Below are 287111 nucleotides of genomic sequence, written 5' to 3'. Positions count from 1 at the left end.
ACTTTGAGGTTCAAAAAAAAGAGGAAGATTTGTTCATCTCCCAGGTACCTACTTTCAGTTCCAGCCATAGCTTGCAGGGATGGTTTTTATGAGAAACCCCAATTTTATCCAGCTATCTCAGGAGAACGTGTCAAATGACTGCATGACTTTCTTGCTGACTTTCAAAGGAAATCGGGCTTTTACAGCCAGGTGCATTTGCAAATGGTATCCATGGCCTGCACTGAATTAAGAGAGAAACAGACCCACAAAGCATACCCAATGCGTACGTATCTATATTTTTGTATTACACATTTCATTTTATGTATTTATTCAGATTTAAAGCAATAAAGATGCCTTTCAAAGGCACCTTTCAAAAGCTCTAGGCACTCCCAGCGCAATAAATGATACAACAAACACAGCCAACCAAAATCCCAGCAGTACCGAAATCACCTCCTCCGGAGGAACTCGGCCAGCCCGGCGCTGCTCCCTTCCTCCATGAGGAAACTGCCCCGTAACTTCCCCCATGCTGTATTACTCGCTCCACTTCCTCATAGCCCCAGCAGTGCTGTTCACCCGCCCCTGAGACCTGCGGGGCGACATCTGGAGCAATCCACCTTTCTCCCTCAGCCCAGCTGGATGCCGCGCGTCGTGGGGTGGTCAGAGGGAAACCCGAGGTTTGTGGGGCAGAGCAGCGTACGGGCAAGCACCCACCTCGCTTCGCTCTTGCTGCCGGAGAGCACAACATCACTGCAGCTCAGAGGCCGGGGGGGTCGGCAAGATGGCCCCTCAAAGAGGGCTGCCCCCACCCACCAAGCAAGTAGAAGAATGGGGCTCCTCATCCCACAAGGTCCCCTTGAGGGAGACCCAATCCAGCCTTGCCCCATGCCGTGGGGTGATAAGCCAGGCAGGCAGAGTGTCTTTGTGTCCTTAGAACACGACATCCCTTAAAACACGCAAAGTATGTGTTGGCGGGTAAAATAAAAGAGAAGCAAAAATGTCACAAACTGCCCTGATGCTTGTGACCTGCAGGAATCCCAGAGCCACGTGTACACCTGCCAGTGGGCTGTGGGTCAGCCGGGATATAGCTCCCCAGGCGCTCAGAAACTGCAGCGGTAAAGAAGGTGGTGAGATCGGTGGGGTTAGTGTTAAAGTATGATTAAATAAATAAATAAAAGTTAAGAAATCGAATTTTAAAAAGCCCTTTTTAATGTGTTCTTTACTTTCCAGCTCTGCACGGTGCCCCGGCAGAGGGTTCCTGCGGAGGCGCAGCCCCGGGCCGGGCGGCTGTGCTGGTGGGGCGCGGGGCTGGGGTGGAGGTTTGGAGCTGCTGTGGCATCTGGCATGAAAAAATGTCCCGGGAAGCTGTTACATTAAATGGCCAAATCGATTTATTGAATGGCAGGTGTTAGCTACAAACAGATGGAGAACATAAAGGCATAAGCAGGCATTTGTATGGAAAAGAAGCCATCGATTTGTAGCGAGAGAGACTCAATAGTGATCGTTATAGCCTTTAACAGAAATGTTCTTATTTTGTACGGGCTGGGCGCGGAGGCTGCGCGGGGAGCGCAGACCCGGCGGTGGTGTCGGAAGGCGGGGGGTGTGTGTGTGTGTGGGGGGGGGGGGGGGTGTTTCTCCGGCGTCGCCCCGTCCGTGTGCCGCCCCGCGGGTGCGTGGGGCGGCGTGTGCGTGTCCCCCCGCGGCGGGTGCCGCGCAGCGTGGGCGGGCGGCCCGTGGCAGCGCCCCCGCGGCAGATGAGGCACGCGCCGGCCTCATTACAATGAGAATGGGCAGGCTGGAGGAGCCATGTGGCAGCAACAGTTTGCAAATCCCCCCTCCTTCTGTGCAAATCGGGAAACATTTCCAAACATTTGTACCCCAAATCGACCACATTAACACCCCTCGGAGCTGCGCTCCCTGGAGGGATGCTCCGCGCTATGGACATTTAGGCAGAAACAAAACAAGCAAGGGGGATGTTTTTTTTCTTTCTTTTCTTTTCTCTTTTTTTTTTTCTTTTTTTTTCTTAGAGGCTCTCGGTGTGTGTCAGCGCTGAATCGATGGCAACTTTCTAGCTAAGGGGTTTAGAAGCCATCGGGGAATCCGGCTCACAAAGTAGGGCTGGGCACATGGAAGGGCTGGCGAGCGCTGAATCAACGGGCGAGTCGCTAACTTAAGGGATCAAAAAGGCGATGAGCGGGGTCAGCCCCAAAACGCAGCAGAGCCGGAAAGCAGAAACGCTACCGAGAAGGGCGCGCAAGGCGCACAATAAAATATCCCCCTCGCCCAGGCGCTGGGGATGCTGCGCTGAGCGACAAAATCGTTTTCACAAATTTGACGGAGCGCGGAGCCGCCCGGGGGGCTCCGGGTTTGCCAGCAGCCGCTTTGCGAGGGATTTCTGGGCTCCCCGCAGCCCACGGCCCCGGGGAGGGGGGGACACGAACGGGGGCGACTCCCTGGGAAAGGCGGCTGCGGGGCATGAAGGTGCTGGCGGGCTGCACCCTGTCCCCGCCGCCCCCTGCTCCGCTCCAAAAGGAGTGGGGAGAAAGGGGGAGGCGGCGGGGGGGGGGGGGTGGTGTCTCTTCCCCCAGGTTATGGGGAAGGGGAAGAGGCGGGACGCCCCGGGAGGGAAGCTATGCCAGCTTGGCTGTGGCTTCGTGTGGCTTCCAGCCCTGTTGCGCCCGGCCGTGCGGGACAGGGGAGGCAGGGGCAGCCTCCAGCTCGGCCGTGTCCCCTGCCAAAAACCCCAGGCCGCAGGGACAGGCGCTCTGCGTCTGCGGGGCCTCGGAAGCAGCCCAGCAGGAGCCACGTAGAAAGCCCCCCCTGGCTGCCACACCACCTCACCCCCGTGGGAGCTTCCCCCGTGGGACGGGCGGGCACGGAGCTGCCCGAGAGAGAGAGGGGCAAAAGCGGGGCTGGTGGCGGGGGGCGCGATGCAGGCGATCCTGGCGGGGTTTGTGCTGGAGATACCGAGCCCTTCGCAGCTCCCCCCTCCCCCCCCCTTCCCGGGGTCTGCAGCCTGAGAGCAGCAGGACACGGGTGGCAAAAATCGGGCGGCGGGGGGGACGGGGACTCTGACACGTCCCGTGGGGGAGCGCTGGACGTCCCCCACCCCCCCGGGAACGGAGGAGGGCATCCTGGCACGGGGGCTCGGCGGGAGGGAAGGCTTGGGCAGGCTGGCAACTTTCACCCGCCCGGAATTAATTAACGTTGTCTCGTTAGCGAGATGCGTTTGGCCTGGCCACGCGTATGCTGAGCCGGGCCAGCCTGGAGATAAACCGGCAGCAAATGGGGCGCGAAAGGGCGGGGGGGGGGGGCGGGAAGCGCCCTGACCTCGGGAGGGGAGAGATGGGGAGCAGGGTGGAAAAGGATGGGGAGGTGGCGACCACCGGGCACGTCGGGCCACTGCCCAGCATCCCGGCGGGGGCCGCGGGCACCTCGGCAAAGCCCGGGGCTCTGCGGGTCGGGGTCCCCCCACCCACACCCCGGAGACGGGGACCCCTCCAAATGGGCCAAGAGTGCTGGGCAGACGGAGAGAGGTTGCCTCGCTGGTGCTCTCTGAAGTGACCCGGGACGGTGCGTCAGGCACAGGAAAGAGTTTCATAGAATCATAGAATGATTCGGGTTGGAAGGGACCTTAAAGATCATCTAGTTCCAACCCCCCGGCCATGGGCAGGGACACCTCCCACTAGACCAGGCTGCTCAAAGCCCCATCCAACCTGGCCTTGAACACTTCCAGGGATGGGGCATCCACGACCTCCCTGGGCAACCTGTTCCAGTGTCTCACCACCCTCACAGTAAAGATTTTCTTCCTAATATCCAATCTAAATCTACCCTCTTTCAGTTTAAAACCATTACCCCTTGTCCTATCACTGCACTCCTTGATGAAGAGTCCCTCCCCAGCTTTCCTGTAGGCCCCCTTCAGGTACTGGAAGGCCGCTATAAGGTCTTCCTGGAGCCTTCTCTTCTCCAGGTTGAAGGATTTTGCCGGAGTTGTCACTTCTAATCCGCTCTCGGTCGACTTTCAGGCTCAGCTGTTTGATGCTATTAATGCAACTTTTTTTTTTTTTTATCTGAACTCCGTGTGCGTGTGTGTCAACATGCAGCAGGTGGTTTATTATATTCCCTGGTTATTACTTTATTACGGGCTCTTTTTATAGCTGGAATCACAATAATGCCCTGGAGTTGCGAGGAGGATTTTACGTCTGTTTTGCAGCACTCGCTTCAGCTTCTGAAAATATTTGGTTTGGGGTGGGGGACGACGACGACGACACGTGGAGAGCTGGAGCAATGTCTGCTCCTGCCGTGAACGAGGAAAACTAGGTGCAAAGTTTGACTTGAAAAATAGCGGCCACCCAAGGGCGGCTGAGCGGGCTGGGGAGGACTTGGGGGGCTTGCACCCCTCTTGACAGGTTTTGGAGGTGGAAGTGCTTTCGCCAGCCACCAAGGTGCACGCTGCCAGGATGGCAGAGAGGTTTGGCGGAGCTGTGAAAAGCAGAGATCAGCTTGTCTTGCTTTAACCTACATTAGCTCCGGGTCCATATGGTAGATGCTGCCTGTGGATCCTCAGCACCAAAGCGAGGCCTATTCTTGCACGCCGCCCTGCTTGTGCCAGATGGTGCCTGGACCAAGTGGCCATGCGTGGGGTGGCTCTGGTTAGCCTAATAAACGTCCAATACAAGTCAAAAATCAAAACACACACATACTAACATCTGCTAGAGCCTGCAGTACCCAGCTAGCCTTTCAATACTGAATTAAAGAGCCCCACAGCCCTTCTGTTCCCCTAGGTTAGACACTCATTACCATTTATCAAGCACTGATGTTATCTGGCCTCTCATTTTATTTAGTACCGAAGCTATTAGCATCAGATTTGATTTTGACAGTTGACGCTGCTGCTGGTAAAGCCGGGATCTGGCCGGGCGGATCGCTGCAAAATTCCGAGTTCATCAGCGGCGACACATTCCTCCTTCCCACTTGTTTACGAGGCCGAGACAAAAGAGCTCCTTCGCCTGTGCCTCTGCCTTGCGGTTTCTCTCCATCACGGAGACGGCCCCCCTCCGTGCCCGCCGAGGCCACGCACACGCACGAACATGCACCGCTCCGGACGGAGCCCAAGCCACGGGCGCCCGGCCCCGGGGGCAGCCCCCCGGCATTGACAGCCCTTGTGCTCCCCCCCCACCCGCCCTCCCCCGGCTCCCGCTTTCCCCGGCGCAGCGGGGCCCAGGAGAAGTTTTAATCCCCTTTTGGCGGCGACCTCGATTCCCGGCCTGGCCCCCTCCCCAAACCCGCCCGCACCCACGCACGTCGGTGCGACGGCACCGTTCGCGGCGGCGGCCGTGTCCGTGGGCTTCCCCCGCGGAAAGCTCAGCTGTTTCTCCGCGGAAGCCGTGCCCTGCCCTCCCGGCCCAGCCCCGGGCGTTTGGCCGCGCACGGGCCCTCACCGCACCCCGCACCAAAGCCGGGTTCTAGGAAAAGCCGCCGCTTTGCTGGAAGTGGACGGGGAAGCGGGACGGCCGGGGAAGTTTAGCCGGGGTCCTTCCCCACCGTCCTGTCTCCAAACAAGCCAGCCCCCCCGGCTTTCCTGCTTTATTTCCCCCCAAAAAGAGCCTGGGCTGGGGAATTAACGCTGCAAGAAAAGAGCCTTTGGGAGAGGACAGAGGGTCAAGGGCGACTTGCAGCGCCCTGCGCCTCGGCGCGGCTCCCCAGGTGATCCACGCCGGAAAGGTCCACAGCCCTGCGAGGCGAGCGCTGGCATAAAGGTGGCAAGACCTCATTATCATACAGCTGAGGGTTTATCTCTCCCTCCCTTCCCCCCCCCCCCCCCCCCCACCAACTCACCCCCCTCCGGCCTCCCATCCATTTAACAAGCTGAAATAAAAAGCCACATGAAAGGCCTTCTCTGTGCTTGGCTTTAATGAGGGACACGCGACCCAACAATAAGCGCACGCTGCAATCAGGCCAAGGGCTTTACTGGCACACGCCAGACCGCAGCCCGGCTGCAGCCCGGCACCGGCCACTGCCAACCAGCTTGACACAGCCCCCGGCCCCCCGCGGCACCCGCTCCCGCCCCGCCCGCCTGCGACCCCCCGAGTCTCCCCCTTGCCCGTGTTTTTCGGGGGCCGGGGGCAACAGCCAGGACAGCCGGGCTCCCTCCCCGCCGCCGGCCCGCCAGCCTCGGCCACCTCGCTTCAGCGTTCGTTTGCCACCACCGATTTCGGAAGGCAGACCCCCGCCTTGCCCGTCTCCCCGCCATCACCCGCCCCGCTTTGCCCCCTTCCCTGAGTGCGTTCCGCCGTTAGCCGGGGTCGGGGCTGCTGCGCCCCGGGGGCGGCGGCGGGGCTGTCCCGGGTGCCCGCCTGTCGGGCAAGCACCGTTTTACTTTTACTTTCCACCCAGGGCCAGCCCTCGCCCTGCGGGGCAGGTCCTGCCTGCCGGGACGGCCGCGGCTGCGGGGCGCAGCGCCGCGCTCTCCCGTCCCGTCCGGTCCCGTCCCGTCCCGTCCCGTCCCGTCCCGTCGCAGGGAGCGGCTGCGGTGAGGCATGGGGACGGACGGACGGACGGACACATTGCCTTCGGAGGGGGGGGTGAAAGAAGCAAACGAACAAGCGTGTTTTTTAAACATTTCATCCTCTATTGTTCGGGCGCCCTGGAAAGCCGCTGTGTGGAGGAGAGGCGTCTGATTTTCGAGGGAACTCTCCCAGTGCGAGCGCCGTAAATATCTCAACAGATGCTCGGCTCGCTGGTAATCAGCTCGGCTCCTCGCCGGTCAGCGCGGCAGCGGCGGCGGCGGGGTATTAATTCTGGATATATGAGGGCTCTCCGCAACATTTGGTTCTCTTTTTCCAGAAAGGAAAGATGGAAAAGGGGAGGGATCGGCCGTGAGTCTGACTGACAGTTTACATAATGAGCTTGTGAGGATGCGAGGCAAGTATATAAACAGCGCGAAGGGAAGCAAGTTTTCCATTTACTGAGCGCCGCTAGCACCGGGGAAAGGAGGAGCGGTTCCACGCTAAGCACTCCCCTCCGCGTCCCCCACCAAACCCACCCGGCTTTGGAGTTTATAAAGGCGACGGCCAGCGATCAGAGGTCGGCGGCTGGCTGCAGGATTAATTCCCAGAAGGGGGACGGATCGACACCTGGATTTTACCTTCCGATTTCTGCTGGTGCTGGGGGAAATATTTGGAAGAGCAGGTTGCTACAGGAGAAGCGCCGTGACCGCCTACTCTTTTCTCCCTCGACCGAGAAGCGCTTGCTTGAAACATTTGAGGAATACAGGAGGAAAACTAAATCCACTAAGAACTGGAAGCTTGAATAACACAAGGATGACAGCCTTGCGCATCTTTGGCTTGACGTTTCTGTTAATGATTTTGCAGCAGGTAATTGCACATCGCAAAAAAAAAAAAAAAAAAAAAGGGTTGGCGAAATGTAAAGCGGGTGATGGAAGCAAGTTTGCATGGCAAAGCCGGGGTAAGGTCTGATTTGGCTATTTTGTGTGTCTCCCCTTTGTGCAGAGGGTGTCCGGCTCTGGCGTCTTCCAGCTGGAGCTGCACGAATTCGTGAATAGCCACGGGTCTCTGGCCAGCGGGAAGCCCTGTTTCCCCCACTGCAGGACCTTCTTTCGAGTTTGTTTGAAGCATTTTCAGGCAGTGGTCTCCCCGGGCTCCTGCACTTTCGGCAGCATCATCACCCCGGTTCTGGGAATAAATTCCTTCAGCATCAAGGACACGGAGAGATTTGACAGCCCCATTAAGTTGCCCTTTAACTTCACGTGGCCGGTGAGATCCCGCTTCAAACCCGGTTTTAAAGCCGACGGTGGGGCAGGGGGGCGGCAGGGGAAGGCTGGTGGCAGCGCGCTGTTAAGCTGTAATGTAAACAAACTACTTTCGCCTTTAGACTTATTTCCAGAACTTCCTTTAAAGAAAGAAAAAGAAAAAAAAATGTCTAAAAAAAAAAAAAAAAAGCCCAGAAGCACTTGGGTTAATAAGTGTTATTTATTAAGAGAAATAAAAGCAGCGCGGGGTGAGAGGGGGGTGAGGTCGGCGGTCTGTAGGAGGGCGAGGGGGAAGGGCGTCGCTGCCGGGGGGGGGGGGGGGGGGGGGCCGTGCCGATGCGGGGCCGGGCCGGGCCGGGGGGTGCCGGGGGGAGGTCGGGGGGTGCCGGGGAGGTGTGGGGGGGAAGGGTGTCGGGGGAGGTGTGGGGGGGTACCGGGTCTGACGCTGGTTTCTCCCCTCCGCAGGGCACCTTCTCGCTGATCATCCAGGCCTGGCACGCGCCCGCCAACTACCTGCCGGAAGGTGACTACGGCCGCGCGCCGCCGGCAGGGGGCGCCCTTCCCTCGGTGTCCCCCCCCCCCCAATCCCTCCACACACACCACCCCCCCCCCCCCCCGCATCATCCCCCCCCCCGCATCATCCCCCCTCCCCCCCCATCCCGAGACGGTCAACGGCCGCCCCCGGCTCAGCTGTTTATACCATAACGGCGGGGCCGGCTGCGTCCCACCGTCGGGAGCCAGCCCCCCCCCGGCCCCGTTCGCCCCCCCCCCCCCCCCATCCTCCCCCCCCCTCGATATCCATCAGGGGCCGCTTTGATTCTGCCCCGTCCTAATCTCCAACACAATTGCGTTTCCTCCGGTTTATTTTTGGCGTGGGAAAGCGAGGCGGGCTGCGGTGAGAACGCCGGGAGGCTGCCAGCGAGCCCCGGCCGCTTCTTCCTGTATTTTACACCTTGCTCGAATTCCGCCCTTTGGAGAGGAATAATGGCTTTGGGATGTTTTTCTGAGCGGAGAGGAAAAGGATATTTCACGACAGCCCTCGCTTTCAAAGGCCTCTCCGCTGAGCCCCCCTCGGACGGGGTTAGCACTCCCACCCTTACATACATATATGTGTGTGTATATATGCGCACGCACACACACACGTGTATGTATATGCGAGCGGGGGGACCTCCAGCAGGGCATGGGGTGCTCGGGGCGGTGGCTTTTGTGGCGGTGGGGGGGTGTGGGGGGATGTTGCGCAGGGTGTTCGCCGTCTGCTGACGCTGGTCCCGCTCTCCCGCAGGCTCCCGGCCGCCCTCGGAGGACTGGCTCATCAGCCAGATGTCCATCCAGCGGTCGCTGTCGGTGGGCGAGGACTGGTCGCAGGACGTGCAGAGCGGGCCGCAGACCCAGCTGCGCTACGCCTACCGGGTGGTCTGCAGCGAGAACTACTACGGCGAGAGCTGCTCCCGCCTCTGCAAGCGCCGCGACGACCGCTTCGGACACTACGTCTGCGAGGCGGACGGCAGCCTGGCCTGCCTGCCCGGCTGGACCGGCGAGTACTGCACCGAGCGTAAGTGCCCTTGCGAAAGCTCACGGAGGCCTCGGCGCTTTCGGGAGCATCAACCGCTTTGGCTTCCCTAGGCCCTCGTCTGGGCTAACGGGTCATTGGCCTGGGATAGGGATGACGCCCGAGCGGCCTTCAAGAAAACGCAACACCCCCCCCGCAAGGCATCAGGGAGCTTATTTGATGAAGGGACCTGGAACCCAAAAGCACAGCCTCTTGTCCAGTTCCACCCGACCCTGGTTGTAGCTGGTTTTGTGGTCAGTCCTTAAAAAAAGGGTGGCTGCGACAAGGCTGTAACGAAGCCTTGTGCCCGGTTACCCGGTAGGCGCTTGGGGCCATGTTTTCATGCCGACCTTTCCACTCCCTGCCTGGAGAGAGAAAGCTCCACGCTGAGGACTTTGCCCTCTTTGGCTGCAACTACCGACACTGTTGTTCACCTCTGCGAGGGTTAGCAGCAGAGAAAGAGCTCGCAGAGAAAGGATCCTGGCTGATATCCCTGAACCGGCGATATCTGTTCCATGTTAAAGTGCTAGCAGCTTGCCCACACACATGCGTCCACCGGTCCTGCTGCCAGAGGAGATGGGACAGGTGTAGTGGCGTAGTAGTGGGAATCCTTGCTGTGAGATCAGGGTCCTGTTGGGTTTTTTCAGTCTTTCATTGGTACCAGCCAAAGCTGCCTCCTCTTGCTCCTTTTCTAGCAAGAGTTGCAAGAGTTCATGTTTGTTGTATAAACAGAAAAACTAAAGGACAACTTGTCAAATGTTGGCTTTCCTTGTTCACTTCCTCCTGCTCCAGAACTCCCCGTACTGAGAATTTTTAAAACAAAGCTTTGAAAGTGCAAAACTGGTTTTCAAAGTATTATTTTTTAAAAAAGCTGGCATTTCCCCTTTTAAAAGTGTATTCTGTAGTGCCATGCGTATTTACCTAAACATTTCTGCTTTTTTGCGTTCTCTTTACAGCCATCTGTCTGTCTGGATGTACTGAACAGAATGGATATTGCAACAAGCCGGGAGAGTGCATGTGAGTAGACGGCAATTGCAATCTGAACTTCAGTTAAAATGTCACCTTGTAATAGAAACTTAAACTCTTTTCCATGTCATTAATGTTTTAATTTGGCTTTTCTTCTAGCTGCCGTCCCGGTTGGCAAGGCCGCTACTGTGATGAATGCATTCCCCACATAGGCTGCCGCCACGGGACTTGTAAAACACAATGGCAGTGCATATGTGATGAAGGATGGGGTGGCCTCTTCTGCGATCAAGGTTAGTTCTGAAGGTTGTGCTTATGGCTCTAGGCTGGGTACTCCTCAGTACTGGGCTAAGGAATCTGACCCATTGGATCCACAATTAAATTGCCGCAAAGTACATCTTCACAGGCATCCGCTTGTACTGCCGCTGTCTTAGATGCCACTCTTGTATTTGTAGTAAGTTTGTTGGAAAACAAGCCAACCTTTTTCGGTAGCTGCAGTTTTTTCTCTCAAAAAAAGGCTCTTCTCTTGGAAAAAAAAAACCAACAACCTGGATGAGTATTGAACAGGCAAGTTTTCTGCCTGATCAAGTTAAGTTTAACTTATTCCCTGTCCAACTATAACAATTTACTAAACAGTTTCCAGCAGCAGTAAACACCATCATTTGGGCCTTCCTTATTTTGCATACAAGGAAGTTAACTCATGTGATAAGTCTGGAGCATGAGAGAAAAATCATGTAAGCAAGAATGAAAAGTACAGGTTCCATTTTAAGGTACACCAGACCACTTCCACCTATTCAACCCATTGAATCACTGAACCGTAGCCAGCTGAGCAGTCATGTCCTCAAGGCCATATATGCACTGCTGGCACTGAGATCATTAAGTCCTCAAAGCAAGCTAAGTGTTTCCAAGGCAGTTATAAGACTAAGATGGTGAAGTCTGAATTAAGCTGGAAAAGTAAAGTTGCGGTTTTTTTTTTTTTCTGCTTGTAGTTATCTATTAACCAGTTGTATTCCAATTACTCTACGGTATTTATAGAGACAATAAAGATTTTCTACTTACGTCCTATGAACTTGTGTGCTTAACCTCTGTCTCAAATTTAAAAAAAAAAAAGCTTGGCAGAGCTTTTAGACAGTTTAAACTATTAACATTCATAACAAGAGAGCATGGTAAATAAACAGTAAAATAACTCTAGTGTTTGTTTAAATCTCCAAGCCAAAACATCTTTATTTCCTCCCTGCCTCCCCAGAATGTGCCTCGGAGCACACCTTGTAAAGATGGGGCTCGCTGTTTTAGTACGTGACGTTGTGCATGAAGAGCCTATGGTGCCGTGGCCTCTCTTGCAGAGAACGCATGCTTAACAAGTACATTTTCCAACTTGGCACCTAAATCCCATCACAGCTAACGGGTTTATGCATGCAAAAAAAGGGAGAGTACCAAGAAAGTCAAATTTTTGCCAGGTCTCTCAAAATTCAGAGCTCACTTATAACAGCGATGGACGTAAGAGAAATATCTAAAATCAATGAGAGTCTGAAACATCTGATTAGTACTGATAATAACCTGGGCAATCATCTCCAGTATTCCTATTGATAGCAAAATGAAATATTGCATTGAAAATTCTATCTTTTTTTTTTTTTTTTGGTTGACTAAAGGGGTTTTGTTTGAATGTCTTTTCCCGGCTGTCAAAGACGTTTTTCTCTAACTCCTGGTCTCTTTGCAGATCTGAACTACTGCACTCACCACAGGCCATGCAAAAACGGAGCGACTTGCATGAACACCGGCCAGGGCAGCTACACGTGCTCGTGCAAACCCGGCTTTACCGGGGTTGACTGCGAACATGAGATCAGCGAGTGCGACAGCAATCCCTGTAGGAACGGCGGCAGTTGCACGGTGAGGGCATTTTAAATGTAAAGTCTTTGTGTGAAGCAAGCCCCGGTATACCTTTTCAGAAATGGTTCTGTAACAACATAATGGGAATTCGATAGTGCACAGGTTCATTACCAACGCTCACAACTACCATACTGAAGCCTTCCCGAGAGGTGTCAGGGGAGGAAGTCTGTTACAGGAGGAGATGTATCATCTAGATTAGAACTGGTCAACTGATCCTTAGGTTTCTGTGGCAGCCATTATGAGAGCCTGGCAAGATCCAAGGCTGGTGAGGCAGCAGATCTGGAAAAAATAAGCTTCACAAACCAAGGTTCATGCAGAAATGTGCTAAGTCTGTATTTTAATAGCAAACGAAAGAAAACTTCTGCTTTCTGCTGTGGGAGCGTAGCGTCAGGCAACATGAGGGCAATCAGCTGAAACGCTGTCTGTGAAACAGGGCGCTGCATTTTTAGTTTCCTGCAGTCTAGTGTTTCAGTGGGTTTTCGAACCCAGTCAATGATTGATTCTACCTGTTGATAAAGACTCACCGATTATAGATATCAAACATAATTCGATGCATGTTTAGATTAAAGCTAGTGGCGCAAGACCCTAGCTCCCTTCTCCCAAGGCGTTGGACATACAGTACTTGGAAAGAAAAGACAGTTTTGTTGTGATCTAGGTGGTGGGATTTACCCATGGCAAAGCAATGTAAGTCCTTATAAAGAAAAAAAGGGCTCTCATGCCGAGGATACATGGCCTGATCACGGCTGTGTAGGTTGACATGCGCTGTTCTGCTCTGGGAGGACCTCGGGGATCCCATTAGATCACCATTAGGTGTTAGTAATGGTTTTGTCTAGCTGTCTGTAGGCTCCCTGCAACTGCATCTGCTCAGCTTGTGTAGCTGCATGATTACTCCTGCATGCTGAGTACGGCCGGTTCACAGCTCTGTCCCTCACAGTCTGGCCTGCAGTTATTTACTCTCCAAATGTCGCTTTTGCCACATCAGAGTGTGGATGGGAAAGGAATGAACAGCGCGCCCGTGCGCACTGCCGACCAAAAATAAGCGTGCGAGCAGCTATTGCTTGGTGCCATCAAACAACAGTGTCCTGATGTTGTGTTTTGCAGGATATGGAGAACGGTTATCACTGCCTCTGCCCCCCTGGCTACTATGGCACTCACTGCGAGCACAGCGCTTTGACGTGCGTAGACTCCCCCTGCTTTAACGGTGGCACGTGCTTGGAAAAAGAACAAGGGGCCAGCTACACTTGCGTTTGCCCTTTCGGCTTCACGGGGTCAAACTGCGAAAAAAAAGTAGACAGGTGCACGAGCAACCCCTGTGCAAACGGTGAGTCCTTTCAACAGGAAACCTCCTGTCCCTGACGCGTTTGTGCTTTTCAGTGCAGAAGTGATAGAAATCCAATCTGACCTCCACTCTTCCTCTAATACATTAGTCCCTCTCCCCCACTGTATTCCACATCTACCCTAATTTTAGTCTCTTGCTGGGGGGTGGGAGCTTTCACTGGCATTTTCTGTGCAATGAAACAATGTGCAAGGTTTATCATGTGATGGGGAAGATGGCAGAATTAAGTAAATTAACTTTATTACATATTTAGAAGGGGCATATTTTTAAGGCATGGTAATTAGGTAAATGATAAGGAACTTTTAGATGTGCGGTTGTTTTGTAAAATAACCTCCCTCTTCTTGAGACAATATACAACGCTAACTGGGGAGAGGTTTAGGTTTCCGAGTGAAGTGCGTTGCAGACTAATTTTTTTTAATTTTATTTTTTTCCTCAGATGGTAATTGCTTTTACCTTGGTCAGATTCGCGTGTGTCGTTGTCGGGCTGGTTTCTCTGGTCAGAAATGTGAGATAAACATCAATGATTGTGCCAGAAACCCATGTTCCAATGGGGGAACATGTCAGGACCTGATCAACGATTACACCTGCACGTGCTTGCCAGGCTTCAGTGGCAGGAACTGTGACATCAAAACCAGAGACGAATGTGCTTCTGGGCCATGTGAGAACGGAGGCACATGCTACAGCGGACTTTATAGTGCCAACTTCGTCTGCTACTGTCCTTCTGGCTTCATGGGCAACCGTTGTGAATTGCCAGTTTATCCAGTGCCCGTTACGCTTCCTCCTAAACCAGTCCCCTGGATTGCTATATCCATGGGGGTCGGGCTGGTGGCTTTGCTCATACTGTTCTGCATGATAGCGATGGTCATCAGGCAGATGAGGATGCACCCAGAGCAGGACTTGGATCCAATGAACAACCTGTCTGACTTCCAGAAGGACAATCTCATTCCAGCTTCCCAGCTCAAAAACACCAATAAAAATAAAGACCTTGAAGTGGACTGTGGGCTGGAGAAGTCAAACTACAAACCCAAGAACCATAAACTGGACTACAATCTGGTCAAAGACCTGACAAGTAGAGGGACACAGGAAGATAAATATTACAAAAGTGAAAAGTGTTTAGGAGAAAAGTCTCCCCTCAGACTACACAGGTGAGAACGCAGTCTTCCTTCTAGTCTTTCTTAAGGCCCCTCATCTTCATACCAGTCTAGAAGCAGATGAGAAAATATGGGGGGAAAAAAGAAACCTCGAGCAGATAATATACATAACAAAACAGCAAATCCAGGCATCTTCATGCTGGAGTATGCGTGTCACGGCCAAGTGGTATCCTTAGCTAAGTCAATTAAATCGAGTGTTTGGGCAGGGTGCTGCTAGTATGGGTACTGTGAGGGGGAACGGGAGCAGCTAGGGGCAGTGGCGAAAGTAAGAAGTGTCTTTTCTTCCTCAATAGATCTTGGAGCAACAACAGTTAAGGCATAGAGTGATTAAAAATAAGTATTTTTGCTCATTAAGAAGGCAAAATGGTCTGCCTACTAAGAAGAATGATAGAGTAAAAATAGCTACTCTTTTTCAAAACAAGAAAAGGGCAGGTATTCGCTGGCTCATCAGTCTCCTGATAGAGGTACTGAAAGTCTTGCCTGGGATCTGATTGCGGCTGTTACACTGAGGGATCCTGGGAGCACGCTATTAGGTTGGACATGGCAGAAGCATAGGAAGACAGGAGCTACTCCTTACATCCACTTTCCTAGTATAATGTCCTGCCATCATATAGAGCACGTGAAACTTCATCCTCCCCGCCTCCCTCCTCCACCTTCGTGGCTATCTCATTCCACCCCTCCATATTCATGGTAGATTTTGAGAGTCAGGCTTGTTAGTAGTCAGCTAATGTTCTTTTCTCTCTGCCCTGCCTCAGTGAAAAGCCGGAATGTAGGATATCAGCGATATGCTCTCCAAGGGATTCAATGTACCAGTCCGTCTTTGTGATAACAGAAGAAAGAAATGAGTGCATCATAGCCACAGAGGTAAGTCAGTCCACAGGTGGACAGGCATAAATTCGCAAAGTAAAGGGGTAAATTATCCTCTAGAATTGCATCTGAGAAGGTCACTTTATTTCCAAGGATCCCGATGCTTACCAGCATTCACCTCTCCTCTTCTGTGGCCCACACAGAACATACAGTGGGGAAAATCAAGAAATTAGCAGCTCTGATTTTATTAAACCAGGGATTTTGAGCTTAGATAAATCAGCGGGAGATGAAAACACAGACCATCAGCCCATCACAATTCAGCACATTGTAGGATTATTTCCTCTTAAATAGGTAGTCAGTAAAAATGGAAATAATAATCGTTCATAGGCCCATTCATGTAAAGCCACGTTTTTTCCCATGACTACGATGGATAATCTGTGTTCCATGGAAATGGGCAAAGCGATAGATTTCCAGCAGAAGATGGAAGGTGTTAATGGATAGGCATAACAGTTAGGAAGTCTATAATAAGGTAATTTCAACCTCTTGGTGTTTAAGCTCCAGCTATATGTTTTGTGACAGAAGTTAACGCTGTTATTGATAAACACATCTAGATTTTTCTATTATATTGAAAAGTCAGAGAACAGATACATGAAAAAGGAAGGGCCTGTTGAGGAACCAACAAACAGTTCCTGAAGAATTACAGACCCTTTGGAAAAAGGCTCAATGGAAGTCAAAGGCAACTTGACGTTAGCCAATACCTGCCTTCTTCAGTGTCACCAGCTTTAGGAGTAGTTTCAGACTCCAGGAAAGAGAAGCTTGCTGTGCCATATAGCACTGATCTGTGAGGTCAGATCTGCATGACTCTGGCTCCCTTGCCAGGGTGGATATCAGATTTCCTCTTGAAGGCAAGGTGGAACACAAGTCAACCAACAATATTAAAAGTTTAAGTGAAAGGATTTTCAAAAATACAAATGACAGCTAGACGCTTCATTCCCACTAAGTGACCTCAATACCGTATCTTCCTTTGAAGATTTTGCTGACTGGTGCTAGACTTCCAGATTTACATCAGGCATCGCCAGAAGTGTTTTTATTTTTGGAATGACAGCCCCCGAAACCTCTCTCCACATCATTCAGGCTTAATGCTTCTGAACACAAGCTATCTAACTTTAGGTCTTTTAAAGAGACCTAATGTTAAGCACCCAGATTTGTAAGCGTTCTTCCCCTCGGCCCAGGTAGAGAGACTACTCATCATACAGATGACTTTGGTTTTTTGCTGGTGATTCTTTGTCTCTGGACTCAGCCAAAAACATTGAAGGCCGATAGTTAAACTGCAGTAATGTCTGGCTTAATTTGCTTTGGTTGAATTACAGGTTGTTAGTTCTGCAGTAGTCTGTATGCTGTGCTTCCTTCTCATTCCCGGTATTATTTTCTATCCTGACAGGTATAAGACTGAAGATCAGCCCATTTGCACCTCAGATTTGGTAATGCCAGTAGATGGACGTTCCTGCTGCATTGTTTACAATTCAGAACTGGATCGGACTGTTTTTAATTACATGCAACTTGCTGCTCTCAGGCGGAGGATGGAACTGGGTGAACTGGACAGACTGTGAATTTACTGAAAGATGCAATACACCTTTTTGTTCTTACTGCCCTTGTTTGAAGTTTGATACCAGAAATCTCATTGGCTATAGAAGAGGGGAGGCAGAGGGAAAAGAGAGGGGTTAAAAATGTTGGTGTTTTAATTTGTTTTTTTAAAGATACTGAGGCCAGTTCCTCACGGACAGACCCCTGGCTTTCCAGAACTCTGGTTATGGGAGGTGCCGGTAGATGAGGAGGCACTTAACTATCACAGATGTTGCCATGGAAGGTGTGAAGAAAGACACATTGCTATGCAGATAATGGATACAGTATAAACGAGGTCTCCATATTTTATTTTTTTTTCTGGGTTTAAAAGTGCCTAAAATGTGTCAAGAGAATCTAACAAGCCCAAACAGAGACTTGACTGCTCTTTTTGCAGTTACCTGAACAGTATTGGGCAGGGGTGGTTGATACGTCCTGCTACACATCTATTTGCGTCTCCTCCCTCCTGCTGCATGTACTGGAGACTGTGTAAGGGGCGAGAGGAGGAAGGAAAGAGGAATTCCGAATTTACATGCCATCTCATTTCGTGATGCTTTGGAGAACTGATTGACCCAGGCCACAATATGGGACAGGATCTTTGTGGATTTAAACATTCGAGAGGGAAAAGTTGTGATAAGGAATGTGTTCTGCCTCTTCCCCATTGATAAGGAGGAGGCGCGATCCCAGCTCTATTTAAAGCCTTACAAATGCGTTTAAAATCAATCAGCTCCTAGAACCTTTATGTGCTGAGCTGTCTCAGCTGTTTTCATGCCCTTTGCACTACCAGTGATTGTGAATAGACATTACCTTTCTCTTCTCCTTCCTCGTTCTCTCCCCCCCCGCCTTATTTTGACACAAATTTGGGGGTTTATGTTGTGTTTCTGAATTAGGTGCCACTTTCTACTGCAAATAGTCTCAAAATTGCAGCTGTTACTTTCTGAAGGAGAAGCAGCAGTGTGACTCCCCTCCCTATTTCTCCATCTGGTTGCAAAACTCTGACTCCTGTCCTTCATCCCGGTTCCAAATGCCCAACAGCGAAGCACCCACTGAGACACCCTCTGCCAAGACAGGTGGAGATTAGAGTTAGAAGGTTCTAGGCTCGTCCTGTTTCTTTCATGCCCACCCACTGCTAGGCAGAAAAGGGGAAGCCTGCCCCTGGAAACCAGAGGTGTGCAGAAGCTCTTTTCTTATATCCGTATTTACAGCAATAATACCGGACACCCTGGTGGAAAGTGCTGTGATACCAATGAGATGAGACCGTGGGGTGGGGCAGAACGAGGAGGGAGGAAACAAGATCACTTCGAAGAAACCCGGACTGTGCCGTCTCTCCGATGGCGATATTCCTGCCCTTGTAAATCCTGTTGTTGGACTAGCCCACCTGCTGCCTTGAACTGTGCAGACAAGACCCCTTCATAATGTCCACTACTGACCTTCTGCTCTGACCACGTAGGACCATTTTGAAGATGACCTTCAGAAATCAATAATATGGGTTTTAGTTTGTCTGTTTGTAGTTTATTTTGAAGACTAGTATTTCAATAATTTAAAAAAAAATCAGAAGCACTGAACTTTCTACGTTTTATAACATTATTTTGTATATAATGTATATTTATAATCAAAACAGAAGTGTAAATATGTTTATTACTTCTCATGTAATGTTTTTAATGTGATGACAAAGTTTGAATTTTATTTTTTTTTTCAAGCAATGAAAATACTTTCCTGCTACTACAAAGTTTACTGTGGTTTGTCCTTTTACACGTCAGGTTCCATGAGTCTGTGACAGCCAAGGTTACCCGAAGCCCCAGAAGTAAGCCTGGCCGCCTGCTCCCTGCAGCCAGCCCTACGTTTACATTTTGCACACCAACTGCTGTCGGCTGCTTTTTATAAAACAGTTATACTGTTAACTGGTGTCAACAAAGTTGTTCAGCCGAGTGGCATTCTTCTGACAGAAAAGTTATACATATTTATATTGTGATATATTATATAATATTTAAATTATATATATGCATATATATATATTCTCTTGCTATGGAGTGGGACTGAACTCTCAGGAAAGTTATTTTTATTAACGTTTCACATGACAACTTGTGGCATGGAAGATGATACAGATTTAATACCGTTTTGAAGCGGCTTAATAAACGTGCTGGCTTGGGGTTCACTTACAGAACAAGACACGATTACTTTTTTTTTTTAATCCCATTTCTTCAAATACTTTCAGTAAGACCCAGATCTTGCCCCCAGGTTAATCCTGCACAGCGTCTACATCTACACTTGCGAGATTGCATCCTTGTTTGTTTGATTGCGATGGGTAAGATTTGTCTTTCACTTGTAGGATTAGGGGGAGTTTCAGGCTTTCTCCTCCCGAGTTCCCTACGTTACACCAGCAGCCGTGTCCTCCCAGGGCATCACGAAGTTATTATCCTCCACAGCCCTTTTGGAGGACACTTCCACCAAAAAAAAGCAGTGTAAAAAGCAGACTTGTATAAAACACTCCCAGCAGGTTTAGTAGCCTTTGAAGCACATACATTTACAGACAATTAAATCTCTCACTAGATCAGGTAGGTGCCATACAGCCAACATCTGAATGCACAAAAGCAAAAACTATAAGAACAGGAAACCACTGCTGCTCTACTTTAAAACCAGACTTTTGTTGTTGTTGATAAAATGCCAAAAAAGCATCTCAGTGTTGGATGCCTTTCCTATCTTTCCCCCAGATAAAATCTAACCAAAATTTTCTAGTTTTTCAAAAAATACAAACCAAAAAAAATCCCACCGGCATTAAAAAAGCACCATAAAAAATTGTTTTTACTTTGTCATTAAAATACTGCAAATAATGGTCTACAAGGGTCCCTCTGAGTATATTATTAAGCTTACATAAACACTATTTACTTTGGATGGTTTTGTTTCTCCCTCTTTGGTTCTTTTCTTAGTGAAATTAACTTTCAAATCCCAGCCAATTTCCCTGGCTACCATAAAAATAAATTTAAGATGAAACTCAGAAATAAAAAGCCACCTCCCCCTCCCCAAACACTCACCCTGTAGAGCAAATTATGAAAAACAAGCCATTGACAAAAAGCCGAGCAGATGCTCCCTGCTTGCAGTCCTTCCTCGGCAATGTGAAATAAACCCAACAGATGCCTCTCTTAATTGAGCACATGGATTACATACACACATGCACTCTGTCCTGCTTAAAACAAAACACACACAAAAATCAAACAGGAAAATAGCCAGAGAACTCTTCCCAAAGCCTAGGCAAGCAGGAATGCTAAGACCAAAAAAGACTCGGCTCTTCCTGCTCAAAACGAGACAGGAAACGGTATCCGTAGACAGAAGGGAGTTGAAATCCATTAAAACCCGTGGACCTGATTATGTAGATCCCACAGGGTAAAGCAGGTACAACACATGCCTTTGTGTATCCACACAGGAGAGAGGAAAGAAAAAAAAGCGTCAGCTTACAAGGAAATCTGTGAATATTTACTGGAGGCAGCGCTGCACTACGCGGCTACCAGAATAGATCACAGATCCTACACAGGAAAAACAGGAGCGGTGCCTGCTTCCACACAGGAGGAGATGGAAAGCATATGTGGATCTACGCACGTGTGCACATCCCCAAGTCCTTGCCAAAGAAACTACAAGCAAATTAGCCGCACACATAATATGACCTGGATTTAACCCACATCTTTGGCCAAAAATTTCCTTACCGAGGGCTGCTGCGCACCGACTGCTCACCAGCCTGCCCCTCCCCGAGGTGCGAGCATCTCTGAGACACGCTGTATGAACTCACTAGGAGGAGCTCTGAGAGCCTTCTGGGCTGTAAAGACTCAGCCTGGATTTCAGAGATTCCTCTTGAGGACCACGGACGATGCCAGGACCGTAAACATACCGACAAATAATGCCTTTTCTCTTTAACAAGCTTACAGAGTTCTCAGACCCAACTCTATGACTAACTTCTCTCAGCATAATTTGCAACAACTATGGCAAGATTCCGGATTTGGCTCGAGGACTGCACCTAAACTTGGCTTTCAGTTTTAAAAGACTGCACGAAACTCACTTAAAAGCAATGTGACAAAACAACAATTTTAAGAATGGACTCCTGACTCTCAGAGACTCTCCGGTGTTTCCTTGTAGTAGCACCTGATAGCAACGATTTCACAGCCACTCAGAGCCCTTCAGTCTAGGCAATTCCAGAGTTGGACTGAGTGAGAGGGGTTGCTGCTCCGTGCGCCACTTTGCTCAAGTTCTTCCATGTTCGGCTCCATCCCTTCATCATTTACCTCTTTAAACAGTCCGCTGATGAGGGGAAACAGATGCCGGGATATACCCGTAACTCTAGCACCCACTGGTGCTGAGACAACACGCAGCAGGGCTGTGCTGCCGATGAAAACGCAGCACAGGGCACGGAGTTCCATTAGGTTAGCGAAGGTGAGGGATGCTTGTAGAAATTAGGCTTGATACAGGCGGGATAAAACTCAGAATGCATTTTATTACGGACAATACTTGTCCAGCAACAGCACTCAGCCTTGAAAGAGCTGCTGAGAAAACCTAAATCGGTTATTGTGCAATTGCAACCATCTCGTCCAACAGATGAAACCATCTCTGTAAAAACGCATTTCAAGTATTTTCATTGCTCCTCAGTCTTTTTTCATTAGTGCATGCTAAAATGAGAAAGGTACATCAGGTCACTAACAAACCTCTACTATAGTGGCTTAAGCGACAGTTACGTATGTATGTTTGCCTGTCATTCCCTTATCTCACATACCTGATCCATAAATAAATATGGATTTTACGTAGCAGATATGACAGTCCCAGTACATTTTGCTCACAATCCAAACTGCAGTTGTGGAGAATTGTCATAACTTGGTGGCCTTCTGCCACGCTTCGCTATTTTCATAACTTCAATTTTACAGCCTCTCTGGAGAGTCAACATCAAGGTTTCCCTCCCCCCCCAGTCCCCCGCCTTTTAAGTTTTGCCAGCTCAGCTCCCAGAGCTTGCAGGCAGTGACCCTGCTGGCTGGTAACGCCCAAAGCAGTGCGATTTCTCCTCGATCGCTCTTGCACCTGCTCTAACCCTGCCTCCCCTGCTCTCAGACCTGTCTGGGCAACAGCGTGACTCAGCACCATAAAACTACCCTTTCTCTTTCTCCTTCCTCTGCTGGTCTTATCACCACCACCGTCCTCGCTTCCACTTCCCCCTGCGCAGCTTTGGGGCACATTTCTGCAGCTCGGTGGTCTATCATGCTGCAGGTAAATGATTCGGATACACCAGGTAAACGATTGTGTACAGAGCAATAATTTCAGGTGCTAAAGCAGTTGTCCCATGCACAGCATTTGATTCTGGGCACCAGCACGTACCTTTGTCCCTTCCCTTTTAAATGTTGATGGCAGACTGTCACCTTCCCAGAGGTGCTCCCTTCTCCACAGATAGACCAGCCTTCACTTCCAATGAGCCATTCAGCCCTTGGGAGACGCCAGAGGGAAGAGACACAAAGCTGATCTGCTTTCAAGGCTCACCCAGCAGTCACTGCCACCCAGAGGTCTTCACCGCCTTCAAGCAACCCTCCGCACATGCCCCCAAGGGACTCAGTGGTGACAGGCTCCGTGCAGCTCTCCATGCTGGAGGAAGGCACCCCTGGGAGGGAGAAGAGCAGGTAAAGTTTAAAAGTGCAGGGCATGGAGCGGACTGGAAAATAACTCCTGCTCCCAAAGTCTCCATCTCATTGTCCTCCCCTCTGACTGGGTCACTCAGGGCTTCTGAATGACACGTCATGTGAGAGGGGAGACCTAACAGCTAGGGCAAATAGAGTGGTCCGCATCCGGAGATAACATAACCCTGGATGTTATGTGACCTGCATAACACAAATGATCCCACGATTACTTTAGCTCTTCCATATACTGTAGAATAGTGACAGACTTGCCTTGCATATAGGTAGCAGTGTAGTACGTAACTACTATAGAAGGGCTTAATTCTTCTTCATCTCTTCTGCAAGCGTCGTGTCTTTCCTCCTGCCAGCCAAGACGGAGAGAGTGCTCAGACTCTGTCCCTGCAGCCAACCCACCCTGCAGGCTGCTCTCCATGAAGACCAGGTCATTCCCAGGAAGAGTCCCAGGTTGCGAAACAGCACCTTGATCATAGTCATGTTTTGCAAATACACAGATAAATGAGGAAAACATGCAGTTTGAGGGGAGGCTGTTTGGTGATGGTATCTTTTATCTGTGCTTTACGACTTATTTGTTGAGTCGTTGCTGGCTTCAGAGTGGCTTTGTTGATTATGTTTTTAACTAACTGCCTAGAAGGTCACAGAGGCACCATATTTGTTTTTATAAATTAAATTAAATCAACTAATATTTAACATCCAAACAGATCTGCTGAGAGCTAGGTTTATAGCCGGAGAGGCCGTCACCAGTCAGAACAGGATTCGACCATTCCCGGCACCAGGCAGGAGCTCTGACGATCCCTGCGCTTGGGCACACGGCTCCCACGATGGTTTGTGAGCAGGGTCAAAATTCCCAGTGCAAATATTAATCACCGTGCGTTTGAAATTCCTTTTCTATTAACACTGTTTAACATTTGCCTTACATTTTCTGCTTTGGCAGAAAATGCCAAAGCACTGCCAAAGCATTTTTGTTCCTGCCCATAAAGTCATTTGTTCTCTGGAAGATTGTCAGCAACGAAACACAAGACAATCTGAACAAAATGTATTGGGGGGAGGAAAAACTCACACAGGATAAAAGTGCGATAATTACAAAAGAAATTACCCTGCTCTAATCCCCTCTTTCAATTCAGCCCACCAGGCCCTGGTGTTAACTTCTTCATCAATAGATTCTCCTCCTCTCACGTCTCCTTATAGCACAGAGGCTCTTTTCTTCCTCCAGACCCCCTCTCTTCATGAAGATTACACTGATTTTCACTCTATTAATGCTATTTAGGTTTGTCATAAGTTGCTTAGGAGGAGGTTTTTGAAGTTCTCCAAAACTCTAGATACAATTCATAATGCATGGCCAGGTTTCCGAAGAAAGAGTTCACTTACATCCGAGGAACAGGTAGAAATGCTCACGTGCTTATAATTACAAAAAGCTCCTTTTTCATGGAGACAGCGCGGTTAAGCCCTTACATCAGATACACATTTTTCATACATGGGGAGGAAGAATTTCCTTGCCGTTCTGGCAGTTGCTCCACAATCTGCTCTCAGTCGTCTTCGGCAGACGCAGGTTCATCTCACCTCACCGCAGCCATCCAAGCGTGAAGCGTCTAGTTTAAGCCAACTGTGCGGCTTATCTTAGGGTTCACGGAGAAAGGCAGACCCTTCCAAGCGTTCTCCCTTGGAGAGGCATCTGAAAGGACTGGGAGTGAAGAGTGACTCTTGGAAGGGTCAATGCCATTAACTGACACCTGACAACTGCCTTTAAGGTTGTGCAAGAGGCATCCACAGGCCTGAATTTGAGGAGCAGGCAATGCTTCACTGAAGGGAGCGGGATGCGGATGCTTAACCCCTACGTGTCCTTGAGAAAGCCTCCCTTTTGAGGGCTGCCCGTTCCCCTCTCCTGACACTGGGGTTGTTAGTGCTAATGTGACTCAGAAGGATGTTGTGAGGACTCATTCATATCCTTCAAGACTCCTCACGGCTGCGGAAGTGCAAATAAGCCTTTACCGGTCTCTTCTTATTGTTTAAATAGCCGCTCAGTGTAAACAGCATCTGTGCACGCGGAGCAGCGGTGCGGCGGGCGCGGGAGCAGAGGCTGCTGCCACCGCCTCCCCTCGCGGCGCAGGAGCCCTTTCCTTCGGTCTGAGCCCAAACCGCTGCGCTGTGCTGCCATCATCGCTTCCTGTTTGTTACCTCACGACTCCGTTTCCCGTTTCCTGACAGATTAGGACCGTGCCAACTGTTTTTCCCAAGCCTCAACCAGCTTCCCAGCACCCCCCCTTTTCAGCTCACACAAAAATACCACCAACGACACCGGCCTGGTGGCAGGGGGTGCTGGCAGCCCTCTCCCCCCACCAGCACCTTCCCACTCCCTGCCCCCTTGGGCGCCCAGTCCCAGCCTACAGAAGCAAGCCTCACACATCCCATAAAGTGGGAAGGAGAGAAGGAAATGAGGGGCTGGTAACCCCCGGGGTTTTATTGCGAGCAAGCGCGGGGCAGCAAGGTGCCCTGCAAGGTGCCTGGGTCGGCTGGAGGCAGAGGGTGGTGCTGTGAGGGACTCACGGCGCTCACCTCTTCAGACACCCTCCATGTCCCAGGGCTTTCCATTTACCCTGCAACCTGGCACTGAGCATTCAAAAGGAAATCCTGCGGGAAAGCACATCAAGGCATCGAAGTACGGGGGATTAATGTGTCCCCCAGTAGCCAGTCCCAGTGGCTCATCACCCCCATTGTAGAAACGCTTCCACTTTTGTAGCTGAATTTGCTTTCAGCATCCAGCCCCTTCTGGTTATGCTTTTCTCCGCTCTATTTGGGGCCTTTCAGCGTGTGGTATTTTCTCTTTACCTGTAATCAACTGATGTCCCCAGTCCTGTTTCAGTACGTGAGGCAGCTGAGCCCTTTCAGCCTCTCCCTGAATGGCAGTGTCTCTAACGCTGAGGCGAGCTCCCCCTTCCTCCTCCTACTCTCTACACCCTTCTTTAAGCATCCAAGGACCACACAGACCCCCAGAAGGGGTCCCTTTCCCACACCCCTGGAGGACTGCTGTCTTCTCGCCAATCGCCTGATGGTGTATCCGAAGTCCTAACAGGATCCTGGAGACCTCTGGGAGACAGGGAGCAGCACACAGGCTGGCAGAAAGCCAACGCTCTGCAGTTCTGATTTTTAAGGGGCTGGGGGGAAGGGACCCACGGGAGAACAACCCGCATTTAACACCAGTTCATACTAAAGCACGCGGGAGCATCCTAGGAACCATTACGTAGTTCTGGTCTGTGCCTTTACCTGCTCTCCTGCGGTCACAGCAGCAATGACCTGTCACAGCTAGATTAAGCGAATCCTCTTTAGCATCCAGTACCCGGTTCAGGGCCTCACCCAGATAATACATATTACCAGTTACTTACTGTGTCGGCTCACCACCTTTCAAATACGAAGAAAAATAAATAGGCTTTGCAGACATGCGCCAGAGGCACATGCCCATTTAAGCTCAGCAGAATGCCAGCGAAACCATGAGCTGGCACTTTTATTTCCTCACATCTCACCTACAGTGGGGAAAACAAAAAGAGCACCCCCGTTCCTTCACCTTTTGCCTGCCCTGTCTATTTAAACTGTAAACTATCTGAGGAAGGAACTGCTCTTTGCTGCAGCTTTCATAATATTCAGGTGCTTCTGAGACGCAGCACAGGAAAGACCCAGGACATCCTGAACTGCAGAATGAAGACATCAAAGTGGCAATAACCGATCTACAACAAAAAAATGAAAGCTGATTTCCCTGGCTGACCCTAAATGAATGTGACATATGCATGCTTTGAACTAGCTGTTTTCGTACTAAAACACGTGAAATAAGACTGGAAATAAAGCAACCAGTATGAGCTGTCCCATTGCAGTATAAAGCTTTATGGCTATTCCATTTGAGTGTTGGCAGAAATCCAAGCAGGCAACGGTAACAGGGCATTTTCTGTACATTAACTTCATTACAGACTGCCCCACCATGAGTAAGTGTGGGGCACGCTGCTGGGAACGGGCTGGAGAGGAACACATCATACCACGCAAATCCAAACTGGCAGCACGTGGGAGTGGTGAGAGCTGCGGTGTCGAAGGAGCTCTTCACCACGTACCAGCTATTGCGCTCACATTTTGTCTTTGGAAAACCGAGTAGGTTCAGCTGTGGCGGAGGGCAGGGAGAGCAGTGGGAGAAGGGAGTAAGTATGTACACCGCTTCCGAAAGCCTCACCCAGGCATGCGCATAGAGAGTCTCGCAGTCCCTCAGGAGGCAGAAATGCAGCATCCCTGAGCAGCGCTGTTTAGCCAGTAGAGGTCTGTAGAGTAGTCGCAGCCTGAGACTGCAGCGCTGAGGCTGTGAAGGCTCAGGGTAGGTGGCAGACTATGTCTGCCTGTCACAAGAGGTACCTTCACCGAGTCGAGCTGTAGAGTCTTTTGTAACTGAAGACACAGCAGTGCTCTGTCACTGCGCGCTCTGGTTAACGGGGAATAGAGCAGGGGCTAACAGAGAGTAAAACGCCCTGTGCTGCATGGCCACAGGCACATACTGTGAGCATGTTTTGTGGCTGCAGGGATAGCTTACTAATACCGGGAGTACAGGTGCATCATTGCACAGTCACAGATGAAGACGCCTGGACAAAGTGCTTTCTTAACAGAGTTAGAAGGTTTTGCACAGCTCTGGGCCCGCAATGGCAAGGTCACAAGTGACCCTGTAAATTAGAAGTCTGTATCGCCATGGGAAGTGCACGGAGGGATTGCTAAAATGCTGTCTGCAAAGACAGCTGCCAGGTCGGAGTCAGGGGAAGAAGGCGCGCAGCACTGAAACCCACGTTACAGGACAGACAAGGTATCAGAACAGGCCCCTGCAGCCAAGGGGGGCAACTTGGGCGTTTTCAATGAGACTGAAAGCTAACGCCCTCTTCTCCCAAAGCTCTAAGAGACAAAACAAACTCTACCCTTTGAGAAACCCACTGGGACTGGGGAATTTATACCCTGCCTTTCAGTGACTTCTTGCTGCGTGGCACATGATGCAGCACACCAGGTAACTCACATGAATGCAGCGCTGGCGTGCAGGGCTGGGAAGGGCATCTCTCTGACAGTCTCTGCTCACATTTCAGCTTCAGACTGCAGCTCCACACAAGGAGCATGACTGCAGAACAGCAGGCACGGGGGGAAAGCAAACAGCATCGTTTCCCTTCGGTATCAGCTTCCCACCCCAGCAGCCTCCCCCGCTGTTCTCCCCGGACACGAGCAGGATCCCCGGGCTGCAGCTGTAGCACCAAGAGGAGTACTTCAGCGACAACAGACAAGCTAACGAGCAGAGAAAGAGGGTTGTGTGGGAGACAGCAAGTTGCATCTCTCCCCAGCCTGCTATCACAACACTCACTGAAAGCAGACGAACTAAAAAGCTGTGGAGTAGCCACCCTCTGGTGGCTCTGCCTTGTGGGGGCAGAAAGCTTTCTGGTTTTCTCAGTTGTCCCTTTGCTTTGGGGGACACCTGTACACCAGGCTCAGCAGCAGCAGCGGGGTCCCTGGTACCCCTCAGGGAGCCAGGGACCAGCTCCAGCCCCCCGAACGGCAGCCTGTTCTGCACAGCATTGTGCTTCTTGTCAGAGGATCGTTAACATATCAATATTTAATCACTGCCACTAGGGCACAAAGGAAGAAGGGCCAGGGAGCGCAGGGCTCTCAAAGGTTTGCAGGAGAGGCAGGAGACGTGTCAGTGGGACCACAGGCTCGAAAGTCTGATTCCCAAGGCAGCCTGGAGGAAGGTGGGGAGAGCAAGCCATGTGCTTCTCTAGGTTTGGTTAAAGATGTCCCTGTGTCCCCTCAGGGACCAGCAGTTAGTCACTTCTGCAGCATTGATGCTTTGGGGTATGGCTGGTTGGCTTTTGATTCCTCTTTCTCAGGCTCACACACACGCTGGAAATTATACCAGCAAAAGGGCAGTTAGAGGAGTTTAAGGGCTGTTTGTAAACCTACAGCAAAAGGCATCAGCACGTCACGGCAAGCAGCTGCACTGCGTATGCTTGCTGCAAAAAGGATTCCTCACCGTCCACCTCTGCTTTTCTTTCACTCCAGCTCCTGTTTAATTTCTCCAGGCCCTGCCACCTCCTTCCTGAGAATCACTAAGTGCAGCTCTCCAACCTTTCTGAGTCATTTTCCAGAGAGGCAGAGGCATTCACAGCACTGCTGTGCAACCACACAGGATACTACAGGAGAAGACCCCACCCCAGACCTGCAGAGATCAGCCATTTCCCAGAAGGGTGGATGCCGTCCTTTGTATCTTTCTAACCTAATTGTTCACTTCCATAACCACCACCTTCATTTGAATGCTGTTAGTCCAGCCGCTCCGCCGTGTCCTGTGGCAGTTAATGCCACAGGGCTGCAGCTGCCAAATGAAAGGGAATGCCTCTTCATGCAGGTGTGTGGCTGCCTTGAGGGTGATGAATAGCCCCGGCTGTAATTTTCTAGGGATGGATGATTAGATTCAAAATGCCTTTGCATTAATCTGTGCAATATTTGATGCACACAACTTGTGTTCTCCTCTTGGCCTTTGCTTTTTTTTTATATATATAAAAAGCATTGCTGAACAGCTGCAGCATCCAATTTCCTGTAACCTGGATGGAGCGTGTTCTGGAGCATGACGAAAGCTTGTGCAAACAGTACGAAGAACAACTGGTGAAGAGACATGGAGCTCATTTGTTATTTCTTAGCCAGCTTTCCTACTAATGTAACTGCACTGACTCCAACCGAGTCACATGGCCGTAAATCAGAGTTGCAAGAATTCAGGGTGAAACATCCATTCCCTCTCTCCTCTCCCAGCTCCTACAGTTCAGGCCCTGCAGCCACCCTCTGCAGAATTCACCATCTTTCTCTGTCCCTCACATTCTCTGTCAGGTATTTTTATCCACTGTAGGTTACAGCAGCTGTTTGTACAGTGCTTTGAGATCCTCTTTCAGTGGAGGCTGTGTTACCATTAAAGACAAACACCTCCCTTCAGTTCTGCCCTCCGCCTTGCTGTCACTATCACCTTGCAGGATGTGCCCGAATGAAGGGCACGGTTCCTGTATTGACACAAGCTGAAGGCAATACCAAAGAATCTCCTTTTGGCTGCAAAACCAGAGTGCCAGAGCTGATTGCTTGTGCAGAAGGAGGTGTTACCACACCATGGCGCTGTAGGTCCTGTGGGCAGGTCCTCTGGGCACTCCAGTTCCCCCACTCTGAGCTGAAAAACATTTATACTGTAGAGGCAGAAGAATTAAGAGAGAATAATAAGTGTTGGTCTTTTATCTGATGCTCCACTAGGTTCAAAAGGTTTCAGCATGGGTTCATTTTTTGCCCCTTCCTCCCTGGGTCTCAACAAAAGGACTAAAGATCCTCACACGGATATTTTCACATGTAAACGTGAATGATGTCTTCACAAAAAAAGAAACAAGAACTGTGACATGGAGGACTGTTTTGGTGCATAGCCATTTACGCTTGCCTGGCAGGTGAGCAACACACGTTTCCCATTCACGACTACCTCCTTCAGGGAACGGTTAAGCTATGCTTTTGCTGACATTTTCCTCTGGAGCCATGGGGACTGCTCAGAGGATGAGAGAACGTACGTCTTAGTGCTGTTAAACAATCACACGAGCCTTTTGAACAAGCCTGTAAGGAATTCACCCTTCAGTTCATAATTAAGTGTGTACCGTGGGGTTTCCAACAGGCCGTTCTCACTGCCACAGGATTCATGCTCTCCAAGTCGTGATGAACGCCATACAGAGACAGCAAGGTCTCCTGTATGGCTCCTGTTGGAATTCTCCAAGAACAAGTCACTGCTCAAGTACATAATCAGCTCTCTACTTCTAATGTTCACTTAAAAATTCATCTGCCATAGAGGATGTTCACAGAGTAAAGGGACACCCCATTATTTCCAGCTATGATTTACCATAGACATAGTACAATAAATAGGTACTTATTGGAGTCCACTCCAAGGCGGGAGCAAGAAAACAGGATGAGGTGTGCACTAGAGGGGTTGTTTGTTGTTGTTGTTTTTCTTTTTAATGAATACCTCATTACTTCCATGCTTCCTCTTCATATTTCAGGTCAGCAGCTGATGGTGAAGTTTGAGAATGACTGTGAAGGATGAACCTTCATGCTCTTTGGACCACAGAGGAGCTCACTTTTGATCTTTTTAAACCTACCCACTCACACTTTCTTGCAGAGAAATTCCTACTAGCCCAGGACGACATTTCTGCCAGACTCTGAATGTCATCATATGGAGATCTGCTCCCACACAGAAGGGTGCAGAAAAGATGATGTGCTAATGAGCTACCTTCTTATCCCTGCTGTCAGTTCAGTGACTCTCCCTCCTCCTCTTCCCTTCCCTTGAACTGCAAATGTAATTGCTTTCCAGCAGCACTGTGAAGAGCCCAGTCCATCTGCAACCCTGGAATCCCTCCAGAGGGCAAAGTCTTGGCTTTGCGCTTCAAATTATCTTGTCTTTTCTCTAGAGAAGAAGGAAGGAAATACCGACCAGGGCACTGATGCAGCCAGACTGAGCGGTTGAAATAAGGCCAGCATCCCTTTTGCCATCGGACTGCCCAGGCTGTCCTCCTGCCAGTGCTCAGCAGGCCAGTGCAAGCCTGTTGCCACCATGTCACTAGTACTGTTACTCTGCTTGGCAGTGCAACTCGTGCCTCTGAGCCTGCTCCCCTCATGCCTTTCTTGATATATTACCTAGCACTCAGCAAGCAATATAATAGCTAACACAGAATGGATAGCCCAGCGCTTAACTTATCTCCCATGTTCCATAAGGAACTTTACCATTTCTGCATGCACAGGGCTCAGGCAAACAGGGTACTCCCACATTGTTCACACCGGTTGCCTCTTAAACTTGGGCAAACCACTTTCTCCTCCCACTCTTCCTAGGTGTGAAGTGGGGCTAATACTTACTCATCTGCCTCTACAGGGATAGTTAGACTCAATTAGCCAGAGTAAGAAGTGTTCTGCACGTTACTAGAGGACACTGATGCAGTGTCTGAGCCTGCTCAGGCAAGAAGTGTGCTCAGGCTGGAGGCAATGAACACAGAAGGGTTGATGCTATGGTTCCATGGTACTTGTGGTCTACTGAAGGCATAAAATAATTTGAAGTGTCATGGTTATCAGCATCTTTCTTTCACATCATCTCTCCATATGCAGATTAGCGCTTGCTGAGAGGCAAATGGTTCTGCTCAGTGCCCTCAGAAATGTGTGGAATAATTACTAAATTGGCCAAACAATACAAAAGTACAGCATTGTTCGCACATTAAGGAAAGTCATAAAATCAAGAGGCAATGAAGAGAATGAGAGATCAGCAGAGGCAAGAAACTTGTGAGAACACTGCATAGGAAGAAGAACAATTTGCCTGCTCAGTTTTCTTAGAGGATCCATAGGTACAACATTTGATAAATAACAGTGTCTAAGCAGTTGCTTTAATTTCTGTCATACAAAGGCAGCACACCAGGAAAGAGACTTGTCTATAAAAATTTTATGACAACCAATGATGGTCTCAAACTGCGTTGTTCCCCAGCTCCCTTGTTTATGAAATCTATGACAACCCTTTTTAGCTTCTTCAGTTTAAAGGATCATATTGAGAAATGAACGCTGTTTTCTGCCCTGACGTTGTTTCTCAGTTTCCCATTTATAGCTGCCTTTTGACTGGCCTCATCACAAAGTATGAAATAATTTGTTTTCAAATCCAGTGAACTTGGGTGCTCAGCAAACACCACAGAAAAGCTCAAGGATTCAGCTTGTAACTGTTGTGATCCAATTTCTTCTGGGAAAAGCCATACATAGCCACCAGCTGACCTTTCCACCTGGATTTCTCCCACTTTAGGGCTCTTTAGATGTTCTTCACTGCTAAAGCTCATCCATCTGATGCAACATATGCTACATAACATATATCACCAAAAGTGTAACATGGCACACGGACCCTTCCACTCCGGTACTGAGTCCTCTCACCTCACAGTGCATTCCAGCATGAGCAATATGGAAAACACGAAGCTATTGCACAACCATACCATGACACCTTTCTTCCATTACCACCAGCACAGCATCTTGCAATTTCTTTAATTGCCCTCGTAATCTCCTCTACCACATATATATCTAAAGAATAGCCAAAAATAGCTCAGAGAAAATACGCAAATTCCATTATAGAAAAGTGGCTGAAGTTTGACAGGTTACTTCTCAGACAGTTTCACAGAGGATGCTTTAGAGTCTAGTTCTGACTGGTGCAGAACTCTCTGGTGTGAGAGAACTAGAAGACCTCACACCTGCTGATGTTTGAAAGAAGATGCATGGTAGAACTATACTTACGTTCAACATACACCAAGTCACTCTGGCTCAAAGGGAGGAAGATAAGATACCCAGGTCTTGGCTTCAATTTGCTCTCTCATATTTGTATGTCTTGACTGCAAGAAGTACAGTACATAGGCTTTGCATTAGATGAATGGAGCCCTCTTCAGCTACACATCCATCACCGCTTTGGGCCACTCCATCACCTTACAGCAAAATCTAAATCTGTGCTGCTGTTGCACTTAACCTGCCTACCCATCTGTCCATCCACAGTTACCCATTCATAGCCAAGCCTTTGACATGCCACAGCTGTCTGCTCCCCTCCCCTCTGTCTGCTCAATCATGGATACCCAAGGGGTAAGAAAACTCAGGGGTTTACTGTGCTCCTTCGCACTACATGGCAGCACAAACTTGGAAAGCCAGTTTAATGAGGCAGCTAAGGGGAAAGAGGAACGCTTGAAGTGGATGTGCACTCTAAACTGCTGTGCCATCAGGTGTTGGCTTGACCTGTTGAATAGCGGTTTGCTTGCTCTGCTCATTTAGGCTAAAATGTATACACACAACCCTGCCAGCAGGTCTGGAGGGGGAGTGAGAAAAAGCTGGCACAGACCGAGTGCAGTGAACTTTCCCACCAGCTGAATCTAGACGAGAATAGCCACCCACAGCCTTCGTTCAAGGAGATTTCATATTATGGGCTCCCATTTCAGCACAGAAGGTAATGAAGTGGGGGATAGGAGAGGAATAGGTGGCCAATGATTCAACTAGAGATGCAGCATTAAACGGTCCCTGGACAACAGTTTGATCACCTCAGCCATCTCCAGGATTGGAGAGAAAAGGCACTGGCAGATTTGGAGGAATTCTTCGTGATTCTGATTCTGAAGGCATCTGTTATGCATAGACTCAAATTGAAGGAATCACTAACTGCTTAATCTTAAGTCTTGCTTTGGTAAGATCCTTATTTTCTTGTGTAAGCTTTAAAACATGATGGGGTGGAATATGGAATAAAGCTAAAGATTTTGGCATTAGCCTGCAGTGACAGACTTGAGGGATAAGCCTCCACCAACCAAGATCCTAGAGAGCCGAACACTACTGTCCTCTCACCCTGCATCCACCTCCGCACTAAGCCTCTCCCCCCGAGACAGTGCCGAGGCGCTCCAGTTGACACTGCAAGCTATCTGCTGCTCAAGGCTGGGATCTTGGCAGCTTGTACCCAAGAGCCACAGGACTGGAGGCTGTGAGATTAGAGGGTGATTTAAAAAAGAGAAAATGATTATCCTAAAGAATCATTAGCCTTTTGAAGGGCGATAAGAGAACAGGCTTCACATCTTACCTAGCACAGGTTTCCTATAATGGGACTTCTACTAAAGAAAGAAATATATTGGAAAGGCCCCACGCAGCATGACATGTATGTATACCCCACAAAATTACGAATGGTCTGTGCACATCCCAGCACTGCCGAGAGCAACTTCACATTCACCAAAAGCTGGAACACAAGCAGCTGTACAGCCACGTTGTTATAATTGTCTGAGTGCTCTGAGGTAAGAGTTTCTTTATTTTCTTACAGGAAAGGTGGACTCAAGGAACTGGTGTCTATCCAATAATGCAGGCAACAGGACAGAGAGTCTTTTCTCAACAGTGCAATCTATACCAAGCTGGGGTTCACACATCTTTGAGGGTTTGAAATACCACGTGTTAGCTGAGAGTTGTGAAATCTTATACCAAGGATACCATCAAGGGAACATTTCAAGGTTTTTCCTTGAAATGAGAGGAGGAAAATACCTATCAAAAAAAAAGCTGACATTGTCAGCTGTTGTCCTGGCACTAGTCTAGTATTCCCACCTCACAAAAATCTGGCTGTGCTGTCCTTAGTCTGATGTAACCTCAGGCTATGTGTAACACCAGAGTTAGTAAACAGGCGGTGACGATGCCTCTGCTTGTGTACAGCATTCCAGTCCAATCATTACATCACGTACCAATCACTCAGGTTATGACTTTGATATTCCACTGACACATCAGCATCCGTGCTACCAGAGTGCCCGCAGCTTTAGTCTGCCTCCGGAGAAGATTCCCCATAGTCAGCACTGTACACAGCTCACTGTACACAGATCTCATGCTGGCCATTAAACAGGGAGGGTGCCCTGGTAAAATCTGGATCCGTATTCATCCAAACTACATCGCACTTCACACTGTGTTTTTATGACTGGATGGGTGGCTCTGGGGGATGAGTGCTACAGATGAGGTACAGGGATGCAGGTGGAATTCAGATTGGATTAATTTAGGAAGATTACTTGTAAAAAGCACATAAACCACATCAACCTCACTTCTCCCTCTTCTCCGTCTCCCCTCAAAGAAGTCCCATTGTTTTTCAAGACCCCAGTAGGCCCAGATGTCTGTATCCCTGCACCCACACTACCCTTTACTCCAGCCAAGGCAGATAAACTGCACTTACATTCTAATCTGGTGACGTTGCCACAGTCACCACACACAGAAAAAACTACACAGGGTATTTGACACTGGGAAGACACCACAGCACCTCAAACTAACAAAAAGCTGCTGAGAGCTGACATTAATGGGGGAAGAACAACAAGGAAAACTCCAGTCTTGATATAAATAGTTGAGGCTACTGAATTCAGCATGGCTAAGTTTAGCTTCTGCTCTTAGGTCAGTTCCAAAAAGCTCAGCATGTAGCAAGGTCTGAGATAAAACAAAGTTAGGAACATGAGAAGAATTAAAGTCTGCAATAGAGAGAATCACAGAATGATAGGGGTTGGAAGGGACCTCTGGAGACCATCTAGTCCAACCCCCCTAACAGAGCAGGGTCACCTAGAGCAGGTTGCACAGGAACGCGTCCAGGTGAGTTTTGAATGTCTCCAGAGATGGAGACTCCACCACCTCTCTGGACAGCCTGTTCCAGTGCTCTGCCACCCTCAAAGGAAAGAAGTTCCTCCTCATGTTTATGTGGAACTTCCTATGTTCAAGTTTGTGCCCGTTACACCTTGTCCTGTCACTGGGCACCACTGAAAAGAGCCTGGCCCCATCCTCCTGACACCCACCCTTTAAGTATTTATAAGCATTGATAAGATCCCCCCTCAGTTGTCTTTTTTCCAGGCTAAAAAGACCCAAGTCCCTCAGCCTTTCTTCATAAGAGAGACATTTCAATCCCCTAATCATCATGGCAGAGCTGGAAAGGGTTAGTGCCAGGTCAGGATCAATAGCAGAACCAGAGCAGATGGAGAAAAACAAGCTCATAAGGCATATCGATAGGTCAGTCAACCAAGAGAGAAGCAACATCAGGACATAGTCAGTGAGTGCAGGAAAAAGTTCAGACTATGCCACTGCAGCTACATACACAGAGGAGTTACCCAAGCAGACATGAGAACAGGCTAACTATAAATACCTTGTTCTGTCAACACTGGATGCTGGTTTTGGCCACAGGAATTAAAACACTGGCAAAGCATGACAGCTCTTGATGGAGCAGAACTCTATTTCTGGTGCCCAGAGGTCATTGATAGCTGAGGAACTCCTAAGCGGAGCTCAAATGCCTTCACTAGTGTTCTTAACCAGCCAAGAGTTTGGTCGCTGCCAGCCAATATCATCTTGCTGTCTATCTCACAGCTACTCTGTGGCCCAGCGCCTGTCCCTCGAGTCACCATGTTCCCTGCGCAGAAGGGGATGCAATGTCACATGAGTCACTTTCCTGTTGCCTCCCAATTGGCAGAACAGAGAACAAACCACAGAACTGCACTGTCAACACTTCCCACACACAGCTTACATGGCGAGGAGAGGCAGCAGGAACACCTTCCCTGCACCTAGAAAAGCTGTCGAGTTACCCTTCCTTACCATGCATTTGACAAAAAGCTGGCAGTGTCCTTCTCACATTTACAGTGGGAGCAGGGAAGCTGTAACTGGTTAACAGACCACCTGTTTAGGGCTGCAGGAGCCCTGCCTGCTTAGGGGTTCAGACGCAGCATGACAACACAGCTACCATTTCATGCAAAACGCACCCGTGCCTTATTATGCCCAGGAAGCAAAAGCAAAGGACGCTGCCTCTGGGTAGCGACTTCTTGTTTCTGCCTGGAGAAGGGAGGTGAAGTCAGTGCCTCCAGCTACAGGCATGTCTAGATGACACAAAGCTAGGGCAGAAGTGCCACCGACCACAGTAAGCCCAGCTGGTACAGCCATGAGTCCAAGGCTCTCTGCATTGACAGTGCCATGAGTCATGAGCAGTAGAGGTGGAGCAGCCCAGCGGCTCCTGGTCTTCATACGTGCCTGGAGTCAGCTTCGCCGAAACACACCCCCTTGCACAGTGCAGCCACAGGGAATTCACCCCAATATATGCTAATGCTCTGACTCACCCTGTTGATCAGCCTCTCTCTTCGCAGCCAGTATAACAGCAGTCTTGGCCGGGCAGTCAAGTGCCTGAAGCCTGGCCACTGGTGTTCCTCCTACCTGCCTTCTGGTACCACCACAGCCTGTGACTTGATGCAATATGGCCTCATGAGCCTTCTGTTTCCATCTAAGTGCAGGACTGCACAACCATTCTGCCATATGGCCCAGGTTTTTCATACGGGGCAGAAAGGAAACTTTCCCTCCCCAAAAAGAGCACAGTAAGACACACGTATGGCTGTTTTTCTTTCTAAAGCCAAACCCAGACTTCAAAGAGACTGAAACCAGAGCCATTGCCAGTCTGGTAACAAAACACAAAAATCATGACTTCTCTTAAAAAGAGAATGCATTTTATTTCACTAGAAAAATTCTGGCCCCACATGGGCTACAGCTGCACTGTCTGGCCTCTCGTTCCAGAGGGCTTGGGAGCATCATATCTCCTAAACTGAACTGAAAGATGTTTAACGTTGAAATTATTTTATCTTCATCATTTTTAATAGTTTTTAAGTATTTGAGAGTCATGATGTCCCCATGATGGAAGTGATAACACCAAGCTTTCAAATATTGCTACAGTGAACTGCCACAAAGGTTATGAAGCATGGAATGCACCAGGACCACCCAGGACGGGTCACAGCCAACACGCACAACAGCTCTGTCCAGGCAGATGATTCTCCTGTTTTGATCTTGCACGTGGTTGAGCGTAGGAGGACAACGCTCATTGCTAGCCATACAGAAAATCCAACAGCTACTGATTACTTTTGAGCACTCTCAGCTGTCCAGCCATGCAAGTTCTTGGTGTCTCCACATGGAAGAAGGTGGCAGACACCTGACTCCACAGAGCAGCATGACTGGCACCCAGGTCACAGGCAGGAGCATATCCAATTTCGGAAAGATGCTCAAGAGCTGACCGCTGGCCCACAGCATGGAAAGGATGGTCTGGACAGACTGCTGGGCAGCATACGTTACTTATTTGCTTGTGCTCCAGGCTGAACAACAGTGTTTCTGTGGAACCTGTGCATATTCACGCAAGTCCTCCGTGCCTGTTATCCTGGCACTCAGTTTTGTCTTTTGGGGCAGAGAGACAGCCTGATCTGACACACAGATGCTCTCTCTGAATTAAAGAGCTGGCAGAACTCACTTATCATATTTGCCAGGGCACCACAAGGAAGACAGGCAGTGCTTAGCAGGTGTGCGAGTCATTTCTTGGCTTATTAAGTGTTTTTTCCATAACATTTTGTTCTAAATAAATAGCATTGTGCTTTAAGGAAGGTTGTGATCATTGGCATGTTCTGCTCCTCATCTTTGGGAAGAGCACCTGTAATTAATAAGGACAGATCTTCTGATCTGCTGGGATAATCACAATAAGATTCAGCAGGGGAAACTGCAGACCTAGGTTATCAAACTAAAGGGAGAAGAAAGCAGGGTTTTATTTTGAGACAGATGAGAACTAAGGGCCCAAAACCTAAGTGGACATCATTTAGAAAATCACAAAAGGAGTGGAGTTACTGTTGAGCCAGAATCTATCCTATTAATACCACAAAATCAAACAAGTTAGCTCACATACAACACATCTACAGCTATTTTTCAAACATCAAATAGTTCTCAATATAGGTACCAGAGGTACTAAAATATAAAGAAAAATATTTTCAGCTGTTTATTATAGGAATTTTCCCCAGGACTGCAAATTCCCTCAGACAGAGACATATCTTACCATCAGAACACAAAATTCTGCCCACTGTGACCATGTTTAAAGCAAAGTCTTTTAGTATTTGTCACTAACAATAATTTGTTTGGTATGAGCCACAACTTCAGGACCATTTAGGGATTTTTGTCACAGCAACCAGGCCTTTAGTAATTCTAGAAATATGCAAATCTCATTTGCTGATACAACAGCATAAAACATTTTGTCTTCCTCTGCGTTAAGCGCCACATTAGTTAGCTCAGTTGCTTGCAGCAACACTCAAATGTTCAAAAGAGTGAAATGCAATATAAGCGAGGCATACTTATGCATTAGAAACTGTAATGGAGAAAGGATCCAGCGAAGGTCCAGCTTCTTATCAAGCTAGCTACTTATCTCTCTTTCTCCACACCAATCCATAAGTCCCACATGGTGAGTGGTTGGTTTATTACTTTGATTGGACGGTCAAGACACATCTTCCTGCCCTGGAGCAATCAAGAGTCTAAACAGAAGCACTGTTACTGTCCTCCTTTTGGCCTTGATAAGGATTTGGATGAGTGGGTAGCAAGTGAGTTTCCTTTCTCTCTCAGGTGAGGACTATTAGTGACTGCTGGAGGTGCAAACCCTTCCCTCTGGCCACAGCAAGGAGGAGCAGGGCTGTTGGGAGACTGGCTGCTCTCCTTACAGGAGGGTGATCTGGGCTCTACCAGCTGGCTGGTAGAGGGAGGATTTGTTACCTCTTTGTGCTGCTTAGTCTCATCACAGACTTCACCCTTACTCTCTTGCTACAGACCTTCCTCGCATCTCTTTACCTCTGTGGTTTACGGGCTTTGTTCCCAAGGAGAAGCCTCTTCTGCCATTACTCCATTTGGGAACCTGCTGCTTCCCGTCTTCAGAACGCGTGCCGACTACTTCTGGTCCTTTCTTAAAGCATAGTGACAGACCTTGTAGCTCACTTCTCTGCTGGCAAGTAGAACATGAATTTCAACCTCCTTTCACCCTTCAAAATTCTAGATGATGCTATAACGTCAGCTTGAGTGTGGTTTCTCAGTAGTCAGGGGATGAGATGGTGCTTCAGGGTTTGCGTTTGTTATGCAGCTTTTGCTTTGCCATTATTACATCAATCAGATATTTAAGAACTCTCAGTTTATGCCTGCTCGGGGCTTTGTGGTCATTCTCTGTCTAGCTGTGTCTTGGGTTTAGTAGAAAATGAATCCATAACAGCTAGGTTGCAGAGAAGCAATGCTTGTTATGAAGAAACTGTGACGATGTGAGCAAGAACAGCTGCAAGCAAGTCAGGACAAAACCTTATCATTGCAAACTGATGAAGCCTTCCAACACCATAAATCTGTGGAAATTCTGCAGCTTGGCTCCAACTGACTGAGGCTAAACTCCAGCTGTTTCCTGTGATGCTCCTGAAATGGAAACTTTCTGCTCCTCTAACAAGAGCATTGGATGGAAAGGCACTGTAGGTAAAAGATATAACGACATCACATAATCTCTGTTGCAGTCAAATCTACATAAAGCAGTTATCTTTTTGTTATTGGCTCTTCATCTGCAGGAGTAGGGGGTGCAATTTTAAAAACTTGCTGTTCTGCAGGCTAGGATATTCTTTTCAATCTTCAGGCTACGCCACTCATGTCCAGTTAACCCTCATATGCTTTTGTGCCAGTTCAGTTTGAATAACAGTTCCATTCTCCTCCTCTTCCCCCCAGTCACCAGGATAAACCCCATGATGTAAACCAGTCCCATTTCCCTGTTTACATACGTCCGGACTAAGCAAGTGCAGCACCCTCTGGGAGGGAGGGCTCTTCACCCCCTCCATCAGCCTAATAGCTCTGCCCTGTTCTGTCCATGCTTTCAACTTTCTTTTGAACTGTAAACAATCTTTCAGTTGTGGCTTCAGCAGGGCAATGCGCAACAGCATTACCTTGTGTTGATTTGGCAGCTGTTCCCCTCACACAGCCTGGAACCACGCTGGCATGTCTCAAAATAACAGCACCCAGTCCAGTCAGCGTCCCCCAGTTTTCCTCTCTTATCCAGTGCGGTCATCTCCCCTTTAACAGTCCCTGTCTGCATCTCACCTAATAATTTGTCATACATTAAATACTTTGCTGAAGCCTAGACAAACTACATCTGCACATTCTCTTCTCTGCAAAAGTCAATTATCGAAGACAGCTGTGAAATTAGTCTGCAGCAAAGTGTTTTGCTAAGCCCGTTGTGTATTTCAACTCTATTTGCATCCCGAGTTATTCTTTCTGTCAAAGCACATAATAGAAAGATTTATGTGTTATTGAGGTCAGGCTAACAAGTCTTCAGTTTGTTACATTGCATTTTATTTTTCATGTCTCAAATACAGGCACTGCTTGCTATTTTCCAGTCATGTGGTACCTGTCCAACTTAGATATATTTACATTCCTTGCTAATAAACCCTTGGCTTGTGTCTGTTCTTTCACCTCCCTTGACACAAGCACCAGGAGTTCTTAGAACTGTGCTTTTGCTTCAGATGTGGTAATTTTTTTTAAAGCCTCACAGCAATCACCGTTCTGTCTTTTATTGGTTTACATGGTTTACATATCACTGCCTGTTCTCTCGCTTCTTTCTCGGCCCTCTTTTTATTTCACTAGAAAGCTTCTTACTGAGTTTTAAACTCTTTGCAATAAGTAAATTACCCCTAACTCCTGCAGTTCTTGCTTCATTCCATAGCAAAGTGCCAAAACAGAGGTTTCGCTTTTGCATTATTCCTTTTGCATCCTGTATGAGCTCCCTATTATTTCTTAAACCCTTTTTGAAATCAGCTGGTTACTTCCCTAAACACTTGTCCTTCCCTGCTTAGGATGCAGATTGTAGATGGCCCTCTAGCTTTGACTTAAAATTCTGAGGGTCTTCCACATTTCTGTCTTTGGACTCTTCATTCTACCTCCTTGGATCAACCAGTTCCTTCAGGTTTTTCTCAAATCCACGTTGTTAAAATTCTAGCTACAAACACATTTTTCTTCTCTTTACACTGGAAGTGAAATAAAATCACCTTCTGAAGTGAAACTAAATGACAACACTGAATCAGCCCAGATAAGGTGCTGACATTTACAGTCAAGGCTGAGGTTCCCAGCCCAAGCCATGTGAGACCATGCCTCCTCCGTCTCTGTCTCACCTTAAAGCTGCCAATGTGGACATCCACACAACTCCTCAAAATGCCCTCCTAGGTGTCAGCGTAGTGTCTAGGCAGCGGAGTAAGGCCATGAGGAGTGAGAAGCAGAGGGTTACACCGCACCAAAGGATGAGTCAATCTGGTTCACAACTCAGCCCGGCACTCAGAGGAGCTCCTAGGCTTGGGACGCTGTGGGCTCAAGCAAAAGGGGTTTCCAGCAGGTCCGCACTCAGCTTTTAAAAAAAGACAGAATTCCCTAAGCTCCTGCTACAACCCTCCACGCTGTCTCCTCAGTCTCTACTCACTATGTCTGCCTTTAACCAAGACAAAATCCAGTCTGACATTGGAGTTCTGATGCTTTATGGAAAAATTTTTTACAGACCAGTGTTGGGGGGACCTCAGTATCAGTCAGCAACATGGAGTGTGACAGAGCGGAAGAGTGACCAGAGCACCCAAGGCCAGGTCCTACCAGCAGAGCCAAAACTGCCCACCAGCTTGAAGCGAGAACAGGAGGGGAAGTCAGCAAAAAGTATAGCGCAGCAGATCACTTTGGTGTACAAGACTCAAAAGACAAAAAGATAACGCTGGGTTTTCTTCAGAGAACTTCTCAGTCAACCACCACTGGGGATTAATGCTCTTTAGGTCTATGATTTTTTTTTTTTTCCGTAACTAGTTCAAATACAAATTAAGTTTGTCATGCCTCAATTCAAGTTTGTTGTTCCCATCTGTGGGTGTTCAGTAGTCTTTGCGATATGAGTACTGAAAAGTACCAACACAACTGACAACAGTCAGAGCTGTAGCAGCCATAGGGGTCCACAGACTGGACATGGAGCGTGGCAGCAGCAGCTTAAGTTCTGTCCTGCAGGACTCCTCAAACTATTAATCCTATTATCGGTGCTGACACACAGGCCACGTAAACGTGGAGACTGCCTTGTTTCACTGCCTTGTTTGGTTTCCACCTGAATGGTGCTTTGTATGCACAGTTTCGTGTTGTGCTAGATATGCAGACTTTTGTTTTTCAGTCTGGTGTCGCTACAGTACTTAGATTTAGGGTTGTTCTCCTTAAAGTACTAGAATGTCCATTTTTCTCTTCTATTCGCTCGGGACTGTGTTTAACCCCATAAGTTAAAATATCTAACAATGAAAGTGCATTCCCTTTGGACATAGCAAACAATTCCCTGCCTACTGTTCCATACATCATTCCTGATCCACAAACTTTGACAATGCTACTTGTCTATTTCCATGTTTGAAATACGGATGACTGCATATTTATATGGTAAGTCTGCACGTCTGGGGGAGATTTGTAAATGCCGTAAGAATTGGATTCAACAACAGAAGTGAGTAAGACCCTTGGTGATGCACATGGACATGGCATCATGAAGATCAAGGAATAATACTGGTTTACATTGCTTTAAAATGTCTGTGGCTTTGTGTGACCTTCACCTCCAATTGCACTAGCTGTAATCTTTGCTGAAGCCTTCGGGAAAAGAGGCAGCTTTATTTTTTAGATTCTCCCATCTGCTCACTATAGAGAGAGGAAAGCAGTGCTGAGCTGTTGGAGGAAGATGTGGTGGTACCTGGAAGTGAACTGGCAATCCTCCTGTCCCCAGTCGGTATTTTCTGAATAGAACAACTTTTGGTAAAACCCAGTGTGCACCCTCAGCAGATTGAAGCAACATAAGAGACTGAAACACAAGATGAAGCTAATGATGGTTTCAATCCACTGCTACGTGTCATGCCATCCCTGTTGTTGGTTCCTCTGGCTCTGGGGTGATTCACCACTATCCTGAAAAACAGGCAGCTCTGGCAATGGGTTAGTCACCCAGCACTAAAATGGGAACGCTGGGTCTGGGGAAGCAGAGCATATACTACTGAAGAGAAACTAGCTCCTCCTCTTCCCGGAACCCGGAAAAACTAGTTTCAGGATGTAACAAATAAAGCTACGATTGCCGTCTTCTCCTTCCTGAAGGTTTAGAGACCAAAATATTCTTACTGCTGTTAAGCATTTTTTTAATTATAACAGAGTATGACCATTATCTTCCATTCCTTTTCCCCTTAGTCACTTTTAAACTGTTGAAGTCCCATGTTTTTTTCCATTTCCTTTAGTTCTACTTCTGAATCTACATCATGTTCCTTAACAGTTAACTCCATTGCCACTCCACATCCTCCCTCACACCTATTTGGGCATTCCTGTGGTTTAGTTTGGCAGGCTGTTCTCCTTGCCTTATGAACGCAAGCTCCAGCAACGCTAACAGACTAATCCTCTCCTTAGTATCCACCTGCTTTACTTGCACAGCCGCATCTATACCGTCTGCAAGCCCTTCAGCCCTGGTGATCCTCTTGCCCTTTGATTTATTTAACCAAAGTACAATGAAGGTACAGTTAATAACAAGAAATGGATTGATGAAAGCTTGAAGCCAAAAAAAATAAAAAATTCTTAACCTCTTGCTGTATATGCCACAAGTTCTATAACCGTCTTCCCCCAGGCTGTGCTTCTAATGATGGAGCAATATCCTGATGTCTTTAAATGAGAAAATCAGGACTGGACTTCAAAAGGAGTTTCTAACCTCATACCTAATTGACCTGGATGTGAAAGCACTGAAGGGAGCAGAGATCCGTAGCATTTAACTGGTGCAGGATCTGAAGCTGGTCCCCTAAGGCTTTTGCTTTAGGCATCAGCTCTCCATTGCAAATCTGGTCTCGCTATGTGGCAGAGTCCTCTGGCAAGGTAGGACATTCAATTGAGACAGCTCTGCAATGGAAAGGAGCAATTTTCCTCCCCCTGCCAGCAAGCACGCAGTCACTTCCTAGTATCATATTCTTTATTTCTTTATCCAATTTTCCTTAGCTTGTAATAGCAGATAAGATATCTAGTGCTTCATTTGTGAGACATGCATAGTCCAGCGCATATCTCAGAGGGATAAAATTCACACCCTGGGGACAGCTGAAGAAAGAGGCTAGATTTTTTTTACTGGTATCACTAAGACCAGAACCTAGGAAGAGCTTTGTCAGCGTATCTTTTAGACACTGATTTGTCTCCCCCTGTTTGTGCCCTTGCTTGATAAAGATGATAGAGCTACAGCCAAATGTTTTAATGCTTTTATTATCTACATATTGGGGTTTTGCTCAAATTTCCTTGATTTTAGTGGGAAAAATCTGAAGAACTAAATATGAAAAATACACACTTGCCGCAACAGGACAGAGACGACTGTTTTGATTCCCAGACAAAACCGGTTTCATTCGATTGAAAGGTCACATTATTTTAGCATTGACAAACTGCACGGCGAAGGCAGGAGTCTTGTATCTTAGGAGCCAGGATCCACAAAATTGAGAATGTAAGACTAGAGATTTATTTCTTGTTTTAACAAGCAGAGGTTTTGATACAGGCAGCTGCCAAGAACACTTTCCAGAGCATGTTCTTGTCTGTGACTAAGGCCTCCAGGACAGCAGCTGTAGAAACGGGATGGATTCACATTCTGCCTGTGGAAAGGGACTGGTGGGGAAGGCTGCAACCCTGTAACAGCACCAGTGTGCAGCATGAAGGGCGGGGAGGATGCAGAGCCGACCCCATACCTTTGAGCCTGAGTAAGACAGAGAAGGTGACGGGGAAAAGTGCAAGTGGAGAGGAAAATTAATGAGCTTTGGGCTCTGTTAAGGCTGACCTTGTGAAGGGTCATCCAAGGTGACAAGTCAGAGAGTCAGTCTCTGCGCTGGGCAAGAGGGAAAGGCATGCTGTGTAAGGGATGGCACGGCACGGCACGGCAGATGTGAGTGCCATGCAGGCTGCTGATGTCACCTGCGGTGAATGTGCCAAGGTACAGGGAGCACCCACCAGGGTCTGTGTGCACTGCAGCTCCAACGCCCTGCTAAGTGGAATAAAAAGGTGGGTGCTGGCTGGACGGGACCCAACAGGAAACTGAGGAAAAGACTGTAAATACACTGTTCGGAGTGATTAGATGCAGAGGACAAGAACAATCATGAGAAATACTTCTATAAAAATATCTCAATGGTTTTGCTTCTTATTCTTTCCCTCCCCCCCACTACCAAAAGAACAACTCTGTAATTTGAGCACACGTACTTTAGCAGGGGCTTTTTAGCCATCAGAACCAGCTTAAAGCTGATTTACAGATGGGTCTCCAACTCACCCGCAGACAGCTCTTGGGCCCATCTACACAACAAATGTTACCTATTGCAAGCCCACACTCCAGCCTGGATTTAATACAAGTGAAAACAAACCCGACGGGCCAGATCCAGCACTGTTTCCTTGCATTTGTGTGGCTTTTCATAGAATCATAGAATGTGTTGGGTTGGAAGGGACCCTTAAAGGCCATCTAGTCCAACCCCCCTGCAGTAAGCAGGCACATCTTCAACTAGATCAGGCTGCTCAGAGCCTCATCAAGCCTGCCTTTAAACGTCTCCAGGGGTGGGGTCTCCACCACCTCTCTGGGCAGCCTGTTCCAGTGTCTCACCACCCTCATTGTAAAGAAATTCTTCCCAATGTCTAATCTAAACCTACCTTGCTCTAGGTTAAAGCCATTGCCCCTTGTCCTATCGCTACATGCCCTTGCAAACAGCCCCTCCCCAGCTTTCTTGTAGCCCCCTTCAGGTACTGGAAGGTGCTATAAGGTCTCCCCGGAGCTTTCTCTTCTCTTTTATTGCTGTTTCACCTATACACCTTACGCCTCAGCCCTCTTGACGGCAGGAGCTGTCGCTTCACCCAGTTTAATATTAAACCGCTGGGTTTTCCAGCGCGGCAGCTCGCGTTTTTGGACGCAGCCAGGCCCGGGAGACCGGTGGGGGGGGGGCCTGGTCATGCCACCTCAGTTTCTACCTTCTGGGCACGCCGCCGTCTCTTCCACCCGCCCCAGGCCCGCCGGGGCCTGACGGCGGGCGATCCTCCGAGATCACCGTGCGGGAATCTCGCAGTCGGCGCCGCCGCTTTCCCCCCGCCCTTCCCCGCCCGGAGCGCTGACAGAAGCGGCCGCTGCCTCAAGCTCCCACGACCGGCGCCCTCCCGCCCTGCCCCCGAGGGAGGGTCTCCTCAGCCCGGGCAGCCGCACCCACGCGTGGTCTGAGGGCCACGGCCGCCCCCTCTTCCCCCTGCCTGACGCAACCCGCTCCCCGCTTTGCCCCACGCGCGGCGAAACACCCCACCCGCCTTGCATCACCCGCCGCCAGCCGCCCCGCCTCCGCGCCGCTGAGGGGCGGGACGGACGGCCCTTTAAAGGCCGGCGCCCCGCCACACTCCCCAGTGTCGCTACCGTCACCACCGCCGCAATGAAGCGCGATCCGCAGCGCCCCGAGGAGTGCCCCGGCCGGCCGGAGCCGCCGCCGCTGTCCCCCTCCCCCCTTCTCTCCTCGCCCCCGGGGGAGGCGGAGGGCGCCGAGCCGACGCCGCCGGTGTGGATCTTCGGGTACGGCTCGCTGGTGTGGAGGCCGGGCTTCGAGTTCACGTCGCGCAAGGTGGGCTTCATCCGCGGCTACAGCCGCCGCTTCTGGCAGGGAGACACCTTCCACCGCGGCAGCGAGAGGATGGTAAGGGCCGTTGGGGCGGCCGTTGGGGGGGCCGTTGGGCGGGGGGTGGGCCGTTGGGCGGCCGTTGGTGGGGGCTCGGCTTCTAACGGCTGTCGCCTTGCCTTTCTCTCTCTCTCCCTCACAGCCCGGCCGGGTGGTGACGCTGCTGGAGGACTGCGGGGTGAGTACCGGGGCAGGTGGAGGGGGGTGGCGGTGGCCTGCGTGGTGATGCCCATATCAGCGGCTGGAAACCGATGTCAGCAGCCGAGTGCCCTTCATCCCTCCTGGGGTCGCGCGTGTGGGGGTGTTACCCCCCTCTGCCCTGTTGTCAGTCGTGCAGGGGCCCCAGAGCAAGCCTGCCTTGCTTTGAAACGTTTGAAATCATCCGCTGGAGTTGCAGCATCCCATAACCACTTTGCTGTTTCACTTTTAGGCGTGCACGTGGGGTGTAGCCTATGAAGTCCGTGGGGAACAAATTGCTGCATCGCTCCAGTATCTCAACATGCGAGAAGCTGTCCTGGGAGGCTACGACACCAAGTTGGTGAAATTCCACCCTCAGGAGAAAGATGCAGAGGAACCCATCCTAGCTCTTGTTTACATTGCAACACCCCAGAACCCCTCTTACCTCGGTCCAGCATCTGAAGAGGACATTGCAGCTCAAATCATTGTTTCAAGTGGTTGTGCTGGTCATAACATTGAGTACTTGCTGAGATTGGCAGACTTTATGCGCTACTTTTGTCCTCAAGCAGAGGACAAACATCTCTTCTCCATCGAAGAGGCTCTTATTTCCATCCTTCCATGCCTCTACTACACAGAGGAGTCTCTAGAAGAAACGGCAAGTGTCCCTGAGAAGTCTAAGGGTTGAAGTGGAAAAACTTTTTCCAAGGTCCCAGTAGAAGGGACATAAGGGAAAAAGCAATGGGGACAATCTTAACTCTGATAGAATATACTGGACTGAGTGAATAAAGGGAGAATTGGCGAGTAGTAGGGGAGGGAGGAAGTGGAGTAAAACACGCTTGCTGTAGGACTTGCAGTTAGTACCTGTTACGCTCCTTACCTGTAGCACCACGATAGCCATCATTGCTTTCCAGGTGGGGAGCAGGGATCTTCACTGGAACTTTGCTCTGCAAGACCTGCTTCCAGGAGTCAAACCTGAAGCACTCACTTTAGAGAGGAAAAAGAGTCTCATCTATGCTGTGCACTTTTCTTTTTTTTTTTTTTTTTTTTAAGACTAGTTGAGCAGGACTTGACTGGGTTTAAGCAGTATATGTGTAATTCTACCTCAGATTGGCAAAAAGCTGTTTGTGTGGTGGTGGAGACTTGGGCAGGTTCTGCCAAATAAGATCTCTTCCCCCCCACCCCGTAATGTCCCACCTCCAGCACAATGACCTGACACTAAATTTCAGGAATTCTGTGCAATATTAAGTGAACTGGCCTCTGTAGGCTCTTGTGAATCCTACTTCCTTACGTTGTGAAGGATCACAGTAATGCACTTATTTTCTAAAATGTCATACTGTATTTATTATGCATTGTATTCCCCTTAGGAGGGGTATCTAAACTGCTCATGTGCCACAGTGGTATGTAGCCCACATTCAACCTTGCATTTGTGCCTTCTAGTTTTAAATCAGTTTTCTGAGGAGCTAAGCCTGCTTTAATGACAGAAGCTTTTCTCCAAGCTTCACTGACCTTGTGCTGCTACAGACTTAACTGACTCCGTAAGAAATGGTCCTGCCTGCCTGGGAAGTCTGTGCTGCCTGCAGGAAAGCTGTCTGGATGCAGTAGCATTTTAACTGGCCCTGTACTGGATAAACCTCTGGTGCTTCAGGATAAACATGGGTTTCTGTAGAAGCATGTGAGGGTTCTACTTCCATACTGGGGTGTGTGTCTGGTATGCTTTTGTTTGATTGCAAAGGACCATTACTGAGCATACTTGCAAGCTTTTGAGCTACTGAAAAGCCTGCCTTGATCATGCTAAGCTGAGGCACTGCTGCAAGCTCAGACTCTTCAGCTTCACATATTAACAGCATGAAAACCCACAGTATTTAGTAAGAAAACTGCTGCTACTGCAACCTGCAGCAAAGTAGCTCTTGAGAGCTGACCCCTGGGACATTTGACTCCTCCCAAATACCATGTGGTTTTTTATTATAAAAAAGGATAGGGACTGTTTGTATTACTGTGGCTTGTATGTATATGAAGTGGTACTGTGCTGTGCCCAGTAATAAAACAAACCGACAAAGTTAGTCTTTTGTACTTTGATGTTGGTCTTTTTCATTACTGACTTACAGTTCAAACTGATCCTTCTTTTTTAATGGTTTTTTTAATTGTCATTTTTTTAAAAAACAAAACCTTAGCTGGCAATGCTGCTATAGTGCCTATGGGGGTTTTTGGTTTGTTTTTCTTAAAAGAAAAAAAACCCAACCAAACAAAAAACCCAAAGCACCTCACTGCTGAGCAGCTTGCCTCTGCTGGATCTACTGGAAGACACCTGTTGCCTCTTTCCCTTTGAGAAAGGGGGATTCAGTGGCTTTCTCATCTCAGCTTCCAGCTCTTACTGATTCTGCAGTGCTAGTGCTGACAATAGCTAGAAGCCAGCCCTCCTGGCTATAGAGGGCGGGCACAGAAATTTAATTCTCCTTCAGTGGGTTGAAGGATTTCTGTTCCAAGTGTAACCTGGCATTGCTGTTTCCAAGAAGTAATAGTGGAAGGACAAGAAGCTGCTGCTGCAGCCAGATCTGCTGGCTGCATAAGGGAGATGGTTAATGATATTCTATGTAACTACCAGTATTACCTGCCTCCGGACTTGAGTGATGGAGTGAAAACTAATTGAAACAACAGAACTTACCGCTAATTAAAGGCAGATGCATGTTTCAGGGATAATAGACTAGGGAAACTATGCTTTCCCTGTTCCTGTGGAGGCTCTCGCTTCCAACTGAGCAGCTGCATCTCCCCATGGAGGCTGTATCCCCCAGCTGGAAAATCAAAGGGTTAAAGAATCAATTTACGGCCAGGGGAGCGCTCCCTTACTAGTACAAGACCGGGGTTAGATACCAAAGTATCTCCAGAATAAACAAAAACATCTTCACACCTTTCCAATGTTCAAAGGCACCGCTGACAGGAGGCGTGCACTAAGCAACCCGCACCAGCTCCTGACATGGCGAGCCCCCTGCTGTGCTCATCCTCTTCAGCCTGGGTTGGCCCCCTTGATGTTTCGCATCGCTGGTAAGAAACAAGCAGTGAGTGCTTGTGAACAACCTGTATTTTAAGCACAGACACACTGCTTCACCAAACTACCATTTTCTTCCTCATGAGTTCTTCGCAGTGGACTTCCAAAAATAAAAAGGACCCCCTTTTCATTTCAGGAATGGTGAGGATGGCAGCTTGCTGCTTGTCATCCTGTCACTGCGTCTTCAAGTCACTAAGACAAGACAATGAGGTATCACGTAACTTCTTTCTCCTGAGGCTTTTATTGCATCCTGTGAGTCTGGGAACTGGTCACCTTTTGGTCAGATGGTGAATTTAAAAGGTTAGCATCCCAAATTTGAACGCTGGCTGTGTGAGTGTGGAGAGATGACACCCTGCAGTGTTTGCTATATGCCCAGCTTACGTCTGTACTGATACTCACAGACAGGGAACCACGGTGGCTTACCTCTGACAAACCAAACATGAGGAAGATAATTACTGCTTGGAGGCAGTCATACAGCCATGGCACTTGAGACAATGGTGACACACAGGGACAGTGCCCTACCCCACAGATGTTTCGCTGCAGGCTTCCTCTCCCCACGTCATGACTCGCCAGCCCAGGTGAAGCAGCTGGCTGTGGGCGCAGCTCCAGCTTCTGGCAGCTCTACCACTGGCCTGATGACTGGCCTGGGGAAGAGCACTCACCTTGTCAGAGGGGGAGACAACCACCCTCATTTGCAAAGCACTGACAGGCGTTTCTGGAGATGCTTCTTTACCTAGTGGCTTCCTCTTGCACGTGCCATCTCAGGTCACCTCACGCTACGCTAGAAACCGGTTGCAATGGAAACATGTTCACAAGCGCTATCAATCACATACTTTCCAAGTCTAAACCCAGCACAATTGACGTGATTTCAGTCCCTTCTTCAACCTTTTCCATTTTCCTGCCCAGCAGTTCTCACACAGGCCTGGAACATGGGCCTGAGTCACCATTTCCTTCAGTACATTAGGACAGGACCTACCCAGCTGCTTTGCAGTTGGCACAGCCAGCTAAATAAAGTAGATGACAACAGTTAATCCATCCCCGGCCTTCACGTGTATAAAGCGCTCCTGAGGGCACATGGTCCCAAACAGGGCAGGAGAAAGGATAAAGAAAGTCAGCAATGTTAAAAGGATTGAAAAAAGACAAAACCAGAAGAAAGTATCTTGTTCTCAGGTGCTACAGTATCACCTCAGTTTCAGGGTGGAGTGTCGAGAACCAAGACGACTTCACACAGGTGAACCTCTACCAAGGTGATTCCAGCTTTAGGAAGAACATAGTTTAAATATAGCATCACCAAAGCGTGAACTTACCTGTGCTGCTGGGTCACAAAATTAGTGAGACCAAACTTGTATTTGTGGCTCACGGCCATGCAGGCACACAGCTCAGCGAGGGAAGGAGGGAGGTGGGGAGGGAGGATGGCGGCCTGGGAGAGGGGTAGGGAACAGACCGGCATTCCTCAGCTGGGTGCAAAAGCAGTCAGCGGCTTGGTGGAGCCTACTTGAGGAGAACGTACCTTGAGCATCCAAGCAAGTGGGGCCAGCACAGGCTTTGAGGGCGGTGGAGGCGGCAGCGTGGGATCTCAGTTGCAGGAGGAGCTGAAGGGGAGAGGCGCAGCTCCGCACGTGTACCCACAGCCTCAAGAGGGTCCCTGGGGCTCCATGTGCGGTGGGGAGCGGCGTGCCGGCGGCGTGCAAGCGGCAGAGAATGGCACATGCTGGATTTAGCAGCTGCGACAGGAGCTGCAGCTGGTGGTACGTAGCACACGTGTTACTCCATATGTGTCTGCTTGCCACTCAAGAGAGAGGCTGAAACATGGATTTAATTACCTCACAGATGCTTATGTAAGGCAGAGGAAAAGCAAACGATAGAAAACCCAAAGAATGCTTATCTCTGCTCCTGGCCAGCCTCTGCAGGGACAGACCGGCTGACTGGCAGGTGCCAGCCAGGGAGCAGCCGTTGCGCTTCTGTCGGGGAGTCGGCAAAGGCTGTGCTCCAACAAGCTCTCCCCTCTGCAGGGGAGGCTGGGAGGCACTTCTGCATGCTGTGTGCGGAGTGCATGTGTCCAGAAACCACCTCTGGCTTGGTAACAGCCTGTTCTTCGGCTCCTGCTACCAGGAAGCACCGGATGGTGAAGCAACAGAAAGAAAGAGGATCTACTGAGTGTCCAGCTGCACCAGGACAAGTGAGACTGACGTTGCATAAAATATCCAGCACAAAACACGCAGACGTGGTCACCCATGCACTTTGACGCTTCTCCATAGAGCACGTTCCAGATAGTTCAGTGACAGAATGGTAGCACTGCCAACATTTAATGGTTGGACTCAATGATCTTGAAGGTCCCTTCCAACTGAGACGATTCAATGATTTTATGATGCTATGTCCCAAAACCTGGGAGTCAGTCTAGGCCTGGAAGTCCTTCATGAAGCTTTAAATCCAGCTACATCACATTCAGTGCAATAACCTCATCCCAAAGGCAGAGGGGAAAACACACGAGCAGAATTTGGATGGGAGATTTTCCCCAAGTCAGGCTTCTCGCTTTGGTGCTGACAGTTTTTATGACACGGCACATACTTCAGTAGCACCAAATCTGAAGAGGTTTTTTTTGTTAGAACTCAAGGACAGATACAACATTAAACAAGTGCAGTCCTAGCACACGGGTGGGCAGCGATGTGCCACCGGCGTGCAGCCTAGCTCAGCACGGCATGGCTCCCCGCACACGGGAGGAACAGGAAGGGATAAAAAAAAATAGGTTTACAGTCAGGCTATGGAAAAACTACACTTGCAGCAAAACCAGCAGCTGCTCAGCGGACTTTGGAATTTCCTACTAACTAGTTGCCTTCGCTTAAGTGAAAAACCTCCTTCATTTATATGCTGTATTAAAGTTACGAGAGAAGCCCTGCGGGGCTTTGAAAGAGCCTTGGGCCCGGGAGGGGCGGGAGGGCGGAAGGAAGTGGGCATTCTGGGCAGCACTGGGGAAGCTCTACATGCTTTGTTTACAAACCCTGCGCACTTTTTGTTTGGCTTTTGGATGTGTTTTATTCTTTCCCAACTCCCTTTTCATCTCATCGTAGTGCCAGCCACGCTGATGAGTGTTTATGCTTGCGAATTCCTGAAGCACAGCCAGTACCTTGAACTCCAGAGAATGAGACTGAAATAACGTAAAAGGTCAGGGAAGTTCAAAGACAGAGAGGTGCTGTTTTCCTAGCTGTTCCCAGGCCACGCTGGGCTGCTCTGGGGACACAGGAACAAAGACTTCTCTCTCTCATGTCCTCCTGTTTATGCTGCTTTTTGCCTCCCTCACCTCACTGTTTTAATGGGACTCATTTCCATGAAGCTTCAATTAAAACCACCAGGGATCAGTTTGGCCTGAGCCTGACAGCTGAAGAGACACTTGATGGCTACCGGCGCTTAAAACTCCTGTCACCAAAGGAAAGGGGAAGGTTTTATCCCAACTGCTCAAGCCCCTCTGGCTCACACAGTAGGAGCGAGCCTCAGAGGGCGGCTTCATCAGCAAGCAGATATTGGCTATTGCAGCACCTGGAAATCCGTAAGCGCTTCACCCACAGGAAGCCAAGTCAGAGGATGACTTTGGAGAGGAGAGGTTTTCATTCAGCCTTGCTAGTTAGCAAGCCTGTCCTTTGGAAAGCTGGCGAACACCCGCCTGGGCTGAGCGGGCACATGCCGGGTACCCGGCGTTCAGCCGTGCCGTGCAAGGCAGACGGCGCCCACAGCGGCCACGGGTGGCCTCTGCCACATGGGGGACACCACCCTGTGCTCTGCACCACGCCATTGCTTGTCCTTCCAGCTCCATATTTTGGGGTTCGTCAGCACAGGCACACACACGACACACTCATTTGCACAGCACCGCAGCTGCCCCCCGCGCGTACCCTCATTCACGGGCTAGGGAAGGCCCAGGTAACGCGAAGGGAGGCTACGGAACGGCCCGGGTAACGCGAGCACTGGTTTTTTGATATGGTTTGCGAAACCCACAACCATTTATTGTTGTTCAGACAGTTATTCTGTCACCTGATGACCCTTCCCCATCCGGGAAAGGGAATTCGGGGAAAAAACAAGGAAAGCCAAGGGTTGAAATATAAGCAGATTAAATAGAATAGAACTAGATAATTATCATTAATAACACTAAAGAGCCAATATTAATACCAATATAAAATATACAAGGATTATACTCAGTCAATTCTATCGGCAGGAAGCTGTGCACTCCCAGCAGTGGACAGCAAATGTCGGCACTGTGAGCGCTACGGCTTCGGGAGGAAGGGAAGGGCTCAGGGGTCCAGCACTGGGGCAAGAAGTTCTCTGGATTACAGCCATCAAGGAAGAGAGAGAACTCCTCAGCAAACTTTCTAATTTATATTGAATGTGGTGTTCACAGTATGAAATAACCCCGTTGGCCAGCCTGGGTCAAGTGCCCGGGTCTACGCTCCTCCTCATCCCCACACCTGACAAGACTCGAAAGCACTGACACCTTGAAACCCACATACCATAGCTGGCTATAAAGTAAATATTTTCACAAATTCAGACACTAGAGTCTTCTAAAAGTGCAGTTTTCCCAAGCATTAGAAGAGAAATTAGTCCTGGATCGTCCAAACCAGGACAGTTTCACAAGCTTATGGCCTCAGCAATCTGCTTTGCCTTCAACTGGAGCTATGGACCGAGCAACACCAACAGCACAGACAATATTGAAGTCATTTCACAGACTCGCATCCAACCCACTTACAGCAATTATAACTTCATCTACAAGCAAATCGCCTCAGGGGCAACCACAGCCAGCTCGCTGATATTAAACTCTGTCTACACAAAGCATATGTGACATTTGAAAACATTTAGAAAACAAACCAAAAAAAAAGCAGCCCTTTATCCCCTCCTTGTCTAGACGGCACACCAGCCTTTCCAAACGGCAGCTCGGCACCGACAAAGCGTGTGATGCCAAGGGAGGGAGGGAGGGATGGAGCCAGCACTGCCCTGGCCCCCCAGGAATGGGGAGACATGGCAGGGGCTGCCTGTGGACATGTTTACCTTACCTCCCCTCACCCCGACGGCAGCTCGCACGGGGCAGCGCTGGTGGGTGTGCTCTCACGTGTCACCACAGCCGCCAGCGACCTCCCAGGACTGCGGCTGACACGCTGTTGATCATTCGGAGGCGCGCAGGGGTGGCAGATATGGTTACAGACAACTGGGGTCAGCAGCTTTGTCCTCAGGATGCTTCTACAGGCAGCGTGGGCTGAAATCTCCGTTTATTTTCCTGAGAGGTACCCATTTCTTTAACTGAAATTGACCCGAAAGTAGAGTTCAAACAGCTTGCAGGTTTTTAGATTATTTAGTCTTTGGGCCTGCTTTATAAGAGCGTGCTGTTCTCCGAGGCGTTCCTCTCTGCAAACACACAATCCCATTTCTAGAGAGGGAGAAGACCAGGAGTGCCCAGCTCGCGCAGCCGCGATGGATGCTGCTTTTCGTCTTCCCTTTGACAGTGGCTGTCAGAGACTCGATTTCCTCGGGACCTGTTAGGCAGGAGCCAGATGAAACCGTGTCTCTTGCTGCTGCACAGCACAGTCAATTCTGGCAGCATTTGCGTCCCCAAATTACATATATATTGAATCTATTCCTGGAAATACATTCTATAAATTGAGGGCAGATGAGTTCAGGACTGAGGATAAAAAATAACTGTGGGACTAGCTTCACTGACAATAAATATCCACTATTTTTCCCCAGAGGATTCTTGCCTCCTTTCACCCGATGGGAGGAGGCTAAAAATGATCGAGCAGTTCAGTACCTTTTTCTCCTGTATGGTCCTATATTTGTTTATGCACCCCTTGCTCCAAATGCGGGGGGGACTGTTCCCCATTTGGACTTTTCTCTGGCAAATCACTGTAGCACCTTTGCAAACTTTACCTCCTCTTCTCAAGACCTTCGTGACGAGGGATCATCTCCATTATACGGGTGGGGAACCGAGACATCAAGACCATGACTTCAGTGACTCTGAATGCACAGAGTGAAACACTGAGGGATGATGCTTTTCAGAGTACTCGGAACTGCGCGTTGGGTCTTCAGAGATACCACATCAGAAAAAAGATAACGTGTGCTCGTGTAATCAGCAGTAGATCCTGATGCAAACACGCGGGAGTCATCTGAAATTGTCATGGATGCCCTTCTGTTTGCCATCGCCTAATGAGGATCTGTGTGGTTGCAAGTTTAGTAATTTGCTGTCAGTATTCTTAAACCTTCATGTACCTAAGCTTGCATAGTGTTTATTTGCCAACTAAAAGTTAAGCTCAGCAGAGAAACATTTTGATATAGCTCGGGGTGGTTTTGTTTTATACACATCGCTCAAGTTTGTTGCAGTCCCTCAGGCTTTTTTAGCTCGCGGTTGAGGCTCACGGCTGCTGGCAGCTCCAGACTTCTCACATGTGTTTGTCCCTGTAACATCTCAGACATGAGGTCTGTTTTAAATTAAAAATTTAAACAACATTACTTTTCTCATTTGCTATCAATTATATCACTGCAAGGAAGAGCTGGGCTTCTCTAATCTGTCTGTGAATATTCTACCAAACCAGCTCTCGCCCTTAACATTTTAGTGATTTGATTCCAGACAGACACAATGATACATAGCTAAGGACAGCAAGCCGCAGTGTAACCGAATTACATTAATTATACAATACGTGCCTCTGATTGCATGCGCTAATAGCAAGTCATCAAAGCCGGGGAAGCAGTCCCCCTTCTGCAAGGCTCATGATGGTGTGTTTCAAAAACATATAAATCACTTGGGGTTATAGCAGCCCGTAAAAGAAAGCGTCATGACTTCCAGCCCTCAATCAACACCGTGTTTAAAAACCTACTTGTGCGTTACAGATTCGGCATCACAATGTCAGTAACTTTCCAACCAGCCAATAGGACTTCAGCTGAGTGACGAATTACTAAAAAACTAGAGAGCTTTTTTTTTTCTTTTTATGTGCTAACCAGATTAAGAATACATCACAGTAAAATTATGACTACAAATTAGATACAGTAACTTCTTCCAAACTCTGAACATGACAGAGAATGATGAAAGACCGCAGTCACCTGGACAAACAGACATCACGAAGCTGAATTAGTTTCAGGAGCACCTGAAATCCAGAGATTGAAATGTACCATTATGCATCTTTAGAGCTATTTCAAGATCCATTTCAAAGAAATACCATAGTACTATGGCTGTAAATGAGATTAAATCAAAGAAAAATCTGGATTAAACATCAAAAACATCAAAAAAAGAGAGCTCTGTAGGAATGCAGAAGCCGTCTACAAAAAGGCTGATGATGTGAGCTCTAGAGAAGCAGCAAGAGCAACAAGAAGAAAAAAGATGCAGAATAGCCCTCACATCACCACCTGCCACATGTCAGGAGTCGCAAAAAAAAAAAAAGGGGTGTGTGTGTGTTTCGATGTCAGTTTTCAAGAGTCTCTAAAAGTTCGTGTAGTCCGAACATCCCTTCTGTTCGCCCTGCTTGCAAAGGAAAACCCTGGAGCTTTGTCACGGGCAATGAGGTGTCATTCCAGGGTGTGTCCGGCCACGTGCCATTGCGTTTGCTGGGCAGCCGCACGCAGCTAATTGCTGTCACGTGCCAAAAGCTTAACGTGGCTTAAAAAAAACCCCAAATAATAGAAAGCAACATTCAGCCAACTAAGTGTGAAATTTGCTGACTCTTCCGTTCTTGAAAAAGGAAACCCAGCAGCCGTGGGGCTGAGCGAAACCCAGAGAAGCGCTCCGCATGCTGCCCGTCAAGGCTGACCATGGGCAGGGTAAGGACTACCGACGGGGAATCTTTCAAAGACACCACTGTGAGGAAGCTGGATGGGTTTTAGAGAGACTTTGATATGAGTTTAGGCTCGTCTATGGAGAAAAGTTCCTTGAATTATGTGAATTAGAGAACAGTTGTTCCCAATTGACAGAAATGTTCATTCTCCACCAAGAGCTTGCCTAGGAGGGGGGTCATTCAGGAACATGGCTGCACAGCAAGCATCAGAAAGCCGCTTGTCCGCACAATAGCTGTAAAATTTCTGACATTCACTCACTAACCTGGATACAAATGAGAATTTCTGTGTTTGAACTCTACCCTAACATCAGGGGAAATTGTAACGGCAGAATTTAAAAGGAACCCGAAAGACAGACACCTGAAAGACAGACGACATCTGATCGCGGTACGGCGAGAGCGAGCTCCCACCTGTGATTTATTCCTTCCTAGAGGAAGGCCCAGATGGGAACTTAAGACGTAGGGATACATCAAAGGAACTATAAGAACAGACGGGAGGTGAGTTAAACGGGAATGGTTTCTCCTGGTAGGATAGCATTTGTTAAATACATTTTGAGAAAAAGGACACAAGTTTCTTGTTATGAGTAAGAAAATTTGAATAAATTTGACAAATACACATCAGTTTTGTGTGACAGTACACACCAGTAGTAAATTTCCAAATAGGTCCTAATCTCTGAGCAACAATAACAGTTTTTCTTGGTTTTGAAAAAGTGGGTGAGGGCTCATTCAGGGTAGCAATCCCCACAAAATACAGGTAACACTGAGATTTACTTTAATTCGCAGTTCTCATAACGCTGAGGTGCAAGGCAATACGGGCCATTTGTTTAAAACACGACACCTTTAAACAGAAACATTTCTCCTGCCAACCAAAAGCCCTGAAGACAACACATGGGTCTCAAGAAGAGCTGGGTAAGGCTAAGGAGCAGGGAGGCAAAACCAGGTGCTCGCAAACAAATACCACACAGACAAGGAGGGATACTGTGATCTCTGGATGCTTGGAAGCTCACATCAACACTTGGCTTTTGTTACGTACGTCGAACTTAAGACAACCAGTGATACTGTCAAAGAAGGAAGAGACAGTCCACGGGGAAACTCCAGAAGGCACAAAAGTGGCGTTTCAATGTTTTCCTCCCCTACCTCATTCTATCCGTGATGCTCATCGGCTAAGGAAAGAAGGAGTCATCGTTTCATACCTGAGCACTGAAACACTTCCTTATGCCTGGGATGCAAACGAATTCCCTCATTTGCCCCTGTAAGAACATCATGTAAATGGAGTTCGGTACGAAATGCCTGGAAGACCCATTAGCTTTTGGAGTAACTTCACTTTCCCGAGGGAAGGGGCAGGAGCTAAAGAAGGGTGAAGCTAGAGGAAACCCAACTCATCTTATCATGCATTTCTCCATTTCATAAAGCTTTTCAGAGGAGCAAATGCTAATCTGAGCACTACAAGAAAGACTTGTTTACAATACAGACCTGCTGGCTGAAACTGAGAGCTGGGACACCTGTATCATCCTAATAACGATACTCCTGAAAGGATGAACTGCCCCTTCTCCTCTCTCATTCACTGCTACGCACCTGGTGCAGGCTGCAAATCAAAAAAAAATCCTTCACAATTCAGTGAGTGCTCACGCGTAAGATGTGATTGCCTTTATTTTAGCATATATGTCTCGGTTATACTTCACATGCAAGCAGCGTCCCTTTGGCTCATGAGCTACAAAGTGTTTTTCCCAGCCGCTCGGGCAGGAATTTCCAAAGGGCAGCAGGGAGCACATCACCATCCCTTCTTGAGCAGGAAGGGGAGCGGAAGACATGCCAGTAAGGCTCCCTCAGGGTTATCGTGTGTGTTTCAGACCAAGTAGTCAACAAAAAAGACAGATGGAGGCAGAAGTGAGAAGCTGAGGGGGCTGTAAGTGTATCTGTGAGCAGAAGCAGGCCAGCTCACTCCACGCAGAGTAGAAGATCAGGACTGGCAGTGCAGTGGTCACAGGGCGACATTTCCCAAATGACACTGATCCACATCCTGCCCCCAAGTGATTTTATCAGTCGTGCTCCTCCTCCTCCTCCTCCCAACTGCAACTCAGCTGTTCCTGAGCTGCGATCAAAAGAGTGCAGATCCCTTTTCCTTTGGAATGGAGCTTTTCCCACTGAGCTCTCTGTGCCTCCCCCACTGAGAAATGCTGCGAAAGGAAATACTTTGGGGATATGGGAATAAAGCAAGATATATCCCTCGGCAGACAGAAGGCTTTCCACAAACGGAACGTGAGACAGCAAGGAACAGATACACCGTGGCGGGGAAAGCATGCAACAGAAAGGGGAGAAGGCACAGAAATAACACTACGTTTGGACAGTGGAGTATTAACATCCTGAAGTTAAGAATTAAAGCAGTTCTAGGTGAAAAACCTTCTGCAGTAACCTGTTTAACTCCGTGCCAGATGAGGAAGAGGAGATCTAGTGGCTGAACTGACCCATGACGGAAAGAGAAAAGGGCTTGCAGGACAGATTAATTCAGTGGACTTCAAGTGATCACAAAATAATTAAAAACAGAACTTATAAGAATTTTGGAGACACCATGCAGTCAAGAAACTGAACAATTTTCAAGAAGCAGTAAGAGGTTGTTTGGAAATGGACTGTACAGTGGCTAAATAGAATACAGCTAAATAGAATTTCTGAGGACAGTGTGATGCAAGCCCGTGGCTATCTGATACATGTGATTTTGAACAGGAGTTAAAAGGATACTGGAGTGCTCTATTTTTATAACATAATAATCCTCCATGTTGGCTTTCACAACCTGGCGGCGGTGAGCAAGGAGTTGTTCTCTTGCTCCTTTGATGCATCTTTTGGCTTGCTTTTTTATTTGTTTTTGGTTTTTTTTTTTATTTGTATGGTTTTGCCATCCTCCCGGGTGCTGACAATGAACCACATTCAGAGAGAAGACGCAGGGCAAAATGCGTTGGTCCTCATAATGTTGCCTCTTATCAGTGGCCTGGCCAGTACATCCTGTCCACGTGCTTAAGGGTTAAATTCAGCATTACAGGTCAGGAGGAGATCCCTTTCTCCTGTCTCCAACTACCCTGCACTATTTTTTTGAGAGAAGGCAACGGTTTCAATCACTCTTGCTTTCTTCCAAAGGAATATTGCCGGTTTTGGTCTTTAACTTAAGACTTAATTTTGTCACTGCTTGTTAAGACTTTGTTGGCCACCTGTGTCAGTGGGAAGAATGGGTGTTCTGGGGACCCTGCTGAACTAGACATCCCTTGTAGGCTACACTACAAAAAACATGTATGACCCAAGAAAATTATCACCTTTAAATGTCTTCAACAGTAGTATTAATCAGTGAATTGTATTTAAGAGTTTTGTAGTAATTAGTGAGTAAAATGCTGTAATCAAATAGCATGAGGAATACACAGCGTTCCCAACATTCCCCAAAACATGCTGACATGTATTTCACCATTGCAGCTTAAAACACAAACTCAGTTCATTCAATAGTCTGTTTCTGCCACTAGCAAATACCTTGAAAGTGACTTTCTCTGACATTAATCCATACGGCAAGTGCACAACACAGCTGGAGTGAAAAGATGCTCAGACTGAAACTTCAAAGACCAAAGCTTCAGTGTGTGTCTTCATTTTATTCACTTCAATAGAAATATTCCCCATCGAGTTGATCACAAAACTACCTCCACCTCCTTAAAAAAATTCCCAGTTTTTGTCTGTCTAGCACTACTGCCTTCCCCAAATCAAGAAATTAGAATAGAATAGCTGTCATGTGAAGTCTTCCTAATTCCTTGATCAATATCACAGAATCTCAGTTCTTCTATGACGCATAATACAAAGAATGCATCTGTTTAACTTTTTACAGAATTGAACTGGATATGATCTAGCAGTTCATTTACTTTACTGCTACGTTAGATCTTTCTGAATTTGTTAGCCTGACACAAGTTTTGCAAGCTACCACTACTTTTGCCACAACTTGTGATATCATTTGGTATTTCTTTTGAAGATTAAATTACTTTAAATATCAGTTTTTAAAATATCAATAATTTAGTCTTCCAAAAGTATAGCACACATTAGTACATATTACATTTTTGCAATCTTTTCAAATTACAAAGTTATTTTTTTTTCTCTCCACTTTGGATTACAAATTGATGCAACTGCCTAGCAGTTTAAAAATCAAGCCTGTGCACAAAAAAGTCCTTTCAATTTCCACTGAAAAAAAAAAAGAAAAAACAAAAAGAAAAAACTGTAGAGAATGATGTCCCAAAATGATCAACTGTATTGAATTCAACCATCATAGCTCAAATACTATGTAATTACACATACTGTACTTGCTTCTGTTTTCTTGTCATCTGCCAGGTACCTACTCCAACATAGATTATGAGATAATCAGTGAATACAGACATGTGATAAGTGTACAGATGTAACTGGAAAAGGTTACAAAGCTGATACTTGGAAGACTACAGACACTCTAGAGTATTAGATTGAACAGCACGTGTCTCTCAAATGCATTTCCAGATGCACATCCACCATGTTCTTTTCCCTAATCCTCTCATTCATACAGCTATACACATAAAAAACACAAAGACACTGATTTACATAAAATTATCTCACTCCATTTTATTTAAGATTTTCTTCTCCAGTTAGTAAAAGAAAGATGTGTCTCTCTTTATACATATGTACAAGTTCAGTTATAAAAATAGACAGCACATTCAAAGAGAAAAAAAGGCTTGGCATTTGTCTGATTCCCTCTAAATATCATATATACATGTGAATAGAAGGGGAAGGGGGAAGTCTTCATGAGTTAATTAAACACCACCTCCCCCTCAATTATCCCCTGCAAATCTGTTTAAAAATCAATCTAACTAAGCTCAGTTCTGCTATTTTCAGGTGTGCAAATTAGAGGCAGAGCCAACAGGAAGCACTCGCTCCACACTGTAGGACGCCAGGCAAAGGATTTGGGGTTGGAAAAAAAATTATAATAATAAAAAAAAGTCATCTTCCACTGTCACAGCCTAGGCCTGCAACTCAACTTGCTTCTCTCTCAAGGTATGAAAGTGCCCCGGCAGAACAGCTTTTTAATTCAATGTGTCAGACAGAAGAACTGCCCCACACCTAAATCTCAGTGCAACGCAGACAACGCTTACAGCAAAGCAAGGGGCTACGGGGAGGGGCGGGGGGTGGGGAGTTGTGCATTGAGAACAAGGAAGGAGCAACCAGAGAAAGAGAACACAGATGGGCACTGGCAGCGCTGCCTTCTATCATCAGCCTTATGGGACACGGCTACCGGTACCCGCACACCGCAGTGAACTCAACCAAGCTAGTATGTGTGATGATCACAAAGATGAAGGGAAAACACACTGGAAGAACAGTCAATGGATGGCTGGGATACGAGACAATTTTTACCTAGGATTTGGCTGGAAGGGGGAATGGCACAGTTGCCTCTCTCTCAGGACTGTTTTTTGTTGCTCCCCTCATAGCCCTGCAAGCTGCAGAACCACGCTCCGTGATGGCACAGTGAGAGGAGCAGCAGCAAACTCTTCCTCGCCACTTCACCTTTCCCTCTTCTTGAGGTTTGTACAAACAGGGCCTTATTTTGTTTCTAAGCTTTTAAGAGTTCTGCACACCTCAAAGGTGAGAAAATAATTCTGAAAACAGTGAGCATTCGTACTGATGAGAACTCTAAAATACAAACTAAGCCCCTGTCTGGTGGTTTCTCCACTGTGTGAAACAGAGGCAGTGCTGCTGCCCTCACTGGGCCCGCCAGCGCTCGCTCTGTGCTGCAGCTCTGAACCTCTTCCTGACAGGTAGTGCTGAAAAGAACCCACTCCCTGGAAGCCACCTGAGACACCTTCCTTTGCATTTCAGACCCTTAAAGAACCCAGAGGCCCACACTGGAAGAATCCAGGATTTTTTTTGTTTTGATCACACAACATCTTCAGCTTAGCCCCCAACTACCACTGCGTGCACACTGACCAGCTGCCAGCACAGAAATGTCTTCTGACTCTACAGGGTACTCTTGGGGTTCAGATACTGATTTCATAGGATAAAACTAACGCTGGGTTCCACCTCAAGCTACAAGAGAGAAAGCATATTGGTGTGACGTCATGCACACACAGCTGCAGGATACTGCATGGAGTAGCCGGATGCTTTCTTGGTAATCTTGATCAGATGCGTCAATATAACACCAGCTGACACTCTACCAGTTACCCCAGACTCCCTTCCCTCCTTCTCGCAGTGTCTGCAAAGATAGTTTTTTGGAATACACATAATCAAAGTGCTCATGTAAACCACCCGCTCCCATTGTGCTTTGATCTTTATTTTCACACACTGGCTGGACAGCAACGAGGCATTCGTCTGCATGCCTTCAACTGGCAGGGTAGTCTACTCCGAAAGCCAATGCAGTTCAGACAAGCTTTGGGGGTTCAAAATTACTACCGACCACCTGAGGTGTGGGCACTTTTGCTTTGCTTCCGAATTGGAGTTTCTGATATGAGACTGCTGGTCAGGTTTAAGCTTTTGGGGGTCCCACAAACACTGTTTCCTTTGCTCAAAGGGGAGCTCAAGGGAGAGGAGGCGCTTGAAGGTCCAAAATCTGCAAGTCCAGAAGGCCGAATAATTGCTGTTTGTAGAGGGCTACTTGCAGACATGCCTAGCAATGCAAAAGAGAATCAAATTCCAAGTGAGAATGTTATTCCACTTGTGGCTCTTCAAACAATATACTAACAATCAGTCCTAAGACCACCATTTATTCATGATTTATGAGAGTTTAATGAAGACGGGTGTCACTAAGATACAAAACATCTTCCAGTTATACGGTGGGACACCTGCAGCTGGTGTAAAGCTGAAGCTCCATCACCATCAGTTTAGCAGATTTTGGGACCTGATGCTATAAACTTCAATGTGACAGCAATGCAGGAAAGCCACAGCCACAGCCATGAGATAAACAACACTATCTGATTTGTCTGGACACCAAAATAAAAAGCAAGAGGAAAAATATTTGGTGTGAAATAATTCAAAGGGCAGATGAAACTTCTGCAGCACCAGCCTCTCAAGGACATCTGCAGTGACACTGTCTATCCCCTCACACCATCACCATGTCACATTGTGTATTGCCTGGATCTCAGAATATAATGGTCAAGCAATACCAATAATAAAACTCTTTTTATCTATTTTTCTGACAGGCTGTAAACAACAATCACATAAACTTATGTGGCTGATTCTGCTGTGGGTAGCCTGCTGCCTCCCCCTCCCCACCTACCTTTAGAGACGTTGTACCCGTACGCTGCGTATGCTGCTGCAGAGGCTGCCGCTGCCCCTGCTTTGGCACCTGCCATTGCAGCTGCGCTTCCCGCTATTGATTTCCGGCTTCTGCCTTTCCCAGTGCCGCCTTTTGATCCACTGCCCGAACCTTTAGGACGACCTCGGCTTCGACCTGACTGGCCTCTCCCAGTGAGAGGTGTATCTTGCATTGACACACCTGAACAAAAAAGAATGTTAAAACAATAACTGCTATAATATTTCAGATGACTCACAAATGAATGTATAGCTACCTACCATTTATACTAATACTGTTCCTATTAACTGATACTTTTCATTTACATTAATATGGACACCGTTAGCAAGCAGAGATCCCACCAAAAGAAATTAGGCATACAGAACTTCACTCTTCATTAACCACATCTTATTATCTCAAACTACTTGTCATTATTATTATGAATCCAATCCACAAATCCTCCACAAATAGGTAGAGGATTTTGTGTTCTACTTCAGGATGAAGCATTTTCTTACTTGGAGATAGATAGAAAGTTTTTTCACTTTGCTGCTTCTAAAGAAATTTGTCAAGAACTATGTTTCTACTTATTTCAGTGAAGAAAACTATGGTAGTTAACGTTCGCAATTATTTAAAAATTACAGATGCTCAAATCACCCACTGGAAATGGAGAACTGATTATTAACCCAACAGCAAGGAAAAGCTTAGAGATTAGTAGTTCTGTGGTTGCCTGTAATTTGGCAATATGCACATAATGGAAGGGGCACCCTCTATAACAAAGGAACGAAGGACAAAACTTTTCGGAGTAACTAACACAAAAAAGATGAAAGTGGGGTGAATGAGAGACTATAAACAGACTTCCTATCAAGCCAGAATTAATTGCTCAATGAAAAGGCAACTTTTGCCCCAAATCTTGCCAACCATGCCTATACTCTGGTTAAAATGCAGAAAATGCATCGCCTACCCATACAAAGTCAACGTTTAACAAACGTTAGTAAGTCAAGGCAGAAGTACTGACCATTCATGGTATCTGAAACTGAGCCAGTAATGGAAGCAGGAGAGTTTGTTGCCCTTGACTGAGGTGCTGAAGAAGCTGGATCATCCACAATCACAAGCATATCGCTACTGCTCTCATCGGGAGGGATAGAGCCCATATGTAGTTCACTGCTGATGGATATCTAAGCATGACAGAGAACAAAGCCGTTAGCTTCTCAGGTTAAGAAAGGGAAGGGTACAAACATAATAAGATCTTTAAACGACACACAATCACAGGCAATTAACTGTTACTTGTCCTGTTCTCTCTCACTTTCTCTATGGGAGACTAGCAGCATGATACATAATGTGCCTAATCACACCACACCCTCTATTTACATGCTGAGCAGCAGTAAAGAGCTCCAGGAGCTACTTGATTTCAATTCATGAAAATAGATGTTAAGTTGGGAGACTAATGGTCTCAGCAGAGATTTAAGAAAACTGCTGTTAAACTGTGCATCTTCAATTGCAAGACAGAAAGCAATAGGATTCTTAACCTACTACTACTGCTAATAAAAATCTTGGTCAACATGGGAATGATACAACATAGGAATCTTCATCAACACAGTATAGAACAAAATATATTTGCTGCCGAAACCAATTTGCAATTCTTTACAAAAAGATGAAGGAAAATAAGGTGTATGCCACTGAGCATTTAAAATTTTAATTCCAGAGAAAAAACCACACTAATTTAGAATCAGAAGCAAAGAAGGAAGCAAATACGGAGATGTAGATTAGACTAGCAAGGAAGAAACTGACCATCAAGGGGCTATTTGAGGGATACTTTGGTTCAACTGCACAAAGAGACTGTTCTTGCTATGGAACGTATTGGTATAGAATGTGGCACACGGTTATAAGTGTGAGCATGACAAAAACAGGAATAAGGGAGAAGAAAGCAGGAAAGGAGGTGGGACTGCAGGCAGGAATGGGAAAATTTCAGGGGCTTAAAGGGAGAAGCGTCAGGACATGAACTCACTGTAAGGAAAGGGAGGCAGAGAGCAAGTGAAGAGGGGAACAATGGAATGTCAAATAACATCAGGGGCTGTAAGGCAGCTTATTACCAGCTGTTATGTTTCAATAAATTATTTTCATTTCCATGGTTCACCTTTAAGACATCTCACTTCCCCACATACTTCAAGTTCAACACTAGCTAAAATAACAGAAAGCAAGAATCCTACAGAATGTAAGGCTGTAAGGCCACAACTGAAATAGTATATAGTTAAAAGCAGTAGAGTGTCTTACCTCACTGAAAGGGCTGGGCATGGCAGAGTCTACACTAATGAAGGAGTCATCCCCATCAGCAGACAGGTTGGAATTATCAGCTGAGGGAACAAACGGGATCACAAGGTTCATGCCCTCTTTCTTTCTCTTCCCATCCAATTCATCTTCCTTCTTCTTCTGAAATAAATAAAACAATACCAGAAATGAAAAAGACAATAAAACAGAAGAAAAGGAATAAACAACCCAAAATCTCCACATCTAATGCAGTATTATAACTCAAGGCACACCATGTCCAGAATTACCCAAAACAAGTTTCTGAATGACACAGTAACAGATCTCCTAAAGGCTCCTTCTTTGGATTTAAGTAGTATTTGTTGGGGTTTTTTTCCTCCTAAAATAGCTGGAATGATGGAGAATTACTCTTACAGAAGTACTCTGATTTCCATTACCTTCTGAGGGGAGCCTGAAATTCTTTACCGTGACACAAAATTCCAATTAATTAATGCAAAGCCTCCCTGTCTCAAAAATTCGGAATTTTCATATACTAGTTTTAATGATCTTTTTTAAACAAACTGATCTTCCCTTGTTCCACAGAAGCCACATAGCTATACGGGTTTTATCTGTGTTTGGTGCTTCATTTACATTCCCTTTTTGTCCTTGCAGAACAAACTCTTGATTAAGTCCTCACTTTATATGCCACAGAATGATCAGTTGATTGTTTTGTTTTTTCCAGCATGAGTCCATAAATTGTTGTCTGTAGACTACTGGTGATCTACAGTGTTATTTGGGCACGCAGTACTTCCTTACTTTTGAAGTTGCTAATGATATTAAAATTCAGATAACTATGCATCACATATTTTGTAATATCCCTCTTCTGTGTAAGGAAGTGCCACAGATTGATGTTCAATGGTGAAGGGAAGAAGGCTTTACTTATGAGACTGCCTTTGCATAAAATGTTTCCACACCACTTAATAGTAAGTTTGAAGCTCTTCTGGCTCTACCATTTGCATTCAAGTACCTTTTCAGCATATTTTTCCCTTTTACGTTTACGTTCCTTCACACGATTTGTTTCTTCTTGCTGACGCTTCTCTTCTTGACGCTGACGCACTGTCAGAAAAGAAATACGAAGTTGTCACCACTGGAAAGGTATTTCATATCCTTTTCTGTGAATCTTACAAGAAACTCTAGTTCTAACAGAACTGTGAAGAAAAGTCAGCTGCATTAAAACTAAAACACCATTGAAAACACTACTGTATTCACACTATTTGTACTCAAATTACTAAAAAGCCTTACAGTGAAATTCTTCTTTCAAGCAACATAAAAGCATATACCTCTAATATAGCTTCAAAAGTATGACAAAATATAGCATTTTTACTAAAACTTTTCTTGTCATGACCTACATAATTCTTGTCAAAGCTTTGTCATTCAGGAACAATGCAATGATTCTGAATGAGTGCCAATAAAAACTTTATCACATCATCCTGTCTCTCACACAACTTCATCTCTCAGCTCAGCAGTGATATGAAACCAGCTTGTACTAACAAGAGTTGGCAATACAAAAAGAGCCAGGAAACAGAAGTTGTTATCAGCAATACATGTGTTTGTAGAGATAAAAACACAGATTTCATAAGCTAATGAAGTGGAAGATGGGGAAAACGCTGCAACACGGATTTCACATACGTTTCTTTTCTAGTTCCTCATCATCCAGCAGAAGGCTGACCACCTCTTTTGGCTTCAAGGTGTCAGGTTTGAAATTGCCACCTGAAATCACCATTCGTTGGATCTAGAAGGAATAAAACAAAGAGAGAAAAAAGGGAAAAATTACTCAAAGCAGCCATGAACCATTCTCGCTACCCTGCACTGAAAGCCAGCCAAAAAAAGATGCCAGTGCATCTGCCCAAGTCAGAATTGACTTCTCTATCATACCAAAGGTAGCAGGAAAATTTCAGGGAAGCTTTTAATAAAGTATAAAATACGAGAAACAACCGAGCTAGAAAGCAGGAAATTGCCAGCCCTCGCACAAAGTTGTGCTTCTACAGCACCATGTAATAAACATGAAATTATAATAGTATTAATATACTGCTGAACAAGAAGAAAAAATACAGCAGTACTTCCGTCAGTCCAATTTTTCAAGTAATCTGCACAGAGAATCATGCAGATCACATTCTTAAAGGGCATAACATTTTTAGTTTCCTTGACTGAAAACTAAATCTTAACATTGAGTTGGCGTCTCAGTTTAAGCAATTAATTCAACCTCAATGACTGCAACTATACTAAAAAAAAAAAAAACACAAAAAAAACCAAAAAAAAAACCCAAAAGATTGTAACTTAGGAAAAGAGAACAAGCTTTAGCATAAGCCAATTTCAATGATTTGGATCACCATCAAAAAGACTACACTTTATTTTTAAGTTGATTATCAGGTGACTCTAGTGCAGTATCCTAGAGAAGACGGGTAAGTTTCAACAACGGAAACGTGAATGCATTCAGTGGAGATGCTTCAGTTGCTGCAGCACCATGATGAGCACCTGATTAAGACAAAAGCTAAAAGAAACCCCGAGTACACAAAACATATGAATGTGTTATATAGTATAGCTACTGCTACCAAATAACGTGAATCTGCTTAATTTTTTCCTAGCCAATAAAGCGTCACGAGGTTTGAAGTTTCTAATAGACTTACTGCTTGATGCTGCAGGACACTGAGATCTTCTGGCAAGCCTCATACCTCAAATAATTTTCACACAATTACCTTCCAAATTTCTTTCAAAAAAAACCCAAACATCCAGCTATGGTATAACAGTATAACCTGGGAGGAATCAGTAGCCCTGACACAGCAAAAACAGAAGCTCCAGTCTTAAAGAAACCTCAGTAGTTCCACTGAGAACTGAGTAGATCCACTGAGATTCCACAGCATCATAAGAAACCGTTTTCATGAAGTCATAGTGTAAATAATTAGCTTCTTCCTAGTTCATATACTGCAGCTGTAATGCTGCTGTGTTAGGGACACAGATTTTTTTATTTAGTCAAAGACACTCCCTTTTGGCTTCTCTTCTCTCTCCTTGCAGATACTTTTTCTGTTTCTTTACTCATTTTGGTATGTGTTTTCTGATACCGCTTCTTGTTCCACATGATTTCTTTATTCCTACCTCACTCTTTTCCTTAGCCCTTTGTAAGATGCGCTCCTCAATGGTGCCTTTACAGATCAACCGGTACACGGTGACTTGTTTTGTCTGACCCAGCCTGTGTGCCCGGTCCATGGCTTGCTGGTCTACTGTTGGGTTCCAATCACTGTCATAGAAAATCACCTGCAAAAGAACACCAGAACAGGAAGGATTAAATAAAATCATACACTTAGAGCACCTGGTGATTAAACAAGCAAAAATCCAATATATTGATAAGAATAAAAGTTCTGCTATACACCCCACAGAATTACAGCCCCACTGCAGGCTGTATTAACTTAGCTTTGCCCAATCCTATTGCATTTCAGATGAATTCAAACTAATTGACGCTGTGAATGTTTCAACTTCCACAGAATGTCTTTTATATCTTCTTCAACAAGTGTGCTTTGGAGGTACAAAATTCCTAATTAAATCACTGCCATGTAATTAGTTATAGGCTAACCACATCACAAACCCATTTTAGTGTTACTTACCTTAAGAAGAAAAAGCCCATCAAATTAGAATTTCACATGAGAAGTGATACTCCAATTTTTTTTTCTTTCAAACCTGGATGAAGTCTAATCTAGTCTAACGCTTCCAATGCTTTTACTACAAAAAAATGAAATGCCACATAACATTCATATTGCCCTATCATTCCAACACCACTTTATGCACAGTAAGCATACAAAACAAAAACATTTTAAAAAAGCCTTATAGAGAGCAAGGTAAAATATTCAGAAAGTTACAAAAACACAGAACTAAAAATGCTTGTGCAAGGACCTTGCAGGTGCATGTCTATGCTTCCATCTATTTCCTCTGCTGAAACTTCAATTGAGAGAACTTTTAAACCCTGAAAATCCTAGAGATTTTTGCTTTCTTCCCATTTCTTGCAAGTGGCAGCAAGATACGATAGGGTATTTAAGAAAAAAAAAAAAAAAGAATTACGTAACATTTTTGATTCAGAGATTTTTGGTTTTGTGTGGCTAAGTGACTACAGTCTGTCCTGGGGTCAAATCTGCATGCACACAAGGTATTGGGCTCGAAGCACAAGAATAGCTGTTATTGAAGAGGTAAATGATTCATGAAGATCAGTATTCCTTCCCTAATAAATAGTGCCAGCTGCTCTGGAGTACAAATCCTTGCAATTCACCTAAACCAGAGCCTTTATACCTTGGGTGAGTAGGGGGGAAGAAATGTATCCTTCCTGACTAGCCGATACTCAACTACAAATGACTTTGTACTTTTAGAGGCACTGCTTCATTCTTCTGTGCCCAAAAAAAAGGGTAACCGATACCTGTTCTACTGATTCCTTTGCTGCTGAACCTTAAGAGCAAACAGTCATACATGAAACAGCATTCACTGTATGAAAGTGGCATTTGCACCTGTAGACCCCGACAGTCATCTAACTCCTTTCTAGACTCCGGTACTGAAGTATGTGGGGAGAAGGAAGATATTTCCAACTGCAACCAAAAACTGTGTACCAAGTGTCCAATATTCTACAACTTTATCATCAAGATAGTACTGCATTGTAAACATGAGCAAAGTAAACAAGGTTATGCAATTTCATGATGTGAATGGCGGTACTAAAAAAAATATTGATTGGCATGGCTAAAAGAGTGCCAACATTCACACAGAAAGACCATTTTTCCTACATAAATCATGAGGCTGGAAGGCAGGAGATGAGCACCTTGGGGAAAATGGTGGCTGGAGGCAGATGAGGCAGGAAAAGCAAATAAATATATACATCAATAAGATGATTTTTTTATTCTGTATTACTTTACCGAACTTCACCTACCGTATCTGCAGCTGTAAGGTTAATGCCCAAGCCTCCAGCTCTTGTGCTTAACAGGAACACAAAAATATCATTCCTGTAGAGGAAAAAGATTAAAACCCCCTTATTTTGTGCATGATGAACAAGAAATAACTATAGATATAAATTTTTTTGACCTATATAAAGTGATCAGGGCTATTTCTATCACTTGAACACTTCAGAACATTTTGTGCAGTTCATGGTCAAGGAAAAAAAAACCACATATGAATGAGTGAGAGAAGTTAATCTACAGATCAGGACTGCTGGAACACACAAACATTGGATTTGCAATAGCAGCTTATTAATCGCTACCAAAACAAACCAGGGTTTGTTTATCTCACCCACATTGGAAATTCAGATTTCATATGGACAAAGAACAATTTATTGTTTCACAGAACTGATTGATGTTAAAGAAAATCTTGCCTTAATAATGGTCAATTCATAAAGAAAGAAAAATAAATGTTGAAACTGCATAAATCCAAGTTTTGTTCTAAATTTTGTGCTTTGAACAGAACAAAAAACTCGGGGGGGAGGGGAGGGTGAAGAAGAATAATCTTAATATAAAAACAAGCTGGCAATTATAGAGGTACATTAGAAAAGGACAAGGGTCCACCGGCACAAACAGAAGTCCTTCAGTCTAAGAACTTTTCAACTCAAGTCCTAATTGTGTCACTGATTCAAATTAGAAGTTCTAATCTCTTTTGTCCACTTACCTGTAAATGAGGATAAACTGATTCATCCCAAGAGTCACATAACAATTCAGCTATGATTGACCATAAAATGTTTCAAGGATGACTACGTAGGCAGCACTAATGATCAGATACTGCACAAAAGCATTCATTTCAAGTTCTTTGAAACACACTGTCTGTAAGTGAACTCCATTATTACTGCACACATGCTGTCCTTCCCACCTTGGAGCATTTGTAGTTTGTGGTAACTGTATTACATTTACATTCCATGGGATTCCTCAGACAGCATAAAAGTCGATGACAAACAAGTTGCCTTTGGTGAACGTGCCCCTCCAGATAGAAGGCCCTACTAGAATATGGATGGTCATTCCACAACGCACTTCAGGAAGGCCATGTCTGAACACCTCCTTGGGAGATTCACAAACCCTAATACAGTTATACAAGCCCCAAGGGTTAGACTGGCTGACACCAGATTTAGTGATGCTGGCTGCTGAAAGAGAGATGAAGCATCCCAACACCTGACTTGGAATAATCCTCTAAGCCTAATAATCCTTTATGTAATTGAGGAAGGTGGGGCACGCTAGACAAGTAGCAGTGCATTAAGCCCTAGCTACAATCTGAGGAGTCAGACAAAAGTTGTCGAGATTCAATGGCAGTTCTAATGCTGAGCACACAGAAGACAAAGGAGACAGGTCTGTACACAGGATGACCAAGTACTGATGGAAACTCAAGTGGTAACAGCAAAACCAGGATTTCTGCTAAGGTTGTGAACCTCACTAGCGCTGCTGGGGGGGTCAGCAGTATTTAAAAGCATTATCACCATACGGATCTGCAAACAGGTTGATGCAAACAAAGCAGACATTACCTGTAAGGGCTCCAAAGAGGCTGACATACTGTACTTTGACAGTGACAGAGCAAGGCCCTCTGCTTAAAAGACAGCACTCTGCAATGCCACGTCCTTTCGGCACCACACTGTCCGTACACTAGTGCATGAAAAAATTAGTAACACACCAGAAACTCTTGCTGAATGAGCAGCACGGGACATTTCCTTCTTGATTAACTATGTGTAGGCAGTCTGTCCTTGGAAGTCCACTCATCAAATCTAAAGGGTCCTTCTTGCCTTTCCTGGAGGGAGTGTGGGTGTATTGCATGCTATTACGCATATGCTAATACAACTCAACAAATGTAAAAAACTAAGCTTTTTTTTCTCCATATCCTTGAAGGTCAAGTAGAACTATTTTCTCAGGACTCAAACATCAAGACATTCACAAGTACCTGGCAAGGCTGTATCATAAAATCCAGACTCTCACAAGAACCCGTTCTGGTCCAAGGTAAGATTTCCCCCCACCCCACCTAAAGAAACTACCAATAGACAACAGAAATCGTTCTGAAAACTATGAATTAACATACACCAAAAAAAAGCACCAAGAACTCTAAAATTAGAAAGGTTTCTGGCAGTCCAAAATCTAGGAGTACAAAAATCCATCCCTGAGCTATGGACAGCTGGGAAGAACTGAAGCTGTGCTGTCAACCTCTAAACTTCATCTTGCAGGTACAAAGCCAAAGGAGTCAGCAGGTGCCTGTTAGCAATGTAGGCAACCCTTGGCCAGGAAATCTTTTCTCTCTTGTAACAGTAGTGGAGCGTGCATATAGACAGTAACCTGAACATCCAGCTGTGAAATGCTTCTGGAAATGCCATATGGGAAGGAAAGAAAATGGACAGTGCCACATACTACAGGAACAAATTATCATTCCATAGCCGTATATTTTCAGCACCTTGTTAGGATATCCTGCAGGATAGTTTAGTCTCAGGCTTTTTTTTCCTGGAAACGTTTCTCATAAGTAAATCATACATAAGAGGAATTCAACTAACATTTTAATAGGAATTCTTGTTTAGACTGGCTGACCCATATCTCAAAGGGATTTCCTGGCAAAATGATTATTTTTCTTCAGTTGCTCTGTTCATTAATAAAACCAAATTCTGTTCATTAATAAAACCAAATTTCTTCACTTCTTTTGGTTAAAGGACCTTACAGGAAGAAGAGTCAGGATTCCAGGAGGACGTCATAACCTGCAAGGAACCTGTTTCTGACACGTGGAAACAGGCAGAAAGGTACTGCATGGTGTTCTCACTTATTTCAGGTGTTTGGCACACACTCTTTTCAAGTTTTATTGCTCTGAGAAGTTCACTAGAAGACTCATCATTGCAACACACTCCTTCAGGTCTTTAAGTCTCACGAACCAGTGGCCTGAAAGGCTGTATATGGCTTCTTCTCTTATCTTCAGCTATGATACCTTGGGACCGCTAACACAAGGAATATTTTTCTATTCTAGAATGCTGCTTTCGCCCCGCAATAAACAATAATCTATGAACCTAACTCCTCTGAAAAAGGAAAGTGACCTTACAAACTAACACCCAGGAAGGGTAACCTTACTGTAAAACGCCATACGAAAATGACATCCTACCAAGCCATATCTCATGGTTAAAAGGAAACTTAATAACCATAAATTCAATCATTATAAATAATGCACCCTAGTGGAGACAAAGTTATAATAAAATATATTAACTTATAATAAGATGATTACATACTCTTCTTTTCTGATGTACTCATAAAAATTATAAGAATCCATTTTGTTTTACTAAATGAAAAAGAGTTAGCATATCTTACTATCTAATCAAATCCCCATTTTACCACCTGTATATTAGTTTAATGCTTCTTAATAAAACCTGTTTAAATAGTTTGTTTTGCAGAAAACTAGGTCACTTTCAAAGCTCTAGCATATGCAAGATTTTAATCTTCACAGTGTCAATTGTCAGAGCATATAATAATGAACAAACATTTGCTGGCTTTCTACTGAGCTTCTTTATAAGCAATAGCGTATTTAGAACGGTAAGAAGCACAATTGGTGGGTACACTAAAATTGCTTCCAAGACTGTTTCACAGATGACAAATTCCTAAATACAACTGGTTTCAATATCAACATCAGTGACTCCTGGTCAGGAAACCACCTAGAAACTGTTCCAGATAAATGAGGTCCACTTGATATCAGGAAAGATAATTTAAGTGCAAATTTAATTTATTTCCATAACATCTTATAGCAACTCTCTATGCACACACAATTTACCACCTAGAAACACCATGCAAAATACATTACCTGTTCTGAAAATCTGCTACCATGTCCCTTCGTTCAGAAATTTTTGAAGAACCGTCCAATCTCATGTAGGTATGTTTCCTATAAACCATGTATTCCTGCAAAGAACACATATCAGAAAAATATATTTGCTCTTGAAACCATTCAGACTTGATTTTTCCAGAAGAAACAATACAAGTAGAAATGGTACTTGAAAAAAAAAAATTAAAAAAAAAAATCCTTAAATGCCACCAACAAATGTGCTACAAGCAATCTTATGTAAGCAATACTTTAAAATAATAGAAATTCAGAAATTAAAGCTACTCAATCAAGTGTCAGTTTCTGCATTTCATATAAGACATAAATGACAATGTCAGTCCAGAGTTGGGGATGCATTTGCTGCATTGCAGACAATGTTATGGGACATGCTCTTTTCTTATAAATAAATAGGTAAATAAAAATCACTAAAATACGAATTTTGCTTTCACAAAGTCTAAATTTTTACTAAATCCCGAGCTGTATAAGCAAACCTTTCCTAACAAACCAACTGTATCTGCCTGCTGTTCATTTTAAACCATTTGACTAGTGGTTTGAAAAACTCGGTATGGTACACTAAACGTTTGTCGACGCTTTATCTCGCTAGTAAAGCGCCTGTGAATCTCACTGCCTACAAGAACACTTTGAACATTACAGTGCTGTGTCAGCCCACAGCTCGTGCCAAGCAGCAGAACTGAAACCATTGCCTGGGACGCAACCAAATGGCATCAACCAGGAATGCTGTAGGTTCCTCATTTTTCCAATGAGAGACATTTTTCATGCTCCAAGGTAGTCGGCATTTTCTGATACCTGTGCCAACTATGAATAAAATCTGAATTACATAGAAAGATCTTCAGGCTATACAGATATCCATAGAGTTTCTCTGGAGAGATACCCACTCATATTTTAACAATGTGATCCTTGGCTGAAGAGATGCAACTCCTACTGGTTACATTCATTAAATTTAACCCTACTGCTGCATGTGTCTTTTTGAGATGTTGTGACTGCAAACGAAGACAGAAAGGAAACAGATGGTGCTTTAGCAGCAAGAACTATTGGATTCATCCTGTTCAAGCTGCAGTGTTCAGCAGACACAGAACTGATGTGCTGAGAGAAGACGTGGCAGTGCTTGCACTCTCATGAACCTTCTGACAGTCATGCCCAGTTCTTCTTTTCACCTATCTATCCTTCAGGGCTCCTCCTCCTTTTTTGTTCTGCTTACTACTGCAGAAAAGGTGAAAGAGCTGCCATACTATAAGGAACCTGGGAAAAAGACTGCTGTACTGGAAAGAAACTTCAATATATGGCAGATGAAAGAGAAAAATAGGTAAATAAAATAAAATAAACAACATGGAAACAGCCCAAGTCACGCTTGGTCTACCTCTACAAAACAGAGCTCATGGCTAGCGTGAGTTCTAGAGTACAACAATATAAGTTTAAAGCAGAGAACAGCTACTTCGCCATACAGACACTTAACCCTCATTTACTACAGATTTATTCCATTTCCATGGCAGGTTTCTGTCACCAACTAAAACCAGAGAGACACAGTAGTCAATTAGGCACTATGTGACCTTTTCTCAAGATTTGATCAAACCTTTTTCTGTTATCATGAGGGCCTTTTCCTTCCATTTCTTTGTTACCGTCTTTATCTGCCTTTATGATGATTCAACCTTTTAACATCCTGATTTAGTTTTCCCTCATCTCACTATTAGCCATCTCTTCATTACTCTCTTCTAAACAAACTTCAGCACAAACAGAAAACAACTTCTTCCATTCCATCAGGTGCATTTATCCTTATCACAGACCTTAGATGTGTGCACTAAGGCACAAATTACAAAATAAGCTATTCTTTACCTGTAATATTGTCAATCATGGGTTGTTTCCCCACGCCCCGCAAACTAGCTCAGTACATTAGCCTTTAGCTAATCATCTCTTCAACACTGCTTAAAAGGTTCTGGTCTACCTCTATCCACCTTCCTTTGATCAAGAAGGATACTTCACAGTAGTGTAACAGTGCTCACGTGAAATATCCTTTTTTGTGAACTGTTTTTATCCAGTATTTTTCCAAATATTAACGGTACACTCTTTCAATTCAGAAGAAAAAAGAGGAAAAAAAATTGCAACTTATACTACACTTGTCAGCAGTTTAGTGCCTTGATCACTTGCAGAAACAGCACATTTTTAGCTATTAAAAAAAAACCACAAACAAACAAAACCCAAACCTTGGTCTCTACTATAATTGTGGAAAACACTTGATGACTGCTTGTTTTTCTTGCTCCCACAAGGAGTGATGGGGTGGGGGAATATGGGGGAAGCCTCATGGGGAGGCTTTAATCTCTTACAGAGATACTTATACTAGACCTGCTTGAAAAATCCACCTGCAAATCTTGTTTAGTCTAGGGGGTCACCAAGCCAGGAAAAATAATGAAAGTGGCCCTGGTAACAGAATACCTACACAGGAAACGAACAACACACAATGACTCGAGTATGGTAAGAATGCAGTGCTCCTAAAATCAGTGCTCTTCTGGCCTTTGACACTGATACGTTCTCAAAAACCATGAAATGTTTTTCCTTCATGTTATTTCATAGTCCAAACTGAGTACTCTTATGTTTTAACACAACTAATAAACTTTTGATAGAACATAACTAAGACATTTTACTTCATGCAGAATATAATTTGAGCCCTCATCACATGAACGTAAAGTGATTCCTACTGAAATCATGAATGATTAATTACTCTTCCATATAGCAATCACATTGAGAAAAACAAACATGACAATCTTAAAAAGTATGAAATACACATCTGCATGACGTAACAGTACTGCAATTATACTTTATCCCTGGAAAATTATTTTCCTCCTTCTTTGTATTTATGTCTGCTATTTTATAATGTCTGAACTAAGCAGCAGTTCCTCAGCTGAAGCTGAATCGAAGAAACATGGTTTTATAACTTTGTAAACAATGTGTTTTGTGCTCTCTGACCTGCATAGATTAGTTAGTAAGATATCATAGCAGTTATACTGACACAGTCAAAACACTGTTAAAAGAAATAGGACATCTTATGTTCTTTCATATTCAAGTAGGCAGAGGAGATGTATTTTGCTATCTTAGGTCAGGAAAAAAAATAAAATACCTACTGCTACACAACTTTTGTATGGATTTTCTTACGATTTTAGCTTGCTTAACTCCAGCTTCCGTTATATGGGTGGGGAGAAAGAAAAACAGAGGACTTGGGTAGGTGGCTTATTTGGGTAATAAAACCCAGTAAGTGGAGTTGAGCATTTAGGAGGTGGAACAGCAAACTGGTGTGCTCCCAAGCCTTTAAAATGGAATGCTAACAGAAAAGACAGAAGCACTAAACGCTCAGCTTTATGAGCTTCATAGTGTAACGCAGGGTGTCAACAAACCTGCACCACGTTCAAGGCTTGCCAAAAAAGAGGCATATGAAGCAATGCTGGGCAAACAGCCAAAATACAGAATTGCAACCACGCAAGTTCTGTTTTTCCTCACAGCAGCAAAACCAAAATGCAGCCTGTGATTTGTTATTGAACTATTAACTGCTGACCTTAAAATGCACTCCTGCTCATACAGGACTCATGATTTAGGCAGCTACTGAGTTGGGCTTCTCACTTTTTCTCTTCATTTTATGTGGAGAAGACAGGATCCCAAGTCAAACACTGCTGTGGGAGCCCATGTACACCTAGGACTAACAGCTGAAGGATCACAGGATCTCAGTGTTTTAGCAGTACTGAAATTATACTGCCAAATGCAAATATTTTCCCACCTACTATGTATTCATAATCAGAAAACTTTACCAGGATTGCCTCTTTGAAACTAACATACATTAAGTCTCCTATTTTCTTACTCAGAATTAGATAGTCATAAAAGTTATTACTACTAATCCTTCACTGATAAGGGACAGAAGCATTGTGACACAAAATATTCCTTTTTTTTTTTTTCAGATCCAGCCAAAACCTCAAAATTTGCTGTCTTCAACAGAAGCCCAGAATAATGAAAGTACTTATTTCTAAACGTTAGGAAACGAAATTAATAGCTCTCCTGATATTGTCTCTTTAGAGGCATGGTTGCTAATCAAATACTGTTTTGTTTTTGCTTTTTTTCTTCTGAGGCAGACTGAGTGTATTTAAATAATGAGTAATGACTTAGTTCCTAATTTCTTTCCCATTGTATGTGCCTTATTAATGTCTACCAAACTTCTGCACATGAATGAGATGACAGAGGAAAACAGTAAAAGTCTTTGAAATTACAAGCAACATAATGTAAAATTAATCACTGTTCTTCCTCTTCCTTCCAATAAAAAGACACATGGGCATCAAACAAATACAGGAGGAAGCAGTTTGAAACCAGCAAAAGAGGATAATTAAGCCATGCAACCCCTTGCCACAGGGCAGCACAAATGATAAAAGTTTACAGACTCAAGACGCAACTGAACAATTTCATGGAAGAAGAATCCATTTAGGATTAGTGAATATACAGAAGGCACATCTGACTCAAAGGCCTTGAGTTTCAAACTGCTGGACACTGAGGGACTAATTGTGAAGTATCACTATTTTTATACATTTTCCCCATACCATTTGCTGTTGTACACTGGTGGAAGCATAACACTAGGCTGGACCTTCAGTATAACTTTGTATGGCACCTCTTACATTCTCATCCTTCAGTATAGTAATTTTACGTCAGGTTTGCTGCATCAAATTACAGTATTTTCTCCAAAACATGGTTGCTAAATCTGTATCTTCAGAATTTGTCTTCTGTAGGCTATAGCTCTCCTACCTCGAGTAAGTCAATCATCCGTGTCATCTGGGAGTAGATGAGAACTCTGTGCCCTTGAGATTTCAGCCGTGTCAACAGTAGATCAAGAGCATGAAGTTTTCCACTGTCAGTGATCAGACTCTCTTTGTCTAAAAAGAAATGGAAGAAACGCAGGTAACTAATAAAACCAAGACAGCTACGTGGAACAAGTTAACTTCTGAGCTTTCCTAGCACTTCAACTGCATTATAATCCCTAAAGTAATGAGTTGTGATGGAAGAAACTGCAACATCCCTTCTGGATGACACTTACAATCGCACTGCTAACAATAACTTTTGTTTGCTGGGACAGGAGTATATGAATCACAGATTGATCTCCTCATGAGTATAGACTCAGTCCTTTTTTGGATAGCCATTTCCCTCATCTAAGGATTCATTCTGACCAGATCAACAACCACAACGTGCCTTGATAGTTGAAGAAGTCTTTGCTCCACTTGTCACGTTAAAATGCTGTCCTTTGGACATTTGCTGCTACCTGCTGTTGAGCTTTAGACTTATCTTCCACAGATCTAGTTTCAAGATCAAACCCCTTAGCAACACAGAAAGTGAAGAAGTTCTCTAGGTCACTGTAAAATAACAGCCCCTTCACAGCACTGCCTTAACTTCTCTTTTTTTCTTTTTCTTCCCTGCGCTCTGCTTTTTGGTGGTTTTTTTTTTGTTTGTTTAAGAAATGTTTCCAGATTGCGATCTTTTAAGTCACTTCAGATTTTATACTTCATGTCCTCTCTATTTCAGCATTGCTCATGAAGTATTTTTCAGGAAGGCGATCTTCCTGTTTGTACATTCTGTACATAAACTTCAGTAAACAATACATGACTGTTGAAAGAGGATGAAGAGACATTTTCTTCCAAAAAAATTATCTGTTGGAAAGGCCACTGATGATTCCTTATTCTTTGGGAAGTCTGAATTTAGGTTTACAGCCAAAACGGAAAGTTGACAACTGCAGATGGTGCAGGCTAGTACAGAACCCAAATATTTTCAACATGTCTAGCAGGTACCATTCTCTAGTGTCTAGCAGGTAACACTTCTGCATACTTCGTGTTGCACAGAATGAATTAACTCATGGGCTGAAGAAAATCCAGCTTTCTGTAAGGCAGTTAACTGTCTCGCATGATACCCCAATTGAAAAAAACCCAAGAAGGTGTATACAAAAATTAATTAATTATCTCAGCACCATGCATTTTAATATAGCTAAAAACAAGTTCATGCTAGTGGAACAGAGGAATACAGATCACACAACAGCACTCCTAAAAAGATCTTAAAAGCATGGCAGGCAACGCAGCCCATGAGTACCCGAGTGCAGTGAAGTACCACAGAGACCTAAATTTGATTCTTGCACATACAGCCAGGGGTTTGCCAAGAAAAGCAAACTACTATTCAGTTGTACTACACTGAATTCAAAAGATCATTTTGAAATAACATGCCTAGGTTTTCTACACTTTTCAGAAAGGTTGTAAAAACCAGAAAGCATTCAGGAAAAATCTCCAAGATTTCAGTGTGTTAAAAAACTTTTCCTGCAGCGTCCAGGGCGTTCAGAAACTTGATCCATTTAATTTTTTCAAATAGCAATTGGCACTATTAAGAAGAACTTAAGGTTCTTCTTTTGGACAAAGTTTTTTAACAACAGATGAGAACTTTACACTAGCAGAGAAAGGCACAGTATCCAGTTATTTGTTAAAACTGTAAAAACAAGGCATGCTTCCCCCTCTTATCCTTTCAATAGTGAAGCAAAAGTAGTCAGCAACACTTTTATCCAGAAAAATGGTGGATTCTGCATCACGTTAGTGTTTCAGTCAAGATCTCTTTCAAAAATATCCTTTAGCTTAAATATAAATAATGGACTTAGTGCTGGAATTAGTGGAATCTACGTTAGGACGTCAGAAGATGCAGCCAACATCTGCTTTCTGAAATTCAAAAAACTGTGAGTTGTCAATATCGCTTATTAGCTATTCTATTTGCACTATAAGCCAATGCTGTGAGCCCTCCCTCCTTTGGTAACTTTAGAGCCATGCTCCTGCAATTCACTAGCTAAGAATCCAAGACAAGAGAGTTCTGCTCTTTCTTGCTTGTCTGCCTATCTAGATAGTCATTGTTTTTCTCTAATTTGCTCTCCTTTTTGATGGTTATCTTGTTGCTTTGCCAGGAGCAAGCGCCACATCATTGCTTGAATCGCTAGCAACTACCTTAGCGATCCATCAACTAGAGAGTAAAGCCAAGGAGATACTGTAAGGAAAACTCAAGACCACAGCACAGGCTGGCATTTGTTCTAAGTGCAACATACTGCACAATGACACATTCATCTCTAGAACAGAACTTGGTCTCAATTACATACAAATAGTTAATAGTTTCATGCATTCTTCTAAGGAAAACCAAACTTTGAACCTAGGCAATTAAGTAAAAATGGAAATGACTTATGGTTATCTTTTTTTAAAATACATGTATGTCAAAAACTGCACAGTAGCAATGTTTACTCTTTATAAAAAATGTTATTCTTTCTGTTAAATCCACACAGCCATGACTATCTGCTTTTACTCTAATTGGTCAGCTTGCTATTTCGGACTGAATTAAATTGAGTGAAGCAACATGAAAAGTCTAGATATACACGACAAACTAATATGATTATTAACCAAAAGCCATCTGACTGGCAGGAAACAGAGAACAAACAGGGTCTGTTCAAAAGTCAGTCTCAGCTGGCTCAGATTAACATATTAGAAAGTTTCCAAAAGCAAAACGCTACTACTTTTCTCACACAGGCATGAATAGGTAGAATTATGTTTTGGTAACTGGAAATGATGCATGTCCTTTGCTGCTGGCTCCTTAGGTCTCCATTGTGTAAGTTACTATTTTTAAATAGCAATAAAATTCAAATTACAAGTAAAGAACTTATTTGCAGATGGTCTTACAGCCTGAAAAGTTAGCAACTTGTTAGCAGTTCATCATTTGTCCAATATCTCAGCATCAGAGCAGACTGCACTGGAGAGAAAGTTTTGGGTTTTGGTTGTTGGGATTTTTTTAGGAAAGCAGAACAGAACTAACAACAGAAGATTGATCACCTCTGGAAGACAAAACCATTTGACTTTAACATGGCATCTCTAAGCCTGCTATCTTGATACCATTGTGTTTTCCAAGATCAAATATTTTTGCATGCTTAAAGTCTGCCACCTAGCGCTTCCAAGGACATCTTCCAGAAAGCAGTAACAGAAAATGTAATTCTTTATTCATGCCATCTTCAGAAAACACAACTATTCCAAAGGGGGGAAAAAAAAAAAAAAAAAAAAAGTGTCTTCCACCTCTAGTTTCTCTCACTTCTATTTTTCATTCCCTTTTACCTTGGGGAAGAAGGTTCCCTCTTTTTAAAATGGGATTTTCAAAATTAAAAATGGAAAATGTAGAATTGCAAATTACTGGTGAAAACTTCCAATGACAATTTCTGATTTTATTTTTTTTTTTAATAGCATCAAAGAAACTTTCAACATTATAAGCCAGCCAGGAGATAGAGATCCTGGACTGCACGTCAAAGAACTCTCCCCAAGATGTAATTTTTGGGTTCTTCATCACTGTATGAAATAAGCAAGAAAACAGAACCAGACCAAAAAGAAAGTAACCGTAAAATCATATTGTATGGCTTTCAGTCTGAAAAAAACGTCCCTGCCTCCAGCCATGCAGGGATATGGATGTAAATTATCTACAGGGGGGTACAGTGGGATCCTATGGCCTGGGAAGAATAGTTACAAATTATTATGACTCAAAATAACCCCAGTCAGGAGCTCTGGCAGATGACTGTAGCTGGGCTCACCACTCTCTGGAGAACGAGAAAAAGCGCCTCTGGACATGTAAAAAGCAGAGGAAAGAGAGATAAAGTCTGGGTTCCAGTTGACACCCCTGGTTCCCCTCCCGACAGTCTGCACGGCACAATGGGGTCAGTGAGGAGCTAGCTGGCTCTCACAGTAAACAGCCAGTGGGGCCGGTGCTTTTTATCGATGCTAAAAGGACTCAGACACTTCCTGCCATTTAATCCAGGACCATTTTTCTTTCAAAGAACAGGAAAAGCCTCAAGAGATTCCCACAGTGATCGCAGCTGAGCCTGCTGCCAGGGTACTGGGAACGCTGAATCTGGGAGAGGATAGATCAGGGTTAGGAGAGAAAGGTATCCCCTTTTCTTCTTCTCACCTATTTACCACAGACCTTCACACCTACTGTTGCACTTGACACTTGATAGACTTCAGCCTCATAAACGCTTCTTCAGCACATCAGTCACTTTCTGCAATGCACTATGCCTGCTCCTGCGCGTATAAACACAGCTGTTCTGTTGTGGTATGTGCCCTCTCCCCTTTGAATAAGTTTAGGTTTGAATGTCACCTTACTACTAATTAAAACACAGCTGTACGGAACAAATGTTTTTTTTTAATCCACTCTTAGCTCCAAGACCTCCTAAATTAAGCCAGCTTCACGTAACACGCTCATCCCAACCGCCTTCTCAACTTCTCAAACAAATTCTTTGTTGTGCTTTGACAACAATTTTTCTAACCTTGCACCTATTCACTCACTCCTTTATGGTTCTTGTACCCCATCTTTACTCCTCAAAGTCATTGGCTTAAAACGGCAGTCTTTTCAAGAGAATGCAGGCCTCTCCCTATTCTATCTGCATCGACTACTTTTCATTTCTCTATCTATGCCTTCTACCTTAATTAATCCCTTCACTATTTCCCTCCTTTCTGCTACAGCAATTCATTTTTCTGTTTCCAAAAAATTGATGAACAATTCAATGAATTCCTGAAAAAACTATAAAATCATCAACTGTCACTGAACATTAATATAGTGCAAGCTCATGAAAAATGGTTTCTCCATGACATAAGTACACATACATGTGCTTCATATGACTCCAAGTACTTATGAAGTACATTCTTAAACTGGACTGTAGCAAGCAAAAGGCCATTTTCCTTTTACTGTACTAACTTCCCCTGCCAAACATCCTTGACCCAAAAGGGTCTGGGAATAACTTAGCATCTGGCAGTGTAAGCTGTTTTTCCTCTTGGCTATCTCTCAGATCTCTAGTACTTTCTGCAGAACTCTGCTCACTGCTCAAGACCATCTTCCGACAGCTAGACTGCGTCTGGCCCATGAAAGTCACCGCAGTATGAGCAATGAAATTCTATCAAATCTTAGATTATTTCAGTATAATTCTAGGAAAAAATTAAGCATGTTTACTTTACTAGTACACTAGTACCTTTTTCCCCACTTTACCAGGAAATATGAATAAGTCTTCTTTATTCCAACTGAAACTCAGTAAATCCCTCATGCCTTGTTTCCCAGGCCAATTTCCTATAAATTTGGTCCCCAAATCCGTCCTTCTTATAGTAGACTGCTACAAGTAATGTTTATCTTTTCACTGGGAAAACCAACAAAAGACCTCTTAGGTCAATACAAAGGTCTTCCAACACACTAGGACGCAATGTACAACTGTCACTTTTCCTGCAATCTTTGCATCTCCAACCTCAAAACGGTATTTGGTTGTGAGAGTAGACTGTGCTTTAGTAAGCAAATACATCTTTTTACAGTCATTTGGAGAACAGACATGCTAAGAGAGGTTTGTAAGCATTAGAAAAGTTTGTATTAGACTTGTTCAGTATCCATCGACAGCTTTACTCCAGACAGAGCATGTGAAATCACACTGTATTTTAAGATACCAGGGTTAACTTTCACTCAGGACAAAAACCAACCAACTACCCCTGCCCCTCAAAAAGCCCACAACCAAGCATAATTACTACTGAGGAGCAGATGTCCTTATTTATCTCATCTCTGTTCCATGACAACCTCAAACTCACCTGGTATCCTGATAAAAGACCAGCCGTTCTGAGGCCTGATCCCTAGCAGCCCTCCTGGATGCTCTGGGAAGAACTGGGAGCGTTGCTTCAGCCACTCAGCTGCTAGCTCAGGGGATCCACTGAGTACACACTGCTTTGCTTCAAGACTTCCTCCTTCCTTTAGTGCCCTGCGCTCGTATTCTGCACTTCGGTCATTGCAGTAGAACTCCAGTGGCACAGCTGTTACCTACAAGTAAAATAACAATCAATATTCTTGTTCAGATTTCCCCTCATTCCCAAATACGCAGCTCAGGTACCTTCCCACAGGATCAAATTTTAAAAGTCAAATCATTACTAACATGTGGAAATGGAAAACAATCTTAGACTGGTTTAAAATAAGCAAATACGCAACATCTCCCCACACCGCAAAAGGACCAGGCATGGACTACTTGCCTTTTGATAAACAATGCCTTATGCCAGCTGCTACACAACTGATAGCAGAGCTGAGAGTAAAAGAATAATATCCCTGCTGACCTCTCATTTTGCCTAGATTTCTTTTTAATTTTTTTTTTTTATTTATTTTTGCCCTTCACAATCAAGTATTTACCCAGCAGAGATGAGATTTACATATCATCCTTACCAGAAATTCATGTGATGGTTTAGAATTAGGAAGATATATAAATTAGAAAGGAAAAAAAAACGAACAGGAAAATGGCCCAGTTTTGGAACAGCACATTTCTTGGGCTCGACATCCGATTTGAACAGAAACAGTGCAAGTAAACACAGGGTGATCTTTTTCTTCTGGCTGTTCTGTGAATCCCTTGCCCTATTACCTTCTTCAGTACGTACAACCCAGCTGGACAAACCAGTGTTGCAAACACAGGAACTTTGATTTCACGCCATGTGAACTTTTCTGGAATGGCTCCATCACTTTAACTCCCCCTGCTCTGCCCCATCCACCCAGAACTGGACAGAGAGTGGAAGGTCCACATTAGCCAACGGGGTATATGCCAAATGGCAAGATCCTCAAGTAAAGTGTTCGTTCCAGCTGACAAGATTGTCCTTTGTACAATCTATAGCTTTCTCTCATCTGTCCCTTACCAGGGTAAGGGATAATTTCAAGATACTGAAGTAATAAAAAACAAAAGCGTAACTGAGCCATGATACAGCCAGGACAGCCTACACTACTGGAGGCAGATACTTCACCTAGAGTTAAACTGCATGATCCAAAGCAAATACAATAATGACAACACTTTCACTCAAATATAAATATACAACAATTCACTATGTAGTACAAGAATCTTTCCAATAAAAATGCAGATGGCCAACTTCTTCCTCCTACCTTTTCTGAATCTAAGTCTGTTTTGGGCCAACATTCTGGGATAAGCATTTACAAAAGCTATTTATAACCTAATTTACAAAAGAAAGCTAGTAGAAACTTTCGCATACTATGAAGAGACTTAAAACATACTGTAAACTCACTTATAAATGAAACTAAAAATTAATGTTAGACAAATAACCTTGCAGCATGAGCTTTAAACAGAGAAAAGTTAAAATTTGCAATGCTTTATTGGTTTCTTCACCCATATAGGAAGCAAACAAATCACTACTTTAGCAGTCATTGCTGCTTTTATTTCAGAAGTACAACTAAAAAAAGATCATCCACAGAGATTCATGTAAGTTAAAAACATTATCATGAATCCTAACACTGTGCATAATGAACACATTACCTAGGGGACTATGAAAAGCAACGTAACAAATGAAAAGGAACACAGAAGAAATCAAACTTGTGAAAGTTTTTGCATTTTAAAAAAGGAGACAGAGCTGCACAGGAAGAAACGGTATGGGAATCTGTAGGGTTTGATGGTGAACAGTAAGCAGCTGAGTTTCTGGAGAATCAAGAAAGGGTGGGAAATGGTTTGATAATGGGACAATCAAAACATTAAGTGCAGTGAAAGAACTATCTTTGTATTGCAGTCAAAAAGCTTTTATGTATTGAAGGAGGATGAATTTTTTGTTCCAGCTTACTCTGGCGTGACATCATTAACCGCTACATATCGACAACAACATACCTAGCATCATATCACGCAAATAAAAATATTTTAATGGGTTAACTAAACAATAAACAATAAAATAGTTTAAATATCAACACTTTTAAATACTGTGCTTTAAAAACTGTAAGATGAAGGGAGCAACCCATACCTCAGAACAGACTGTCTGATACTTAGATGCTGGCTGCTCCTCTCTGAACATTTAGCAGCTAACTCAAAGTAAAAGGTATCGAGCAAGATCTTCCTGGTGGGAGCCTGTGGTCTACTCCTGTTTTACAGGAGCTCTTCTCATAGGAAGAAGTTAATCTCACAAAGAAAGACTTTTTTTGCAAGGGCAAATCAATTGTTTAAACAGATTCATAAGCACAGTTATGGTACATATCAAAGTAAAATAAAAAAAAGCCATCTTCACAATAACGGTAAAGCTATTGTTTTGGAAGATGCCAAGAGCTATTTTTAAACCAGATTGGTTTATAGGTCTATGCACACAGTCACATGAAACACTGCAAATTCAAAGGGACTGTGTTAAGTAAGACTTTGTATACATTCCCACTACTTCGTAGATATTGTTAGAGTTGATGCTATCTTGTACCGCCACCTGCAGTCAAAGCATAGGACTGTCTTTTGTGGGAGAGGGCAAAACCGCTCACAATTCAAGTCTCGTTGCCGGAAGACTGATGTACACTAAAACTATGGTACAGACTTAGTTGTTTCTTTCTCCACTGGATAGAGTGGAACAAATAATCTTTCTGGCACAAACAACCTGTCTTATTTATTTCCAGGACACCTAGGACCAGCATCGACTACACAAAAAACACAGGAGACTAATTTTTGACACAGAAATGTGGCTTGTCTACTGAAATCAATAGATTTGTACACTAGGATTTTTAAAAGAAAAATAAAGTCACATCATAAGATTCTGCAAGTTATATTTCAATAATAGTAGGAGACAAACTCTGTGTGTGCCTCAATGCAATTTCTACATTAAAAAGAACAAATCTTCCCACATAGGAAGTACACCTGTGGAACACTGACTGACATCGGAGGACGTAAGGCTGTCTTTACTGTCAGCTCCGTACTTTTTTAAACATATACACATACTTCTAGGGTAGAGGTACGCATCTTTTACATGGCCTTAGAAGAAAAAATGACACATTTCTGAAACAGATTAAAAAATTCTTCCATTCAAGCTTGTTCATGCGTCTTCTCTCTTTTTTGTCATGGTGCAGCTTTTTAAGGGTTTTTTTCCCTTTTTTTTTGTGGTTTTACTTGTAGCAAAAGGTAGGGTAGTCCTTGGTACTAAACCCTCCTATGTCAACACATTCTTGTCAAACTGATTGAATGTAACAGTCGTGGTTCAGAAATACATCTAAAAAATACAGTGACAGGAATACATGAACACACTGCCACCTTAAATTCAATAACTTTGTTCAATTAGGGTAATCACAACATGCTTCCTGCATTTATCTCCATGCAGAGCTAATCTTCCAGACGTTGCGAGATGCCCAAAACCACTTCTCACCACAACACCTCTGACACACTGGGATCTACTGAACTGTTAAACTAAACCAAACAATAGCACTCTAAACCAAATTAATGAGCTTCTTAATGAATACAAGAATACAAGATCCATACTCCAAGTTACTTTTTTTTTTTGTGATAGAGGACTGACCGTGCTCCGGAAAATTGCCTGCACAGAAAGAAAACTACAACACTGAAGCCTCCTCTCACAACTACCCCTGGCAGCTGCTACATAAACATACGTTTCTATTTCTATCGTTTGCTCCATTAACTTCCCAAAATTCATCACAGGTCAAACAACAACAGAAGGCTACAGTTTCTGAGAACATATGTGCTTTTTCTGCTGCTTCAGGTCTTCTACACTCCTGCCAAAAGTTTCTAACAAGCGTAAAATCAAGTCTTTGTATTCCTAGAAACAAAAATCCATGCTGCCACTTAATCATTTTTATACACCAGCCAAGCCCAAACAAGCAACTTGTATTCACCAGAATATATGTCAAATATGATCTCTCCTCTTTCTTTTCCCCTTCCTATGTAGCCTTCTGAGCCCCTCTCCTCCCTTCCTAATGTATAGGAAGTATTCAACACATTTATCTGCAATGCAGATTCAAGTGGAAAGGGCGACAAATCAAAGGAATCTGAAGAAGTGGTTTTCACAATTTACTCTCAGAATAACTGCTTGTTCTTGAACCAGGTAATATATGTCCTGACTGGGAGGCAATACATGACTGAGAATTCAGTTGGATTCCTGGGCCCTAGAGCTGCAGGCACAGGTGAATTCAGCTCGAGGAGCAGCATGCTGGTGATAAGCAAAGTCTTACTTGCCATCCTCCCTTCTCCAGATGCCAATGTATAATTGCACATGCAGCCCCATTTGATCAAGCCTACAGCAACAACATTAACAGTAACTAAAAAATACAGCATCTGGATAGCCTGCTAATATAAGTACATTTTGTCCAGCTTTGTCAAGATCCAACAACATGGAATGAAAACAATAGCCATACACGTATGAAGGTCTCTTGTGTCAGCCCAGGAAGCTTAAGCTAAACTAATTTCAAAACTCAGTTAATAGTTGATGGGCAATCCCAAGCAGTACCACTTAACATCCAAAAGATTTCGAAAATGCCAACTCAAGTAATCCTTATATATCACAATTTGGTGTTTCTGTTTTGGAGCATAAGCTGACACAAAGAGAGAAAACGAACATCCTTTTCAAAAACACTTTGCTCCTCAGACCCTTTTTGTCATCACAGTTGACCAAACAACCACCCCATTCTGTTCATATCATACCTACATCTCCCCCTTAGATTACTGGGGAATAATCTACTTGACAATCTCTTCCATAATTTTACTGCTCTTGGTATTAGGGGAGAAAGTGAAATCTACATATCACAGAATAACTCCTGTTGGGTGCATCTTACAACTTTCCTTTTCCCTTCGGTACACATTACAGTCACTTCCCCTATGAAAAAACCCCACTATTGAATATAGTAGAAAAAGGATATCCTCACAACAGCTCTACCCAACCCAAAGAAACTAATAGATCATCCTGTTCCTTAGACATAATTCTAACAAGATTTAAAACACAACAGAAAATACATAATTTACAACTAAACTTGGACTTACCCGTGGACTGGCTATGCACAGGAAGGATGGCAGCTCAGTCACCTGGCAGCACCGTACACATGAGGTAGCTGATCTCCTTCGATGTATGACATGATCTCTATAGCCAGTAACTGCTTTACAGTGGCTACTGAACACGAGGTTCTGAAAAAAAAATTAAAATTAAGACACTACTATGACTATAAAGAAAAACTCCTCTTAAATCTTATAACCACCCACAAGAGAGACAGTCAAAGGACATGCACCAAATATTTCTCTTTGAAAAAGGAAACTCTACGTATCTTCTGCAGTGACAACGTACAGGATCTTTGTGTAATTATCAGAACATTCAAATCCTGAAGTGGTTTAAATCAGAATAGCTTGTATCAATACTTGCCTTTATGCTCAGCTGGAACCAAAACCAAGTTCTTTCTTCTTTGAACCTTTTGACCTTAGCTTTTATAAAGAAGTAAGTACGGGAATATTCTAGTATGTCTGACCATCAAACTGTTTTCTAGCTTCTCCTTCATCTATTCTGAAGCATGGGTAAAATGAAATTTGGCAAAGAAAAAAAATTAAGACTGTAAATGAGACTGGACTCGTATCTTTGGACTTTCATCTTTCCCAACCTTTTCTCTTTTCCTGTGCAAAATGGCTCTGAATTTTATCCTGAAGACTTTCAAGGTGCTAGCATGGTTACTCACACCCATGAACACAGCCACGTGTAAACGTGGAATTAGCCACAAGTGTATTAATGTCCATTTGACACAGAAAAATATATTGACCCAAAAGTGGGGGCACTGAGATGATACTCCACTTAAAAGAAAGGAGAGCTCTTTGAAGAGGCTTAGCTTTATGCAGAAAAAGAACAGAAAACTAAATTTTCTTCTCTTGCATCAGTTATTATACTTCCTTTTTTATTGTAAATATCTCCATCAAACAAGGAAATAAACTGCTTATAGATTAAGCCATTTTTGCTACTTAGTTTCTACTCTGACTCTTCTATATTCATAGCAACCAATTGTTACATATTGTTATGTATAACTGTTTCCTATAGTACGCAGAGCATCATTCTGAATACTATAGAAAACGAGCAACAAAAAAGAAACATTCAGAGGTATACTTCTCACCGACACAGGATCACAGAATGTGCCCTCCTGACAATTCTAGTTTACGTAAGTAAAATGTAAACAGTATTAAAGCTTTGGCATTGTTGTGCTACAGTTACTAATTCACCAAAATTAATTGCATGCTACTTTTACTCTACATAGCCTCACAATTTTCTAAAATCCCAGTGTTTGAAGTTCTAAGCACCAGGGTACATAACAGAAGCAGACATCTTGCGTATCATCGTGTCATACACTGGATATACGCATTCCTATGTATGTCAGAAAATGCTAGAAAACATCCAGAGCAGTAGTCTATTATGGATCATGCATTCTGGGCCCTTTCTGTTTCCAGATGTAGATGCACTGTGCAAGATACAGATGGCTATCACATATCATTTGGAATCTGCTGACAAGGGAGAAAAACAGTCTTACTGTACGTACATGCTAACCCCACCTAAGAAATACAATCAGTCAATCCTAGCATGTAAGTGGGTCTTGCAGCAGGTACCAGTGTGAGTCGTGGGCTGGAGCTGGCAAAAAGAAAGTTCATACTCTCTGACTGAACATCTGCTCCTCTATATAAAAGGTGAGAGCAGAAAGAGCTGACAATAGCTTTTCACTGACACTCAGCAGGGCTAAAAAAGCACAGGGCAAAGCTTGGGCCACACTGGATAGTGTGAAGTGATCCCAGAAACAGGCCCGTACTCAGCTGGCAATTCTTTACCAGCAATGCTAGCCTAAGCAACAACTGCTTCACGTGTTCACTCCTGTCCCTGCAGAGCCCCTTCTTGTTAGCCTAGCTGTCTGTACTCATTAAGATGCTGATGAAGATGAAAATAAACCCCTGCCCCTCCACTCCAAGTTAGTTTTGTGATCTGTTTCACCACCTGGTAAAACAGGCTGTGTGCTGAAAACAGTAGAGTGGGCAACGCAGGGCTGGGAGTACACAGCTGTGGACGCAAACACTGGATTACTCCTCTGAGGACCAGAAAAGGTGGCATCAAAGCACCAAAAAGGGGGAGTCCCTTCTCATAGCATAGTTGTGCTACTTCTTGTGCTAGTTTTATCACACCCCAGTCACAGCCCTCCACCAGTGTATTCAGCTACACATCTAACCAGAGAACAAATTCAACAGCTAAGAAAATAGAAAGTTTTCTGTGATCAGCTCCCATAGGGATATGACAGCGCAAGCCCACATCAGCAGAGGCAGGATTCAGTGGTTGAGAGTAACTAAAGGACAGCAAGGGTCAGAGGGGAAAAGTGACTTCCCTCTCAGCAACAGCAGGCTACTGGACCGACTCACAACAACTGCTTTAGCTCAAAGCCTCTGTCTCCCCCACCCCTGGCCCACATACTGGGGGTACAGCCGATTTTACAATGAGGAATAAACATTGCATGCAGTCACAAGGGGTTTCCAGTAAGTCTTACGACAGCAAGCATTGGCATACTGATTGTGGCGCGGTCGTCAAAGGGATTCATTATTTCCTAGAAAGTAAGAGTTCAAGAAATGGACAGAGAGGAAGCTAATTTACTGTAATTCCAAACCTATGCAAGTCTGTTACTTAATTCTCTTTTGGAAGCCAGTATCGAAGATGGCTTTAGCCCAATTAGAAGTAACCATGAAGAAACATAAGGGAAAACTTCCAAGAAGGTATCCAAAATAAGAGAATAATATTCTTTTTGTATGTACATAGTATTATAAGGAGTTCTTGTAGATGGGCATTAATCTGATTCTCAGCACCATGCTTCCCGTGTACAAATTATGGGCAGGTCACTTAAGAAACATCCCTCCCTGAATTCCTTGACATTGACAGCCATGAAGTATTCATGAACTGAGCAGACACTAGATATAAGAGGGACAGCGGAAATCAGCTTCCCATCAGTCACATTCATGGAAAGGACCAGGTAAGGTTACAGAACTGAACACGGCCCTGAAATGGATCATATATATTAGTACAACAAAGCCAAGAACCCAAGAGGAGGATTGTTAAAAAGTAAGTATGTGCACATCTACTGCAACCATGCAATCCAAAGTAAGTGTTCAAAGAGGCCTTCCTACATTGCAAACAGAGGTGCACATAAATACACGTGATTGATGAAAAGCTGGACATGAACCAGCAACGTGCGCTTGCAGCCCAGAACGCCAACCGTACCCTGGGCTGCATCAAAAGAAGCGTGGCCAGCAGGTCAAGGGAGGTGATTCTCCCCCTCTATTCTGCTCTCGAGAGACCCCACCTGGAGTACTGCATCCAGCTCTGGGGGCCCCAATGTAAGAAGGGCATGGACCTGTTGGAGCGAGTCCAAAGGGCCACAAAGACGATCAGAAGGCTGGGGCACCTCTCCTATGAGGAAAGGTTGAGAGAGTTGGGGTTGTTCAGCCTGAAGAAGAGAAGGCTCCAGGGAGACCTTATTGTGGCCTTTCAGTACTTAAAGGGGGCTTGTAAGAAAGATGGGGACAGACTTTTTAGCAGGGCCTATAGCAATAGGACACGGGGTAATGGTTTTGAACTAGAAGAGGGTAGATTCAGAGTGGATATAAGAAATTTTTTACAATGAGGTTGATGAAACACAGGAACAGGTTGCGCAGAGAGGTGGCAGATGCCCCATCCCTGGAAACATTCAAGGTCAGGTTGAACGGGTCAAACTGATCTAGTTGAAGATGTCCCTGCTCATTGCAGGGGGGTTGGATGAGATGGTCTTTGAAGGTATATTCTATGATTGCTACCAGCAACTTAAGCTCATTAACACTCCTGATTTTTTTTATAGGAAAAATATTAGGAAAACAAAGGAGAAAAGGGTTCATCTCAACAGATCAGATTTTATATTAATTCAAATCAAGGTATACAAATTAATACACATATCACAGAGGTGCTGCTGAGTAAAGGGAATGAACAGACCTCACACTACCAGGCATTTCTGTGTTTACATGAAGAAACTCATACTATCTTTAGACAGATGTTACCTCAATTTCAGTAAGATCTATTAAAAATAAGTGTGTTTTTTTGTCTACTGACTATTTTCATAGTTTGTCTCATTTCGGAAATGCTGATCTGAGCAGTTAAGAAAAGCCTTTCCAGATTTATACCATTTCCTTTTTCCTCTGTTTCTCCCCCTCCTCACTCCCTACATGTTACTATCTTATTAAGCCCTAAAGGAAGCCTTGGGAAATTTTACATTGAAAGTTTCTCAAATTTGGGCTAAGATAAAAGTGAATTAATTTTCACTCAGGATGATGATGCATGCTGCTAAAAGGCATGTAAAAAGCAGTTTGTTTTTCAACCTCTCCCTTTGGTTTTGACCTTCTTTTTTTTCTACACATAAGCTGTACAAACAAAATTCTGCAAACATAGCTTATTTTAAAGTGACTTTAGCTGGTAATTTGTCTAACATGCAGGTTAGAAAACAGTTCTGAAGAATCCGTCATAAATGTAGGGCTAAACTTCCTTTAGATTTACTGGGGTTATCACAAATGTGCTGTATTGCACACACTGATGAACTTTGCTCCTCAGCTTGCTGTTTTCTATGTAAAAGGTACGAGTTACACCAGTCACTAGTTACGTGCAGTCACAGCACTGGGATCCCCAGAGACACAAGTAATGACTTTCTCAAAGAACAGAAATTACTTGGAGAAACAAAATTATACGTTTAAGTCTTGCCAGGTTGTGGTACAGGTGGGTTGGTAGCCTATCCAAATGCTTCACATTTCATTGTTAATATTAAACCGTACATGTGAATATTCATGTCTCTTATTTAATATCTCTAATGTTGACTCGCTTTCTGCTCTTTAAGAAAATATAACAACTTTCATTTTAATATTTATACACACTATGTACACAGGCTATGTAAAAATACAGATTTTCTTTCTACATATTTAAAAATGCATGCTACCTTCTGTAAGTGCATACAACTTCTGACACCATCTTCTACTCCTTTACTGTTAGGCTGAAACATTTATGACTCCATCCAAGTTTTCCTTAACCATACCAACAAGAGGACAGAGCTACAGTGTACTTTCAGAGATAAGCATTGCACAGTCCACATACAAAAATCTTAAACAAACTAACTGAAAGCAAATCCACGGACATCGTAGCAAGCTAGACACGGCAACGCAGAATGCACCAGCACAGTCAGAGTTAACTGGCATACATCTCAGCTGGCTTGCTCTTTGTTTGATAACTAGGACTCATTTTGTTGGCTTTGCTGTTAATGCTGCAAAACATGACACCAAGCCCAAGGTTGGTTTCCTACTGCTTCTGCGTCTTCAATTTCAACTTCCTCTACACGCTATTCAATTGAATTTTGGCTATCTCCTTTCCCCTTCCACACTCATGAACAGAAGCAATATTCCCTAGAGAAATCTGGCACAATCTCACTGTTTTAGAAGTTTTTTGTACTGCATATCTGCTAACTGCCCTAAGATGTTTTCCTGACTTTATGCCAGCACTTTTGTGAACTTATTTCCCAGTGAAACGAATCAATGGAGTTGTAACCTAACTCAGGAAACCAACAGCAATCTAGTCACAAAAAGACACAACCTTCACACACACATCCCAGGCAAAAGATTAGAGAAAATGACCTTGCGTTACACAGTAAGATGAACACATTTAGAGTCTCCCAGACAGGAGCAGAAGCAAGTTTCAGAGTAGAAAGACACCACTGATAAATGCTTGTCCACCAACTCCGAAACACTGCTAGGCTGAAGTCTCTGCTTTCCCCAGTTGCTGCAACAATGTGTTGAATTTGAGAAGAAAAGAGTTGGTTTCATCAGAAAAAAAGGAAAATTAAACGTAGAAAAACATTACAAAACTCTCCAGTTTACATATAGAATCCATCCCGGACAAATCATGAATCTAGTTCTGTTGCTCCAGTAATATTTTTAAGACTTAAATTAGAAGTCGTTGAGCTGATTTATTTTTTATAGCAAGTTTTGAAATGTATCTCCACGTAGGAGGAAGACAGCAGTCGAACTATTTCTCTGTTCAGCACTGTGAACTTTATTAACAATATCTAACAAAGCAGATAATAACGTCATCCTGTTTCCAAGTTTGTTTTCCTCTGTTTTATAAAGGTAGAAAGGTTTTCATCATTTCTCACTCCTGAGGATTTGCTACTGTGATGTGATCACCGCAGAAATTTCGCTTACCTGCAGCAAAGTGCAGCTGTGCAAGTTAGGGAAAGACAGGGGGAAATTTACATCAAGCAAGAAATCCCTGTTCCTCAGACAACACGACCCCTGCTGTTTCTCCCCTTCAGTATCCATCCAGGAGCGCATGTGATGGAGCCTGTAGGATGCTTTCAGAGACAGGAAAAGAGCTAACCATCTGAAACAAAATACAGTAGATAACATTTACTCACTGCTTTGTGAAAGAAAGGCTTGAGTATATTTACAACATAACTATTTGACACAAATGTTTTTTCAGAACAGCCCCAACTTAAAGGAAATATTTTTTGCTAGATATCTTCCAATTATATTACTCTTATTTTCACTTTTCCTAAGGTGGCTTAACTGAATCTAAATGATTAAATCAGAATACACTTTGAAGCACTTTGTTTAAAAGGGTCAAGCCTGAGTTAGCCACTACTACCTAAAATTTCACTCTGACTTGACTGTATATGGCTCAATATATAAATTATTCATAACAACCTGCATAGTGATTGCAGTATTTATCATAAAGATCATTCAGATAGATCAAGAGAAATTTGTATTATGTTAGTGAAACACAGACACGAAACAGTGGTCCAAAATAACCACAACAATAAAAGAATATTACACTTACGAAGCCCCACGCAAAACACCTTTATTTATTAATAAAGACTTGCTTTTAATCTCAAATTTCTTACAGTCGCTACCTAACTTCAGTCAGAGTACTGTCTGTTGCAGTACTTAAACAGGTCACCTCGCTTTCCAAGATAATACCGTTCATTGTGCTAAAAATCCATTATCTGAAGCCTACACATTGGAGTTCCATTCCACATCAAAAATAGCACATGTGGAAAGTAGACAATATGGCTCAGAGCTGAAGAACAACTACCACAGAACAAGCTTATTCCATGTGTGTTAAAACATACGCTCAAGTGCGACTGGTAAGCACTGCAATAAACCGACCTTCAAAAGTCTGGATTTTGCACTTGACAATGCCAGCAACCTACAGTACAAACATAAGCAAGCTCTTCTCTTGCCCTTTGACTGTGTTGTGCATTTCCAATGTCAAATCTTTGTAACAGAGGTTTTGTTTTGACAGAGGCATAAAAGTTGCCTTGCATAATGGTGCCCTATACCTGGAGGAACAGTCTAGAAGTTGCTATAATAGTAGATAACGATAGACAAGTGATAATATTAGGAAGCATGGAAAATGCAAGTTTACAGAGAGATGCCTCTAGCATCACCTTAATCACTACAAAAAAAAAAATTTGTCCTCACCTGGCTAAATGTCCCTGATTCATGAGGTTTGCCATTTCCGCTGGAGAAACATCAATAAATCGGAGGAAAGAAAAACAGCTTTCTTCATTGATGCCTATGTCACAGAAATGCTGAAGTTAGGCAAACACATTTCATAGACACTCATAGCTAAAAAAGATAAATTTACTTCATCAATTCAAGATACGCATTCTCTGACAAATGACAAATCTAGGTAAATAAACAGGAGATCCTAATTTAACCTAGATCTTTTAGAAATATTGAAAATTTGATCTGAATTGCTATTGCCTGACTCACAAGTTTCAGTTCATTTTCTAGTCTGGGCAAGAAAAGGACATTTACCAAACAGAAAAATATGTTCTAGGCCAGAAAACCATGCTGCCAATACGGACATTGATTTTGCCTACTAAGAATCAATAGGCAGCATGCACAAACATGAATCCAAACACGTATCTGCCAGACGTCTGACCAGAACACACATACGTCAGGATGCCTGCCAAACATGCTCCCTGTCACTGGCCAGTCAGACGGGTTGGAAGGAGATGTAGGAATTGTGGGGGAATGTCAGTATGTGCATAAGGATGCAACAGATATGGTGAGGACAATGGATACACTACCGTGAAGTGTGGGGCGCAGAAAGATATGTTCCACTGCTAATGATGAAAGCTTTTCAGGCCCACCCATGTGCACTGTGTATCCCCAACACCATTAATATATTTTTATTTTTTAACTTCTATACAAAAACTATATTGCCAAAATTATTTTCCTTTTATGGTATGCCAAAAAGGGACCCCAAGAAAAAGCCTATTATGAATACCAAAACAAACCAGAATAATCAGCAAGATACAGAGAAGTTAGAGAGTTGCAGACAAGTGCAGACTCCTGTATCTGCTTCTTCTTACTTGAAAAGGGTTTTGCGTAGCTGAAGGGTCTGTGCTAACAGATTTCATCATAGTGATGCAGCCAGCATGTCTCTCGCTTTTTTCTCCCAAAGCTTTTCCCACCCCAGCCGCTGAGCAATCTAGTTAGCTCTTTTTAGCAAAAAAAATTTCAATCATCTATAATAATAAATTATATTTGTCAATATAAGCAGCTTATGTGGGTTTTTTGCTCATTGATTCTATCCTGGGTTACTTGCATCTCATCTACTTTTTACTTGAAAGATAAACTGGCAGTTTAATACACAATACAGAACGTACTGAAATGAATCCAAGATTTCTCTAAATTGAATCTGTGAAAAATTCACATTAGACTAAGAAGGCAGCATTAATCCCTTGAAGCAAATTAAAACAAGACAGGAGGAATGGAACAAGAGACTGTGGTAGGATTAAGCAGTGACTAAATAACAAGTTGTCCATAGATTATTCTTCCAGCTGCTTCCATCCTTTCCTCATTGAGCAAATGAAATACATATACAAGTACAAATGCTAACAGAATTCTAACACGTTCTAATCAGATAATCTCTGAGGACTAACTGATCTGGCCTCTCAGTCCTTCCCCATGAATAAGACATATTACAAAATCACATGAAGTGTGCAACCCAACTTGTTTCCCAGGACTGTAAACCTACCCTTCCTATGAAAGAGAGACTGCTGGATGTGGTCTGGTGCAAACGGCGAAAGTAAAACCCGTAACCACCTGAAAATGAAAGCAACAAAACCAAACAAAATCACTAAGAAGGTGTTAACACATACAATGTTTAATCACACAACCAGCAGAAAATGTAGAGTAACCATTCAGTTCTTCACTGTCAGTATTTCAGCACTCTGGATATCTGGAATTGCATGACGCTAAGAGAAACACATCATCAGTCCACATGCACTACTGTTCATTTGACACTGAGACACACCATTGCTCTGGAACTGCATTTTACACCGTAGAACAGTTAGTCTCATCTTCAGACACAGCTTTCTCATCTCTGCCCTGAGCATTTCTCATAACTGAAGGCACACAAAATTAATCAAGAATTGCCACAGTCAGAGAAAACAGCAAACTGCACTCGTGCAGCTTCTATTCATCCACGGTAAGCATTAAAAGCTGTCAAGGCACGAGTAGATGCTCACAATATACCATGTCACAACAGACAGACACTGATAGCTTTCTTAAACATGAAAACTCACTGAAGGGAAACCAGGGTGTTGGGTTTTTTTTAAGAATTCTTTTAAAGCTTAATTCTATTCCACCTCATCAGCAAGAACTCTAAATGCCTTTTCCTGACTTTCTTATTCCACCAAAGGGATATTTGATGATCAGGATTCCACCAAGAGCGAGCATCGGGTATCAGACACTTAACAGCTGAATGAATGAAAGAAAACTAGGAATGCATCGCTTGGCCAATGTCATTTAAGTACATCAGGTAAGGGATTAATTAGCACTGACAAAGCTAAAATAAGTCTAAGTAATAATACTCAATATGCTAGGCTGGAGAGGAAATGAAGTAGGCTTGCCTGTCCCGTGAGTGGTTAAAGACCCTGATCTGTCCATGACGGTAGATGAACTTTGAAATCTGGTATGGCTTTAGGGAGATGTGAAATGGAGACCAAGTTTCTTGTCGCTCAAACAGCTCTGGGTGATTGCACACCTGGAAGAAAGAAAGCATGTCAAACACTGGAATTAATTAATTTAGTCTGATGCAGCATTTACATCCCAAATCAACTACGACTACTGATCACTAAAACTAAATATCGATTAGTATGCCACAGCTATTTTAGTATACCTACTCAAATTTGAATACTGCATCATATCTTTTCCTATTCACATAACAGCTATTGCCTCTTCTTCCCAAGTGAATGATTTCAACAACTAATTTGGAACCAAATGAGTTAGCAGATGGATGAACAATTTAGCTAAAGCTCTTCTACCCCAACATCATGCTACACTGCACCAGAAACACAACTAACTGCATGCAAATTTGCTTGGCTATGCCAGAATTTTTTTTATATGGTGTTTTCTAGAAGCCATATTTTAGTTTTGTGCTAATGAATGATTAAAACTTTTTTTAAATTATTATTGAAAATAGCCTTACCTTCCTGAACTGCATGACTAGATTCATGAGACTACTAGTGGTGGTCTGTGCTTGCTGAGTAGTGCCCATTGAGGACTGCAGGAGGTCATCAATAGAGATTTTGTTTTTCAGAGCTTGGTACAACAGCTTCTGTCGACTTGTCTGCTGGCAGTACATAAGAATTTCAATCTGCAAAACAGTAATGAAGATTTAGCCTTTTCTATCTCTGAGATAGAGGATGGCACCATCAGTACACACAAAGCAGTAATGTACCTTAAGCAAAACACAACTTTCTCAAAAAACACATATATAGGCAGTCGCATTCATATCTGTATTTCAGGATCCAGCCTGGAAAGGACTTAACCAATAGGCGTGTTTTGGAAGGCTTAGGTAATGATGTAGGAGACAGACCTTTAAAAGTATGTCAGCACAACTAAGCAAGCAGGTAGGTTCTTAAGAAGCTCTGAAAAGATCACATCTGCAGCTGATCAGCTTAAAATCTGACTTCAGTTCTACTATCCTACTGTTAAAGTGCTACAAACTTAGAGCCATCTTTAACAGGTGTCAGGAGTTCATGACAACTACAGGTGCATCACAGAAAAACAAGTCTGCAAGAAGTTCTAGTTTGGACATAATAAGCCCATCAGAACAAGGTAGATATCTCTCAGCCAGTGGTTCCAAAACCTGGGGACATCTTGACCACAAGATCACCCAGTATTGCCAAAATTCACATGAAATTAAGACACTAATAAGAGAGAAGAGTACAATGTTGCCACTATGCATTTCTTGCTCTTTACAAGCAAGAAAAAAGAAAGCCAAATCCCTGCCAAATCCTTCACAAAGGCAACTGGAGATGTTTATCACCCAATCATTGCTTTATCCATCTCCTTCACTTCAGTTAGTGATTTCTGTCAACTTAATCAGGCTTAATGATTTTTTTTATTTGTAATTGTTAACGAAATGTTTTCCCTAGAAGAAAAAATTATTAATTAGGGGTTCTTCAGCTACACTCACATCTAATGAGGCTGCTGGGGTGCAGTGCCAGAAACTGAAGGTCCGTGAAAGGTTTACAATCAAATTTCAGGTATGCAGACTGGCAAATAAGTTTGCAAAAACCAGATTAGAGAATAGACCTATGACAATAAAATTGAAATACTCATTCCAGATTAATACTTTTTCTAACCTTATCTGACAACTCATTTTCCACATCCTTCTTGATTCTTCTCAACATGAAAGGCTTCAGAATCATGTGCAAGCGGGACAGCTGGTCTGAAATACAGGAAATGGGGAAGAAGGAACAATTACTTCACCAAAGAAGAAAATCATATGGTGTTCTACTACAAATTAAGTCCCTTACTGCTCAGCCATTACCCCCCATATGAGTTCTTACAGCACAGAATTGGCATTTCTCTGTTATTTTTCTCTTTTCAAATGAGTGCTGAGCTACACTGTTGAACTTACGAATCTAAAGATCTGCTTCAAAGAAAGAACTTCTAGAGCATTTTATGTGTTCAACAATATGGGCTGAAATTTATCACTCACTATTAGTGAAGAAGAAAATTTCAGATGAGACATTGCTAACTCATGAAAAGAGATCATTACAGTTTTATGGCTTGCCTTCCAAAATTATAGTATCAGAAAAACAGAGCATACTGCATTGACAGACAACTGCAGGCTTTATGATAACCTGTAAAACAAAGTTTTGTGTATTTGAGAACTCCTAAAGCCTTTACTCTTGTGACAAGTGCCAACTGTGCTGTGTTCTACTCCAATTACAAATCAGCTATTTTACCTAGCTCGATTTTTCCACATAATTATCCCCTAAAATTTACTGTGAAGATTTTTATTTTTTTTTAAGAATTTTTATGGTTTTCTTCTGAAGCTCAAAAGGTGTTCAGTGCTTTCTGTCAGAATGTTTATGTCTAGAACTTATAACATGCTCATGACATCTCCAAGATTATGTGCTCTGTAGAAACTTACAAATACTTAAAATATTTGTTCTCCTGTGTTTGGGAAGGAGGAGTACTGGAGACAAAAAGCAAATCAGCACATTCATAACATGGTTTTCTACTCATTACATGTGCTACTTTACAGCAAGAAACACAAATCTTGACAAAGTATCGACAACAATCTATAACATTCCAACCCCATTATGCACCTTCTGCTTTAGATGACATTTCTCACACAAAAAATGTGAGATAAAGTTTATCCATTTGTAGTTGGAAAAGGCAACAGATTTTTAATATAAAAACTACTGTAGTTTCACCCTGCACTCACTCTCATCAATGGCAGATTTGTTCTCTGCATGGCTCTCTATGTCCTTAGAAAACCACTCATTGAACTCTTCATGGGAATCAAACAGTGTTGGCATGATAAAATGTAGCAGGGCCCACAGCTAAAAGGAGAGGAGAAAACAGTAGATCAGCAAAAGTCATCCTACAGTGGACAAGGTAACTGGGGATCCCAAACCCTTGCAGCTCTTTATGAGCAAAAAAACTTTACTAGATCATGAGACATGGCAAAATTAAACAAAATCCCAGTCACATCCTCTTCCTGCCCCTCCCCCCAGACAAATGCCAGATATATCAACTTAACAAGACACTATTAGAAAGCAGTGACAAACGCAGCACAATTATTTCAGCCGACAGAAGGAAAAACCACAAGAATTAGATTTCATCCTGTAATTTAGGTATTATTAACCGTGATGTATCTTAAGTCTGATTTTTATTTGAATGCATGGCACATTTCCAAATTTTCCCCTCCCAGAGCTGATTCCATGTTTGTTTGACAATGGTTTGATATGAGCATGATCCCACAACCACACAAATGCAACAGGTTTCTCAACTGTTCACATGTATTTAGTATATATTCTTGTTGTAATGAAAACTCCACTCTTGTGAGCTCCCAAATACCTCAGCCATCGTGTTCTGGATTGGGGTCCCAGTCAACAACAATCTATTTCGACACTGGAACTGTAGTAGGATCTTCCAACGAACACTGATGAATAAAATTAAGAAAAATCATTAAAACTGGTTTTTCTACAAGGATATAAAACATAAGGTATTTTAAGACCAATTGCTTCCAGTGACCTTCCCAAATGACTTTTGGAGGTCACTGGGTGAAACTATCACAGCTACTCCCTAGTCTTTCAAAAGACAATTAGAGGAAGAAGTAGCCTTTTTCAAATTGCAAAGAAATGCACATAATTTATTTTATTTTTCTAAGTATCCTTTTACTCATTTTTAATACAAATGCTTGGATACTTACAAAATCTCATCATTGGAATAATTAACTTCCCAAAAGAAACAGTTACTATGAATCAGAATGTCATGTATTTTTCAGAAGTTACAACACTGAGTGTATCGGCCGCTGCGGCAGGAGTGCTGAGCTATACATCACTATCTTTTTAGAGGGACAGTTTCCAAAGAATGCTGAAGTAGACTTCAGTTAGAATGAGCCTGCATCTAAAGCAGTCTTTAACCTGATGTGTACAGTGGTAACTTGGGCAAAGGTTATGGGAAAGCAATTACAGAAGTAAAGACGGACAAATCTATTACTTCAAAACAATCAGAAAACTTTCTGGCACAAAGTCTTCTGACAAAGATTGGGCTTTATTGCAGCCAACAGCATTTACAGGGTTCTGACCTTCATTTGTGTCTGGAAGTGTCACTGAAGAAGGAATCAAAATAATGGATTTAATGGAGCCAATATAAGCAATACAAACTAAAGACTAGAGACTGTTCACTAGGCAGAATTCTATGGGTAGTCAGGAAGGAAGGTGAACAGCATTTCATGCTGTTTTGTTTAACTGTCCTGTGCTCCATCTAAGCTTCTGCCTCACAATTACGTTTTACACATTTGGAGAAGGAAAATCTAAATGCAAAAAGCTAGTGGATCAATCCAGCATCATAAAATTATACAGATACTTAGGTTAGACACTTAACAGGTCTTATGTGTGTCAATTTTAACTTCTATCAATTTGTGTAATCTTGATGTTTTCTCAATATTCCTTCAAGAGGTTGATAGAGAGGGAAGATCTTGTTTCCAGTTGATTTGTTACCTGGAGCTGCTCTTGAGCGCTTGAGCTTCATCCAGCACCATATATTGCCACTTCACTCGCTGGAAATACTTCACATCCTGCACTACTAGCTGATAACTGGTAATCACCACATGGAAAGGAGCATCCTGAGTATATAATGTTTTCTGTAACCAGAAAATAAGAAACAAATGTCCATATAATGTAAATACATTGTGAAGAGTTCACTTGTGTAAACCGTAATTTCAGACTTCTGTTTCATAACCTTTTCTCATTATTACCGCATTTTTCCCCAGCTGACTTTTCTTAATTAATTACAGCATCGTTATTCAACTGGTGAATACGGACTTCAGCCCATTAGTCCCTGAACAGTTTCAGATACTTCTTAACGCGCCAGACAAGACCCAAGCACTGAACCCTACAAAATGCTGCTGTTAAATCAGGAACAATCTGACAGGCCTGCAGGGATGTTAGACTTGGGCATCCTGAGTTGATTACTTAAATAGAATAAACAGTCCTTGACACGGAAACTTCCTGCTTTATTTACAGAGTTCTAGTTCTGCACCCAAACTCCATACCGCCCTGAATTTCCCCATACTGTATCGGTCTCCAGCACGAGAGAAGCCTTCTACCTCATTATCTTAATGAAACTGCTACTGCATGGATTAAGAAACAGAACTCTATATCTATACATCATTAAGCTATATGGAGTCTAGCAACAGTTTGTGGTTTACTCTTCACAAACAACAAAAATGGTTGAAGCACGTGGATATGTCATTATTACCTGACTCCAGAACTTTCTGATCACCTTTCTATCATGGGGATTTCCCCAATAAGGTAGCACCTGGAACAGTACAAGAGTAGAAAGACGTTATTTTCAAATAAAGATATACCTGCTCTAGAATTTTATACTATGTATTATACAAAATGAGAAAGACAGACCTCTTTCTCCAAAACAACAAAAAGGGAAATTATCTTCCTTAACACAACAAAAAATCAGAAAGTACTTAAAATTACTCAGAAACAGAGCATTCTGGGCAAAGGTATCAAGTAACTTCCACCTAGTACAAAGACTAGATCAAGCTATGATGAGAACCACAAAACGCCCAGTAGCGTGTTACATCTCGTCAACTTTTCCTAAAAATTAAAAATGATACTTTGCTCATGGCAGAAAGGGGTCTGCCCTCAACTGCTACAGTGAATCCTAGAGCACTAGTGGACACATCTCCTGTTTAACATTCCCTGTTGTCCCATTGGTTTTGTATTTCAGAACCATCCCCAAAAATATGAGATAAAGCTAAAATATGGCCTGGACATATTTAATATAAGAATTTTAAGAAGTAAATACTACTCACAAAGAAATCTGTTAATCCATTTATAGCTCGCAATTTCATGGGTACTATTAGCACAGATCTTTGCGGTACTCTGAAACTGGAGTTCTGGGTTAATAATATTGTACTGCCATCGTCTGTCTGATGAAAGGACTACACTCAACTAAGTGAGGAATGCTGGTTTGTGAGGTTGCGAAAGGTCTTAAACACCTTGATCTTTAACTGACAAGCTCCAAATTTCAAAGTGCCTTTAGCTGAATATTCTTCCCACTGTTCTGAAATAAGGATGCTAGCAAAAAAACATCAGACTAATCAAAAAGGTGATTTGCCTTTTGTTTGCATATTCTGACATGGACCTGAAGAAATTAAGTCACTGTGATTTACTGACTACACACTTCTGTATGATTAGAAGCACCAGTGTATGATTAGGTGGCTGAAAAAGATGGCTCAAAGTTGTAAACATGTAACAATCATAAGAAGTTTAGGAAACTTCTTTTTAAAAAATGTTCTGTTCTATGGATAAGGTAAACATTTTATGCTATGAACACAAAGAACAGCTATATAATGACAGAAACAGCTATTTTTTTTAATCATAAAAGGGAAAATTATCTCTTTATAAGCATCCTGACTGCAACGTTTTCTGTATTTCATTCATGAGAAGAAGAAAGCACAAGCAGTCGCTCGTCTATTCTATACAATGAAATGATTAAAGGAAATGAGAGTAAATGGGTAGAATGGCCAATTGCTCTAATGTTTTCTACTCCAGGGTTTTTAATCAGGGCCCCTATTGTTATGGGCTACGCAAATACATAAGTGGTTTATTATTAGGTTTGTTGTTTTTTTCAAAGTAACTCCTCACTAACTTAAGCATTTCTATTTCTTCATCAGTTTCTTTAAAGTCTCAGTAACCCCAGTTTATTCCAAAATATAAAACACTCGAATCATCCAGTATGGAACTGTGTTCTAGCACTTCTCCTCATACAGATACCTCAAGCTATATGCCACCATAACCAACATACGGTCTCATCAGGGATCTGCAGAGCAAGCTATGTGGTTAAAGGCAAGTCCTTTAATACGGCCCTACCCCAGATCAAGAAATCAAATATTACTTACAGTAATACTTCCACATCTTTTCCTCCACCTTATTAAGTAGCTAAGAGTTTCAAACAATTAGCCTGGATGTTACTGGTATACTGGTTACTTATAACTAAGTGTCTTTTACTGCTCTTAGATTTTCTTTGTGAAATAGAAAATTAGATGTTTAAAAAAACCCAAAACTATCAAGACCTAGTCATATCAAAGGCTACTACGTTAACAACTCAAATATTCAAACTATAATCTATTCTTCTTTGCAGATGTAACTGCAAGCTTCTGAAACTTTTGTCTATCTTTAATTCTAAAATTTCAGCAGTACACGTTCTTTTCAAATCTTCCTTTGCAACACTCCATTTTTTTTCTGCTGGGCAATATGTAGGCAGCTTGCTTTTCAGTAACTGGTTGTTCCTTCCTTTTTACCTTACTATGTTTTCACATTCACAATATACCTGAAGAACTCCATTTATTTTCTTCTAATCTTTTTGTTCTTATCTATTTGTGCCTCACTTCTCTCCTTTTTCTTGATTACTGGTTGCATGTCTACAGTTATTCTATTTTTCTATATAATAACTGCATTCTCTCTCCCTCTAATCTGTTTAGAGTTCAGTTTTGTTCACGTACAATCTTTATCTTATCTGAATTGATATGAATGACTGAAAATACTGCTCTAACCCTAAAGACAGTACATAAGACTGAAATATTTTTCTTGTATCTGCTGCCAGGCCCAAACATTAGAACTGAACATCTGTTCCCTGCTGCACTTAAATTCCTTACTGAGAAGGTGTCTTCAAGTTGTTGCAAAAGGAAAATAATACGATTCAAGTAAGAACGTTTTTAAACACTAGATAATTGAATGCTCCAGAAAAAACAGGATTACAGAAAAAAAATAAATCTCAGAATCAAGCCCATTACAGTTTCAAATTCCAAGGTAATGAGGCATCCAGATGTGGCAAAGAACTTAGGAGAACAAAACAGTTTGCTTTTGAGAAAACAGAAATAAGTTTCTTGCACATGCTTATTACCTTAAATTTAGGTACAAATCTGGCAAACTCCTGGTGCCAGTTGTTAAGAGTGGAGGCAGGTGAAATTATTAAAAAAGGTCCCCAGATGTTCTCTCTCTGGAATATACACATTAAAAAAAAAACACCCACAAATTAATTGGGGGGAGGGGACATAGAGACAGTTTGATACAGCTTTACAACTACTACATGACAGTGGCAACATAAGAGAGGAAACTACATGCAATGTAACAAAACTTCCTCCCAGTACAGCAGGGTGATACAGAATCAAATAGAGCAGATCTAATGTTTAACTAAGACATATTTCATAACAGCAAACAAGAACAAACACCACTGTTTCAATCTGGCTCGCTCCTTTGTTTCTGAAAGTTGCCACCTTCACATTACTAACAGCCCCTGTCATTTTGGGGAGGAAAAGAACTTCAGGTGGCACTGGCAAGCTTCTTCGCTCCATCACATCACATTAGAATGCCCTCTGGTGAATAACAAAAGTTGGGCCATTAGTGTATCGGTAGTTACAAGCTGGCCCGCAGGAAGGAGAGCCAGAAAAAATAAAAGCCCTGCGTAGGCTGCTAAGTTGCAGCGCAACAGGGAGACAAGCCTATCTGTTCTCCCTTCCATACAGATGGGCTGAAGAGCCTTTGGCTCTGCACAGTCTTCCACTGTTGTGGCTGATAGTGCCAGTGAACTGGTATCAAAAGGAACATAAACAAATGCACATAATTGTCATTTGGTCACTACTGCAGCTAGATCTGTTCTCAGTATCACTTGGTTGATCTCTCCTATTTAAGGCAAGTGACTGGATGCCAATCAAGACTTTTTTTTTAAATAAAAATACATATTTCTGCTTAGGGAATTAAGATCCCATTGCTTTTTCTGTTTTGTTTGTCTGCCCTGGCACAGAAGAATAATTATTCTTCCTGAAAAAAAAAAAAACACGAATACGGAAATCCATACCAATTGCCATGAAGCTCAGAATTTGGGCTTCATTTCTACAAGTCTCTCTGATTTGTAAAAGTCAGTGGACCGGAAGTCCACAACTTGTTCTCTTATCAGGCTTTCACATTAATTGCAAGTGAAAAGATATTACTCTGTGAATAAGCGAAATTCCATTTTTATTTATATTTACATATACATACACACACACGTCTATATAAACACACACCCTTTCAAAGGTGTAGCTTTAAAACAAAGGGAAATGCCATAGCTAAAATGCCTTTTAAGACATTTAAGTTTTGTAATCTATAATTCATTTCAAGCATGTGAAAAGTACGCATCTTCTACCAAGCATACTGACCAGGAATAAGCTATAATCCACCTACCTCAGCCAGATGCGCAAGGAGAGCAATACTTTGTACTGTTTTACCCAGACCCATTTCATCTGCCAGGATTCCATTGATACCCTGCAAAAGATCCATAAACGAACATTTTTCACCGTACTACTTTTTAATCCACACAGGACCAGCAGAACGGTTGCCACTGAATTTAGGGGGAGCAGCCCCAGCATAACAAATCTGAAACACCTTATTGTCTCTTACGCCTTCTATTAAGATAATTTCCCTCAATTGCACTTTCATTAATTTCTTGGGCTGATTTTTTTCCCCTCAGTCTGTCTGCACTTTGCAAACACGTTGCCAACTAGGTATGTCCACAAGGACAAGTCTGCCTGCAGTACACTAGCTGACCAAAGCCTGAAACAGTACACAGCTCTGAGCAGCAAAAGTTTCCTCAGTGTATAATCTAACTGATAAACAGTTGTATAAACAGCCACATAAAGAATCTCGAACTTAATGTCCTAAAGTTGTTATCTCCTCAATAGTCAAGAATACTGATAGGTGGTTTACATAACATTTTCCTTTCTTCTAAAGACATTACAGATTTACTATACACGGTTTATTTTTAAAACCATTACATTTTTCTACCAAGTTTACTCTAGTGACTTAAATAATCCTAGAAGTTTTAAAAATTTGCAAGATGTACTAAGATACCTGCTCATATAGGTTGGCCAGCCAATTCATGCCTTTCAGTTGGTAACCTTTCAGTTTTCCGTTGAAAATAGTAGGCTGTGGAATATCTTCTCCTGCCCGGATAGACGGGTTTGCTAAACTGTAGCTCTCTCCAAAGCCAGTACCAGACTTGTTAGCAGCCCTTAAAGCAGCTGCCCGGCTCTCCTTTGCATCTTCATCGAATGATCTGGTCTAAACAGGAAGAGAGAAGTATGCATAAGATAATTTATCAAGAAACTGTACGGTAAAAGGCTTTACATTTCACATTAAGACACAGGTTGTCTGCCAGAAACCAAAAGGAAAAAAAAGCTTATTCCTAGAGTCCAAAACTTTATATTCTGTTTTCCTGCCTGTTTAGCACAGAAAGTGACAATGGAATTAAATTCAAATCTGAATTAAATTCAAATCTGGCACCCAGGATTAAACAAACCTACTTAACTTGACTGCTATGAAAGATCCTGGTTCTGTGGACTTTACCAATTACTCAGCTTTCTCTTCTACTTCACGGATCCAAAAAATACATACCCGGGCCTGATGAATCTGGTAAGCATCCTCAGCATTCTTCAGAGCTTGGGCCTTGTAATAGTTACTATCTGAAAACAACATTTCCATGTCAGAGCTCTGCAGCAGTAACCACCCAAATTAACACATAGGTAAATTCCAGTAATATAGCAGTGCTTCTTACGTAGAAAGATTTCATGCTTGAAATATTAAGTTTGCATGATAACATGCAGAGTATGGTAAATTTCAAAAGAGCGCACAGGAAGGATTGTAGATGAATCGCTTACCGTAATCTTCTTGGGTGATGTTGACCACCACTCCTCCGCCAATATCAATCTGCCTTTGGGTAGAGCTGTCTTCCAGTTTGCGTAGGATTTCCTCCTGTATTCCATCATGTCCAATATCTCGTTTACGACTCATAAAATGGGCATATAATTCAGTTTGTGTGATCAGGAAGTTAAGCTTTCGCTGTTGCCTCTTAGCCTAAGAGAAGATCATTTACAAAAAACAGATGAAGGGGAAAAAAAAAGACAAAGGTTTAATGTGTAAAATATAATTAAGGGAAAAAAATTAATCTAATAATATAGCAACAACTTATCCGTCTAGATTCTATTATGCACATCACTGTGATATCAAAATGCTAGAATACTAGTTGCACATAAGAACACTGACCACACCTATAAACACCTATATTAAAATGTTATATTGTTATAAGTGAAAAGTTCTTTTAAATTCAGTAATCGTGGCAAAGAACACCATTATCTAACAAAAGAAAGTTGAAATGTTTTGTTTACACTAAAAAATTAAAAGAAAAAAAAATAAAAAGGATTTTAGTGGTCTACAGTAAAAGAACTGAGCAGTTAAAAAACCTCTCATGACAACCTAACTCCAACATTCAGTTATTTACTTGTAAAGGGAATTATGGTAGAATAAATGAAATGCATCACTAGGTAATACAGCTGAGATACCATCATGGTCTGGGGTTCAGCAAGGCGTAGAAACTTTGTTCATTCTTAGGTTCTGGTCAAAAAATGCTGCAGTTAGAAGTTGACTATTAGTCTAAGTCATCTGAAACTTTCAAAAAAAATGCTTATGAACTTTGCAAGAATGACAGAAACACAATAAATAAAAGCATAATTTGAGCATAAAACTAAACAGAAGGTATTCTAAAGATTCAAACTTAGGTCATCACCACACATGTAAGGTAACAACCATAAATCCACTAGAGAGCGCTTTGGCAAGAAAGCTTTTTCTTAAGTTCAACCCCTATTACTCTGTATGGGAGTCCATGAAGCTGTCACTTGCCAAACAAAAAAGCAATCACAGAAAAATTCTGTGCCCTGTATATAAATTCCGGTATGAGTTTACAGCAGGGTGGGAAAAAGGGAAAAAAAAAAAAAAAAGAAAATTCAATGCGAATGAAAAGGTGGCTTGCCGTCTGCACCCAAAATGATGTACGAACCATCACAAAAGCCTGGCCCTTACTAACACTGAGTTATGTATGTCTGAGACATGCTGCTTGTCTAATTCCTTCCTCCATTTCAGTCACTTGTAAAGAATTTACACAGTTTGAAGGCTTTTTTTATCAGCTCTAGCTAACATTAGAAGAATTATGTAAATAATTTTAAGATAGCAGTAAAAATACATGGAATACCGCTGAAACAGAACAAATAACTGAGTTTCATGGCCTGGATTTAGAAACTTAAATTATCTAGACACTTCTGCATCTCCTCAACAGATTAATTATCAGCAACGTGTGTTTTTGTTGTACCTCTCTCATCTCCTCATCCAGTTTGCGCTGCTCCAGGGCCTCTTTCTCAGCTCGTTTGCGATGTTCTTTTTCCACCTTTTCATACTTTTTCCAATAGAGAAGCATCTCCTTGGTAAGACGACGCGCTCGTGGCAATGTTTCCTTACAGTTTTTCTGGGCCTGGATAGCAGCTCGACGTACCTCTCTCATGCACTGATGGGCAAGCTGGAGTGAAATAACGTTTTGGAAAAAGCTGAAGTCGGTTTCATGTGTACTTAAAGGATGGATCTGATGGGTAGGTCCTTTAAATGGACTCAGGAAACCAGAGTTCAGGACCTGCCTGCAACTCCGACTCATCTATTCTACACACTCTTTTGTGGTACCCAGCGCTTTCTCACTGTTTTAATAAGGCTGCTACAATAGCAGTATTGGTGGAATACAATCCTATTCACATGTTAATACACTGAAAATTTGAGGAATATCCTCTACAATTTTCCTACCATCTCATAAAGAAGCATCATACAATGCAATTTTTCGTTCTAGTGTGAATAAATTAATGCTATTGTCATAATGGACAAAATTGCTGGGTTTGATATTTGTGACAGGTTTTTTTCCCTCCACTAAAATTTGCACATCAACAATACTAACACACAGATTTCAAATGATCAAACTAAACAACAACAACCAAACAAAAGTGCAATTTCAAAACATTTAAGTCTACTGCATCGCTCACTTGCTAAAAAGCAGTTTGTGACACCTACAAATACAGGCTATTTGCCCAGACATCAAAAAGAAATCCACTCTATGCTAGCTACGGAGGACCACAGCAAAGAACCCATCTACAGCGAAGTTTCTTAAATACGTACATGTGGGTCCTGTTTTCTGCATCCCTTGCACAGAAAATTTTCCTTTTCTTGATAATGCATACATAGAACGGAAAATTTCCTACTTTATCTTGTCTCTGATGATTCTCAGCCATACACTTGATTACCTTTTCATTAGCTGTATAAATGAATCACACTTGGGCGTAGTAACACTTGAAAAATGCTCAGAAAGCAATTACCAAGTGTTCCTAAAGTAAAGCCTTCTAGGTAGAAACAATGACACTTCCCAGAGAAGACTCTGATGAGTTGATAAATTCCTTTTGCAATCACTTAAGCAGAAAATTGTTCTATTTTTAATCTCAGCTCCTATATATATTTATGTAAATTAACACTTGTTATTCCAAGAGCCCCTTTGATTTGAACAAAAATGCTTAAACCAGCAAATTCTAGCTAATGGGGGGCAGTTCAAAAGCCAACGAACTGTACCAAAGTCATTAATTTATTCTATCAAAGATCAGCAAATTAAAAATGTACAGACTAAATCTTATGAAAGCCAAAAAGATCTCAAGGAAGAAATTTGTGTTGCTCGCTTCATCTGTTGCTTATTAAACACAGCAAAATGACACATCTGAAAAATGAAAAGCCTTGTATCAAATGACTTTACTATAGAGTGCTGCTTCTTATACTGCCCTGCTGACACAGCCAGTATTACAAGAAACAGAAGAAATACAAAGAGGTTACAGTTTGCTTATTACATCCAGTACAAGTAACAGTATAAAGCTAAACAACACTTACCTTTTTGCTGTTGGTTAGGAAGAGGTTGCGGGCTGAGGCTTTTTGTTTGTATGCCTATAAAAGAATACCATCTTAAAATTAGCTAACAGGTAATGGCTTCGCAGTATTTTAAAAGAGCACAATGCAGTCTTCAGCAGATATACGTGCCAACCTCAGCCATGCACACTATTGTATAATTGGATACAGGTACTGCAAGTATTTTTTATTTTGACTGAAACAGCTTTTCATCCTTAAGTATTGAAGGCATGCATAAATGTATTCCAACTCCTGAAGGAAAGATGTAAAACAGCTCCTTTTCAGGATTGTTTCTTTAACTATTACTATTGCAAAGCAGAGTTCTCATATTCCACTGTTATCACTGAAGTAAACAATGAAAATTTCCACAGTTCCCCAAAGATGATAAGAATTAATGTAAATCCTATGTTCTTCATATGATCAAAATCAGTCTTCTGAAAAAATAAGGTCTACTACACTGCACATATCCTTTGCCTGGCTTAAAAGTTCACAAAGGATACTATAGCCATCATTCATATTCAACTTCCTAGAATTCAAAGCCTGTCAACTGTGAACTCCAAAAAGCAAGCTAGTAAGGTCCACTCTGATCACATCTCAGAAAAATTGCAACAGTGAACCCAGCTTTCTATTTCAAATGTGCCTGAAGATCGTCCTGTAAACAACACAAATGCTTTTCCCTAGACTGCTTGTGAAATAAGCTTCAAAAACCACCCATGCTGCAATGACTGAAACTCTCCTTTCCTGAACTTCATTTAAAACCTAGATATTTTAGTTGCTCTACATTGCTATCCCGTAGATCAGCAGGAGTACCTGCTAGCGTTTACTGTACTATTCTTAGAAAAGGGTTGGATAGCCAAATGAAAGCAGTGGCAAAGCACTGCACAATCCACCTAGATATCACTGGCGATAAGAAATCCAAACTACACTTTCCTTACAGATTACAGAATATGTTTGGTCATTAATGATCACCAGAAAAATAAGGTCTTACTTCACTTTGTTTTTCCAAGTGTCAGCTCCCCACTAAGTTAATTTTCTATTTCCCTTTCTTGCCATCACCACAGATCAGTGCTGTTAGCCAAGCTCACCTTTGGCAACTCCTTTTTAACAATGCTAAGCCACACTTTCCGCCGACGTGCATTAAGTTGCTCAATAGTCAAATGCTTTTTCTTGGACCCAGGTGGTGGTGTATCATGAGAAAACTTGGCAAAAACTTTGGTCTGGTGATGGTGGCGTCGTGGTGACTCCTCTGAAGAGAGTTCCTCATCCCGTCTCCTCTTTTTCTTTACTTTTTTCAACTTGCCTGCATGGCAACAACAATCACAAAAATCATTTTCTTTTTTTATTTTTGGGATACATTTAGTCAGGTATCTTTCCTGAGTAAACTATCCTAGTCAATTTATGTGTAGAACCAACAAAAAAGCCAAACTTATCCACATTTACCAATTCTGGTAGCATCCATTTATCGTATTAGATATTTCCTCAACGCTTCATGATAGAAAGATTGTCCTGTTTAATAGAGTGGTGAAATGCAATTTTTCCACCCAGGGAAACATGCCTTAGGAGTTAAAACGTCTGGGACCTGATGCAATGTTTCTTGCTTTGTGGTAAAATTCTACTTAAAGAAATGTAAAGGTAGGACACTTAAAGATAAAACCACTAGCTTTTGGTACGCAAACCAAACTTCTCAGAAGTTGAAAGAAACTGGCATGTTATCATGTATTACAGACACCAGCTTTCAGAGGAAACCGATACTGGTTATCAGATATTAAAAATATTACTTATGAGTATGCAAAATCATGGATGCTGGGAGATTAGCGGAGGAAAAAAAAATACACAGTTAAAGGAACTTGCAGAAAGATAGGAAGGAAGGAAGCCCAAAATAGCCTCCTTAAAACGCAGCTCAAACTTAAGTACTTGCACTATAGAGGAATTCACCTTACAACAACAGTTCATAGCCTTTTCTTCCTGCTTCCTTACAGATTTACAGCTGATGCCAGCTCAATCAAGAAAGGAAACTGCACTTCCTAGCAAACACGCATCTGAGAAACTCCAGCTGAGAGGTTACAGAAGTAATTCTATTTTAACTCACATTGGACATCAATTCTGAGTTCCCTCTAATTTCCAGAAAACACTCTCAGTGCCCATAACTTCTTGTTCGCTAGAATTACACATTCAGAAATAACTGCATCAGGTACTGGGTAAGTTCTTACATTTTTTCAAGGAACTATCATGTTTTCAAAAAACTCTGAGTAAATGGACCATGATACACAACTGTATTTATGGATTCTGAAGCAATGAATAAACCTATAAGGCTTATGCTGGAAGTACCTATAAGGTACTTAAAGCATAACTCTTTCATTCTAAATTCTGAATTCAGAGATCTACAAAGAAAATCTAGACCCATGAACTCTCAATTCACGTTCATGTTTTTCACCCTAGCTTTCCAGAAGCCAGAAGATAAAGCACAGTATTTTCTGAAGAATTTTTCTTTGACAGAACTGGGTATTTCCATGCAAAACCCAGAAGTTTTGAATATTTATGTTTATTCAAAGGAAATAACACAGGAAAGAAGTTTAATCACAGCAGCCATTTAAAAACACAAGGTTAGTGACTTTACCTTTTAATTTTTTCTCCTCTTTAAACTTCCTTTTCTTGGGCCCTAGCAGGTGGCGCTGCTGCTCGTAGTAAGGATCATGTGTAGACAGCAGTCCTGCACTGTAGTACTGATATTGCTGCAACTGCAGTGGATGTAAATGAGCACAGCAACAGAAAACAGACATAGCAGGTAACAGAGACAGCAGGCAAACAAGTTCAGATCTTGATAATAAGTATCAGAAAACATGCACTTCTCCATATTTAGCATTGTTATCAAGGATCATTCAGTGTCCAAAGCAAAACCACTGCTCCCAGAGGTGGCCGCCAAGTTCTACACAGGGAGCCAAGCCCGCTCAGTTACGTTAGAGGGGAAGAGTGGGCAGTGAAGCTTACGCTTTCAAAACATACTGCTCTATCTTCTCCATATGGGTGCTGCCCAGCAAGACAGCATGTTACATGAAATGGACCTCCTATTTGTTTTGCTTGCATTCCCAAATGACATTCGTGTTCTATTTTATCATTCCAAAGGACGTAAAAGGACAGGTTTAGATAAAAGGCATTTAAAAGATTTACACAAGGACAAACAACTTGAACATTCAGATCATCAAGTACAAATACAGCTGCCCCAGCATTTTTTTTTCCAAATTAACAAAAAAGTCAGTATATTCCATGCATTATTCAACTAAAATATTGAAGAAGTATACACAGGTTACATATAAACAGTCAAAATAAAGACAGTATAGGTCAGAAATTAACTATTTAAAACCTAAGCATACTATTAAGTTACTAAAAGATTTTTGGAAGGTGAGAACATCAGCATAAACAAACTTTTTTGGACAGATGTGTTTCCCCCCCTCATAACTGTATACTGCTGATTTCACAATACCCTAGTTATTTCCACTGGATATTATTTCTTACTAGTCTGGAAATAAATATTTATGTAAAATCTAACAAAAGTTAAGATCTGTGCAAAAACTGGGTGTGTAACTCTGCAGTTGTGTTATATTTCAAGAACCTAACAAAAGACTGGTTTAGAATTTAACAAGTAAACGAAGGAAAGAAGTAGACAGAAGCAAAGACCTGGATGGGAAATATTTCTTCACTCTTCTGGAGAAATTTCAAAAGAATAGGAAACAAGAAGACAAATTTTAATTTCAGACACATCCTCTGACAGCAGAATAGGATGACTTCCTTTATCTCAGACTACTTTCTGGTGCAATTCAAAACAGCAATGAAAATAATTCCTGAAAAAGCCCTTATTATTTGAAAAGATACATTATTAGAATCAAAACTGTCATAGAATTTGGCCTGTTATTAAGAAAAATGCAGAAATGCAGCAGACTATTTTCTTACAAGAGGGAAAAAAGAGAATACGAGATGAAAATCCAAAATAAAAAAGAAAAGTAAGAAAGAAAAAAAGAAAGTCAAGTAAACCCCCAAAGAATGACAGAAAACAGTCAGGAAGAAATCTAGGAACTCCCTGTCCAGAAGGTAAGAATCACCTTACTACTTGCCACCTCAACGATGATGAAAGTATATTGCTTTAGGTTTAAATATGCAAGTTTAGCCTTGACCAGCAGCTACTACCTATATTAAAATTTAACGAACAGCACCTCAGTTTTCGTATATATTACCAACTCTTGAATTCTAGCACCCTATATTTGTTATAGTGACTGGAACAGAGCATTGTGGAAGCTATATATAACACATGTGCCAGTACTAACTACATAAATTATTGACAGATTCTCAGCATAAGGCATCAACAGCTTTTCAGTCTGTATGTAAGTAATTAAATAACCCTTGCCTGAAACTGATGTTAGACTGCTCTAGTCTACCAAACAACAAGATATTTTCCAGTCCACAAAACATTATGGTTTTTGATTAAAATATAAGAGCAGTTAAAACAATGCAGTTAAAGAATAAAAATCAAGGAAATGTAAAAATTCTGGATTTTTACCTCTTTGTCTTTGCTATATTTACTTTGATGCAGTTTCTTGTATTTGTGTAATCGCAGCATGTTGTGAAGTTCCTCCCTTGAAAGAGAAAATTCTTCCTCATCTCCGTCCTCATCACTTGGTGAATCTGTGTCACTGGAGTCATCACTCAGAAGGATACTCTAAATGGAATAAATGGAAACTAATTTAACAATCACGAGTCCCTATACTGAATGGTTAATTCATGCAAAGCACTCTTGAGCCTTTAACTAATAAAGGGCTGTGGCTCTGTCTCAACAACAATACCTAGCATTTACAAAGTGTCTTCCATCTGAAACGCCTCAAACGGAAAACACTTTTCTGAGATACAGTACTGTCTACCAATGAATCCAATACACATTTTCTGATTTGGGGGGGAGGTAGTTTTCTGTTAGTTTGGTGATAGCTGAATCATTTTAGAATCCTCTTGGTCTGTCTGTTTGTCAGAAAAGCGGCAGTGAGAAAATCCAGGATACCAACAGGGGCATTTTGTCATGTATGGTTGCAGGTACTTTCCTACCCCATTTGTAGCTTGTCCCACTGTTCTACCACTTCCAGCTGCATCTGTTGCAGCAGGTTTGGCTCTTGTCTGACCTTTCTGCAACCTGATTTTGCTAATTAGAGAAGGCTACACTACAACGAAAATCCAGAGATGGCATAAAGCCACCATTCCACTCTCTTGTTCCATCCTCATTTGGATCTTTCTTAGTTCATCTCGGAAACAAATTTTCAGATGAATCCCGAATCTCCATTTAATATATTTCATAATAGTTCGTTTTAATTTGGACAGTGTACTAAAATTTCTTCAAGTTTCTGAATGCATACTCACTGTGAAACTTAACTAAAATGCTGCTGCTCACCAAAATTGAAATGTCTACTGTCCATTTTGCTACATGAAGAAAATGAAAACCTCAAATCAACAGAGACTCTAATTCTATCTTGTTCTACCCAAAGACTAATACAATATTCATTATCAATTGTCACACACTCTTCTTTCTTTCCATTTCCAACATGAGAAGCCTCTGTAGAATGTACGTTTTGCTTTGGTAGGTGTTTTATCTTAATGTGTAAAAAAACCAAAAACACCAAAAAAAAACACCACCAAAAACACTCTTTCCTTTTTTCTTAGCAAGGGATGCTAGCTCCAGTTACCTCAAAAAAACATAGTGCAGCAAACAATGAGACAATATAGAACAAGACTAAAGAATTCATTTGGAGCCCTCTTTTCAGCAACACAGAATGTTACCACATCTCTGTATCACCTTATGCCTCCTTTTCTTGTGTGTGAGATTTTGCACTAATTAAATTGCACCACATGATTTAGGGCAGCTCTTAAAACACATTAGTCTGGCTTTCTGCTCAGTAGCACATGTAAAGTAAAATTAAACTTACTGTATTTGGAAACTGCATTCATGATATTTTTTTATAATGCTCTGATCAGTGCTCAACTTATTTTCTTGTTGCTATCTGCTTGCTTACATGTTTCTACACCATGATCTACGTCAGATGACAAGATAGAATCACGCACCACTGTGTACAGGGCGTTGATTGGGATTCTACTCATAGATTTTGTAACTGCTGCATTTCTTTCCAATATTCTTACCTTCAGCCACTTTCTGCTTTTCTTCAGTTTGGAAAAGTTATACAGGCTCCCTTTTTCAGACTTTGGTTCTGTTCAGCAAAAAAAAAAAAAAAATAAAGTTCTTCAGAAATAATGCTTTTCCCAGCTTATCCCAAAGAAAGCAGAGATTCAACCCAGTGCATCCCTACCTGGCTGCAGTACTCCATTCAGGGAATGTGTGTTCAGCATCCCAGAATTCCCTGCTCCAGAAGACTCCCCAAGCAAAGAGTTTGGGGGCTCTTCCTTAACTTGCATCAGGGGATCCCCAGACTGAGGCAGCAAAGGATTGTCATCCAATCCATCTTCACTTTCATCGCTGCAAGAAGATATGTAATACGATGACAAGAAAAAGGAAAATATTCAGAAGAGGAGATACCCGTGCAGCTTTCTTACATGTGGCCATTAGTCTAAAGGTTTGAGAATTGAGACAGCTTCAGATGTAATTTTACACATGAGAAATACTGCTGTTAATAATTTCCTGTTAACCCCTAAACAGTAGTTAATCATCAGACCAGCCTGGCTATGCTATCAACCTGCACCTTCAGTCTTCTACTCGGTACCTAATCCGAGAAGCACAAACTAAGCAAGAAAATACTATCAAGTCAAACCAAAGCACAATATTGTCACCCTCAGCACTACTGTATAACGTGCGAAATACAAAGCTATACTTCTACTCGGTGTGTGGATCTTACTACATGCTTGTAAATAATACCTGTTACCATCCACACAGTGATCAGTTCTGTAACTCTACAATTCCAAAACACTGATGCAGTTGAAATGTAAATTGTTTTGGGACAGAAGTGTACCCTGTTGACTCACTTCTCATTGCAACAACTTACTTAGATATAAATTCCGCATCTGACAACAGTCTTTACATTTCACTTACGGCTACAGGCCATCTTCCTGAAAAATCAAATTAGTGCTTCTTCATCCTACTTTTTGCAGAAAAAGAAAGTTTGGGCCACAGCTACAAAAGACAGCTTTAAAACATCGTGCTAATTTGTATGTGGGCTGGCAACACACTGAATTACCAGTGTGAGCTAAGTGCAAAATCTTTAAAGAAGAGTTTATAATGAAAGAGTCACCACTAAACCCTTAATATGGTGTTGCCTGGGAACAATATAATAAAAATGCTTGTCTTTCCTTGGTATTTCCAACGGAAAATGCAAAAGGTTTTGGTACCTGGATATACTCCTGTTAAAGATGGCAGACGTCTGTCGTAAAAACTGATCCAGTTGCAGAGCTTTCTCCAGATACTGCAGATAAAGGGGCTTTGCCAGCTCTGAGCAGCTGCCATCCTCCCTGGCACCCAGCTCTGAGGCCATAGAACAAACTTCTCCTCATGCACAGGTGCCTCTGAACACACAGCTGCTAAGAGGAAACAAAAGTCATCAACACCACGACCACCGCCTCTAAAAGGAACGAGTGCAGTGAGCAGGCAAATCTACTGCACGCTACACCAAATGCTAGTATTTCACAGAACACCTAACTGAGGTAGTTCTGGGCAAAAAAGCTTAGGTTGCAGTTAATAGGTATATTAAACAAACAAACACAAATTCACATTAAACTTTCCACCACAATATTACCATAGCCGAACACTAGATTCTTAGTTTTCTGGTTTATGACTTCAGGGATGGCGTTTGATTAGGAATGGGCACTGCACTGACCTGGTATGAGAATTCAAGTGGTGACATAGAAACCCAAAGTAAAACAAAGCCAGTCCTTGAACATCTAAAGTAAACTTTCATCACTATTAAAGATAACATGTTTAACTCTGAACAGAGGGCAGCCGCGTATCATGAAAGTTGAATGAAAGCAACTTATTATTAAAAGAATTATTATTCTTAAGTTTAATCGTATTTATATATAAACTTATATATACTCCAAAAAGGAAGTACTACTGAAAATACTGTTCATCTGTTGTTTTGACCATTCAGTTCACAGCTGTAGTCTACAGAATACTTGCAAGACTTTTCCTTTACTTTAAAGCAATGCTACTCTTACAGCACCCAGAACATAGCTGTTACCTGTTGACAAACAAGCCACAAATACTTGACCAAAAATATTCCATGCTAAAATTCTACTGTTATCTTTATTAAAGTAGCGCATAATTAGCAATTTATTAACCACTTTTTACGTTTACAAATTTAGAATGTACTCTAGCTTTATGTTTTTCCAACTAGTAAAAATAGCCTGCCTGATTTTCATTTTTTATTTGTTCTCAGAATTTGTTTCTTAAAAAAAAACCCAACAATTAACACCCCCCAGAATATTTGCATAATACATACTCTAAAAGAGAATCTATCAAAACATTTCATTGCTGTCAACTGCAGTTTTATTTTCCTTCAACTACAAAAGATGTCATAACAACTGTTACAGTAATAGCTCTATAAACTGGAATTTATTTTTCTTCGATTACAAACGATGCCATCAGTGTTATAATAATAGTGAAAAAGGTAATTTTAAATTATTACCAAAGTCACAGTTGTTACTGTATAAGTGGAAGTGCTGTCAATACCCTAAATATGATAATATTTACTAATAAATAAATGCCTTAGGCTTTTGCTTCTGGTGGAGGACAAAAATAAAACCAGTCAGCTTTTGGAAGACTTAGATTAATTGTTCTTCTGAAGGATTATTCTGGTTTCTATCACTTCTTAAAAATACTACAAAGTGTAAAGCAAACTTCACATTAATTTATTGCAAAACTTTTTATATTTATCAATTATTAAATTGTTAATGACTAAATTGTTTTAAGCTTATATAAGTGAAAACACAGATTGATTATATGGTCTTCAAATTGTTTCCTTTTTACATATGCAGTCTGAAAACCAGAATCCAACTTTTTCCAAGTCTTTTATCCTCAAAAATTACAGAACATATTCACAACTTCTAAAGTTACAAAAAATTGTGATAAGTGATTACCACCTTGAGACTACTGGCTGTGGTTGAACAAGAGCAACTTTTATTATTTCTTAATAAACACCTAGCCTTGAGTTAACGTCTTTACCCATATAGAATAAATAACAGCATGCCAGAAATCATTTAAGACAGGGCAACAGGCCCCATGTAAAAATTATTTTTAGACTGAAGCTATCTATGTTCAGCTTTCTATATGCTAGATCTTCGTACACTTGACAGCAATGGAATGATCAACCTCTGTTAGCAAATACCCATTTCCAGCAGAGGTTAGTTAACAGAATAATGCATTGAAAGCTTTCCCAATAATAAGGGTATTAAGATTCATATTTTCCAAGTAACTTTCAAACCACCCTAAAAATCAAAAACTGTTTTACAAGAGAGAAAAGTAAGAGAAGAAAGTAAAGAGCTTAGAAAACGACAGGGAACGTGAAACTTGTGTCTCTGATGGAAGAGGTCATTCAGGAGGAGACAGAAAAGGACACCAAGAAGGTGAAAATGGTTTTCTTTCAGATCATCAATAAAAATGATATATATTATTGGAGCAAGCGTGAATTTCTAGTATCATACCAGAAAAAGTACGGTGATCCCTTTTATCACTCCATTTCAGAATGTAGCCATCAATAACAGCACGTGTTATGTAAACATGATATTATTTTGCTTTCCCAGCCAAAATATCATTTGTAACCATTGTTCAATGATTTTGCTCAGAACCACAAGGCATCTTTCACCTGCCTCCTCTTGGCAGAAAACCTTCCCAGAACTCAGTATTTGGTATCAGGGCCTGTCCTCCAGGCACTGTGGAAAAGAAACCTGCCTCAAGGGGCACAAAGCACACAGGACTTCATTTGGATTCACCACCTCCGAGGAAGCTAACAAACCAAATGTCATCTTCTGCACTCCAATGAGCCTTGCCCTCACAAAACTATAGAAGCTTAGCAGCAAAATGAAGGGAAAAAATTAAGATAGGTTTGAGGTCAAGTTTTTAATCGCGGGACAGCAAACAGGCCAGAGGCAAAACAAACACAATCATACTCCTGATCTAAAATGAGTAACTGGATGCTCTTCCAGCTGCCCAGACACACTTGCCTAACCGCTGGTCTAAATGGATCCACCCGACTGGACCAGTGCCTCTCCTCCACACAGACAATGGTGCTCATCTGCCTCCATGCTCACACAGCTTAGGACATAACCCAGCGGAAGACTGTTTCTTTACTTGTAAGATATAAATGACCCTATGAAAAGAAGATGCTATGTGATGTGTTTAGTAATTAGAAAACTAAGCTATTTTCTCAGGAGTGGCTCATTACTACTGCACAGAGTTCCCAGGCAAATATGAAAGCAAGTTCATAATACCCTCTGCCTGCAATGACTGCAGTAACTGCAAAGAGTAAGTTTCATTCCATATTTTAACCCATTAATCCCCTTGTTGTGTACACTATGCTAAGCACATACACTTAGAATGTGTATACATGCTAAGCACACACTTAGCACATGACACTCTTAGCATGTGTACATGCCAAGTACCTGTCCCATCCGTACTTTTTTCCAGATACCTATGTTCTTAAATATTACTTTCCAGATCAGGAAACCTTACATTTCTGCATTTAATAAAGTCTTCTTTGTGTTGACATAGTATTCTACATTTCACCCATACAAAAAGACAAGCTTTTGCTTGTCTTCCAATTTTAATTGTCCCAAGAGGCTCCTGTACATACAAAGTTAATTACTCTTGTCCTCAAAACAGTTACTTCTCTATCCCGCCTACTGAATAAACAAATAAATATAGCAGAGCTTAACAATATTCCTAAATGTATTAACAGTGCCCAAAACAAATTTAATAAACGTTACACAAGCACACTGAATAGAGAATACTCAGTCATTGAATTCAGCCTTTCATTTATTTATATGCTAACAGTCATACACTGCTTCTTTGCTGATCAGAGTAATAATACAGGAAGCTAACTGACACATACTTCTTTATTCTCTGTTCTTTTGTTCCCAATTCTAGGCTTTAAGAAACAAAGATTTCCAATGGCAAAAACTGTTTGGATACCGAAGTGAGAGAAAACGGGAACAAGTGAGAGGCACACAACACTACAGCAGGTAACAGTGTTCAGGACATCAACAAGACATTGCTTCAGTGGATTTACATGGTGATGATACTCATTCCACTTCAGTTTTTGAAATAAACCTATCCTTTGCCTACTCAGTTTAAGGAAGCTCACAGAAATACAGATTTTCAAAACATTTTCATTACTGATGGTAACATTTAGGTAAATACGTTACAGGTGATAAAATGACTGAATGCTGCAGTGTAATCCTTCTGCCATTATGACTTTCTTACTGATATATGCCAATTTTATGCTACATTTCAGTATCAAATTCAGTAGTTATTTGCTTTCTCCCTTTATCTCCCCTAGAGTAGTAACAGTTTAGAAAATTGGCATTTGGAAATAAATAACTACTGCATTGCCTAGCTGGCACTTGGAATCCTCTAACATTCTCACTTAATCAGAAGCTCACACTGAAACCATTTAGTTGTATCATGTGGCCCTTTGAATTATTAAAAGCACAAATGAAGTATCACCAGCAGGATCTGAGTTTAGTTATATATACGTCAACTTCATACAAATAACCTTCATAATCATATATTTTTTTTTAAAGATCTAAGTCCAGTTCTGAAGAAGCCTTCCTTATCCTGCTTTAAATCACATTGCTTAGTTCAATGTTAATGTAGATGTGGGGTTTCTTCACTCTGTTTTTTCAAGTCTGCCCATTACAACGTCTAGTCAGTAAGTAAACACCCAGCATTGGAAAAGAATCCTCCAAGGACGTCCTCAGAGAGCAAAGTTATGTTTTATAACAAGGTTTCTAAGTTTTATACCCACCAACCCACACCAAGCAAACAGGAAGAACACCACTCTCATGAAGCAGCTTAGCTTTAAAAGTAGATTCTCCCAGTTTAAACAAATACACACTGGCTACTTCTGAATGAAGTCCAACAAGTTTTTGCTACAGGTATCAGTTTAAAGCAGGAGCCTTGTAAGGGGCAAGCGCAAGTTCGGCACTTGTGCCCAACTGCAAGCTAGAAAGGATTTGCTTTGGACAGCTGTTTGAAATAGTTCTTCCTCCAGGAGTCTCTTGTTTTTAATTTCTTCCTTCAGTTGATGGCATCTCTACAACTCAGGTAAGGCCCAGAGGATTACTTTTTCTCTCTTTATGCCTAACACTAACATCAAACATTACAGTAAATAATAACTATACTCCTCGCTGAGGGCACATACACAAACACACGCTGCCATGGAGGTAGAAGGTACAACACAGCAGCTAACCCACAATACCCCTTCTTCGCCTGTGAAAAATGCAAGGCAAATCAGGGAGGTAAAACTAATTCAAACTGTCTCGCTTGCCACACACTAAGCACACGTATATGAAATGTTACCAGCCGGCAGGTGAGCACACTTGTTTGGTCAAATATCTCAGCCCACAAAAGCAGAGTTTCTTACCTCTCCTCCATCCAACCGGTGTAAGCACACTGACAAAACATGCAATTGAACAAAAACCTGAAATCCCAGTTTACACACACAGAACGTATGTATTCCTCATATCCCTGTGTGTAGCACTGAAAGTTTTATCCATAAAGCAGGATTAAAAAGTGGGAGCAAGAATACAACCTTCTATGCTATGTTAGCTCTCTCACAATTTTAGCAGTTTTGTGGGTTTTTTCCACACATGGTCTTTTCATGCTTTGCATTTTGACACCAACTTATTAAAAGAGATTTTCCGAACTGATACAAACACCTAAGATACTTTTCTTTCTTGAAGAAAGTTACAATTGAAACATACAACTCTTCATTAGAATAGCAGAATACTGCAAGGATTTCCTGTAGTAACATCTCCAGCGTAACCCCTGACACAAACATACATCTCCACACAAAAGATTAAGTCAAGATCTATATGGAAAACTTATATCAGTACAGTATTATCAATGAGGTATATTTTTCTCAGATTTCCTTATAAGCATATAATCCCTAATACAGACAATTGTGGTGGCATAAAAAAGCCTGAAGGGGTATTTTGCTTGGAGAAAAATTACACACTCGTCTTTCCCCTCTCACGCTTTAGCTTGCTTTGATTAGTTACACTGACAACCATTTTCCAGAGTATACCATATGCCAGGTCTTAAAGCAAAACATAATCCCCATATAGTCTTTTTTATGTCAGTACCTTAAATATAACTTTGATACGTAAGAGATTATTGCTTTAAAAATAAACAGGTAGGAGGATATTTCATGTGAACCCAAAGCCCTCCGTCTCCTCTAAACTCAAGCTGAATGAATAAAAGACATGCACATACAACTGAAGTGTGAGTTCACACCATTTCAGTTTGAAATTAAAAAGGAGCCATTTTAATTGCTTTTCTGAGTAATGAAGTCTAGTTAAAACCAGATAGCGTCCTATATACAGTACTTTACTTTGCTGTTTTGCTTGTATATTAAGGTTTTATGTTGTTTCCCAAGGAATGAGACAGCATTTCGCTGATCTCTCTTCCACATTTAATTGCTTTTAAATACAGAGAAGAGCCAGTGGGGCACAAACTCTCAATTTTCTAATTGCCAAAATCACAATCACAGATAGGGCCTAATTTATTATTAAAAAAAAAAAAAAAAAAGAAAAAGAGCAGCTATACAGCTCTACAAAAATTTTACCAGAAGCACTTATGTATGTAACTTGGCATATCACAGCTCTGCTTCCATGTTTAAATTGACAGAAAAATGACTAGCAAAAAAACAAACCCATTTAATTGTTCAATCAGAGTAAGTCTTGTCCCAAAAGGGTAGTCAACGGTATTTATGGAGACCTCTGACGATGAATCCATATTCTCTGCACTACATAACAGCACCAGCTGTTCCCCTCACACGTTGCCATTGCTTCACTCCTCCTCTCTCTGTGCACACAAAATACAAACTGCATGGAAGTTTTGGGTTTTTTTTGCTTTTTACTCCCTCCACCCCAACCCACAAAAAGGGAACTGTGTCCAAGAAAGCTCTAAGCTTTAGACGGCGTTTTCTTCTTGCCATCTAAATCAATCCCTAGCATGTAATTTAGCTTGTCAAATAGCATGCTTATTACAAAATTTACAGCTTATTACATTATACCCCAATGGAACAAAACTTGATCGTTTAAACAGTCAGGAAATGCAAGGCAGTTATTTTAAGCGACTTGAACAATATATGTATGAGAGATGGACTGGAAGTGAATTACAGGGAATATCCTTAAACATTGGGAAAAAGTTCAAGCTACAGTCCTATTTCTTGTATTTTTCCCTCACTATCTTACCGACCTCTAGATGTCATGATGTACTCTTATACGTACACATTAAAAGAATGAAAACACAAATACATCATTTCTGATTCATGTAAATTAAAAAAAACTTCAGTGTTGGGTCACATACAGGCGTATCAGATGCGCTGCACAAATCCATTTGCTCATATGAGAGAAAACTTAAAATTCTAATAGCGCACATAAAGGCACTTCACTGTAAAAAAGGGAACTCGACTTGTACCATATTCTACATGCAAAGAAGAAAATAACCTAAAGGAATCAATTATTGTCACCTACGACACTGCTAAGAGGGAAACTTGCCACACAAGATCAGCAACAGGGCAAGAAAAAGAATGTACGATGCTAAATATTACTAATCACAGCAGAAATGGCATTAGCACAGGTGTTTGCAGTGAAACGGGATTAGACTTTGTATCTCAGCTTCAAGGAGGTATTTTTTAGTGCCCGTAACAGTGCAACCATAACATTAAACTATGCTTTCATGTACACCTAGTGGGGCGCTTCCCATCAACGACGACACCGAGCTGGCACCCAGCACCTTCCCTCAGACGCCGGCGGCTGTCGGGACAGGGCCCCTTACAAGCCCGGCCCGCAGCTCGCACCGAGCTGAAGTCCCCACGCGCAGCCGGCCGCATTGCATCATGCGGCCGGTCCGCGCACGGGGCCGCTGGCAGCGCCCCGCCGCCCACAGGCCGCCCTCCCCTCGGTGGCCGGGGGCGGTCACGGGCCGAAGGCCCCGCTCCGGGTTGCAGCCGGTGTGGCGGCTGCTGCCCATCCACCCGGGGAGGGGGGTGGGGGGTCCCGTCACCCACAACGCGTCGGCCGCGCTCCCCGTCAGGCGGCTCCGGCCCAGCCCGGCCGCCCGTCACCTCACCGCGCGCCCCCGCCCCGCGCACGCGCCACCGCCCACCCGCGCGCACGTGCGCCCGCAGGTGCACGGCGGCGCCCCCGCCCCACCCCCCCCCCCGGTCCGCCGCCGCGGGCTCCTCATTCCCCTCCCCCCCCGCCTCCGGTTCCCCCCTCCCGCGCGCGCGGCGGGGGCCCGGCGGCCCCTCGGCTGCCGGCGGGGGGAGGGGCGGCTCCTTGCGCCGGTATATCGGGGCGCATCCGGCGGGCAGGGCGGGGAAGGGGCCTGTCCCTTTAAGAAGAGGCCCGGCTGCTACAGCCGCCGCTTTAGCGGGGTGGTGGGGGGTGGGGGTGCGAACCCGCGGCCTGCCCAGGCCGGGCCCCGTTACCGCCCCTGGTAGTCCCGTCTCGGCGTGCCCTTGCTCGGTCGGCGCGGTGGCTCACCTGGGGAGCGGGGCCGGCGGCGGCGGCGGGGGGCTGGGGGTGTCTCCCGGGCTCGCTCCCCCGCTCGCTCCAACCGGCCTCTTCGCTGCGCCCTGCCGGCGTTGCCGCTGCCTGTCTCCTGCCGCGGGGCCCTCTCGACTCCTGCCTCGCCAAGATGGCGCCCGCGCTGCTGCTGAGGAGGAGGCGGCGGTTGCGGGCGCTGGGACGGCGGCGGCGGCCACTTTCGCTCACTGAGAGGAGAGGAGCAGGGACACGGGGAGCCATGGCGGGGGGGAGGAGAGGCGCCATGGCCAGGCCTGAACAATCGAGCCCCGCATACCCCCCCGCCAACCCGGCCCGGCATCTGATCCCCGCCGCCCCTCCGCCGTCGCCGCTGCCGCCTCACGGCCCCGGCAGCCCACACGGCGGGCGTCGTCCCCGCGGGAAGCCCGTGGGGGGCCCGTTCCCATCGATGCGCTCCCGCGGCCGATTGGTCGAGCCTGGCGCTGACGGAAATTGCCGAAGGGACTCGGCCGAAGCGGCCGGGTGAGCCAGCCAGTCTCGCGTGAGGCGGGGCCACCTCTCGCGATAACCGGCGCGGGGTAGGCGGGTGGGGACCGGAAGCGACGCGCGCTCGCCCTTGAGCGCGCCGGAAGGGCGGCGGGGCGGTGAGGGGAAGATGGCGGGCAGAGCCCCGGGGACGTAGGGCGACCAGCGCCCTCTTGGCGGCTAGGCTGGGCTGCGCTGGGCGGGAAGGGGGCTGCCAGGGGGCCCGGAGCGCGGGTTTGCTGTGCTCCCGGCCCCCCGGCAGCTCCCTTCCCGCCCGGCCCGGCCGCCGCCGTGACTGAGGAGAGCGTCGAGGCACCGGGAACTGGAACCGGGGCAGTTAGTTTGTATCCTGCGCAGAGACACCCTAGATCACTCTTCACATCCCAGACTTGATGCCTTCACATGCTGCTTCCTCTTCTCTCCCTCCTTCCATTCTCGTACCGCCATTTTCTCTTTCTCTCTACTTGATAGGACTGGATTTGAGTCGTGGAAATACAATCTTGGGCTGTCTCTGGCTCAGGAGATGCTTTGTCTTCCACATCGTACCTCACCGATTTGTGGTAAGTCCTCACTGCGTGGGAGAACCTTGCTCCCAGCGACTGACGTGAGCTCCAGTGCAAGGCAGGGGTCTAGTCCACTGCCAGCAGTTCTTGTCAGACCAAGTGAAACACAGGCTCAATTTCCAAATAAAAAGTTGTAAGATAAACTTGTTTCAAACCTTTTTTTATTTTTTCTAAAGTGAACTGAGACACAGGCACTATACAGTTTGATTATAGAATACTGTTAAGGGTTTCAAACAAAACAACGTAGAAAATGTAAAGACGAAGAGCAAACCTTGGAAGTTTTTCTTCCATTTTTTTTCTGCCACTCACAGAAGTGAGCAAGTCCTATCTATAGTTTCAAGGAAACTATATAGAGAAGACCTATTTAAATGCTAGTCCTCTTTGCAGAGAGAAAAAACCCCAAACAAACAAACAATAAACCCCCAAACCAACACACATTTCCCCTAACAGTATTTAAAAGAAATGCACACGGATACATCCTAAGCATTTAGTCACACCAATGTACATCCAAAGCTAAACAGCTCCAACACTTAACGGCAGTGCCTGGCAGGAACAGTGACTGTTACCTCTTCATTCTCCCCTATTTCATGTTGTTCATCAGCATTCACAGATACTCACAGGCACAACCCTGAGAACAAAACCTTCCTTACACTTGAATAAAGCGTTCCCCACCCTGTCTGAAGCATTAGAATGGCAAAACATGCTGTATTTTTTAAGCATTTAAATACATACATGGGTGTGTATACAGAATTTCAAAAGCAAAGAATTTTCAACAGTCCTGTGCTTGCAAGTCAAATATAGTGATGTGCCAAAAAACATGTTCCAAGACTCAGGCATGGCCTGCATTAATTTTGTCATGTGGCAGACGAGTGCTATCAGTTGGAGGAGCTTTACTTTTTGTGTATACCATCCAAAGCAAGTATACTGGAAATAAACTGGGTTTGCCTTCACATCTTATTTTGCTTGTGTGGGAATACTAGACATCTTTTAAACTAATTTAACTTTACCCCCCCTGGTTTATACACACTTGTCTGTATACACACCACATTCGTGTTCCAGCCTTATCTACACGAGTTTGATACAGCAGTGCTGACAAACAATGGTGGCGTGCAGCTTTCAGCAGGGAGCTTCTTTTCTCAGCCTAAAATAACTCTGACTTGGCAGAAAAGTCCTTTTCATTCGTACACCTCTTTGCTGTTCTTGCCAGCGTAGCGGTTCGTTATGGTGTGATCTTTTTCACTCTCCTATCAGACTTGTATAGCTATGCCAAGAGACTTATCTGTATATAAACCAAGCCCACACGGGTTGCCCAGAAGGTTGGGGGTTTTTTTTATTTTTCCAAGCAAACCCTTTCTAATCTCAATGAACAGGCATCTTATAAACTCCCCTGCTTACGTATCTGGATTGGATGAGTTTTACATATCTGCAGCAGGTAACAAAAGAACCAAAATACAATTTAAGACATTGGTCTGATAATAATGTAAGAAAAATAAAAGTCACTTGTTTTAAAATCAAAAATAGCTCTTGAAAGAAATGGATCTCAAAAATAGACTTTGAGAAGAACAGTCAGATACAGAAGGAATTTCCTTTGAAGAAAAGGCCATCGCTATTTGCATTTAACAATGGGTTTACCTGTCATTGTAAATAAAGGAGCTTTTGTTTGACACTTCTGCAGGGGGAATAGCCCCTTTTTTTCATGTGAATGTCTTCAAATACCCAGTCTAAGCTCATCAAGTCACCTGTATCAGAAAGTAGATTTGGTCATCTGAGGCTGGTTTAAGGTCCTTGATTTTGATTTTCTTGACCACGTACGTCCTCGTTGTAGAAGGATGTAATTTGAAACACTGCTTTATCTGTGGGAAAGCAATCCCTGTCATCTCTGTAGTTTCCATCCTTCTGTGGATCGTTTCTCTCTTTTAATTCCATGGCTGGTCTGATCAAAAGCCCATCCTCATTCATTCTATAGTCTTTTATTGCTTTCTCCCTTCGCAGCTTCTGTATGTTTGTCAGCTGACGCAGCTCCTCCGGCAGCTCCATGCAAGTGGGCTGATAAGGAAAAAAAGAAAAAAAAAAACAGAAAAGAAATCAAATCATGCATATATGCATACACATGCTCTACTTTTGCTAGTACCAGATAAGAGCTCCCTCTGTAATTATCCAATGGAACAGAACAATCATCTCTCATTAGATCTGTGGAACTATTAACTACCTGCTTAGACAAACAATGCCTCAGGTGAAAAAAGTCTCTCCACTTCTAAATCTCTCCACTCCACTCCCCCCTTTCTTTTAAAGGCAACCCAAAGGGAAAAATACTAGACTTGCATTTATTGTTTACTACTTTATTATGAAGACCTTCAAGATTAAGTAATACTTCACATATGGGATTTAGATGTCTCCTGAGAAACCTTTTGCACTATAAAGTTGTTGAAAACCCCCAAAAGAGGCTTAACCAGTTCATGTTTGCTTGTAGGAGCCACTGCAAAGACAGCTTTCCTGGCTTTTCATTTGAAACCATGTATTCTATCTATCCTATGGTAGAAAAGAACCAAAAAAACACCTTATGGGGGGAAAAAAGCCAACATAGTTAACAAATCAATGGAACAGCTGCTTAGCGAGTATGTGAAAAGAGATACACTCATTGATTTGGTCCTGAGCAGTGCATGGGACACTGTTCAATGTATTACATTCAAGGAGCTGCTCCTTAACAAGGACTGCAAAGCTCACCATCTTTGTGGGAATAACAACAACAAAAAAATCCACAGTTGTGTTCAGCTGTAGAAAGGGGAATTACACAAATAAGGAAGCTTGATAAGAAATAGTAAGAGGCAGACAAGCAAATTCAATCCTAGCAGGTAGCATGGAGACAACTTCAAGACAACACACAAGCAGCATAGAATAAACATTACCTAACAGCAAAAAGATCACAGAAAGAGTGAAAGGAAACCACAGGACTACAGCTGAGGGGAATGGAGACTATCAAGCATCCTTCAGGAAAGCAAAGCCACATCCAAGTGAAGAAAATGGTAAGGATGAAGTTACAGAAAAAAACAAAGGGCAGGCCATAATAAGTCTATTAATATTTAACAAAATTATAACAGAACTAATAAAAAAAATCTTTAAACATGAGAGGATGACAACATGTCAACCATGCTGCAGGACCAAGTGATGATCAGAATACAAAAGCAGCATAATAAAAAACACAACATTTTTTCTCTTCTACATTCAGCATGGAAAAAAAAGCGTGGAGATTCCCATACCAAAAACATTCGTTATGTACCCAGAATCTGTTTCAGATTGTCCCATATATATTTAATACCACTACTTGAAATACAGACAGCAAGATGGATTTCACCTGAAATTCCTAAACAGTGAAAGATGAAAGGGCTGAACTAGTAACTACAGTATCTTGCTTAAAACCTGCCTTGATACCCACAGATTGGAAGATGGGAAATGTTTAAAGAAGGCCCCAGGAAAGATATGGGAACCAACATGCTGTCAAGTCTGATGTCTGTATGAGCATACTGGTAGAAACACTAAGAACAGAATGAGTGCCTATATAGACGTGATGCGCTGGAAAAGAGTTACTGTGGCTTTTGTAAAAAGAAGCCATGCCTCACAAAACCCATGTCTAGAAGTTTGCAGAGATCCGGAGGAAGGTTAAATAGTTCAGACAGGATTACAGAAAAAAGCAAAGCAAGCGCTTACTTGAAAACACTGCACCTTCAGTTCTGTTTAACCAGAATAATTTACAGCCAGCTTCCTAACTGCTACAGTATCCTACAGTGAGAGGGAATCCACGCTCTAAACCACCTAAAGCCAACTTGCACAAAAATTCAGGCTGTATGTTCATAATGATTAGTATGCATTGTGTGCAGTCCCAACTCACCTGCCAATTAGGAAAACTTCTGGCACGCAATTATATTTAGACAGAGGACAGACCTGATGCCACCACATGTCATGAACATGTTATCTGGTATTATATACTGCATCACACCTTAACTGCTGCAGCTTTACCTTAAGTGCACTGGGAAATCAACTCTGCAGCACAGGAGCGTGTGACTCCCCTGTGGTACCAGAGCTCTGCTTGTGAACTGTCACCACTTAAACAAGAAAACACTGCACTTCTAGGAGAACGTTTTCTTCATTACACTGATGGGCTCCCAGGCTGCATTTGCTTCTTTGAATCTAAGTCCGAAATACGAGAATGCAGCTGCATTTCCAAGTACCTAACAACACACGATATGTATCTACAAGAAGAGTTAGAAATGTAGGACATACATCTCCTTTACCAGCAGTTTCCTAGTGACAGAGCTGCAGAGGCACAGAAGCCCATTTTACTTGATGTCTGCATCCACAGGAAGAACAATTACTCCTTGCAGAGAGTTATGCTGAAAATGCAGGAAACTGCAGAGACCTTCAGGGTGGGAAGTTCTTGTTAAGTTCTCCCCGTCAGCAATAAGGAAGATCATCAGTTTGAGAAAGATGCTGAAGAGGGAAGCTGAGGGTTTTGATAATGAAGTGCTGGGTCAGAGGTTACCATTTTGCACCTGGTTTGTGGGTAAAAAGTCAATTGCTTAGGAGGGAGGGTCCACTATTCATAAGACTCAACTACTGCTTGCAGGTAATGACACAAGGTGCCACAGAAAGTGTCAACATACATTTCCAAAACTGTCAGGATCAATGAGATGCCTTTCTTTTTATTTCCTTTTTTTTTTTTTTAATATTTCCTTTATTTTTTCTTTTTTGCTCCATTTCCCGCTTCATTCTCTTCTCCCAGTACTACATCAAAAGGGTGTTGCATTATCATTTTTGACTGCTGTGGACCACTGGCAATACTTCACTGTTGCTAGCAACTGCTAGGATGCATGATATCCATGTTTTCCACAACCCTTTCCTGAAGGAAGCTCTAATCCATGGAGTTGCATCATGCCACTTTCACAGCATGTCTCCCACCTGCTGTACCACCTCATAGGCCAGCTCCTCATTACACGTTTTGTTACTGCTGAAACAACTATCAAATGACAAACGAATGTGTTTGCCTGTCCGGAGGCAAGGTGGAAGTCTTGCTGGAAGGGCTGCCCATTGGCAGATCCCAAGGACTCTGTTTCTTTGCAATTTCCGGCAAAACATCTGAAAGATCAAGGGGAAGAAAAGATGGCTGAAACCTCAGGTGAAACTAGGACTACCACCAGTGACTGCTGCAGTTTCTCATGAGAATTATGACATCCAAGTCAGACTCAAACATGCTATTTGCATAAAATATAGAACTGCTGTTTCCTCTGCTCTTACCAGTTTATTGCTGTGAAAGCAATAAACTGTCATTAATCTCCATTTCTACGAGCTTATCTGTGGCCTCTGACAACCTAGGACTTTGTTCCCATCAAGTTATTTATGAAAACTTGTCTTAAGTAAAGGGAAAGTACAAGCTTCTTTTGAAATAAGCTCCATCAGAACAAAACCCCCAGCAGTCATTCACATTCAAGAAACACGGCAAACTTAGACACAGGTATGCAATTATGCATAAGTCTGAAGTCAAGCATTCTGGAACATACTGAAGGCCACAGGGATCATCTGACTCTAGTAGGAGCTGTGCATTTAGTGAGAAAGTGATGTGTGTGTTCTGCCACTAAAAGGGTGTGTTAGAGCATAGAAAAGCTTCTCACTGAGGAACAAAAAATGCATGTGGAAAACTGACTGCAGAGACTGGGAATACAGAGCCCACGGATAGGGGGTGAAAATTACATTCATCAGCCTTATTCACACTTGCCTTTCCTCAACTCTCAGTGGATGCAGTGATCCATAAGGGCACGTGAACATGCTTGTCTTTTACTCCACCATCATGCATATTCATGTTTTCTTGCTGCTATTTACAAAAGCAGAAAAAACAGGGTCTGGTCCAGATCTGCTCCTAGAGACTGAACCCACTGATTCAACAAGAGGAGAAAGTAAGAACTGCCCCAGTAGTTATTATTCACCATTATTGGTCATTACTCAGCATTATTCAATTCACAGGCAACCTGAGACTGGAAAGCCGAAGCATCTTTTTCACTAAGTATATCCTGATACTGTTATTACACACAAAAGCTGTTAGAACTATAAACTTCTGGATGTGGCAGTGACCCAGGAAGCATTAGGAGGATGCCACCATGCTAGTCCAAGCTGAAGTTCAATGTTGTGAATCCTGATCCAGCTGCTGAGATTCAACATGTGACAGCTGGAGATGGGAAGGAATGTGGCTATGTATTCCATCCAGCTTCAGTACTTAATTTTTGATGAAGCCTCGTGATTGAAACTGTGTCTGTATCTGTGTTTTGCAAGTATAGTTTCCATGGGAGCATCATAAGTTTGGGGAAATGGGAGAAGGAAACAAAAAGAAAAAGCATTCTTCTGTGACACGATGTCACTCAATAAGATCAGAGGAAATAAGAGCAGGCCAGGGAATCATGTCTCTGTTCACTGCTCTAGTCAGGTACAACTGTACTCAAACACCTTTGTAGCCCATAGGCACAACAGACGGCATGCCAACATAACTAGCTTTACCTTTGTCAAAAAGCTGAAGACCTGGTTGTTCTTTTTTAGAGAGCACGAGCCAAGAACTAAAACAGAACAGAGAACAGCCCAGAAGAGTCTCCATTAACTGGAGTGATAGAAGTTAGTCAGCCTCCAGATCTGGTCATCTTCTCCAAGTGCCTGTAAGTCAAAGAGGCTGTGGTAACTCGGCGACTCTCTTCTAGTGGCTTTCAAGTAACTTTCAAGTAAAGGCCTGATGTAGCACAGATCATTCCTGTTCACTCAGGAATTATGTCCACCTTCCAATTTAGAAGCTGAAGTAGTGCAAGATATCTTTATAGCCCTGGAGCACTTACTGTCTTTGGCTTTGCTTGCAGTCCTGCTTCAGCAACAGAGGTCTCTCTTCCAGTTCTCCAACTTGGAGAGAGCATAGTAGATAACACATTTCAGGTTTCCAAAATGTTTCCCTGGCATGGTTATTTACTTCAGAATCCAAGGAGATCCACTACTTCTGATGAAGTAGTGTTGGAACTGCACCAGATCATGTCTGGAGAAGAGAGTCATCAAGCATAGAGTCTCCAACAACAGCAACGCTAGAGTCCGCTCCAAGATGAAGTCAAGCTCATTGGACCAGACTGCTGTTCACCAAGGGTCCAAGGTGGAGCACAAGTGTAAATTGTAACTGGTCAGTGTAAAAACTAAAATAATACAGTAAAAGCATTTTCCAGGTAACTTTCAACTGTAGCTCTACAAAGTGCACAGAAAGCATAACACGGACCTTAGCAATGGATAAACTTAACTTCCAAATATCCATGAAAAAGCACTAGAATAAATAAGGGAATATCTGGAATGTGTAAGTATCTTGACTATTACTCCATTCTGAGAATCAGATCTGAATAAAGGCTTTTTGATTCAGGGAATTAACACAGACCTAGCCAGAAAACCTAGAAGTTGTACAAACAAAGGTTGGGTTATGGGTTTTTTTGCTGTTTTATTTTTTTTTTTTCTTAAAACAGATTCAGCTCATCAACTTGCAAAAGAGTCCCTTAAAGTTAACTTTGTTTACTTGGTGAAGAAACTGAAGTAACGGACCAGCTTAACTAAACCAAACTCCATATTTGTAGTTCAAATATGTATTACAATCAGATTTTAAATAAAGTAGATGAAACATTCCATTTGTGTGATCTCGCAAGATACAGAAAGAACAGAAAATTATTAACAGTGAAATGATGGTGAAAAAGGCTACTTTTACTATCCATACTACAACATTTCTAAAGCAACTGCAAGAAGTATCATTATCAGATGTGATCTTAACTAGATCTTCAAAATGCCATTTGAAATGCTCAGGATCAGATTAATCTTATAGAATCTTATGGAATAAATGTATTTACAAAAGCACTGGCTTCAGCAACCGGAGTACCACTTTAAAAAAACCCTACAACCAAATAGCCCAATGCAAAACAGAATTTGTACTCTTTTCACTTCAACGGAGTATTCTTTTCCCTTGGGTCATGCCTACTTTTGCATGCATTTCACATTGGAAACTCACATGTCAAGCTCATTTTTTTCCAGGAATTATGAACAGCTGCCTTCTTTTTGGCAGTTCTCTAAAAAGAAAAGGTTTTCAGATATGACCTCTCCTCTTCCATCTGTGAAGCAACTATGACCTCTTGTGGTTATCTAAACTAATCTCCTCTTAAATCCTCAATAATGGGATTTACTGCTCTGAGCCCTTAAGTAATTTCCAAAGGATTCAAGTCTGTGCTTGAGTGCTTTGTTAAACCAGGGCTAAGAAAAAGACAATTTCTTCCGTGAAGACAGACCTGCATTCTCTTTTCCTAATAAATACTTCAAGACAGCTGCAAAAATGATATGGTAACAGGATTTAATAATGTTAGTTCAGTGTCTTTGTGATGAATGAGGATGTTTGACTATTTACTTTTCACCTGAATTTAATACCAGCAGCATCTTACAGAGTTATTGTAAGCCCTCCTAAGATTAGTTCATTGAGAAGACAGAAAAAGACCACACCAATACTTCCATTAGACCTGTTCTTTCCACTAGAGCAGGAAGTCAAGCTCCTTAACCAAAAAATCTAATTTCCAAAAAATCTAATTTAAAAATTAAAAAGCAATTACAGAAGTAGCCACCATACAAGCACCATTACAGGATATCTGGGCAGGCAATACTACCAGTTCTATGTAACCAAAGATGAAAAGTGTTACTTGACTTGTTTGGTTTTTTTTTTTTTTGACAACACAGGTGAGAACAAATTAGAAAGGTAAGATAACCCAGAGATTCTTTTACAGAAATAAAAATCTTTGGCCAACAAGAGACATTACTTCTCAGAGACAGACAGTATATGCAAAACAGCTCAGCGGTAAAGATGACAGAATAGGAGAAAAATAGAACAAAATTTGGGGACTAAATGCTCTTACCAAAACAAAGCAACTCTGGCAGCACCAGGTACCAACGCTTCGCAACTGCCTGTCCCTCTTCATGCCCTCACACATACACCACCCCTATTGAGCCCAGAGGTTCTAAGTCTCAGATAAGAGTGAACAGGAGGCACACGTGCTTGTGCCCATGTCTTAACAGCTGCAGCTCACCATCCACAGTACTAACTCGAGGTGGACTTGTGCTAAGGGACTAACATGAAATGCAGCTAGGTAGATACAGACACCATCACTTCTGCTGCTGCACACAGGAAACAAAGCATGTGGCATAAAGTAGTGTGAAGAGTTGCAGAAAAAGAAGCTACTGTAGCTAGGTCCTCCAGACTTTATCCATCAGAGCCTTAGATCGAATCACTAACCAGAGAAACAACCAAAGACGTACCTACCTTTGTGCTCCCAAGGTGATCTCCAGACCCAGTCCTATAAGCATTTAAATAATCATGTACGACAGCTTTTAGGTCAGACATCAAGTTATCCATTAGAGATGAGTGGAGCAGCAGAAGGTACATAGCGTTCAGAGCAAACGCTTTAAGCAGAGAAGCTGGAAACGGTCTCAAGAACCATATGTCAGGATTCTCCTGTGTATTCCAATGCAAATGAAAACAGTTATTTAAGTAGCCAAAATTATAACAAAGCTTTTCATCACATTATTCTGCAGTTTACAACATATATCTCCTGATGCTGATCTCAATTTTCACTGCTACTGAATGCTTGCAGCTACTAAGGCCATTTGTGTGCAAGCCTGCAGATGTTAGAGAAGGAGGAGTTTGGGAGGAGGGATTGCTTCTTTAACAAAAGAAACAAACCAGAACCCAACACGCACCTATTCCATCATTTAATGATGGAAAACTCTGAAACTAGGTTTGATTCTTAAGAGCTGAGCTGAAAGATCTAAAGGGGAAAAAACCCTCCCATCAAGGGAGCTGGGGAAGCAGCTGAGGATAGCAACTAACATCTTCAGCCATCACAACTGGAACCAGAAGAACATGAAAATAAGCCCCAGTTAAGCAGCATGACCATCATACCCTGAGCAAAACTGCCACTGCAGAGCGGCTTACACTGTGCAGTTCTGGGCCCCGCTATTTAAGGATGTGAAGGTCCTTGAATGCATCCAGAGGAGGGCAACATAGCTGGTGATAGGGCTGGAAGGAATGTCCTATGAGGAGCAGCTTGCCCCACGAGGACTTAGGACTTGTCCAGTTTGAAGAAACAGAGGCTGAGGGGTGACCTCACTGCTCTCTACAGCTGCCTGAGGAGGGGAAGAGGAGAGGAAGGTGCTGAGCTCTTCTCTCTGGTATCCAGTGATAGGATGTGTGAGAATGGTTCAAAGCTGCATCAGGGGAGGTTTAGACTGGACATTAGGAAGCATTTCTTGACTGAGAAGGTGGTCAAACACTGGAACAGGCTTCCTAGAGAGGTGGTTGATGCCCCAAGCCTATCAGTGTTTAAGAGGCATTTGGACAATGCCCTTAACAATGTGCTTTAACTTGGTCAGCCCTGACTTGGTCTGGCAGTTGGACTAGATGACCACTGTAGGTCCCTTCCAACTGAAATAGTCTGTTCTATTCTATTTATCAAGGTTATGTTTCACAAATCTTATGAGCTCCTGGCCTATTACGTTTTCCCTGCTTGTCCTCCTCTGAAAGATTAACAAAAACAAGGGCAATACAGAATAATGATTTGGAAAATGCTACTGAAGTGCACAAGCAAGAAAAAAAATTGCTACTCTCATTTCTTCATTCTAATAGTGCTGCCAATAAAAGTTTCCTCTTTCACTACTTGACTCAGGATTCATTTTAATCAACTTGTTCTGTTGGAACTAGGTTTCAGAATTAGTCAAGTATATCAAGATATCCAGAACACTTTTTAACCAAGTTTTATATATAAATCTTCTATTGTACAAGCTTTGTGGTTCTTCAAAACCTTGATTTCAAATAAGCTATTGGGAAATACCAGCATAAGTACTGATGCCAACTAAAGCTTGCATCTGTCTCCCAAGTCAGTGTTACAACATGTCTTTAACTACAGCAGTTTGACCACTGCATAGTGCCATTGCTCTTAAAAAAACATGACAGAAATATCTCAATATGGGCAAAGTACAGCTCACAACTGAGTCTCCAGAAGTGCCTCACTGAATCACTCACTGAAGCCATCTGCTGCCCATACTTCATGATGGCATCCCATTTGGAAGGTATCTTCAAATGCTGCATCAAACACTCCTGTAACGTGCAGACACGGTGCGGAAGGAAGCCACCTGTTGCCATTGAGAACTGCAGAGCATCAGCAACCTGTGATGGAAAGGATCGATACGCCATGACCAGCATCCGTTAACACAAGGCAAAGAATGTGGAGGTTTGACAGTGGGGATGCATATTAGAGGTAAAGTACACTACAAACCAGTTAGTCCTCCTTTTGACTGCATGCAGTTGCAGACCTAGTAATCCGATTCCTTAAAGCTGTTAAGTTACACAAAAGGGTGAATTAAGTTACAAGAATGACTTATATAAGTTATATGTTGTATTAACCTAAGGCTTTTTCTAGCCCTGTACTCATCTCCAAACAGCAGGCAGTAAGGAGCAGTATCAGAAGAGAGTAAACATACAGTGATCCTCCCCTGGAATACTTACAATTTTGCCTTTTATCTAAAACCTGAAATAGTGATGCAATGTAAGGAAAACATGAAAGAATATTTAAGTTGTCAAAAAATCTTTTGCCAGTAAGAGTCATCTTTGACAACATACAGAGCCAAAATGGACGCAGACAACAGCCTGCAGCAATGACTGCATGGCATGGTGTTTGCTTGTTTTTCATCCTGGTTTCATCCCTTTTGCCCTTCTGCAGCAAGAGCGGGAACAGCTCTGACTTGTCCCTAACCAAGGAACACAAAGACGAGTGGGACTATTGCAGCAGGTGCAGAGAGGTGACAATGGTCAAAGGGAAGCCTGGAAGAAAGTACACTCACCAGGGGAATGGGGAGGAAAAAATAAGAAGTCTGAATCCACACTCAAAATCTGAGACTGAGCTGTCTGTCATTAGAAGAACATACCCTTCAGATTTCCTCTCCTACTCAAAAGCCCAGATTCCCACTGTGGTCCCCCGAAATCCCCACTGACCTCTCATAGCCCTTTTCTCCTTACTAAGAGATCTTGAGCCACTCAACACAAGTATACACAATATTGATTGCAAAGAATCTTTGCAATCAATATTCATAAGACATCTAACCTGAATGAACAAACTTGCCCACAATGAAAACAATGGCTTAGCTTTCACTGTGAAAATCTTTGTCCAAAGTCATTGCATGCTAAGGTTTGAACTGAAGGGCAGAAAAACTACGACATGCTAATGAGTGTGTGCATTTATCTGTGGAACCAGATGACAACATCAACAAGACAATAATTTCAAATTATGCAGGCAGGATGCCACCTAAACCAGAGTTCTTCATTCCATTGCTGTGTTTTTTAAGCAGTCTTACTTGTGCGTACGGCCGGTTGCAATTTTAACAACACTGGGAAGCTGTCTCTAAAAAGTGCTTCACAAAAAGCACCTATGAGAGTTTGCTCAGAGGTATCTCCCAGTTACTTGCTCCAGTAGTACGAAGTAGAAGACACGACAGCTTTATTCCACAATATCAGGGGCATACTGCAAGGCAGCCAAAATCAGACTTCACTAGCTTACTTACATTAGGAGTAGGATTCAGGCCAACGAATCAGAGTAATTGAATCTAACCCTACAGATCTACCAGTGCAAGAAACGCACACACATCAGCTCATACCAAGACAACAGAACAATGAATGCAATTCTGTGTACCTTAGACGCTAGGGTGGATAGTTCTGGTTAGCTATTTCCACTGTAACAGTTACATGTCCTAACCAGTACATTTGGGAGCACTGGTGGGAATTTTCACCCCTATCTTTTTCATGCAGTCAAGATTTAACACTGACACTGCTATTTGACCTGTAATGGAATAACATAATTTTTAGGGGCAAAGGGCCAAACTAACATCAGAAAGGGACTGAGAGAAACCTCTGCTGTATAAAGCTTACCACATAGCCCAGATTAGGGCTTTGAAGAGTTACTATAGGCAGTCATATCTATGACATGAAAAGTCAGTATAAAGGCAACGACAAGTCATACATAATTATGCATGACATATCCATGCCCATTATGAAAGATCATAGCCACTGTGTTATTTTCTTCTCTCTTGAAAGGCTCTAATTCTCCTGTTAGTCACACATTAATTACCACAACTACCGGGGCCAGCACCAGCAACCTGGTAACCTGGCCTGTTCCCTCACATCCACCACTGTTTTATTAGCAGGTGCTTCCCAGGGCTGGATACCTGTAGCCTTAATCTGCCTGAAAGAATAACAAAGAATGTAAAGCACAAGCTGACCTGGCTTCTGTTTAAGTCACAGGAGACTCAGGTTGTGCCAAGTTTGATCAATACCAGTTAATATATCTTAAGAAAAAACCAAAACAACACATTAAAGTTGCTGCTAATATTAGATATTAACTACCTTTTGAAATGGGTCTACACAAGACTCTAAATAACATTATCAGCCTTGCCTGCTCGTTCTTTTTAGATAGAACATAAATACTACATTTATGTGGTTCAGCAACTGTCACATTCTAGTAATGTTAAACCTTCTCTGAGACAATGCCCTGAACAAGGCTGAAGCGTTTCTTGTTGAAACTTTTATTCCCAACCACAATATTTGAAGGGTACCTGTGTATCAAAGACATTGAAGAGAAGGACACCGTACTGGTGAAAGAGGCAGTCTGAGATCCAGCGGCAGTCATGCATGACCTGAAGCAAGAAAGAGCTGTCAGACAAACTTGTGTCCAACTGTGACTTTTTGGTGCAACTACATCATTATATATATATACGACCTCTGCCACCACAAATGTCCTCACACAGTCTCTACCCTTACCTTCAAGATGTTTTTATCTTCCAGCACCATTTGTAATCCATTTTTGAAAGCCTGAGGTCCCAGAAAGAAAATATCAAATAGAAAAATACGGCTCTTTGTTGCTATCTACAACAAATGGCAGAGAAAATGAGTGAGGGACAGAAGAACAAAGGATTTGACAGTAGGAGAGTGTGCACTGTTGCCCACAAGCCATAATCTCCTATGTACATGCTTATGTTGGGGAGAGCAGGTTTAGTTTCCTTAATGCTAATTCGTGAACAAGTCTTGTTTTTTGAGAGATGCTCAGAGACTCTCAAAATAATTAGAAAGAATGACCCAACAGTCTACTATATACAGTTAAATACAGCATTTTAAGACACATCAAGAGCAACCCTATGCATGGTACTTCTTACACCTATTATGGTGATATTTTTAAAGAACCACTTCAACAAAATCCTTGTGCCCATGACATTCCTTTCCTTGTCAAAGGCCACTACCAAAGAAATAAAGGACATAATTTTCCATCCTACCATTTCAAACGGGATATAAAATTTAGGTTTTGCCTATGTTCAAGTTCATAATGGTTTAACAAAAGATGTTATTTGAAAGCAATTTAGGTATACCAAAGCAAACATTTTGTGGACACTTCTGCATAAATGAGTTAAGTTTGATGCATGAGCTGCCACACAAGTTTTTGCTTTGGATAAACACACTCACTTTTAAACCTATTTAAGAATAAACTAAGATGATTTTGAGCTAACACATTAAGCTGTTCTCCTTTCTGTTCCTTCCTTTTCAGATGCTGATAATATCACAGCTAATTACAATACTGTATCATCTTCAGATGGATTTCACTCCTTCAATTATATTGGCATTGTGATTAGGTCTCGCGGTTTTTCAAAAGGTAACAGCTGTACTAGTGTAATACCTCTACCTGATACAAGTATATAAAGATGGCAAACCAAATACGGTACACTGTTATATACAAATGTATATATTACATACAAGTTAAAAGTAATTATTATATTGCCTTATAATAGCATAATTCTTTCCGTAACAGGTCCTTTATGAAATACCTGATCTGTCTTGAAGAACATTATACCCCTTACCAAGACAGTTACGCAAGTAAGTCTTAAACACAGGCTAATCCCCAAACGTTTCTCAGTTATGCCTTTGTTTAATGGCACATTTTGGGAAATATCTGTCTCTTACCTCAAGCCATGACAGTTTTCCATAACGACACAAATTAACACCTTCTCCTGCTACACTTATAACACACTGCTGCTTCAGGTACAGCACCTAATGAAAAAAATAGGGATAAAACAGATAGTGCCAGAGAATGACAGAGGGACAAATAGTAAACTGCAATTTTTATGGTCATGATCCATATTTTAAAAGGTAAATACAGATCAAAACCACAATGAATCTCAGATATGTAGTGATCCAAGATAAACAGACACAGTATCAGTCCAGTTACAGACAGACAGCTGGAAATTCCACAACTAGAAACATCAATGACAGATTTAGCAGAGATTATGGATAACTAAAGAATATAGACTTCCCTGATCCCCTCATAAGAAATTATCCTACGGAGGTTTTAGGAACTTGCTTAAAATCACATAAGGAAGGTGTTCCTTTCAGATAAAAAGGAGAACTCATTTTCTAAGATATAAAAGAAAAATGCATTACTCTCACAGACATGAAAATTTTTCAGCCAATTAACATACAGCAACCTGTAGTACACATGCAATACAAGAGTAGAAGGCATAAACAGAAATAAAGCCAGCTTCTCTTTCAATCAACAGTTAAGATTCCGTTGTAAGCAGGGAAATCTCTTCCTGTGGGGAAGAGCTTTTCCTCTGCATGTGCAATAGACTAACATTATAACAGCCCAAATCCCAACTGATGTTACTGCAAGATAAAATGACATGGAGGGCCTACAGTATTGCTAGTCTAATTCAGGATTTTAAAAATACTATTCAATCTAATAATAAATCTATCATTGGCTCCAACTTCTGAAACAAAGCCTTTCTACCAAGTCCCCTTATGTTATTACACATGATTTAAGAGAAAAAGGTCTAGGCATGTCTAGAGTTCCAAACACCTACAAAACCAACACAATCGATTCCCTCTCCAAATGCCAACAAAACCTCAGGTTGTTCCCTTCCTAAAAAAATAATTGTTCACTAAATAGTAATACTGACCCTTCACCTCAGTTACTGGTGACACAGAGTACGCAAACAGCAACCAACACACACTGATGCAAATTCACACCCACCCATTGCAAACTCACATGCATTGCACTCTCCCTGCACATACACACACTTTAAACATACCTTGATGCCACCAGAGATGCTACTTGACTTAAAAAAGCCAGTTACAACCTATGACTCGAGTTTCACTACAGTCTGCAAAAGTGATTTCCAGTATAAGACGTCATGAAGCAGTGCTCACAATCCTGCCACCTAGGGGATCTACTGACAATTAGGATGGAACAGGCTTAGAAAGTCATATACGCTGTGTAAGAACTTTTTAATCAGTACTTACTGCTGGGCCAAACTTCTGGAAACAATTAATAACTGTGTACTCCACGTTCTCTTCCTCCTTCTTCTCTAAGAGGAAATTAAAAAATAATCATTAGGCACTTCCTCTACTTGAATAAACTTTGCACAAGGTATGTGATAGTTCTATAACCACTCTACTTTTCTGGTTTAGCTGTTCAGTTCTTCCCTCTCTGCTTCCTGAACACACCCAAAGAGATTACTGAATGATCTGATTCAGATGTGTACAGTCTAGAGCGTGAGCCAAAATTCTGGTTTTTGACAGAAAACCAGGCTGTTTAGAAGTGAGTTGTAGCGTTACTTTTTGTCATTACGATGCTTAAAGGAGGGAAAAAGGCTTCCACTTTAAAAGTTACACCCATTAAAAAAAAAAAAGCACCCTAATTCCCAGTGAATTTTCCAGGGAAGGACAAAGATTGTAACAAAGACAAAACTAACAGACAGTGACACCACAGAACATGGATAGCTAAGGGATCAAGGGGGCAAAGAGAATTTAAGCCAGATTTTAATATTTTTTAACACCTCCTTAACAATGTCTAATGAACATGTAAAGAAGGGTTCTTTCTCCCTTCTCTTTAGGTAAGATGCAAATGTTAATAATGTGCATCCGTGACAACACAAGGACAATCTTCTAAACTCTAAAATAATAGTCAGTTGAAAGATCATAAGAACAAGTGTTTAAAGGCTCTCCCAGATCACATCAGCCCTTGCTCATTTTCTCTCCCACTACCCAGGTAAATGCAGTTAACATTCCTTTAGCCTACACAGGTCTTGCACTCTTGTCACGGCTCTACGAGAACAGAATGAGCCGATCACATTTTGTGATACACGTATACAGCAGGAACCACAACCAAATCACTGCAAGCACGTGACAGCCAGCACAGAACCAAAGGGCAAGCGTCTTATCAAGCTTTGCAATATCTATCACGCCACATATATTTCACAAACAAGTATAAGATTAAAACAATCACCAGAGACGAATGCTCACTGGCAGAAGCACTTTGATTTCGCCAAAAGATCAGTTGTGCTGCTCAGCCACTTTTACAGGTGATGACAGGTACAGGACAAACATTCTGGAAAGTAGATGAGTTTCCTTCTGATGTGAGTTTCCTTCTGATGTCATGACCTTTCTGCAGGCAAAGAGCACGTCTGCAGATAATGAGCTCTGTACCTATTTTTCTGTGATCATTGCTCTTTCAGAATACAACCTGTCCTGATATAGCAAACCAAGAGATCACAGCCTCTGGGAAAGATGTTGTCTGACAAAAACTAACTACATTGCTTGACTAATATCCACATTACCTGAGAGGGAGTATTTCAAGCTATTTGAGGCTCTGAGCTGGCTTTCTAGGGAATCGCAAGGAGAACTCCATGGGCCACAATATGCTGGTCCCGCATCTGCATGTTTGTTCCCTTTCACAGCTGAAGTGCCCCTGCACAAGCAAGGCAACCATACATAGCACAGAAGTCAAAACATAACACATTCCACCAGCATGGACATTTCAATAAAGAAAATTATTTCATCCAGTGCCATCTACCCGTGCCCAGACAATTAACTGCTGCATGTGAAGCAATTTCCTAATCCAGTGTTCATGTCTCTTAAAGAAGATCTTGAAACTACCCAAAAATAAGCTTATTTTGTACAAAAGTGCCTTTATTTCAGTTAAAGTTTCACATTTATTCTGAAAGCAAAAGGTGAAACAGATGTTCACTGCAAGGGTCAGCCATAGTTTAAAGGAAAGAGAGTTCAAAATACAAAGAATGAAGCCCAAGAACCACGCAATTTAAATATCTGTAAGTCTTTACACTGAATGAATACTATTTGATCCATTAGTTAGTTACTGTAATTGGAGGGTGATTTAACAAGTTCACCAATATGTAAAACAGTTATATCCACTGAAACTTTACTGTAATCAAATGGAAGCTATTAAATCATATAAAGTGGTGACATGTCAGGAACAAAAAAAAAAAAAAAAGGGAGTGAGCAAACATTCACCAGACTTAAAGACATCACACATAAAATGTTTAGTTTCTGTGACACGACAGTCTCAGGTCAAGAATACTTCACTGGGAAATATGACTTACTAGTATAAATTTCCTTATATTGATATAAAAACATCCCATTATGATTATAGAGCTCCAATCATGTACATCTATCTCTATGTCAACAGAATAAAGTGTAAAAACTTTATGATTAGCCTTTAGATGTAGCTGAAGAATCTTGTATCTAAAATTGCATATTTAAAGGATTAACACAGGAATCTGCTACTGAAGTGACCATATTAAAGTATGTGTGCACACAGGCTTACTTAACAGGGAGAAAGAAGACAAGACAGCAGCAAGAGTGCTGCTAATCACAATTCTACGTGCGTTTAAGTTATTCAGCAGACACCACTTCATTCCTACTTCTCTTAAACTATTTAAATGTGGCCTTGTGAAAAGACTCAAAGCAAAGCTATCTAGGAGCTGGGTCTGCAGGCGTTTTAAACATACTTACACCAGCTTCCCAAAGCCACATTTATATGCCCTCCCTGGAAGGCTAATTGTCCTGGAACTGTTCCACCACAGAAGAAATGCTTATGGGAAATCCTCCCTGAAACTACAAGCTGGCAAGGAAACAAACGAAGCAAATTTTTCTATCTAGGAATATTAGTGGGAAGAAGAAAAAAAAAAAGAAAAAAGAAAAAAGAGAGAAATTGTAAGTAACAGCTTGAAAGAACCGTTTACACAGTGGAGGTCTTCCACTCACCACCTTGTTCACCTCTTCAGAGCAGAGAAATTCAAACTTGGCACGGTTAAGTCTGAACATCTTTATTATACTAAATGTAGGTGGTGGCCCCCCTAGCAAGTGTATCCCACCCCTTCTCCTACCGTGAAAGGAAGGAAACATTTCAACGTACTCAGGGAGCATTGCTGTTCCCTTCCCTGAATCTGGTTCATCCAGCAATTCCACTGCAATAGAAACAAATAATTTATACTCTAGTGCTGACAAGCAACTTTTTTACATTTGTTATCTCCCCAAAAAGGAGAACCATAACCAATAGTAACCACTATAGGACATGGCCATAAGTACAAAAAAAGAAACTGAACTCAAAGTGCTGTTTAAATAATTTTAAATTCACTCTGACGTACAAACCTACATAAAATAACTTACATCGGTAGCCTAGACAATGTGTATTTCAGAACTCTAGCATTTAAAAAAGACTAATGACTTAGCATTCCACCAAAAACAAAGTCAGTATTGAACGGCAACTAATTACTTTACAAACTATTACATATAGAACAAAACAGGTACAAGGAAAAGGGCAGAACAGAGACAAATTAATCGCTTAAGTCCAATAGCTGCCTTCTAGCTATTTCCTCCTCAGCACTTCACTCCTTGTCCCCACAGCAAAGCAGATGCCAACAGAAATGCACAGGACCTTTTTACACTGGAAATGTTTTTCTTAAATAACCCCATATTCTTATCACTAGTGAATCAGGGAAAGAGGCTGAGACAGACCATTTAACAGAGATGCATTTGCCTGTGCAAGTAAAAGCAAAACCAAGTTAAGTAGAACTTTTAGCACTTTAACTTCCCAGCACAGCCCATCAGTGAACACCTTGCATATATAAGAACATGCACGATGACTGTAACTTACCTTCAAGACATAAAGAGGGGTCACACTTAACTGATTACCTTCACAGCGATTACTTTCATTAGTGGTCTTATTAGACTTCATTCTTTATTTAACTAATAAGCTTTAACATATTATAGTCTCAAGACCTTCACAAAGTGAGGAATTATTATTTCACTGATAGATAATTGGGGAACCAGAGTCGTGTGATTTATACAACATTCTAAGTCCTACTGCTTTTAGAAGAAAGATGTGCAACTGGAAAATGCAGCAGAGCGACCAAAAAGTGGATTTAAAATCCTGACCTAAGAACAGGTACGATCCCTGTGCTCTGAAATGCAGTAAGAAAAGCCTCACCATTGACTATTTCACGGTCAAAAAACATCTTTACTCCTGGAGCGCTTCTGCCAGTTTCCAAGTTCTTCACTGAAATGAGGGAGGGGAAAAAAAACAGACATACATCAAGCTCCACTGTTTGGGTTAAAAGCTTATCATTTACAGAACTAAGCAAGACCACAGGACTGAGTAATACTATTAACTAAGAAAAAATAAAAAAAAATCAACAAATGGGTTATTTTAAGTGACAGCTCTTTCACTCTTCAGGAGGGGGTTTGTGTAAGATGGCTGTGCTCCGAGTTGGACACAGCTCGGGGCTGCCGCACCTACACAGCCGGGAGCACGGGCAGGTACCGCCAACTTCTACTTTAAGCTTATTTTATTAATCCCGGCGCCCGTTTGGGCTCCGGGACGGCACCCACGGGCGCCCTCCCCTCAGCGAGCGGGCCAGCAGCGCTGGCTTGGCCCGCCCGCTCCCCTCACACAGGCCGGGACCGCCCCGAGGGCCGGCGGGGCGCGTCGGGGCCCGGCCCTGCGCCCCGACCTCTCCGCAGGAGGAGGCTCCGGTCAGGATTCACGTGCTGCAGCACCCCTTGGAAGACGCCGCATTTTAAGGTGACTTTAACGGTGCTCCCCAGAACGGCACCGAAGCGTTCGCTGCTGAGGGACATGCCGCAGCCGGCGGAGATGGGGCTCCGGCAGCACAACACCTGCGGCACAGCGCGAAGGGAAGGACCACCAGTGCCCACGCCCAATCACGGGGCGGGGGGAGAATTTACAGGCAGAGGCCGACAGGAACCGCCCCGCTGCCTCAGCTTTACTCGCCGCCGCCATGGCGCCTGTGCCGTGCGCATGCGCGCGGGTGTCGGCCGGCGGCCGCCGGGCGGTGGGGGGCGGTTGGTGAGGGCCGGGCCGGGCCGGGCCGGGCCGGACGCGGCGGGTGGGGCGATAGGAGTCGGTGTGAGCTCGCTTTCCGCCTTAGTACGGCTGGGCGAGTGTGGTTGGGAGCGTGCTGGGGGTGGCTGTGGTACTGCCGTCGCTGTTCGGCTGCGTAACTCTTCCCGGCGCGGGGTGCGGCCCTTCCCTTCCCCTCAGGCCCAGCGGCGGCGATGGGTTCTCGGGCGTCTACGCTGCTGCGGGACGAGGAGATCGAGGAGATCAAGAAGGAGACAGGCTGTGAGTACGGGGGGGTGAGGCGAGGCGGGCCAGGAAGCGCCGTGGGGGCTGGGTGCCCGGAGCGGGGCAGCGGCCTCGTCCCTCAGGCCGGGGAGGCGCCTCGGCCGGCCGCGCCGCCGCCTGTCCCCCCGCGGCTGCGCGCCCAGCCCTGCCCGGGGCCGTCGGCCCTGCCTGGCGGGGGGGAGACGAGCGCGACCGCTGCCTTCCCCGCTGGACAGTGCCTGTCCCCGGGCCAGGACCCCGCTGTCGCCAGCGACGGGGGGCGGACGTGTCACGTAGGCCCGGGAAGCGCCTCTTGGTTCGCCCCCAGCTGCCGGTCGCCGCGAACGAGCGGCCCCGGGGGGACGGCGCCCGCGGCCCGGGGCTGGCAGAAACCCGCGGGCAACGCGTCTCCTTCGGTGCCCTGCCGGCCTCCCGCTCGCTCGGGGCTGGCAGCAGCCGCCGGCGGTAGGCGCAGCCGCTGGTAGTCGAGGCGCTCCTTAGGCTGGCCTGAACGCGGCAGCGGCGGCCGCGGGGGGCTGGTGTTTGCCCGGCGCACTGGGGAGCGAAAGGTGACATCCAGCCAGCCGGGATCTGCCAGCCCCTTCGTCTCCCAGCTGCGCTGGGGTTGTGGGGGAGACCTCGCGGGGGGGCCGTGATTGTGGCTTAAGGGGGCGAAGATCGGCTGTACAGCGGCAGCGAGATCCGAGTGGGAAGGGAGAGAAGCAGCGCTGCCGGTAGCTGTAGTATTGTATTCGGTCAGAGCGAGCTCGATGGATTTTGGAGAGATGTCTGTCTCTGTTTATGGTGCTGGAGTTGTTCTCCAGCATCTGTTTTTAGCCTGAAAAAGCTCTCGTTTTATAGTAATTTTTTTTTTTTCTGCAAATGTTGTTTCATAGGCTGTGGCTAAAGTTGCCTTAAGGGTAGTCAGAATGAGTGTCATTTAAAACATGGAGGGAATGTAACTTTCGGAAGTTGGGTATGGTTAACTATAAAAAGTGAAGATTCCTGCACTGGTCAGCAATTGGGAGAGCATTGTTCAAGCTGGACTGTAGTATATAGCTAATTTACTCCATAGCATTTGATTAAGTTCTTCATGAAGTACCTTAGAAAAGAGAAAACTCAGTGTTGTTAATTTGGCTAATTAGAATGGTTGCCAGTCTGAGAACTAGCAAATACTGAATTATAGTAAATGGAGGGTGGCCTTCTAACTAGTTGGAGAGAGGAGGTCATAATATTACAGGTATTGCTTTGCTGTTTAGGTTGTTTTTTCTTTTTTTCCCTTCAGGTAAACAAGGTCTTCCCAAATCATATTTTTTCCTGCTTATGCTTGCTGTTCTGTTCTTGCTACGTGAAAATACGTTTCTCAATTTCTCCAATGGAATTGTTATCATATATTCATTTTAAGTGATAGTTTATTTGTGTCAGGAAAACAAGTGACCGCAGAAAAGGAGTGGAAGAAAATTAAGGCAGTACTGGCTAGCATAACAGACAGCTGAGTGAGTTAACATACTTTCCGTGATCCGTTTTCCATCTGTCAAGGGAACCTTTTACAGGAGAGCTGTGATAAACAAGTAGGAATGTCCAAGCCTGCTTATCCAGCAAGAACTTACTGTTTTTCCTTTTTGATCATAAAGGTCATAAAGTAAAGGTAGCCTTACCTCACTTAGTGCTTTAAAAAACAAACCCCGAATCTGGAATGTTCTTCTAAAAGGTTTTACTTTTTTCCTCCCTGCCAATATTTGATTTTATTGTCAGTGGTGTTTTATTTCTAGAATTTTACTTATATGATGGTTAAATAAATGCCATTAAGATGGCTATATAGGTATTCTAAGCAATACCCTCTTGGCTCTAGTTAGCCTCTAAATGCTTTTCTCATATCTTCACAGTGGGGAGCTTGAGGGTGTGAACAGTGGGTTTAAGCTTGGTGGCCTGAATTTGGTAAATTTTCCTGGGTTTTTACTGGTCAGTTTTATAAGTAATACCACTTTCTTAATCAAGTATTACTAATCTTCTCTGACTCATTCTTGCTTGTAAGTCATCACAGTGTGTCTTGTTGGCTTTATCAAATCTTTTTTTTTTTTTTTTCCCCTCCAGCCTGTAACCACAGTCTAGGAATGTGATTTTCCTCTGCCTTTTGTACCACTTTAGGTAGATGGAAAATTCCACCTCATACAGGTGCAAATATTTATGCAAGGTATGAGGTGGGAGGAAAAAAAACCCAAACAACCCAGGATGCTGGTTTATTTGGAACAAGGTTCACAGGGAGAATGCTAAATTAGTGTTACTGAATAGAGTATCCTGTAGTTTGTTAGAAACTTGATGCTGGTGATACTTTACCTTTTACCTAAAGAGTCTGAGAAAGGGATTTCGTAGACGTGAAATAATTTGACAGTACTACATGTCCATCTTGAACTGATTGTTCTAGTAAGTGCTCTTAAGGATGCTTTTTTTGGCCTCCTTACTGTGAAACATGACTTACTCGGTTCATCTGGGATAAGTATGAAGGACTGAATAGAACACTTAACCAATTTGATTGAGTTCAACTATGGAATTACACAATTTTTCTCTTGTAAGTTTTACGTAGCACAAAATGGAAATGCTGATGATACTAACATAAGTGATAAGTCATGTGTTAATATTCTTTAGCTGAACAGATTAAAAAGGTATCTTTTAGGAGACTTGAAACATAGTCTTTCAAAAGCTATACAATGACACTTAATCTCTTGAATGAAATCTAAGTTTGGATTAAAGTTCTATATTAATTTTTATTTTGTGATAAAAAACACTTCTTAGCATAATAAGTTTAGCAACATCTGCAAAGGAAATATTTCCAAGAACCAGAGAATAACATGTCCACAGAAAATCATATGACAAAAAATCTCCATCAAGTTTTCAGTAGCAGGTGTTAAGCCTGAAGTTGACAGTCCTAAATCTTATATGATGTTGTACAGAGATTGTTTGCTTTGCATATAAGCATTTTGAAATTTGAGTTTGAAAAAGCCTTCAAGTAGTCCTGATTGCTTTTGTATTTCATTAACAACTATAAGAAACAGATGAGAGGTCCAAGATGTTGCCCGTCTGCATTCTGTTCCAAGCTTTTGGAAAGCCATTGGAATGTAACAGTATTCAAACTATTTGGTTCACACCCTTTGTTCCCATGCTTTGAAGCAGTCTACCTAGGGATTAATAACAAACTAATCCTCATATCAGAGTTTAGGAGAAAAAATATTTTAGCGTTAACAAGTGATGGATTTTTCTGATGGATATCCATGTATTTTCCAAGTATATAAATATCATATATGACCTTCTGCTAATGTTTTAGACAAGAGTTTCAGAGTGTCTAATTGCAAAAAAAATCTAATGATTTAGCAGAAGTAAACTAGAGGGTAAAGCTCCTGTTCTAGAGGTTTTGCCTTTTATTTTTAGCAGGACCTTAGTTGGATAACAGAATAGATAAAATCATGTTTCAGCTACCTTTAAGCCTTAACCATTGATTTTTAAGAAGCAGTCATAAATTGCAGATCTTGGTTCTGGTTCTCTTATGGTCAGCAGGAAATGTCGAAATCTTTATTTTGCATGAGAAGGCTCTGAAAAGTGTCTAGTGATGCAGCTTTCATGAGGGATGAGAGCCAAAAAGGAAATTAAGAAAGAATACAGTGATGGATCTGAATCATCTTCCTTTCTCATATAGCCATGATATGCTTTTTGTCTAGTATGATGTTAACAAAAACATTTATTCTGTCAATAGCTACATACTATTTATCACACACTAGCTGTTATGGAGGTATTCCAAAAATGGAGTTGCTGACATTAGTTTGGAAATGGTAGCCGAGTAGAATTCTTACCACCCTTTACTTTCCAGGGAGGAGTGGGAGTAGAGGGTTTCTTACCAGCGATGTAACTCCAAGCTGTTACTTTTTCATCATCAGTTACTGTTACTGCATATCATATCTAAAACACTAAATTGGAAACGTAGAAATTTGAAGTCTTTAAAATACTGCTGCCTGCTTTCTATGTGTGTGTTGCTTAACTTGAAATTGAGCAAGCTGCCAAGTCTGATTGGCAGCTTTAGGTTGCCTTAGGTGAAACTGAGCAAATTGCTCAACCCCATGCAAAGAATGAAAGTTGCCGAGGAGACAAGGAGGGGTGGGGGGAAGAGAACAAATCACAGTTGCTGGCAGGTCATCCTAAAGGAGGGAGAGTTGAAACAAATAGCCTGTAGAAAGAACAAACCTGAAAAAAAAAATAAATTGCTTCAGTTGTCACAGATCAGACAACTGCTGTGCCACCTGTTCCCAAATAAGTTTTAGCAAGTAACAAAACCATTGTACATGTACTGGTGAAGGCTTTTAAAACAATTGAATCTGAAAATGACATCAAGTACTAGTTTAACATTGTAGAAAATTACACCTTTACTGAGTAAACATTGAAATTCAATTCAGTCTTATTTCATGTATTTATTAACTTCATCTGAAGAGGCTCTGAAAAGCCAAGATCTTCTGTAGGAGATTCTTTCAGTGTTAAAGGAATTGCTGTTTAACCCCCTCCCATCATGGACTGTTCTAAAGACCTAGGTGTCTAGTGTCTTGGTAATGTTGACACCATGATGCTGAATTTAATACTGGCTTTGCAATTTCTGTTTCAAATTGCAGATTTTTAAAAGTCCAATAACTTTCTACTTGCTTTGTGTCCTAACTCCCTCCCAAACTTATTTAGAAATAGGCTTTTTAATTTTTAACTCGGTGTTCTAGAAGTCTGGAAGTGACTTTAGCGAACCCCAAAATGAACAAGCTGTTTAGATTCAGGCAGTCCTATGAAGGAAGAAAAGTGATCAGATGTAAAATCTCTCTGACCACTTTCCAGGTGCAGAGAAACTGAGTACACTTTCCACCTTTGGATGGAAAAAGGCAACAGGAGTAGTGATAAGCAAAAGAGAAGGAAAGATACTCCAGCAGAGGTCTGCATTGTCATGAATGATGTAGAGGCGGTGAGTGGAGGCTGTGTCTGGATTATTTCTAGCCATAAAGGAATTAAGGGAGCTGTGAATCAAATCTTTTTAATTGCCATTTACTGAATCAGATATAAGCGGGTAGAGGCAACATTAGACAAATTTTTGAAGAATAGGCTTATTTGTGGATTCCTGCAAGATCCACAATTTACAGGTCAAGGAGTCCCCTAAACTGCTGATTGCTGTGTGCTTCCAATGTACCTTGTTTTGTGTAATCTTTTTTTTTTTTTTTGAGCACTGCTTCTGGCAACAGAGTAGTTCAGTGTAATGTGGTCTGCTCCAGTGAGGAATCATTGACATGCATGACATGCTAATTTGTGTTTCTTTTTTTTTTTTTTTTCAGTCTCCCACAGTCAAATCACCCGCTTGTACAGTCGCTTTACCAGCCTAGACAAAGGAGAAAATGGCACTCTTAGGTGGGTATTGTCACTAATTTGGCTGTCCTGGCATTAACACCTATCTGTAATGGTGGCTTGCTGTTGCAGGATGCCTGCATGTTTTCCTCATATGGTGAATCAGTGAGACTATTATAACAGGTTCTTTCATACCTACTGTCTACATGGACATTCAAGTTTGTTCTCTTTTATGAAAGGTCAGGAGAAATCTGATTGTTGAACTGAGTCAAGGTGCTCTAAATACCAGTTGTGTTTACTGCAGTGCTGAGGATTTGTAGCAGTTAATGCAAGAAAGGTCAGATTTGATATTGATGGTCTTACAGCAAAGGTTCAGAAATGTTAAATCACGTTTTTAGATTGTTATTTCTTACCTTTCTTTATATGTTGCTTCTAATAATTATTACAAGAATGGTTCTGTTATGTCTTTTTCATCCTGGCTTTTGTAACAAAAAGATCATTTATATTTTTGGAGCATGGGCTCTTAATTGTTTCTGATACCCAGTGTCTTTTAACACTACTTTGATCTGCAAGCCCTTTACTATTCTTAACTTTGCACCTCCTGTTGAACACCAGTGTCTATTCGTATGCACAAAACCCGTGTGGCAGGGGGGTTGGAACTAGATGATCTTTAAGGTCCCTTCCAACCCAAACCATTCTATGATAAAAAGAAAGAGCTGGAAGTAAGTCACTGTGACTAAACAATACACATTTTATTCTTTAAAGTAGTAGTGCAGGATATTCCAAGACCTTTAAAGTGTTTGTCTTCTGCCTACAATTTGAAAACTACAGAAGTGAATCAGTTTCTTACAGCTTAATTACAGAAAGATGACTTAAACTTTATCTGCAAAACATTTTTCACTGATTGACTGAGCCTGCTGGAAAAGAGTATTCTCAGCTGAAAAGTAAACTCTAGCAGGATGATTGCCTGTTAAGGTGTGTCTCTGTGTGCTATCTTTGTTCTCTAGCCTTCCCTACTCTGGTTATTGTATTGCACATTGGTATTGGTTTATTCACTGAACTAATTATGAATTCTGATTGTGTTAAATTGCATATTATTCTTCTCTTTTGATGTTGCCTATGGATTACATTAATATTACAGAACCATATGACAAATAAGAGCTGTCCATGATTGCACCAGGGCTGCAATTTTGTAACCAACATAGTTGGTCTGAGACCACAGTGCCACTGAAAGTCTGTTGCTTTTTTGTGTGGATGCTGGTACTCAAGGCTCATCTTTGGAAACTAATTACAGCTGTGAAAACTTACCAAGCAAAACAACAAAAAAGGAATCTGATCTGTTTTCAGGTGGATTTTGTTTCCCATTCACCATATAGCTGCATATGCCAGAATCAGTGTGAGGAAGCTGGAGAGAATGCAGGAGAGAGTAGGAAGGGGAAAAGGATGTTGTAGATTAGTATACGGGGTCTGGCTGGCATGGAGTTAGTGTTTTTCATAGCAATTCTATCCGAGTCAAACCCAGTAAACATAGATTCAGTCATCACCGGGGGTTTTTGTATGTGATCTTGCAAAATGTGATTGTAGGATGCACTATGAACATATGAAAGCTAGACCTGTCCATGAACCAACCCCAACTACAAAGCTAGAATCGCTGCTTAGAAGATGAAGGTGACAAGTTGTAAGGTACACTGCCTTTGGCAGTACTGCTGGCTTACTGCAGTTTCCTTTCCTGAAGGAAATATGCAGTTCCTTCTGGTGCCACAAATTGCTGACTTCTCAAGTTAACATTTAAGTAACTGGTTGTGGAATAGTATTGTAAACAGGACTACCAAGTGATTATTTTTGGTTAAAAATACTCTCCGTCCCCTTTTGGTTTGTGTAGATATTTTTAAGTTGACCGACTCAGTGATTTGGACTGTGGCTGTACTGTAAATATCTAGACTTGCATAGCTGAAGGGATGACAAAATGGATTGTGGGTGAGGAAACAATTGGCTTGGGATGGGATGGGCAGGAACTTCTTAAGCCCACTCTGTCACTGAAGCCAATATATCATATAAATTGTAGCATTGGTTAATTGGCAATTGTGACAGACAGATCAGCTGATGATATTGTAGGTAAGGTTAATACTAATTATGTCTCAAAATTAAATTACCTGAAAGAAGAACACAGCCTCTTCAGACTTTGTGTGTGGATTTAGTCTTCACTGATGAATAAAGGTGACGGCTGCCAGTCTAGCATAATTTAAACCTAGCACACACTTTTCCTCAACTCCTCCCTCCAACTTTAAATTCACCTATTGAGTCCATAAAGTCTTTTTAAACTTCAAAGTGATTGTACTCAGTTTACGTAAGAGGAGTAATTAATTAAATATGCTATGAATGTCAGTTGCCCAATGCTTAGTTTCATAGTGTTACGTATCAGGAGGAGTTTGACTTTTGTTGTTGATAATCACATGGTACATGGGGAAGGAAGTGAAGTTTGTTTGGAAAAATCACAGCAACTGTGCAAACTGTGATCCATTAACTTGCAGTCTTGGCCTCATCATAGCCGGCTCCTGAACATGGCTGACTTAGTGGCATTCAAATTTTGAAACCTGTCCTGGCACTCACAATATGTGGAAACCATTAAGTTTAGGTAATGGAAAACTACTTCCTGAAAAAAAACAATGAGGGGGAGAGTGAGAACTACGGCTTGGAAGGTCATAAATGTTGGTTCCTGAAATACCAGTCAAAGAACTTGCTACTTTGAGATGAGCGAGATGATGTTATCGCTTGCTTATTACCACCAGTGTAGAAGACATGTCTTCTGTTTGTTTCCTGTGAGCAACAATGATCATTTCCATAAGGATGTTACACCTTTGACTTACAAATCAGACGTGACAGAAATCACTCATGTGACTATGATCAGGAAAAGAAGTGTTAGGCAGTTCTTTATGGCATGAAATAAATCTTTGAATGTGTACCACACTTCTGAAGAGGGGAAAAGGTGTGTTGTCCTTATCTATGTGTTAAAAATGGGGAAGGTAAAGAGCACTTTGTACAGAAGATCTGGTAGATGACGATTAATCTTGGTGGTTAGAGAAGATAGGTACTTCCTTCTTGAACTATTATCAAAAGCTGAAATCTTTCCTAGGCAGATGTTTCTATCCAGTCCACCTATGTGCATTTTCAAAGCACTTTTTTTTAGAATTACATAAATGGGATGTAAAAGAACAATATTGATGGAGAAAAAACTTCATATGCCTTGTTTTGGCTTATTTCTCCGCGCCTCCCCCCCCTCCAGATGACTACAGCCATAGTTACTAACTTCTACAAATTCTTTAAAAGTGTAGAAAAATGTTATATTTTTTCCTTAGCTTCACTTTTTTGAAACGAAATGAGTAAACTCCCTCAGACTTGCACCATCTGAAGGAAACCAGTTTGTAAAAGCCAGGACAAAACTGTTCCTTTGAAAAATCCTTTTTTCAACTTTGATTTCAGTATTGTGACATGCGGAGTTCCCAAAACAAAAGTGTGATACCCTGGTATGTCCATAGCTACATCTAAATTGTAAAATCTGAAACATAGTTATTCTGCCTACATCCTAACTATAGGTCAGGAGGAAACAATGTGCATGTTCTCTTCTTTACATTCTGATTTCCAAGATGAGGAAATTGCAGTGTATGACTAGGATAAGTATGTGCTTGCTTCAGTGAGTTTTCTTGTGTTGTTACTGAAGCGTACACTGTAAAAGAATACATCTGCTCCAAAATTTATCTACTAGTAAGTGGCTCTAGATGAACACATATAGAGCTATAAAAAGGAGATTTACTGTAAAAAGGAGGTTACTTTTGCATGTAACACTTGCATGGAGCCTCCCATTTAAGGTAGTTTTCTTCTGTGCTGGGGAAATGACAGGTTAAGCATTTCAGAAGTGTTTTTTACTGTACAGCAATTGGTATAGCCTGGAGTGTGGAAGAAGGAAGGGAGGGTAAGTATTCTGAAAGCTGATACAGGAGGAAAACAGACATACTGAGCTGTTTGTGCATATCTCATGCTTATGAAAGCTGTTCACAAGGTGGTGTCTCCTGGAGAGCTACAGAAAGCCTCTGATCCTGAGAGAAGGGTAACAAGAGCTAGCCAGGCCATCTCTTAATCTTTGTCAGTGAATTGAATTGTCTCAGTCTGGAAAGGTGTCAGGCTTTTTCTTACTGTCAAATTGATATTGCAAGATTTCAAAGTGAAACATAAAAGAGCAGTCTGAACCTGGAATACTTTACCTTTGCTTAAGAAAATGCAAAGGATTTTTAGCTTTATCCAAAGCAGACAAGACAGGCAGGATATGGGTTTGGATTGGAGAATGATAGGGAACTAGAACAGTCTAAAGCATGATTGAGGATGGAAGTATATTCGCACTGCTTCCCCACCACCACCACCTTGCTCATCTAATTATCATCTTTACTTTTAGTGTACTTCTTGGCCTAATGTTAATAAACCAGTTACCCCTCTGATAGTTGTGTGACTCTTTATATTTGTCCAGAGCACGTGTAAGGATGAATTTAGATGAGATGGCTGACAGAGCTGTGAAAGAGGAGGATGTCCATCCTCTTTCTATATTGTTTCTCCAGGTTTACAGCACCTCTTCTTCAGCCATGGTGCTGTTAGATTTTTGAAGTTTTTTGAACTGCTTAAGTTGCTTATTCAACAGAAAGATAATTGGTAGGATGGGGAGGAAGAAGGCGGGGAGCTTTTTCGGGGGATTAGTGAGATACATGGGACCACCAAAACGTTTGATGAAGGACAAAGCTAATGTTAGCAAGGGAGGGGAGAAATGAAACCTTTTTAGTAGTAACCTGTTAAATCTGTTTGACCATCTTGCATGATACACCATGCTTCTTTTAATTACTTCCCTTTTCCAAGTAATTTCTTGTTACCCGTATCCTCTGGAAATTTTTCCTTTCCTCTAACGCTTCTGTTTCGCATATGGTTTGTTTTCTCTCCATTGTTTTACTTTTCCTCAGCTCTACACATCCCTACACTCCTCAGTCCTGTTGAGGGAACGGTACTACTCTCTGCTGCTGTCTAGAAGTAAAAGGATATACAACCAGAAATAATGGAAGAAAAATAAAGGGTCTAGTAGGTTTCTTGCAGCCTTTAGGGTAAGGCAGAGCCACCTTTACAGTAGGGATCTGCTACATGCCTTGGAGGGTATACTCATGCTTAGAAATGCTTGTCTTGCTTAAAATCTACAAATTCCTTACTGCAAAGTATGTCTAAGTGTGAATGCACTGGCATATACATTAAATGGCTGGCCTGCATAATGATAACATGCAAAGGTTGCTTTGCATGTTATGTTTAAGCAAGGGTTTAAGAGAAGCCAGGTTCCGGGAAAGGTATGTTAGAAGAGCCTTGTTGCTATGGCGCATGAACACAAAAGTAGAGGGCATCAGATTTCCTGTAAGCTCCAGCCTCAGCCAGGTGAAGTTGGTCCCTAATGACTGCAGGAAGCCTTGGTTTATAAAGTGGAGAATAAATTACATTATGCATTCATTTACTTTTATGGCTGTTGCAGCTATTTCAATTATAACACTCCCTCAGTAATGTGCTCTTAATAAGCAAAAATGGTCTACTGCAATCCTGATAATGACAGGACAAGTCGATTTGAAACCTGGGGAGTTATTTGTGGTTAATTGTTAATCTCCTGTTAGAAAGCAGAACAACTGGAGGCTGAAATGCCAAGTGTAAATTGAGGCTCAATGCTAAGAAATAGTGATATGCAAGTTAAAGTTCTGAAGCATTAGGATTTTGCTCTAAATGGAAGAGAGGGCAGTTTCTGATTTTAGCTCGTAAATATTAGCATTGATACTGAAGTCCTGTTGTTATAATTTTGTTAGTAGGGCATAGGTTTTCTGCATCGCTGCATCTCCTGCCTAAATGGCTAATGCATACTTTGCCCTTCAGCTATAGCTTAAAATGCAGCAGTCCTGAAGGGTCTGGTAACAAGTTGATCATGTTATCATGTTATACAGATGTTAACTTTGCCTATTAAAAATAATTCAGACATGGTCAGAGCAGAAGTTTGCTGGGATAGCTTAAAAATGTGGCCAAGTTGCTCTGTTAAAAGGTCAAACAGCTTAACCATGTTCTAACAGATATAATTGGGACTGTTAACAGTGCTATGGTGTGCCTGGGTGCGAGGAGTGCTTTAGAATGCATTTAAAACTAGAACGTCTTGCTTCTATGCTTTTCCCAGGCTAGACTAGTAATAAGGTTAGCCAATTCCTTTTTCCCCTGCCTTTAAGATCACAGTATTATAAAAGGCCAGTATACTTAAATAGATATTGAGATTATTTACGTTACTCTGCCATTTTTTTGGTGTAAGGACATCATGAATCAAAGCTTGTTGCTAATTCATTTAGTGAGCATGGGTTTCAAAAGCAGCAAACATTTAGTAACCGAGTTTGAGACTTTGACCGAAGCTTCCAATACAGCAGGACTGCATTTGACTCAAAGGAAATAGTCAGTATTTCTAGAGACTGGGCAGGAAATGTCAAGTTATCCATGCAGGCACAATTGGACTTTTTATAATCTTACCCCATTGCTGTTTTCTTTGCCATTTAAAACCTAAATGTGCAGTACATCTTGTACTAACTGGTAAATCGCTGTGCTCTGTTGTAGTAGTGGGGGGGCCAACAACCCCAAAAACCCCAAAACCAAACCTGTTGACCGAAGTATTCACTAAAACACACTTGGTGTGTCTGCTCGGTCACACCAAGATTATTCCACTTTCCTGTCAGTGATGTTCTATTAGGTTGAAAGAAAAGAAGCATTATTAGTGCAACTCTAATAATAGAATGAACCCTACGTTCATGTCATGCTGATCTAAAATGTATTTACATCAGTACAGCTCATGATGTCTTCCAGATCAGAAGAAGCTATAAGAATGTAAGCATAGCTGTGCTTATACTATATTGTGTATATACAATCATAAGCAGAAAGGGGAATGGCTGGCAAGAGCAGTGAGTATTTGCAGTGTACTGGTGAAGTTATATCTGCTGTACAGGCCCCTGTCAAAGTCTAAATTTACCACTTCAAAATTGGGCAGTGCATGGTTGAAGCTAAAATAATCTGAAATTTGTCATTTATAATAAGATACAAAATTGTTGCTTTAATTAAACAAAATTGATTAAATTTTATTAATTAAACAAAAATTAAACAAAAAAATCAATTAGAATATGCAGATCACCTGTGTTATGTTTGCAGGAATATGGTATTGTCCCAGAATCCGGAATGGGGTAATCTGGAAGAATCGTACCAACTCAAGTGATTCAGTACCAAAATAATTTTTTAAAAAGTTAATTTTCATTTTTGAAGCCATATTTTCTTTCAAAGCTATTTCAGATGCTTTCTTTTCCTTAAATTGCAAACTAGTTGGCATCATTACAGGAAGGTTTCTAGCATGAACAATGTTAGCATCTGAGAAGTGCTGTTAACATGATAAATAAACACTGCTAGTGTGTAATGTAATACAGGCTTGGCATTGTCTTTTGCTGTGTTTTGTGTCATTAGTCATAGAGAAAACATTATTTAAAGAGTTACGTTTTAAAAATCAAGTGTCTTGCTGCAGAAATAGAACCCAATAGATGTTTTAATGTGAATTCTTTTTACGCAACTTTCTCTCCTCTGACTTCAACTTTATGCAGAGTTCTTGTGTTCTTGCTTTACTTAGCCGTGAAGACTTCCAGCGGATTCCAGAGCTTGCCATCAATCCACTGGGAGACAGAATTATCAATGCCTTCTTTCCAGAAGGGTGAGTTCCGATTAACTGAATTTGTGACCAGGCACAAAATTTGTAGCTTGTCAGAAGTTTTGATAGGAGTGAAATGCTGATAACTGAAGCATAGAATTTGAATTTACTGATAACTGAACACCTCAGACTTGTCATGAAATGTCTGGGGGTACATTGTTTCTTCAGCATGTTTTTGTTCTGCAATGAGAAATACTTAACAGCCTTACAAGAGCTTTGTGTGCTGTATTCATTGACAAACTCAGGCTTCATGTCACAGTTTTCCATGGTTTTTCTTGCTATGCTGCTGAACACTTCTAAAGAAGGTCAAGGGCACGTATGGACTTTGGTTCTTAAAGAAAACTTGTAGCAATACTGTTTTATTTTAAGTAGTATTGCAATTAACTAATTCAGTCTTGTTTTTCACCTTTTATCCTCTAAGCGTACCTTTCTTATTAGATCAGCTTTTTCGTTTGTTTTTAGTTTTTCATCACATTCAAGACATAGTTTATAGCACTTCTAACAAATCCAAAGAGATGATCAGATTTGCAGTACTGTCTCTCTCTGTTATACCTCTAGATTGTTCTGTGGAATCTGCTGCTGCTATTGAACACATTTGTCATTACTGATTGATGAAGACTGGACTGTCTAATCAAGTCATAATATCAGCTAATGCCAGGCAGGGTTTCCTAAATAGAAAGCAGGAGTCCTGGAAAATATGTAGCTGATTCCCACAGAAACTCTAGAGAAGAGAGCCATTTGTGAGGAAGCAGTGAGCGACGGCTGCCTTGCAAGCAGGAGGAAGGATGACAGCAAAGCTGTCTGGGGCTATGTACTCGCTGACAAAAGGGCACAGCACTTGAACAAGAAGAGCAGAGCAGGTCCAGTGACTGTTGTCAGCCAGCAGTCTAGTGGTTGACAGACAAGTTGGCAGTGGTGAAGCAAGTCTCAGGTCAGTCCAGGGAATCGGGGTCCAGATCAGCAAGATACATTGCCAGACTCGGGCATAGCTGCAGGATAGCTCAGGCAAGGGCCAAGGGTGAGGGCTTGATCTTAAATAGAGCTTGCAGGCAATGGGAGGGGAGCTCTCTACAAGACTTACCACAGCTGCTTTTTCTTATGCATCATACTTCACAGCAGTGTGATCCCAGTTTGCAACTGATATGAGAGCTGGGTTTGAGCATAGGCAGCCAAACCCTGGGGAGGTGGGAGTGTCTGCATGGTGTTAATGCTTTAGACATTCATACTCTTCTTTACTGAAATAAAGGATTTGTGTAAGCTATGCTAAAACTGACCTGCTGAAATGCTTACGCAGAGAGGACCAGGTGAATTTCCGTGGATTCATGAGGACACTAGCCCACTTCCGACCCATAGAAGATAATGAAAAGAGCAAAGACCAGAATGGACCTGAACCACTGAACAGCCGAAGTAACAAGCTCCACTGTAAGAAATGTGAACTTGCCTATAGAAGCAGTTATTGTTCTTTCGTTTTTCTGGGAAGGGAGTGAAAGGGGCTTGGGGTCTTCCGGACGGTTATTCCCTGGGGAATGATATCCTCTAATACCTGATTTTTAATTTTTTTTTTTAAATTAACTTGCAAGCTTCCCTATTCAGAATGTCAACAATTCACCCATTCTTGTATTGGAATTTGGTGGAATTAGTTGAATCTTGAGTAATGTATATGCTTTTCCAAACGTCTTGTGTTTTGAAATGGTTTACATCCAAAGTTATTTCAGATTTAGAAGCCACATCCTATACATGAATGGGCTTTTCTGCTTCTTTCTCCAGTCTTACATATAATATAGGGCTTTTTCCTCACCTTCAGCAGAGTACTTTCTTGAGTATTTGGACATCTGCCTACAGTGTATGAGCAGAATGCTCTTGCTCGCTAATCAAAGTTGGCAACAATCCTAAGAGCACTTAGAAATTTCTGTCATATCTCATGCAGAATATAGTCAAAGCGAATTAATGGTGATGTAAAAATTGTTGGCTCTGAAGTTGAAGGATTGAATGTATCTTAGTGGTAATTATACTTCCATGACTTGGGCCTTTGAAGAAACACCTCTGCAAGCAGAGTGCTTCTGAAAGTACTCATATATGGAGTACTTAAGTAAGATTTTTCACTTCTTGGCAATAATGTTATTCCGGTATGTGGTAATAACACTTTATGGAAGTGAATATGAATTTTATGGTGAATTAAAATTCTAAGCTAATTATCTTAAAATAATTTATGAATACTTTTTTTTTAGAGAAATGTATTGTTATGAAGAAAAATGATAGCATTTGAATTAAACTGCTCATTCTTTTCTTCCCTGTAGTTGCTTTTCGGTTATACGATCTAGATAAAGATGACAAGATTTCCAGGGATGAGCTTCTTCAGGTAAATAGCACAGGGCTGCTTTGAATGAGTCCATCACGACCTTCTCTGATTTCACACCCATTTGGAATGAAGAGGAGAGTTACAACAGTCTTCTCAAAAGAGCTCCTGGAGGAATTTGGTGGCTAATTGCTTATCTCTGGTTTAAAGCTTTAGATATGGTATGAGACTTTAATCTCATTTGGTAGCCCAGGCTATTCTGTCAGACTGGGAGTGCTAGATTCAAATTTAAACCAGAGCGTTAGTCTAAGCAGATCCTACATATCCAACAAATACACTAAGCCCCTTAAGAACTACCTTCTATAACTTTCAGAAGTGCTTTTAACGGGACTTCACAGGGACAAGCCTTGAGGCTTGTTTACCTGATCCTCTGTGCATCCTCTCAATAGAATAAAACTTACTGAAATTGCAACAAAGGTAATCAAAGTTCATCAGTGCTGCATATATATGAAACTAGGCTTAAGCTAGGAGTAATTACATACTACTAATCCTGGGAAGTAGACATGGCAATTTGTGGTTCCTGATCTAGGAGAAGCATTTGCTTTTGACTGAAATTGCCCTCTTCTGTCTGCACAGAAAATGCTTTACTAACTGTAGAGAGTAACGTCAGTTATCATTTGACCATATATTTACAAGCTTCCTGTAGGCAACTATCTCAAACAGCAGACAGTCAGTCAAGTGTTGGTATGTTTTGTGTGGGGAAAAAAACAGACAAAAGCATTGCAACAAAACTTACTCATTTCTAGTTTCAAAAGCTTTCTCATACTTCTACCTCTTCCTGCTGCCTAGTGAAAAAGCAGGATTCTTTGTCAGAGGTGGTACAAAAGGAAGCTGTCTTTCCTGAAAGCCTTGATGTACAAAGGACAAATATAAGTCTGTATAGAAATAACTTCCATGGAAATCCTCCTGGGTTGTTCTTGTATGGTGTTATTTTGACAGTATACACAAGAAAAACAGCACTAAGAATACTTCTGTTCCTATATCAATAATGGTTATATTGTTTTCTTTTTAAAAAACAAACACACACATCCAGAACAAAAAAAAAAACCCAAACAATTATTCGGGGACTTCCGTATGTTACAGGTATTACGGATGATGGTTGGTGTAAACATTTCAGATGAGCAGCTTGGCAGCATTGCTGACAGGACAATCCAGGAAGCTGATCAAGATGGGGATAGCGCCATCTCCTTTGCAGAGTTTGTAAAGGTTGGTAAACTACATTTTTAATGACTAATTGAAACTGCTCAGTAATGGGCAAGTCATTCAGACTTAAATGCAAATGGAGACAGAGAGGAAGTCATTTGGATAGTCCTGTCTGCCTGCATTTGGGCAAAGCAAGCCTTCTGCTAGCTCTTTTTCTTACTTTCTTTATCAGGACATTTTTTTTTTTTGTACTAATAATTAGTCCATATGTTTCTTCATATTCCTACATAAGCTACAGCACTGAATATACCAGAGAATTTTCACTCTTCTCTTTTGCAACCCCTTCTTCTTACACAAATAGCCAGACTAGCACAGTGACAACAGAGTAGCAATTCTGCTATAAGGGTGCCAATCAGTTTTCACTTGTAGATTTTTATCCATTAGTGACACAACTAGTATAAGTATTCAAGTTCCTAGCTCTAGTCCTTTGAATGACATCTTTTGTTAGTCAGAAATAGGTAATATTAAGGAGTCATCATATAGTCAGTGGAAAAAGTTGTCCTATAGCACAACAATTTCAGCTACGTAATGGGATGGTATTGACAAGAGGAACCAGACTCATCTTGGAGGTGGATGATGACAGGACAAGAGGCAACAGAAACAAATTGCAACATTGGAAATTATGGTTAGCTCTAAGGAAAACTTTTTACCAAGAGGATGATCATAGCTGCTGAAGATGTAACACCTCGTTCCTTATAGATATTTAAAACTTAACTGAGGCCCTGAGCAACCTGATCTAGCTGGCCCTGCTTTAAGCAGGAGTTGAGGCTAAAAAAAATCTCTGGAGGTCTCTTCAAACGTAAGTCACTGTGATCTTGGAACATGGAAATCTACTGCCTGAAACAGCCTGGAGCAGACTAATGTCTTTGTACCTCAGTGTTAACAGCAATTTAGTGAATGAACTTGCCACCCCAGTTTTACAATGATCTGTGTTAGCAATGCTGTGATCTTGATCTTAGCTCTTCAATGACTGCTCATGCCCCTTCCTCTACTCCATTCTCCCTTCTGTTTCCTGGCCATGCATTCCCATGCAATCTAATTTTGGGGATCCAAGCCTTTCTGGGCTGTTGGCAGACTGAAACTGCATTAGTTGCATTTTGTTTGACAATCTTCTTCCAGCTTTAATGGCTGAAGTTTCTTTCCTGGGAAGGCCCTTAGTCCAGAATGAAAAATATCGGTCTCTAGATGAAAGACTGGCATGCCAAATTGAAGACATCCCATGTCCCCACCCATTTCCTCTGTACTAGAGTAAGAAACCTTGTAGGAGAGAAGTATGTACAGTAACTTAAGTAGCTGTTTCTGAATTTTATTGCAGGTTTTGGAGAAGGTGGATGTAGAGCAGAAAATGAGCATTCGATTTCTTCACTGATGGATGGAGAACCTATTGCTTTCTACCCCACTATATAATGAATAAACTTCATTTTCTCCTTAGCACCTTCCCACAGAGCATTGCTACTGGTGCATATACAGTACATCTCCACCCCCTCCCTGATTTGTTTTACCAATGTGAACATTCCCTGTGCATCAGGAACAAAGGGAAATGGCTGCCATGCAACTTGGAAAGGAGCATTATTTTTTTTTTTTATATATTTCCCTTCCATTTTTTTTTACCCTTTCTCCCTTGTCTCCTTCTGCACTGCTGTTTCAGCAGAAATGTCTCTCCGTATGTACTGCTGTTTAATCTACAAGCTGATTCTTCTGAGCTTTGAATCTGAGAATGGAAAAAAGAACATGCCACAGAAGCACCCTCTGAAACACTTCGGAGATAAGCGTCTACTCAAATACTAAGTGCCATGATAATGATTCACTTTTGCTTGCAGTAGCAACACTACATTACACCTGTCTTTTTTTTTTTCTTTCCTATTTGGCTCTTTACATGCAGATTTGTTTATTCCCTGCTTCCAAATCTGCCATTTACTTGAGGACTTCTCAATTTCTATGTCTTCATTGTACAACTAGCACTGAATGCATGATGATAGGCTAGAGTGCTTTAAAGTACTGTGAATAGTTTTTATTCTTTGTGGGATGAATTCATAGGGACAATAGGGGAGTCTGTGGTGGATACAAGCTCTGGTGTCCTCAAAAGGAATAGGAATTCTGCACTAAGTCACTTAAATTGTTCCAGTAGCAGATGCAGAAACTTGTTTCCTTTGAGTAGCTTGCAGGCTTGACTGCCAGTGGACCATGAAGTGCCCTCTTCAGGTTGCTTTGCCCTAGGATCCCTCCTCTCATCAGGGTGGTTTTGCCTCTGAAAGTGTACATAATGCAGTACCAGCGTACATAATGCAAGAGAACTAGTCATGCCAAAATCTGTACTTGTAGTTCTGTCACTGACCCCTGGTAATAGTGTCATGAAACATAGTACTGACTTCTTTTTTCTTTTAAGTCATAGTGGCCCAGATAATCAGTAATTACTTATATTTTCCAATATGGAAGTCCTGGTCTTTTAGATTTGTGTCAAGGGTGGTAGCTGTATATATGAAAGCTCTGGCATAAGAATATAATTTGGGGAAGTACCTACTATCCCAAATACTTCAGAATCTATTTCTACACAAATCTCTCTGCAAGTGGAAGATGATTAATACCATTAATGTAATGCTGATGATAGATTCAAGAGATCAAAATTATTGAAGGTTCGATAGTAACATAATTTTCTGTGGCTAGATTGGCAAATGGTCTCATCTAGTTCAGCTGGAGCATCCTACAGTCTGGGAGGTACTGATAAAACCAAAAAAATGTGGGAGCTACTTTATTGAAGAATCAGTGTTATAACTGCTTCTCTATGTCATGTGTTAATGTTTCTATAAATACTTAGCAGTCTCAAACTACCCTCAAATGTGCATTTCCTTTTTTCTCAGTTCCTTTAATTATCACTTGTGTTAAAGAATAACATGCAAGTCTCTGAAGGATTTTTGATTTGTTTTAAATGAAGGAATTGCGAAGTCAAATGTTGCACTTTGTTTTGCAGAGTGCAGCACAATTCCAGAAAGAAATGTAAATTAAAAACCTCTACTCTGTATGAGAAAGAAATATTATAGTTTTATGTCCATGTAATGTAAAATAGGAATGTAACAATGTTAACAGATTGAAAAGTAAAAAAGTGTTTGTAGGCTTTGTGGTCTGCTTAAAAGTAGGTGTTGCTCTTTTCTGGCTATATAGTTGTAACCTACAGTTGTGCCTTATTGTCCCAGTGAGACTGGATATTGTATTTATCAATCCATAAATAAACCTTCCACTGTATTAAAAAACAAACAAAAAAACCAAAAACAAAACCACAAACAAAACCCCAAAACTATTCCTGTATGGTCACTGACTATCTGTTAATGACTGGAAAAGTTAAATACCAGTAGAATGGTGCTAGCAGGCCTTACAGATCAACTTCTTTTATAACTGAGCTTGTTTTCAGAATATTAATAATCCTTCATTCTGCTGGTACAGTGGAGGAAACTAGTGCAAAATTTGAGCTTCAGAAGAGGCCATGCACTCGTAATACTGCACTATGGTTCCCATAACAACATGAGCTTTACACCTCTCCATAGTTCCAAACTAGGCTTTTTTTTTCCCTTTCCCATAGTGTTGTTCTAATTAAATGGTATATAATACCAATGCTAGTTTGTGAAGCAGGTCCTCTTAAGGTCCCACCTTAGAAATCAAGTATTTTTGCTAATGTGCTTTAAGGCAAACACACATACTCTAATAGATGCACACCAAAAAAAACCCAAAACACCAAAACAAAACCCGATCCCACTATCAGAATGTAACTTTGCTGTTAGCTGTATAAATCGCTTGGAAGCCACTGAGTATCTTATTCAGTGTTCTGAAATCTACGTATTTACATATGTATCTACGTATGTAACTTAAAAAGTGGTCGTAAGAGAAAGAATTTTACTGAGCTGAGATCTTAAATTTATGTTGAATTTAAAACTGTTCAGAGCTAGGCTGTACAGATATAAGCAGATCCCCACAAAGGTAGTATTTTTAGCATACATGATTGCTTGTTGAAATTAAATCTTAAGTTGTCTTGAGAACAAAGGTCATCTGTGAAGGTTGAAGTCTGGAAGAGTGATAAAATTATCAGCTCAAAGGCAGAACTAGTTAATATTTAATCTTTGTCTTTTGAAAAAGCAGTACATGGGATGGGTATTTAAATACAAATGAACCATTTTCCAGTCTACTGGCAAATAGGAAGTAAAGTCTATTTTCAGATCCGCACACTCGAGTTAGCTATATTGAAAATCTCTGGATGGTTGCCTGCAGAAATCTATGGTTACAATTACATTAACTGTTGAGAGTATTATGAAGACTACAGAAAGCCTAAGTAGGTTTGATAGCTAATCAACCTTGAAAGGGGACAAATGAGTTGCCAAATAGCTGTAGGCCCAAGTAGGGTCTTGATGCTGTAGGCATCAAGTCTGGGAAAAAGATTCGAAGTACTGGATTTGACTTGTGAAGAGCAGGAGTAAAAATAAACGTTGGTGTCCGTAACGTCAGGGTGGAAAGTTACTTGAAAGGTCTGCTTCCAGTTCTTTGAAACTACAACTTTGGTCGTAAATAGTGCATGGATATAATATTTAAGTTGGCAGAAGTGTTTCATTTAAGCTGACAATCTGCATGAAGACACTAGGTAGTAGAAAAGCGTGCATTAAACGGATCAAGAATTCAGCTGAAATGGCTTGCAGTAGTTGTCTGTGATGAATCACGGCTAAATGGGGGTGTTTCTCGAGAGTTTTCTGAATGGGTAAGTACTCCTCTTCACGCTGTTCAATACACTCACCCGTCAGCCTCAAGTGTAATTTTACTGCTGCTAAAAAAAACACCAATTTTTGCAGCTGACACAAAACCCGGCAGAATGAATAAAGGCAGTCATTCAGAGCAATCAAGATCCCTTGATAACCGCGGCGGTGCTGGCTCACCCGGGTTCCACGCAGGCAGGGGGTGAAATGGAGGACGGGGGGCGGCGGCGGCAGCCCCAGCGGTCAGCAGCGGTCACTAACGGTCGCTAACGCTCGCGCCCCGCGGCTCCCCTGAGGAACCCCCGGCCGGGCGGGCCGTGCCTGTGAGGCAGGAGCCGGGTGCGAGTGGAGGGGATGACCCGGAGCCCCCGGGACGGCCGCAGGGACCCGAACCCGCTCCCCCCGCCTCGGGCGCCGGCCTGCGCGGCCGAGTCGGGTCGGGCTGCGGCCGGCGGGGCTGTCGGAACGGGGTCCCCTGCCGCCCCTCCGCCTGCTGGGACGGGTGGGTGACCTAGGGCTGGGCCAGGCCGGGGTACCTCACCTCACCCCGCCGCCCGCCCCCCGGTGGTGGGGTCAGGTGTTGCCGCCTCCCCCCAGCCCCCGGTCGCGAGCGGCTCCTTTAAATTCTTGTGGAGGTCACCGGAGGATTCGCCGCAGGCCAGCCCTGCTCGCGCGGCTTGAGCCAATCCCTTTCCAGGCGTGAGCTCTCCTCGGGGCCAATCAGAAAGGAGAGCCTTGGAGGCGGGAGGCCAGCCCCCGCGATGGACGGCGCGGGTGACCAATCACCGCCAAAACTGGACGGCTGATGCATACGAGCGACACCCAATAGGCTTGCGGCCGAGTGGGCGGGCCCGGCGTCGCCGGGCGCCGCGAGCCCCCCGCCGGGTGGCCGAGGTAAGGAGGGGAAGATGGCGGAGTGAGAGGAAGAGGCGGAGAGGCCGGGACCGGCCGCGGCCCCGCGGCCTCGGCCGCGTTCAGGTGAGCGCAGCGGGGAACAACAGCCTCCGGCGCGGGGCCGCACCCAGCCCGGTGCCCGGTGCCCCGCTCCCTGATTGGGCTGGGCCCGGGCGCCCGCGCACCCGCGTCCCCGTCCTGCTCCGTGATTGGGCTGGGCCCGGGCACGTTCGCGCCCGCCGCTTCCTGAGGCGCTCTTCTCCCGCCGCCGCACCGGGCCGGATCGGGTCGGGCCGGACCGCCCAGCGCCACCAGCACCGGGTGCCTCCACGCCCAGCAGCGCGGCCTCCACACCGGGGTGGCTGGGGGTGTCCGTGTGGGGACGGCCGGCGCCCCCCAGGGACAGCTGCCGTGGCGCGGGTGAGGGGTGGGAACCGGGCCGGTTCGACCCACCCGCCGCCCTGAAAAGTCTGAGCAACTTCGGAGCCGGGGGCCAGGCTGTGCCGCGGTTCTGGCGGGAACGGGCGGGCGGGCGGCGGTACCGGGCTGCAGTAGGTGGCCGGGAGAGAGAGCCTGGTTCCTGCACAGCGATGCCCTCCAGCCGGCTTAGGAACAGCCGAGAACACGCTTTCGGTGAACAGCTGCGGCTGACAGCGTGCGGACGTGGAGAAGAGAAACCAAAATATATCACCAGAAATTAGTCGTTTAATCTTCGGCTACAAGCGTAGCAGTCATTATAGCTACTCTTCTGTTATCGTTGTTATTCATAGAATCTGTGTGCGAGATGGATTTTGCTAATCTGCAGTTATATCCTTTTCTGATGTCTTTATGTCATACTGACACAGGAGTGCACAAAGGGGATGGCTTTCAAGTCATTTGACAAAACTGGAATGTACAACTAATCTACAGTACAAACTAAGTTTTGTGGAGAGATTATATTAATAGTGGAATTGATTGCAGCCTTATGAATTCATTTGACTTGATAATAAGGTGAAAAGGACTTTACACATGATGAAACATGTGAAACTGTTACTAAACCCACCATGTCTCCTTTCCATGTTAGTAACATGCAGGTCAGGTATGCCATAAATTTTTCAAAATTATTGGAGATATTTTGTACTATAGAATAATACATTGTTTAAGTTAAAAAAAAAAAAAAAAGGATGGGGGACTTTTTTACTGAAAGTAAAAGGATTACGATCACTATCATGAGATTCCTTGTGTTCTATATACAATGACAATTCTTTAAATCTCGAGTTTATCATAGAATTCTAAGTGACTGCGTGTTCAACATGCATGTCAGGTAAAAGGTAAAGAATTGAAGTGGTTAAATGAGAAGCACAACTTTAGATCTTGTGGAGATGTGGCATGTTATCTTACATGACCTAATAATGAAGTAGTTGTTTGTAACTGCAGAAATAACTCAAAAGAAATATGATAGGTGTGTTTGTCATTACTAGCTCTGAAAGCAGTAGCTGCTTTTGCAAAAAAGGAATATTTTACCAATTTCATGTGCTATATTATTCATGTAGTAACAGTAATAGCAGCTTATGAGCAACATAAGGCACAGTATGCTGCAACTGATGAATATTCCTACTTATACATGTCTAGGTGTGAATTGTTAAAATATGCCAGCCAGGGTGTTTGCCTTTGACATGTTACATATAAGGGTAATTCTGCTTTATGTTATAACTAAAAGAATAATAGGCAATCAGCTTTCTTTCACATGAAGTTGTACACTATTTTAGAATTAAATTCAATTAGATCAATATTTGTTCTTAAATGTACAAGAGCTGTGAAAAGTAGTATCTTTAGAAAAACTAGAGTTTCTGTTGCCCTGGTATATGTCAAATTAACTATATGCACTGCGTTGCAATCTTGCCCACAGTGCTGTGAGTCTGCAGTGTGTAGATCTACATGAACAGGCTATGTATGTATCTTATGATTGTGATCTGACAGTCAGGGGTGTCAAAAATTGTGGACCAACAGGCAAAATTCTGAAGTCTGTAAAAAGTCTAGAGTATGTCTTGGTATGTCTTGAACACCTCCCACGTTCATTCTTAAAAACTAGAAAAGGAACAGTGTTTGAAACCAATCCTGACATGCTGAGGGTGATGTGAATGCAGGAGGATTTAAAAAAAAAAAAAAGAGGATTTCCTAAAATGGGATGTGGAGGAAGGGATGATTCTTTGCCTAAATAGTATTCAAGGAGCACATTACTATGGTCTGCGTATCATGGAATACAAAGCTCATCTGTAAAACAGTCTTCCCTATTTTGTCTGCTACTATTACAATGTTGTACCAATAATACAGCAGATATCCATTGGAAACTTCATAGGAGAGAAAGGTGATTTTATTTAAAATACAAAGTGAAACAAAACAGTCACTCAGGCTTGCAATCTCATAAGCAGCAGAATGTGTACAGTGCCCAAGATGTTTGTCCAGCAGCCAGGCACCATAGCAGGGTTGTTAAAGCTGCGTGTCCAGCAGTCTGGCGCTATGTTGCTCATGTCCAGATATAAGTCCAGGATCCCTTGTAGGGGCCAAGGGACACCAGCTGTCAGGTCCTTATGTATTCTGGTTTCTTCCTAGGTTGGCAACCGTTTCAGGTTTCAGATATGCCCTTGTGTATGTACCCTTTTGGAGGTGACGGTGGTCTGTGTGTCTGCCCTGTCCCACTTTGTGAATTATCACTGTTCTTTGTCTCCAGATCGGGGTGTCTTCTGAAATTGGAGGGGGATGTGCTGGGGTCTTGATGATCTGCCAACCTGGACCTGAGTACCGTTAACACAAGCCCTTCCAAGAGCCCTGCTCCTGCTCTACGTTCCTATTCGTGCCTCCATGCTGAGGCACTCCCTTTCTTTCTCCAATCGCGTCAGTCTTAGCCTTTCTTATTACAGTTTGCTGCGTTGCCTCATAGATTGGGTTTAGATGCCTTTTTAAAAGTTGCCTAGAAAGTGAAAGGAGCATGAAGACAGTTATTTTTTTTTTTTACTGGACTGTAAGCTACTTCTGTTGTATTTTGTGTTTATGATTTAAGCTTTTGTCGTCAGCTTTCCAGGTTAAATTTGACACTTTTAAGCCATCGGAAAGACCTCGGTGGACTTGCAATCTGTAGCGCTAACTTTGCTTTCTGTATCTTCACACATCTCCACCACATTTAACTTTCAAGTTTTTGTGTATTGGTCTTTCTACATAAACATGTTTGTAGGTCTTTCTTTCCTTGCCTACTTCTCAGGCTCTAGGGAAGAGGAGAGGAATTCTCTTCTATGTCCCTGTTAGTTCTGCTTGTCTCCTGGAGTCTTTGGTGTGTGTGAGAGAGAAAGACACAAAGGTAATATTTTGGAAAGCTAGATCTGATGGATCTGAATTTTTGCTGACTGGTCTAACTAAGACTAAGGGTACCTAAAAACAGAGTGTGGGGGGTGGGGTGACACTTGGTTGCATGGCTGTGTACTATTCGTTTTAGTATAGTTTCCAATTCCAGTGTGCTGATTATGTCAGAACACTGACACTTCCCCCCCCCCCCATTGGTATATTGGTAATAAGGCATATTGATCTATATGAGAAGACAAATACTACAGTTTTTCTGGTAAATTTATTTATGAGATATTTCTTCATCTCTTTTTGGCTTTCAATTTCCAGAAGTTGCCTGTATACAAGAAATTATCTATCTGAATGTGAAATGTAAAGTTCATGGAAACTAACCTTTAGTTACAGTAGAGCAAAAAAATACGAATAGGCAATAGGTCAAAACATAATAAAAATAGTATTTTTCAGAATTTTTAACAGAAAAGGATTAATACATATAATGTTAAGTTTTACTGATATTTCTTGTTCCAGATCAATTGATTGTACGTTCAGTAAGTAAGGTATGAAACAAGAAAGATTTTTTTTTTTTCTTCATAATTTCCACTACATTTTAACTGCAGACTTGGTACTATCGACATCAATTTCACTGCCTGCTAATTTTCAATAGCCTTAATTTATATCCAGTTACATTTGCAAATTCTGTTGGTACTAGTGTGAATGCTGCTCCCACATACTCAATGAAAGTCAGATAGAAAGTATATCAAGCAGAGCAGTTAAAAACTGGGGCATCCAAAGTCAGTGAATTTGTTAAAATAAAATTTAAAAAAATAGGTTAAAGCAAACTGAATTTCAGTATTAGATGATACATTCCTTTGTATGAGTTGATTTAAGTGTCACCTGCTGCTTTTTTATAAGAAGACTTACTTTAGTTTAGTTTATATGTAGTTTTAGAATAAGTGAAAGAAACCTCAACTTTTCAGTTTTCAATGTTTCCATTATGATAAGCAGGTTTGGGAGAGTTCCTGATAACTATTCCTTATCAAGTTAATTGTTTTGTGAATCATTTCCTGTTTGTTCCTTAATCTCTCAAAGTCCCATAGTGCTTGGCAGGTTCTTGAGGGAGGACTTGAATAGGAAGGGTCAGAATTGACAACATGAGAATGGAATAACTACCCTGAAATTACGGGGCTAGAGATCATCTGCTGACTGCACATTTTCTGAAGGTGCAGATCCCTGGTGCTTGTAGACATGCTGTGTTGTGCAGGAGGGTGGAAGCTAGTAATACTTTGAGGATACTGGGAGTTTTTAATAATTTAAGTTCTGTGTGATGAGAAGATAGTTCTACTTATAGCAATGCGTTATTCTTCCAGTTAGGTTGTCAACTCAGCATCCTTGAGAACAGTCTTTTTGCTTCCTTGCTCCAGTGGTTTGTTATCAACATGAAAGAGTTTCTTGCCTTCCTGGAGGCTGCAGCAGTGTCCATCTCAGTTTATATGAAAATGGAACGTGTGTCTGTTGATGATAGCTTACCATAACAAGGTCGTTTATCTGCATAATTAAAAAGAAGTTTTTGGTAGTAGTGTATAATTAATGCTCCAGGTACAGTTGGTCGAGCATGGGCTGCAGGCTGTTCTCAATAAAGTAGAAACCAATAAATTCCAGGGAAAAAGGTAACTCAGTATTGTATAAACTACTTTCTGTGGAATCAATGACACACATGATTTTACTTAAGGAAACAGAATGGTTTCAGGCGTGTTTTGGGTAGATGCTGCTCCTCGCCAGCCTGTTCTTAGTTAAAGTTTGCCTATCCTGGGTCTTCCTTACTCTGTCCCAATTCACTTTACCATCTTTTCCCTTAAACTGAAGAAAGGGGGTAGTTGTGATCATTGGAAAAGTAACAACGGCATGTTTTATATAGAATGTCTAAAAATGCTGTTTCCTGGAAGGTACAGCTAATCCTTTGTGTCTTGTGCAGATAATCATGTATGATCTGAATAGCTTCCTAGAAGGAAATTTAATTTCATTTGTTTGTCTCTCTCGCTAGGCTCACTGAAGGGAATGAGGATTGATCAAAAATAATGGTGAGTAAAGCCATAAGGTTATTTAGGTACTAAGTATCAGGTACTAAGCTTGATGGGTTTGTTGGTTGATACAGGTTTTTTTCATTCTTCTTTTTTTTTCTTTTTTCTTTTTTTCCCATCCAAAGAAATCAGCCATTCAGATTTTAATTTTTTTGTAGGATACTTTCAGAGAACTGGCATGTTGCCAGCGTCAGCTTTCAGCTTGGGCTTTGCTTGAAAGAAGCTTTTATTTAACTATATATTCTAACAAGAATAAATGCTTTTAAAGTTATAAAATTCCTGTCCAATGATGTAATTTTGCTCTGGTAAGATACACTAATTGTGTAATTGTATTAACTTTGAGTAGTTATCTTCAAAGTTGTGTTTGTTAAACAGTAGCATTGGAAGAAAGATAACATAACCAAATGTCAATTATCAAATAGAAAAAAAGTACATTCAAAATTTCAAAAGATGACAATCCATTTCTGGAATTTTGATTTTATTTCCCCCGCACCCCCCACCCCGTGAATGAAATAAAGGTATTCTGGTATTTAAGATGTGTAACAGTGTTGCATTCTGTTTTCAGCTCTCCCACAAACCTTTGGCATGTTTTGTTGCAGGTCTCCAGATCTGTTTTTCCCCATCTTCGTAATAAGACTTTCTCAACAGTGTGAGCATGGATGGTCAAGCTCATGATCAGCTGAAATGTTTGAGTGCCTCAGAGAGAAAGTGATGGTGACCTGTGCTCTATTTCCATTTTCATGATCTGCTCACTACTGCTAACATAGGAGTTGAAAATTGTCACTGGAAGATTATTGCTGAACTTGATCAACTAGAGGCTTAAGGTAATTAGAATAAGATGAGAAATACAGATAGAGAAAAGAGGAAGGGGTTAGAAAATATGGCGTATGGTTTTGTGTGTGAGAAAGAGAAACCAAAGAAAAAAAATCTCTCTCGTGACTCATTGTAGTACAGGAGAACGATAATAAATGTTTCTGGCATTAGCTATGCAGGAGCGCCCCCACCTTACCTTCCAATCCAGGGTGGTATCAAACTTAAAACAAAAAAATCATGTCCTAACAGCTACTGTGACTAGGTGACACCAGGTGAGTCTCACTGATGAAAGGCCAGGAGATCAGTGACAAGATGACAGTTGTTGAAGCATGTCTATACTGTGGATAAGTGGGGATAAATGAGTAAAAGTACGTACCTAATCTGTGTGGTCTTACAGCTGTCATAAGTGCTTTTTTCCTCTACAGCATTGGCAGTTTAGTTAATTAAGCGATAGTTTACAGTGTCTCTCTGAATTGTGACCTGCTATAACAGAATATACTCTGTCTGTGTGCAGTGTGCATTCTGGTACTGCTTCAACATTCGCATGCTGTATGGTGGAGCTACAGTTAAGAAGCCCCATAGCTGATTAACACTAGTATATTTTTGGATGCATTGCTTTTGAGTAAGCGTACAGTTCAGCATTTCTCTAGTATTTCCTTAGCCAGCTTACCGACATCTACAGTTAGTTATAAAATCTTACAGAGCAAGGGATAATTGCAGTTTGTGAAGACAGCTAATTTTTTGTCCATTAGAGTCAGGCTTTTAAAGTAAGGAACCAGTGGGCATTTTAATGTCGATTGTATTTTATTGATTCCTAAACTACCTCTCCTGTTTTGGGGTTCCAGATCCTCTCCTGACCTTCAAGAAGAACGTGGTCCTGTTGCTTGCTCATAGGCTGCGAGATGTGTATGTTTCTCTTTTAGCAAGCAAAACCTGCCCTTCACTTCCATGGAGCTGAATGAACAAAGACCTCTCCACTTCCTATTTCAACCATCTCACCCAACATTTGATTCACCAGATGACTTCTCCCACAGAAGTACCCCGCTGTTTTATCAAAACTCAAAAGCAGAGTAACAGAAATCAGCATTTGTTTCCTGAAGAAATGTCTTCTGTACCAGCTCTTCATCCAGCTTTTTGCATTCTGTTTTAAAATGAGAAGTACTTTGTAATCAGATGCAATTGGAATCTGGTGTTCTTCACCAATATCTCCTTCTTCATTTTAGGAAGGTTAAGTATTTCACTGTGTCACATTGCAATTCCTAGCAGATAAAGTGTCTGCATGCATTGCTATGTCAAACTCTCTTGACGTGTATGAAAAGTTGCAGCAGGAAAACCAGAACATATTCTTTGCTCTGACATGAGGAGGAAACTTAGCAAACAACTGGGGACATCCCATACAGGTATTTTCTAGTCCAGGACCCAGGCTTGACTTTGTAGATAGATGTCTTGATGTCAACTCACATAAAGCAGCTAACGCACAGGAACAAATGCAGATCACTTTGTCTGTAGCGTGTAAATGCATCGTCCCAGTCTGTGATCAAAATGTATATTTGCATGTGTGAACCTATGTAAGTGCTGGATATGAAGAGCTTTCACCAGAAGGAGAAATTTCTCTGCACCATTTCATTTTTAGCAAAGAAAAATGAAGCTTTAAAGGCCTCTGGGGTAACACGATAATGATTAGGTTTACATTAAATCATTCTCTCCCTCTGGCTTTCTATGAATACTTAGCAGCAAAAGGAACAAAAGCATTCTACTGTAGAAGAGATGGGGCAGTACTTTATTAAAGAAATCAACTTCTGGTAGGATGGAAGAGACCAGAGGTGTAAAGTTGCAGTTTATCTACTCAGCTTCCTTGGCACAGTTTCAGCTTTTCTTACTGCTGATGGAATCACCTTTTTGATTCTTCTGTGACTGAGAACTGAGATGACCTGTATGTTTCCATCATCTAGGTGGAAGTCGGCCCAAGAGAAATGGACTGTTAGCAACGTAAGAGGGGTGAATTGAGAGAGAGCAGAAGTACTTAGGACGGGCCTTTTTCTGGTTCCTTTTATTACTATCCAAACTAAGGCACAATCTGTTGTTCTTATGTTTACACAAGATTCTTTGTCTCCATAATTTGTCATTATATAGGATGTTTTCTGTCATTCTGAGATGGGAGCGTGTATTGTTTACATGCTCCCCGCTATGGTATTCTATATGGCAAGTAAGATTTCTTGGCAAAAAAAAAACAGAACTGGGATGTTTATTCTATTCCACTTCAAATCTGGAGCTCTTCTTAGCGCACCTTATTCCAAGCTTGTGATTTAGAAAATGTGACTTACTAGCTTAAAATAATATTTTCAAATCTGGATCAAATAAAGGTATATCGGTTCTGTTAATAGGTTTTGGGAGATAATAGCATGGTTGGGGGGAGTGTTTTAGATTTCTTGTTTTGTTCTGCTTTTCTTTTTAGATAACTGCTGGAGACAGCCAGGCAACCTGAAAATGGCTGAAAAAGCCAACAGTTTAAATCCTTCTTAAATCTTAATGATAGATTGCAAGGGCAGCATTCTGGTATTTAAAATGAGGTGATGTTTTATGGGACCAAGTTCCATAGCGGAGTAAGGACAAGTGTTGATGTTGATCCTAGTCTTCGGAGTAGAGCTGAGTTAAGTCTGCGTTTTGACTTGCATTGTAGGAATAAGATTTAATGACAGCTTTACCCATTTTTTGTTTCCATGAAGAAAAGATCAGACACGTAAGCTAAAGAGTGGTGGGCAAGACACTGCATATCAAAATAATGCCAACTGTAATGAGCAGAGGGGTGCACTAAAAATGTGTGTAACATTGTGATGAGCTGTGTGATATGAGTTACACTGATCTTGATGAGGCAAGCACCAGCTTAGCCTGACTTCTTTTAAGAACACAGGATTTCTTTGCTGAGTATGGTCTGAATTTTCTGGCACTGGGGACAACTAGAAAAGCACACTTCCTTCTAGGGCCTCCTTACGTTGAAACCAATAGGATTTAATGTAGATGTTTGTAGAAGCAGGATCCATCTCTCAGTGATGGAAAACACTGTCACTATCATAGGATTATAAGTGGTTCGGAGGTATCTGATCTAAGAAACATCTGATTTTTAGATCTGGGAATTTCCTGTTCTTCCTTCTGCCCGTACTTACCCTTCTGATATTAAAGCTAGCAGTTGTTCCTTGCATAGCTTGATGACAAAATACTTGGGGGACAGGAAGATATTTTTGCTTTCTGTGGACATGTACAAAAACTAAGAATTTGTCTGATTAGAGAGTAGACACTTTAAGCTGATTTCTTTTTCCATAGGAAAAACCCTCAATATTTTGTAACCCTGCGTTGTAACAAAAAAAAAAAAAAAAGGAATTGCTAATATTTCTTGAGTCCTATCCATGACAATGTAAAACTGCTACTTTTCAAATTTAATTTTAGAACATTATATTTTTAGGAGGGCTAAGGATCTGTGACTTTCGCAGAAGTAATACTCCAATAGTGCATGCCCAGAAGACCCCCATTACCGTACCTTTCCTGCCAGCACCTTTATAAAACTGCTGTGTTAGGAAATGCTGCCTCAGCCTACTTACTTCTTCTTGGTCCACTTTTTCTCTATGTTGGTTGGAAATCTTCCCATGTGAAAGATTACAAAAACAAGGGGCATGTGCAATAGATCATATATATATACATATATATATTTTAATACTTGTGGACAAAATGATGTTACAAGTTGTTTGAAAACAACAAAATCACCAATGTCTTCCATTTTGAGATGTGTATAGTTCCATAAGCATTAGTGCTTTGTAGCAAACTGTAGTGCCATGTTAGGATCAGTGCATGAGCCTAGTAGTATTTTTACAATTTCAGAGTGACAAATTTATTAATAAACAGTGATGATAATGTAATTAACAATAGAAAGGATACAATAGAAATGTCACAAACATGGTCTAAACATGCAGTATCCTCCCTTTGACAATAGCAACGCTATCTTTAGAAATGGACTGTGTTCACTTAATGGGCTTCATATAATCATAGTTGACTTTTTGTTTTTAGTTTATCTGCCCAACTGCAATAGTAAGCTAGTGTATGTAAGCGTCCAGAATTCTTATCTCAGTGGGATTCTTTTCTTTTTAGTCTTTGTTGAAGGTGTTTTCTTCCATGTGCAGCATTTTCAATTTTATTATTACCCATTGTGATATACTCAGAAAAGTATGAATATGCGAAGGAGTTTGTGTGCATTTTGTGCACATCTCTGTCACCTTAAGATCATTTACAAAATTTGTTACTTAAGTAATTTTTCTTTCCAGATCTGACTATATAATTGTTATAACTACTTAAACATTATCCTCGTTATATAATAAGTTAATGGTTGCAAAATGCTATCTGCTAATTATACGTAGAAGACTTTTATCCATTTTTGCAGGAATGGGGAACCTTTTTTGGCTGAAGTCCTATTGAATCTTTTAACAACTTTGTTGGATCCTGCATTTACATACATCTTAATGTTAATAATAATAATAATAATAAGAGAGACTATAATAAGGTCAAGGGCTGTTGAAAAACAACATTGCAGACTGTAGCTGTGCAGCAGGCTATCTCTAGCCTATGGATCAGAGATTCCCCACCCATCCTGTATTTTAGGTAACTTCCAGTATTGCTTGCCAGTTCTAAGCTCAATTTTAATAATTTTTGTCTCTCCCTCTGCTTTTTTTCAGAAGGAAAGTTTAGACCAGGGAAGGTCCAAATGATTTAGCACTCAATGGGCAGCCTAGACTGGTCAAATAAGAGACTGGTATGATTCTTGAGATGTGTGATGCTCTGTGGATGGCATCCTCTGATTTTCTAGGAATAAGGTTTTTTATTTGGTGCCAGTGTTGCTCTTCACCCATTTCTCTTTTACAAGAACAAAATTCTCTTTCAACTTAGAGAGGATACTGCATCTTTTTTTCCTGAGACCTGCCTGTAAATGGCCATTAGGGGGAGGGAGGGAATGGGTAGCTTGGTTTTGTAATTTTGATATGATATATCTCTAAAGTAATTAATCAAGAAGCATGTACTTTGCTGCAAAACCAGTAATCCGAGAAGAGCTGATGTATGTAACGGGAAAAAAAGAAAAAAAAGAAACCAAACCCAAACAAACAACCCTCTGCATCTAATAAGTTTCCAAGAAAATTGAACAGGTGGGCCATTTACAGCAGAGCTCTGGGGGACCTGTGCTGAGAGTTAGGTTCAATTCTAAATGGAAGTAGCTGTACCATTGAATAAAGTAGTTTAGTGCTTGGGAGAATCAATTGAAAAATACCTCTGAAACTGGAATGCAAAATAGCACAGTATGTAGGGGGAAGAATCCCTGATGCAAATAAAGCCATAAGATGATTTAATAAGAAAATAGAACTTTAGTAGCAATAACTGTTTTGCATGTGATAGTAAATAACTTGCATTAGCAAGACTGTACAGTAGAGTAAGTGGGTAATAACCAAATAAGTTTGTGGCGTTCTGTGCTGCAGGGAGTCGCGTGAAGAGTCTCTTCCTGAAAAAATGAGTGAATTCCTCTTATGTTCCTGTCATGGGAGGGAATTTGGCACTTGAATACTTAGTTAATGAACTGATATAAAAAAAAATAAAGTAGCTTTGTCACATGCCTGAAGCACTGTCAATGAGTGCTGGGGGAAGGGCAGACAGTTCTTTTTGAAAGGATAGCTGAAGTTTCCCTGTATTTTTTTCTTTTTTGTAGTCTAGCACTTGCTCTGTTTCTCTGAGAAGAAACTAAACCCTTCCAAATACTGGACTGTGAAGAGAAACTGATTCTGAAGTTAAAAGCTGTTATTGTGGGAAGTACTTTTTGGGTTTTTTGTTTAAAAAGACCAATATGAATCTTTAAATAAAAAATATAAAAAAATAGAGAACACTTGACACTCAAAACATTTGTACATTCCAAGCACAATTGTAGAATTCTAAAAATGTAACTTTACAGCAAAAAATCATTTTAGCCTTGCTAAACACTCTGTTTCAGGCCCTAATTGATTTCTGTCAATGCCTCAAGTTTTGAAAAGGCAAATGCTGTGAAGCTTCTGGTAGCGCAAAGGATTACTGATCTATAGCTGTCGCCTCTGCGCCCAGCAAAGTATTTGCTATCAAAAGGTTGCGTAAAAAGAGCCCCAGGAGTTCTAAAATGGATAGCTGACACAGTTTTCAGTGCAGGTATGTAGTCTATAGAGAGTCTATAGTATTATCCCAACAGATAATACTGTAGCCTGAACAGAATTATTACAGCAGAGGTTTAGATCTGTCTGTCTGGATTTCTTCTAGAAAGCTGAAGTAATTTGGACTGTAATTTACAGCTGAAGGGAGGCTTCTAATGTTCCGAAATTAAGGAGGTGAAGCCCTTTGGATCTTAGTAAATTGATAATGGGACTGCGAGGGCTGTGGGCATCTTTACAATATAAAGTAACCAAGATAAGCATGAGGATGTCTAAATTAAGTGTTGGCTAGTATGTAATATGTGTATGAAAAGCTAATTGATCTGGAAGGTTGTAATCAGCTTAAATTCCAGATATTGAATTATTGATAAAATTGGAAGCTGGCCATAGGGAACTGTAATTTGATTGTTATCTGATTACATTAGAGAAATTATAAATTTATTCTCATCTGTGGTCAGCAAGTACATTTACGTAATAATGAAATAATAATAAAAACACAGTGATGTTCACACTTCAGAAGTATAAATTTTGGCCGAATAGAATTCTTCAAAGGTTTATTCATTCAGAGAAGGGGGGGAAATCAAGACTGATGTAGCCAGGCCAGCTATCTGCATATGCTTCCCAGTTCAGACTTTTTGTAATTATCTGTATTCTATAGGCCACTAGACTAGAAATTACTATTCACGGCAACAAAAGGAATCCCTTTGCCTTTCAGCTCTTGTACAGCATAACTTTTGCTTCGACCCCCTTGATTTCCCTGCTACTAAAACTAATTGGAAGTATTAGATGCTACCACAATTCAGTGTGGGATATCAAAGGTGTAGTGACCAGTACTGACACGCCTCCTTTAGCAGTACTAAACACATATGATACAACTGTTTGCTGGTTTCATACGCAGTAGTGCTGCTGCAGAAGGTCTAGCCAGTACTTGGGTTGGGAATTGCACCTTCTGCAACTGAGGGTAATTGTCAAATTTAGGACAAAAAAGAAAGTCCTGCCAAAGACTCCTTGATAGTGAGTGAGAAGAAATTGTACCGAGCTTCAGGATGCTGACACTTTACACAAAGATTACATTGTCAAGAGCTGGCAGTGTATTTTTTGGGCAGAGAAGGGAAAAATATGGAAGAGAAGAATGGGTTTTGATGGATAATCAGTCTTAGAAATAACTGCTTCCTGCATCCCTAGGAAACAGTCTGGTCTTCCTCCAAAACCAGTAATCCTGCTTGCTGTTCAGGTACAGAGCTGCATAATGGCAGTTGAAGTTAGATTCCAATGGATTTCTTTTACTGAATGATCCAACATTTTGCCCCTGTAGTGCTTTGACTGTCACACAGAAGCCAGCAGTTGAACCAAGGTGTCTCGTTTAACAGTGCGGAACACTAGCCGTGGATTCTGATGTCTATTCCCTTTCAGTCTGCTCTGCGCTTTCTGCTGAGTTGTAGAGATGGTCATGATGTAAGCAGAGTGTGGTTGTGTCTCTGAGCCTATGTACCAGGTTATAATATAGACAGATTCCCTAAGACTTTACAACATCTAAGGTTAAAGAGAAAAGGTAACTTACTGTTATAACTTACTGTTTCGTGTGTCCTATGTAAATCCTGTCTGCTTCTTTCCACTCCCCTCCAAATGAGTGTGTTTGCAGGTCAGATAAAAGGCAGCTGGTTTGTAATGCCTTAGGCATGAAGAATTGCATGGAGAAACTGAAGGAAAGCGGCACAGGCCCACAAACCAAATCTTAGAGCTAGTATTCTAATTATGCATGATTCAAAATGTCTAGTGTAATGTAGTTATTACCAGTAAATTGAGATATGCATTTATACATAATGAAGCAATAGGAATTAATATACCAATAGCTTGAACTTCCTGCTTTGATTCTCAAATTTTGGTTTTTTAGAGAATGTGCTGCCTCTGTAGAGAAAGGGGCAGAATGTATAGATAGGGACAGAAGCATGGCACCAAAACTGTAAATCAGGAACCAGGATCAGCAGAACTCGCCTTTATAACCTCTTGTCTGGTTCATATTAGTGCCCTGAGCATGTAAAAAGCAGGGCATGAACTAAGCATGTTTAGGGGCGAGATGAGGTTTCTCACCTGCTGCAGCTGTAGCAAGGAAAAGGGTGCAGAGTTTCTTACAAGGTGCAGGGGGGAGCAACGGGTGAAAAAAAAAACAAACAATAAACACAAAACAACATAAAAAAACCCAAGTGTCGGAAACCACAGACTCAAATTGAGTGTCGTATTTGCCAGACAGTAGGTAATAAGCTTGAGTGTGGTGAGAGAAATTATTTGGAGAAGACTGAAATTAATAAGCACAGTACATATATTTCAGGTGTTGAATAGCTTTTTAATAGACAGTATTTTCAGGTAACTCTCTAGCCACATAGGCAGCTGTACTGAAGCATACTGGTACCAGCCAGCAATAATGGCACCTGCAGGAATGAACCTGAAAATACTGGTAATCTTGTATATTTTTTGAGTTCTTTAAAGAGATTTTTAAAAACAAAAAATTAGATTTGATCACTGAAGGTCTTTATCTTCTGCAACACAGGTTGCAATAGTCTTTTTTCTTCACTTATTAACTAAAAGGGAATTTGGGTGCCATCTTTCTGTAAACTTTTACTGTGTTCTCTGTGATGTTTCTCAAGTCTTTTAGTGGATAATGCAGTGAATTTCTGCTGGCAGTTTAAAAATAATGTAGAACGTGTGGCACAGCCTATGTCACTAATACTTTTCCAAGTTTCAACTCATATTCAGACATGTAGAATACTAGCTTGTTACTGCAGAATACCATACATCTAGCTTAGCTTAATTTTGTAGGTGGGCTTAACTTGTGCAGAACACTTCTCCGTGTACAGCGGCTCAGTCCTCTTTCCTCAACAGGAAGAGGAAGTGTCTTGGAGGAAGAAATTGTGTCAAGTTAACTCCTGTTCATACTTTATCGCCAACCATCCATAAAGCACCGTGATTTGGGTTTTTGAATGGGCGTTGTGTTTTTCTCATGAATACTCTTTCTAGATATACAAGAATTGCCAAATTAAGATAAGAATATTAGAAGAGAAGGTAACTAATTTATGGTATCAGAAGTTAGAGTAAATGGAAATGCTTTAAGCCAACTTCTTCAAGCAAAAAGGGAATTTTTAAAACAAGTTTAGCCCAGCAGTTAACCACGGTCATCCGATTCTTAGTGGGTATTCTTTAGAACACTTTGCATGGTTTTAAACCCTGTTAAATATATTTTCTTTTGTGTGAAGAGTAAGCAGCTGCATCCTTTGTTAACGCTTATTCCCTTCAATATGAAACCTGAGGAATAAGCTACTTTAGGATGTCAGTGAAGATATCCTCCTTTCAAAAAGTGTGATATAACAGCAAAGGAGAAGTATTAGTTACAGATTCTTAAAAATTACCTTAGTGCTTAAAAAAACAAACTAGAAAATACTTCTCATACTGAACTTCTGATGGCATGCTTATATGGATTAGTGGAAGAAATTATTGTTGTCACTAGGAACTATGTACTCCCATTGCACACGTTTTACATGGTAACAGTGAAAGAATGTCTCCCTGCAAATTCTGATGTTTTTCCAAAAGGCAGCTTGCTTTTATATCTATGCATCTTTGAGGATTTCAAGATAAGATTTTATTCTTTTGACACTGTAAAGAGGAACTGTTTAAAAATGAACTTGGAAACTCTGCACCTGTATACAAATTTTTTTAGCAATAAAGCAGCACAGGCTGAGAATGCACTAAAACTGGCTGTGTCGTTTGTTCAGAAGATCAATTAACCAACTTACCATACATTCCACTCCGCTTCCAAGATGCGTTTGTATTATTTGCTGTACCTTTGCCAGAACTTCACCATTTGAGCTAAACTCACGTATGCTGGTTATTATCTGCTTTGGGTCCAGCTGTTCCAGCAGACTTCAGGTGCAAGAGCCTCTGACTTCTTGGAAGACAACTAAAGAAAAACTGTTACTCCTTTCATACTGAGATGGGAAACCTATCAGATAAAAGCTTCAAGGGTTGTTTTAGATGGTAGCAGAAAGCTTCTGTTGCTTGTAATTGCCTAAAAGGAATAAGCCTCTCAGGAAAGTATTTCATAGAAGTGGATTGTTTATGTTTTGGCAACTACATTTCTGAAAAACTCCTTCCGTGGCTGGCATGTCACAACTTTCCTTGCAGTTGCTGCTGAAGGCAGTTTTGGGAAGTGGCGTAACACAGCAGCACACCACCACCTTATGAGGATTGTGCTGAAAAAGCCATAGCTCCCCACCCTACTGCTAGCTTTCAAAACCTGTTACGGATTGCAAACCCTTATGTGAGTTTATAGGAGATTCGCAATATGATTGTTACTTCAGTAGTCTGTGCAACCACCTTGATTTGTTTCATTTTCCACTTGTTTTTGTCTTTAGATTCCAGAGGAGACAGCTGCTGATTAGCTAACATAAGAAGGCCTGACCTTAAGACTTGCTTTCCAAGTGGTTGGTATTCATTTAGCGAACCCATTCCTCCCAAGCCAGCCTGACCCTGGCCGCATTTAAAGCTAGAACGCAACTCAGAAGTTGCCTAGCTAGAGGATTAGGTTCAATATTCACCAATTGATTAAGAGGAATTTGAATCTGGGACAGGCTGTGGAATCAAAAGATGAATCTTTCAGGAAAAAAAAAAAATTATATGCATCACTTAAATAAAAATGCACCCATAGGTTTTAATTGGTATCTCAGTAAGTTCATCTCAAATTACTGAAGATTAATGCATTTATTTTATGTTTTGTAAATTAAGGTGGTTTGCTTCTTAAAACGGAATACTTGGAACACTGTACTACTGTTGCTGTGTCAGGTACATCAGGCAATAGTCACTGCCGAGAAAAAACATCATTTGACAAATAGACATGAAGGACCACAGACTGACTCAACAGAGCAAGTCCTCCCTGTTCCAAAGACTGGAGAAACGTAGTTTAAAAATCTACCACTGTTATTTAGCACATACTCATTATTTGTTTAAATTCATGCTAAGTAACATGAGGAATCCTTAAGTATTTAATGCTTTATAATGAACCTGGACCTAAGCAAGATTTTTTTCCCCTGCAAACGTAATTAAGGAAAAGAAGTGGGCTTATGACTCACATGACTCACCCAGTGATCCACACAATATATGCTAATGAATTTCAGATTATTTTTTTTTAATTTAAAAAAGTTTCTTCTTTACAACTGTAAAGATAATATATAAAAAAAAATGTAACTGACAACTCTCTTCTCCTTTTAGGTATGGATGCTTAGCTAAATGAAACAAGACAATTTAGCACTATTACAGATGGTATAGATGTAAAGTGTATAGCAAGAAACAGTCTCAATGCAGAAACCAGAATAAAAGGGCGAAAGTGAGTAGTCCTGTCATCAATCATGTTTCTTAGACTGATGCAACAACAAAAGGGCTGTCACAAGTAACACAAGGTGAAGTTATACAATGGAAAACATTGACTTGAGATGGGGGGATGCCTGCACAAAATGAGCTTAGTCACAAGTCCCCAGTTAACAACCAACAGGCCCCCTTAACGCAGAAGTCACTGCACAACACAACTTTAAAGATGTTTTGTTCTTAATAATGAAGCAATCAAATACAGCAATTCCAAACGTCACATCAATATACAATGACAACTATTAAGAACAGCCTTCCGGCTAAGGAGCTAAGGGTTCACAATGGAGCTCACTTTAGAGAAAACAACATTTGTCATTATGGACAATGAAACAGATCTTACAGGAGTCTAACATTTACTTCAGGTAGTTACTTCTGATATCCTGAATTTAGCTGTCATTGAAAAGCACTACATTTTTGCACTGTCAAAGTTGTAAAACATAAACAATAAAAATCACTGAGACAGCATATACTATTAGAATTTAACAGTGAGCACCCCTCCTCTCCCTGCACAATGGCTGTTGCTATTCTATGTTACTGCTTAATCAGAACAAACCAAGACAACTCCGAACTCCTAATCAAAAAGCAGCACAGTTAACATAAGTAGTAGTATAAGCAGCAGCTGCCCACCTAAAGCCTCCGAGGTGGTGCAGCGAGAGGAGCTTCACAGCAAGAGCTTGACCCAGTCCTGTGCAGCTGCGGGGCTGCACTTCCAGGGGACTTGGCAGGCACATGGGTTGCCCTTGAATTTGAAATCCAAAGCCTTGTGCTCCAGCCAGCATTGGGCTACCCAGATCCATGCGCCAAGCAAGCACACCGTGCAGCTTCTACGACAGGCTAGCTTGCTCCTTCTGCAGGGTCCACACACAAGCAAATCCAAAAAAAATGATCAGGAGGCCATTTAGCAGTGTCTCACATACCACTTGGCCAACAGCTGGCTGCCATTAATGCTGTATCTGTATGAAAAGGTAGGATAAGAACTTTAGATCTGTGCGAGAATGTTCAATTTCTAATAGCCCCTCTTGAATATCTGCTCATTAGTACGTTTTGTATAGTTCCGGAAACCTGATTTTAGTATTTCAAAGGCTGTTTTTCCCCTGAAGTCATTAGAGAGAATCAAAGTCATAATTATACTGTCTCAGAGAGCAATGCACCGCATGGATGAGCTATTAATTTTTCCAAGTATAACTTCAGTATGTCAGATTTGAGGTGTTCCCCTTAGATTGAAGGGATGCACTTAAGCACTAGTTCTTTCTATACACAGATAAAGTGACAGATCAACACTCAAAGCTGTTCTGGTGCATTATTTTACCATAGTGAACAAACTCAGCAGAGATGCACAAACAACTCCAGCAGTTCTCAAAGATGGCGTATTAGTTGATCCTGACTATTGCATATCCCGGCGGAAGGACAACTGCATCTGATGCAGGTCTTTGCCCTTCTGCCACATCATTCTTTTGTTCCAGTTCCTCCACCTTCCTCATCAGCAACTCTATGCGAATGTGGGCCTTCACAATCTTTTCTTTCAGCTAGAGAAAAAGAGAAATTAGTATTAAAACTAGAGGAAAGTGTGCTCACACTGGATCTTTGAATGATCTTTGCACCCCACTTTCAGTGGCTAAAGAGCAGCTGACTTTCAAGACGGAAGATTATATTGGGCTTTAATCTCTATACTGCTTGTCTAGCACAGCCAAAACGGGCACCCAAATCAGAGGCCTGTGCCACAAAGAGGAGACAGATGGATGTGTGCCAGCATAACCCCTGGCAGAGATTTATGGAAATAACCCTCCGTAAGGAGACAGAGTTGCTGGAGCCTTCCTATGATCAATCCAATCTTTCCTAATTAACTCATTACAGTTTTTACACAGCCAGAGACCTTCTTTGACAATATCTGGACAGACTGTTTCATCACCACCTTGGGAATACACGTACAGTCCCTCAAAAAAAGCTGTTTCTAGAGTCTGAGGTTTAAGTTAACACGTCTCAAGCACAAGAGTAAAATCCTGCTGACATCATGTCTCAAAGAAAAAACAAAGACCAGATTCTTGCGCTTGTTGTAGTCCACAAGCAAACTCTCCAGCATCACATAATTTGTGTTTGCAATACTTCAGAAAAATGTGTCCCAAATTTAGGAGTCTTGTCTGGATAAGATTTTTGCATTTTAGCCTCACTTGACCTATAAAACCACTCTGATCTTATGATAAGAAACTGGAAGATGACTTTAAAGAGGATAAAACCTAAGAAATGTCAACAGGCCCATTTCCATACTTAGAAGAGAAACTAAGGGGGGACCAAAAAAAAAAAAAAAAAAAAAGAGTAAGGACAAGCAAGCACATAAATACTGGATACACTGGCTGTCTCCTACACACAGTAACTTTATTCAAGCCGTGGGACAGACAATTTACTAAGTTAACAACTAACCAAGTTACGGAAAAGAACATCCAATTTAAATGCCAAAAAGGACGGAGGTTCTAGCGTCGTCTCTGAAACTACAAGTAAATACTATCATGCTCTTTTGAGCTTACATAGCCATAAATACAACTGTGCTAGAATCCCTTTCAATAGCAAAAAATTTGCTATTTTTTTTTAAAAAATTCTTGGACAGTAACTTAGACAACACAAGTAGTAATACCTAGGCAAAGTTTGTCTAGACATATCTTGGGGTTTTTTTTTTTTTTTGTTTTCTTTTCAAAGTGTAGTGATAAAAGGATGTCCTGGTTTGAGCAACACAGGACTAATTTCTCTTCTAATGCTTGGGAAAACTGCACTTTTAGAAGACTCTAGTGTCTGAATTTGTGAAAATATTTACTTTATAGCCAGCTATGGTATGTGGGTTTCAAGGTGTCAGTGCTTTCGAGCCTTGTCAGGTGTGGGGATGAGGAGGAGCAAGACCCGGGCACTTGACCCAGGCTGTCCAACAGGATTACTTCATACCACGAACATCACAATAAATACAAATTAGAAAGTTTGCTGAGGAGTTCTCTCTCTCTCCCTCGATGGCTGTGATCCAGAGAACTTCTTGCTCTGGTGCCAGACCCCTGAGCCCTTCCCTTGCTCCTGAAGTCTTAGGGCTCACAGCATCGGACATTTGCTGTCCACTGCTGGGAGTGCACAGCTTCCTGCTGATAGAATTGACTGACTATAATTCTTGTATATCTTATATTGGTATTGGGATCAATATTGGTTCTTTAGTGTTATTAACGATAATTAGTCTTAATTCTATTAAATCTGCTTATATTTCAACCCTTGGGTTTCCTTGTTTTTTCCCCAATTCCCCTTCCCAGGTGGGGAAGGGTCATCAAGTGATAGAATAACTGTCTAAATGACAATAAGTTGTTATGGGTTTCTCAAACCATAACAGAGAATAAAAAAATCTTTTGCCAGAAAATGAGCTAGGACTGGATATGTTTTGCAGTTAAGTGGTTCTAGAAAATGTTTTGCATGTCTCACACATTTAAGCCAGTCACTGCATTACATGTCCGTATTTTTTCTATTTTATGAACTTGGAAAAAAGTAATTGTATCAACATTTTTGGATATTAATAATTTTTAAAGTATTTTCCATACAAATTAATGTAGAAACCTTACTTTCTGTGCTGGTTCCTCCAAAGTCACCGCAGGAAAATTCACCTTAGAAGCTTGTATTATAATTTGTTTTTCTAATAGATAACTGGAAAATAAAAGGGGAAAGGGAAAAAAAAACACAACCAAGGAGACCAGTTAAAAACCTCATAATTGCATTCATCGTTTAGACAGATTATTTAAGATTATTTTAAAGCAGATACAAGGTTGTTGCCAAAAGCAATCACTACATTATGAAAATAATAAAAACACAACAATGGTTTTACTTTGAAATCATAAGGTGCTCCCATCACCAGCTATAAATAATTTAAAATTTCTATAGTCAAGTCCTCAATCTGTCATGGAGCTGCTTTGATAGCTTACGTTAGTTAAGCAAATCTGGAACCGAAGGAGATATCAGTATGGCAAACAACTAAACTTAAATGTCGACATTACATGAGGACACCACTTAAGAAGCGCAGAGCAAATCAAATGGAGTCACACCAACACAAACAATTTAAACATAAAGGATATTAAAATCCCACACCAATGTACTCAAAGTAAAGCCACTTTTGTTAGCTGCAGATTAGTTGTACACCCTGTTGTAATGACTTGCAAATTCTCGTGAAATCACTGACTGTAAGAATACAGTTTACTCACCAGATGATGCTGTCCTTGAAGAAACAGAAGAGGCCTCGGAGATACGCCAGGTCACTGGGGGCAGAATAAAGAATGAAGCCCAGGTTCGAGCCACATGACTGACAGGATAATACATTGTAAGCACTAAAAGAGAAGAGGAAAAAATATTATTAAGCAGAAGCTTCTGAAACCATAGATACCGCATGCTTGCGGAGGACATCAATCTATCAGTTCTATGAGGACAGCAAAACAAAACATAGTTAAAACTCCCTCCTTAAAGAAATAATGCATTCAGGGAGAACATGAACATACAGAGTCAGGCATGTTGCATAAGAAATAATATCTGTAATAAGTGAAGTTGCAATTAGGGAAGAAAATACATGGCTTATTACCACTGAGTGGTTCAGGCTATACTAACCAAACATGATATAACTGGTAAAACAATGCCTGTGCCCACACCTATGGCAGGTCATAGATCTGAGATTTCCTCCTGATAAAAAAGTATTGCCTCATGCAGAGACAAACAAAACCCAACAACCAAAGTCTTTCATTGAAAAAGTTCCCAGCCCTTATAGATTGTGGAATAGCCTTTAAGCATCATTTAAACAAACTGACGGTTCTGTAAACCCTCAGGTGATATTTACATGCTTCCCATCACACTAATCCCAGTTACCAAACCTGTTGCTAACTGTAGGCTCGTGAATAGAGCAGAAGTAATTTATTTTCAGTATTTAAAAAAAAAGAGTGAGAAAACAAAACAACCAAAAAAACAATCAACCCAACCCCTAAACAGAGATGCTTTAATTTAGGTAATACACCTTTTAAGGGAAGGCGCAGAAAAAAAAAACCTAAAGGCCAGTCTGTCTTCTACCGCATCGCTCAAGTGCTCCTCTCCACCAAAAACGGTTGCAGTAGCAAAACTTACGGACAAAAAATTAAAGCTCCATACGTACAAAAGGTTTGTCCATCCGAAACGATGGAGCCCGGGTACAAAAAGCACTTCGGAGTTTACCAAGCCCGTGAGAAACTCCAGGCTACCAGCTAGAGGAGCTCCCAGCTCGGCACAAGCCCCTGGTCGCCCACGCCACTTCCCGTGGCGACTGCCCCCGGCAGGCCCGGTGCCCGTAGCACGCAGCGGGCGAGCTACCCACCATCCCAGGAGGGCTCCCTCCAGGCCGATCACGAGCGAGTCCTCCCAGACCACGTTGTTTGTGACTCCTGAGGAGAGAGGAGGGGGGGAGAGAGACCCGCTGAGGGTGACGCCCCGGCCGCCCCCGCCGGGCCCGGGCCTCGCCTCAGGACACCGGCCGACACCCCCCCCGCCGCGAGGCGGCCAGGCGGGCACTGACTGTAGCAGACGAGGAGGCCAAGCCGCCGCTCCTCCTGCGCGCACAGGTGCAGCGAGTCCCCCAGCACCGCCCAGCAGCCGCCGCACTGGAACATGGCGCACTCCGCCGGCAGCGGCCCCTGCCGCCGCGGGGGCGACACCACCGCCGATGCCGACAAGGAAGACGGCGAGGCCGGTGGCGAGGCCGGTGGAGGGAAGCAGAAGGGTGCGTCAGCGGTGGGGAAGAGCGGCCGCTCCACAGTGATGGTCCCGCTGAGCTGTGGCTCCTGGAAAAGCTTCTGCAGCTGCTGGCGCACCGCCATCTTATCCCGCCCCGCGTTCGAGCGCGGCGCCCGCCATCCCGGCTTCGCAATCTGCGCTGCCATTGGGCAGCGGGCGCGTCAATCCTCATCTCCCCAGGCTATTGGGGAGCGGGCCGCGCCTAGTCGTTCCGCTGCCCAATCAAGCAGGAGAGGGGAGGGCCTCCCCCCGCCAGCAGCGCCTATCGCGTTTGAAAAAAAGCACGCCCCGGTAGCCGCGCCGCCATTGGTGGTTTCCGTGCCCCTAGGCCAACCCCTTTGCCTCGCTCAGCCAATGGCCTGGCGCGGCCGGCGAGTTCCAACGGCAGGGGTAGGGACAAGGCGCGGTGTGTCAGTTGAGCGCGAGATTCGAAGCGCGGCGGTTGGGACCGGCGGGGTTTTGGGTCGGTACCGCCGCCATCATTATGGCGCTCTCTTCGTTCCAGCAGCTGGAGTCGCTGAAATACGCCGAGCTCCAGCGGATCGCGAAGACTGCCGGCCTGAAGGCCAACCTGCGGGTGAGGCGGGGGGGCGGCTGCCGCTGTTGAGCAGCGAAGGGCGAATGGGGGGAAAGGTTCGGGTGTCCCGCCCGCCCTCCGAAGAGCGGCCCCCGGCTCTGGGGCTCCTCCTCTGCCCGGCCGGGAGCTGGGGGGAGTGGGTGGCGTGAGAGGAACGCTGCGCCCCGCGGGGTCTGGGGCCCGGCGTGTTCAGTGCCCGCGGCGGGTTACCGGTTGTGGTTAAGAAGGAGAAATTTAAGCACGTATCGATCTCTCTTGCCTGGAGCTATAAGTTCACGACGGCGGCCTGACCTCTCGTGGTAGGTAACGCCAGTAAATCGCTCGGCAGCAGCCAGGCTGCTGCCCTGCCAGTGGGAGAAGGCATAAAGCCTTGAAAGAAAGAAAATCCACAACGTTTCTTGTGGGCAGAGGGACATACCGTCCTGACAGGACTAAGACTTCGGGGTTGGGGTTTTAGTTCTGAGTTATTTTGTTCTTAAACTTCAAGTTCAGGTTTGTTTTTATGCTGGCCTTTCCAATTAGGTATTTAAGAGCCTTTCATAGCCTAAAATATCAACGATATAACTTTGTTGTTGTTATTTTATTGCTATTACTGTTGAATATGTGTAAGAGACGAGAAGAATGCTTTGCATGTAGTATGGGCAAGACAGAATTTGTTGCAGAAATTTCATACAATTTTAATTCACGTTCAGCTACACAATGCTGCTAAAAAGAGTCAGTCTCATTCATCATTGAACAATTAAACTTTCTGGAAAATAGACGGACCGGAAGAAACCTAGTCAGGGAAATTTGTCTTTGTGCTTCTGTGGAGAATACACTACACGTATTTCTGTAGCCTTAAGCACTTTCTCTAATTTGACTGACTTGAATGAAGCTCTAGGCATGCCTTATTCCGTTGGATTCAGGGGATGTTCTGCTTGTTTGTTGGATCAATTTATAGGACGCTAATTGGGTTTATGCAGTGTTTTGTTTGGTGACTTAATGCAACATTTGGTTCATATGTTGTTTTTATTTCTCTACAGGCAGACAAATTGTTGAAAGCACTGAATCAACACTTTAATGGAACCAAACAAGAAAATGAAAATATGGTAATAGATAATAAATCAGCCATTCTTTTTGAGAGAGACAGATCTAACTAGTAATTAGTAGAGCAGGGCATGTATTGAAGATTGTTTTTTACCAAGATGTAAACTGTGATATAAGTACTTTTTTTTCTTAATAATGCCTTTAGTTTAATGCACTCATGTACTAATAGAAACAGGTGTGCTAATATTAAGCTTTGAAGTGGCCTCCTCTATGACCCGAAGCTGCTTTCCTTTCAGCTGCCAAAATTAACAATGTTTTTTTCAGCATCAGTACAAAATTATTCTCTGTGAACGTTAACATTTAATTTCCATTGAACTAATCTTAATTCTTGCCTGCTTAGCTCCAGACAGTAGCCAGTACCAAATATAAAAATATTTTATTTGTTTTCATGCCTAGATGTAAGGGACTAGATACTCATTGGAAAGCATTTTGCATCTACTACAATTTACTTACAGTGACTCTATAATGAAAGTGATGCAATTGTGATGTTTACTTTATTCATCTCTTTATGTATTGTTTTCTTAACTTTTAAAAAAAGTTTTACGTTCTGTAAGTGGAATTATTTAGTTAGGTATGGCCATGTTTTTTATGTTTTTGATAGAATGTAAATTGGTATCTGCTTTTTCTAAAACATATCTCCTTTTAAGTGCTTCCTTTAAAATCATCTTTAAAGGTTTGAGGAACTGATGTGATCCTTGTCAGCTTATTTGTAATTTTCACAAACATGGAAGAGGCTCTGAGTTTTTGGTGAAGAGTATTCTACAAAAATGTACAAATCTGGGAGGGTCACAGCATCATGCAAGTCAGTTTTCAAATATAGAGTATTTTTAGTAATCTTATTAAAATGCTATACAATAAAACAAATGCAGGACTTATTTTTAAAGTCTTCAAACAATGAGCTTTGTTTAGGGAAACCTAGATATTGCTGATTTCTTGATTACTATGCTACTAAGTGGCATGCTGCTGTTTTCCTCTGTGTGAAATACTTTTTCCAATAATAAAATCAAAACTGTGTCTTTGAAGTATCTAATTTATGTTTGTGTCAGATATGTTCCACATTGTAGTATTTTTCTGCTACAGGACTCTGAAAAATGTGCATCTGCTTCCATTGAATCAGGTGAAATGAGCAATCATGAGGAAACTATGCCTCATTCAGTGTCTCTTATTAGAAAAAGATGTGGTAAAGAAAAGAAAATAACCAGAAAAAAGAGGAACTCTAAGGAGGAAACTAATACCAATGAAGAAAATACAGGGCTTTCTGAAGAGAAAGAGGTGATTTGCGTTGCTTGGTTTTGTGTGCTGGTGTCCCCCCCCTTTCCCCATAGCATAATTTAAACACACCTGATTTTTTTTTTCTACCATCGTTTACCAGGTGGTATACATTTTATATATATCTATATGTGTGTGTCTATATGTATAAGAATTTCACGTGCAAACATTCTGGTACTGGTCTTCTGTACTTTGTAGCACTGATTTTTGTCTGTCTTGACTATGTGCTATTCCATAATGAACAGAGATTACTTGTTAGTCATTACTTAACGGAAATAAGTTAAATTCCTCTAAGAAATATAGAATTCCAAACACTTTATCTGAATGTAAGACTGCTGTCATTAGTTCATGATAGTATTCTGAATATTGGACTAGTTTCAAATTTATCTAAAATAAGGCTATTTTCATTTCACTTCATATGAAAAATTAACAGAAATTGCATGATTGCCGAAGCCTCAAAATTTTTTAATTCCCACTCATCTCAGTCAGTTCTTTATTCATGCGTTGTAGGACTGGGGGAGGGGAACTTTCACGGTGAGATGGGGTAGAATTATTTTTCACTAGAATTACGTGCAAGTAGTGGGTGAGCTAAGAACTGCGTGGAAAAACTTTCACTGATTAAAGTCAGAGGAGGGAAATGGGGAGTGTTAGTCTGTTAGCGTTAGAGAATTGTACAGTAACCAAAGCTACAATAGTAAAATGTAACATAGCTAGGGAATTTATTTTTACACGCAAATAATTAACTTTTGTCAATAAAGGAAATTTTATACTAAAATGTTAAGAGCTATGCAGGTAAAAGCTTTCTAACATAGATCTGTCTGTGAAATAATAGGTTAAATATTTCAGAGGCTAACTCAGGCTGGACTTCAGAAAGTCTCTTGCTCAATCTCCCAATCAAAGAAGCAGGGTCAATTTTGAGGTTGGGCCACAATGCTTAAGGCTTTATCTAATCTGATATTGAAAACCTCTAAGGATGGAGGAAATGCAACCTCTCTGGGCATCCTGTTCCACTGACTGACTATTCTCAGAACAACAGTTTTCTTCATATCGGAGCAAACTGTTTAAATGAAGTATGTTTAAACTACAGGAGCATTCTGAAATGAAAGAAAACGAGGTGCCTTGGGGTGAACAAGACAAAGGACAGAAGGTGTTGCAAAAGGAGGAACAAGTAACTAAAAAGACAGCTATTGAGAAGCAAGGGTTGGGTGCTGGTCAGAAAGAACAACCAGAGGAGACTTCTACTCAAAGTGGTGGAGATGCATGTAAGTAGAAAATTCCAAAAAAGTTTAGTAATTTGTACTACTAAAAATAACCAAAAGGTGCATTTTATTGTGTCCGCAAAGATTTTTATGGCATGTCTGGTGATCAGTACCTTATGTGGTGATAACAGAAAAAAATCTGTCTTCTTGGAGTTTGTGTACTTGTTCGTTTAACATGTTGTGTGACGCAAATCCACAAATTCTGCAGTATAGGAATTCTGCTGGCTTGGACTTCAGAACTCTGGACCTGATGCTGTTAGTGAAGGAGTACTTGAAGGTCTGAGTGTACTTGAGTCTTGCATCTCGTTTAGGATCAGTGCCTTTTGGAATACCCCTGAGATGTTATTTGGCTCCTTTAAAAAGTGGCAAGAAAGGGAGGGCTTCCTTCCTCATGCTTCATTTTTCATTTTCCTATAGATGGACAGGTTTTGTTGTTTTCTTCACAGGAATAAAATTAGTAGAAAAGGACATACAGACAGAATCCTTTATAAATTGTTTAAACTGCTTAACAATGTCTGAATGTATTACAGTGGATCATTTTTCTGTCTGGTGTCTTTTTCAGACCTTCAAACATGAGGCTGCTGAAAATATTGATTTATTTCTCCCCCACTTCTTTTTGCATGCAGCTGACATGATGAAATGAATTTGTCTGCCCAATCTGATAACTTATTGATACTGTGGGTCTGTAAAAAAAAGATACATACCATTATTTGCTCCTGTTAGACTCAGTGTATGTAGTCCTTGAGCTGCATTATGGGTATTCTTGATGTTCAGTAGAATTTACAAGGGCATTCTTATTGGAGGCCATCTATAATTTTTAAACTAATTTAGAAAATGACAATTTTTCAGTGAAGGCTTTTTTGAAACCAGAAGCAATAGAATATGTAGAGGATGCTTTGGTTGAGGCAGCATTCATCCTGGCAGTTGGCACAGTCCTATAACTATAAATATCTGTACTGCCTTCTGTTGCTTTGTTTTGTTTTTTGCCCAGTAATTTCAGACAGCAAAAGCTGTGTGACAGAAAAATACTATGTCTGCATTTAATGTTGAAAAGTTGATTTTTCAACAATTCCCCATTACTTGCTTCCAGTGAGGATTTCCTTCAATATATTGAGGTCGTCCAAGTTTACTTTGAAGGGGATGGGAATTAATAGAAAAGCAAACGTTTGCTTTCGATATGCAAATATTGAACTCGATATGAAGTCTTTACCTGATTATTTTTTTTCTTAATAAAATAAAATTACTCACTAAAATGTGAACGTGAGCTTAATACTATGCCTGAGAGCAGAAATGATAAAAAGAACTTAGACTAAAACTCTTTATACATGTATAAGGAAGTGGCAGAAAAGCTGGCCAAAAGGTATTTCTTTGTTATCAACATTTAAAAAACACCAGCTTATTAAACAGATCAAGACCTGTGAATTTAACATTGTTTGTGCTTACCACAAGCATAGTTCTCTTGTTAACTTCTCCTGTGAATACTATCAAAAGCTAATAACCTATTATGACTGTAAGATTTATCCTGGGCTTGTAGTTTGTCAAGACATACCTGTTGCTGACGTACCATTTAAAAGGCTTTTGGGTGACTTAGGACATATCTATTCCAGCTGATACTTTTATTTCTAGAAACCTAAATCCACTTTGAGGACATGAGGTGTGTTTTGGAACAAATAATTTTACAAAGTTTGTGATGACATTAAAATATTTTCCAGTAGTTCTAAGAATTTTGTCTACTCTTACTGTACCAGGTGATGTTCACCATGCAGGAGGGAAGATCCCTTTATATGTAGGCCGTGCATCGAGGTCTGGGAAAAGAGGAATGAAAGCTACTACACCAAGTAAGATAACCTACCATCTAGATGTATTGTCTCCGTGTGGAGACTTGGCTTACAGTTCTTTACAACCCAAATTTCTATTTCCACTTGAAGAAGAGAACATCCTCTCTTTAAAAAGCAAGCAAACAAAAAAGTTCCCAAAGGTTACATTTTAAGGTATATCTTCCAACTTGAAAATTCACAGTAGTAAATTACTTGCATGTATGTTATAAAACTGGTTTATTGAGCACTTTGATGTCTTTTGGATATAATACTTGTATTCATGATTTTCAAACCAACAAAGAGCAGGAAGATATGCTGTTACTCCTGCTTGTTTAGTTTTCACTTTATAAATGCTACTGTTGGGCTGTGTTACTACATCTTAGCTATTTTTTGTCACTTTGTAAAATATATTCATTCATTTAAAATTTGGAAGTATTTATTTTTTTTCTTTAACTGCAGAATTTGGGGGTTGGATGGGATGATCTTTAAAGGTCCCTTCCAACCCAAACCATTCTATGACTACAATTCTCCAGAGCATGCACCAGGTAACTGGCTATGTAGCTGGTGAAGTAGATTCTATTTCATACTGTTTGGTTACCTTTGTATACACAGTCTTTGATTTAGAGGGATACATTGTTGAGGGTTTTTTTGAGGCCATAATGATAGGTGTTGCAAGATTCTTCTATTAAGAAGTGAACTTCCTTAGAAACTTATTGGATATGTGACTCTTCTTATTTTTGGAACGTCTTAGACTTTAAAAAGTTGCATGAGGCTCACTTCAAGAAAATGGAATCTATTGATGACTACATTGAGAGGAAAAAGAAGATGATTGAGAACTGCAGCAGTTCACTCAATGAAGTCAAGGTAAGTGATAACACAGGAAGATATCCATTGTTCCCGTATTCATTTATCTCCCCAGTCTCTCTGTAAAAGTCCTCTAGAGTCTCTTTAGAGCAGTAAGTAGCTGGTCATGTGTACATGCAGTGGCATGTTATGATCAGTGAAATTTAATGGCAGTCCTGTATAACTACTTATATATATTTATTTGTGTATAACTTGTACAGTTGTATAAGTTTTTATATATTAACAGTGTATGGCTATAAATAGTTATAGAAAACAACAAATAACTTGTCAGTTTTGAGTAAAAATAATTATGTCAACATTTCTTTTATGAAGGATCTCCTGGAGCTGTTGCTTACAACTGTTTGAATTGCTGCAGAGCTTAACCAAGGGGATGGGTTATTTTTCAAAGAGTGGGAATTAAATATTTAAGTTCCTTTTTTGTGTCTTGAAGAACCATTGTCCAATGACCGCACATGACTCTCCTTTAAAATATATGCAATACGTGTTGTTCGCAGCGGCCCTGACTCTCAGTTTTTGTATTTCATGCTTGCATGGGTAAAAGCTGCTAATACGGCCTCTTTCAGAGTGTGCCAGACCTTAGGGTGTCTGCCATGGGTCAGTAACGTGTCAATGAATATAGGAATGAATGTGTCAATGGACGTATCAAAACAGTAACACTGAAATTCCTGAACACTACTTCTGTCAGGTGTTGGCCAAAAAATCAAATCACCTGAGAGCATCAGAAAAAGGCACTCCGCATAACAATTCTAAGGTATGCGTTTTCAGATCAGTTTAATAATAATAGAACTAATGTTTTTGGTTTTATGCTTTTAAAGAAAAAAGGGAAAAACTGAAGAGACTGTATGATTATGACTCACTGTGTATTTTCCCTTCCTCTTAGATGCTTTTCTGATAAATTTTTAGCAGAGTGTGCTAACTCATTATTTGCTTTTCCCTAGAAACAAACCAGTGGCAAAACATTTTTATTCAGCCCAAATCCTGAAAGAGGCAGATTCTCTGCCACCCACACTCCTGCTAATCTCCGGCACTCACCACGCAATTCGCTGAATGCTGCCAATCGGAGTATTTTATCTAGGAAATCTTCATTTAATCCTGTCCTTTCAACAACCAAAATGAATGTCAGGTAAAAAGATCAAACCAAAACTACCAGTGAGCAATTTGGTATGATACACATGAAATAATCAACACTGACTGTGATTTCACTACATTATTTTCATTCCAAACATGAACTACACGAGGTTAATTCTGATTACTAACTTTTGGTCTAGCTTTATGGCTGGTTTAAGCCTTACTGTTCTGTTACTATCTTGATTGTTCATTTTGATGTTTGATAGTAGAGGAATCTTGCCTCTCTCTCAGCTTTCATTTTTAGCATTTTCACTTAAATCAACCAAGCCAAATTATTTTTCTTCTCTCACTGTGTTAGGTTTTTCAGGCAACCTAATAGTCTCTTTTATATAGGAATTAATTTATTTTTGAGATTACTTAATCAGAACTGTATGTACTATTGCAGGTGACTCACAATGGAGTTGTCATTTGGGGTTTTTTTTGGGTACTCTTCCTTTTCTCCACCCCTCTGTCCCCTCAAGTCGCAACAGGGGCACAATTTGTGATTGACTACTATAAGCAGATGATTTCTAGCAGATGGGAACCAAGTTGACACCAGAAAGATGTGATGAATGAGCTAAACAAATGAGCTCATACTCAATGCTATTAAACCTCATCTCGTTTTCTTTTAAAACACCATGTGCACTTCATTATTCCTACACAGTAATCTAATTTTCTATTATGTTAATATTTCCTGAACTTTTGTTATCGGTAAATTTTATTAGCTTCTTACTAATTTTGCTGAAGCCTTGAACAAAACTCCTCTTAGAAGGAATCAAAAGGACTGTCCGTATGATGCTCCATTGATACGTGCCCTTTTGCCCAGTTTTCTTATAAGTGAAAGTCCTTGTCCCTACTATTTCTTTCTTGATTTCCAACTATTGTACTAATTCAAACTTTATTAAATTTACGAAACTTTCCACCATGACTAAAGTTCAGATTTAGACATTCTGTAACTTACCCTTTTCCTTTTTTCCCCTTCTAACAATTACATGTTACTTTAGAGTTCTCTAATAACCTTCACTTCTCAAGTCTTGCGTGCCAAGATTATAGCTGCTGGGACTCTTTTGTCCATGAATGAAGTGTGTGAGGGGTGGTTATTATTAAGTCAGATAGTGTGACTTCTAATATTGACGACTCCTAATAAATAATTGTGGGGCTTGTAATTCTTGCATGTAGTTCTTTTACTATTCAAAAGTCAAGATTACAGATTCCTTGGAAAATCAAGCTCATCATCTTCCTGGCTTTGTTCCTGCTTCGAATGTACTATCTCTAATTTCAATAGATAACCACAAATGAAAACAATATTCATTCTGCCTCTGGTTGGATGATCTTTGTCTTCACTGCAGCCCTACTTGATTCTTAGCAATATGTAAAGAAAACAACACTTAGAAATTGCTTCCATTCCATTTGTCTAAAGATGTGCTGAGGTGGATCTTGCAAGCTGCGCTTCATCCAGAAACTTGCTAACCCTCAAAATGTGGCTTTCTTCAACATTTACTCACTTACTCATTTATTCATTTCCATATCTTGCAGGCTTTCAGCTTATTCTTAATACCTTTTTGATAAGGGTATTACTTTATGCAAGATTTTGAATTTTCTTTCATATATTTTTATATATATGTACATGTGTGTGTTTATACACACACATATACATTAAAAATGTGTGTGTATACGCATATAGATACAGCACATGTGTGTGTCTTGGTATGCAGGTAACTTGTGTGTTTTGACTAAAATTTCCAGCTTCTTCCTCTTCTAATTTTCTTTTAGTTTTTCTTAATTTGAATTTTCAAATTAACAATATTTATATATAACATTTTACTACAGAATCCAAATCTAAAGTAAATAATATATGTTGGTGAAGAAATCTACTAGCTTATTACATCCAAATATATTTGCTTTCCAAAATAACAACAAAGTCATTTCTTTGTAATTCTTAATATTAGTTACTGCTATTGATGATGGCTCATGACTTGAAAACTGCCAGCAAAGGTATTTTTAGTGCAGCTTATGCATAAGCTGTGAACATCTTATACGCAGTAAAACTTTCTACCTGTAAGAGAGGTAGAATGCAGAACCTTCTGTATTCTGTCACGTTGCTTGCATTCCTTGCAGATAAATAATTTTGTCTTCATATTTCTAATAATTTTCAGGTTCTCAGAAGCCACAAAAGATAATGAGCATAAACGCTCTCTTACCAAGACTCCATCTAGAATGTCTCCGTACTTGGAGGAGAACTGCACACCTGGTAGCCAAAAGAGCTGCAAGCTAATAAGTCAGAAAAACAGCAAGGGAAATGCAAGAAATAACGATCTGACTGCATCAAAGGGTAAAGTGGATTGTAAATATTTGGCTTTTTCACATCAAGACTTTGTCTTATTGAATTATTATATAAATTTTTTTATACCCTAATGTCATGACCCAGGTTTTAATTTCATTCTCTAATTTATGACTGATTCTTTAGAAACTGCAGCAGGTTCTTCTTTTCCTTTGGTTTCCAGCATTTTCACTAAAATGGTTAGGTGCTAAGACTATGATACCTAGCTACCTACAGAAAAGCCTGATGTAGGGCACAGAAATCATTCTAGACCTTCAGGGACTACATAGCAAAAGACTCATGTAACAGGTACAGAGAGATCTTTCCTGCAGTTAGAGGAGGCCCTGATGCCTTCTCAGAGGTCTCATTCTCCTTGCGGGGCTGGCGTGCACCAGGCTTCTAGCTGTGTATTAGGACAACCTGTTACCATCAGCCTTGACAACCCTGATTAACTCAGGAACTGAAGCTCTGTAAGAAAAAGCAGAAGTCTTCAGATTACTAATGATCTCTGCACCGGCACAGCTCTGCTACCTAACTGGTGCTCCCCTAGCATCACAGGTATGTTAGCACAGGTCAAGAACTCAGTTGCCTGTCTTGCTGTATGACAATATTGATGTTTTTTAGGGGGAAAGAAAAGTTCCCCTGCTGAGCAGAAGCTTGTGTGCTCTCGAAGAATGCTTCTTTTCTTAAATGTGAAAATCACTTGGTTCCAAATAAGCAGAGACTAGGAAACATAATTTGCTCTGAAGGACTAGAAAAATACATGGAGCTACACATGCTATTGCATACCATCATCAGCGCAAAAGGGCTAATACTCTACAACTCTTGCTCTCTGAAAGCTCCCCATTTCAAGTGAGCTGTATTTGTGCAATTCTGTCTTTAGAGGTAGCAGACAGTAGCATTTAATGGCTCTTTGGTCTTGATAATTGTAAGGTGGCTTTTACAGGCACTTTCCAACTTGCTACGTACAGTGATGTTCTTGCTACTATAATTAAGTATGCTATCTTGATGCCTTTTGCAGTTACCACCCCCTTCAAGTTTGCAGCTAACTCTGCAGAACCCACAAGCACAAAGAAGACATTTGATCTCAAAGCAAGTCTCTCGAGGCCGCTTCGATACCAGCCACATAAAGGTACTGTGATCCTGTGCTGCTTGTGTTGGTCATACTCCTTAAAAGCAAGGCATTGATACAGACCATGATAAAGCAATGTTTTCAGTCTCTTTTCCTCTTCCTTTCCCTTCCTCTCTGGATTCCCACACAGTTTGCAAAACAATATTAAATTTCTGCATAATATATCCTTTAAGAGCCTCCCTACTGAAGATAAGTCTTTATGATCAAAAGCCCACAAATACAAGAGTAAACATCCTTTTGTTTAGATGTATGTACAGGGAATAAATGAGGCTTATTTTTACTTTATTTTAAAAAGTCCACTAGTGTGTGAGAAGCTGAACTTTGTGTGGTGAGTGTCACTCATAACTACAGTCACCTGCTACTACTTACAGAAAAACTACTTGTAGGGAACAGGCTGGTGAAGCTGATAATACAGCTGAAGAGGCGTTTCATCTTCAAGTCAACCAGCAAAAAACCAAGCTAGCTAGTATATTGTCACAATAACAAGTTAAGCACATAATTACTAAACTAGTAATTCAATAGTCTCTCTTTTGCCCCTAAACTGTAGGACGACTAAAACCTTGGGGAGAATTTAAAGAAAATACCGTCTTAAATAAGTCTGTGAGTAACAACATCTCTTCACGTAGGAGAGATTACAAACAGCCACATCTCCAGACAAGGTTAGTACACCCTTAACTCTTTATGAATAGTGTTATTTAAAATGATATGATGATTCATTTGTCTTTTTTTGGATTTAAATATGCAATTCAGGAAAGAATACTTTTATATTAAAGCAATTTTTGCCTCCAATAGTCTGTCTAGTATCAGGAAGTCCAACAAAGAGGGCAGATCTGAATCTGACAAACTTTTATTTTTATGAAAGCTATCAGTTCTAGCATTTGGAGATTTACCTTCACCTTGGAAGAAGCTGTGAATATTGCTACGTTGTTACCTTGAATGTTAGACCTATACATCTAAGCAGAAGTACTGTTGTTGTTGCTTGTGTCTCTACCTTTAATAAAACTTGATATGGTCTCCCTCTCTTTTTTCCCCTTCAGGGAAGAAAGGCGTGAGAAACACGAGCAAGAGAGAAAAAAGAAAAAGGCTCAGGCTCTTGGAAACCGTAGAGGACTATCTGCGTGTTAGAAATATCTAAGAAATCACTGTAAATACTGTTCCTGTCATGTAAATATTTCTGCTGTCTGTATATGCTTCAGGTTGCCATTAGCTAGTGGAATCCAGAGGGCATTGAATGAGACCTTATAATGCATCTGAGTGTAATGTTTTAGTGATCAACTTCTCCAACAAGATAAGAATTCTAAACTTTTAGGAGCTTAGAACTATCTCTAGTTGCTTAATAACACTTTCATTTAACTAACTCATTTTACTAAAGATGTTAAAGCAGAAAATTTAAGTGGAAAAGTAGAAAAAAGATGCTCAAGAAGCCTCCTTGCAACTTAAGGCAGATTTCTCCATCAGAATGCATTTGCCACCCACTAGAATGCAGACTTTCAATAGCAAGCTTCAAACTATTCCACTGGTAAATTACAGGAGTTGGAGATGTCTGCTTGCCCTGTTCTCCAGAGTGATCCTTAAATTCTGTAACAACTGTTACAGCAATTATTCAGCATTTCTAATTGTGCATGCCTAGGAAGTAGTAGGGAATTTCCAAGAGAAGAAAAAATATGCAAGCTCTCTGGAAAACTAAAAGCTTACAGCATTACATAACTGTAAAATACCATATTTTAAAAAAGTCATAACTGAAAAGTGGCTTTACAAATTGCCAACTGGATGCTTTGAACAATTAATGTTTTCCTTTCTATGCTAAACAGTAGATGTTAACAACATTCTTCAGCTTTTCATTTGTATGATGCTTAAAAGAGGTTACAGTAGTGTTTAGGCACATTCAATACCTTAGATCTAAAAGTTGTTGTTCGTTTTAAAAAATTCATAGGAAAGCTGTCTGGATTTATTATGGATAGAACTGGAAAGGTAATTTAGCAGTTATTTGCTCAAAATTCTAGCCAAGATTAAAATTGTTTCAGTGAATTTAGTGCCCTATCAAATATATGCCCAAATGTCAAGAACAAGCAAAGTTTTTTATAAACTTAATGGGAATGAAATAAATATTTTGTCTATATCTTGTTTATAAATAATTATATCACCTAGTGTACTATGTATAACTACCTCCTTACTGCAGCACTTGTGTTTACTACTCTGTGTCCTTGTGTGATGAGTTTTCCTTACCTATTAGCCTGCCTACCACTTCATAAAAGCATGTTTGTTCCATTATTTTTAGAAACAACAACCCTAACCTCTCTTTTGCTCTTAATTCTGTGCAAGAGGAAAATGATACTATAAGACTTCAGCTTGCTTTCTTGTGGCCTCTTCCATATAAGAGATAGGTACATTTAATATTTGTAAAGTACACTTAATCAAGGTCACTGCAGAGGAGGTCAGTGCTTTGATTAGACGATGTTTGTGACGGCTGAAATGAAACCATTCAACGCTTGTTCTTTAAAGTTACTGAAAACCAGACTTCTCAGAAAAAGGGAGGTAGTGAGCTTCTGTGCCACCCCCTGAGGCTGTGACTTCTTACAATAGAGCTGAGCGAAGATGATGCCACGCATCAGAAAGTATGATCTGACCTGCCCTGTAATGGTGCTCATCAAGGTGAGCTGTGCCTCCGCGGGGAGCAGACAGCCATAGGGGCTCCCCCCCTAGACCACCCTTGGAACACCACTTCTGTTCAGCAGCCTTCGCTCTATAAAGCTGTAGGACTGTCATCAACAGCTCTAGGGAAAAGCCCAGCCCGCTGCATAGCTACTGTTGCAATCTTGGCAGGGGCAGCTTTTTCTTTTTTTAGTTATTCAGAGGAGCCAAAACTAAAGGTTGAAATACCTCTGCCTTTTCCACTTCTGGGGCTGCTCTTTGTAAGTTTCAGTGGCTGAGCCACACTTATGCACCCTTCCTTAGGCTATTAATTCTCATACTTTTCCCTGGTTTAAAAGTAGCAGATTCAAGTGTTTTATGACTGCCTACAAACCATATAATGTAGAAAATGAAACTGTCATACAAAAAAGAACTACACCAGGCTCATGAAATATTTTATTTCTGTAAAGGTCAGGACAGAAGCCAAAACTTACCCAGTCAACAGTCTACTTTGTAAGAACGTATCACAGCTCTCCTCAGGCTGTGTTCCAGTCCATGTACGTACAGTCTCTCCAGGATTCTGTATTTGGCAGCTCAAAGATGCCAACAGTGTCACTCTTAGATTACTACTATAACACTTCACACGCTTATCTCTTTCGTGTTTACACAGAATCTCCAAGTTGTGATAAGCCGCACATTAAGAAGTGTTTTAGAAAAAACTGAACCAAGCATCTGAAGAATGTCCTGAAAGACACCAGCCCAACTTAGACTTGAGGATTCTTTTCGTATGTTTCATAGGCAAATTCTTCTTTATGCGCTCTGTCATTTAGCAGGCCAATAAAATCAATCTCCAGCTGGAATGGACCGTCTACTTTATCTCCGATTGTGAATCCAAGTGTACTAATCTAATTAAAAGACACATACATTAGAACAGTATTTATAATGTTACAGTGAAACACAATTGTACCTGCCACTTCCGTATTTTACAAACAATTCATGGCCATCCACTTTAAATGGTATTTGAAGTGCAGCGTTTCTTAATGCTTGAACACTTCATTACCACAGTTCCAACATCAACCCCGGGGGAAACTACTTCACATTTCCCTTTCTACCACTGTGTTGAACCCTTCATTAGAAACGGCTTGAGCCTAAAGCAGCCCAGCAAGTTTTACCCTTCAAGGTTTGCACAGTGACAGTTTCATCAGGATTGGGCAAAGAAACACATTTTCATGAAATCTGTTACAATTCTTTCATGAGCAGAAAACAAACAATGTCATTAAGGACGGAAGGGAACTTTCATTCTAGATCAAGTCATTCGCGTGGTACAGTGTGAAAGTGCATCAAACCAGATATTTTAAAATGCATGAGACTTTGTTACTGAGTTTTATGTTAAGGCAAGGTTCTTAGCCACTGTTTTCCAATTAGAATAACATTCTTCAATATAAGAACGTTCCTTGTTCCTTCCCCATGATATTCTCCCCCACCACTATTCCAATTTTTTTAAAAGCGATTTTTATTCTAACTGTAATAAATTCCATGAAAATCTGTGTGGCTCAGGCATGCTTCCCATGAGCCTGTGGCTTGCCTGAAAGCTCCCTCGGCTCTTACATGTCACCAGTCCCCTTTCAGAGACTCCAGTGGCAGCAGTTCTCAAATGAGTTGGGTCACCAGTGGCCAGCCACTTGTGCTCCAGCTGCCCCTAAGCCCTGCTAGAAGTGCAGGTCTGAGCTGTACCCATGATTTTAAGGACTGCTCTACATGCAGAAAAATGATGCCCAGGCTGTGTCAGATGATAAAGTTGAATAATCGTAGGCTGAAGCTAAGTATATATTGCAAATGTACGCTTAATAAATAATAGAACAAAGCTAAAGAAATTAAATGCATTGACATTCCTCTCAGGTCATTGTAATGTTTTAAATGCTGTCTCTTACCCAGAAACAAGCTCCACAATCAGCCCCTTGGCTTGTGGAGCCTGGAGTGTTTTTAAAGCTCCATCTTTCTGGTTCACATTGTAATAGAAGACTACGGGAGACACCTAAACTCTCTGCTCTGAAGAATCTGTCCCTTTGCAAGCCCTAGATACACTGGCTGTTTCCTGCCTTTTTATTCCTGTTTAACAATGCCTTTCCTGGTTCCTAGGAAAACATGTATTAGTACCACAAGGGACATTTCATTAAGATTTCTTTAATTGCCAGCAACACCCACTGTTTATCAGACTATAAGAAGCCTCCAGGAGGGCAGCGACTACAGGCTGCCCACAGAGCACAGGGCAAGCCAACCGATTGTGGGTGCCCGGGGCGGGGTGACACTGCTGTTTGCAGCTCCTTGGGTTGTTTCAGTTGCTGTTTGCAGCTCGTTTTGCAGGACATGAGGTGCTGCACTGCACTCAAGGAGTGATGGTGGCCACCCGGAGGAGGAAGACTGTGTTCCCAGCACCCACCCGAATGGATATTGGTATCCAGGCCACAGGCTGTGAGCAATGCCACAGCCTCTCAACGGCAGCGGGCGACAATGCTGACCACGGCTGTGTGCGGTCTGAGCAGGTTGATGACCTGCTCAGCCGGGTGGCACAGCTCCAAGATGAAGTGATGGAGCTCAGAGAAGAGGTGAGCAGATTGAGGAACACGAGAGAGAGTGAGAGGGAAATTGACTATTTCCACAAACTGCTCTCTACAAAAACAGAACGGGAGGTAACTCTTAGTGGACCAGAGGATTCTGTATCCTTTCAGCAGCAAGCCCCCCAGCCGTCCCATAGTAACCTGCATGAGCAGGGTCAATGGCAACAGGTCTCTGTCCGACAGAGCAAAAGAAAGAAACGGAGCAAGCAGGTTCCTTTAAGAAGTGCACCACCTATAGTGCCCTTGCAGAACAGGTATGGGGCTCTGCAGGAGGAACTGGTTGCAAGCAAGGAAGAGGGCTCTCGAAGGCCAGAAGAGCCTCCAAGGCCAACTCGCCTCAGGCCAACCACCAAAACTGACCCTGAAAAGAAAAATCGAAGGGTCATTGTTGTAGGTGACTCCCTGCTGAGGGGAGCAGAGGCCCCAGTATGCAGACCGAACCTGCTTCATAGAGGTCTGCTGTCTCCCTGGTGCCTGGGTAAAGGACATCATAGGTAAACTCCCCACCCTTGTGGGCCCTTCAGATTATTACCCACTTCTGGTCTTTCAGGTGGGAAGTGATGAGGTAGCAATGAGAGGCTCACAATCATTTAAAAGAGATTTCAGGGCCTTAGGGCAACTGGTAAAGGGATCAGGAGCTCAGGTTGTGTTCTCCTCCATCCCTCTGACGTCAGCAATGGACAAGGCAATATATAGGAGGAGTCAACAGGTCAATTCATGGCTCCAGGACCGGTGTCATAGACAGGGCTTTGGGTTTTACAATCACGGCTTGGTATATGAGGCACCAGAGCTGCATGCAGCTAATGTCATGCACTTATCCCAGAAGGGGAAAGGGATTCTGGGGCAGGAGTTGTCAGGGTTCATTGACAGGGCTTTAAACTAGATTTGAAGGGGGAAGGGGTCAATAATTTCATTCTTGCCTGTGACAAACAGTGGGGAAGCATATCAGGGGCAGAGGGATGGAGTCCTAGTAAGGGCTCTCAACTTATTGCCCTAAGGCAAGCCAGAGACGACGCACCGGGACACCCCAAGGGAATCAAGGGGGATTCCTGCAAGAGGGTGACACGGCCGGCCCAGCTGAAGTGCCTCTATGCAAATGCACGCAGCTTGGGCAATAAACAGGATGAATTAAGGGCCACTGTGCTGCTGGAAAGCCATGACATAGTGGCCATTACTGAAACTTGGTGGGATGATTCCCATGACTGGAATGTAGGGATAGATGGACACAAGCTCTTTAGGAAGGACAGGCAGGGGAGGAGGTGAGGAGGTGTTGCCCTCTACATCCGTGACCAGCTAGAATCGATGGAGCTCCACATGGGGAAGGACGATGAGCTGGTTGAGAGTGCATGGGTTAAGATTAAAGGGAAGATAGGGGAAGGTGATGTTACAGTAGGGGTCTGCTACAGGCCACCCGACCAGCAGAGCCAAGCAGATGAGGCCCTCCATAGGCAGATAGAAGTGGTTTCACATTCACAGGCCCTGGTCCTCATGGGGGATTTCAACCACCCTGACATCTGCTGGAGGGACAACACAGCAGGCACCAGCAATCCAGGATGTTCCTGGAATGCATTGATGACAACTTCCTCCTCCAAATGGCAGTGGAACAATCAAGAGAAGGTGCTATGCTGGACCTCGTTCTCACCAACAGGGAAGGGCTGGTGACCAACACGAGGCTCACAGATAACCTTGGCTGCAGTGACCACGAAGCGATAGAACTTAAGATCCTCAGGGCAACTAGGAGGATAATATTCCAAGCTTACAACCCTGGACTTTACGCATGCAGACTTTGATCGCTTCAGGGATCTGCTGGCCAAAGTGCCGTGGGACAAAGCTCTAGAGGGAAGGGGGGCCCAGGACAGCTGGTCAGTATTCAAGGATCACCTTCTCCGTGTCCAGGAGCAAACTATACGGACAAAGAGGAAGGCAGGAAAGAATGCTAGGAGACCTGCCTGGATGAACAGGGAGCTCCTGGACACACTGTCACACAAAAAGAAAATTTATAAGGAGTGGAAGAAAGGACAGCTGGAATGGGGGGCATATAAGGAAGCTGTCCAAACAGCAAGAGACCTGGTGAGAAAAGCTAAAGCTCAGTTAGAATTGAATCTAGCCAAGGAGATCAAGGGAAACAGCAAAAATTTCTATAAGTACATTAATGGTAAGAAGACGACTAGGGAGGGTGTGGCCCCCTCAGAAAGGAAACGGGGGAGCTGGTGACAAGTGATATGGAGAAGGCCGAGGTTCTCAACGACTTCTTTTCCTCAGTCTTCACTGGCAAGGGCTCCAGCCACACTCGGGGAGCCACAGAAGACAATGGCAGGGCTTGGAAAGACCTGCCCATTGTAATTGAAGATCAGGTTCATGACCATTTGATGAACCTGAAAGTGAACAAGTCCATGGGACCCGATGGGATACACCCACGGGTACTGAGGGAACTGGCGGATGAGGTTGCTAAACCCCTCTCTATTACATTCCAGAAGTCATGGCAGTCTGGTGAGGTCCCAACTGACTGGAAAAGGGGAAACATAATCCCCATTTTCAAAAGGGAAAGAAGGATGAACCAGGGAACTATAGGCCAGTCAGTCTCACCTCCGTGCCTGGTAAGATTATAGAGCAGATCCTCCTGGAGGCACTGCTGAGGTAGAAGAATAACAAAGAGGTGATTAGGTACAATCAACACGGCTTCACCAAGGGCAAATCGTGCCTGACAAGCCTGGTAGCCTTCTATGAGAAGGTCACAACATCAATAGACAAGGGGAGAGCAACTGATGTCATTTACCTGGACCTGAGCAAAGCCTTTGGCACTGTCCCGCATGACATCCTGGTCTCCAAGCTGATAAAATATGGGTTTGATGGACTGACAATTCAGTGGATAAAGAACTGGCTTGATGGCTGCACCCAAAGAGTGGCTCTCAATGGGTCCATGTCCAGGTGGAGGCCAGTGACAAGTGGAGTCCCTCAAGGATCAGTACTGGGACCGGTCTTGTTTAACATCTTCGCCAGCGACATGGGACAGTAGCATAGAGTGCACCCTCAGCAAGTTTGCTGACGGTACCAAGCTGTGTGGGGCGTCTGACACGCTGGAGGGAGGGGATGCCATCCGGAGGGACCTTGACAGGCTGGAGAGCTGGGCCCATGCCAACCTCATGAAGTTCAACAAGACCAAGTGCAACATCCTCCATCTGGGTCAGGGCAATCCCAAGCACCGATACAGGCTGGGCAGTGACTAGCTTGAGAGCAGCCCTAAAGAAAAGGACTTGGGGGTGCTGGTGGATGAGAGGCTCGACATGAGCCATCAGTGTGCACTTGCAGCCCAGAAAGCCAATTGTATCCTGGGCTGCATCAGGAGAGGCATGTCCAGCAGGTCGAGGTGATTCCCCGCCTCTACTCCACTCTCGTGAGACCCCACCTGGAGTACTGTGTCCAATTCTGGAGTCGCTACTACAAGACAGATATGGACGTGCTGGAACATGTCCAGAGAAGGGCCACGAGGATGATCAGAGGGCTGGAGCACCTCTCCTACGAGGACAGGCTGAGAGAGTTGGGGTTGTTCAGTCTGGAGGAAAAAAAGGCTCTGAGGAGACCTTATAGTGGCGTACCAATATCTTAAGGGGGCCTACAAGAAAGCTGGTGAGGGACTGTTTAGGATGTTGGGTAATGGTAGGACTAGAGGGAATGGATTAAAACTAGAAATGGGTCGATTCAGACTGGACGTTAGGAAGAAGCTCTTCACCATGAGGGTGGTGAGACACTGGAAGAGGTTGCCCAGAGAGGTGGTGTAAGCCCCATTCCTGGAAGTTTTTAAGGCCAGGCTGGATGGGGCTCTGAGCAACCTGATCGAGTGTGAGGTGTCCCTGCCCATGGCAGGTGGGTTGGAACTAGATGATCTTTAAGGTCCCTTCCAACCCTAACAATTCTATGATTCACAGTGCTTCCCCTATTTTTAGGTTTCTTTAAAATTCATTTGTAAAATTACACTTCATATTATATGCAAGTGCATCATTTTTGCTGTGAAATACTAAGCATAAGATAATAAGGAATTAAAATCAGGTGGAGGATGCTTAGATCTAGTATTAGTTTGTCCCTTTATCTCCCGGTAAATATTTTTAAACAGCCCATATACAACTTTATGTTTTCATTTACCATTTTGAATGACTGTATATTCCAAATTCTGATAAATCCTTCAGTGTCTGTATTTAAACATAGGCCTCGTATAACAGCTTGCTTTCATAGAGTATATTGTTTCTTGTTGTGGATCCACCTTCCTCATATCATTCATATCATTCACACCTGCTTTCTACAACCTCAACTACCACTGTTTTAAAACAGACTGTTTTCATGCTGCCAATCACTGAATTGCCTTCAAATTCCACCCCCCCCCTTTTTTTTTCCATTAAGGCAATTAGGAGCTGAATGCAACATTCCAACTAACACTGATTCAAGTAATGGACCTTTTATTTTCTCCCTCTATATATTTCTAACATTGTTTATTTTCCTTTCAGTAGTCACTGGGTATTAAGCTGCCCTTGGTTACATACAGGAGGGTCAATGAAATCTAAAAGAAAAAAGATACAGAAACATGTTTTTCCAACGTGCCTCCTCCTGTGAATCAGTGAATTAGTCTACCTATTTGTAGAAATAACATAAAAAAATACTCAATGCATTTATTTAATACTTAGACTGGAAAGCCTGAAAAAAACCCCAAACTATAAAAGAGCCTATAAATACACCAGTTTACTGCTCACCATCAAGGTCACTGATACAGCATATCCTCAAATAAAATCTCATGATATGATATCCCTTACAGTCTTCTGTCAGGAAGGAAGTTTATGATACTTATTTTTATTGGTTTTGGCAGTACTGTGCCAACTGACACTTTAGATTTTAGTCACTTTGATCATTCCTCAAAACAAAAAATTTTTGGTTTTGTTTGAAAAGCCAAGTAAGTTGCAAGTTGTTTCTTGGTTATCTAGATCTATTAAAAATATTTTTGGAGCTACTTTGAAGTAAACTGACACTGCTATCACAAAGTAGGATAATTTAAATGCAGAGGCAAGTACACAAGAATAAGTGCCTTATAACAAGATGAGACCCCTCAATTCCAAATTCACAAACATTAAAGGATTTGTAAATGATCTATATCATGACAACATAATCTTAAAGGAAATTTCAGACAGAAAAAGCCTATAGAGAACTTGCCTTGTCTAACCAGATAGGATGCTGGTTATCCTGGACTCTTCCCCGACTGGAGAGAAAGAATTTGGAGAATGGAATCTGACGGAAACAGAACAAAAACAGACTTTGGTGTCACTAGTACATAAAATAAAAACTTAAGAAAAAAGCCTGCCTTAGTAAAGGAAATAACACTGCTACATCTAGTACCAGCGCTAGTTGGGTACTTAGAACTGGCGCAGAGAAATGGACCACATTAACCTTTTCATTAACCACTGGCAGCCAGCTCCAGCCCCACGCTGTTCTGTGGTGGCCGCTTGTAGCTGTTGTGTAGGATTGTTACCCTGTTCGGGCTCAAGGAGAGGCTGCAGCACCGAAGGTGGCTGTTTACATCGAGAGTATCTCCTTCCAATAACTCGTCAACATAAAACAGAAATTAATGAGAAGTCCAGCATGCATGTATACTGACAGCTTGCCTGTATCCAAGCTGTGTATTTCACAGTGCAAACTTCATACTGAGACATCAATATTGTAGCAAAGCTGTTCAGAAAAATGTAAAAATTACTTTGAACGCAGTGGGAGCAAGAAAGAGGAGGGGCTGTGACAAGAAATAGGAAACAGCAGAGTTGGCTGGTCTGGGTGAAAGGAAAAAAAACAAGGCCAGCAATGACACACTGATTTCTATCCTCCTCTTCTGTGGAACAGTGGTCTGTTCTCATACAGCTGGACAACGGTATTATGAAGCTCTGAATGCCAATTCATAAGCATGTGCAAGCCTCCTTAACGTCGTCATCAGCAAATTACAAAAGTTCCCCAAGTGTCATCAGAAAAGAGCTGAAATTCCTACTTCTTACGAAGTGTTAGTTTGAAAGACGCATTAGTTCACCTTTATTTCCTCCCAGTACGGGCCTCCTCGGGTGAACATGAAGTAGTTGTAGAGGTCATCCTTTTGATGAGAGAAGTAAGGGTCTGTATAAATGTTTACCATCCACGGTCTGCCATCGCCACGGACGCGTAAATACAGACTGTTGAAGTTTGACCAGTCATAATACTTCTTCCTAGCAAAAGATCCCTACAAATTATTAGCAAATAGAATTATTCCTCTTTAGTAAAAGGAAACTTCCATTATGAAGAACAGAGCACTTCTGCTTTGGTCACTGCCCTCATTATTATGTCAAATAATATCTACTGCAATATAGTGAAAACTGGGTTACTCTTTCATCACACCAGCTTCTGATCTCTCTGAATTTCCTCCAGCACTCTATTAGAGCCCACAAGATGCTGTATCACCACTCTGAAGACTCATGCTTTAATTATAAACCACAAGTTTGTAACTATCAGAAATCAGACCTCCTTCCTAGGATCAAGCTCTCTACCAGGCAAGTACACAAACGCTATAGTGATGGATCAGTAGTTACGTAGTTCATCGAATTTAATATTCTGTAGTCAGTACTAGATTATTCAGAAGTGATTACAAGAAATTGAAGAAGTGTGATAATTTATCCCTTGTGATAACTTCCCTTATTGAAGGCTGACATAAGCACTAGAAGCATTTAATGTTTTCCAACACTTTTTGTCATTAACTGTGCCTAATGACACAGACTGCAAGCATGTCTCATCCTCAACCGCATTTTTTTTTCCAAGGATCTCGAGAAAGTTCTGGTGTTGTGGTTTGTACCTAGGCAGATCCAAGACTCTTCAGCGAGTTACACTGAGGTCACTTGAAGTGACTGGGGGCAGGGGTCAGAGCTATTCTTGGCCAGATTTACTTAAATCAAGTCAAAATTAACACCAAAAAAATCACAAGTTTCCCCTTTATTTTACAGCATTACTATGGTTACCTATCAAATCAACCATCCCTCTACCAACTCATTTTATAGGTAATAGGATGAGTAGATCATCAACACAGTAATACAAGGGCTGTGGCTACTTGATTTTATCATTTTGCCAGTTTTAAGCCTTTTTACTTAAATAAAGAGTAGTCTTTGTATTTATGTTTTTATGCTCTGATTTCAAACTCCACAATAAAGATGGACTGATACACTCCACTGCTTCAGAATTAGGAGGTGGAAGTCCGAGTCACATTTGCACAAGCCAGTAGCCGTCCTGGGAATTTAACTCAGGTGAGATTCAACCTACTCTTCCATTCCCCTGACCCAGTGTCACCATTTTAACCAGTGTTCATCTGACTCTCATTTGCCCATTGATTTTGCACACTCATATTCTCTGCTCTACAAGTTTCTGGCCCAGAAAAGATTTTACCTGTGTACATGTGCCAAGTCACAAACAACAGAAAGGACTAAAAAGTTAAGCATTTTATACGCTGAGTCAAAACCTTCCTTTGCTTTTAAAGGTTATCAAAAATAAGGAATGAAAAAGCAGTACCAATAATAAGCACATACATTTCTGGTTCTGTTTTGCTCAATTCTGAGCTATCAAAGATTTGTGTCTCACTTTTTCTAATGTACAGTATGAGTCAGACCTTTAAAAAGTACATTTCAAAGCATTATTTTCTGTTCCTGTGAGGAAAAAAAATATGAGCTTGTTCATCTAAACCAAGTTTGATGAATAGGTCAAGTTAAAGCCCAGAAAATTTGCCCTCATGACACATTAAATTAACTTCAAATTTAAAGAGACATCTATTTTAATCATACCAATTTTGGATACAAACATTCATGATTCTGTGATTACAGATCCTTCTTTTGCAAGAAGGCCGCAAACAGGGCTGTCTTAATGAGTGGATGCCCTACTGTGCATAAGTAAATGATCAAACATGTATTATTCCTTTTCTAATGAAGGAAAACAAAATCCAATAAAAAGTTCCTTCCAGGTCAAAGGATACAGCAGCAATTACATCCCTGAAGGACTATCTAATAGTCCTGAAAGTGATCAGTTTCAACTGCAGCAAACAACAGTCCACTTGTTGCCTGTTGCTGGGGTTACACAAAATTGCTCTCCAATTAAATAACAGAAGATATGCAAACATGAAGCTGTACTTACCACTGGTGGTTTAGCTCTCATACTACAATATCCACTGTATTTTGTCTCCCCATCACGAGGTACTTCCGTATTGAGGGTTCCATACAGCAGAGCAGCCTGGTTATTCCTACCCAATTTGAGGTAAACTTCACTTTTTCCTCCAATCTCTACATCAGAGGAAATAACCCATTTATTTAAATCTTCTTGGCTCCGAAACTCCCACAACACCTTTGTCTGTTGCAACAGGTACTGACTGAATGTATGGCCTCCGGGTCCTACTAAGTAATCTTTGGTCTCCTTCTTCAGCATGCTGAGCTGAGTCTTTAAGACTTCAATACTCTTCTTAAAACTTAAATCAGTATTTTGCCAAGACGGTTTTTTCTCAGGCTGTGATCCTGGCCTCCTGTAGCTGCTATACAATTTTGACACGGAATCGCTGAGGAGAGGTCCAAGTAAGGGGGACAAAACTTTGTGCCTGCAGCACCTACCACTTAAGTAAGCACTGTTCAGCAACATAATAGTCAGAGCCATCTTGGTAAACTTGAAGAATTCACTTCCAGTTTGGCAATTAATGAGCTTGAAATTAATTCAACAACAAAACTAGTATCCAGAGCTATCTTACTTTAGTTACTGTAGTTTATTTCCACCTTCAATGAAAAAAATAAAAGATTAAAAAAATTACACACAGGATGCTCGTAAACTGTTTAATTAACAGGTATTAACTAGAAATCTAAGATACTGTAAAAAGGAATAGAAAATGTCATCAAGTATTACACTTCCTGAGAGTTCTAGTTTACTTAATGATTTCCACCCTATCTGTCTTGTCCCCCTACCCCCGTGATGTAAAATACCCACGCAAATAAGAGAAAACTAAGTAAAATACTTCAAATAAAACTGAAAATAAAAAAAACAGTTCCTGTTCATTCCTTTCACTATAAGAAAGCTTAGGTGTTATGAGCAACACCAGCAAAAACGACCTCAAGAACAATGTTTTAAGAGATGGCATCTATATAATACTATAAAGTAATATTCCTTGCAAGAAAATCAAAAATTCACAAGAAGCAGGCCACACGGACCAGAATGACAATCTCATCTGACAGTCACAGATGACAAGACTTTTCAGATATGAAGTCCTACAGCAGCCAGACTAGATGCTTCTTCCACAAGTCATTCAGCCCCCTGCCCCCTCAACACATCTGGTTTAGGATTATAGAGAGGTATGCAAACACCAAAGAATTTAACACGAACTATCACAATTCAACAGGTTTTTTTAATAAAGCTTTGGAAAAAATCTGAAAATCTTCTCTTTGCTTCTCTCTGCATCACTGCTGGTAGGAACAGCTATGCCACATTGCCGTTCTCTAATTCATAAGGGAGAACCTTAATGTTCAGTGCCCTGTACAGAAGCTATTATCTCCAACTCATAAGATTAGACAGATTAGTTTTGGGTTTCAGGGGTTTCTTTTTGGCCACAAAATAAATCTGAAAATGACGTCAAATCAGTTGTTCTTCTCTGAACTTTTAAGAATGGCATCAGTTAAAACAAATTACAGAAGTGCCATACTGGACCATTTAGCTTATTCAATCTGTCTAAGAATTTCTGAGTGTAAAACTAGACTTTCCCCTGCCCCTCCCACACACAAAATCTTCTGAGCTTGGAAGCCCCACATAATTCTCGGTTACAAACTCCCACAGAGCATCAGTGGGACAGTCGTTCCTTTTTAGTGTTTTCCGTGTTTTAAATGCCTTCTTTCCCTCTTTCTCTTACAATATGACCCGACATGCGGAAGCTTGCTTTACACAGCATAACACCTTATCGGGAAACTAGTCTACATCGTCAAACTTGCTAGCCATTTTATTGTGGTCCATCACACAAACACAATACATCTAAGCAGGCAGCAACATGTCATAGATTAGACAACGCTGCAAAAGTGGTGAGCCCCGCTCTCTTCTCTATGTGCCACATACCTTCTTTTACTCATGGTAACATTCACTACTACTGTTCTCATACTCCGATTACGCTACGCACCACGGCCTAAAACCGCATTGGAAGAATTCATGTTTTCTCTATCACATATTCAGCAAGACAGGAGGCGAGTTCCTCAAAAAGAAACCCCATGCGCGGGGCTTCCGTGTCCCTTGGGACGGAGGTGAAGCACAAACCAACAAAGCAAAGAGAGCCTACACAGTGACCCGGGCCATTTGGTTGGACTCGATGGTCTTAAAGGTCACTTCCAACCTAGATGATTCCATGATTCTATGATTTCTGGGCCCCACCGGCAGAAAGGAGAGGTATGGAAAAGCTGCGGCTGAACCCTGCTCAGCACAGACCCATCCTTGTTTCCTCCCGGCACCAAGAAGGAAATTCTAACCAATTTTACTTTTGCCCGATTTTTGTCACCTACGCGAGGTTTCTACCAGCGCGCCGGCACCCCCTCGCCGCCCCAGCTGTTACAAAACCCCGGCTTCCACCGACCGTCTCGCTTTGCGCCTCACCGCGCCCCCCCACAAGCGAACCGAGCCCATGTTCCCTCCGTCCTCCCGGAGCCCGGAGGGGCAGAGGCGAGGCCGGGACGCGATGACACGCAGTAGCGGCCTCAGCGGCCGCCTCAACCCCCGTGACCGGCGCTAAGGCCTCACCTTCCCGCCGTTACCGGCAGCTCCCGCCGCTTCCGGACCCGCCGGGGGAAACACGCACCGCGCTACTCAGGTTCCACCCGGCGGCCATTAAGCACCGACCTTCCTCCGCTCCCCTCAGCGGGCAGCGGCCCCGTGCTGAGGACGGTTTAATGACCCCCAGCACCTGTGACAGGAGCACCCTGAGAAGAAGGGAGAAAAAGAAGGAGGAGGAAGAGGCGGAGAAGGAGGTGGCGGAGGCGGTGGCGGCCCCGCAGGCCCCGCCCTCCTTCCCGCCCCGGCGCCCTGCGCATGCGTGGTGCCCTTTGTGTCCCGGGCGGGCGGGCGGCGCGGGGCAGGCCGGGCCGCTGTGAGCGCCGCGCCGCCGCCGTCGGCGCCGGTGGCGGGGAAGGGGAGGAGAAGGAGGCGGCGGCGGCGGCAGCGGGGGGGGTGGGAGGAAGGAAGGAAATAGAGCCGGCTCCCGCCATGGTGAAGAAGCGGAAAGGCCGTGTCCTTATCGACTCCGATACTGAGGATAGCGGTAGCGAGGAGAACCTAGATCAGGTGCGCGGGGAGGCCCGGCTACGGACGCGGGGCCTGGGATCTTCGGCCCGCGTAGGGCTCGGCGCCGCCATCCCACCCGCCCCCCCTCGCTCCCGCCCCGCGGAGGGGGGGGATTGCGCGGCCGCTGTCGCTCTTCTGAAGCCCGATGGGGGCCGCCGCGGCCTCCGTGGGGAGAGCCTGCTCCCCCTCCGGCGGTTCTCCGGCCTGCCCCGGGCAGGCGGCCCGCGTTGGCGAGTTTCGGGGGCTCTTTGCCGCGGTGCCGGTGCTTTTGCAGGAGGGCGGCGCTCGGCGGGGCGGTTTGGCCCTGAGGAGGGAGGTTGGGGGAGCGGGGCTCGGCTGCCGGCGGTCGGTCACCCCTCGGGTAGCGGGGGAAGAGGCCCGAAGGGCTGGGCAACTTTTTCTGTGGAGATTTCGCGGGCCGGGAGAGCCGCTGGGGAGAGCAGCGTGTCAGGTCCCTGCCTCCCGGTGAGCCCCTCGGGGCAGGCGGGCTCCCGGGGTGAGATGAGCGGGGCGGGGGGGCTCTTAATGCGTGTTTAATGCTCCCTCCTCAGTCCTAGCGACCGAGCTGGGGGAGCTCTGTTGGTGGGAAACTACTTCGAGTTAGAAGCCCGTGGGTTTAGCGAGGGGAAGTATTTATTTGTCATGAGGGCATCTCCCGGGATTGGAAATGCGATGCCTGGCATCAGTTTAACCGTGTCAGGCCTGCAAGAGGGCGGCTTCCTCTTTGCAGGGGGCTGCTTTCAAAGACTTACCTTTTGGTTTAGCGGGTCTTGATGATGTAAATGGTACATCAAATGGTAAATAAAGACATTGTAAGTGAAGTGTGTTATGGCTTGTATGGCAGTGCTTGTTCTGGGGAGAAGTTCGGCGGTTAAATATGCTGAATCCTACATGTCTGATGTAATTTATGTGCTGGACCTTTGGAGTTTTTAATATAGAAGCTGTTGCTATGTTGCAATAAAAAGCCTTCACAAACACTCAGAAAGTTTAGCAGTTTGGAGCTTCAGAACAATCAAATTGGAGGCTCTGTTAGACAAATACACTGGAGCAAAGCATGCCCTGATGTTGAACTTGTGTGCCTCTAGAGTCTTTAAAGCTGCCAACATCCCACCACTAGTATATTAGTTCGGTAGTTTCTTCAGAGCTTCAAAATAGGAGGAGTTGGACTAGCTCTAGCATAGCTCAGGCAACCAGAGTGATGGTGGCAGGAATAACTGCATGGTTCTCATCTGTTCCATCCACTGGAAGCATGCATTTGCAGTTCTACCTGAGTAGTAGGTGCTTTCTCCTCCACTGAGCTGTTTCCAGCAACTATAACAGCAGGGATACATATGTGCAAGGATGAAGATTAGGTAGCAGGGAAGCAGTGTTTTTATGGTGTGATTTTAGGATGAGAGTGTAGCAAGTGGGGCCCCTCTGTAGGTTAAATTTTTGACAGCTTTCCTTGGCGATCTAGGCTTGGTGAATCAAAGGAGTAGGAGCCTTTCTAATATAGTATCTTGGAAAACAGAATGAGGGTAGAAAGAAAGAAGGAAAATTGCTTCGAATAAAAATAGTGGTAAATATGCTAAGATATCCAGTGAGAGGTAATCTGGGTTGAAGGACTACCTAGAGAAAGTTGTGAGAGAAACCCTGGAAAAGATTGTAGAAAACATCAGGAGCTTCCTGAAAAGAACTGTTAATTGTACAAATGTGCTCTGTTGGTGTTGCATGCCTTCTTCAGAGAGAGGTTTGTAAAATGCCATTATTAATGGAAGGTTTCTTTGTTGGTAGGTAGCCTAGGCCATCACTTTCTGCGGATTTTATGCTCTCATTTGAGGTACTGAATTGTGATCCGTTTGCCATGGGGATAATCTTCCAGTTGTGAAACTAATGCAAACCAATCTAGTAGTGACTTCCCAAGACTGTGGAAGTTGGTGGGACTCTTTCTACTGACAGCTAAGGTTCATCAGCCCCAGAGCAACATTTTTAAGAATAAATTGTGTGTCATGGACTACAAAGACAGTAATGCAGCTTCAGAAATGTTTATTTTATACTACTGCTTCTGTCATCTGAACAAGCTATGAACAGCAGATGATGAGACTATTTGAGAGCCATTTAGTTCTTTGTGCTGGTGTGTCTTGCCTTTGAAAGTGCTTCCTTTGGAGAACAGCTTTACTTAGTTTCACAGACTTTGAGCCTGATGCCTGCTGTGTGTCTATCCAAAGCTTTAAGTGCATTCTGTGGTATGTAGGGACAGTGAAAGGGAATTGAACAGCTGATTAAATATTATCAGCCATGACATTGTGGTGATGCCTAAAGTATTTCCTTTTTAAAGTGTATAATTGCAAATATCTCTTTTGTTTGGATGAAAGAGCTGCTCTCTAGTGGCATTTGGCTTTTTGGGTTAATGCTACACAATGGAGTTAGGGTAGTTTTGAATTATTACACAATCCAAATAAAACAGACCTGGACATGACTCTGAAAATAATTTCTCGTAGGTCGTTTATACCAAGAAAGTAATGGTAGTGGTATTTACTACTTAAAGCTTGTTATCCTCAAAATCCTTTTGTGCCTTCTGGTTGTATTAAAATTGTGTGTGTGTATATGTACTAATGAAACATAAGTAGACCTTTGTTTCTCAGTCAGTGGGGATAATTTTACTGGGATGTGCTCAAATATCACAAAGAAGGTGCATATGCCCTGTCCTGGATTGGTAAAACTAACTATGATGTTTTGAAATAAACATGTGGTTTCTTATACCAGGAGCTCTTGTCGTTGGCCAAACGGAAACGCAGTGACTCTGAAGAGAAGGAGCCACCTGTGAGCAAACCTACAGCATCTTCAGACTCTGAGACGTCGGACAGTGATGATGAGGTGAGTTTGTCATGTTATCGGTGAACTTACTGTGGGTTATTTGTCTGATTGTACCTAAGCAGTGAAAGTGTATTTATCATAGAGTATTTTTAGCCTGCTGATTTCATGAAATTGGACTTGCCATCAGTACAACTGATGGAGACCCATTAAGCCCAGAGGAAGTGAACTCAGAAATACTTCTTTTCTTGTAATTGATGTGCTTTGAATTGTAACTGCATACAAAATAGTCTGAATGCCTATAGAAAAGGTGACTGCCTGTTTAATCCCATGTTCATGTGGTCTGGTGATCTCCCTGCTTAAAACTAGTGTTTTTCCTGTGTAATGCTTATGGCTGAAGTAGCAGTGAAGCTGCTAAAGCTGGACTCTGAATTCAAGGGAGAGGTTTTCAGCTTTAAAAGAGAGCTTCCTTCCTCAGAGAGGAGAGGGTCAAGGCAGGTGGTACTATTTTACAGGTGGTAAAACTGTTCTATTTATTTAGTTTGATACTTCAAGAACTCTGCTGTGAACTAGATTGTCTGGTCATTTGAACATGCAACAGGCTGTTTTTATTGGCATTTTTGAAGAAAGTGAGGCAAGGAAGAGTTTAGATTTACTTTATTCTACGGTTTTGTCAATTCCTTGTTTAGCAGCGCTTGTCTGCCAAATCTGTTTTTGTTATTTGTTCTTGCTACTACATTCTAGAGCTGGTTAAAAGTCTCTGCTTTCATCTATAAATGAAAATTGAAATCAACTTACTAAACCAGAGGAACTGACAAACAGGTCATACAGGTATTTGAATAAAACAACTTTCTTGAAGGCTTACAGATGTCTTTTGCAAGCTTTCCTGTAGTGAGATCTTTTATTCCATTAATTCTTAAAAATTTAACAGGGAGCTGTGTGGGGTAGATTATTTTTTTTTCCCCTGAAACTACAGGAAGGATTATTCATTGTGAGAACTTGAAGACCAATAGGGTAGGCCAGTGATAAACTATTAAACATTTGGTAGTGTAGCACAGCTCTTCCAATAAGTATAAAGAGTGTGTAGTTCAGTGTTCTTTCTGAGGTGTTTTTGAAATAAATATACTTGGAATTCTGCTTCAATCAATCCTTTTCTTAAAAAAGAAAAAAAAGTGACCCTTGTATCTAATATATGCGTAAGAAATAAAGAGAGAGAAAATTATGAACAGACTAGATATTAGATTTGATATTGGGTGACCACTGTGTGTGTTCAGATCTGCTGGCGCACAGATTATTTATTCTAAGCTCTGTGGAGATGAGCTTGTCTGGAAAAGTAGACTTAGGTATGGAGAGCATGTCAATGATAGTCTTTTGTGTTTATCTCTGAAAACAGACAGAATAAATAATATTATTCAAATCCTTTTTTTAGCTTGCGTAACTGCAAGTTCGTTCTACCTTTCCACTGTATGTAGAATGCGACAACGTATCTCTTCATGAATGCACTAGTATCTCTGTTGGCATCATGTGCATTTGATGTTCTTTCTAATCTGTGTATGGGTTCTAATTGATACCTGTTCTTTCTGACCTCCATGCAGCAAAAGGAAGAGATTTAGAGAAGAGGTAATTAGGCCACTTGCTTCTATTCCTGTGCCTGAATTATGCATTCTGAACTGCTGCTTGTCACAGCAGGGTGAGACAGGCTGGGTTATGACAGTTCTGCTTCTTCCAGTCGTTCAGTTGTGTGCACCCCTAGGCTTGACTACACTACTCCTGCCGAACAACGTTGGTTTTAATCGGTGTTCTTGTGGTTGGTTTGAAGTTTGCTCAACCTTGGGGGTCTAAAAGTTGAAATTCTTACTGGACTTCCTGCAAGACGATGACCTTGAGGCAAAAGCATGGAAACTGTTGCCCTGGGCAAAAGTGCTTAATCATGCCCATTTGCTTCCATGCAGGTTTTGTAGTGTGTGTGTCCTTTGTGGTTCCTGGCAAGCGCTAAATGTTCCAGGATTGTCACTATGTTGCATGTACAGAAAAGGAGCCTAAATCTCTGCTTTGGGGGCTAATGCTGCATTCTGCATTTTTTTAAAGGGGCAAAAGTTTGTGCGGCATAGGGGAGATAAAGTGCATTTTGGAATTATAGAGTAACAGCATGTACAAATCATGCTACATCTATACAGTGGTGCCCAAGTGATTTCAGTAGCTCTTTAATGTTATATTTATGTGTCTCGGTGAGAATGTGCTTGTGTAAAGCACTTAGCCACATCAGGTGGTCATGGTGCAGGTGCTGGGTTCTCTAACACTTTAAGCACCTCTGTGGTCTGAATCAAATTACCTAGCCAAGGCACTGAAGGTGAGTTGCAGCCAATGAAATAGGAGGGATGCTCTGAACCATCTTCTGATGGAATTGACTATGAACTGTTGTTCAGAGAACTGATAAATAGCAACAACTGCAGGGCTTTGCAGTAAGAAGTACCACCTTCGCAGAGAGGTATATTAAGCCGGACTCACATGTGAAGGCAGATGGTTCCTTTATCTGTGGGGCAACACGTGGCCATGACTACTCAAGAGCTCAAACTGTTGTTAGCCTGCTGCATGTAACCTTTTGGTGTTAGCTAAGTTACTACTGGGGCTACTGTGCTAGAGGTATATGTGTCACAAGGTACCCTTGTTGTTTATTGAAGGTGTTGTGTGGATGTTGTTCCTCAGTTGCAGTATGGTAAGTTTGGGTTCTTACTCTTCCTTTTATACTGGCAACACTGGTCACAGTAAGAGAACTCTTCCTGTTATGTAGTGAAGCCTGGATGACTTCTGCAACAACTTCACTAACATCAGTGTAGATTAGACAGAAAGCTGCAATTCCGTAGGAGCTCCTGTTTGTTTCTTTTAAAAACTTTGTTGTTAGCAATGCTGGTGTAATCCTCCTGCACTCATTCTGATGTTGTGAGGGGTTTGGTTGTGCCTTTTAACAGCTCTAGGGTGATAGCAGAAGATACTTTCAGGACAAGAAAAGTTACATCATGAATGCTTGGTTGTATTGGGTTTGCATGGCAAGGTTTTGGTAGCGAGGTGGCTACAGGGGTGGCTTATGTGAGAAGCTGCTAGAAGCATCCCCTCTGTCTGGTAGAGCCAATGCCAGCCAGCTCCAAGACGGACCTGCCACTGGCCAAGGCCAAGCCAGTCAGTGATGGTGGTAGCACCTCTGTGATCACATATTTAAGAAGGGGAAAAAACCCAAACTGGGCAACTGCAGCCAAAGACAGGAGTGAGAATATGTGAGAGCAAAAATTCTGCAGACACCAGGTACGGTGAAGAAGGAGGGGGAAGAGGTGCTCCAGGTGCTGGAGCAGAGATTCCCCTGCAGCCTGTGGTGAAGACCACGGTGAGAAAGGCTGTCCCTCTGCAGCCCATGGAGGCTAACGGTGGAGCAGATATTAACCTGCAGCCCATGGAAGATCCCATGCAGGAGCAGGTGGATGCCTGAAGGAGGCTGTGACGCTGTGAGAAGCCTGCGCTGGAGCGGGATCCTGGCAGGACCTGTGACTGTGTTGAGAGAGGAGCCTATGCTGGGGCAGGTTTTCTGGCATGACTTGTGACTTCATGGGGGACTCATGCTGTAGCAATTAGTGAAGAACTGTAGCCTGTGGGAAGGACTCATGTTGGAGAAGTTTGTGGAGGCCTGTCTCCCGTGGGAGGGACCCCAGACAGGAGCAGGGGAAGAGTATGAGGAGTCCTCTCCCTGAGGAGGAAGGAGTGGCAGAAATAACGTGTGATTCCCCATTCCTGTCCCCCTGCACTACTCGGGGAAAATCAGGAGTAAAGTTAAGCCTGGGAAGAAGAGGGGCGTGGGGGGAAGGTGTTTTAAGATTTGGTTTTACTTCTCATTACCCTACTCTGATTTGATTGGTAATAAATTAAATTAATTTCCCCAAGTCGAGTCTGGTTTGCCTGTGATGGTAATTGCTGAGTGACCTCCCTGTCCTTATCTCGACCCACAAACTTTTCGTTATATTTTTCTCTCCCCTGTCGAGCTGAGGAGGGGAGTGGTAGAGCAGCTTTGGTGGGTGCCTGGTGTCCAGCCGTGGTCAACCCACCACATTGGTACTAGTCTGGAGTTTAGTGAGGAATATCTGTTTATGCCTTTATTTGCAAATGTGCAGATTCAGTAGGAAACTACATAGCTGAAGATCTTGTCAAGAGCTATGGGACAGAGGAAGAGGTAAGCAATGGTCATGCAGCCAGCGAGGAAATCAGTCTCGAATAACAGTCGGCCTAGGAGGCTTTATGCCCCTATTATGAGGAAAGAACTTTAAAGTTTGGATCTACTTAACTACGTTTCAGGTTAGAGCACTCTAGTAAACCATGGATTAACAGAAAACTGCATGTGCTCCTTCTGTTTTGGGGGTGTCTTTTGTGGATTTATAGAGATTATGATGCTAAACGTCTTCCTTTTCTGTGTGCTTTTATTTCGTAATACTGCTTAATTAGACCTTGAAGAATGAGTGGGTTCTCCAGTCCTGAGAGGCCTTTGCGATACATTTTTTTCAAGCTTAGGAAATTTGAAACAGCCTATGCCTTAATCTTCTTATACACAGTTTTATAGGCTGTGTGCTTTGTAACTTTGACTTTCTTGGAGGCAGTTTCCTTCAGCTGTTAATAGGTGCAATAGTAAAGCACTTAAGGAAGAGAGGTGCTGTTACTTCCCCCACACCAAACAAAGTGCAAGTGCAAATCTGAATAGCGTATGCTAATTGTATGGAGGCTACCATGTCCAAAGAAGTAATGTGAACCAGCTGTGGACAAAATAGGTACAAAATAGGTACAAAATTTGGTCTGCAAGTAGCTTCTTTAAATTGCAGACTAGCATGGGGATAACTTCTGGGGACTTAGTTTATATGGTATGAGAATCTTCAGGAGCTCTGAAATGGAGCAGGTTGCTCCAGAAATAGACTCATGAAGGTATTGAGATTGAATATGTGATTTTATTAATTTTTTTTTCCCACTGAATTAACTTTTTCTTTGTACCCAGGGAGCAGTTTTTTGCTGAGAACAGTCCAGTCATAAAGCACTGTCTAATATCTAGAGAAGTCATTAAGCCTTTGTTAGTCCAGATGGCTGGTGATGCTAGAGACTTGCAAGGCACTTGTTGACCAAGTGTTTTATGGCTGTTGCTGTCTCTAGCTGTTTGGCCCAGGCTTCTGAAATAAAAACACTGCAAGTTTTCACAGCCAGTAGCATCCCGAAACTTGTTTTGATTATGGAGAGTGCTTCTTCATTGGCATTTGGTATCTATCTACCATCTCAATGTTGTCACTCAGCAGTTCTTGCCATTTTTCAACACGCAGACCCCTCAAAATACTTCTAGAACAAATGTTAACTTGCAGCTTAAACTGAATTTGAACCTACTATAGGTAGACTTTTTTTTTTTCATAGTTACCTTTCTGTGAGCTTCTTTGAGCAGTATTCAGACTGTAATGGTGGATCAGATGTATCTGGTGATGTTTTCACCCATGAAGCCTTCTTTCATCTGCTTCCTGGTAAAATCTTATCTGTGGCTTCAGAAGGCGTTTCCTTTACTTGGTTATCTCCTTTCCATTTTTGATGTTGACCCCTTGAATTGCGTCTTTGTGTCTAAAATGGTCCTTTTAAGCTTTCTACTTGCTGGGCTGTTGTCACTGTGAAGGTGTTTGAGGCCTCGGAATGCCCAGTACAGACCCCGAAAGACAAGAAAAGTAACGTGGGCTTTTTATTTACTATTTAGTTTTAACAGTAGTGGTAGAGAACATTTTCCTTCTTGTAGCTCTTGGAGTACTGCCTCCAGAGTTCTGCCAGCTTTCAGAAACCCTGAAGACAGTAAATGCTGCCTTATCTTCGTATCTGTGCTGCCTGCTGTTGTCTTCAGACAGGCTGAAACTGCAGTTTGATGACTTGCCTGGAGGACTGCCTTTGTTTTCCCGGTATGAATGAATGAACGGATGGAAGTTTGTAAGCTGGGCTAATGTTATGTACCTTGATGCTCTTAGGCTGTCACTTTATCATGGCCTGTAAGTTTATCTGGCCTAGGAAAGGAACACAGACCTGTTTTGCTTTGTTGTTGTGGCTTTTAATTTGCCTTTTGCTTATAAACGCTGCATCCAGGAGGGAAGGATATGACAAGGACAAGTTGGTGTCAGCCTAACCAATAGCTAGGACCATGCAGCTGCGCACTTGCTCCCAATTGAGATGGGGGAGAGAATAGGAAAAGTGAGGAAAAAACTTGTGGGTTGAGATAAAGACAGTTTAATAAGTAAAGCAAAACAAGGAATTCACTCGCTACTTCCCATTGGCAGGCAGGCGTTCAGCCATCTCCAGGAAAGGAGGACTTCATCATGTGTAACAGTTACTTGGGAAGATAAATGCCATAATTCCAAATGCCCCCCCCCGCCCTTTCTCCTTCTTCCGCCGGATTTATATACACTACACTGAGCATGACATCACATGGCATGGAATATCACTTTGGTCAGTTGGGGTCAGTTGTCCCGGCTGTGTCCCTTCCCAACTTCTTGTGCACCCCAGCCTACTGGCTGGCAGAGCAGCATGAGGAGCAGAAAAAGTCTTGACTGCTTAGCAACAACCAAAATCATCAGTGTGCTACCAATGCTATCCTCATCCCAAATCCAAAACACAGCACTATACCAGCTGCCAGCAAGAAAGTCAGCCCCATCCCAGATGAAACGAAGGCAGCTGTTAACCTTGGTTGTGCTTGTCTGTCTGGTTTGATGTGTAAAAAAAAAAAAAAAAAAAAAAAAAAAAAAAAAAAAAAAAAACACACAAAACAAAAAAAAAACCAAAACAAAAAAAAACCCACACAACCCCAAACCCGTCCACCCTACCAAAAAAAAAGGCAGGGAGAATACCTACATACAAAATAAAGTCTCAGTGGATTATGTGTTTATTCACTATTTTGTTCTATTCACACAGTACCGATCTGAGCAGCAGGAATAAGACAATTCTACTGCGTTCTACGATGTCAGACCTCACTCACTATTTTTTTTCTCTCCTCGATCTCATTTCATCTCCCTAGTGGAAATATGTTCCAGATTTGCTGGCCTATAAATGATTTTCTTCAGTCATTTTGTGTAGTTGCTTTTGCAGAAGCTGACTTCTAAATCTGGCTGATTTCTAATATGTTCGGGTTTTTTATTAGTATTGGTGGTCCACTCTGGGTACTGTGACTTAACTTGGACTTCTTGGGGGAAATATGCAAGTGATTAGCACTGTGAAACTTTGAAGCAAGAGGCAAAATTGAAATGCTCTTCTGGCTGCCTCCTGTGAATGAACCATAAAGCTCTGTTGTCCAATAGTACTAAATAATAGGCAGAAAGCAATATTGCAGCACATGTGCATGGGTTTATTAACTTGCTATGTCCGGAACCATGGAGGGTTCCAGATGGTGGCTGAGGAGGCAGCAGCGAACAGAGGAGGCGTTATAGTCATGTAAAGCATGTGAGAAGCGTTGACTGGCTGTGCCTGACTGGAACGTGGAAGAGGGAACCTGGGGAAGCTGTGAGAGGACAGAGTTTTTGAAAATACGGTTATTGTTTGCTGTTTGAGATGCATGGAGGTAAGGGAAACAGAGCAAACAAATGCTTTTGACTATAAATGGGTGCGCATTTTTACTTGATGTTACACGCAAACATGTTATTGTCTTTCTGATCTCTGCTGGTGTGCTAGAGCATGAGGAAGGGGCTCAAGGCTGTGGTTTGGACTGCAGGTTGACATGCAGCTCATGGCTTTCCAGTATTGTCTTCCCCCCAGCCCCCACCCTGCTAATCCTTGCTATGCCTTCCTCTGCTGTAAGAAGAAACTTCATGCTGGTTAGTCTCTCTCTGAACACTACAGACTTGGTCATTCAGCGTCCAATTGACAACTGATGGTCCTTGATCCTGCAGAGCAATCTGTGAGCCTAAAAGAGCCTCACACTGACTACATCCTGGTTTAGATGATTTATTTGTCCTTAAGGGTTGCTTGAACTCTTGTCTTATCCTGTAGTGGCACCAGGAATGACGAGACATTCATGAGAGACTGGGGTAGCTGAATAACCCCTGAAGCACCTGAGTTAGATGAGGAAGAATTTGGCTTTGTGGCAGCACTGAAACTGGGAGGTGACAACCAGTTATTGTGACTTAAAAGATGTAGAGGTCACTTGCATAAATAAAAGAGAGATGAAGTGTAAACTCCACTGCGAAATGGAAACAAAAGCAAAATTTCCTGGATTAGGGCAGAATATTTCTATTACGTGGTTTTTGTTCAAGAGGTTGTCACACAGCTTTCTCTTCAATCACATCTTTCTGGACCCAGGTTCTCTCCACAATTCTGCTTGTGAATCAGAGGCTGAGAATAGTGATCTGACGTGTGTATCTACAGCTATTAAACATTTTACTAACCACTGCAGTCCTGCTGGTTTTATCTGATCCTAGCTTCTTTCATCTCAGCGTGACCTCTCAAGGTCTTGATATAAGTGTGGGGTGTACTATGGCTTTCTCTGTGCTTCTTTCTTGCTATACAACGTGCTGACACAAGGTATAATTCAGAGTTGGAACACTGAAAAGAAGTGGCAGAGGTCTGGGAAGGAAGCACCTCTGCATCCCTGGTTCAGAGGGCTTGTCTCCTCCCTGCTAAATGCTCAGTTTCACTTTCTCATTGTTGTGTGTTCACTGGTATGCTGGCAGTAGGTGAGCTCTTGAAGAAATAGCAAAAATGCGCTTTTCTGTAATACCTAGGAGGTGATTCCTTAACATTGAGGTTCGAGCAGATTCAGGCAACGTACAAGCTTGTTCTTAACTGATTTACATGGGCATAGTTCACCATGAATATTATTAGACAGCAGTATTGTAACACTGAACAATTTAAACTTTAATGTGGAAGCCAAGAAAGACTTGAGTACAAGCTCAGGCTGATGCTTTCTGTGCAGTTTCTCACCAATCCTATGGACCATAACCGACTGGGGTAGCTGCATAGGGTATGGATTGCAATTGGAGGCTCACCACTAGGTAGCTGTACTTTCATCTCAGAAAAGAAAACTTCTGCCTGGCCTTTGACAGATACTTTTGAATACACAGCTGGTGCTTAAAGAAGGTGATGAAGCAGGTGGTAATATGGAAGGTACAAAGCTGGATGTGAGAGTAATCAAAACCTAGGAAATTCTGAAGATATTAGTAGATCAGGTAGTAGCTTCTAACTGCTTGGTTGAGTTTCATGTACAGTATTTGAACATCGAGGTTCTTTGAAGATGGTGCCTAATCAGGTAGAAGCCATCAAGTTTGATGGAATGATTACTGACTGCAGAGATCGGCTTGATTCATGCCCCAGGACGGGGGGAATGGGTGAGAAGCCTGAAGTTTGTGTGCACCTGAGGTCAAATCTAAAGATTACTTTTTTTTTTCCAGTTCGAGTAGTTTTTAGCATGTGATCTCAGTTATGCAAAAGAACATTTGCTCATTTGAATTAGGAATTTATTTTTTTAGTAGGCCTCGTGCTTGAGCAGATGGTGATGTGTGTGAAAGATGAGTAATGTACAGGTATGAAGAGGATAACAGGATAACAGTCTAAAAAAAAAAAAAAAAGAAACTGTCTTATCCCTGAAGGTCTTGTGCCTGGAGAATTTCTAGGAGAGGCAGTGAAGTGCAAAATGGTGTAAAGCTTTAAAATAATATATAGGCAATCCTTACTGGTTCTGTTCCCTTCTGGCTTTACCCAGGTAGTTGGGACAATGCAAAAATTCTAATAAGAAATCACACTGTAAGGTAAATATTAGTTCTTGTCCTGAGACTTTGGAATATAAAGTTGCTACCAGTGTGTGTGGTGGTATAAGTCCTGTACTTGGAAAGTGCAGTTTAAGTTAATTGAAGGTACGATAGAAAATTAAAATAAAGACTTGACATTTGATTTCTTTCTTTTTTTTTCCCCTGACTTCTGTCATTCTGATTTGATTTCGACTTGTGTACATAGACACAGGCAGTGACGCTACTGTCTTTGAGTGAGTGCACTATTGATTTGTCGTATAAAAATACTGATGCTGTGTGCTCTTGATAAAACTGAGATTTTGGAAAGACTAATTTATAACTGGTGTGCCTTCATGAAATCTAAAATCTGCTCTTGAACAAACTAGTTTTGGAAACACATCTGTTGCTTCTGTTTAATAGTAGTAAACTGAAGCTAATCTTTACAAGTGCAGTTGGACACTTGTTATTTAAATTTATTTTCCTAGAAAAATGTTTTCAGTACCTCTTTTCTCCTGGAGGATGCTGCAGACTGAAGTTCTCATTGTTTTTAAAAGGAGTGTCCTACCAACTGTTGGCTTGCACTGATAGCTGATTTATTTTTTTTTTTAAAGAAAAAACCTCAAATAACCACACAACACCCCACCTCCCCAACCCCAAAAAACCTTGTAAAATGCTTTCATTTGATAAGTTTCCTATTGGCGGCTTTTTTTTTTCCCTTGTATGATTGATTTGTTGCTGTCAGGTATTGGACTGTTTCTCAGTCACTTTTACTCCAGTGTTTTTGGGGAGGGAGAAGAGAGTGATGTTCGTGTCTCATGATCCCTTTCTTGGTTCTTTCCTTGCAGTGGACTGTTGGAGGTTCTAAAAACAAAAAAAAGGGAAAAGCGGGTAAGGCAGAGAAGAAAGGAGCCATGAAGAAACAGACGAATAAAGCTGCCTCTTCAGGCAGCTCAGATAAAGACAGCTCGGCTGAGAGCTCAGCACCTGAAGAGGGTAAGATAACACATGTGCATCTACTTACAGTGTAATTCCAAGTGAAGTTACCTCTTTGTGCACACCGAAGAGTAATGTTAAATGATGATGTTAAAGACTACCTTCAAAGAGTTTTCTTTGTGTTACTGGCAGTCTTGATGACTCTTAAACTTGCCATGGCTTGAAGTGCTTATAATTCAGTATAGCATTGCTGTAAGCACTCCATTATGAACACAACACTAAATAATGTTTCAACTAAAGAATGTATGACATATTTCATTACTTGACTTTCTCCTAGAAAATTATTTTCTTCTTTCTAGCATGTCCCATCTGTAGTGTGGGTAGCATTTTCTTTTGTTCCCATTGATGTTTTTTTTTCCCTTCACAAACTTCTCGTGATGAAAAAAGGTGGAGAGATGTATAAGGGAGTATAGTGTTGCATGGTGCAAATAAGAGCTTATATTGCATGCATTTGCCCTGAATTGGAATTCTTTCACATTTATACTGACATGGAAGAAGGAAAATCATTACTATAACTCTGTCAGAATTTTTTTATGTGAATATTGAATCTGTTCCAAGGCTGGGCAAACTTCCTGTGTTCTTTCCTGTTTTCATCATGCCCATGAAGGCTTGCAGGTGGTTAGCTGCAATTTCAGTTGATAGTAAAAAAACAAAGTTAAGAAAGAACATGAAGGAGCCTACAGTTTTAAGTATACTAAGCACAGCAGAGACAGACCAAAGCATGAAGTGACTGAACCTGTATATATCAGTGCTTACAAATTAAGGTTTTTCACAGTGTAAGTTTGGAAAGCTGGAAGTTTCCAGAAATACTGAGACCAGAATGAAAGAAATAATCCTAATGTCTACTTTTGTGATTAGGTGTAATGTAGTTGATTAGATGAGATAATCACAGCACTTGGACTTGAATCAAGTTTAAAGGTGGTGTTATCCAATATTATTGGGGAGTCAGCTGTTCCCTAAGCCCACGTGTAACTGGGAGGCTTGTTACAGTAAATGGAGCTAGCATCACAGCCTTGCCAGTCCTGAAGGTAGTGTGTTTCAACTTTACCTTGTGATGTAGCAGTTCATAGTGTTGCAGTCTTCAAATGATGAATTTTGGGTTCTTCAGGCTGCAATAATGAGGAGCATTGGTGGTGGTTAATAGTGGCATTTGAGGTCCGCACAGACGCTTACAAAGTTATGGATGTACAAGGAACTTCTCAGGCGTAGAATTCTAGCCTTAAGACCCTAACACACTAACCAAAAGGTCTCCTACAATTTGCTTGTTCTACTAAGAATTTTTACTTATAACCCAATTTATCTTTCAGTATAGTACCACTCATTTTATCATTTTTTAACATGCATATCTTGCAGTAATAAAGTATTTCCTTCTGGGTTTAGTTTTTATGATATATATGCTTTTAGTATAGTGGAAGATGAGTGTAAAAATTCATTCTTGATACCCTTTGCTAACATATGAAGCGGTTGGGCTTTGCCCCAGTTGAATCTCACTGCCTTGTATTTTTGTTTTAGGAGAAGTCTCTGACTCAGAAAGCAACAGCTCCTCATCTAGTTCAGATTCAGATTCCTCATCTGAAGATGAGGAATTCCATGATGGCTACGGAGAAGATCTTATGGGTGATGAAGAAGACCGAGCTCGACTGGAACAAATGACAGAAAAGGAGAGAGAGCAGGAGTTGTTTAACCGGATAGAGAAGAGAGAAGTGCTAAAGAGAAGGTGAATTTTATATCTGTTAATATTTGGTATCAAATTCATACAGGCTGTATGGAGGGTATGCTGACACTCTTCTCGTGTTTGGGGTCCAAGCATCAGCACTATAAAGTGAATTAAACTTCATTGTAGACTTTTTGCTTAAACTCTCCTTGTAGCTAGTTGAGGAGCACACAGCAGGAATTCTGTGTGTTCTTGTAAAAGTCAGTTTCTGAAAGTTTTTCAGCTGTTGAATACACGTGGTTCTGTCAGCTACGGCTATCGTATTACTGCTTCGCACACTACATGACAGACAGTCAGAAGGACTGCTTTATATTCTGTCATTTCTGTATTAGCTGTCACATGCTGATACTTTGGAAAAAGGCAAACAAAGTATAAGGTGCCTGTGAGCTTCTGGAATTTTTCAGAAAACAGTGGTGAAGCACAGAGCAGCGTTAGGGTTGCCTCTGTGGGTGTGAAGCTGGTTGGGGGCCTAACAGAAGAAGGAGATATTGAAATAATGAGGAGCGGTGTTGGATATGTAATTTTCAAGGGATCATTTGTAGATTTCTACCTTAGGTGGTGTTTGTTATTGTAACACTGTCCTGTCAGGCAGCTTCCTTGTAGTAAAGGTGTTTTTCTTCCCATGTGTCTAACAGAAAATATTTGGCACTTGTGGGGCAAGTTTTCTCCAATTTCTTTCCTCTTCAGTGACTTCTCTCTTTTCTCGCTTGCTGAGAAATTTCTCTAGAGGACTGACATCTGTTGAGTAAATCACGTCAATACAAGCTACTGTCAGACTGTCCGTTTGTCCAAGCCATAGTTAGAGCACTGCCTTGTCTGTCTGTGGTTTTAATACTACTTTCAATGTCTAGTCTGCTGCTCTTTTCAAAGGGATCAGAATGAGTGAAAGATTGGATTTAGATCAGGTAGAAGGACACCATAGTCTTTAATTTCATTCACTGTTCCATGGTAACTGAATGTCTTTCTTTTAGAATGAACGCTGGAGAATACTTGATACAAACAAGCTAAACAGTCTAAGCTTGAGTAACTGATTTATCTTAAACGAGTTTGTCCTGTTCTATGTAAAGAAGTTGGCAGGTAGAACTAAAGGGGCGGTGGAAGGGGAAGTTACTTAATTTTATGGTAAATTGAATCTTTCAAAATGCTGCCTGGTTCTTTGTATGTGCATTGTGCTGTGAGTTCATTTGGATTACAGCAGACATCACATGTGGTACAATGCCTGTGCCCTGTGTGTTACGCTTCATGTTAAAGGCATAAAGGGTGACGAGCTCATCTGGCACTTCAGTTTCTTGTCTACGTAATCCAGGTGTAAAGGACTGAAGAAGAATGGACTGTGTAGTATGCATGTGGATAACACTTTTTGAATTTAAGTTATTGGAAGTTAAGTATTTATTTTTCTTCTGTTTGTCAGTATGCAATGACCAGTCCATGGTGCAGTGGAAGTTCAGTCACAGGACAGTTCCAGCGAATTACTACTTTTCTGAATACACTGTCTGAAATTAAGATTTCAGGGTGACATGTTTTGTGAAAGTAGAAATGGAAGTGCCTAAATTGGACTGCAGAAATTGACTGAGTCTGATTGGAATGTAGCCGCTGGAGGAGCGCTCACTGTGACTTCTTTGCAGTTGTTTTTATATAGGCCGGCGCCGGAAGGTCAAGTTTTAAGCATGAAAAAGTTAGCATGATAGTGGCTTTAAACAACCAAGTTTTTAGCTGTTGAGATTCAAATGATGTGAAATAGCCAATTGTTTTTAGAGTTGGAGGCATCATACCATGGTCACTACATTGGCAAAAAGGAAGATGGAGTAAGGACAGATTTCTGGGGAGTAGCCATTACTATGCCATTTCCTCAGCCCTTTAGGTTAGTTGTCTGTAAGCCTGCACTTTTCTATGCTCAGCTTTTCTTCACTTTATTTTTCTTGGGGAAGGGAGGGAATGGGAATAGGGAGCAGGATAGCACTAGAGGGTTATCCTTCTGGGGCAAATAGTGGAAGTCTTCCTTACAGCCTACCAACAACTTAAGCTGAGATAGCATCTAAGTGGTACTTTGCTCACCAGGGAGAGAGCATTCTTTCATACTTTTTTTTTTTTCAATATCTGCTACTAGATTTGAAATCAAGAAGAAACTAAAAACGGCAAAAAAGAAAGAAAAGAAAGAGAAAAAGAAAAAGCAAGAGGAAGAGCAGGAGAAGAAAAAACTCACACAGATCCAGGAATCACAGGTAGGAAATTAAACTGTCCTTAGTAACAAACCCTTTTCCTTTGGCAATAGGAGATAGGATGCTGCCTCTGTGCCCCTAACGTTTTCCCTTAATGTTAAACAGCGTGGTAAGCAGGTCAGAATTCAGTTCATTTATGTGCTCAGTCTATCTTTAGCCTTTCCAGTTCATTTTAAAGAAGTTAGCATCTTTTAGCATCTTTGGCCTGCTGAGGTGTGCATTGGTAACTACTTTTAATGAAAAATGTGAAGTTGCAGCTATGTCTAGAGTTGCTGTGATAGTCCTCCCATGTGAGAACAGGAAAGCAACCTTTTGCAGTTCCTTTAGCCAAACTTCTGTCATTCAGTCTGAAACATTACGTAGGCAGTCTTCCTTGCAAGTGAAAGTTTGAGAGAGCAGGCCAGAAATTGCTCAGCTGTTGTCTTAATTATTTCTCATGCACATACAATGAAAAGAATACTTAGTTTCTACTGGTAGGGGGGTGTCAAGAAAAAGCTTGAATGCTAGGAGGAGCAGAAGTAGTTCTATATTTTTTGTCACCTTCAGTAGGAAGAGGATAATACCAGGTTTTGGGGTGAGGCCTCTGTAACTGAACTGTAGTTTCAAATGGCTGAAGTTGGTTGTAGTTTCAAATGGTGAAGATCCTGCCCTTAACTCTTTGTAGAGTCTGGATAGATAGGCTCCCAGAACGGGGTGGGATTCATGTTGCCTGACTTTAGCCATCTAAGAACTAGTTGATTGTTTGCACTTCTTGTTGCTTCTGTCCTTGTGCAATGGAGGAGCTGGCAATTCACCCCATGTTATTTTCTTGTGAAATAAATGTTTAACACTTAAATCAAATTAGGTGAGATGAGTTTTCCCTTAGGCACATGTTAAGTGGAGTGAATCTCATCTCCCTACCCGTCTCAACTCTGTCTGTATGTACTTATAACGTGTAGACGTATATGTATATATAAAAGGATCTTATGCAGTGTTCTTTTACAGTGCCTTCAAGATATTACTTTGACTTGCTTCGAATGACTGCCTCTTATGCTTATTATAGAAGCTGCTTTCTGTACTGCCTGGTATTCCTGATATACCTATTAGAAATGGAAAATATTACAAGGCTTACAACATTTAAGATTTGGATCCGTATTGCAGGCTTTACACACAACTTTATTTCTGCTTTAAGTATTTTTTATCATTACTCTCCTTTTTGCCACTGCATGAGAATTTGGCCTTGCAGAAGGAGAAGTAAATGAGAATATTCATCCAATTTTTCCTCTTTACTTGTTAGTTGCAGAATTACTTCCATTTTATTTCTCTAGTCCTTTTTTAACTTTGAAGGAGGAGTTTTGAGACTAAAACTTGGTGGCAGAAATGTTGAAGTGTAAGTATTATTTTTCATGTGAAGTAGAAAAAAGAAATATGCTTCAGATTGATTTCCTTCTCCCTAGCCTATGTAAAAATGAACTTGAAAAAACTGATTTCGAAATGGAGGTAGTAGTTTCTGTTTGAAAAGTTTTCAAAGTGTGCAAACAATCTTTGTTTTAATGCATTTCAGTTTATGAATTGCACTTGGATTTGAGGGACTTTCTGTACATGTTTTTAGGTCATGTCACATAATAAAGAGCGGCGATCAAAGCGGGATGAGAAGCTAGACAAGAAATCTCAGGCAATGGAGGAGCTAAAAGCAGAAAGAGAAAAAAGGAAGAACAGAACAGGTATGAAAGCATTCTGCAATTACTACAATTTTTTTGAGCGTTATTACAGCCTTTTGAAAGTGCTACTTCCTGTTTGTAATTAATGCAACAGTCCTATACGTTGAGTGAATGAGTTCCATCTCTGTGTTTTCCTTGGTGTTTTGCCCAACATGACCACCGAGAGGTATTATTTGGCACCACTGATGCTTTATTTGCCTCCCCAGCCCCTCTCTGGGATGATCTGGAAACAAAGCAAACTTTCATCACAGTCCTTTGAATGGCACTTAGTAGTGTTAAGTTTGTGTAATTAAATTGGTCACTTAGATTCTGTTATTTAATCTCTTAACAGTCCAAACTGTATTTATTTCACTTGTGCTACCCTGTCTACATTCGCTCCTTTCTTCACTGGCACATCATCTTGTCTGTCTTGCCACAGACTTTGATGTAACCCCTTCTGTTACTCTACTGGGTTTTATTGTGCTCGTCCTCTCCAAACATGAGATTTATTTTTTTTCCTTGCAAAATAACAATGAGTTGTCTCACCATAATAGTTCTATCTTTTATATCCAGTTGTTATGCCCATCTTGTATTGCTACATGCAGTCAAGTTGGGTGACTGTAGTAAAACCGAGATTTTAAGATGCTTTTCAATACTTCTGTGTCTTTCTTTTAATATATACAATGGAGTGCTTAGTTTACTAGTGGATTTGAACATGTGGCACTTGTATCTAGTGTAAAATTAACAGCTGTCTGCCTCTCTTTTTTTTTTTTTTTAAAGTATGGTTTCAACTCTAAAAGGAAGCTTTCATAAAAAATTTACAGCTTGCTTTTCCTTGTTCTCTCTCCTCCCCCCCAGCTGAATTGCTTGCAAAAAAACAGCCATTAAAAACTAGTGAAGTATATTCTGATGATGAAGAGGAGGAAGAGGATGATAAGTCTAGTGAGAAAAGTGATCGTTCATCCAGATCCTCATCCTCTGATGAAGAGGAAGAGTAAGTAGTAACACTGGATTATGATTACTTGTAAGTGCGTGTTCAAAACCAGAGATCCACTTTATGTAGACACGTGCTGGTTTAGAGGATTGTTGGGGGTCAGTTCAGTGTCTCTAAAATAGTTTTGTCTCTAGGCACACTTGTGTTGCTGAGATTTGAGTTCTTGGCTTCTATATCATATGCGTGAGATGATTTACTTTGGACAAGTTTGCAACTTCAGTTCTCTGCTGTTACCTTTAGCCCCGTTTACACTGTTGTTTACAGATTTGTTTAGTCTTACAGTTCAGCTGCTGCAGAACTGTGGCATATTAGCAGGGCAGAGATAAGTGCTAGCTTATCTTAAAGCATTGGCCTGTATGCTGCCTTGGTGTGTGAGTCTTTCACTTTGTGGTAACAGGGCAGTGGGTAACAAGTAATTTTGCATTAAGCCTTTCTCATGAATGCTAAATACACATATCTAAAATCAAATAGTGCATGATGAATCATTCCTTTTACTAGTAATTTGACTAGTTAGCACTGATACTGCACTGTCCTCAGGACCCCTTTTTTGGTGACTATGTCTCTACTTTTTATCTTTATTTCTTCTTACCTTTCCCAAATCAGGAAAGAAGAAATTCCTCCTAAGTCCCAGCCAGTGTCATTGCCTGAAGAACTGAACCGAGTACGGTTATCACGACACAAGCTGGAACGCTGGTGTCATATGCCCTTCTTTGCCAAGACAGTCACTGGCTGCTTTGTCCGTATAGGCATTGGAAATCACAACAGCAAACCTGTTTATCGGGTGAGTTTAGTTCCAAGGGATTTAGTTCTTTTTATAATGCTGTAGATAACATTTGCAGCTTAGCAATTCTCAGGTACCTAGGATTGTTTGAGTGATTAATATAAAAAGACTGCTTATAACCAAAAACTGTAATTGCCACCAAAGAAGTGGAGGAGACTGCTTTAAAAATAAATCAGTCTATAGGACTGGCTAGATGAAGAGGTCTATTTAGTGAGAGAGAGGGAGCAGTAATAAAGCCTGTTCTTCCAGCTTTAGTTCATGCTGTCTTGTCTCATCATTTGTATTGCAAACTAGAGTTCAGGACTCTGCGCTGACCAAGTAAGGACGAGTAACATTCACCCCTTATTTCTGGGAATGTTCCCAAGTTATTGTGTGGTCTCGGTTCTTTTTTTACAAAGTGTTTCTAGTACATCAGTGTGCCTCAGAAGAGAGGTGACTGAGAGCACAGTTTAGTTTTTCTGTTTCATTGCTCTAACTGCACAATCATAGGATATAATATTATCTAAAACTGCATTTAAAAAGGTTACCAGGCGGGCTGTGTTTTGTATGTGAGCTGCACCAGTGAATTTCTTTTGGGACGTATATTAACCAAAACCAGTGTTAGCTGAAAAGGAAATAGGAAAAGTAGGGAAGTATTTGGTGAGGAAGGCAGAACTGAGAAGACAGAAAAATTGTATCAAGCATTCAGAAGGTATAATTTGTCAACTCAAAGATGATGCATGAAGCAGCTAATTCAGTACCTGATAATGTACACTGAAGAGTCTTGCTTTCCTTGATCTGGTTAGAATTGTTAGTTAGATTAAGGTTTTTGATCTCTAGTTGAAAGGCTTGAATATGCCAGGTATATTTCAGGAACACAAAAAAACAAACCTTCTTGCATACTTCCTCTTGTGTATTTTTACGCTGTGAATATAGGTTGCTGAAATAACTGGTGTGGTAGAGACTGCAAAGGTTTACCAGCTTGGTGGTACCCGGACCAACAAAGGACTACAGTTACGGTAAGATCATAGATTTGTAGAATGGTTAGAGTTGGAAGGGACCTTAAAGATCAACTAGTTCCACCCCCTGCCCCCCACCCCGCCATGGGTAGGGACACCTCCCACTAGACCAGGTTGCTCAAAGCCCCATCCGGACTGGTCTTGAACATTTCCATGGAAGGGGCACCTACAACTTCTCTGGGCAGCCTGTTCCGGTGTCTCACCACCCTCACAGTAAAGAATTTCTTCCTAATATCTAATCTAGATCTCCCCTCTTTCAGTTTACAACCGTTACCCCTCGTCCTATCACTCCACTCCCTGATAGAGTCCCTCCCCATCTTTCCTGTAGGCCCCCTTCAGGTACTGGAAGGCTGCTATAAGGTCTCCCCGGAGCCTTCTCTTCTCCAGGCTGAACAACCCCAGCTCTCTCAGCCTGTCTTCATAGGAGAGGCGCTCCAGCCCTCTGATCATCTTTGTGGCCCTCCTCTGGACCCTCTGCAACAGGTCTATGCCCTTCTTATGTTGGGGGCCCCAGAGCTGGACACAGTACTCCAGGTGGGGTCTCACCAGAGGGGAGTAAAGGGGCAGAATTGCCTCCGTCGACCTGCTGGCCATGCTTCTTTAGGGGCAGGATTAAAAATAGATGCCGAAATAATCCTCATCAGTTCATGAATCAGTGTCCTTTTTATAGCAAAGCAGACTGGGCCTTGCCGTGCTGCTTATTGCTAGAATGTTGCAGTTGGGTTTGTTTTTTGATCCCCCCCCCCCCCCGGGCATAATGGAAATTATAAAAAAAAAAAAAAAAAAATATCACGCAGGGACTGGTAATTGCGTTGAGATCTGAGCAATTCATTTGCCTTCGTAACCCATGATTGTTTGTATATGCCTTTTGAGTTTTGTAGTACTCTCATATCTTTTTCTCCACCGTTGTTATAATCAGGTGTTAGAAATATGTATCATTTAAAGGCATACATGATTGGGTCTGGCACACAGGTTAGAACATAAAATAGTACTTTGGAGGCAAGAAGCTGGATGTACCATTGGATTTCACAGTTGTTCTTAGGGCCTTTTATCAGGATCATGAGGTGAAGGTTAACAGTTACAATACAAAACATCCTGGCGAGATAGGACAAGATGACTGTAACCATTTGGGAGCAACAGGAAGGCATGTGGAGAATGCCTGTGGGTGCAAGTGTGGAGTAAAGTAAAAGTCTTACCTAAATCCATAGTGATATTCAGTTACCTTCTTAGGCTGACTCAGGAGAGAGCTCTATGCTCTGAGTGAAATTTGAACCATGACAACAAATTTTAGCATTGGTTAGCAGCCCTGTAGTAGTTCAGCTGGTAGTGACAAAGGTAGGGCTCCACAGAAAATGTTTAGGGATTTCTGGGTTTTGAGTGGCCAAGAAATGAAAAATTAGATAGGGGATAGCTCCAGCATTGTATAATTCAGTACTGCTTAAACGTTACTTCTACTGGTCCAAATAGGAAGGAGCTTAGTGTTTCCAAAGATCATGCTGCCAGTCACCAAATAGGGTATGTAAGGTTTAGGTGTGAGAGATCTGCTTCTGTTTCCTCCTGAGGGTTTTACTGCCACAACTGAGTGACTGTTTCCTGCAGACTCATGTCTAGTATTGCTTTGCATTACTACTAATAGCTGATGTAGGCTTCTGAACTGTGGCTGACCTGACTGAAGGTAGAAGTAGATCGCATCCAAGCCACAAGAGTAGACTTAAGTGTCTGGTTTTGGGCTTCTTGAATCAGTTTACACTTATAGATCCAAGCTGACAGCTTTGTATGATCAGAGAGGGATGTTGTTACACTTTCTTGTTGCAGACATGGCAGTGATTCGCGTGTGTTTCGTTTGGAGTTTGTCTCGAATCAGGAATTTACTGAAAGTGAGTTTATGAAGTGGAAGGAAGCGGTAAGTTTGCCAGACTTCATTTTCTTCTTAGCAGCCTTCTGCCAAGGATACTTTAAGGGGAAAGTAACCTTATTGCCTCTTGTGTTTAGATGTTCTCTGCTGGGATGCAGCTACCCACACTAGATGAGATAAACAAGAAGGAAGTGTCCATCAAAGAAGCCCTGAACTACAAGTTTAATGACCAGGACATTGAGGAGGTAAACAGTGCATTGTAGTGAGGCAGTGCTTAGAGGTGACGGGAACTGATGGAGTAGAGTATTAGCTGTTACAAAGCAAAATGATCAAGGTATTTGCTTCCTAAGAAGAAAATGAGACTCAAAATGAAGCTGCATAACTGGATAGAGTAGCTTTGCGATCCCGCTGTTGTTTGGTGCTCACTTCTATTTTATTTCATCCTTTGTGCCCTGTTACCTCCTCTTCAACTTGTGTTGCAGAGCTCTGGACTCCTAACCTGAGTATGGCAACTTAGTTGTCAAGTTCTGAAAAGCTAATAGCATCATGATAGATGCATTTATCACAGTTTCTGCAGTTTAATACTTGCTTAATGCTGACCAAATATGATTAGCATCAGATTTTTGTAGGTTGTAAGTGGGGGAAATGGAGCTGTAACTCATTAACGAGTCACAAATTAAAAAAATGCAGCAAAGAAGGAGCATGAATAAAATTCTGTGGCAGTAAGTACATTTCTTAGGTGATATTGATCTGTTGCTTCTAGCATCCAGGTATTGAAATAAACATATTTGCATACTACTCTTGCTGTTTCCTCTGCATCTTACAGATTGTGAAAGAGAAGGAAAGGTTCAGAAAAGCACCTCCAAATTATGCTATGAAGAAGACTCAGCTGTTAAAGGAGAAGGTGAGAGATGAGATGATGCCTGCAAGCTTAATGCAGTCTTTGATTTTGAAGAACTGGTGCTCATCTGGATTTTGGCAGTAGTCAGCAGTAAGCTTGACTTTAACTATGCAGCTAAAAGGTGGATCTCAAGGTTCATTGCTGGGTTCAGAACACTCAGAACCCAGTTAAAGTTATTGCATTCTTTTTCTGAAAGCAAGTGCCAATAATTATAGCTGTCTCTGTTTGTGTCCTTTAAAGAAGAAGGTCTTAAGCTGTTCTGCTTTAGAAACTATTTTTCTTTCTTTTATCTCTTTTTATTTTTTTTTTTCAGGGTATCCCATAATAACATTGAAAGTTGATTTCCTATACTTTTTAAAATAGGAAAAATAAAAGTTGTGTTAAATTGTCTCTCACTCAAGAGCGACTGAATTGTCACTTTATGGCCAGTAATTTATATTGAAAAGAATACTTTGCTGAAAGATTTACTTGCCACTGAACTGTTTTACATGTAGACCTCTTGGAACGAATAACAGTGCTGAGAAGCCAAAGCTGACAAGTCAAGTAAACAAGCAGTCTTAAGTATCTCTGAAAATAAAGATAGGCATAACACGTTTTGTTTGGTTTTATTTGTGCAGTCCTTTTTCAAGACATTCGTGCTTCATATACAGTAAAAGCAAAGAGTTTGTATTAATTTTAGTTCTGCATTCTTTGGCTTAACTGTATTGTTTGGTCATCATTTTACTATGCACGAATACGCGAATTGTTGGTTTTTCACTGCAGAAGAGTGCAATTGCTTTCTGTTGTCACCAGGTGGCACGATAAGCTAGTGTTGTTGGTCTGGTGGTGGTGTAGGGGACTCTTCAACTCCCTGAAACAAGTGGCAACGGAGAGTTGCAGAAGTAATCGTTCTTTTCCTGAGGTGGTAAATAGCTAAATCGTCTAACTAATTTGCCCCCCTTATTATGGGACTAGTGTTCCTATGTCTTCCTTAGTGTAAGGAGTTTTAAAGGTTTTCAGAGTTCTTCAAAGTAAGAAATCCTGTTTTGCTTTGAGCTGTAAGGAGAGTTTAGCTCTTTGTTGTATTCTTACCATGTCGGGTAGAATATTTGCAACTGGAACAGGGTTAGTCAGCTGATTCATGGATCTGTCCCTCACTTCTCTGACTAGCTCTGTTGTATAGAGTAGTGCCTAATGAGTTACTGTTTGGTTGAAGGCTATGGCTGAGGACTTGGGGGACCAAGATAAGGCCAAACAGATTCAAGATCAGCTTAATGAACTCGAAGAGAGAGCAGAGGCCCTGGATCGTCAACGAACAAAAAATATTTCTGCAATCAGGTGAGAAGCAGATACTGGGAATTTTCTTTCTTAAATAGTATCAATCAAAATATACAGAGAAGAGAAATTAATGCATTAGTGAATTAACTCCAAGATTTTGTATCTTCTTTCCTGTACAACATATTCATGAAATGCATATCATGATGGCTCTATTAGTATTTGTCTATCTTCACTTCTTTGTATTTGTCATTCAGTGAAAACTGTCAAAAATGTAAACTCTCTTCCGTATATCCCAGGTAGCAGTTGTGTTGCAATAAGAGTAATTTGTAATCGGGATGAAGCTGCAAAAATACTGTCAGGTGTTTTGTTGTGTAAGGATTGATAAATGACAGTCACTTTCTTTTTCTTTCCCCCACCCTCCTTTTTTTTTTTCCTTTCTGCAGTTACATCAACCAGAGAAATAGAGAGTGGAATATCGTTGAGTCTGAGAAGGCTCTTGTGGTAAATAGTGCTGAATTAATACTTCTGTACCAGTAGAGATGAAATGATGCAAAGGGGGATAATTGCATGGTGAAGTTATTCAATTTTTTTAATGATCTATAAAATCTTTCATATAGGGAAATGACACAATTTTTAAGCAGATTGCTTTATCCTTTTGATCAACGCAATTATCAGCAGATTACTGACTGTAATAGTGACGGTGCGTTTTTGTATGGGAAAGAAGTCAGAAAGGAGACTTCAGATTAAAATGGTGAAGGAAATATTTGATTACCTGCATTGACACTTCTGTTAAGGAAAAGTTAAGCTTGTTAACAAATGGTTAAGGCTTAACTATCCTGTGAGATCTGCACCTATTTTCTGTGTTATATTCAATAAGAATTGTTTTGCCCTGTGAAACATAGGACTATGAGTGTGTCAAAATCTTTCTAATCTGTAATGCTGTTCCTGGTTTTCCTTTGATCTTGATATTATATATTGCTGATGAGTGCTTGCATGGATGGGGTGCTGTGGGAGGATTTACTAGGGTGCAAGTAGCTAACTCTGCAAAACTATGTGCTTTTCCTTCTTCAGGCTGAAAGTCACAGCATGAAAAACCAACAAATGGACCCCTTTACTAGGCGGCAGTGCAAACCCACAATAGTGTCTAATGTAAGTGTAATACTTAAGTTCAATCAAGGCAATTTACAGAGAAACAGAAACCAATGTAATGCAGAGAGTAGGAAGGAAAATATTCTTTGTATTCATGCCCAACTGTGCCATATGCTATTAACGCTCCAGGTGCCAGGGTGAGATACAGTTGAGTGAGATCCTGGTCTCGCTATCCCAAAAGAAGGAAAAAGCAATTTTTATTTTTTTTAATGCAAAGTGTGAAGGACATAAGTGATGTGGGTATGTACATGGAGAAGCAACTGTGGTTTAGACTTCTGTAGTGAGTTCTGTATAGAATTACTCAGATTTAGATAGCTCTGGGAAGAAAGTTTGCTTTAGGTGTGAGTTCACTTCTGATTAGCTGAAACTTTCCTGAAAGATCTGTGAAAGGAGAGAGGAGACCAGACATTTTGGGCCTGTGATGGATAAAGTAGTTTAACACAAACTTCTCCTGTGATACTGTGGCAAAAACTGCTACTGCAGTCCCTAGCTATATAAATGATGGATAGCAAGGTGATCAGCTCCTACTTCTGAGCAATCTGGCTTTGTCGAAGCCTGTTCTGGAATAGTATATGATTCTGGTATCAGTACTTAAAAAAACAAAACAAAACCACAACAAAAACAAAAGAAAACCAACAAACAAATCCACAAAAAACCAAAACAAAACCTTCTTGCCTGGTCAGGTTGGTTCTCATTGGTTTCTACAAACAGGCAAGGGAATAGAAAAGGAATTTTATTGCAGGGCTTGAATGAAATAATGACTTCAGAAATAATTCTTGATTAGAAAAGAATCATAACTGAGTAGTTTTATTATGGTAGACAACTATTATGTAAAGAAAATAGTCTTCTAAAGTTTTCTTCTCTCTATTAGAGTGTTTCAGCCAGAACTGTAAGCTAAAAGCAAATACATCCGACAGTAGTGTTAAGACTGGTCATGGGAGCAGACCATATCAACAGGAAATGTATTTCTCATTTTCTCAAAGAAAGGCTTTCTGAAAGATAACTTTTAGTTTGTTACTGTCGCATGCATTGCACAGGTATCAGGATGATTTAAATTGTTTCTGAAACCCTGAAGGCTGGGCTTACTGATCTACAGCCTCTTATGGTTTTAGATTTATGGATATGAGCACTGTTTTAACAAAATGGTGTTCTAGTTTTTGCCAATTTAATATAGTGATTTTTTCTTTTTTTTTTCTTTCTTTTTCCCCTCTGCAGTCTAGAGATCCTGCTGTCCAAGCTGCCATCCTTGCCCAGCTAAATGCAAAATACGGATCTGGTGTATTACCAGATGCTCCAAAGGATATGAGTAAGGCAAGTTTCCATTTCTGTCTCCATTATGTTCCTTCCGTTTCGCTCTAGAAGCTTGTGACTAATAGATATGCATGCTTCAGTTCTAGAAATAGGTATCTTGTGAACATTTTCATAGAAAAGAAATAGCTTTTTCTTTCCTGGGGAAAGAAAATAAGGTTTCTCTAGCAGTACGAAAGCTAAACTAAGTATGTTTGTGACATAAGTGGGAAAGAAGGCATTTGTATCTCTGTTTATCTGGACAGATAAGGGTTGGAGATTTACCTGTAGTTTTTATTTCAGGGTCAAGGGAAGGATAAAGATGTGAACTCTAAATCAGCCAGTGATCTCTCAGAAGATCTTTTCAAAGTGCATGACTTTGATGTAAAGATTGATCTTCAGGTTCCCAGTTCAGGTAGGTGTTCCAGCTGAGTTCGGGGATGTGATTGTCCTACTTGTTATGGTAGAGGTCACTTCTTCCAGAGTAGTTTTTTCAAAATTATTGGTGGGCTTTTGAAAATGGGAGCAAGGACTTCGTGTTTGTAATTTTGGCAAGTATCTTGAACTGAGGAGGAGGAGATGTGTGCTAGTGACATCCATTGAGAAAACAGGAACAACTGTATTGTGTTAGACTGAAAGTCTGTATATCCCCGTATCCTTGCTCCAAATGCCTGGGGAGAAAAGGAGGTAATGAGTGTTTTCTGATGTACTCTTCCAGTATACAATATCTGACTTGTATAATCTTTGGGGAACAGACGAGTCTTGTATTTAATAAGCCTTGATAATCTACCTTTATACTTACTTCATTAATTTGTCTAATCACTTTTGAGGACAGATAAGCTTTGGGTGTCTGTGTTGTCCTGTTCCATAATCTGTGTATGTGCGATGTGGATGAAGTGTGTTGGTTTTTTTTTTTTTTATATTTTGAACCTTCTGCTTTACCAAGTTGCTGTTCCCTAACTTTGGTATGGCAGATGGTATTGAAGCAAAATTAATAGGGGAATCAAAACACTAGGCAGGGAGTGAAGGTATACTTATAGACACAAACTTGCTGACCCTTCCTCTTTGTGATCTTGACTTGGAGAGCCTGAGATGTGTGGCAAAGACAGTTTAGTCTTATAGAATCATCAGGTTGGAAAAGACCCGTAAGATCTTGGAATCCAACCATTAACCTAACACTACCAAGTTCCACCACTAAACCGTGTCCCTAAGTGCTATGTCTACACATCTTTTAAATGCCTCCGATGGTGACTCAACCACTTCTCTGGGCAGCCTGTTGCAATATTTGACAGCTCTTTTGGTGAAGAAATTTTTCCTAATAGCCAATCTAAACATCCCCCCACCCCCCACCGCCCTGGTGCAACTTGAGGCCATTTCCTCTTGTCTTATTGAGCTGTTTTCCAGTGGAGGGAAAGCATGGGAGTATACCAGTGCAATTTGACTCATGAGGCTTATTTTTTTTTCTTGCATTACTGGAAGCATTAGAGCTGAAGTTTTTTGGAGGACAACAATTTAGGAAGGTACTGTAAGAATACACAAAGGCTTAAAACCTTGTCAAGAAGGGAAAGTAGGAGAAGCTGTCTTTCCAAACCTCAAACCAGGACATAGGTCAAGATTGGAACTCTGGACATAACACTACAGAATGAGGAAGGATGCCAAGAATAGGACACTTCCTGAAGCAGCCAGTGAGAGTTACAAACTTCAGAGAGTTAGCAAGCAGATAAGAGTTAGGCACTAAAGGACACTGAAAACCAGGAAGGGAACTGAAAAGAGAAGGATGAGAGAGACACAATATAGGTAGAGGTTTAAGTATGGCTGTTTCGCTTTTTTACCTCAGACAGAACACGATTTTGGCATCTTGCTTTGGGCTTCTTTCTCAACTGAAGAACCTGGGGATTGGTTAAATATGAATTGTAGACATGGATAGGAAGTTTGACTTCTGTGCACTTATTATATGTCTCTTTCTGCATGCTATTCTCATGGGATAATGATATATCGAAGGTCCCAGAACTGAGCCTGAAGGCTCTGTTTGTATTGTGACTTCAGTGTGCTATAGAAATTAAAGTATACTTATTGGCAGAAAGCTGGATTAACAGAGAAAATCAAAATTGCACATGCTTTATCTATGAAGATAAGCTACCAGATACTGCCTGTATTATTAACTGAAGTTCTAACCTGATGTATACTAGAGAAGCCAAGCGTGATTTTGTGGTGTTGTCAGCAAAAGCAACAAGTAAAAAATCTGTAGATTTCATATATTTCGGTCCTCACACTTTTCTTATCCCCAACAGAATCTAAGGCACTGGCCATCACCTCCAAGGCTCCACCAGCAAAAGATGGTGCCCCTCGGCGATCATTGAACTTGGAGGACTACAAAAAGAGGCGGGGGCTTATTTGAGCATGCCCACTCTGCTGCTTCTGATCCTGCATGCTCCATGACGATGTCCTACCTTTTCTTCCTCCCTTTTCAGTTCTCCCTCCTGGGTTGGAGCAGCAACGGAGCTGGGAAGAGACTCTTTAAAACTGCCAGTCATCTGTAACATAAACCATTCAACTATTTACTGTATAGACCTCCCTTCTTGCCCTTTCCTCCTGCCCCCCTCACAAATGTGGATCTGTGCTATTTGGGGTTTTCCCATTTCTTTTAGTTTGAGTTTTGTTTTCATTTTGTTGATGCAGCTCGTTGGTCCACTCTGTGTTCAGTATTAGCCTGAGGTCTGGATTTCCTTAGGAATCTCTTGGTGATCGCAGAATCAGCACTTGGTGATCTCCCCTTACATACCACCACAGGCACGGTGAATAAACATTGGCGCAAGACCTTTGTGGCTGGAAGGTCATCTGCACTTTCTTCCTCCTCTTCTTCCTCCTTCATCCTAGCTTTGGAGAAGGGAATCTTCAAAAACTGGCTTAGGTTCAAAGTGTAAATTTTTTTGGGAGGGTTGTGTGACTTTTTTTCAGGTGTTTTTTATCATTTTTAAGCTGCAGTACTATTTGTATCTGTCTGTCACAGTTCTTTACGGCTGTTTTGAATTTCTACCAGCTGTACTTGAGCATCTGAAATTGCAAGAAAGAAACTCATTAAATGTGATTCTTCTTACTAAAACGGCTTGGCTTGATATAGCTGTTTAATTTCATGTTCCCTTTTTTACTTACCTGATGAGAGAGAGGTACACAGCTCTTGATGTTGGACTTGTCATCTATAGCGCATCCGGAGTCTCCAGCTGTAACTGAGTGGAGTAGCTTTTTCTGGGATGGCCCTTGGGTATTCATCGGTTGGGCTTTAATTTCTTCTCCAAACCTCCAGTATTATATATTTGTTAAGTCATCGTGTCTTCACTGGGCTCCAGCTCACTTTGTTTCTTGCTTTGCGAACTGTTTAAACGGGGCTTCTATAAACAAACAAAAAAATTAAAAAAATAAAAAAGAAAAGATCACATTGTGTGGAAGGGGAAGGACACAGTAAGGACATAGTAGAAAGGTCGATGGGTAATGTATCAGAGGTAGCTAATGCACACTTTTCATATATAAACTGGTACAAGTGGAGTGCAACACTAGCACAAGAATTGTATGGCTTTATGGAATGTTTGACTGGATACAAGATGACAGCTGAATTATCACTCAGGTGTAAAAAAAAAAAAATCAAAGTGTAAATATAAGTGACATTTAACAAAGAACTTTTCCAAACAAGTTGCAACTGAATATATGGGGCTAAGAACTAAATTAAAAGATAATTAGAAGTCTAAAAGGTTAGAGGCCCTCGTTCAGGTAAGCGTGCAAGCACGTGTTTATTCCTACTCAGGCCAGTACGTACATAGTAACTTAAGCACTGAACTGGATAGGAATGGTTCTGGGGGACCCTGAAGAGGGAAAATGCTGATGCTCTTCTTATGGCAGAGCATTACTGTTTTTCTGAAATCATGCACTGGTTATGTTTAAACCCGTGTTTGATACTTTCTTGTTGGATTCTTAATGAAACTTTAATCTAGTTCTTATTTAACTTTCTCTTCCTTTTTTAACAGTAGCTTTAAAGAAACATCACGTAATTGTGTGCAGATTGATATTATGAATTGTGTATAAAAAGAAAATCAACCTATGAAGTAGCTCTTTCCCACCATGTAAACAAATAATTAGAAATTCTTCAATACTTATTTACTGAATAGTCCATAGTTCTGGGACACGTGGGTTATTCTGTAAATATGTTATCATAGAGTGCTTTATTTGATGGCCTATTTTAGCAGCTTCTCTGGAGTTGTAGTAGGCTCTTACATATATGTACTTTTAACTTTTTAAAGAGAGTGGATTTATGGAATCTACCATGATAACTTCATAGGAGACATTGTGATTCACTGTGTAGATATGCATTTGATATGATTTTGGTTTGTTCAACAGCTTCAATGATGTTACAGATTTGTAATTAAAAATCTAAACTTATTTTGCAATAGCCAGTTTTCAAAGTAATCACTCTCCAATGCTTTGCAGAAATAATTGCCAAATTAAGCGATTTAGGAAATGATTTTTCCTCAGAAATGCCTCAGAGCTCTGAGGTGCAGTGACAAGTGGTCTCTAAAGGTAAAGTTAACTCAAATTCAATATTTTTAATATACTTGCCCTTGGTGTGTTGGTTTTACGTAACTTCTACATTTGGTAACACAAGAATAGTCTGTGCTACAGCCACAATGTCAGTGAGACCCGTACAATGTTGCAAGTGACTTTTGGTGGAGATAACTGAAACAGAGGAGATGCAGTGAGTTTAGAATGCAGATCTGAGAGATGGACTACGTCCTAGTTATCTGCAGCTGTGAAACTGCCACTTACCCTCTCGAAGTCTCTGGATTCTGCTGAAAAACTGTTTTTGAGAGGCAAGTCAGTAAATTATCATGCAGACCTCTTATATTGAGAAAAATACATCAAGAAAGTACTCTTGAATAGTTACAGAACTGTGTATGAAAGCTGTAATCTTTTTTCCTTTAAGTGCATGTAAAGGTGAGTGACTACACCTCCCACTCCTATGAGAGGGAGAGATTTGTTTGCTTTGTTTCATTGGTGTCCTAGCATAGTTCATCACAATTGTACAGACTTCTATAAATAAACTTGGTTTGTTGGTTTAATAAGGTTGATTGTTTATCCCTTGATCTGAGATGCTAAAGGTTTCCTGTCTGGAATTTGTGGTGTGGTTTTTTTTTTTCTTTTTTCCCCAGAAACTAACACTTCATTTATCAGTCTGGAGTATTTTATTTAAAATACTAATACTGTAAAAGAATTCATGAAAGGTAAGCCCCCTCTTTTGCAAGAGCAGCTGTTGACTACTGGATCGCTCTCTTAACAACTGGAGTTGCTCCTTATCACTAGCATCAAATGAAGCCTCTTGAAGCTCACTTCACTTGTACCTCTGCTGCATCTCACGAAAAACACAGACTTTGCTTGTCTTGCAGAAATTCAGGCTGCTTTGGTAATCAAAGATGCTAAAGCATATAGCTGAACTTAAGAGAAGCTACTGAATGAGATGAAGCAAGACTGTTTTCAGGGATTGCTTGGTGGGAGGATGAAAATAATTTGAAACAAGGCGAATTCTGCCAAGGTGTAAGGAAAAACTTTTTCACCCGTAGGACAGTCAGAGAGTGGACTAGGTTGCCCAAAGAGATTGTTCTGTCTCTATTTTTGAAGTTTTCAAGAGAAGGCTGCACTATGCCATGAGAAACATGATCAAACCTTGTAGTTTACCCAGCTTTGAGCAGGAGGGTGAACCAGAGACCTCCCTAAGCTTCCCTCTGACCTGAATTATCCTATGAGTCTATAAGTAATTTCATGTTGCTTTCTCCAGTTTTGTCTGCATTCCTTGCGTGTACTGCTCCCTCTCCATCCCCCTTCCTACATGCAGCACACAGAATTTGTCTCAGACATGGTGGCTTACCATGACCAGTGCGCCATTTCCCAATGCACACATCTTTCTGAGTCTGGCTGAGTGTGTGCAGCTGCAGAGTTCATGCCGTCTGTGAAACCAAATTGTCTCTATAGAGATTTATCACTGAGCAGGCTGGAAGACTCAGCCTGTTACACTGGAGAGCAAAGAGCTGTAACAGATCTGTTCAGCAAAGTGATCCTTTGCATCCACTTTGAACAACAAAATACATTTTGAGTTTTCCACCTCTTTATGAGCTTTCTTTAAAGGCATGTGCTTTTCAGTTGCTGTGTGAAGTCACAGATTTTCAAGGAATCTTTAGGACAAAGAGTCTTGAGGATGGGTTGACAGTTTTTAGTTGACTATCCTTCCCACAGCCAGTTAAAGGAAAAAATGTGCCTTAAAGGAGGAATGAACTAGCTGTGAAGAAAGTGCTTTGCAGCTAGTTCATTCCTAGCAGAACATGGAAGCAGAAGAAGGTGAGAATTGAAAATGAGGAGTCAGCACAAAGGCTTCACTGCTTATACATACTGGGGAATAAAAAGGCTCTTGGATGCCATCTGAAATTTGGGATTTGGCATCGTTGTTTTTCTCCCCATATCTTAAACTAGAAGATAGTTAAGCTTGTCCGGACCACTTTAAGCTTTGAATTTTGAGGTTCTTAATTATGGGGGAAAAAGTGCTGTAAATTTGATACTTAAACTAGCAATACATGCGCAGTCATACTACCTTCAGCACAGTAACTTAGTATTTCAGAGGGAGATGCTTAAGTAGCCAAATAAATGGGTGAATTTTCTTTTTTTGTTTTTAGCTGGAATGGTTAGGCACTCACTGGTGGTTCTACCTTACCACCAGCATCAACTGCTTGAGATTTTAGCCCCCCCCTCATTCTCAGCATCTGAAAGAATATCATATGAGCAATTTCTTTAGTCTTACACAATGAGGAGTTATCTGTGTCCCAAAAAAAAAAAACCAAACCAAAACAAAAAAACCCAAACAGAATCCCCAAACTTTATTTTCTGCTTTGTCAGTTGGACTATGGGGGTGGTAAACATGAAGAGAGTTGTGGTGGTAACAAAGATGTTACCACAAACTTTTCCAGCTGTTTGGAAAACCAGCCATTAGATACTCCCTTGGGGTTCTTTATGTCTTGACATCTATCTAGATGTTAAGGCTCCTGTGGCCCAAGTGTATCAGGCCATAACAAGTAGGTGTTTCTCATATGCCAGCCTTTGGACATTTGACTGTTTTTCTTTAGCCTTTCTTCTGAGAAGAAGCAGTATCCAGCTAAGAGTATGAGCATTAAAGGTGGTAAATTAAAGTAGGAGCTTCCCTGGAATAACTATCTATTGCAATTACCTATGAATAACAGAAGGTAGGGTGAGTGTTGATAGTACTTATGATGGTGTATTTGGCATTTTGTGTTAGACCACATGTAGAATACTGTGTCCAGTTTTTGGGTTCCTGGTTTGAGGTAAAACAGAACCAACTTTCTGTTTAGTAATTTTACTTCTTAGCTAGGCCTCTTCTAACTCTCTGAAATTAACAGCATGTCACGTTGAAAACGGTTCGTTCTCAGAGTGATAAGACCAATGTTTACAGATTGTGCCAAGGAATGGTATGCTGAGAGGTTCTTGCTTGTACTTATTGCTATAACAACCAAGGTCAGCTAATTTCATTATTTGCCCCATTGGAGGGTTGGAAGTGGAAAAGCATAGAGGGGTCCCACCTGCAGGGAGGAGCAGACAGGACAGGTGACCCAAAATTGACCAATATTCCATGCCATCTGCCCCATGCTCAGTATAAAAGCTGAGGGATCAAAGGGTCAACTCTCTTTCTTCCATGGCTGATGTCCGAGGAGGACCCTGCCTGCTTATCTGCCTTTGATCCCAATCCATGGGTTCCTGACTCCATCTGTGGAATCCAGTTCCCACCTGTCGCTGAGTCCAGTCTGGGACTTCCCCAGTGCCTGCCGGTGACATCATCCTGGGAGCTTAATACAATTTTGTATACTCTGTATCTATTTCATTATTTTCTTTTTTATTTTATTATTAATATTTCATTAAAGTAGTTAAGTTTCTTCTAAACTGATAAATCTCTTTATCTCTCCTCCTCCTCTCCATGTAGGAGAGGCTGGGGGGGAGCATCTGCCGCTGGCCATTGGCCAATTTGGCCAAAACCATGACACCAGTTCAAGGAAGATTTCAACCACCTGGAGCAAGTTTAGTGGTGGGCCACCAAGATGGTCAGGGCTCAGGCTTGCTCAACTGGAAAAAATTAATGAGGTAGCACTGTAATACCACATTACTGTAGTTAATAACAGGCCATAAGCTTAGTACCGAGTCTGCAAGGTCTCCGGACTGAGGCTCATCAGGATTCCCTTTCTGGACTTTTCTTGACCTGCCTATAGCTTTGTTTTACTTAGTTTTGCTATTATAATGACTTCTCTAACTGGCCAGGTGTCCGTGATTAATTTGTTTTACTTCTGTTTACCTTTGTGTGGTACAACCGTAGTTTTATATATGTAAGCGTAATAAGCAGTTATGTTATGTAGAATGAGACATTTGTGACTGAAACAATGATGCGGTGGAGAGAAATGCAGGTGTGGTATGATAGCAGAGACCTTTAGAAGTAGAAACAAAGGGTATACCATAGAGAAGTACAGATGGGGCACATGTATGGGACTGGAGACACTATAGACATATACTGGTGAGTGGTTACTCACCAGCGGTCAAGTATGTGTTTGTTGTTTGGGTTTTTTGTTTGGTTTTTTATTATTTTATTTGTGGTTAGCTTTTTGTTTTTTGTTTTTAAAAGGCAGAAGGAGTAACTGGACAAAACTGTTTAAGGAGTAACAGAACAAAGAAATCATATCTAACGTATGTGAAGGGCACCATATATCATAAATTTGGATGTAGCATGGAACTGTAGACCAATGAGGAAAGAGAAAAGTGTAAAAGCACGTTAGGAAACATAGAGAATCCCAAGTGGATCATAGAGCGGGGAGGAAGAAAGCAGCAGCATGTTCCTCCCAACAAAGGACTCCAGGTGCTGACGGCTTCACATTATCCTTTCCAGCAGTCTGGAGCTATTGACTTTCAGACCCAGAGGACCAACAGAAGTGTGAAAATAATCCCTACAAAAGGGACAAATTGTGTGTTACAATTTTAACTGTATTACTGCGACTACTTCTGCAGAAAAGTACTCTAACTGCATTGTTATTCTTTCTTTTTATGTAATAATTATATCTAGGCTAACAGCAGTCCTTGAATTTGGATAAGATTTACATATGCTAACAATAAATTTTTAGCTTTACTTATATATGTGTTATGCTTCCTCTTTGCCCATAAACGAGATCTTCAGTGTAATAGAAAAGGCAACTTCAGGCAGAGTTAATAGCAGCCTTCCAGTAAATGGGGAGAAGCTGTCAGGAAAGTAGTCTGCTTTTTGCAGTTGTGTGTGGTGGGAGGATGAGAGATGACGGCATAATTTGAAACTAGAGGTTCTGATTAAAGGTAACAAAACCCCTCTGTGAGGATAATGAACCAGTGGAAGAGGCTGCCCAGAGAGGTTGTGCAGCTTATCCTTGGGGTGTTTTCAACTAGATAAAGCACTGAGCAAAGTGGCCTTGGAGCTGACCCTGATGGGTGCAGGACTTTAATATTAGGGAGCTCCTGAGGTCCCTTTCAATCTAAATTATACTATGACCCTATTTACAGTAAATTCTAAGTGAAACCCAAGTTTACTTTGCTGTAAATTATCTGCGCAATAGTCAAGCTGTTTTTAAGACAACTAATAGGAGTTACCGAGGTTGCCAAACACGGCGCTTAGCTATTTGCAAATGAGGATTATAGGCTATTGATTTAGTTATGGTCTGGCTTCTCTAAGTAAACAGTTGTCCTGGGCTGAGCATCACAGGACTAACTTCTCTTCTAATGCTGGGGAAAAGCGCGCTTTTGGAAGACACTAGTGTCTGAATTTGTGAAAATATTTACTTTATAGCCACCTAGACTATGTGGGATTCAAGGTCTTGGTGTTTTTGAGCCTTGTCAGGTGTGGCGATGAGGAGAAGCGAGGCCTGGGCACTTGACCCAGGCTGGCCAACAGGATTATTTCATACCATGAACGACACATTCAGTATAAATTAGAAAGTTTGCTGTGTAGTCTCTTTCTCCCTTGATGGCGGCAATCCAGAGAACTTCTTGTCCCAGCGCCGGACCCCTGAGGCCTTCCCTTCCTCCTGAAGCTGTTGTGCTCACAGTATCCAACATTCGTTGTCCACTGCTGGGAGTGCACAGCTTCCTGCTGATAGAATTTGCTGAGTATAATTCTTGTATATCTTATATTGGTATCGGGATCAATATTGGTTATTATTATTGTTAATTATTTGCCCTTATCCTATTAAATTTATTTATATTTCAACCCTCGCGTTTCCTTGTTTTCCCTGATTCCTCTTCCCAGCTGGGGAGGGGTCAGCGGGTGATAGAATAACTGTCTAAACAACAATAAATTGTTATGGGTTTTCTCAAACTGTAACAACAGTCCAAGTATAGGTTTCTTAATTTATATCTTTTAATTGAATGGAAAAACGTCAAGAGCAGTTCTGCTACCGTAGCCCACTGCTGGGGAGACAGGGACTCTCTCCTCCTTGGGAAGGATCTGGAATTTCACAACTGGCTCTTTCCAAATTCTCAGCATCCTGCATTCCAGTAGTCTGTGGGTGATAAAATGTATTTTTTGTAGAGCAAATAATTAATCTGTGATTAGGTTGGGTAGAACATACGTAGGGGAGAATGTGTTCTTTATCATTAACATTGCACTTGGTCTTCAGCATTGAAACATGAGAAGAATTATTTGAAATGGAAAAGGACTGTTTTCTTTTTAGAAGTGCTAGCACTTTGTGTCAAAAAGTGAGTGAGCTGAATGCTTTCAGAGACATAATACTCTTACGCAGTATGAAGTGAGGCAATATAATTTCCTTCCTTAAAGAGTAATAGCTTTGGGGGTGCTCTTTGTGTGTTGTTGTTTTTTTTTTTTCTTTTCTCCATATTAAGCTTAAAAAAAGGAAGTTGATTGACTTTCCTTATGGTTTTTTGACCCTGACAGTGGCTGATGTCTTTCTAATTCCTGAAAGCTAGATGCAGACTCTCTGCTCTGCTAAAATTCTGAGCTTCTGTCTTTCCACGCATTTGTAATCCCGTGACAACAGAAGAAACACTGAGCCCTAAAGGGGGTGGGAAGGAGCGGTCACAGTCTGGAAAATACTGAGAACCTCTGGTCCTTTAGGATGAATACTATGCAAACTTCAAGATATAATCTATGCTGTTTTCCGATAGCTAGCCTTCCACCTATGCCAAATGTGGCACCTCTTTTGAGTCAACCATGTTGTTTTCACCCATGTTGTAGAAAACCATTATGTAGTAAGTAATTTTCTGAAATTATTTTTGAGGAATGTTAAAGGTTTTTGAAATAAGTTAATTGGGAAATTGGTGGTTACTCATACAAATGCTTGCAAGAAATATCCCTGACTTAATTGCATGTGCATAAATTATCATGGATCCTGCACAAGTTTGGTTTTAGTGAATGTATAAAATTTTGCTATATGAGAGCTATGTTTTTGAGTACTGTTCTGGAGAAATTACAGTAGGTCAGTGCAAAAAACCCATGACTACAAGAAAGGAGAAAGGGAAGAAAGCCATTGGGGAAGAAAAAACTTGATGGAAGTCTCAGGTTTGTGTCCTAAATCTTATGTTAATTGTCAAGTAAAAATATTACATTTCCTCAGTCTTCCTGGGGCAGGTTTTTGGTTTGTTAGTAAAGCTCTGTCAGCTTGTTCTGCAGAATGTACAAGGGTGGATAGGGTAATAAATTATACTGCAGATGAGTAACTTTGTCAAGTTGTTAAAGGCCGTTTTAGACGAGATTCGTAAATACAGCTTAATGCTAAACGACATACATGGAAGCAAAGAATACAGGTTATATTCTGGCATGGGTTTATATACGTACAATGACCACAATACATCAAGTCTCTGGGCAGTCTGGATTTGTGACTCAGTGGGTTGGAGGAGGGGACAGTACTGATTAGGAGCTGGGAGTGATCTGCCTTTGTAAACAGCATGAACAAGATCACTATGCCTTGTTTCACTGCACCTGCTTCAGGAAAGAAATTCAAAAGATCTTCACTCAAGAGCTGTGAAATGTGCCACTAAATCTAACCGATAAAATTTTATCTGAAACCCGTGATGACTGTGACTTTGTGCTTAATGAAAGGACCATTCTTCAATCATTTGTTTGCTCTCTTCTGTGACTATAGACAAAGGCGCAGTGGCCAGATACCCCACATGGGGCACAGGATTATTTGCCTTGAGGGCAACTGTGTGAATGGTGGCTGCTTCATCCCTTCTCTGTAATTCTTGCTGGTGGCACGTCTGACAGCAGGTAACTCGCTTCCGTTATTTTTCGAGGTGAGATTGCTGTGTAAAAGCATCAGCCCCTAAAACCAGATGTGTGGCTATCAGTTTTTAGGCCTTTTACTGGAAGCGGTGGTGGAGGAGTACAAGCTGATGTGAGGAAGCAGTCTGAATGCCAGTCACCCCGCAGATGACATGTGGATGCTTTCTGAGGTGGCAGTTCTAGGACACTCTCTGCTGCTTACCTATCCCAGGTATTTGTCATCTTATTCAAGCAACAACTGACTCTGACTCTTTTTTTTTTTTTCAATGAGTGATGATATGACAATTAGAATAAAATCCCAAATATGCTTTAGAAGGTTATTATAAAAAATTGTATCTTCTCCCAAGAGTGGCCCTAATGCAATGGTTTTTCTGGCTGCAGGTGGCACAAACGCATGCTCAAGAATTGGTTTTAATATTGTAGACTTCCTCGATTTGGGGAAAAACCCCAGATCTATGTGACTAGAAAAGCAGATCACATACAACATATAAACTAAAAAGGAAAAAGTCATGGTTTTGTTTCATACTTTTCTCTTGAAGACTTACTACTCATGAATAACTGAGTAGCTATTCTTTGTGTAATAAAGTACTTCCCCTTGGAAGTACCATAACCGACTATGGAGGCACGTTGTTTTTCCACTATTAAGGTAAACTTGAAGATTTGAATAAATGCTGTCTTCATCTGAAAGACTAGGTGAATTTCAAATACAAAGCAGTCATTTTCAATTTTGAATCAGGATTAGTTGATTATTAGTTAAGTTTTATTTCCATTGCAAACTTCCACAATATTTTCTCAAATGTTCAAAGACGGGAAGCTGAAGATAGAAAAGTACAATGGCAAAATCTGAAATTAAAATTAAGTGGAGAACAATTTTAAAATTTTGTAGAATTACTTTTTAGGTCTGCTCCTAGTAGAAGGATCTGTTGTGAAGAGTTCAGCGATTTAGCTTAGCAAGCAAAGTCTGGGAGCGGGAATGAATTATTCTAACAGCATGGGATGTACGGTCTTTAACAAAACCTTCCACCTTAAATTAAAGACTTCCACCTAAAATAAAAGACTGTGGGACACAGTGGGAACTGGATAGAGTCCTCATGAAGAATGTCACAGGTGACCTGAATTGCAAAGTCACGGGGCAGGACTGTTCCTGTGGTGATTATTTTGTGTTACTTACTGAAACCTAAGACTGAGGTCTTTTGTAGACTGCCACACACTGAAGTTTTGAATGCTGGGCAGAGGTAGCCTGGGTAATTCCTCTGCATAATGGGATCCACTGTAATCCACTGTAAAGTGAGTCATCACTCATGACAAGTCCATTGATGCCTGGTTACAAACCATAAATTATGACTATAAAATTAGAGAGCATTTACATTCTGATGGCTGCTTGTTGCCTGTTTGTTTTTCTGTGTTCCTGCTCATTAACTTTCACCTTGAAATAAATTCTTCATTTTATCATACCTTGCATATTTATATGATATATTAGTTCCCTCTGCAGTCCCTTTTCAAAGGGAACAATGATGCTAAATTACCCTTGGAGGTAGAAACCAAGTCCCATTCATTCATAAAAGATTTTAAGATATCCCACTTATTGGGCTGTCTTTACACATGTTAGGTCTCAGTTAACACTGTTCCTCAAAGCACCTGGGTATTTTTGGCCTGACTTCTTGAGGATGATAGCAGATGACCACCGCAGAGCAACAGATGTTTTTTTCAGATGTTAAAATGGGGTCAGACTGAAGCAGGAGTTTATCAGGAATGTAACTAGATATCAAATGTGACCTGAACCTCAACTTTGAATGGAGAGGCTAGCTGAGGGGCTGAGTGGGCTGTCAGAGGGCAGAGCGAGTGGTCCGTGCTGCATTAAAACATTTTTAACTCTCTGGCTGAGTAAGGGCTTTCTCAAACACCAAAGATGAAGTGGGGTCTAAGCCCTACCGCTCTGTGCTTTGGCGAGGAAGAAGGCACAACAGTGTTGTTCTTTGAACAACCTTTCCAACTGTCCCTTCATCCTGCATCCTTGCCCCTCTGCAATGGGGGACCAGGGGGCTCAGAGAAAGCAAGGTCTGCGCTACTGGGACGGCGTGAGGGGATCTAGTGATGCTGGGGCTGTGGTGCTTGGGGAACAAGGAGAATGAAAAGTAGTGCCTCAAAGGCTGACCCATACAAACCTGGGAACTGTTCTTCTGAAGGCGGCCCTGGATTCACCTGCTCCACTGGTGGTTCTGTGACTTGTTTTCCCAGAGTCCCCTGAGCTCAGGAGAGGGAGGAGGAAATGTTGCTACTGAGCATGCTGCACAGCTCCCACAGCTCAGCGGTGGCTCGTAAGCAGCCTTCTCCAAATGCCTTCACCGGCTTTTTGGCACAAGTTTGTAATAACACAGATGTACTTCATTAGGTTCTGGAAAAAATGTGCCTGGAGTTTACTATTGCCTTTGGTTTCTTTATAAAACAATATAAATATATATGTATATTTCTACTTTTAACTTATTACTGGCTGATAATTAATCCTGGGAAAAGACCAACATGGTATTGTAGAAAGTCATTCAGTATTAAAAAGAACCGATTTGTCAAGATCAGGGAAGCAACGCACCGTTCAGCCATGGCAGGGAGCTATGGTAACCATCCACTTGGGCAAGCACATTCAAAAACATCACCTTGAGGAGCACACAGGGTTGTGTTTTAATCTCTCTTAAAAAAAAAAAAATAAAATAAATGGCTACAGCATACACATCATCCAGGAAATCAACCATATCAGGAAACTATAGGTTCTTCAATAAAGCAATTCATGTAAAATTGATGCAAGCATCTTACTTGGTACTCACGTCTATAAACAGATGACAATTTGAAGGCTCAGCATTTAGAAAATCTGGTGACTGTATTCCAGAAGTCTGGTAGCTGAAATTAGACTGTTCAAAAAATTTGAGACAAAGTCTATTGGAGTAGCTATTAGTGAGGAGAAACAGACACACACAAAACCAAAATCCAGGGAGGAGTAATTTTTTTGAAAGTGGACTGAGTCACATGATTTGACCAGTCCCCTTTTAATGGATTAGCACTCAGGCTATTGTTACAATTCCAGGCGCTTTTTTAACTCTAACATTGAGCAAGGATAGCAAAAGGTGACTTTTTGGAGGGATTTCTCTTGGTGTGAGAGGACTAAGACTGCAGTCTCTGGATGTGAGTGAAATTGGTTTGCTTGCTTGGTTGTGGAAGGAGCTGGTGGCTCGCTTGCTGAATGGGTCAAGATGGTGCTCCAGCTTACACATGATAAAATGTTTACGTGTTCTTTTTGTCTTGTATGTCTTGATCCCGGGACTTTACCTTCAGACATGAACAAAGCTAAGACAGAATGTAATTTAATCAAATAGGTGCTTCTTGCAACCTCTAGAAAAAAGAGAAGAACTTATTTGCAATGGTAGAACACTTAAGGTGAAATTTCTTGTTCTAGGCAATAGCAGATCATGAGGCTACAGAGCTAACTCGCATCAGATGGGAACACTGCATTCGGTTTTCACAAATTAAACACTGAGACTCCTGAAGCTGATAATCCAGCCAGCAGGACAGGAGTTTTGCAGAATAGTCTCTTTTTGGACTTTAAATTGATTTGGTATTCATTTAAAACAGCAGAAAGCTTGTGAAGATCCCTCTGAAAAAGTGAAGATTTTCAAGCCACATTAAGCTTTACTTTCTTACTCATCTGACCAGACTGTAAGAGATTGATTTATTTCTTTTCTATCAAGGGACTGAAAGTTTCACAGTAAAATTGTGTGGTGGGAGAGAAATATACTAGGTTTTCTAACATCTTCCTAACAGGAAGGAAATCCTGCAAATGTGTCAAGTGGAGAAATAAAGATGCCGGGTGGGGAAGGGCTCCCCCAAGAAGGCAGTTAGACTGTCAGAAGTTTTGCCAGGGAATACGCCATCGCTTCTTTAGAGGGAGAAGCAGCATTCCTCTTCTACGTGGGGAAGGGCTGCCATCAGAGCTGCCCTGCTGAGTCTAATCAAAAAGACTCGCTGCTAAAAATCTTGATTTTTTTTTCTTTTTTGTTTTCTCAAGCAATGAATAGGTGAAGAGGAACTAAGGAAAACATGATACTGGGGGAACCGGATGTTCAAGTACTTTTTAGTTTGGGTAGAACAGGTGTGTTTGTGGTGAGCAGATGTCAGTGATACTTTTCAAAGGCTCTACTTCTTATTTGGAATGAGAGCAATTTGCAACATGAGCCGCATAGGAGCAGAGCCCCTGCCCTGGCTGCTGTCGTGTGCTCCTTGCTGAGGTGTGCGCAGAACCAGTACAGAGTTTTTGCTGGTGTTGGGGAATGAGCATTGCTCCTCTGGCAGGTAGCTGTGCTCACAATCTCCTCTGCTCCCAGGGGTCAGCTGGCTGAGCTGTGCTGGCCTGAGAAAAGATTGTGGAGAAATTGTTATAGACCCTGTCAGATGCTGTCCCCATGACATTGCCATCTTTCTTAATTTAATTATGAGATAACTGTTGGGAACTTGTCCTAAAATCTTATTTCTTGCTGGTTGGGTTGACAACATATGATCCACTCTCTCTTTCTTTTGATCCCTTTTCTGGCATATACTTTTCTAATTACATCAAGCATTGGCTATATGCCTTCATTTTCAAGGCTCTCTGCATTTTATCCGCAACCTACTAATTATCTTTCATTATTAACAATGAATGAGATGCCGAGTCCTGCCTCTCATCTCTATGGCTGACTTAAATGCCTTTCAGACAAGCTCCTTCACGCTTTCTACCACGCTGCTTCTCAGGTTTTGAAGGCGCTTTGTGCAAACACTCTCAAGGGTCCTGAATCATCCTCCTGTTTCCTCTGCAGAGCCCCAGTCCCCCACGCTGCCACCTCCAGCCATGTGTCCCTCCTCTCCTGTCCACCTCCCAGCCTGTCAGGCTCGGCCTTCTCTCCCAGCTCTGCCCTGGGCAGCACACCTTGGTGGCAGGGACAGCAGCCATCCAGAGGGACCGAGCAGCAGAGATTTTTCCATGATGTTCTTGAGACCATGTTCAGGTGGCAGCTGCCAGCGGCGCTGCCTGCAGTGCCAGCGCCAGCTTCCATAGTCTTATTTTGGGCTCCAAGTCACTGGCAGACTTTTCCAACAGGCTGTTAAAAGGGAAACCATGTTCCAGGCTGGCACAGGGGTACAGACTTGCTGCCATTTGGTTCTTCGTCCCGCCAGCTGGCGAGCGTTGCTGCTCAGCTGACATTTCAGTTTGTCAATACCTGGTGCAGCTTTTCCTTTCCTCTGTTTTAGTTTTCTGTTTTACGATAAGGTCAGAAGAAGAGATTAGCTGTGAATTTTCTAGGTGAGCATTGCTCAAATGCAGAAGAGAAGGTAACACAGAGCAAATAAAGCACAGACCTGTCTTGAGGAGCAGAAAATGGTGGAAAAAGCAGAAAACTTAATCCTCTGTGACAAGCCACAGTAAGTAAAGCAGAGAGGAAAGATTTTTCAAAACCAGCAGTATTTTCTGATCCTTTAGTATCTGTGGAGCCACTGGCACAGCCTATACATAAAGGGCTGAATGCTAAAAAGAGCAGATTTGGCAGCTGAACTGTTTGGCCGTTCATTAGAAACTGATGTCCCTGTTCGGTGATCACCATAATATTCACTACGACACCTGAGGCAAATACGGGGCCTTGGGACAAGGTGCCAAGCATGGCTCACGCAGGCTGTGCAGAGTTGAAGGGCTGCATCTCGGAGGAGAGAATAAGGGATTGCTATTCCCCATCATGGAGCACCTTAAGCATCTCAGTTGTGTGCAAATGCAGCAGGGTAAGACAATGTTCATGAGTGGTCTTTTTTTATTTACTTAACTATTCTTTTAATGTGTTTGAAAAGGAAACTGATCCATGAGTCTAAAGACTGTTTAAGTGTTCTAGATGAAAAGTTTATATCCACATACTGGGTATTCAGAATATTTATTTTCTCACCTTCCATAAAGATAATAATTGTATTGCCTTCCACATATTGTCTCCTTCCACAAAAACCTTGTTCAAGCCTGTCTGAGATTTTTGTAAGTGTTTGAAAATTTAATTTTACAATGAAAAATGGGAGAAATAAATCACATTTTTTTGTGGTTCTTTTACAGATTTTTAATAATCTTGTTCTCTCTTCATATCATGTACTTTTCCCACTTTAAAATTATATGCAGCACACATTCTCTTTTCGTTTAGTCTTTCGCTCTTATGAGTAACTAAGTACAGAGATGAACTGATTAAAATGTTCTTTTTTTTTTTTTTCCAAAATCTCAAGATGGTTTTAAAAGGGCATACGAGAAAAAAAGTTTAAATGTATAATTTCAGAATCTGATTGGCTTAGGAACTGGTAGTGAGTTCATTTTTCAAATACCACTCAAATAGGTAATGAACATGTGGGTTAATTTCAAAGATACTGATCTCTTGTCTGGTGGTGTCAATCCAGTTTGGAGCAAACAAATATTTCCACCTTACATCTTACCAGCACAAACAAGCTCATAGAGAAACTCCTACAAAAAGTGTCAGGTCAGTATCATAGAAAAGGAAGGCACAATGACTTGATCCCTTTGCTCTGTTCAACACTCAAGAATTTTTACTGATGTATTTATCATCTGAATGAACAAAGCAAATGTCTCATGTGAATGTATTTTACGTGAATCCAATCTATGAGTTGTTTGATTGCTCTTACTTACAGGTATTCATTCCAGTACTTTCTGCCATTAATTATAGGGCTTGAGTGAAAACTTTTGTCTTAAAACATTGCTTCTGTTACGTTTGTGCCTGCTTCGAGCATCCTGAATAGGCATCTTTGTGTGGACAGAAGACATTGTCCAATGCAGTAACTAAACCTAACTGTGGCATTCTGTGACCTTGGAAGATAGTGCTGTCCATTCAAATTCCAGGCGCTGTTTTTCAGCAGTGCTTTAACTTTTCCATTAAAATTATGAAACAGTTAAAAAGTAATCATTAAGTTGTTATTGTTAGAGCTCAGAGATTGTTCCTATAATGAAGAGAAGCAGTTCATTGCCCATTGTATCTCTAGACTTTATAGGATGGCAGTTTGGAAGGAATCTTACCAATGAAATTTGTAATTTACTTATTTTTTGACTGTTATATTGCACCGAAGCCAAGATTCCCCTTGGATTAGCCAGTCAACACCCATCTTCAGTCAGCTGTTAGAGTCCTTGTTGTGTAGTCACAAAACCATAGAATGGTTGAGGCTGGAAGCAACCTCTGGAGTTCATCTTGTCCAACCCCCCTGCTCAAGCAGTGTTACCTACGGTAGGTTACCCAAGACCATATTTAGATGGCTTTTGAATATCTCCAGGGATGGAGGCTCCACAACTTCTCTTCAACAACCTGTTCCAGTGCTCAGTCACCCTTACAGTAAAAAAAAATTATTTCCTGGTGTTCCCAGGGAACTTCCTATGTTTGAGTTTGTGCCTGTTGCCTCTTGTACTGTCATGGGACACCACTGAAAAGTGCCTGGCTCCATCTTCTTTACACTCTTCTTTCAGAGGTCAATGCATATTCATATGCATATTCATATGCATTGATGAGATCTGTCCTCCCTGATCCTTCTCTTCTCCAGGCTAAACAGTCCTAGCTCTCATCCTTTCCTCATATGGGAGATGCTCCAGTCCCTTTGTTGGACACCCTCCAGTATATCCATTTCTCTCTTGCATTGAGGAGTCCATAACTGGACACGGTACTCCAGATGTGGTCTCACCAGTGCTGAGTAGAGAGGAAGGATCACATCCCTCAACCTGCTGGCAACACGCCTCCTCAGGCAGCCCAGGACACTGTTAACTTCTTTTTTGCCACAAGGGCACGTAAACTGCTGGTAACTCTTCTTTCCCCATCATAAGGCACATAACTTACTCTAGAATAGTTATTTTGCAGGATTGCTTGTGCCTCCTGGAAAACCAAAACCAAAACCAAAACAGGTTTATTTTAAGAATGTATGATAGGGACAGAAAATTCTATTCTGTTCTCAAATATTTATGCTAGCTGGAGTTACTGTTTCTTTTCATGCTCTACAAGAAAGACTATACAATGTGTGCATTGGTGCTAAGTAAAGGTAGCTAGGAGGGATTGTCTTTTATCTTTGACGCAAACAAATGTTACAAAAGTCTCTTCCAAAAACCCGAACCACACAATAAGCTTTCAGAGAAAAGAAATGTTTCACTATGTTCACAGGCTTATTAATATTTCTCAATAAACTGCAAAGGTCATACAGTTCTCAAGTGGTGAAACAATGGTATACCACAATGGCTGTTTCATCATCTCGCTCTCTCCCGCTGTCTTTCTCTCTCCCTGCCCCCCCGCCAACCTGAACATGCTTTCAGCTTTGCCCCATGGTCTAAATGAAGACGTTAAATACATCAGGGTTAGGACTGAATATTTCTGACACGCACAATGTGAACTTCACAGAAAACTGAGGAATAAATAAAACTATGACTGTCCTCTGTAGAAATCTGCCCATTTGGATTCAAAACAGTCTGTTGTCTGGGCTCATGATAATAGATTTAAACTGGTGAATAAATTGATCCAGGAAGAAGGAAAATGGTGTTACAGAAAGATTTAAATTTCACCCAGGAGAAGCTGAAATCCTGGTGTTAAAATGCTACGACAACCTTATTTGTTAATGTTATAATCTGCAATAGCTTAGCCTCTGTTTACTCTGGGCAAACGTGGTGCTGGTGAACGGTGCCCGTCTCGCAGCCCTGCAGGGGAATGTCCTTTGTCTATTCAGGGAGCACGTACTGTGCTCCTGTGGTTGCTTCATCACTCCGCCACCATCGCCCTGCGGCTGGGCCCCCCCGCCTGCCCTGCAGAGAGAAAACCTCAGGGAAAGAGGCAGAGAGACATGGGGGTGCCCTGCCGAGGGAGCTGATGTATTTTTTTATTAAGGGATACTCTTAATTCTAAGCCACCAATGACTTCATCCGAGCTACCACGGAACAGCGCTCTGTGGTGCCAGGAACATCGTCTTCATTAGAAGCCAAGCACAGGCAATTGTGCCAGGAGCAGGGTAGGAAAAAGAGTGCGTCAAGAAGCTGCACAAGAGCTTGTGTGTGAGGAGAGGGAACAGAAAACCCCAAGTGCCTGAAACTCTGCAGGGACGGGGCAGGCAAATTGGAAATGCTCAGGCACGAGTTGTGTCTCACCCTGAGTACCCAGAGACCCATGTGAAAGGGAAGTAAAGCAGCTGTTAAAGAAGTTGCTGCATCAGAGGCTAGGTATCTGTCAAAGTACAAGCTAAGAAAAGTCAATCAGGTATCAAAGAATGCTAAATTTCTAGAAAGAAATAAAGTTAGAGTCTGTATAATAAAATTGAGTAAAAAGGTGTTGGGGAGAGGCTATCTGATCCAAGGGCATCTTGCAATAGGGTGTTGACATCCAAAACTGAGGGAAATATAGATGGAATTCCCCAATTTAAATCTAGAAAACAACAATCAAACTGCACCAGGATGTAAAATAAACCTAACAAGGGCCTAATTGTTGGAAGGGAAAAAGCCTATGTTATCATGGATGTTATTAAATAAACATCAGAAACAACAACAATGAAAATGGGCAGAGTAGAACGGAAGTTAAAAGATCCAAGGAGCAGTCTGCAAAAGGCAGCCAGCAAGCACTAAAAGGGAGCACTATGTAGGGCTGCACAAGGTAATAAGAGGCTGAAGCGGCTCCCAGCATTTGTCAAGAGACAGTACACCTGTCAGGAGCAAAACTATTTGACAGAAGCCCAAAGACAAGGATGAAGAAACTAAGTAAATGTATTTTGTACACCACAAAGGAATTATTTTGAAGACATTAAAGGGAGAGCTGTGTCAAGGACTGGAACATCTACTTATTGGCTGAAATCTTAATACGCATTTACCAGGCAGTGAAGTATTAAATTCATGTCCAGTAAGAAAAAAAAAATGAGAAAAATGTATTCTTGTTAAACATGATTCAGAACGTAGCACACAGAAATAACTTCACAGGCATAAGTGATTTAGATATAAAGATAAAATCAAATCTTGAAAATAAAAGGTTTACAGTTGCTTTAGAGAAGAAAATATTTATTCCTTGCCTGTAAACGTGCAAGAGCTTGTTAGGAGGATGTGTACATTAGGTAGATATGTACTCACAGCCACAATGACCAATTCAGAAATACTTTAAAGTTGTGAGAAGGAAATTCTTGTAAGATGTAGTTCTACTGCCAAAAAAAAAAAAATCTACAAATGTTTCGTTGGTGGTCCAGCAAAAATGTAGAGAGGAATTTGATAAATAGAACAGCAAAGAAAAGCCTATTAAATGGCTTAATTCTGTACTAATTATGGAAAATGAAGGTGTAAAAGTTTGCTTAGCTTTAGTTCCAGGGACTAATACAGTATAAAAATGGCTAAAATTGTGTACTGTTAGCCTCAAATGAATGTAGATGTAGAAGTATATCAAAGAATGTGAAATGTAAAAAAAACAATCTGAAATGCCCAAGAGAAGTTTGTAATGATAATTGCAGAAACTTAATATCTGCATTTGAAAAAGGCCTAGATTTGCTTCCATATGCTTGAAAGAAATTCTGTACCAGTTCGGATTATTTTCTCAATTCACAGAAGAAGTACTGTTCAAGTACTAAATGTGTAATCTTATTTAAAAAAACCTATACGTAATATCTGGTATGCGATGCTAAATGTGATAACTGTTTATAAGTAGTACCCAATTTGATTACTGTAAGTTCAGACATTTTGCAAAAGGAAATAACTGTACCCATTTTCTATTGAGTATAGAGTATCCACAATCCAGTATTCCCATGGAAAAAAGTACAGACATTTTAAAAGACTAGAGAGTTAAGCCCCAGCTCTTACCTGGCACAGCTAAAAATATTTGAAACTAGAAAGTTTTCAATAAAAAGCTGAGAACTGGACTTCCTTACAATATAATGGGCAGTATTAAAAATGTGAATATTGTGATCTGTTACTTGCACAAGGAAAAAATAAAAATGTTCTAGAAAAAAGTAGACTTGAGACAGTGGCAAACAAGGTGGAAAAGACCGGAGGCTTTTCTAAATTTTCATCAGGTTCCTGCAAGAGTATGATTGAACATGATTAGGTATATAAAAGGAATAGTGAACATTTGAATTCTTACACAAAAAGGGGAAGGGGGAAAAAAAAGTGAAGTAGGAGTTTCTACGTTAAAATACAGGACAGGCTGTTAAAATTTGACATCTTTGAGAGCAAATCCTAGGAGCTGGTTTGAAGAGTCATGAAAGGATGTTTGAAAATGCGTTGTGTAATCTTTTTTTCTTATGGAAGACAGAGTTGTAAAGATAATTGTCCCTTTCTGAAACTGGTATGATTGAGACAGATCAGCCATTGATTGAGGCACTGCAAGATACACCAGGTTTCTGTCAATACTTCATTTTAGCCTGAGTTCCTTTTTCCTTCCTACAGTCTTTTAACTCTGTTAAAAATACACCTTTCTTATAAGGTTTTGATTCCAAGTTCAGAGGTTTTGGTGTGATAGATTAGAGGGTGCAATGATTTATACAGAAAATAAATGTAAGAAAATAAAAAATGGAGCTTAACATTAGACTATGTTAGTTTAATTAAATTATTCGTGAACTGGTAGATTGATTGTAACGCATTACTTCTCGCTTAGTTACTCCCACTTTCATCTCTTCCAGTAGAATAGTGGGAGTGAGGCACTGTACAAACAAGGCAAGGAACAAAAAAACCCAAAACATTTTAAACTTGAGTTGCGAACTGAACATTTCAGCAGATTAACTGAAGGTCTACTAGAAGCTGAATGAAAAGAAAATATGCAGTTATGGCACAGCAGTATGATTATTTCCATTCACTGTTTATCTTACTTTCTCCAGCAAAGGAGATTAAAGCTACAACAGCAGATATGAAATTTTGTTGGGAAGGTTGCTTTTCAAAAATGATTAACTCTGTGCGCACAAGAGAACAAGGACTTGTGGGCCTTGGTGGTGAGGCGCTGGAACAGGTTGCCCAGAGAAGTTGTAGATGCCCCATCCCTGGAGGTGTTCAAGGCCAGGCTGGATGGGGCTTTGAGCAGCCTGGTCTAGTGGGAGGAGACCCTGACCGGGCAGGGTGTTGGAACTAGGTGATCTTTAAGGTCCCTTCCAACCTAAACCATTCTATGATTCTATGATTTCATGGGAAACCAAAGTCCTATAAGCGTCATCAACGCAATAGTCGCTGCAAGGAAGCTGGGGAACTTCTGCTGAGCATGTTGTGAGGGTTGTTGCAGCCCCAGAGAGTTTGCGTGAACCAGGGTTTAGATGGGAGAGGAGTGGTTTGTCCCCAGCACAGGTTCGGGGACCTATGGAGAAAACAGTCCACAGATGACTTTCAGCTGTAGATTTAAGGAAGCTGTGGCTCCTAGAGGTGAGTGGGATCCCGCTGACTCGCAGGACCATCCAGCCCAAGCAAAACGATGAGTTTAAGGAACTCCACTGAAAATGTTTTTCACAAACTGCATCGAACAAATTAAAACAATGCAAAACAAGCATTGTATAAAAGAAATACGGGAGTATGATAAGCAGAATGAAAAGGACCTTAACACTGACATTTTTTGAGTTACAAGTCTCCCAGGCAGAAAATTTCTCTGGCTCACAGCTTGCTGTAAGCCCCAATGTCAGGTTGAGGGTTCTCCTCAGCCTGGGAGTGCCAGGCCCCGGGGACACCATGGCCCTGATGGCCCCGACCAGCCTCAGGTGAGACACCCACACCCACACCCACACCCACACCCACACCCACACCCACACCCACACCCACACCCACCAGGGACACCATGGCCCCAACCAGCCTCAGGTGAGACCTCCCCACACCCACAGGCCCTGAGGCTCTACTTAAGCTCAGCCCTGGGGCCTCAGCCCCTCTCTGGGCTGGTGTGGTTGCTGGTCTCCAGCTCAGCTGTGCCTGTGGAGAACCTTGCTCTGGGCCCCCACCTGTGGGCTGGTGTCCTGGTGTGGCCTGTCCCCATGGCCCTGCCTAGCCGTGCCTGGAGCTCACCCCAGCCCTGTGGGTTGGCTTTTTGGCCTGCCCTGCCCCAGCACCATAAGTCTGGGCTTTCTAAGTCAGACCCAGCTGCCATGTCTGTCTGAGGGTGGTGGGACAGGCCCTGCCACCCTGGGGATCCCCTTGTGCTATCGCTGCTCCCTGGCCCGGAGGTAGGAGGTTCTCTGTGCATGCAGGCTTCATCTGAGGAATGTTGCCTCGGGGAAGGGTTGTGGTTTTAGTGTCTAATCATTACTGCAAGGCTGTGCTATGACAAACAAGTAAGCAGGTGAGTAGTGTGTTTAATTTGACTCGCTGTTTCTGAGCAAGCCAAGTCAGGCCTTTGCCTCGTGGTTGTGCTTTGTGGTACCTGAATCCCGCAGCTCTCTCCTGATGTCAGTCTGACAAAATACTTGAGCCTGCGGTGATCTCTTGTCCGTCTCTTAACTCCCTCGCTCCCCTTAGCTCTCTTTTGTCCTAACTTAGGTTAAAAGCCTTGATTTTTAAAATTGGTGCCTATACTGTATTTCCTGCTTCATTTTTAAGTGATGGGGAGTGGTGGTTCCTAAGACAGTACAGACAGACTGCTTTACCTGAAATTCTAATGTTCTCCTTAACAAGAAACGTCTTGTTTTTTTCCCCAAAGAATATCCAATATCCCCAATATGAATAAGGGAAGTTTTTGATCTAACAATTTAGACTTTGCAAAAAGTCTCCATCATTGGTTGGTCTTATGCCATAAGATCTACCTCAGGTTATTTATAGAAAACCTTGGCAAAATGACTGAATTAGTGATCAGCAAAAAGAAAGCCTCATTGGAGGGTAACAACTGCTTCTTTAATTGATTCCCCTAAGAATATAGTGCAGAGCTGTGCATGATTGGCAAAACGCTCAGTAGTCACCATTCTGGTAGTCAGTTCTGACCCATCTTTGTAAACTGGTTCAAATTATTTATTTACACTACAAAACTTCTTAAAATGATGCATCAGTTTTCTTGATTACACATAATTTCAGATTTTTATGGGATAGCTGGACCAGCAGAAACCCAAAAACTTCAGCTTCTGAACATATATCAAATTCAGAAGAGTGAGATGCCTAAAACTCTCCTCTTTTTGCTCCAGCCAGGTGCCAGGGTTGAGATTCATGTAGGAGGAGAAAAAACTGGCAGAAAAGCCAGATTTGCAAACTGCCTAGTTCTATGAGTAAAGAAATCAGTCTTGCATTCCTGAGTACAGGAAGAGTCTCAGGTCATTTTAATTTTCACAACTAATATCTTTGTAGTAGGTACTTCCAGTATTTTACTACTTCAGGATTTTCCTTAGGGTGTGGGGACCTATGTTTAGGGTGATCTTTTTCATCTCACTTTTTCTATATTTTTTAATCTGCCTCCCTAAATCAATATTCAGCCAAATACCTGCAAACAGAGTCTGAAATCTCAGTCAGACTTCCTATCATTTTTTTTCTGGTTGGAAACTTCTTATGTGTCTGGTATCTATGTTAAGGAGAGGGCAGGAATTAAAATCAGCAATGTTTAGTCTGACAATAATTATTGTCCCAGAGCCTCACAAGTATTAGGCCCTTAAGTATCTGATGATTGCTCATATCCTGCACATCAGTTTGTGTCTATTAGCCATATTGCTTGGAATTAGGACAGTATAGAGACAGTGCTTAATATCACTTACAGTGATTAACATGTTGTATTGCTCTACGGAGTCCCAACTCTCACTTTCTAGGACAGTCTTGAAGCCAAAATAAACATGTTTTCCTCCTTTAGGAGTACTTCTGGGGCTAGTTCTTTAATTTTGCTGAGATTTCTGGCAGAGGAACTAAGAATATTTCCTGGGACAAAGGCACGCTAAGGCACCTTTACCAAAAGTACATATGGCAGCAGGAATATCTGGATATCCATGTGTGCTTGAAGTAGCAATGTCAAGGAGAAAACCAAGGCAAAGAGGGATTTCTTCTTGCAGATGCCACAAAGTGAAATTCATACTGGGCTTTATGCACCAGACCACAGCAGGCACCATGAATTCAGGATGCTTCTCTGCAGCATAGGTGCAGCCTTGTTTTCTAGTCTAGACTTTGTTCTAAGCATCAGAGTAGAAATGATGGACTTCTAATGAATGCTCAAATGTTGCTTTAGGTGAAGGAATATTGGAGTTTTGGAAGGTCATCTGTGGATCTCTCAGTGTAACTGGGAGATGTGCCTAGAGGGCTATTTCTTTACCTTCTTATAGTATGCCGTTAGCATTACAAAAATCTAAACAAAAATAGGGAAATAAACAAAAATAGGAAGAAAGAACTAGCAGTTTCTTGTGAAAGAAAAGGGTGATGATATTGAGTCAAAATGACAGAAGCAGCACACAGCTATGGTGCTCTGCCTGCCAGCAAAAGAAGGAATTTGGAGTAAACAAGTCAAGTATCTGAGCCACAAAATGAAAGCATGCAAACCTCTAATGCTAATGGCGCTGCCTCCATAAGCCTTGGAATGATCATGCTGTCTCAGACCAAAGTCCATGTAGCTCTGTGTCATGTCCTAAGAGGACCAATGTTAAAAAAAGACAAAAGAAACAGCTGCTTCAAAAGTTGCTTCTGCAGTATAGCCGCCTAGGTTTCCAAAAAATCAGTGGTTAGGAAGTTCTTAAGCTGAAGACGGTGCCACTTACTACTTCAGAAAAGGTTGCTTCACTATGGAAGGAAAGCTTTCTCTTTAAAAAGCTGAAGAAACCCAAATCAATAGATATTTTAGGGTTTTTTGCAAAGCTTATTGGACATCTGCAGGAATGTTATACAAGCAGTAGCCTGAGACTCTGCCTGGAAAAAGAAACCAAACAAACAAACCAACAAGCTATAACATGCTGGCTTCCAGGGAAGCTCTGAGGTGATTGCCCAGAATCTATTAGCCTGCCTTTTCCTCAAAACTGGCCTGCCTAGAGCCCTTTCCCTTTCTCCTCAGAAAGCTCCCTCCTCACACCGTTGCCAGCTTTCATCAGGAGTGCTGGCTGTGGGCATCCAGCCTAGCATTTCAAGAAATTCCTGCACTTTTCCCACCCAGGAGTCCCTGACTCTAGACTTTGCCATTTCCCCTCTGTCTCCAAGGGGAATGTGGCAGTGTGTGTAGCACAACCGAACTCCCTGTAGGTTGTCTTAATTAGCTTCCTGGCAATCCAGTCCTTAAAAGTGCAGCATATGGTCCAAAGCAGTCTCTCCGTTAGGCTGTAGCTTACTTAGACAGGACATGCTGTGGTACAGTGGCTCGCTCCTCCCAGGAGGAGGCAAAAGACTGATGAGGAACTACAAACATCAGCTGCAGAGCAGTCGGGGGACGCTCCCTAGGCATGGCAGCGGTGGGCTCACTGTTGTGGCAGACTCACACAGGATGATCTGGGCTGTTTAGCACAAACCAGCAGAAAGGGTTTACTTGTATGGTAAGTGCTGACAGGCCTGAGCTGTTAGTGTACATTTGCAGTGCTGTTTAAGCACTGTTTAAGGTTATAAAACTATATCACTCTTGGCAGGTTGTAGTTAAGACAAATAACTTCATACTAATCTCTTTCCAAATTATCAAAGATGTGTTGTTAGTGTATAGTGGAATCTGAGAATAGGCTGCACAATGTCTGTATCGTACGTGATTGTACTGAGATGTCATCAGAAAGCTAGTAGTAAACTTACTCTTACTACAAAGCAGAGGAAAGGAATCAAGACGTGGTATGAAGACCAGTCAACATAGCTGACCATAACTGCTGGCTCTGTGAAATGTAAATACAATTTGATTTATCCCAACAGTTTGTCCTGTTCAGTTTGTTCTGTTCGGTTTGTACACCAAGAGGCTACAGAAATGGTCCCAGGAGAGTCAGATGGGCAGATACCCCCTGCCTCTAAAGTGGACATAATGACCATGCTGGCATTAAGGAAAATACAGGGGGTTTCCGAGGTGGTATTGCTAGAAAAAACTGCCCTCTCATATGGGAACAGTTGGAGATGGTCAAGAGTAAAGGCCTGGATGACTGTTACCAGAGATGAACTACCTTTTTGTGTATTAGGGTTATCAGAAAGGCTTCGTTAGGCACAATTCCATCCTGAACTTGCCTGAATCTAGTGAGTGTGCAGTGATTCCTTCTCAATGGAATGACTTATTCTGAGCGTCAGGGAAAACTTCTCATTAGCAGTTTCTAAACCCTCTACATGACAGCCCAATCTTTGATTTCACGCCCAACCCCACTGTCCTGTTGTCACAGCTGACACGTCT

The 287111-nt window shown here is 42.1% G+C and overlaps 9 protein-coding genes and 1 long non-coding RNA gene across 18 annotated transcripts; 5 read left to right on the top strand and 5 right to left on the bottom strand.

Moving 5' to 3' along the window:
• The first annotated feature begins 6954 nt into the window (after positions 1-6954).
• Positions 6955-17083, top strand: DLL4 (delta like canonical Notch ligand 4). Its single transcript, XM_063333110.1, has 11 exons — positions 6955-7349; positions 7485-7748; positions 8210-8267; positions 9027-9296; positions 10250-10310; positions 10419-10549; positions 11974-12143; positions 13245-13464; positions 13916-14624; positions 15386-15494; positions 16879-17083. Exons 1-11 carry the CDS (start codon positions 7296-7298, stop codon positions 16882-16884), a joined length of 2052 nt encoding a protein of 683 aa, XP_063189180.1. The 5' UTR covers positions 6955-7295; the 3' UTR covers positions 16885-17083.
• A 30379-nt stretch (positions 17084-47462) lies between these two features.
• On the top strand, positions 47463-49979 carry CHAC1 (ChaC glutathione specific gamma-glutamylcyclotransferase 1). Its single transcript, XM_063333340.1, has 3 exons — positions 47463-47760; positions 47885-47920; positions 48173-49979. Exons 1-3 carry the CDS (start codon positions 47503-47505, stop codon positions 48602-48604), a joined length of 726 nt encoding a protein of 241 aa, XP_063189410.1. The 5' UTR covers positions 47463-47502; the 3' UTR covers positions 48605-49979.
• Positions 48942-53197, bottom strand: LOC134514931 (uncharacterized). Its single transcript, XR_010070841.1, has 2 exons — positions 50825-53197; positions 48942-50708 (listed from the first exon to the last, which is right to left on the bottom strand). It is a non-coding gene; the product is annotated as an uncharacterized LOC134514931 (long non-coding RNA).
• Positions 53198-63097: 9900 nt separating this feature from the next.
• Positions 63098-132907, bottom strand: INO80 (INO80 complex ATPase subunit). Of its 2 annotated transcripts, none has more exons than XM_063332336.1 (36): positions 132557-132907; positions 124181-124369; positions 123148-123314; positions 122981-123048; positions 121362-121520; positions 119427-119547; positions 117895-118109; positions 116795-116848; positions 115197-115400; positions 113713-113908; positions 113450-113517; positions 112907-113116; positions 112241-112321; positions 110922-111017; positions 108258-108317; positions 107498-107640; positions 106350-106434; positions 105715-105832; positions 104621-104706; positions 103459-103626; positions 102881-103014; positions 102004-102071; positions 100437-100530; positions 99159-99336; positions 92931-93071; positions 87754-87979; positions 81893-82020; positions 77087-77181; positions 73227-73299; positions 71420-71578; positions 69956-70058; positions 69294-69382; positions 68297-68452; positions 67041-67200; positions 66011-66229; positions 63098-65401 (listed from the first exon to the last, which is right to left on the bottom strand). In XM_063332336.1, the coding sequence occupies exons 2-36, from the start codon at positions 124321-124323 to the stop codon at positions 65184-65186; spliced, it is 4683 nt and encodes a 1560-aa protein (XP_063188406.1). In that variant the 5' UTR covers positions 124324-124369; positions 132557-132907; the 3' UTR covers positions 63098-65183. The 2 variants fall into 2 exon arrangements, with proteins under 2 accessions (XP_063188406.1, XP_063188405.1); XM_063332335.1 differs by having other exon boundaries at positions 124181-124366.
• A 921-nt stretch (positions 132908-133828) lies between these two features.
• EXD1 (exonuclease 3'-5' domain containing 1) lies at positions 133829-154962 on the bottom strand. The gene is made up of 11 exons (XM_063331738.1): positions 154582-154962; positions 154059-154127; positions 152985-153036; positions 151387-151517; positions 150071-150135; positions 148736-148822; positions 147545-147649; positions 147340-147420; positions 144758-144901; positions 143000-143191; positions 133829-135693 (listed from the first exon to the last, which is right to left on the bottom strand). Exons 1-11 carry the CDS (start codon positions 154706-154708, stop codon positions 135424-135426), a joined length of 1323 nt encoding a protein of 440 aa, XP_063187808.1. The 5' UTR covers positions 154709-154962; the 3' UTR covers positions 133829-135423.
• Positions 154944-187061, top strand: CHP1 (calcineurin like EF-hand protein 1). Of its 3 annotated transcripts, none has more exons than XM_063331752.1 (10): positions 154944-155213; positions 160547-160619; positions 168265-168345; positions 169637-169764; positions 170640-170701; positions 171782-171904; positions 173217-177612; positions 182885-182921; positions 183521-183745; positions 184580-187061. In XM_063331752.1, the coding sequence occupies exons 1-7, from the start codon at positions 155147-155149 to the stop codon at positions 173268-173270; spliced, it is 588 nt and encodes a 195-aa protein (XP_063187822.1). In that variant the 5' UTR covers positions 154944-155146; the 3' UTR covers positions 173271-177612; positions 182885-182921; positions 183521-183745; positions 184580-187061. The 3 variants fall into 3 exon arrangements, with proteins under 3 accessions (XP_063187822.1, XP_063187823.1, XP_063187824.1); XM_063331753.1 differs by having other exon boundaries at positions 182816-182921; XM_063331754.1 differs by lacking the exon at positions 182885-182921.
• A 7997-nt stretch (positions 187062-195058) lies between these two features.
• OIP5 (Opa interacting protein 5) lies at positions 195059-201226 on the bottom strand. The gene is made up of 5 exons (XM_063331751.1): positions 200898-201226; positions 200700-200766; positions 199570-199692; positions 198937-199018; positions 195059-196878 (listed from the first exon to the last, which is right to left on the bottom strand). The coding sequence occupies exons 1-5, from the start codon at positions 201196-201198 to the stop codon at positions 196723-196725; spliced, it is 729 nt and encodes a 242-aa protein (XP_063187821.1). The 5' UTR covers positions 201199-201226; the 3' UTR covers positions 195059-196722.
• Positions 201227-201522: 296 nt separating this feature from the next.
• On the top strand, positions 201523-215886 carry NUSAP1 (nucleolar and spindle associated protein 1). 3 transcript variants are annotated; one of them, XM_063331740.1, is made up of 12 exons: positions 201523-201692; positions 202715-202780; positions 203859-204050; positions 205135-205309; positions 207055-207144; positions 207875-207987; positions 208673-208738; positions 208926-209110; positions 211251-211426; positions 212436-212546; positions 213094-213205; positions 213584-215886. In XM_063331740.1, the coding sequence occupies exons 1-12, from the start codon at positions 201600-201602 to the stop codon at positions 213669-213671; spliced, it is 1467 nt and encodes a 488-aa protein (XP_063187810.1). In that variant the 5' UTR covers positions 201523-201599; the 3' UTR covers positions 213672-215886. The 3 variants fall into 3 exon arrangements, with proteins under 3 accessions (XP_063187810.1, XP_063187811.1, XP_063187812.1); XM_063331741.1 differs by lacking the exon at positions 208673-208738; XM_063331742.1 differs by lacking the exon at positions 201523-201692 and having other exon boundaries at positions 202723-202780; positions 203896-204050.
• NDUFAF1 (NADH:ubiquinone oxidoreductase complex assembly factor 1) lies at positions 215612-228806 on the bottom strand. 4 transcript variants are annotated; one of them, XM_063331746.1, is made up of 5 exons: positions 228584-228806; positions 225965-226590; positions 223851-224036; positions 222992-223066; positions 215612-216082 (listed from the first exon to the last, which is right to left on the bottom strand). In XM_063331746.1, exons 2-5 carry the CDS (start codon positions 226472-226474, stop codon positions 215942-215944), a joined length of 912 nt encoding a protein of 303 aa, XP_063187816.1. In that variant the 5' UTR covers positions 226475-226590; positions 228584-228806; the 3' UTR covers positions 215612-215941. The 4 variants fall into 4 exon arrangements, with proteins under 4 accessions (XP_063187816.1, XP_063187819.1, XP_063187817.1 ...); XM_063331749.1 differs by lacking the exon at positions 228584-228806 and adding an exon at positions 228440-228576; XM_063331747.1 differs by lacking the exon at positions 228584-228806 and adding an exon at positions 228420-228556.
• A 50-nt stretch (positions 228807-228856) lies between these two features.
• Positions 228857-260607, top strand: RTF1 (RTF1 homolog, Paf1/RNA polymerase II complex component). Its single transcript, XM_063331737.1, has 18 exons — positions 228857-229123; positions 231869-231979; positions 242523-242670; positions 244183-244387; positions 246492-246606; positions 248195-248306; positions 249141-249276; positions 249880-250057; positions 250973-251055; positions 252871-252958; positions 253048-253155; positions 253737-253814; positions 255007-255128; positions 255512-255569; positions 256140-256217; positions 257433-257528; positions 257808-257919; positions 259796-260607. The coding sequence occupies exons 1-18, from the start codon at positions 228872-228874 to the stop codon at positions 259900-259902; spliced, it is 2187 nt and encodes a 728-aa protein (XP_063187807.1). The 5' UTR covers positions 228857-228871; the 3' UTR covers positions 259903-260607.
• Positions 260608-287111: the final 26504 nt, after the last annotated feature.

Source organism: Chroicocephalus ridibundus, chromosome 4 (assembly GCF_963924245.1).
Source record: "Chroicocephalus ridibundus chromosome 4, bChrRid1.1, whole genome shotgun sequence".
NCBI classification, from domain to species: Eukaryota; Metazoa; Chordata; class Aves; order Charadriiformes; family Laridae; genus Chroicocephalus; species Chroicocephalus ridibundus.
Note: the sequence above shows the minus strand (reverse complement) of the source record. Positions and strands in the feature narration are given on the sequence as shown.

What these genes read in the sequence shown, in the direction of transcription:
- DLL4 (XM_063333110.1), top strand. Translation starts at nt 7,296, where the DNA reads ATGACAGCCTTGCGCATCTTTGGCTTGACGTTTCTGTTAATGATTTTG. An exon ending in AACAAGCCGGGAGAGTGCAT is followed by an intron (nt 10,311 to 10,418) that starts GTGAGTAGACGG and finishes CTTTTCTTCTAG; the next exon opens with CTGCCGTCCCGGTTGGCAAG. An exon ending in TGGCCTCTTCTGCGATCAAG is followed by an intron (nt 10,550 to 11,973) that starts GTTAGTTCTGAA and finishes GTCTCTTTGCAG; the next exon opens with ATCTGAACTACTGCACTCAC.
- CHAC1 (XM_063333340.1), top strand. Translation starts at nt 47,503, where the DNA reads ATGAAGCGCGATCCGCAGCGCCCCGAGGAGTGCCCCGGCCGGCCGGAG. An exon ending in ACCGCGGCAGCGAGAGGATG is followed by an intron (nt 47,761 to 47,884) that starts GTAAGGGCCGTT and finishes TCTCCCTCACAG; the next exon opens with CCCGGCCGGGTGGTGACGCT. An exon ending in CGCTGCTGGAGGACTGCGGG is followed by an intron (nt 47,921 to 48,172) that starts GTGAGTACCGGG and finishes TTTCACTTTTAG; the next exon opens with GCGTGCACGTGGGGTGTAGC.
- INO80 (XM_063332336.1), bottom strand. Translation starts at nt 124,323, where the DNA reads ATGGCCTCAGAGCTGGGTGCCAGGGAGGATGGCAGCTGCTCAGAGCTG. An exon ending in TAGTCATGCAGTTCAGGAAG is followed by an intron (nt 103,015 to 103,458) that starts GTAAGGCTATTT and finishes TCTTTCTTCCAG; the next exon opens with GTGTGCAATCACCCAGAGCT. An exon ending in GTCTTTTATCAGGATACCAG is followed by an intron (nt 82,021 to 87,753) that starts GTGAGTTTGAGG and finishes ATTTCTTTTTAG; the next exon opens with ACAAAGAGAGTCTGATCACT.
- EXD1 (XM_063331738.1), bottom strand. Translation starts at nt 154,708, where the DNA reads ATGTCCCTCAGCAGCGAACGCTTCGGTGCCGTTCTGGGGAGCACCGTT. An exon ending in GAGCCTCCTCCTGCGGAGAG is followed by an intron (nt 154,128 to 154,581) that starts GTCGGGGCGCAG and finishes CCCTCATTTCAG; the next exon opens with TGAAGAACTTGGAAACTGGC. An exon ending in TCCAGAAGTTTGGCCCAGCA is followed by an intron (nt 148,823 to 150,070) that starts GTAAGTACTGAT and finishes TTTTTTCATTAG; the next exon opens with GTGCTGTACCTGAAGCAGCA.
- CHP1 (XM_063331754.1), top strand. Translation starts at nt 155,147, where the DNA reads ATGGGTTCTCGGGCGTCTACGCTGCTGCGGGACGAGGAGATCGAGGAG. An exon ending in GATCAAGAAGGAGACAGGCT is followed by an intron (nt 155,214 to 160,546) that starts GTGAGTACGGGG and finishes TTTTTTTTTCAG; the next exon opens with TCTCCCACAGTCAAATCACC. An exon ending in AATGCCTTCTTTCCAGAAGG is followed by an intron (nt 168,346 to 169,636) that starts GTGAGTTCCGAT and finishes ATGCTTACGCAG; the next exon opens with AGAGGACCAGGTGAATTTCC.
- OIP5 (XM_063331751.1), bottom strand. Translation starts at nt 201,198, where the DNA reads ATGGCGGTGCGCCAGCAGCTGCAGAAGCTTTTCCAGGAGCCACAGCTC. An exon ending in TTCAAGGACAGCATCATCTG is followed by an intron (nt 199,019 to 199,569) that starts GTGAGTAAACTG and finishes TTTATTTTCCAG; the next exon opens with TTATCTATTAGAAAAACAAA. An exon ending in TGGAGGAACCAGCACAGAAA is followed by an intron (nt 196,879 to 198,936) that starts GTAAGGTTTCTA and finishes CTTTTTCTCTAG; the next exon opens with CTGAAAGAAAAGATTGTGAA.
- NUSAP1 (XM_063331740.1), top strand. Translation starts at nt 201,600, where the DNA reads ATGGCGCTCTCTTCGTTCCAGCAGCTGGAGTCGCTGAAATACGCCGAG. An exon ending in GGCTTTCTGAAGAGAAAGAG is followed by an intron (nt 204,051 to 205,134) that starts GTGATTTGCGTT and finishes TTTAAACTACAG; the next exon opens with GAGCATTCTGAAATGAAAGA. An exon ending in TCGATACCAGCCACATAAAG is followed by an intron (nt 212,547 to 213,093) that starts GTACTGTGATCC and finishes CCTAAACTGTAG; the next exon opens with GACGACTAAAACCTTGGGGA.
- NDUFAF1 (XM_063331746.1), bottom strand. Translation starts at nt 226,474, where the DNA reads ATGGCTCTGACTATTATGTTGCTGAACAGTGCTTACTTAAGTGGTAGG. An exon ending in CGTACTGGGAGGAAATAAAG is followed by an intron (nt 223,067 to 223,850) that starts GTGAACTAATGC and finishes TGTTTCCGTCAG; the next exon opens with ATTCCATTCTCCAAATTCTT. An exon ending in ATCCTATCTGGTTAGACAAG is followed by an intron (nt 216,083 to 222,991) that starts GCAAGTTCTCTA and finishes TCTTTTAATTAG; the next exon opens with ATTAGTACACTTGGATTCAC.
- RTF1 (XM_063331737.1), top strand. Translation starts at nt 228,872, where the DNA reads ATGCGTGGTGCCCTTTGTGTCCCGGGCGGGCGGGCGGCGCGGGGCAGG. An exon ending in GCGAGGAGAACCTAGATCAG is followed by an intron (nt 229,124 to 231,868) that starts GTGCGCGGGGAG and finishes TTCTTATACCAG; the next exon opens with GAGCTCTTGTCGTTGGCCAA. An exon ending in CTCCAAAGGATATGAGTAAG is followed by an intron (nt 257,529 to 257,807) that starts GCAAGTTTCCAT and finishes TTTTTATTTCAG; the next exon opens with GGTCAAGGGAAGGATAAAGA.